At 51.9% G+C, this 285,806-nt stretch overlaps 9 protein-coding genes across 19 annotated transcripts in view; 3 read left to right on the top strand and 6 right to left on the bottom strand.

Annotated features, from left to right (window-relative positions):
* Positions 1 to 1,205: 1,205 nt before the first annotated feature.
* LOC144931749 (uncharacterized) lies at positions 1,206 to 26,569 on the bottom strand. Its single transcript, XM_078855994.1, has 10 exons — positions 26,391 to 26,569; positions 15,555 to 15,605; positions 14,870 to 15,001; positions 10,209 to 10,313; positions 7,955 to 8,203; positions 6,863 to 7,140; positions 5,753 to 5,875; positions 5,485 to 5,574; positions 3,903 to 4,206; positions 1,206 to 3,436 (listed from the first exon to the last, which is right to left on the bottom strand). Exons 1-10 carry the CDS (start codon positions 26,395 to 26,397, stop codon positions 2,739 to 2,741), a joined length of 2,037 nt encoding a protein of 678 aa, XP_078712120.1. The 5' UTR covers positions 26,398 to 26,569; the 3' UTR covers positions 1,206 to 2,738.
* A 2,361-nt stretch (positions 26,570 to 28,930) lies between these two features.
* On the bottom strand, positions 28,931 to 103,421 carry MIB1 (MIB E3 ubiquitin protein ligase 1). 2 transcript variants are annotated; one of them, XM_078855996.1, is made up of 21 exons: positions 102,782 to 103,421; positions 97,822 to 97,993; positions 95,989 to 96,118; positions 94,151 to 94,255; positions 90,223 to 90,289; positions 89,411 to 89,615; positions 87,636 to 87,828; positions 85,953 to 86,097; positions 82,926 to 83,059; positions 76,250 to 76,360; positions 71,437 to 71,634; positions 66,527 to 66,678; positions 44,643 to 44,775; positions 44,070 to 44,156; positions 43,319 to 43,447; positions 39,889 to 40,070; positions 39,109 to 39,304; positions 38,078 to 38,156; positions 37,010 to 37,138; positions 35,991 to 36,094; positions 28,931 to 33,861 (listed from the first exon to the last, which is right to left on the bottom strand). In XM_078855996.1, the coding sequence occupies exons 1-21, from the start codon at positions 103,005 to 103,007 to the stop codon at positions 33,721 to 33,723; spliced, it is 3,018 nt and encodes a 1,005-aa protein (XP_078712122.1). In that variant the 5' UTR covers positions 103,008 to 103,421; the 3' UTR covers positions 28,931 to 33,720. The 2 variants fall into 2 exon arrangements, with proteins under 2 accessions (XP_078712122.1, XP_078712121.1); XM_078855995.1 differs by having other exon boundaries at positions 94,151 to 94,273.
* A 1,041-nt stretch (positions 103,422 to 104,462) lies between these two features.
* Positions 104,463 to 113,886, bottom strand: TYMS (thymidylate synthetase). The gene is made up of 7 exons (XM_078855159.1): positions 113,183 to 113,886; positions 110,687 to 110,760; positions 109,588 to 109,762; positions 109,390 to 109,491; positions 108,899 to 109,074; positions 107,759 to 107,830; positions 104,463 to 106,230 (listed from the first exon to the last, which is right to left on the bottom strand). The coding sequence occupies exons 1-7, from the start codon at positions 113,589 to 113,591 to the stop codon at positions 106,093 to 106,095; spliced, it is 1,146 nt and encodes a 381-aa protein (XP_078711285.1). The 5' UTR covers positions 113,592 to 113,886; the 3' UTR covers positions 104,463 to 106,092.
* Positions 113,887 to 115,032: 1,146 nt separating this feature from the next.
* On the bottom strand, positions 115,033 to 133,008 carry LOC144931751 (uncharacterized). Of its 2 annotated transcripts, XM_078855999.1 has the most exons (5): positions 132,825 to 133,008; positions 132,207 to 132,355; positions 123,752 to 123,993; positions 122,318 to 122,474; positions 115,033 to 121,709 (listed from the first exon to the last, which is right to left on the bottom strand). In XM_078855999.1, the coding sequence occupies exons 2-5, from the start codon at positions 132,211 to 132,213 to the stop codon at positions 121,525 to 121,527; spliced, it is 591 nt and encodes a 196-aa protein (XP_078712125.1). In that variant the 5' UTR covers positions 132,214 to 132,355; positions 132,825 to 133,008; the 3' UTR covers positions 115,033 to 121,524. The 2 variants fall into 2 exon arrangements, with proteins under 2 accessions (XP_078712125.1, XP_078712124.1); XM_078855998.1 differs by lacking the exon at positions 132,825 to 133,008 and having other exon boundaries at positions 132,207 to 132,400.
* A 28,980-nt stretch (positions 133,009 to 161,988) lies between these two features.
* FAM83H (family with sequence similarity 83 member H) lies at positions 161,989 to 180,413 on the bottom strand. The gene is made up of 6 exons (XM_078856000.1): positions 180,354 to 180,413; positions 172,510 to 172,727; positions 170,994 to 171,266; positions 168,226 to 168,393; positions 167,560 to 167,684; positions 161,989 to 167,129 (listed from the first exon to the last, which is right to left on the bottom strand). Exons 2-6 carry the CDS (start codon positions 172,687 to 172,689, stop codon positions 164,420 to 164,422), a joined length of 3,456 nt encoding a protein of 1,151 aa, XP_078712126.1. The 5' UTR covers positions 172,690 to 172,727; positions 180,354 to 180,413; the 3' UTR covers positions 161,989 to 164,419.
* Positions 180,414 to 184,756: 4,343 nt separating this feature from the next.
* Positions 184,757 to 206,126, bottom strand: LOC144931753 (uncharacterized). Its single transcript, XM_078856001.1, has 17 exons — positions 205,849 to 206,126; positions 205,411 to 205,563; positions 204,038 to 204,136; positions 202,279 to 202,455; positions 200,172 to 200,246; positions 199,487 to 199,558; positions 198,676 to 198,795; positions 197,322 to 197,372; positions 195,964 to 196,083; positions 195,051 to 195,101; positions 193,810 to 193,863; positions 192,184 to 192,327; positions 190,851 to 190,934; positions 189,945 to 190,020; positions 189,652 to 189,704; positions 188,188 to 188,244; positions 184,757 to 187,959 (listed from the first exon to the last, which is right to left on the bottom strand). The coding sequence occupies exons 2-17, from the start codon at positions 205,516 to 205,518 to the stop codon at positions 187,912 to 187,914; spliced, it is 1,389 nt and encodes a 462-aa protein (XP_078712127.1). The 5' UTR covers positions 205,519 to 205,563; positions 205,849 to 206,126; the 3' UTR covers positions 184,757 to 187,911.
* Positions 206,127 to 210,918: 4,792 nt separating this feature from the next.
* Positions 210,919 to 222,116, top strand: ATP6V1C1 (ATPase H+ transporting V1 subunit C1). Of its 6 annotated transcripts, none has more exons than XM_078856007.1 (13): positions 210,919 to 211,092; positions 212,728 to 212,864; positions 212,986 to 213,053; positions 213,869 to 213,954; positions 215,091 to 215,185; positions 215,856 to 215,947; positions 216,078 to 216,176; positions 216,925 to 216,993; positions 217,597 to 217,689; positions 218,280 to 218,373; positions 219,021 to 219,118; positions 219,700 to 219,826; positions 220,359 to 222,116. In XM_078856007.1, the coding sequence occupies exons 2-13, from the start codon at positions 212,733 to 212,735 to the stop codon at positions 220,452 to 220,454; spliced, it is 1,149 nt and encodes a 382-aa protein (XP_078712133.1). In that variant the 5' UTR covers positions 210,919 to 211,092; positions 212,728 to 212,732; the 3' UTR covers positions 220,455 to 222,116. The 6 variants fall into 6 exon arrangements, with proteins under 6 accessions (XP_078712133.1, XP_078712134.1, XP_078712135.1 ...); XM_078856008.1 differs by having other exon boundaries at positions 210,919 to 211,083; XM_078856009.1 differs by having other exon boundaries at positions 210,919 to 211,072.
* Positions 222,117 to 223,884: 1,768 nt separating this feature from the next.
* LOC144931754 (nuclear receptor-binding protein-like) lies at positions 223,885 to 240,376 on the top strand. Its single transcript, XM_078856002.1, has 17 exons — positions 223,885 to 224,063; positions 224,928 to 225,050; positions 226,509 to 226,610; positions 226,977 to 227,066; positions 228,148 to 228,188; positions 228,846 to 228,940; positions 230,225 to 230,308; positions 230,545 to 230,603; positions 231,403 to 231,501; positions 232,789 to 232,921; positions 233,850 to 233,952; positions 234,756 to 234,806; positions 235,709 to 235,838; positions 236,490 to 236,543; positions 237,255 to 237,318; positions 237,849 to 237,904; positions 238,479 to 240,376. Exons 1-17 carry the CDS (start codon positions 223,944 to 223,946, stop codon positions 238,578 to 238,580), a joined length of 1,506 nt encoding a protein of 501 aa, XP_078712128.1. The 5' UTR covers positions 223,885 to 223,943; the 3' UTR covers positions 238,581 to 240,376.
* Positions 240,377 to 248,333: 7,957 nt separating this feature from the next.
* The window catches only part of LOC144931756 (kinesin-like protein KIF13A), a 42,477-nt gene continuing 5,004 nt past the window's right edge, over positions 248,334 to 285,806 (top strand). For 3 of the 4 annotated variants that reach the window (XM_078856010.1, XM_078856013.1, XM_078856011.1), the window contains exons 1-32: positions 248,334 to 248,882; positions 249,598 to 249,703; positions 253,579 to 253,591; positions 254,380 to 254,440; positions 256,526 to 256,618; positions 257,711 to 257,891; positions 258,701 to 258,788; positions 262,666 to 262,800; positions 264,094 to 264,206; positions 265,308 to 265,419; positions 266,356 to 266,568; positions 268,041 to 268,151; positions 268,868 to 269,002; positions 269,586 to 269,716; positions 270,210 to 270,296; positions 270,900 to 271,087; positions 271,894 to 272,125; positions 272,508 to 272,670; positions 272,936 to 273,076; positions 274,507 to 274,656; positions 275,131 to 275,289; positions 275,986 to 276,171; positions 276,811 to 276,968; positions 277,500 to 277,632; positions 278,227 to 278,373; positions 279,115 to 279,153; positions 279,827 to 279,926; positions 280,638 to 280,764; positions 281,734 to 281,789; positions 282,908 to 283,032; positions 284,660 to 284,836; positions 285,430 to 285,522. In XM_078856010.1, coding sequence (XP_078712136.1) covers positions 248,828 to 248,882; positions 249,598 to 249,703; positions 253,579 to 253,591; positions 254,380 to 254,440; positions 256,526 to 256,618; positions 257,711 to 257,891; positions 258,701 to 258,788; positions 262,666 to 262,800; positions 264,094 to 264,206; positions 265,308 to 265,419; positions 266,356 to 266,568; positions 268,041 to 268,151; positions 268,868 to 269,002; positions 269,586 to 269,716; positions 270,210 to 270,296; positions 270,900 to 271,087; positions 271,894 to 272,125; positions 272,508 to 272,670; positions 272,936 to 273,076; positions 274,507 to 274,656; positions 275,131 to 275,289; positions 275,986 to 276,171; positions 276,811 to 276,968; positions 277,500 to 277,632; positions 278,227 to 278,373; positions 279,115 to 279,153; positions 279,827 to 279,926; positions 280,638 to 280,764; positions 281,734 to 281,789; positions 282,908 to 283,032; positions 284,660 to 284,836; positions 285,430 to 285,522 — 4,008 coding nt within the window. In that variant the 5' untranslated portion in view covers positions 248,334 to 248,827. The remainder of the gene's footprint in view (positions 248,883 to 249,597; positions 249,704 to 253,578; positions 253,592 to 254,379; positions 254,441 to 256,525; positions 256,619 to 257,710; positions 257,892 to 258,700; positions 258,789 to 262,665; positions 262,801 to 264,093; positions 264,207 to 265,307; positions 265,420 to 266,355; positions 266,569 to 268,040; positions 268,152 to 268,867; positions 269,003 to 269,585; positions 269,717 to 270,209; positions 270,297 to 270,899; positions 271,088 to 271,893; positions 272,126 to 272,507; positions 272,671 to 272,935; positions 273,077 to 274,506; positions 274,657 to 275,130; positions 275,290 to 275,985; positions 276,172 to 276,810; positions 276,969 to 277,499; positions 277,633 to 278,226; positions 278,374 to 279,114; positions 279,154 to 279,826; positions 279,927 to 280,637; positions 280,765 to 281,733; positions 281,790 to 282,907; positions 283,033 to 284,659; positions 284,837 to 285,429; positions 285,523 to 285,806) is intronic. The other variant, XM_078856012.1, reaches the window with a different exon arrangement.

Here is a 285,806-nt window from a genome sequence, read left to right on the forward strand (position 1 = left end):
GTGGAGCATCGTGGGTGGAGCATCGTGGGTGGAGCATCGTGGGTGGAGCATCGTGGGTGGAGCATCTTTGGGTTGAACATCGTGGGTGGAGCATCGTGGGTTGAGCATCGTGGGTGGAGCATCGTGGGTTGAGCATCGTGGGTGGAGCATCGTGGGTGGAGCATCGTGGGTGGAGCATCGTGGGTGGAGCATCGTGGGTTTAGATCGGCACCAGACGCGATGCGTGGGAGGCCAACGGGGAAACAAAACAAAGTAAACGGCCGCGATTCACGGAAAGAGGGAAAAAACCCCCAGGTCCCGTGAGAACCACCCCGTGCCAACAACAATAATATCTGCATCGTGAACGTCCTCTTTCTACAAGGGATGGCAAAAAAAAAAACTTGTAAAAAATACAAAGCACAGAACCCTCTTTTCAACATCGAAGCAGTTGGCAAGAGCGTTCTGGGAAAGATCCCAGGCGTGAACGACCCCAAACGCTACGGCTGTAGCGAATGCCCCCCCCCACCCCCGGGCGAACCGACCGACCGTCTAACATTCGGGACCGTGGTTCGACACAGGGATCGACTCGATGTGCCTCGTGGCACGTCGGCCCAATGTTCGCTCCGGCCACTACAGAAACTCTCCGGCCCACAGCACTTGTCGGCTTTCGTCTTCATTAGTGCAACGCCGACCTTACTCGCATTTCAAGAAAACACCTCGGCAAACTACAGCTGTCATCGGCGTCAATGCACGGCCATACGGCTTTTACGGCCACGCTAAAAACCTTGCACTGGCTCCCCATCGACTCAAGGAGAGAGCCCAGGAACGCTACACTGTGCCACCAAACCCTCTCTGGTTCTCTCCAAGTCTCGCCACGGACCTCTCCAACCTTGTCACTCAACTGACCACAGCAAAGCACCGCGTCCTACAGAGCGGATCTAAGGATCTGCTCATCGTGCCCAGAAAACTGGCTTAGCAGCGTTTCACCGTAGCTGCACCGACAGCAATCTTGAACTCTGACCCACTGCACACACACACACACGCAGCAGCAGCAGCAGCATCATCCAATCGTCCACCTTCAAGCAGCAGCTCAAGGCCTTCGCCTGCCAAGGCCCTGGCCTGCCCAGGCCCTCGCCTGTTCATCCTGGCGTACGAGAGAATTTTGAGCTCTAGTTCCGCGCCATTCCAATTCTCGATCGAACACTGCCTCCGATGCGCGAAGTATGTGTGCATTATAAATTGTGTTTTTATTATTATTATTATATACATGTACATCTTGATCCTAGGAACTGATATGAGCCGTAATAATTATCGAAGCGCACACCGATTTCCCGAGCGGGGAGCAATTGAGAGGGGCGGCAGCTGCCAAAGTGACCGCAAATAAAGTGCACGCGAACCGCACTCTGAAGGATAACATCTCATAAATATACACACACGTATATCATTTTTATGTATATAACTTATATAATTTGTTTTGCAATACGTAAATAACTAAGCTATTGAGAAACGTGTGTACATAGGGTAAAAAAATATCTGCACGGTCGCACGAATAATCATTCATTGTCTTATTCTAAGCCCGGCCTGTGTCAGGAACGGGTGTGCGCCACAGAATTCGTCCCCAAAAGATAAACAAAAATCTAAATGGCTCGACACGTCAGGAACAAATTGACCAATCGGCATGCGTGCTACCCTCCTCTCGGGAAGGTTTCCTCCGATTGCCAATGTCGGTGACCCACCAACTATAAACCTTACCACTTTCACACGCAGGAGGCTTTCGCGAACATTATCATCCACAATGCAGGTTAGATCGCGTAAATATATAAACGCGTCGTACTCAGATTGTAAATGTTGTGGCTTGGCTCTCCAACACAGCGGTGTGCTGTACTAGTACACTACACTATACACTACACTGTACACTACACTATACACTACACTACTATACACTACTACACTATACACTACACTATACACTACACTATACACTACACACTACACTACACTATACACTACACAACTATACACTACACTATACACTACGCTATACACTACTATACACTAAACTATACACTAGTGCTGTACTAGTAACGAATTGGTAATTGGCTGTGTAGGGTGGTGGCGGGTTTAACGACACATTTATATATTTGCGCGTTCTAACCCAAAAAACCTCGATTATAAACCTCATCACATTTGCCAATCGGCCGTGTTGAAAGTAAGTCGTTACACGCTGCAAATTCCCGACGGTTGGCAACACATCGCATGTCACATAGGACCTCGCGCGAATGCATGTGAGCATCCCGCGCGAAGCGTAACAGTGGCGACCACAGGTGGTGCCATCCAGCCGTCGGTCATCCCGGGATGTTGACCCACAACGCTTGGGTCTCTCTCCGTGACCTCCTGTCCCAGGGAGCTTTCGACACGTCGCGCGACTTTCTCGAACCGCACTCAGCCTGGCACAAGCGCCACGGTGGCAAAACACGTCACTTCGTAGCGAACGGCTTGCGCGCACGCACACACACGCACACGGGAGCTCTCCAGCTCACGTTGGGTACACACGCGTGCGGCATGCGCATTCACGCGCACAGCAACGTCTCCGTTCTAATGCAAATCGGCACTCCCTACGTCACACGGCGGACGTATTTACCGATCATCGGGCGAATGCGCCGTTCGAACGGAGAAAACCGCCAAATGCGGCGACGCGGACCGTGGGTGGTGGCGGTGGCAGCTCGCGAGGGTCCGCCGTGCCGACGCGCTGCACGCCGCTAGGGCGTGTCGCCGACCATCGAGGCCTCCTCCGGCGGGGTCGCGAGCGGTTCCGGCGGGGTCGCGAGCGGTTCCGGCGTCGGAGCAGACGCCTCCTCGCCGCCAGACGGGCTCTGATCGTAGGCCCGTGCCACCGTCGCCGTCGTTGCCGGCAAATCGGGGCCAACCGTCCCTGGCAGAGAGTCGGTGCCATCCCACACGTCCTCGGCGGTTTCCGACGCGTCTTCAAATTCCGGCTCGGAGGGCCCCGGGTCGCCGGGCGGGCCGGGCCAGCCCGGCGCACCGAGAGGGCCGGCTATGCCGGGAGGGCCCACGTCGCCCTTCTGGCCGAGCCTTCCCATCTCTCCCGCGGGGCCCGGCGGCCCGACAAAGCCCGGGGGACCCTCGGGGCCGTGAATGCCGGCCGGGCCGGGTGGGCCCGGATCGCCAAAGAGACCCTCCTCTCCCTTGAGCCCCTTGGGTCCGTCAGGCCCCACGAAGCCGACAATTCCCGGGTCCCCCTTCTCGCCCCTTTTGCCGGGGGTTCCTCTCGGGCCTGTCAGGCCCTGCACCCCCTCGTGGCCAGGCAATCCCGAGACGCCTCTCTGCCCAGGGCGTCCTGCGGCGCCCAGGTCTCCGACGTCGCCCTTCTGGCCCTGGTGGCCTAATGCCCCCGAGGGGCCCGTGTCCCCAACCTCGCCATGGGGCCCTGGCAAGCCTTGGTGGAGAGAGAGAGAGGAGAAATGCACGCCCACAATTACAGTCGTATCCACGTTATGTCTACGTGCAGACGGTGTGTGCGGACAGATGTGTGCGAGACTGATCTGGTACTATTGTTATCATCTAATATTATCATCTAACGAGTCTAATGTACAGCAGATATTGAATGAAAAAACTTTGACTTACACGTCGAAAGACAAAACGTGGGAAAGGCGGCATTTTTTTTTCTTGTTCTAGAATTTAAGATCGATGGATCGACCTATGTATGGAGAGCTTCTTTCACACCGTACGTAGGCAACTGTGAGGGGGAAGGTCAAGGAGCTAAACACAAAACTCACTTCTCAAGAAGTGAGTTTGTCAATCGAGATGATGCAAAAGTGCACAGCTCCGGTGGATTCCTAATACCGGCAGGAAGAGCGTTCCAGACGGCCGCAGAAGCGCATCCGAAAGCGCCGACCTCTGACCTTGCACGGTGACTGTGATGCCGTGCGCGATGACCTCCTTGTCCTGGTCCAGCAGCCTCAGCTCACTCATCGCCGCCGACAAATTGGACGCCTCCATGTGCAGCCGGTCGGACAGCAGGATCTGGCGCGCCCGCATCACCCGCAGGTTGAAGCCCACCAGGGTGGCGGAGTGGGAGATGCGCGCCATGTCGGCCCACGTGACGCCCGACGGTTCGGAAGCGCCGCTCACCACCTCGCTCAGGTACAGCGCCAGGCTGGCGAGGTGCTGCTCCGTGCCGTTCATGCTGATGCGCACGTTCTGCACCTGGCGTGCGCGTGCGCGCGTTTGGAGGGGGTGACGCGAGCGCATTCGGGAGGGAAAGAGAGAGAGACGGGGGGCGGTAGCGTCACCTCCGCGCGTTGCCTTTGAATAACATTCGCCCGTGCACGGTCAGTTCCGCGGTAATGGAATCGCGGACGAGGGCAAGGAGCCTGACAATTACAGCTGAGCATTAATTGGGTTTATCATGTGTATGTTTGTATATGTGTCCTTTCTCTGCACCTCCGATTAGCAAGGTTGGCTACGTACGGTGCGAAAGAAGTTCAACGTACATACGTACATGTACGACACGCATTTCACTCGCGCGATCCGATTTACGGGATCGAGTGGAGTTGCCCGCTGGGTGCAAACCGAATCCAATTTTACTGCGAAGTTCACGCAGCTCCTCTATTCCCTTCATGCAGCGAGCGTGCGATTGCCAAGCAGCACGGCACCAACCTCCAGACGGACAGTACAAGTAAGAGAGACAATACGAGCGAGACAAAGGAACGTAGAAGGAAAATAATAAAATAATAAAAATAAAACATTATAAAATACAATTCTCACGACGTTTCGGCCACAACGCAAGCAGCCGTCCTCAGGTGAAGAACAGGTCTGTCGGAAAGACAGCATCTGAATGAGCATTACCAAGCTTGGCAGCGTATATTTAAGCTAGGTTAAAGGGGGAAGGGCGCCTTGACAAAGGAATTTGCATATTCAATTCCAAATTCCAAATATCAAATTTGTCAAGGCGCCCTTCCCCCTTTAACCTATCTTAAATATACGCTGCCAAGCTTGGTGGTGCTCATTCAGACGCTGTCTTTCCGACAGACCTGTTCTTTACCTGAGGACGGCTGCTTGCGTTGTGGCCGAAACGTCGTTAGAATTGTATTTTATTATGTTTATTTTTATTATTTTATTATCTCCCTTCTACGTGACTTTACCGAAAGAACCAAGAAGATGAATCCCTGCAGTCACGAAAGCTTTAAATCGAAAGAGACAAAGGAAATTACACGATTTATTTTTTGACAGAATCGCGAGCCCAAATCTGAGCGATTCACCACGTCGTCGGCGGTGGGGCGGGTGGACCGATGAGACTGGGGATCGGCAACCGAAATAACAAGTAGATACATTTTTTTTCGAATTCGGTAAAAAAAATATTTGAATAACACCACCGTGCAGTTCCTTAACGATCCACCGCATGCAGATCCGGAGCCGCAGGTTGCCGACCCCCCAGGCGAGAGGCTTTGCCACGGCCCCAGCTAGGTGGTTGACCTCACTCACCTCCAAGTCCTGAATCTCCAGGCGCGAGTGGACGCTCTCCGTCTTCACTTCCATCTGCTTCTCCACGTAGCGTAGCTGCTCTGCCAAGTCCTGCGCACACGAGGAATGTAATCCGTGACCATTCCTTTAGGGCACCCCCTCCGACCGCACGCACGATCCCACCAAAGTCACCGATCGCACCGCACCGCGGACCCGCAAATCGTCGATCCATTGCAAGTATGGCGAGCGTGCCGATCGACTCCCCTGGCACGTAGGTCACGAGCCTCACCTGCAGCGCATCGTCCTGCGCGCTCACGGCCGCCGACAAGTTGACCGCGCGCTCCGTCAGCTCCAGCATCTCGGCCGCGGCCGCTTGGAGCTCGGCGATGTGCTCCCTGGCGCTCGCCGACGCCTGCAGCGCCACCGGCCGCGTTTCACCACCGCGGGGAAACGCGTTCGTGAATTGGCACAACGTACGTTCAGACGACGTCCGTTCACACGACGTTCAACTCAAACAACGTTCACCTCGCACACACGACGTCCATTCGCAACGTACATTTTTATCGAATTCGACATAAATGTCTCTTCTTGTTATTTTGGTTGCAGACCCCTGAGATGGGCCCCTAGGCAAAGGACCGTAATGGCCACCCCGGCCAAACCCGACCTTCTACGTAGTCCGGCGCCTGCCGAGTGAACATCGAACGTTCGGCCACCACCGGCATGGCCTTTGTGTTTAATTGATTGTCCTTCCCCCGCACCTCTGATAAGCACGGTTGGTTACATTAAGGTGCGAAAGAAGATCAACATGGCGTACAGACAGACATACGTTCAGTCGAGGGCCCGGACCGTATTGCTCTTCGGCCAGCGTTAATTTTGCGTCTTTTTTTTGGTTTGCTAGTGGAGGAAGGATCTTGAATCGTGAAGATGAACACGACTCTCTGCCAGAGACCTCGGCGTGAGCGGCTACGACGAGGTGGAAGAAACTATTCTGAATGAAGATGATAATAATATTAATAAAATAAAAACATGAAATTTGCAAAGCTTCACCGGGCAGCAATTCGCTCGCTCTCGTAGAGAGAGAGGGAGAGGGGACGACTCACAGTCGCCAAGAGGAACCACAGACGAGCGGGTGCCAAATTCCCCCACAAAGCTCTGTGGTCCTCTATGTATAAAGTTGTTATCGGACGATCCATGAGAGAAAAAAAAGTACGCAGACTGCGTTAATTTAGCAACGTTACGGGAGACGGCGGTGTACTGAGGAAGACCGGACATGACAATTGGCAACATTCACATTTACTGAGTTCACCGAAAGGCTGATGTGACAATATTGTGGGGGGCGAAGTGGGGGGGGGGAGGTGTAAATCGCCCGCTCCTTCACGCGCTCGCTCGCTCTCACGACCTGCGCGGCGGCTCGGCCCAGCTGGTCGATCCCCTCGCGCAGCAGCCGCTCCTCCTCCTCCCCGCCGAAGCGCTCCGCGTGCTGCAGCGTCGCGTCCAGCGCCAGGCCCAGCGTCGTGGCCCGGTGCTCGCCGCGCTGCAGCGTCTCGGCCAGGAAGGCGCGCGGGCCGGCCAGCCACAGCGCCAGCCGCGCCTCCAGGGCGCGCGCTCCACGCGCCTCCTCGTCCACCGCCGGCTCGAGCTCCTCCCGCACGGCGCTGCGCAGCGACACCTCCACCCCTCACGGCCCACGGGGCAGACACAGGAAGGGGGGAGCGAGGCGCGTCGCGACAAGGTCCGTGGCCGTCTTGGAAACCGCCGCTCCGGGGGTCAAAGGGTCACAACGATGTCACCGCGCCCGCCGACTCGAGAGAGCCGATCCCCCTACTGGGTTCAAGCTCCGGCTGCTGCTCTTGCCATCCTAGATTCTAAGCCAGATCCAGCAGAACGCGAGCGATCGTGGTGGAACTAAACTTTCAACTATTTAATTTTTACCAGATAAGAAGGCCCCACCGAGCTGCTATATCGCTCTTTTTCAGAAGCGACCTGGCCACAAATGATAGGTCAAGGAAGTGGCTTATCGTGTGGAAATATATAGCAGGCAGCGCGTGTTTATTCTAGATGTGGAGCAACATATGTATGTATGTTGTACTTCTTTCGCACCGTGCGTAGACAACAACAACAACAACAACAAAAATCCACGCGTCCACTGGGAGAACACGCAAACTCCAAATGTTGCAGCAGGCGTCAGGGTCGGGATCTAACCGACGACTTCCTACACACCAGGCAAAGTAGTTAACATCTCGCCATCTCACCACCACGCTCGCACACACTCGCTCACCACACGGTCCTCTCTCAGACGTTTCGAAATGGGGAGGGAAAATCTGGAGGACCCGGAGAAAAATCCACACGAACGCAGGGAGAGAGAGAGACACCACCAACTCCAAATATACAGGAGGCGTCAGGGGGTCGGGAACTAACCCACGGCCTCCTGCGTACCAGGCGAAGCAATCAACATCTCTCTGCAAGCGGACACCGCGCGGCGCAATCGTACTTTGCGCGAGCGTGGGGTCGGTCCGCGAGGCGTTGACGGCGGCGCGGAGCGCGGCGGCGTGCAGCACCCGCACCGAGGCGCTGGCGTCGTCCACCGAGGAGGCGAGCGCGGTGCTCAGCTTCACCAGACGGTCCAAGCTGTCGTGCTGCTCGGCGCGCTCCCTCGCCGCCAGCTTGTAGCGGCGCAGGTGGCGCGTCACGACGCCCAGCTGGGCACGCACGTCCGAGATCTCTGCCCCCGTGTCCCAGCCTGGGGGTGAACGCGGGCCAGGGGGGGTGGGGGGGGGACACGACGTCGCGTGAGAAATTAATCGCATCGCGCTCACGAATATGAATTGTGATAATGAAAATTTCGATTTAAAGCTTTCGTGACTGCAGGGATTCGTCTTCATGGTTCTTTTGGTAAAGTCACGTAGAAGGGAAATAATAAAATAATAATAATAAAAACATACCAAAATACAATTCTCACGACGTTTCGGCCACAACGCAAGCAGCCATCCTCAGGTGAAGAACAGCTGTCTTTCCGACACACCTGTTCTTCACCTGAGGAAGGCTGCTTGCGTTGTGGCCGAAACGTCGTGAGAATTATTTTATTATGTTTACATTTTATTATTTTATTATTTCCCTTCTATATGATAATTTAATAGATGTTATATTTTTACTCGGGGTAGCAACACTGAGTAACGATATAGACCCTTCCCTTGTTGTCGCCTGATTGACTCGGTTCTTCTTTTGATGTCTTTGTGCTTTTTGTTTTGGTGCTGGGCAGTCGTAGGGTTTTCATATGCTCGGTGTGTGTATGCGTGTGTGTTGGCCGTCTTTCCCGCCGTACGTAGCCAACCGCTTAAATGGGATTTTGCTCCTAATGTATCATTACTGCGCGGCGTTGTGGGATGCTGTTGGCCTGAATGACGCTGCTATATAAAATGAAAGTATTATTATGATTATTCCAGAGGGTCCTGCTACATTGGGACGTTTGTGCCATCGCCAATCGCACCGCGGGCTTTTAGCTCTAGGAAGAAACCGGAGAACGGGGGGGGGGGGGGTGAGATCGCACCGCCCGGCTGCGTCCGTGGTCCCTCGGCGATTGCGAGAGAAGCAATTTGCGTGAACGACGGTGACGCTGCTCCACATTCTTAACATCGTGAACACATATTGCACTCGCGTTGTCTCGAGGTGTTAATCCGGCAGCACGCTGTCGAAGAAAATAACCGTCTATCGTGTCAATGCGAATGTTACCGAGCGTTCTTTGGATTTTAACGCACCCTGGCAGGGGTGCACGAGTTTGACAAACCCTCGGTGTGACCCCCACCAAAACCTCGCCTCCCAACGCGCTGGTGGAGCCACGGGACCTGGCGTCGTGGCTATGGCATTCGGTCTTCACCAATGGCATCGGCGAGCGGCTAAACCAACGGCGAGCGGCTACTTAAGCAGGGAGTATTGCCGCATCCATGCGTGGTTCCCAGAAGCAGACTTTGCAGGAGCGAACATTGGCGACTGCGCCGCATTGACGAGTCCTAATAATGTCTGTCTGTTGTCTGTGCAATGCTGATGCTGCTGCCGCTGTCAGCCGGGTCACATCTCACTCAAAATGCACTTCGATGGTGACCTCTAACAAGAGGGCCACAATGCATTTCGATTTAAAGCTTTCGTGACTGCAGGGATTCGTCTTCTTGGTTCTTTCGGTCAAGTCACGTCGAAGGGAAATAATAAAATAATAAAAATAAAACATAATAAAATACAATTCTCAGTGAGAATAAAAATGAAACATAATAAAATACGATTCTCAGTGAGAATTGTATTTTATTATGTTTTATTTGCATTATTTTATTATTTCCCTTCTAAGTGACTTTACCGAAAGAACCAAGAAGACGCAATGCATTTCTTCGGGAACTGCCGACGGTTTGCTCCATCCGCGCACGTTGCGCGCTGTTCAGAACGTGCGCTCACACACCGTCGGGAACGTCGCTCTGCGCTAGCGCGTCTGAAAGCGACGCACGGGGGAGTTGGGGGGGGGTGCGAGCGATCATCAGGGGCAGCTCTCGGCGCTTTGGCACGCAAATCTGGCTGTGACGGTCCCACCTGATGACGGAGACTTGTGTTGCCTCCGAAACGTCGTGATTTTTATTTCTTATTTTTATTTATTTTAATTTCATTTTTTTACCCACGTGACTTTACCGAAAGAACTAAGAGTATGAATCCTTGCAGTCACGAAAGCCTCAAATCTAGAACGCCACGAGGGGACAGCTCTGCACCTGCTCCAAGTTGACCGAGGCTCAGCTCCACTCCCTCCAGCCGCCCCCTCGACTCGTCCCGCGCCGCCTGCAAGACGGTGGCGGCGCCGTCAGCCCTGCGCAGCACTGCAACCCGCGCGCAAAGACAAAAGTTCCCCATGTAGCCTTCCGCAGGCTGTTGGGGCAAGTGCTGCTTGCGAGTCGAAGCACTGTGTTGCGTGGCATGGTGATGCCTGGCCACATATAGCAGTGGTACATCTATATATATAAAAGGGAAATGTGTGATTATGTGTGTCTGTTCGAAATGTTTAGCATACTTCCCGACATGCAACAAACTTTAAATTTGGCATGTGGGTAGGTTCCAGACTGTACACAATGCAAAAAGTATAAAAATAGACTTTTGTATTTTTGGGGGGGGGGGGGGGCGCAATAATGGATATATTTTGCACGGCAAGTGAGCGGTGACGTCACATCTGTGATGTCACCCGCATGCGGCAGCGTCACGCAGTGTGCCTTCTGACGTCACGCCCCCCCCCCCCCCATCCTCCGCATAGACCGTGTATTAATCCAAGGCAAGAATCCTGTAGTAAAGCTAGTCTATATATTTATGTTTTTATACATTCTCTGTGTAGCTGAGGACGTCGACAAGAGCAGTCACCACACGGGAGGTCAATTACTGCAACAACACAGGCCTTTGCGACATATCGCTCATTGCTGATATGATAAAGTGGCTTTTTTACTACTTTTTGCAGCAACAACAACAACGCTTATATATTCTTGGTTCTTTCGGTAAAGTCACGTAGAAGGGAAATAATAAAATAATAAAACAATAAAAATATAAAACAATATTTTATTATTTCCCTTCTACGTGACTTTACCGAAAGAACCAATAATATGAATCCCTGCAGTCACGAAAGCTTTAAATCAAAACAACAAAACCATCAACCAATAAGGACTACGATACAGGCAAAATGTTCCGTACGGTTTTTTTCAATTCTCTTTGCCTGACGAGGAACGAAACGCTTTGTTTTTTTTAAAACACCGCAAAGTCAAACGAACTGAAACCAAACGGGCGCATTCCATGTACGTGGTGGATGCGCCTTCATTATCCCGGGTGCGTCAAACCGTTGGACTCGTTCCACCAATCAAAGCCACGTGTATCCGTAAGGGGCCTGTCCATAAATGACGTCACGCGATTTTCGACGATTTTTGACCGCCCCCCCCCCCTCGTCACACGGCGTCACAAAAAGTCAAACCCCCCCTCAAATATGACGTCACGAAGCTCTGCCCCCCCCCCAACCAAAAAATAAAACATGCTTCAAATCACTTTAAACTATTGTCATTGTAGTGCGTATTTAATGTGGCGCTGCACTCTGATGTTGTAGGAGAAAACATTTATTTAAAAGTCTATTTAATTAAGTAGAACGTGTTGTCTATATTTATTTAAAGTTGCGCATTTTGATATGACGTCACATTTCTCAACCCCCCCCCCCTCGTCACACATCGTCACAAATGTCTGACCCCCCCCCCAGGTGCGTGACGTCATTTATGGACGGCCCCTAACCGTGGATAATTTACCTTTAACATTAACGGGCCAAAGCAAACTTTAATAATAATAATAGTAGTTTTAATTACCCTTTTATCTGGCACAAAAAAAACTGACACCTTTTTACGGGTGTCAGTTTTGTGCCAGATAAAAGGGTAAAAACCCCATTATTATATTTTGCTACTGGCAAAGGAGGTCTCAATGATGCAAAGCAAACTTCTTTGGGGGATGGAGGGAGGGAAATGCCCGCAGCCAGACTAAGACGCCTTTACGACACGCAGAGGGGTTCAGTGTTATTGCCCGAAGCTCGCAGCTTGAAGGCATCCTTCGAATCTCGGCGTTCGCAAAGTTAAACCAAAGCACGGAGCTTACTTCCGTTCAATGGGTGACCCGCCGGGCCTCTTCCAGAGCCCCCCCCCCCGCCCAAGCTGTGGAATTCACTTCCATTGAATATTCGATCTGCTGAGTTCCTCGGTTTATTGAAATCCCACCTTAAGACATTTTTTTTTACTAAAAGGCCGTTTCTCCTGATTCATTTGGTTCTGTGCTTTGGGAGTGTGTGGGGGAGGGGGGGTATTTGTACCCGTGGTTAAATCGTGAGCGTGCGTGCTTATGTTAGGTTTTATAATTGTTATTTATTTGCTCGCTTTTAGCTCTGTGCAGCGTCGTGTGACCTCTGGTTGAAACGCGCTAAGTGTAATTTATTATTATTAAAGTATTAAATGATTACTTGCATCTCTGACTTCTTCCTTGAGCCTCTCTGCTGCCACACCTTTTGCTCCGTCCTTTTCGAGTCGCACGTGTTTTCGTCGCGTACGGATGACCTGTGCCTGTACCGAACCGTTTTTTCCGATGCCGCTTGCCGTCACACATTCTACTTGCGCTGCTCTTTCGATCACAACCATCAAATAGCTCGTTGGTTAATTGTGCAATAATCCTCTTAAGGACGCCCGCACTAGGGAACTCCACTCACCTATCACCCCCCGGGATGCCGCAGAACAGGGGTCCCCAGCCCCCGGGCCACGGACCGCTACCGGTCCGTGGCCTGTTAGGAACCGGGCCGCACAGCAACAGCAGCAGGAGGTGAGAGCGGTGAGTCCGCGCGTGGAACCCGCCCCCATTGTTTTATGATTGACCACTTCCATCCGCGCCTCCATCCCGCACTGCGCACTGGTCACAGTCACAGTAAACCCACAAGCTCTAACCCCTAGTAGCCAAAATGAGTCAAAAAACAAACGTCGCTGGAGAGCTTCTTTGAAAAGAGGGAAAGACCCAATGATGACCCCCCCCTCCCCCCGGTCCGTGAAAAAATTGTCTTCCACGAAACGGGTCCCTGGTGCCAAACAGGTTGTGGACCGCTGCCCTAGAATGGTTCCCAACAGTAGAAACACACGCCCTGTTATTAGTATTGACGTGAACACCGCTGCAGCCTCGGGCGGCGCTCTCTCTGGCTCCGTATCCACGAACTGGGTGGAGGTGCCGACGCGTCGAGAGATGGACCTCTGCGCCTGTGTGAGAATCGGCGATGAGAGATTCTCTTGCCAAATTGAAAACAGATGTCTAACCGACTTTTTTAAAACTCTCTTACATATTCGTATCTGTGGAGGGGAGGGCGGGGTTGTTAAGAGAGAGGAGCGCTGTAAATGAGACGTGTGTGCAACAGCAGAAGAGGTTATCAGAGATGAAAGTAAATAAACCCCAGGACATAAACCCCCAGGGGAGTGGGGGGGGGGCTACCCCCACCGGTACAGCGGGCCGCTCTGTTATGATTACAGCTATCAGAGGAGATGGTTCAGGACGCATCCCTGATCCCCTCCCTATCGCTAACCGCATCTCTGGAAGACTCAACCGCTCCAAAATAATTGACTGTCCCCTGAACCGATTATCAGGTCCGAGCTAAGCGCATATTCATTCCGTCTCAGTCCTCGCCACTCAATTCACCTCCACTCACTGCATTTTTGTTGTTCTATATATCTATATAAACCTCGCGTAATGCTTCCTAGCCGCTTATGATTAAAATGATTAAAATCTTAACGTAAACACCGTTAAAATATTAACGCAAACCACGTACACACACACGCACGAGCGCGAGCGGTGGTGCAGTGGTTAGCACGCTGCGCTATGAACCTGGCGACCCGGGTTCGATTCCCGCTTAAGGCCAACACCGGTGACGATTACCTGAACCGGTCCTGGGCCTGCCCTAGATCGGCTCAGCCTCAAATAAGTACCTGGTGTGGTGTGTAGTAGACGTAGCCACTAGGAAGACAAAGGCGGCCGCGCGTGGTGCTGGCCACCCACCCCCTCGTTTGCCGTGCCGGCCTTTAAAGGTGCTCGCTAACAGCACTTGCCCCTACATTCTGTTAAGGCTATACGGGGGATCTTTGTCTTTGTGCGCAACGTACGGCCATTTGTCGATGCATTGCTGGGAGACGGCCCCCTACCCACGGCGTGCGGCGGGATCATGGGATGGGGGCGCTTATTTGACCGCACTTCACCACGCTGGCGAGGTGCGGGGTTGTTTGGTGAACGCGCGGGAGCCGCAGACGTGGAAGCGCAAAAACGCGCAAGTTCAACGGTGAATGTAAAACACACCCACGTGCTCCCCACGCAGATTATTAAACAAACACAAAAATATTTAATTTCTCTGTCAGCCTCAGCCTATGGAGGGGGTATCTGCGCCAAAGTTTTACGGCTACATTCCACCAAGTTTGGCTAAAGGCTCCCAGTGGCTCGGAGTTGCTCTCGACGCACGGCACTCCGAGACCCCCCACGCCCCCCACTCGACAGAGAGAGAGAGAGAGATGAATCCTCGGCCTTTTCCATCGGTGTTGTCTCTTCCATCGTTACAGAATATCGGTCGCGAGTGATACCAGAACTGGCCCTGGGTCACTCCCCCTCCCCAGCACCCCCCACCCACCACCCCAGCAAACATGGAACATTGAGCCAACTTGGCCCAACGGTTCCAAACACGTGGCAAAGTTTGCCCAACGTTGCGCGTTCACTGTCCGCCCCCGACGAGATCGACGGCGAGCGAGGTGACGGCACCGCGAGAGCGCGAGGCGTCGTCGGCGGCGACGTGGGACGGCCTTCATGCACAGCAGCAGATGGTGGAGCGTGGCATCGGCGCCGCCCGTACCGATACAGGCGAGGGCGGCGACGGCCACCGCCAGGGCAGCGGCCACCGGGTAGAGGGCGGAGATGGAGGCTCGCAGCAGCTTCTGGGATCGGCAGCCAGGGCAGCCCGAGGCTCGCGTCTCTGCAGCAGCATCTGAGAGAGGAGCGTGTGGTGAGCGAGTGTGAGCGGGAGAGTGTGGTGAGCGAGTGTGAGCGTGTGGTGAGCGAGTGTGAGCGGGAGAGTGTGGTGAGAGAGCGTGAGTGAGTGAATGGTTGCGAATTGGCGAGGTAGTTAACATCTCAGCACTGTGGCGAAATGTGAAGCCCCTTGCCTGGTGTGCAGGAGGTCGTGGGTCCAATCCCGACCCTGACACCTGCTGCTGTATATTTGGAGTTTGCAAGTTCCGTCTCCCCGTTGTCGTGTGGATTTTTCTCCGGGTCTTCCGGTTTTTCCCTCCAACTTCGTTGAGCTATCATTTGTGGCCAGGTCGCTTCTAAAAAAAGAGCTATATAGCTCAGTGGGCCTTACCTGGTAAAGTAAAATTAGTTGTAATAGTTTTTATAAGCGGGGCCCCCTGCCCAATTACCCCCCTACTTCCTCCCCCCCCCCCCCCCATCTTCGTGGTGCCCCGTGCAGTCGCACCGCCTGCACACTCGATGGCTATGCCGCCGATTCAGTATAAACGCTCTGCGGGAAGTCCACTCACCCAGGTGTTTCCAGGGATAGGTTTGCATCTCTTCCCCTTCGCCCACGTCATCTGCAAGCGCACACACGCGCGCGGGGGAGAAAAAATCCCATTAGAGAGCGCCCATACCCCATCGGCGTGGCGATTCAAATTCAAGACTCGGCTCATTTTCCTCTCTCGTCCATCTCTCTCACGCCCGGGTTTTTACGCTCCATCAACACAAACGTAACATGAGCACATCGCTTGCATACAGTTTGCGTGAATTAAAAATAATTGGTCCATCGCGCGCGCGCCATTCAATGCGCGTGTGCTTCGTCAACTTGAACGCATCCGACATGCCATTGTGCAGGGCCTCGTCAGTGAACCGCTCACGCCGCTCACGGACCACAATGCACGGTGACCTCTCGGCTTCCGAGGTCATCTATTTTTGCCCCTCCACCCAACAACGCTGCGGTCAAACTCAAAGAGGCCTTCGTCATATTCTTGGGTTTTATCGGTAAGGTCACGTAGGTAAAAATTTTTTTAATTAAAATTCATAAAAGTAAAATAAAAATTAAATAAAAATCACGACGTTTCGGAGGCAACACAAGCCTCCGTCTTCAGGTGGAACCGTCACAGCACGCTCGTTGTATCAACACTCCTACAACATCAGAGTGCAGCGCCATATTAAATACGCACTACAATGACGATAATTTAAAGCGATTTGAAGCATGTTTTATTTCCATAATGGAAATATGGTTTTGGGGGGGGGGGGGCAGAGCTTTGTGACGTCATATTTGAGGGGGGGTCTGACTCTTTGTGACGCCGTGTGACGAGGGGGGGGTCAAAAATCTCCAAAATCGCGTGACGTCATTTATGGACGGCCCCTTTACGTTAAGCTCGCGACGGGAGAATGGACGTCAATCGGTGAAATCCGCGGATCGGTGGCAAACCAACGCTCTCGAAATCTGTGTCAAGCACTCGCTCGAATGGTGAACGTTGACCCTGCTAAGGCACGGCAAGACGGCCAGACAGCTTGAGGTGGTGGGAGAGCCATGGTGTACCCGACAGTGGCTCACGATGGCAACTACAAACACCGCTGAGATGCGATTAATCCACCCTTCACTTGAACGCGTGAGCCGCTTTGTTTATTATGCTTGTTGAGTTTTGGAGCCAGGCTCTGCCAGGATTGGGCGAGGACCACACCACCACCCCTCCTCCACCCGAGCTACAACAACGACAACAATAAAACAAACAAACATACAATTAAAGACAATTTATTTAATGAACTTTTTTTTTACCTTAAAATCTTATCAACGATTAGCGTACCGTCTGGGACCCATATCCCGTGTGGAGTTTTAAATATGCTCCGTAATAAACGTGTATGTACCCTACATAAGTGTTTTGTTGGAGGGGGGAATGGTGGCACAGTGGTTAGCGCACTTCTGCTATGAACTTGGCAACTTGAATTCAGAATTCCCGACTGTGGGGCGACATCAGTGGCGAGTGCGATCTGATCTCCCCCAACCGATGGCAGACCCCCGTCACCTTCACCAACCCGCATTGACCAGCGTGGTGAAGTATGGCACAATCAAATCTCCCTCCCTCCCAAGCCCCCCACGATCAACACAGCGTGGGGTGGCCCTCACCCACCCGCGGCTGTGAATTACAGCTAAGTATACCACCCGGATAAGCTCCCCCCCCTCTCTCCTCCCCCTTAACTTGTATTTAACAAACTTGCATCTTGGAATCCCTGCCTCACTTGATACAGCAAATCTGGCTGTGACGGTCCCACCTGATGACGGAGACTTGTGTTGCCTCCGAAACGTCGTGATTTTTTATTATTTTATTTTTATTAATTTTAATTTCATTTTTTTACCTACATGGTGACTCTTCCGAAAAAACTAAGAGTATACCACCCGGAGTTGAGGACACGTGCGATAACGACAACGTGGGGTCCATGACGCTGGCGCAAAACGATTGGACGGCCCGACACAACGCGAAGAGTGATATTGTCTCCGTGATGTGTATTTTTTTGTTTAATTCGTATGAACGGAGCGAGGAGTAGAATTATGCTTGGGGTGGGGGGTGGGGCGGAGAGGGACGCGAGATTGACGGTGCCGATAAAAGTTGCGAGCGGCGTGAGTGAAGACCCCGCAGCACAGAGCGAGCGGCAGGCGTCTGGGAAGAAAGTCGCCACGCCGTGACTTCAACAACGCTGGGAAGCAGGGGGGGTGGAGGCTGTCCCCAGCCACACGCCTCTCTATTCATCTCTGTTCATGGACAATGTCGCGCTGTTTATTTCGTGGGGTGAAAACATCTCACGTGCATTCCCCCCCACCCCCCGTTCAAAAACAACAATGATGACGCTATTGAAATGCTGACGCAGCAGCAGCAGCTCTGCTTTTGCAAGGCGCACAGATGGAGGGGGGGTGGGTGGCGGGCAGGAGGGGGTAGGCCTTGGCAGGCCGTCACCGTGTCCCCACGTGCACCTCGTCTGCTCCCGTCGATAAAACAGCAGCCGGGCAGGGGACGCGGCCGCCCGCCTTGCTGGACGTGCGGAGGGCGCGTGGCGAGCCAAGCGCCCAGCCGGTAGGAGAGTCCACTTCATAGCCTTGAGTGACTCCTTGCACAGATTCCTCGCGGAACGTCGAACGCTAATCCTGACCTATGGTCGGCAATTGTGACGTTGACGTGTGTGGCCACGTGGAACTTCCTGCACGTCGTGCGGAGCCAACCGTGCGAATTGGAGCGGAACCACTTCTGGCGTGAAAACCTCTTTGTTATTCTTTGGCTGTTCCTGTAGTTTGATTGGACTTTACCAATACTGGGTTGCTATCCATTGTTACGAGCTTTTGTCATAGTTTGTCTGCATTCTGTCTCTATTGCGAGTGTAGTTGTCAGTATTATGACTATTGTTACGAGCTTTTACAGTATTTCCGATTGGATTGTATCTAGACTTGTGCGTAGTTACTTACGGCGCGCTTGGAGATATTTCAATGCGGGAGGCGCTTTGTAAAATTATCATTAACATATTATGAACAATAATAACATTACACACACGCACTTCCCACGCAATCCGCCTCTTCTCTCGGGCCATTACACAAACCCCACGCGCCAGCCGTCACAGCCGATTCCCGTTTCTATTTTTCGCGACGGCGAATCGTTCCTTTGACGGAGGGCACGTGTGCACGCACGCGCGCGCATCGGTGCGCGGAGCGTGAACCACGGAACGCATTCCACCTCCTCCACCTCCTCGTCGTCGTCGTCGGGACGGACCGGCTGTGCGTAGCTAAGAGACACCACGGAGTGCCGTCCCATCGACTGGGAATTTTTAATCCACCGTTGCCAGCAAGGGGCCCCTAGGCAGGGGGAACCAACCCGTGAAGTTCTCCTCCCACCCACCTCATTCCCATACCTCCCCACGGCCACATCTCCTCCTCCTACCTCCTCCTCCTCCTCCCACAGATCGGCAGGAACTCAAACGAGTCCCCAGTGCTGCGAGGTTTATGGACAAAGAATGAGGTCACTTGGATGTGCCCGAGCTCCGCTGGGCTGGCCAACACAAGCAGCACACTGGGCGATCGGAGCAGGGTTGTTAAGCAAGCGCCGATCTGTCGACAATCTAAAGTTACCGATTCGAATCATTGATCCCGGTTAAATTTACGTAACAAACTAGGACCAATGTTTAATCGAGAGGGCCCTTGCCTATAAACATCTAGCACTTCACCTGCAGAATTAGTTCAAGCAAGTCTGACCCAGACGATGAGACAATGGATGACAACAACCGGTCCAGAGTTTGAAACGTTGAACCCAAATCTGCTGAAATGAGTGCTCCCAGATGGTCGTGTGGCTGATGGGATTTGTAAAAAAACGTTTATTTTGTTATTTATATTCTCCACATACGCATTGAACATCATCGATTCTCACAGCACAACCAGCTGAAAGTATAGTGAGCGAAGGAATTCATTATATTTTACTAATGACTGCATCGTTACATGGCCAGTATCCATGAACCACATGCAATAGACGCGAATCAGAAATCATCGATTCTTGAAATGCACGCGTAACGAGCTTATTAATCTATGACTCAATGAATGATAATGTTCCCGACCTATTATTCCTTTTTTGCACGACTCTCACGATCAAACCATCCCAGCTGCACCCAAAGCTAAGTAAGCAAAGGTGGCCCCTGGATTGCACGCGACTCCTTGGGGACCAGACGGATACATACTCTTAGGTTTTTTCGGTAAAGTCCCGTAGGTAAGAAATAAAATTAAAATTAATAAAAGTAAAATAAAAAAAATAAAAACACGACTTGATACAGCAATCGTGCTGTGACGGTTCCACCTGAAGACGGAAGCTTGTGTTGGCCTCCGAAACATCGTGATTTTGTATTTTTTTTATTTCACTTTTATTAATTTTAATTTTATTTTTTACCTACGTGACTTTACCGAAGAAACCTAAGAGTATGAATCCTTGCAGTCACGAAAGCTTCAAATCTAGAACCAGAGGGATAGCGCCGAGGCTTCCACTGCGCGGTGGCCAAGAAGATGCTCACACAGCGAGTGGAATGTTTCAATCTGTGCGGAACTTGGAACATTGTTCCCGGCTCGCGCGCGTGACTCTCCCCAGCTACTCCGGTTTCCTCCCACGTAAAGCCAGACGCTCATTAATGGAATTGGCCAAATACCTCAATGTAGCAGGACCTCCCCTCGAAAGCAAACGAGTCTTGAGACTCAAATGTAAGGCTTCCTTCGGTAAACAGCGGGCATTCGTATCGCTACAGGGTTCTTTCCGTCCTCCCCATCCAACTCTCGCGCTGTGCACATGGTTCTTGTCACTGTCTCCGTGGCGCCAAGAAAAATGCATTCCTCATTCCAGGATGTGCACGTGCGTTCGCAGAAGCAAGGCTCTCAGGGACCGGGGCGAGAAGTCCGCGTGCACGGGGTGGCACCACCTCCAGCGCGGGCCGAGCGCTCCAGGGCCGGCTACTTCAGCCGTGGCGTGTTTGTTTGTGGCCGCCGATGGAGAAATCATCTCTCTCTGGCCACACACGACGGCTGCTGCTGCTGCTGCTGCTCCCGGTCAGTTGTGGGATCTAAGGAGTTTCGATTTAAAGCTTTCGTGACTGCAGGGATTCATCTTCTTGGTTCTTTCAGTAAAGTAACGTAGAATGGAAATAATAAAATAATAAAAATACAACATAATGAAATAAAATTACTTTATTATTATTTATTCTTTCCATTCTACGTGACTTTACCGAAAGAACCAAGAAGATCTAAGGAGCTGGTGGGGGGGGGGGGGTGATGACCCCCTCCTCCTCTGCCCACCTCCCCCACACCCCACCTTGGGAGGCTTCGATATCCGCCTCTGGGTGCCACGGGGAGGCCCCACAATCCCCACGGCGCAGCTGCCCGTGAAGGGGTCGCCGAGTGTAAAACGCTCGTGCTCAGCAGGGCCCTGCCACCACGACGTTGTTAGGCCAATTCCTCTCTTAAGAACGAGGAAACTCTCCGTATCCGGAGAAAACGGATGGGTCCGTGAGCCCACTTGGCAGTGCTGCCTACCTCGTGGCCTGGGGTTAATTTACCCACTTTTAGCACTGCCATCTTCCCGGCCAAACTGGGACCAATCCCCCACAGGGTTTTGGGAGTTTTAACAAAATCTCAGTGATCCGGAAACTCCCGCCCGCCGCCCTTGCCTTAAAATTTAAAGAGGAAAAAAAAGAATGCACACCACATGGCATGTCCAGCCAGCACCCCCCCACCCCCCACTGAGCCGTTGCCCAGGGGTCACGCTGTCAACAAGGCAGCGCTCCATTCCTCCAGCTCTCCATTTCTGTCGCTCTGCTTGAGCGGTGCAGATTTCAAAACAAAACTCTGTAAACTATTTTTTTTTATTTTGCCCGGTAAGAAGGCCCTCTGAGCTATACAGCTCTTGTTCAGAAGCGACGCGGTTATCACAAATGATAACTCAACGAATTGGCTTTACTCATTACGTCGAAATTTACAACATCCAAATATTCTAGATTTGAAGTTTTCGTGAGTGGAGGGATCCATACTCTTTGGTATCGAAAGAACCAAGGAGTAAGTAAGTATCCAAATACTCTAAACGCGTGATGTTGAGTCTAAACGTGGAGGGGAAAACCCCGAGGACCCGGAGAAAAATCCTGGCGACCGCGAGAAGAGAGACACGCAGACTCCAAATACACAGACGTCAGTTGTCGGCATTGAACCCACCACCTCTCCTGCATACCAGGCGAGGGAGTTAACATCTCCTAGCCACCGCGGCTCCCCAGCTTCTCCCGGTGCCACGAACCTAAACGCGTTTGCGCCACCCGGTCCCGCGGAGGAAGAGAGGGGGCGGGTGGGAGAGGACTCATTTGGAGGGTGCTGGGAGCGTCCGAGCGATGTGCGTCGCCACGTGCCGACGTTTGAGAATGTGCCCAGTGCCCGACTCACTCCGGCCACGTGACGCCGCACGAGGTTGTGTTTACAATGACGCCCGCGCGCTGATGCACAGCGACCGCTTCTCCGAACGCGCTCTCTGCATTTGCAGCGCTTCCTTGCGCCAATCATTGTCGTGATCGTCATCGGCCATGATCTACCCGAGCCGTCGTCATCTCGAACAGTTCTGCGAATGCAGCGGTGCGTCAAGAACCCCGCAGCATGAGCCGATGTCATCGCTCCATCTCCATTCATTAGAAGTAGTATTTTGCTTAACCATGTGAGACCTCAAGAGACCAGGATGAACCTCATTTGCAAGAGTGACCTGTGGGGGTGCAATGACTTTGCTGCCAGTAGGGAGGGAGGCGATGCTTGAACCTGGGTGTTTGCAGGCGTCCCCGATTGAGTCGCTTGCGGTTGAAGTTTTTCATTTGACGAAAATGGAACCCTGGTCATCAATTCGAGCTTGCTACAATTTTGCTGTCGTGCAAAAAAAAAATGTAGGTTTGTAACAAAAAAAATGTGCGGAAATAATGTTGCCAAGTGTTTATCAGTTACATTTGTGATATTGAAACAGCTGCTTGTCCTAATTACACAAACAGGATACCGCGTTGTATAATAAATAGTGTGCTGATGTTAGGGGTCCGCATTCACTCACAAAGTCAGAGTTTTTAATTCCTCTCGTAATGTGTAAACATAATTTGCTTTGTGTAAACTTACACTGTCAATGTATGTAGGAGTGTGCATTATCGGTTGTGGAGCGGTTAGCGCTACGCTGCGCTATGAACCCGGCGACCCAAATTCGATTCCCGCTCACGGCCAACACCGGTGACGAATATCCGAACTGGTCTCGGGCCTCCCCTGGGTCGACTCAGCCTTAAATGAATACCCTGGTGCGGTGTGTAAACATCTGCGCTGGGGGAGACAAAGGTGGCCAGGCGTGGCCATGCCGGCCTCAATAGGTGCTCGCTAACAGCACATGCCCCAACAGCCTGTTAAAGGCTTTATGGGGGGATATTTTTGGTTATTGTTCATCAACATTGCACGCGCAGTGCACACGCACGCATATGTACGATTCGCACACAGATAGCATACGTTATGCGTACACGTGCCATCGCATAACACAATTTAAACGCTTGAATATACACATAACGGTCGATATGCAATAGCGTGTGCGGACGAACGATATGGCCAGCGGGCAGCAGAAGGGTCGTGCATTCTTGAATCCATCCGAGCTGTCCTCGACTGTTCATCCCCTCTGCGCTCTCCCGCTTCCTCCCACACTCAAGGCCGAACGAACCACCCATTCACTGGGATGTGGCCAAACAATTCCAATGTTGCAGGACCCTCCTGCTCACAGAGCATTGAGACTCGGGGAGGCTTTTTATCCTGGATAAATACACAGCCAGCAATCCCCGACCACTGTGTCCTAAATGCACTGCTGAGTCAAACTAATTTCTTTAGAACTGTTTTGTGTGTGTTAAAGTTTGTTGTCCTTCCCCCGCACCTCCGATTAGCTCGGCTCGCTACGTACGGCGCGAAAGAAGTTCAACGTACAGACAACATACATGACAGTAATAGTATTACAGTGACTATGAGCAGACCATCCAGGATGCGCCTCATCTCATCAGATCTCGCAAGCTAAGCAGGGAAAAGAGCCTGGGTGGGTGGCCGCCTTGTGCAAAAGGCATTTTGGGTAGCAGAGGACGGTGCAACAAAAACATTGTTGTACAGTACTGCATTCACCCCCACACCACCACCACACTGACCATCTAAACGTGGTGAAGTATATGGTCAACTAAAATATCCCTCGATGGCTCGCTGGGTGCGGGGGAGGCCCTCATCCAGCAGTGGATTGGACTGACAAAACACGGGCCTTTGCGCGTACACGATGGGCCTAAATAAACACGATTGGCTACGTACGGTGCGAAAGAAGTTCAACGTACATACGTACATACAAACATGCACGTGGACACACACACACACAACGTGCAAGCGCTGACATCATCGCCAAGCATTCTACGCGATGCGCGTAACGCGCACGTGTGTTCCACATGTGTTCACCACAAAAGACAAAGATCCCTTGTATAGCCTTAACAGACTCTAGGGGCAAGTGCTGTTAGCGAGCACCTATGAAAGCCGGAACGGTACACGAGGGGGGTGGGTGACCGGCACCACGCCCGACCGCCTTTGTCTCCCCAGTGGCGAAGTTTACACACCGCACCAGATACGAATTTGAGGCTGAGTCGACCTAGGGGAGGCCCAGGACTTGTTCAGATAATCGTCACCGGTGTTGGCCGTGAGCGCGTTAACCGCTACACCACCGCTCCCCACAGTGTGTGTGTGTGGTGGACACCACGAAATCCTCTCTCCATGTCTCTCCCATGAAGCCCTATCTCTCTCTCGTCGTGGCTTTGCGCACCACGACTCGCCCACATTGGGGACAGCTGCGAAAATGAGCGGCTCCGTAGCTCGTCGGATTCCTCCGGCAGACGAAGCAAAGATTCCGATGGTGAAAAAATCCCTCCTGAGCCTATCGCGAACATCATACGCGCGAGCTTAAAGCTTTCACGCGTAAGCTTTCACGACCAAATATTACGATCCCATCATTCGTTTATTCTGGGGAAGATCATGGAGTCTATAATATCTTCTTTAAAAAAAAAACTATAAACCGTTCACCACCCGACACAGCCAAACAAAACAAGTTGGGTCTGTCGTACAAACTTGTCAAACTTTATCATGGCACATTTTTTTTTGCCTGTATCAAAGTGTTAAAAAAATAAGACAAAGTCTGCATTGGTCACACGTAATCGATCCATATAAAATTATCAGAGCATGTGTGTTTGCGTGTTCACCACAGGTACTGTGTGTGGTTAATGCAGAACTTTATTCCTTGCAAAATAAATTATTTGCTGTTTGAACGTCTAAACATCTCACCCGTTTCATTGCCAGAAAGGGTAAAACACTGCTCTTATTTGTCCACTCTTTCTCAAAATTCGCTTTGAAATGTCGACGTTCGTCCTCCGGATTTGCTTCAACCCCCCAAATCGACCGGAGTGTGTGCCCACACGTGGCGACTTGCTTTGATCGGCTCTGTCGGCTGGTGAACGCTTTCTAGTGCAACAAAACGAACACATTCTGTTTACCGGAACGATCTAACCCCAAAATAACTAAAGCATGAATCACACGACACGTGAAACGGGGTAACTTGTTTTTTGTTCAATTGTGTGATCTGTTGTTGTTTCTTACGAGTGACTTGAATCATGCAAGAACAACGTTGTGCCTATGAGTGCCAACGATTACCCAACAAGACAAAGATCCCCCGTGTAGCCTTAGCGGACTTTTGGGGGCAAGTGCTGTTCGCGAGTGCAGTAGCCTATGGAAGGCCGGCACGACACGCGGCATTGGGGTGAGGTGGCCAGCACCCCGGCCCGGCCGCCTTTGTCTCCCCAAAGTGGCGAAGCTTTACACACCGCGCCAGGTACTCATTTGAGGCTGAGTCGACCTAGGGGAGGGGTGGGGGTAGCCTTCAGCCGAGTGCTGTTGACCAGGGGGTGGTGGGGCGGCTACACACGTGCACACGTACAGAGCCTGTTGAGTAGTAAAGGCTTTTAATAAAGTGCATTGCTACACTTTCATACAAGCTGACGTCGAGTTTGTGTGTTGTTGTTGTGTTATTGTTGTGTGTGTTGTTGTGTGTATTGTGTGTGTTGTTGTTGTGTGTTGTTGTGTGTGTTGTGCGTGATCCATGAGCGGTGTTAAAATCAGCTTTTCTTGCATTACCGGTAACTGGTTTGGAGAACAAGGGGGGGGGAACCGGTTATCGGTTTGCCGCACGTACAGATTGTCCGAGCAATACAACACAACATGTATGTTGTGCACACGTGTGCGTGTTGTGTACACGTGTGCAGTGACCTGCGCGCGTGTGTGTGCATGTGTACGTAGTCGCGTTCATGCACACGTTCCTGTGAGTTTGTGCGCGTGAAACTCGGACCATGTGCATATTGCACCCTACGTGTGTGTGCACACACACACACCACTGTGTCTGTGTGTGCACCCACACCCACACACACCACTGTGTGTGTGTGTGTGCAAGACCTGCATACATACGGCTCGCGTGTGTGATCGTGGGGAGCGGTGGCGCAGTGGTTAGCGCTGACCACTGCGCCACTGAACCCAGCGGACGCCGTTCGAATCCCGGTCACGGGCAGCGTTCGGTGGCGAACGTGCGTGGCGTTCGTCCACACACCACCCCGTCTACAAGGTGCAGCTCGCTAACAGCACTTTTCACCAACAGGTCGTGAAGACCAACACCCCCGAGTGATCTCTGTCTATACGCGGTGTGGAAGCGCGCGTGTGTGTGCGTGCGTAAAGGGTGGCGATGTGAAAACTCGCGTAGACGTGCTGATTGCCCCGAGTCGTACTTCACCTTGCATGGCTGTGCTTGCCCTCGGCGACTCAGAGCTCGCCCTGCGATCCAGACAGCATCCCAAGCCGAACGCAAACCACGACCACCAGCACCACCACCACCAGCACCCCCTAAGCACCCCACGCCGGCCGAAGCAAATCGGCAGAGTGTCTCCACCTTCTTTCCTTTCTCTCCGTAACAACTCCCCCCACCCACCCACCACCCTCTCGTTAATTATTTATTTAGCCCCCCCCCACCCCACTACTCACCCACCCACCCACTCACTTCCCCGGGTGTTTGTTGGGAGCCCCCCGGGGCCGTCGAGACACGCGGTGGGGTCCGGGCCCGCTGCTCGAGGTCGCCCTCTGGTGGCAAGTCCCCACGCGTTGCCACCTCGCCCCGCCACCCTCCCACGTGCCATCCCAACCAGTGACAGCGAACATCAGAATCACGTTTATTTATTAACCGTATTTATTTGAAATGTGATAGCACATCCACTCAGGGGGGGGGGGGGGTATTAAAATATTGTACACCGACATAAAATGCAAAGACAATAAAAATACATTCCTGCGGAGGGAGCTGGTAGGAACGTTGGGTTGCTCGGGCAATGGCCAGGGTCAACGGCGGCGTGGTGTATTCCGCAAATATGCCCGACTGTGAGGGCGGGCACAAGCCGGCGTGAGTAGGTTAAACATTGAGTTTTATAAGGGCACCACTGGGTGACCAGCCCCTCCCCACCCATCCCCTCCCCACCCTCCCTACCCAGCCTCTCTCCACCCAGAGAGAGGGGAGGGTGGGGAGGGGCTGGGTGGGGAGGGTGGGAGGGGTGGGGCTGGGTGGGGAGGGGCTGGTCACCCCGTGGTGCCCTTATAAAACTCAACGTTTAACCTACTCACGCCGGCTTGTGCCCGCCCTTACAGTCGGGCATATTTGCGGAATACACCACGCCGCCGTTGACCCTGGCCATTGACGGAGCAACCCAACGTTCCTACCAGCTCCCTCCGCAGGAATGTGTTGAATCCGGCACCGCTTACGACCTGACGCCACGTGGAAAAAAAGAAACGATGTGCGGAGTTGGGCGACGTCTCATGTTAGACGCGAGAGAGTTGGTTAATGTGGTTGTTGTGATTTTTTTTTAGGTGTTATACTTAAAGTGTATTTCGCAAAAGTTGGTGGCTCTTCGTTTGCTATCGTGCTGCGCTAAGGAGTGGCTGTGCGCTCAAGAGCTCGGCTGGGCTGGACTGCTTTAAGAGGGGTTGAAAAGAGGCCCTCTCGGACCTCGACAGGACCCACGGTGGGTTTGCAGGTGGTGAGGGTGACCAGGGCAGGCAAACGGGGAAGAGAAACCACACCGAGCCCCAGGGGCATCCGGGGCAATCGGAACAGCACCGCGGAGTCTGCGTATTTGGCATGGCTTTCGTGTCAACACGTTTCGTTTTCGCTCGTAAGTTGGCACATTGACATCTCTGCAATGTTCCTCTCACTGCTGCCACTTGCCAGCGGTCTTGGTCTGTGGTCGACCTCGTAAAACAGCTGGGAAGCTCACTCGGCCTCACCAGCTCATTGTGTTTGGCCGATTTGTTTGCACTTTCTCTACTTTTCACGACCATCGTGTTCTGTGTATATTGATTGTAACGTTCTTACCTGCCCCTACTGGACATCTGTGAAGAGGCGCTTTCTAGCTCATCGGATTCCTCCAGGATAAATAATCATATTCTGAAAAGTCGGAGTCTTGAGACTTCCCGACATTTGAATTTTGACGATGAGAAGACTTAATTCGCTCTTTATTCACCCCCTCCCTCCAGATCACCGATTTGGCCACACCAAGTCGTCCGGCTCGCTATTCGCATGGCCCATAGGATGAGACCGGGACGAACCCGCAAGAATCCACCCCCCCCCCACCCCCACATTGGTACCGTCCGTGGCACCACCTCGCCGTGGAAGTTTAGGGCCGGCCCGGGCCTTGATCACCACACCCAGGTCACGTGTGATTGCTTGTTGTGGACGTCACCACAATAAACCGCTGGTCATGTGTATTAGTGGCTGTTCGTGACATTGATGATGATGATGATGTTGACGGTATTGGAATAGTTTTGAGAGGGGACTAATTCTTACTGCAGGAAAACTTGAACAACAATCATGTTATAGGCAATGACAACGCCACAATACACTCTTCGGTTCTTAAGGAAGAATCGAGAATATTGTGAATAAACAGGCAGCAGTGCATTACATTAATTCCACTCTTTACAACCATTACAGTTCATTGTGTCTGTTGGTTAGAGTTCACGTTAAAAGCTTGCCAGTTAGTATTTAATGTTGACAAATAAATAACGTGTGGGTGTAGCTAATCCGTGGAACTAAATGTAACTGTGGAACAAACAAGTAGCACCAGACTTTGCATTCACACTGAAATTCATGGTCCTACGATGTACATAGGCTCATGGCAATTTAACTTTACTTTTAAAGCACTTTTGAACGCCAACACACGGGGAGATGAAGGTGACGACACAGGTGCAGTGAACATTCCTCTTCATCCCAAGCGAAGACACGGGGGCGGCATCTCAATGATAACGTATTTTATTACATTATAGAGAATACGTGATCCGTTAGGGGTTCGCACAAGCATTGAAGACGCGACCGAGTCTGAACATAATCAAACGTCTCGCATCATCACACCGGTTCCTAAAAGCCATCCGATAACGTACGCCTAGGACGTTTACTCAAGAATGGGTTCACACTGGATCTTTGACAAACGTTAAATGAACTTCACGTTGCCTTCATGCGAAACTTGTTCGCTCAGTAACAGTGGCACGTACATGCTATGGTCACATGGTATGCCACGTGGTTTGTACAATTTGCTTCAAAAACCCTTGGCTTCACCCTCCGATTACCCCGATCCCGATTAGCCACTGGTTGGTTCACTTAACGTTCCAAACTTCACCCAAGTGAATAAGAGCGGTACGCAACTTATCAGTGGCCCATAATTGCCCATTACATTAAGTTACTTGCGTTTAGTGATCAAGTGCGGACCCACCCTAAGGCTACAGCGCTCACCCTGCATTGCCACGAGCCCCTGGTGGCAGCAGTTGTACTCTGTTGTTGTTGGGGTAGCAATGCTCCTCCAACTCTTTTGCTCGTCTTGAGTTTCAGCAGAAGGGTAGGCTATGATGTCCATCCCATTATATAAATGAAAGCCGTACTGACACTGGATTCAAGAGGCCGATATGGACTAAGCTGCAAACTACAACGCTCCATAGATTGTGGCGTCGTGTATAAAGCTGTGAATATATGAGTCCGGGCTGCGGGTGTTCATAGTCTCAAAACAATTGTACTCATCCATTCAAACACCCAATAGCAGTGTAAAGGGGCTAGGACAATGTTTCCAGAGTTTTAAGCTCTCGCGACCCACCACTTTGCGTGTAAAGCCAATGCTGTTCAAATACAAATTGGGTACATTTCACGCTGCACGTGACTGATGGTTGATAAACACGTCTCACGGGAAATTGACAGCAACGATTCCAATCAAAATAGAGACGTACACACAATCTCTCAATATATACCAAAGTATAATCATTTGTGTTAGGATTTGCGTGCGCGTGTATGCCTGCGTCCCACCACGATACAGAGCACGCGACAGCACATGGAACGCACTAGAAAGAGAACTTTCATGGGGTGGTCACATGGACTGGAGCTTTGGAAATACTGGGCTCGGGCAAGGAGCCAACCCACCCCACCTTAGCAGTCAGTTGAATCTGGCCACCGGGCAACCAAGCATTTGCCGCATTCGGTTGATCCAGTATTTTGGCCATCACATCCTTAGCGCAACGTAAATACTTCAATAGCTAGCAATGAAGTTGAGATTTAGGATGCACCAAGTATGTGGCCAGTCTAACTGCAGCACCAGCTGATCAGACAGATGCCCGGTAGCCCAGTTTGTGTTTTTGAAGCGGAATCTTTGTGATGGGCACTTACTCCGCGCACGATGCAAAAGGCCTCACACGAACAGACCTTAGGGGAACCGTTTTCACATTTCATCATCATTAGCATCATCAGCATGGTTACAAATGCATTACAGCAGTCGAAACAACCTTTACACAATCAATAACTGAACTGTTTAAATGTAACACAGGTCTTAAGGGGGAGAGATAACACTTAAATTAACGCGTCACACAAGCTTAACTACGCGAATGCACGAACGCTTTAAACATAACGTTTAGCTATACAACGTGCTACATGAGGCTTAAAAAATAAATGGTGTGCATGTCTCTGTGCACACAACGTCGGAGAGTTTTCTTACGGGGCGCGTTGCATCACTGTTCACGTGGTTTTTTTTTTGCCCTCTTGCCCTTTGACCTCCCGTCCCAATCTGTCTTCATCAGGCAACAACCCTCTCGTAGCAAAGATGGGCTCGGTTGATGGTAACCAGAAACTGTATGAAAGTAAAATCTGTGACAGTTCGAAGTTATCCGAAGATGAACCGAGAAGATGCGTAAGGTATCGCCGCGTGACCGAGTAATAACGCACGCTGGCAAAATATCTTGCCAGGAGAGAGATCTTTCGAGGCAAGCAATGAAGCTCCCGCACGAAAGAGTAGATTGGTATTCGATAATGCCGCTACAAGCAGCCGTCTGTTGCGAATATGGAGTACGTGCAGATGAACCCCATTTGCGATCGCTTGATTTTGGGAATAAACGTTCAAGGGCAAGACATTTTGTAGCAAACGGAAACTGTTGGTATGTTTAGAACTGATGTTTCAAATGAACAGTTTGCAAATGTTGGACAATGTTGAACAAGAAGCATGATTGTTAAAGAGTATAGTAACAAGTCGTGCAGCAGCAATGAAAACGCAAGTCCGCAGTTGTTCTCAGCAGATATCGTGGGAAGAGATAGACTTGGTCCGGTGGGGTTATCTGGAAAGCAGTGGCTTGGTGACCATGACGGTGGATGCGAAAGGGGACGGGGCTTCGAAGAAATGGAGCTTCAACTCGAACGTCCCCAAAGCCTATTGCCGGGGTGCAGTTTGAAAATGCCAACAAGCTTCAAGAACCCGTCTTTGTCCTGATAAGCGTGTTTTTGGCTCTTGAGCAAACGTGTGAAATTGTGGGAAGCCACAAAATGAGTCGCACCAAAGAGCAACGTGGGCGCGGAGGGATGAAAAGTGAAGGTCCTTCTGGGTGTTGCAAAACGGGGGATGGTAGAAGATGCACTGTGCTGTGAGATGCGGCAATGGTATGGCGTCTTTAGCCGTGCACCATCACGAGTTGGTCAAATGCATAGGTACAAAACCAGGCAGTGGCTTTTAGCCAGAAGGTCGCCGCTCAGTATGTATGCACGTGGATTAACTTGCTGGTTCTATTGTTAAAATACATGTTTACTTTCTCAAGCCCGTTGATCCGAGTTGGAATATTTATTTCCACGCGGAACAAACACGGCCATCAAAGTCTGCAGTAACTTCAGCGCCGGCAAGGACTTTGGTGGACCAACACTGTCATCGAGACGCACAGAGAAGACACTCACCCAGGACAGAGCCCAACGTGCCACATTTCACCAACGTGTTCATCCACCGGCGGCTCCCATCGTTTTGCCGCAAGCGGAGTTTGCATCACGCTACAAGTTCTGCTACTGACAGTTGCGAAGGTATCTGCTGGCCAGATATCGGAACGAGGCTGCGATGTATAAGCAGCAAGTTTCCTGTTGTCTCCGTTACCTAACGGGCATCTTTACTGCTCTTGCGTCCAACCCAGGCAGCAGCTTTCACTTGAGCTCCCCAAACAACTTTACAAGAATCCGCACCACCTACTCAGAACATTGCGAAAGGCGACAATGCACAACGTTTATTGTGGCTCCAGTAAATTACAGGGCAACTCCTATCATTCAAGCCCAAGGTATGAAATAAGAAATGTAGGAATCCCGTTTGGGTTACATGGGTTGTGTTGTTGCCTTGGTGGGGTCTGGGACAATTTTTTGTTGTTGTTGTTTTGCTGCCTTGCCCAAGCTTGCATTTAGTGTTGACAAATAAGGCAATTTGTACTTACATACTTTATTTATAGCAACTGGCTTACCTTTACTCTATCTTGTTTGTGTTGTGTGTTGGTGTCACTTGTTGACCTGCCTCGACTGGACAACTACGAAAAAGAGCTTCATAGCTTTTCGAATTCATCCAGTCGAGATAGGGCTTCTGATTCTGGTCGTGAACCCAACGCGAATATGACTTGAAACAGAAGCACATACAGACTCCTGTTACGGAGAGATTTATTTGTGCGGTGATCAGTGCTTGGGACGAGGCTCTCAGGTTTGTGACACACAAACTCCGCTTCACCCGGAAACACCATCTACTCCGTTCCGCCCCCCACCCCGCCATTTCTATTGCATCTGACATCCTCACCTACTCTGGACTTTGCGGGACCCTCAGAAGTGGACACCGTGCCTGTACGCCACCCAACGCTAACATTGCCCCGCTTGCTGGACCAAGAACACCCGTTGAGAACACTCTTGTCACAATCTGGGCCGAGAATAAAGTCCTGACGATAAAAAAAGCACGCCCACGATAGGTCACGAATGGCAAATAGCCAATCTGCACGAAGCGCTGCTACAGTGACCACTAGCCGAGCCATAACACCGACACTGTCAAGCACCGACTGCGACGCAAACGCCAACACGGGGGACGCTTCATTGAACGAATGTCATCCGACTGCATCGTAGATGTGCCTGGTGCTTTGCCTAGCTTGATTGCAGGCGGGGGGGGGGGTAATGCGGCACTTGGTGTACATTTGTAACACGTGATCCCAGCAGGGCTGAATACCATGGGATTGACGCCCCCCCCCATCGCCACTCCCACAGCCTCGATGGGGACGCAGCAGAGCAAAACGGCTGCCTACGCGGCTCGCTACACGCCTCGCTACGCGGCTTGCTACGCGCCTGTGTGCCAACGAGCGGGCGGGAGACACCAGCCACCCCCTACTGGGAATTTGCACGACGCTCTATTCTCTCTTCGGGAGGAATCAACGAGGTCCTCGTTTGACGTGAACCGCCGCCCTAGGCAGCGAGTGAGCGCGTAAGGCACAGCTCACGCGTGGCATCGCCGCACGGCTGGCACCACCGCCCAAGCACAGAGCGCCCACTCGGGCCTGTCCGGCCTGTCCGGCCATAAGGTCAGCAATCGCGCACGTGCTTCTGAAGGAGGGGGTGGTGGGCGCAGGGTGGGGGGGGGGGATTTTTCAAAGAGCAAAGTGTTGCGTGCGCTTGGTGTAGACGTACGGGTTTGTATCGACAGACGGGCTAGCGAGCAAACGGGCGGGCGAGCGTACGTACGGACGAGCGGGCAAGCGTACGGGCGAGCGGGCGAGCGTCCTCAGTAGAGCAGCACCCGGCGCTCGATGCTCTTGCGGCAGATGGGACACTCGCTCATGCGGTCCCCACAGAGCTGGCACGTGCCGTGCCCGCACAGGAAGATCATGTTCTTCAGGCGGTCCAGGCACACGGGACACATGGTCTGCGTGTCCGAGGGCGGGTGGGGATGGAACGGAGGGTGGGGGGGGTAGATTGCAAAGAGGAAAAGGGAAGAACACAACGCATTTTGATTGCTGCATATAGTGTATGTATGCCCGCACGCACGTACAGCCCTTTTGTCAAACTACAATTGAACGAGGGCCTACCCAAAACTCTGAGTTATTTGACCGTTCGCCATCACGTTGGTCAGTTCCCATTGGTGAAAGCGGAGAGCATAGACGTTGGAGCAAAGTACAATACAACACTGGAGTTTTACACACTGCCCTCTGCTGCCCGCAACGTAGTCCCACGACCATCTATGACAACCTGGTGGTCACCCATCCAAGAACTAACCAGGCTCAACCCAGCTTAGGCACTGTGTGTGTATAAAACATCAAAATACAAACATGCATCCAGATGATGTACAGTGTAGGCTTTGTAACTTTTAAATTATGATGCAAACCAAAAAAGATAAGCAGCCCTAATATTGTGGATTTGTACTGAATCTGTGCTTAGCGCCATCCAATATGAGTTTGAAGGTCCGTAAAAAAAAAGTTCAAGTGAAGCTAACGGTCATTAGCGTTAATTTATAGTGACATCACTGCATCGACAACACAACAAACACAAGCGAGTGAGAGTTCAGTGCTGTCAATAGTGCCATGATGATGCATACCCTTCAGTGCGCCGTAATGATGCGCATCACACTTCACTGTCGGACCCAGCGGCGTCAAGTTGCGTTGCCATTAGGGGCTTCCTCTGTTGAACGTGGGCCAAACTGATGAACGAGCCGCTCAAATCTTCGAGAAGCAAAGCGGAGCTAACGCGACTGTCAACATCCAACGCAGATCTGCCCTGACGGCCACCCTTCCTCTTTCGTACTGGTAATTAAAACATTTTCGAAGACGAACGCCTTTTGGAAAGCTGCTACATGAATCCACGCGAACGCGTGACTTCCCAACTTTTCACGTTAACAGCAGCTCAATACTCATGTTAGACAGAACGGAGCGTAGCCTGCTTATGCGAGTACGTACGTATGCATCTCCAAGATAAAATACTACATCTCTCTCTACCAGGTGAATCTACAGTGACGGTTTCTGATATGGATGTAATTCATGGCCGGGAGGCTAAAGTACAGGCCTGGTAGAGAAAGTTTGGGCTTTGCGGCGGCGAGTGCACAAAAGCAATGAGAGCGACCCCCCGCCATCACGCACAGACTGATGTGCGTGATGGAAGATGTGAGCTGGAATGGTGGGTGTGAGAGGGTGAGTGAGGAGAGCTGACACATTAGAGAGGAGCATGAAGTGTGCAAATGTAACAGAGACAGATTGTACAATAACCTTGGCTATGGAGATCACAAAAAAAAGAAGACTTGACAAAACCGAGCCGAAAGTAATTCAAGTCGATGACAAAAAAAAAATCGATAACCTGAATGCGCACATCTTCACTTCAACACTAATCTTATCGGGGGGAGGTCGCAGTGACAGTGGTTAGCGCACTGCGCTCCACCCAGAAACCCGGGTTCGATTCCCACCCACGGCGAACATCAGTGGTGACAAAGTCTGAGATTGTTCACAGTCACATGACACTGTTTCTCTACTCTGCCCAGTGTAGCCAATATGTGCGCACCAACATGTGCGTGTGCACAAGGCACTTGCTTCTTTGGGGACCTCCAGTTGTTAGCCTCCCTCTCTTTGTCTCTCTCCGTGTGTGTGTCACTGTGTGTGTGTCTCTGTGTGTGTGTCTCTGTGTGTGTGTCTCTCTGTGTGTGTGTCTCTGTGTATGTGTCTCTGTGTGTGTGTCTCTGTGTGTGTGTCTCTGTGTGTGTGTCTCTGTGTGTGTCTCTCTCTCACTGCGTCCATCTGTCCAACTGTATTCCTATATACATCTTTATATATATATTCTTCCGTCTTGTTTTTTCTTCTCTGCATGTCTCTGTCCACGTCTCTCGCCGTCTCTTTTTCTCTTTCATCCTCGTCTCTCTTCAGATCTCTGTGGCCACTCTTCCAATCCGCACAGTCGCTTTGTGTTGAGATTACAGTGTTTGCCGCAGCCGTAACAGACTGGCGTGTGCTCAGCACGGGTGCAGGACCGGTGCAGGATTGGTGCAGGAGGGGTGCAGGTAAGTCCACGTACCTGCTCCTTGATGTCCTGCAGCTGCTGCTGCAGCTTGTGGATGTCGGCGTTCATGTTCGTGTTGTCCTTGTCCTTCTGCAGCGGCTGCATGTTTCCCATGCCACCTGCGTTGCCGCACACACGCGAGTACAACGGCACGATTACCCACAAAGCAAAGCCATTACCAAGCTCTTTTGTTTTACAGCGGTTCCCTCAAATGCAGCGTGCCGATGGTTTCCGCCTGGGCGCCAATGAAGGCACCAAAAAAGCTGCCCCAGTAAAGTTGGTTCTTGCTTTTTCCCCGTTCTGAGAATTAACAATTTCAGTTTAATAGAGAGGTGTTCTCCTATGGATGAAGGAACTTCAGAGGGGTCATTCTTTGAGTGCTTCTTTTTGGGCCATTCTCTGCCACAAGGTGGCACTGTTGCCCTCTTTGTTTCAGGATGCAACCCCTTTGGTATCCCATGTCCTGTCTATCCCCACTGGAATCTCAAAGAATGAGTTCAATTCATTCTTTAAATGTATGTGCCCGAGTGGGTTGCGTACATGTGTGTGTGTGCGGGTGCTCGTACCTATATGTGTGTGTACATGAAGCATGTGTGCGTACGTGAGTGGAGCAGTGGTTCTTGCATTGCGCTCTGAAAACTTTGTCTGGGTTCCATTCTCAGTCACAGTGGCCAGTGATATCTGAACTAGTTCAGGGTCTCCCCGCGGTGGACTCAAGTCTCAAACGAGCGCCTTCTGCGGTGCGTAAACATCAGCGCAGGCCAGACGAAGAGGGCAGCCAGGCACGTTATTGGCCGCACCGCAGTACAAACAGGCAACGCTGGGCAAACATTGGCACGTGGTTGGACCAACGTTGGCTCAACGTTCCAAGAACGTTTACCGTGGCCCCCCACCCCGCCTTGCGCGCCGTGCTGGCCTCAACAGGTGCCCTCGAACGACACTCGTGCCAACCAGTCAACAGAGGCGTACGCGGGCGGGGGAATCTGGGCGAGCGCGTGCGTGTGTGCCCGGGTGAGGTGGCGGGAGGGTTTTACTGTAGGGGTCGTCCTCATCCTCTTCCTCCTCCTCGTCGCTCGCCTTGCTGCCGCAGCACACGCTGAACGGCACGCGGACGTCCACCGTGGAGCGGCATTGCACGCACTTCTTCATGAGGCTTGCGCAGTCTGCGCGCGGCACGGACGCGGCAGGGCACAGGCGGCGGGTGTCCGGGGTTAGGGTGCGAGTCGGCGTGTGGGTTACAGAGAACGTCAGAGTGAGAAGGCGTGGGTTCCGCAATGTCAGAATCTTTGTTGAGGCAGGAGGAATCCGATGAACTACAAAGCTCTTTATCACAGACGCCCAGTATTGGCGGGGTGTGGGTAAAGGTGTGGGGTCACTGAAAATATCAGCAATACGGTGTGAGTCCAGGTGTGGGTTAACGTGTGGGTGAGGGCATGGTGTGGGTCGTAGAGAAAGGCAGGGAGATGGTGTGGGTTTCACGCGAGTCAAGAGGGTGGTTAAGGTGCAGGTCACGATACGGATCGGGAAGAAAGGGAGTAGGTTTGGATCAGGGATAGGGTGTGGGTGAAAATGTGGTTCTAAACGTGGGTCAGCGGAGAGTGAATGCGGTTTACAATACAAAACAAATGAATTTGGAATAGTGGAGGGGATATCACGGTCCAAACACTGCCTCTCAAAGGTATCCCAGCCTGCGTGGTCACACTGAGTTTGGAAAACCAGGGAAAACCTTTTAAGGCTACACACACATAGTGTTATTGACAAACACTCGGAGTTTATTAAATCGGACGATTCATCGTTGTATCGCCGGATCGTGGCCACCCTACTCAGGCCTCCTTGATCCAAGTCAATAGAGTGCGAACCGCTGATTATGCACGCAGGCAAAGATGACCCACACAATCTCGTCGGCTCTTGGGGGTAACTTTACGTTGTGCTAGGGAGCAACTATCGAAAGTGCAGCGGGCACACGAGCGGGCGGTGCGGCCGGATCCACGTCGCGACCATCGTGAGCAACCGGCGTTACCCCCCGCCCCCCCCCACTCCGCTCGGCGGCGAGCGCTGGCCGCTGGCTGCGTTCACGGGAGCGGCCGAGAGGAGATACTCACTGTCGCAGGCGCACATGTGACCGCACGGCTGGAAGAGAACGGCGGCCCGCTTGTCCGAGCACACGACGCACTCCTCGATCTAAACGCACGCACGCGCACGGACGGGATGATTCTATTATAAGCCACGATCGTGAATCAAATTGCTACGGATGCAGGATCCGAAGCCTCGCGAGGCACTGCCCTCTATTGGGTGCGACGCGGCGTTTTATGCGGCAGGCGGCGAAACAACCCACACATTTGTTGTTTCCACTGGAGATCAAAATCCCTAGGTGTACCGTACATCACCATCGTCAATACCATACACATCCCTGGCACCTCGTGGTGAAAACATGAGGCCTCACTCGGCTCTGTCCAACACAAGTGCCGTGGCTGACAGACAAACATTTTCCACATGGATCTTCGTATTGTCATTCGGATGGTATCGGGTGACTCTTGCAGAATGAGACTCATCCTGGTCTCTTGTGTGTTCTCACCTGGCTAAGCGAAACGACACTGAAACTTGACTTGTGAATTTTGCAACTTGAACGCAATGAACAAAACTGAACCAATGACGGAACTGAAAATAAGAAAGCAATCGTGGCACACTGGAGAGGGCACCACAGGGATGCCTCGACTCCGTCTCATCCTATAATCACAAATTAATTAAGCCGTTCATGAATTAATTAGAAAACTAAACTATGCACGAATGTACTAATTCATGAATTGCTTAATTAACTGATTAACATGCGATGGAGGATAAGACTGAGTCGAGAAATTAATGTGGTTCCCTCTGTTTTGGGCCACGGTGTTTTCTTTTCAGCCAAGTCATTGGGACCTCCCCCCCCTCACCGCCTGCTGGTGCCGTGTCAAGTTTCAAGGTGTTTTTTTGTTGAACCAAGCAAAGAGAGAACTCCTTGAACAGACTCGGGGACAAATCTAATTTTGCACGAGTGACCTGGGTGACCGATCCTCTGGTGGTGGCGGTGCACTGCTCCCTTGGACCGGACCGACCCACCGACCCGCCGACCCGCCGACCCACCGACCCACCCCACCTTGGTGCGCGACTGCACGGGCTCCTTGCACACGAGGCACTTCTTGACGCGCGGCGAGCAGAGCGAGCACGTGGCGATGTGGCCGCACGGCCCGAAGAGTGTGTCGCGCTTGAGGTCGGAGCACACCATGCACTCCTCGTGCGACTCCCCGCCGCTCTCCCCCCCGCCCGAGGGGCTGCGGCACGACGCCTGCGGGCTGCGCCGGCGGAGTTGTCGGTTACGAGTCACAGCGACGACGCGATAAATGTACAGAAAAGGTAAAAGGCGCAGGCCCTGAAATCGCTTGCTCGCGCCCGCCGGTTCAGCGGAAGGGCCTTCCGCTAGAGGTGGCTCTCAAGAGCACCGATGCAGGAATTTTGCATTATCTTACACGCCGGCTGGACGTTTTGGAGGAGGTGGGGGAGTACCCAAGCTTTTCTCCAACACACGTGAGACCTGCCGATGGATTGACTCGCTGTCCACCAAGCAGTCCGTTTAAAAGCAGGGGAGGAATTTAAGACACAAGCCCCCCCCCCCCATTTGTTTCAACTGCCGCGCCGGAAGATCGAATCCAGTGCAATAATCATCACAGCACGGCAACATGCCGATACAAACACAGCAGCATGTCGTATATCCAACCGTCACGTATCCGCCCCAGCCCAACTAATCGCGCCAGCCCAGTGGAGTATGAGTTTCAACCACAGAAGTTTACACATCTGATCTTATCACACGATATGACCGTGACTCAAACCTGCCCTGTAGTCGCGAGCCGTGGGTAACGTGGACCGGCCAACTGCTCACCTGTTCTTCTCACGGTGACACTTGGACAGCGCCTTGCAGAGGTTGGGGTCGGGGCAAAGGTCGAGGGGCGACTGCCCCTTCTTGTTTCGCAGGGACAGGTCAGCGCCGTTTGCGGACAGGAAGCAAGCGATGGAGGCAGAGTTCTTCTTCTCCGCACCCTGGTTCCCGAGTCCCATCAGCAGCTGTAGCGGTGGGGGGGTGGGACACACACGTGGCGGGGGACTTACAGCGCGTCCTCAACATAGGTAAGGGGCGCAGCCCTGCAATTGCTTGCTCATGCCACCGCTTTCGGATGGGCCTCCACTAGATTAGCGTGGTTGGCTACGTACGGCGCGAAAGAAGTTCAACATACATCCAATGGTGGATATAAATATATAAAGGGCTCAATTTAAAGGCATAAATTACTTTATTTATAAATGTAATTGGTGCGGGGGAAGGACGACAAACTAAACACAAAAAGCAGCTCTAAAGAAATTAGCTTGTCAATCTAGGATGAAGGCCTTCCCGCAGCATGCCAGCGATTGGGGGTTTGCGCGACACTGCAGGTTGGTGAAAACGAGGCCAGGACTCGCTCAGTGATCATTCTCCACTGACGATCGCCACGGTCGGGACTGGATCTCATGCCACGGGGGTTCACAGCGCAGTGCGCGACCTCGCTGCGCCGCCACCACCACGACACTCCACAAGAAAAAGTTTATAAAAAAAAAACAGAAGCCTGGCAGCAGACTGTAAAGCAGGCTTGAACAAAGGACGGTACGCTATGCACGGCTTTGTTCCTGCCAATCGTGCCTCAAATGGATACCCAAGAAAACCCATTACGTAACTACTCAGCAGCTTCCTCACGCGAAACCCACACTCTCCTGGCAACGTCGCGGTCCATTTCGATCAACGCGCCGTGCCGTTTGCTCCGTGCGAGCTCGGCCACGGTCCGTAGAGGGCAGCATCGTGACGCCACAGAGACAAACATGCGGAGGTGTCACCGGAGCTTGTGGTGTGAACTCTATTTTGCTTACCAGGACTCTACAGGAAATCGTTAATTTAGGGCACCCCGCAGATGGCAAAGCCTTGGATATAAAATAAACTAATTCGGCGACATGTAGAGAGGCCAGGGGGAGAGGGCAGCAGCTGTCGTGGACCCGCAGGAATCTTGTCTTGAAGACTCCACGCAAAGGGTCAAGTTCATATTTTGCACGGGAGCGCCGTGTTTGGCCACATCGCATCACGCAAGCGCCCAAAGATCGATTCCGCGCTGGAAGCTGCAGTGGCCACTAGAAATCTGCGGATTTGCTGCAATTCCTAGACCCAAGGGCCACTCCTTTTTTGTGGGAGACATATTTTAATACAAATCGAAATATTTGCCAAAATAAATATGACAGCTTGCATCCCTTCTATGAAATCAACAGTAGTTGATGACACTGGACCACCCACCATAGCAATGTGGAAATTCAATCACTGGCCCAAGGCTGGCAGAGGAGATACAGTTGTGCAGTGAGACACTGCTTAGCGAGTAGAAAACAACAGCCATGATTGCAAGGCAGGCACTCTGCAGATATGTGCTGCCAGCAACTAGAAAATGCACAGGAGGATAGGTGGGGGGAAGGGAGGCGACGGAGGGGAGGGAGGGAGGGAGGGAGGGAGGGAGGGGAAAAGGGGAGGGAGGGAGCCGCGGACGGGGAGGGGACGGGGAGAGGGTGCAGGGTCAGGGGCCAAAAGCACGTTCGGCTTCATCGATCGCCCACCGGACGTAAACTGGATGTGACAAGCGGGGGAAGTCACCCGCCAAGCCGACACCACCGCGACGGACCCCCTCGACCTCCAGTCGCCACCGCGCACGGCTGAGCCCATAAACGGTTCCGGGAGCACGGTGCCAGACCGTGTCACGGCACGTGAGTCACCGATACCGCGCCGCGTGCATGCCGAGTGACCGCCGCACGCGCAGGCGATGGTTCTCGTCCTTGAACGGATTCAGCGCAGCTCGCTCGCTCTCTCGCTCCTCATCCCTCCCGGCGAAGCCTCACACTTGTTGCCTGATACTCGCGTTAACTCCCTGGGTGGTTTTTAACTCTCCATCGGATTTTTGTCGCCGCGCGTAAGGGAGGTGTTTGTGTGTGCACGTTGGCGCAGCGGGAGCTGTCAACAGTGCGCGACAACTCTGTCAGTACAGCTTTACCCGTTGCCTCCACCCCTCTCTCTCCCTCCCTCCCTCCCCCCCTCGCTCGCTCACGTTAAACCCGAGGTGTACACGGCAGGTGCCGCCACGATCTGTTCTCCGTGCCCGCGATGAAACACGAGCCTTCGAGATTAAGCTACATGCAGCTTCAAGCAACACCTCACCACCACACGGTCATGTAGCATTACTATTGTTATTTATTAACTAAATCTAACTTCGTCAGAAACTACTGCTGCTTAAAACGTTCAATATTTTTTTTTGGGGGGGGGTGGGGGTGCCGCATAAGATTATGCGACAGATGCTTCTTCAATTGTAATCTTGCTGGTGAGAGCGAGGCCTTTGGAAGAGGGAAACAACTGTGAGAAATGCACGCATGAACGTTTCTGGCAGTACACGTTCACTCGTCGTGGTGGCGGGGTGGGGCCGGCGGTGGGGGGGGGGGAATCTAAAACCTGGTGAAATGTAAAAAGAATAAGAATTTTGAGTGCCTATGCACTCCCAGAGAGCACTCTCACTGCCAGCGTGAAGGTTAACGAGTCACACATCTGCGGGGAAGGGAATCCTCAGGATGGCACAGATGAGAGGCGAGTGAATAATAGTTCCAACTGTGAGCAAAGCCGCTGAGCGGACGAAAAGCAACACATGCCGACACACACACATGCTCACGCGCTCACACGCTCACACGCTCACACTCACACGCTCACACTCACACGCTCACACGCTCACACGCACACACGCGCTCACACGCACACACTCACACGCTCACGCACACACGCACACACGCTCACGCACACACGCTCACACGCTCACGCGCGCACGACAGATTAAGGCCGAGTCGTAATGACCAAGGCACTGCCAGCGATTGTGGCGCAGCAACATACACGAGAATTGCTTAAAGGAACTGCAAGGACTGACGATGATGACAATTGGCGTGAAAGAGGTAAATAGGCAGCGTCAGCGACGTTAACAGTGGCGTAAGCTACGTGCAAATAAAAAATGAGCGGAGTCCGTGAGATCATAATAATAATGTGGGGGCAGACTGGGATATCTGGATAACACTGTCGTGTGGAAGTAGCTGACACTCAAACCCTCCGCACAGATGCATTTAAGAAGCCACAAATGTCACTCGCCCTCTTCTGGTCACCTCGCACCTCAGGTCCGGACGAGATTCAAATTGAGAAAAGCGGGGAATAAAACGGTGCTGGAGCAGTGTGGCGACATCGTCGTCGGCAGCAGTGATGACGGCGGGGTGACACTGACCTTGCCCACTTCTTGCATGTCCTGCAGCTGACGCAGCTGCGACAGGGTGTGGTGGCGCAGGGCCTCGTGCAGCGGTGTGTCCCCATCCTTGTCCTGCGCATTCAGCTTGGCCCCAGCACGCACCAGCAGCTGAGCAAAGACACAGATGCCGCGCGTAGCTTTCAACACACCGTTCGGGTTGGGCGAGTGTCGTTTGCGAGCGCCTATTAAGGCTCACACGAGGAGGGTGGGTGGCCAACACAACGCCCGGCCGCATTTGTCTCCCTCGTGGTGCTGTTTAAACAACACACCAGGTTCTCTTTTATGGGCGAGTTAACCGAAGCGAGGCACAGGACCAGTTCAAGTATTTGCTACTGTTATGGATCGTTATCGGGGAATCGAACTCTGGTCACCGGGTTCATACGTAGTGCACTACACCGCCGCTCCCCACTACCACAGCTGAACACACGCACACACACACAAACGCATGTGATCACATGGAAAAACTAGGAACACATGCACACACGTGCACAAATAAACAAGAATTCACACGAGAACACCGAGCAACTGACGACACGCGGACTCCTGTTCCAGCGGCGTAATGGCCCGATTCTGAAGTGGGGGTCCCCTGACCAACAGAATTTCCCCGCTCCCCGTAGCCCAGCAACTAGCAGAGCTGGTGACACCTCAGTCACCGCACAATCGCCGTGGTGATGCCACCGTCACTTGGTGGCCGACGGCGGTCGTTCGTCGTCGTTGTTTTTCGACTCACCCGCACCACCTGCGTGTGCTCTCGCTCCACCGCCAGGTGCAGCGCCGTCTGCTGGTTCTGGTTCTGGATGTCCAGGTTGGCGCTGCCCTGAAAGCACAACAGCACTCGGCGTCAAGCGCAAAAAACAACGGGGTCGCGTGCTGCGTGGCGCAATCCTGCAGAGGTTAAGCGCGCGGCGGTCAGCTGGGCTCAGCCGGCCAGAGAGACGACCCGTCATCAAGTAAAATCTGGTTTATGCGGCAACCTCCCCGCTCCATCTCCGTGCGGCCCATCCTTTCGGGGTGGGGGGTCCATGTATTGAACACATCTCGGTCATTGCTATCACTGCAATAGCCCCCTCTGCATCAACAGAAGTGAATAGGCGCGCTGAAATTTTAAACGCGGAGTCTCTACCAGGTAAAAACTATCACCCTCTAGCATCCGATTAGTGCGGCTAAGACGAGTATCGTTTGGCAGCTGTTTCCGAAGCGCTAGGTCACGTGTAGCTGCGGGTCATATTCGGTGAAGTCGGGGGAGGGGAGGTGGGGGAGGTGGAAGGTGGGGTGTGTGGGGGGGGGGGCGGCCCTCTCTCACCTGGTGGATGAGCAGCTCGGCCACCTCCACGTGGTTGTTGAGCGAGGCGAGGTGCAGCGCCGTGTAGCCGTCGTCCTTCTTCTCGTCCACGATCCACGGACGCGGCAGCTTCGAGAGCAGCACCCGCACCGCGCTGCGTGGACACACACGCATACACGCACGCACACACACACGTTACTTCTATTACATTGTCGGGGTTGTTTTTTTACCCTTCTATCTGGCAACAAAACTGACACCTTTTTTACAAGGAGTCATGTTTGCATAGACCACAATACCTGCAGTCATAATGCAAACAAAAAACATAACTCTGATAATGTATGCACTGTCCTTGAAGTTGATTGGTCCACACCCGAGACAGCTTTCCTTAGAGCCTAGTCTCACATGGGTTGGACCAGATGACGCCAAAAGGCGCACAACTAAAAGACAATGCACCATCAGAGTATGAGAGCTCGGGGTAAGCATTTACATCTGGTCCAACCCATGTGAGACTAGGCTCTAAGGTAAGCTGTCTCGGGTGTGGACCAATAAACTTCAAGGACAGTGCATACATTATCAGAGTTATGTTTCTTGTTTGCATTATGACTGCAGGTATTGTGGTGTATGCAAACATGACTCCTTCTAAAAAAGGTGTCAGTTTTGTTGCCAGATAGAATGGTAAAAAAACAATAATCATTGCTGGGGTTGTTTGGCCCCATGTCGTCACGCCGGCCAGTGCAGGTCGGTGGAGAAGGGGGAAGGCACACAGGATGGACTCCGTTCCACTGCTTGTTCATTCTAGCATTTACAACAGTGAAACGTGACGTGTTTTAAAATAGTAAAATGGATAGGTGTGCACACGAATTTCTGGCGGGACGTGTCCACACACCTCGTCATTGGTTTAAAAAATATATATAAAGTTTGAGAAAAATGTATCGCGGCGTCATTTTTCACGGGAAAGACTCGCTGTTTTGGCAGACCAGATCAAGGTAATTTATAGCCCTTTGCGCATCGCAATGGGCTACCCCCACCCAGCTTTCAGTGCACGGCGGCATTTGCGATGCGACAATAAAGCAGCGATGGGGAGCGACGCCGTCGGCAGAAGCGGCGGCTCCGCGTTTCTCACCGACGGCAGCTTGCCCCTCCATCCTGATGGATGCGTTTCCGGCGTCACTCTCAACGCGTCGCAGACGACACGGATCCCCTCCAACCCTGGGGGAGGACTCCACTCTTCACTCATTCATCCATGTGCCACCGTATTCAGAAAGGGGTAAGGGGGCCCATGGAGGCTAGCCATCCCCTAGCTTTCACATCCTAACTGCCCCACCGAGACCAACTGTCCCTCCTTTATTTATAAGCGGGCGAGAGTCCACTAAGACCGTTTCTGTTTTTTTTTCCTTACTTCGCTGAGACAAGCTATCATTACGGGGTCCCCCCCCCCCAAAGATAAAAAAAAAACTGCGCTCCAAGATGTTCCGGGTGTAATGTATACGCAAGCATTACTGCAATTCGTATTCGCCGTTTCTAAACATGCAAGGGCCCATCGAAACGCACATAACGAGAGAGACCAGGGGAGAAAAAATAAAACTTTTGCATTACACACAAGAGCATAAAAGGTCAATGACAACCGCGTACAAACCTCCAACAGTATGAGAGCATTAAGCATCTGTAACAATCGAATTTGGCAGAGCGAGCACCAGCACCGGGCTACGAAACGGACAACATGGATTCGAGTCCCGTCCCTTGACTGAAATCAGTGACGAGCAATACATGAACCGGTCATGGTTACTGTCCCCGGGCTATACCAATCCAAACCGACCAGGGTGGTGAAGTATGGTCACACGACCCCCCACCTACCCGTGACCAACGCGGTACAAGGAGGCCTTCACCAACATTGGCGAGATCATAACAGGATGATAATATCGATGACGACAATTAACAAAACATTGAAGATGCGCATTAGAACGGATCTTACGCAAGCGAACCGCTTTGTTTCCACTTTCCAATGAGTCAGAAGACACCCCACCCCATCGTCCCCCAGCGAAACAGCCGAGCGGGCACTGCTGAGCCCTCGTTCGGAAGATGTCAATTCTGGCAAAATTCGAGGGCAGAGGCGACGGAACAGGAAAAATCCCGCAAAGAAAAGTAAAACGGCGTGCTCCCTCGTGCCCGGCGCGGCAGCACAGCGAGCCACGACCTGTAATTCGATCCCTGGTTTATTGGATTACGCTGCTGCTGCTGCTGCTGCTGCCGGAATGGAGGAGCGGTGTCGAGCCGCGTCCGGTGGAAAGGGGGGTGGGGGGGGAGATGAAGGGGAGCATGGTTATTTTATAATCATTACCGTCAGCAGCATCGCCATCAACAGCAGCAACGGCAGCATCACCAGCTTCATCAGCAGCAGCATCACCACCAGCATCATTATCATCACCACCAGCAGCAGCAGCAGCATCATCAGCACCAGCAGGATCAGCATCAGCAGTTGCTACCCTCTATACACTGACATGAGCGGGTAAGTGCAATTTTCAGTGTCGTTGAGCTCAAATCTCAGGGTCTAGTGATTCCGCGCGTAATAATGCCTTGGTTTATATTGAAACTGATTCTTATGCTCATGGCAAATCCATCGAATTGCCCTTCTGATTATGGTTCGTGTAAATGATGTGCAAATTAAATGCTAATGTTACATGTATGCTAATGCGGGTGACAAAACTTCACGAAAGAGAAACAGAAAATAATAAACAATACAAATCATTGATTCCACTCGAGGCATGGAGCCACATTCAGCGTATTAAAGTATTAAATAATATAACGTAACAAAAACCGACAGCCCTTTGTCAACCCATTGCTGGATGAAGCCCTTCACAGGCCGTGTCCGTCACAGGATGCTGCTGAAGATTGGCGACGGGTACAGTCACATTCGCAAATGTGATTTGCGAATTTGATCCCTGCCGCCCGTGTACCGATAGTTCTATTTTAATTGTATTGAGGGACTGTGTGTTGTTGTTGTCTTGGCCTGGTCTGGACTCTTTTTGTTGCCGTTTTACTGCGTTCCCCTTGCTTGCATTTTGGTGTTGAAAAATCGGCAGGAATTTATGTAAACTTGTTTTTTCGTGACTCGCTTAACTCTCCATTTCGCACTCCTATCGTTTCTTTTGTACCGCTTGTTGTTGTAACTTGCTGACCCGCCCCTACTGGACATCTGTGACAAAGAGCTTCATAGCTCATCGGATTCCTCCAGTCTAAATAAAGATTCTGATAGTTATTGTGTATATACTATATATATATACAGGTAGTCCCCGAGTTACGATGGTCTAACTTACGATATTTCGATCTTACGATGGCGATAGCGATTCGACAAAGTTGCCATCAACAACCTAACATCGTTCAAGTATGCAGACGATGGACAGAATCTTGGCGAGTACAGTACAATATGATACGTTACGATACGTTCAATGTGTGTATGATACGTAGCTTTAGCGATTTCATTTTAAGGTTACCACGATAAATTGCTCTGTTTTGCTAAATTATCACCATTCTTTAAGACTCCTGGGTAGGCTAGGCCATCTTCGACTTACGACATTTTCGACTTACGATGGGGTCGTCGTAACGCATCTCCATCGTAAGTAGAGGACTACCTGTACTACATTTCTCCATGTTGATCAGTGCGAACTGCTCAAGGGTGGAGCACAGGACCGGTTCAAACATCTCTTGCCACTGATGCTAGCCATCTGGATTCAGAGCGCAGTTCGCCAACCACGCATGCCACCACCCCACCCCACTTACATCATTTTTTTTTTAAACATTGATGACTAACTCCACCCGCTATTCGGTGGCACTGTATAGCAAGCATAAGAATTTATATTGATCAATGATGATCGATTTATCGTTACACCTCGGTTACACCCGTACCAACGGCCCTCAGTGCGTGCAGCTCAGCTCACTGCGTGTCACCTCTGCTTGCTTTCCAATTGCGCAGGGGGCGACTACCGGCACGTGGCCAAAATATCGCGGTGGCAGCGGCGATGGTGGGCGGCGGTGCCGGCGGCAGTGATGGTAATGGTAGTGGCTGGCGGCGGTGGTGGCTGTGGCGGTTATAATAGGGATGGTGGCGGCGGTTACAGTGATGGTGGTGACGGCGTTGGTGGTGGTAGTAGCAGTGGTGGCGGCGGTGGCAGTGACGATGGTGGTGGTGGCGGTGGCCTTGGTGTTGTTGGTGGTTGTAACTCGGGGGTGGCGTGCATGTTTTTTACGATGGCATTACTTTTGGAGCGCACGGTTACATATTCACGGCACATTTCAGAAAGATGACATGCCACGGTAAACAACAAATGTTCGGGCGGATGACTTAGTTGCAGACGCAGGGCCATTTCGGGTCACCACAGTCATTACCTTTGCAGTTAATACAAATGCAATCTGCCTGGGTCCCCTCAATATATCTGTATCACCCTTCAGTTAATGTCAAGAGAAAATTCCGCACAGGACAAGAAACCTTTGCTGCATTTAATGCTGCAATGGCTTTGTTTGTTTTGAGGCCAAACACAAAGGCTTCCCAGAAGAGATGTCTATCACAAGAAGTCATTTTTGTGGATTGATTCATTTTTAAATTACTTATTAAATTAATGCACAATGCAGCAGCGTTTTTTTTACAAACACCAAAGCCCGACAGAAGGTTTAGCAGTGGGGTGGGCCAGAGGTATGGGCACTGCTCCGTTAACCTGGCGACCGGAGTTTGATTTTCCATCGCGGCTAACATCAGCGGCGAGCAATAATGAGATCTTTAACCAACTAGCAATGGCCATCATGGTGACGTATGGTCACGAAACCCGCCATGACTGGACACGGTGTCTGGAGGCCCAACTCCAGCAGTGGACTGATAGCAGCTAAATCTGTGCAGGATTAACGGCTTCATTATATTAGAAATTAGTTATAATATTTAAAGGGAATTGGACTGATCAGCATATACGACAGAACTTGAGCAATGAAGTTGGGTAATGCTCCTACAACTTACGCAGTTCTATGCTACTTAGTGGTGCAACTCGAGCGAAACAATACACCCGTCAATTAGTGTGCGTAGGGAATCGACGTTTTTTTTATTCGTATCTGTTGAATGAAAAGGGCTAGGATGATCCCTGCAGCCACGAGAGGCCGCTACATCCATCACGACAATGCGAAGAGGTTAACAGATTCCCGGATTCAAACCGTGACAACTCACCGAGTCGTCGGGAGAGGGGGCCAAATGGCTACATCCATTCTGCGCACGTGCGTGGACTCCGCGCAATGCGAATGTGGCACGCACGCAATCACAACAAAATAAGAGCCGGTGGAAGAATCTAAACCCCGATGCCCAGAAGCCACATTAACCACCTAGTCCCCTGCCACGTGTTTATCCTTTGTGCATTTCGCCAATCAATAGAGTAATTAATAAACCCGAGGACCTTTGTTTGCATAACCAATTCAATTACCAAATGTCTCACCCACCCTTTGGCTGTAACGACGACACCCAACTGCACCGACGACGATGGTATGGTTATAATCGATGATGCCCCATGCAAGTTTCCCTCGATTCCTGTCAGCGTTAAATTCGTTTTCAGCGACCAAAATTTCACCGCAACCCTAGCGACCCCTCGCCACCGGCCCCAAAGGACGCTGGGAGCGGAGCGTGGGGGGAGCGTCGAGGTGGAGGGGCGGGGGTGGTGCACAGGAGGCGCGAGCGGGAGGAGGGCACGGAGAGCGGGACAATAGTGGAACGGCGGAGGGGGAGAGAGGGGGGCGCTTTCTTTAAAAACTCACGGAAAGCTGCGCGCAACGCTCAATCACTCCCGAGCCAGGCGAACCGATCGATCCGGCGTCGAAACGGAAGAGTCGCGGCAATTAACCTCGTAAGTTTTAAAAGAGACCTGGGGGGGGGGGGGGGGGGAGATGGTGAGGACGGGAAAGATGATGGAGGGATTGCAACGGAAGGCAGGAATCAATCGGGGAAAAAACGGAAGGGAAAAAAAACGCACAAGAGAAACCACCGCCGTCATCGCGGCGGGAGGGGAACTCAACAGCGGCGGCCGCCACGTGACGTTTATGGGCTAGATCTGCAACGGGGGGTGAGTTAGAACGGGGTTAAGCCCAATAAATACGATGGAGGGTCTAATTAATCCCCCATGCTTGAGTGCACAGTGCTTGGGTTTAAAACCTATTTTATTCTTTCTGATAGCTGTAATCTACAGCCCTATTTAATGCAATCACCGTGTAAAAAGAAAAAGTGTTTTATACACACAATTACCGGCAAACAAAAAAGAAAACGTGCGTAAAAGACGAGATCCGCAGGAAAAAGCACCAAAAAAAAAATCCGCGTTTAGAATTGCCGGGCTCCGCGATGGGGTTTACGGGATCTCATTGCAGTCACAAAAGCAGACGCTTAACAAGATAGGCGGCTGAAAGTTGCAAGAAAAAAACCTGCACCGCCGTGAGATAATAAATATACCAACGCGAGCTTTACACAGAATGTGCGAAATTTTATAACCCAGTCGAGTCAAGGTCACCGCACCATCACTCAGTGTAGAGGGTGAAAGATAACAGTCACCGGTTATCGGCCAAAAATCCACCGGCACCCGAGTGGCTCGTGCGTGCGTGCGTGCGAGCGAGCGAGCGAGCGTCAAAAAAATATTTTTAAAAAACCAAAAGAAACAAACAAAATATGGCGCTGGCAGAGACACTGATATCATTCCAATAACCGCGTCCGGGAGCTTATTACACGCACACTTCATGTAAATTTATAACGTAATGTAATTTGCTGCACGGGGGGGTGTTGCTGTGGCGCGGAGACGATCCGTCAACGGGGGAGTTGAACATCCCGGCGGCGGCGGCGCGCGCCCGCCTCTTACTCCGCCGTGCCGCCACACGTCACCGAGAGGCTCGGCAGATGCAGGCCAGAGGGCATTTTAATATTTGCCCGTATCGGCTACGTCCCACCAACAAAAAACGATAAACTACGGCGTTAAAAAAAAAACACTCGCGCGCATACAGAGCGCGTCCGTGCTCACCCCCCTCCCCCCAACAAAGATGTAAACATAAAAAGAAAATTCACCCCCCAAAAGAAATGTCTATATTAAAACGAAACCTTCCACCGCACCCACCCACCACCCAACCCGGCCGCAGCTGGGAGCAGCGTAAAGTGGTCCCTAGGGTGCGCCTCACTTACCCTCATCCCCCCCCGGCCGACACTGCGGGAGACAGACCATAAATCACGGAGTGAGCGAGCGACACATTTTCCTGAAGTTACTGCCACATCATCACGTGCTCGCGGACGCCGGCCGCCCGCCCGCCCGCCGCCGCTGCCACAGCTCTCGCGTCGCCCGTCACATTTCCGCTCATGAATTATGCACGCAGCGGCCGAGTAAGCAAGTGCTTACACCCAAATTTTTTTGTTGTTTTATATATATTAATAATCTGTGCAACGCACGTATATATATACACACACACAGAGGTGCACGCGCGACCACACGTACGTACGCACGTACATAGATATACACGGACACACCGCGCATGGCGCGCTGGCGTATTCTATTATACACAACAAGCACACGTGTGTGCGGTTCTTCCAGGATGGATGGTCTCTCCTAATTACATTTCTGGACATCGCGGCGGCCGGGAGTTGCTTTTCAATTTAGTTACATTGGTCCGTGAAAAGACATATTAAAAAACAAAATGAAAGTGAAAGTCACATGCACAAGCACAGACCAGGGCAGTGAGGCTCAAGAGAAATGCACTTTACCAAAATAACATAATGCTCCCAAAAGTGTACAGCGTCAGTAATTTATTCCTGGGCAAACAATAACTTACTTAAAAACAGATTTATTTGTTTTATATTTAGCTTGTTTTCACTACGACAATGCCACTGAAGGATTACGGTCCTACGCATTCTCCCTCTCTCGTCCTGTAATCCTGCTAATGGGCCAAAGGCTCTCTGAATCTCCCAACGCCTCATCAGGTCCCACGGCTCCGGCTCTTTTTACTGCTGCCCTGGGTGCTGACCCCTCGCTCACGCCCGGTCACCGGAACCCAGCGGAACCATACGGGCATCTAACGAGCGGCGCATCACCGGAGGCTGGGGGCTGGGGAGACGGCTAGGTTAAGCCAAAGCAGCCATCAATCCATCAATCTCTCCCACTCCCCTTTCTCCGATGCATTAACCCTCGAGTGGGCTCAGCAGCCGTGACTGTCGGTCTCTCCCTCTCTCCGCGGCGCAATGCGGATGCCGCCGCGCTGACCACGTCCCCCCGTGGTGTCGCAGCGGCGGCGGCGCCGCCGATCGTGGGGGGCCCCGGGGCGTTACGCTGCCACCCCCCCCCAACCCCCGCCACCCCCCCCCCCCTGCACCTCCGTGGCAGGACAAGGTGGCATCAAGGACCACGTGCGTGCGCGTAAGGGGTCTTGGGGAGGATGAAATAAGCCAGCTCCGATTAAACCGCAGTCCCATTATCATGCTGTTCTACTTTGCGACAATTTTTTTAGCGGGCGAGGTAACGACGGGATGATTCGGAGATCGAAATAGATTGGTACGCAAACGACAGAGGTATCAAATCGCGCGTGCGAGAATCTATTCTGCATATGTCATGCAAATTTAGATGCTAATGTTACACTTGAGTTAACGGCGCGGACGTAAGGAAGTATTCAGGGAGAAACAATACAAACGAGACGGAAGAAACGTGACGAAAAAAATAATAGATTCTGGAACCAAATGGTGACCACAAATCATGGCAAATCATCGACTTAGAGAAATGTGGGGGGCTGGGTGGTCAAATCTTTAGACGACTTTGTTCGAAATTACATTATTTTAAACAGTTGATCACAATTGGACTACTGTATTCAGAGCGAGAACAAACAAAACCCGCGAATAAAATAAGAACCGCTCGCTAAACAAAGCGGCAGGACGGGGTGCCAAACTCAGTGGCTCTCTTTTTATCGACATCTCACTCATCACTCAATTTAACGCCGGCCATAAAACGCCACCTGTGAAAGAGGCAGGCCTGGTTTAATCATGCCGGTCAGGTTGGTGGGACCGTGCGTTTGCGTGCGTCCGCTACTTGTGCGGGGCGAAGTGGGGAGGGGGACGACGGGGGACGGGGGACGGGCGAGGGGAAGAGATGGGGGCGGGCGGGTGGGGGGGGGTTTAGGGTTAAAATGGCCCAGCCCGTTGCCTCTCCGGCAGATTTCATCGTTCAAGGGCAACAGAAGCGGTGGGATTTTACCTGATGGGGATTTACCGGGGAGCAACGGCGCTCGGCCTTCATTTAAACGCCGCCGCCGCCGCCAACTCGTGAGCGGCGCTCCTTGGGGGCTGTGGCAGTGCCGCAATTCAGGTGGGTGCTGCTGCTGCTAACGCCGCGAGATGATACGGTGCACTTGGCAAGTAGGGCAGAGCGTTCCGGTTCTCGGTGTAATGTGCCGCGCGTGTCCGTCTCTGCGTGTGCGCGTTTGTACGTTTCACAATAATGGATTTGTTTAAAAACATTCTTGACAATCCTTGAACCCTCTGCGGCACTGCCGATTTGATATTTTAACACGGAGTACAATTTGGGTGGACGATGGTTCGATCGACGCGACGTCGTGCAGCATTCGTTTGTTTATCGTCGAATGAAAGAAATGTAAAACCCCGCAATTTTATATTTTTTGTTGCACCGCCCCCCCCCCCCTCTTCTCGCTACCGGCCGGCCCCAGAGCGGATCGGTCGCTGATGCGGCACCAGAGAACGACAGAAGCGACAGCCACGGCAACGGTCACGAGCAAGCGAGGAGCGGAGGCGGCGGCCTCCTCGCATCGCGGCGAAACGTAAGGGAGCAAAATTCGGCTGTTTTATGATTGAGCGGCTCCGTGATTGACTGGCTTAGCTTTGCCTAGTTGCTGTCTCAGCACATTAAAGCTGCAAAGCGGCCGCGGTGGTGGCAGTGGCGACGTAAAACGTACTCAGACTCGTAATTAAAACCGATGAACTGTACCGGTAATTTAAATGCACTTTCTGAAATTACACGCTGCAGTATATGCGCACGTTTACAATATCCGCGCTCACGCTCGCACGCGCCAATTTATAAATTTAAAAATAAATGAAACAGAACGGTGGGTTTTTTTTTCTTTTCTGAAGGACGTCCCAACCCAACTAGCCTTCTTAAGGAAAGGAAAAGCATTATTTCTTCTCCACTGCTTCTAATTCCAGCCACAGACAGGGTGGTTAAATGTACATCCAGGCTCTCAAACGGTATCCATATAGATGTTTATACATGGGATGCCTAACCACGTGCATTAATTCACACAAGACTGTCCGAGCATTCGTACATAGGGGTGCCTGAAAAGCCGAGTGACCAGCTCACTTGCCACCCAAGTGCCACATGGCAAGCATTTGGCAGCTCAGAGCTCAACTCCACCCAGAAATGTGCAACGACATTTTTGAAGTGCTTGCCCTGCTGCGAGAATAGTGAAGACACTGCAGCATGACCCTAACGAGCAGGCCGGCCGCTGTGCCACGTGCCCACATTAAAGACGTACGGGGGTGTGCGGCAACTTTCACATTCACCTCCCTTGCTCGCTTTGCCACGGCGAGTCATTCCTGTGCCAAACAAGGGCAGCACTGCTCAAGACTATACCGTTTCAAGTCAATAACTGAGGCACATTTGTATGCAAGCTCACCTATTAATGCCGGCGCGGCGCACGAAGGGGTGGTGAGTGGCCAGCAAAACACTCGGCCGCCTTTATTCCCCCCCCCCCCCCCCCAGTATTGACATTTAACACACCGCACCAGGTGCTCGTTTAAGGTTGAGTTGACCTAGGGGAAGCCGAGGCTTAGTTCAGATAGCACTCTCCCGCTGGACATCAGCTGGGAATCAAACTCAAGTCCCCCGGGTTCGTACCGCAACTCCCCCTATGTCAGGTGCCTTGCGTGGAACTGAACAAGGAGCTCGCCGTTTATCTCCCATGCGCCAAAACCCTTCGGAACACATGGCTCGTCGACCTGGGATCGCGTACGTGTGACCGAGTACGCTTGCACGCACGCACACAGACACGGCCGCTATGCACGTGTGAATCAAGAGTGCCGTGCAAGTTCAGGACAGGTGCACGGAGCCTTCGACATCACCGCCGGAGGAACGGCGGGAGCAGTAATTGCTGCACGACAGCATGCCTTTATTTTTCCAGAGGGATCTCCCCCCCCATTACATCTTCCAAGAAGCGCTCATAATGCATGCGGCGGGGATCGTAATCTCGCAGGTACACGCGCGCATTTAAAACGGAGGACGCGCAGCAGAAAATCACCAACGGACGTGACGGACTCGCTCAATGGCGTTTCTTTCCCAAAAACCGCCCTCCCCCACCACCAACCCCCCTCCCTCCTCCCCCACCACAAACTCCTTCCACTCGTTCACACACACACACACGTGGCTCGACACACCGCGCACCCCTGGCCACGCACGCGAGCTGTCGCACCGATTCGCCGTGTGCAAGGCCGAGGTGGGCAGGTGCCCCGAGGGCATGTTTGCATGGCGCCCGAGGGGAGGCCCCCGGGGAGCGAAGCGGTCGCCCCAGCGGCGGGGCGACTCGCTAACGCAGCTTCCACGCCGTGGCCGCTTTTTAAAGGACGTGTCGCGTAAGAAACAAAAAAACGCAGAGGAGAAGAGCGCTATTGCAAATGTGATTCGTGTGCACGTCGGCAAGGCACCCTTGTGGCTTCAACTGAAGCTCTGTGGTACGTGTGTGCCTGTGTGCGTGTCCATCAATGTGTGTGCGCGTGTCCGTGTGCACGTGTCCGTGTCCGTGTCTTTGTAGAGAGCAGGAGTGTAGCAGTTAGCGCGCTGCAGTACGAACCCGGCGACCCGATTACCACTCATGGCCAACACCGGTGACGATTATCTGAAACGGTTCTGGACTTCCCCTAGGTCGACTCAGCCTCAAATGAGTACCTGGTGCGGTGTGTAAACTTCGCCACTAAGGAGACAAAGGCGGCCGGACGTGGTGCTGGCCACCCACCCCCTCGTGTGCCGTGCCGGCCTTCATAGGTACTCGCTAACAGCACTTGCCCCAACAGGATGTTGTGCCTTTAGGGGGGATCTTTGTCTTTGTATGCCCATGTGTTAATGCTGATGCGAGCCTGTATGGTGTGTATACCAATGAATGTGTGTATGATGCATATGCATATGCCCATGTGCATATGTGGCGTGTGCACATGTTCGTGTTCACGTGTGCCATGTACCCATAAATACATTGATATGGTGTGTGCGCCTGCGTGCACGTGTTAATGTTCACGTGAGCCTGTGTGTGGTAAGTGCACCAAAGAATATATGTGTCACGTGTGTGCCCACGTGTGTGCGCGCACTCGTGTACCACTAGCGCACGCGCATTTTGCAGCCTCGAGGGAAGGAGGGAGGCGGTGGGGGGGGAATGGGGACGCACGGATGGACGGAGGACCGGCGGCGCAAGGTCGCGTGCGTGTGCGCAAACGACGAGGCGCGTCACGAGGGGCGGGTCATCGATTACGCGGACGGAGCGGTGCGACACAGCGAGCGAGCGAGCGATGGCCGGGACGGAGTGAGAATTCTCAAATGCTTCCGCCGCACGCTCGCGGGCACGGCCACCCCGAGGAGCAACCGATGCACCAAACCCGGCCTCTCCTGCGCGCAGAAGGCCCGCGAACCCGAAGGCACGAACGAAGACTGTATAAGGGATTATAATTTTGCCCGCCGAACAGACTGTGCTTTTCCCGAAGTGATTAAGGAGCACCGAATGGGAATGAAAGAAAAGATTCACTTCCTGCCGTCGCCGTCACCACGAAAGGAGAAGGTGGAGCGGCCTGTGACTCAACGTGCAGGTAGGTACGGTTACTCTCTATTCACAAATTTTATTCATGGCATCTGTCCGACTTTGGCTGGGGGCGGGGAGATTTATGAACCGTCGGAATTTAGGAAGTGTCAAAGTTACGGAGAATAAATCCCAGCCAGAGCACGTACTTCTTTATAAAGCCACGTGCGCGAGCTGGGATCGTGGAATGTAAAGAAGTATGGGTTCTGGGTGGGAATCAGCAGCACATTCTCATCTAAAAGATGTTCGGGAGGGAAGACCCGTGGTGCAGACTCTATGTCCACGTACAACTCGTGGCCCACTGCAGGGACGGGGAAGACCGTGGCGACGCTGTCCAATATACGCAGCGACAACTTCCAGTGAATCAGGACAAAATAGCGCGCTCGCCGCTCACCACGGGTAATTGAATTAACTCTTAATCTCTTTCTCGTGACGTTACGGGTGCACACTTTAAATACATTTTCAAAAAAATTCGCGAAGGCACGCACAAATATCACTCCGCGGTTTGAAACATTACGGTCATTCGAAAATTGCGGCACAAAACCGTTTATTGCTTTGGCACATGAGCAAGCGCTGCCGGCTCTCGCTTGGTGGAACGAGAGAGAAAAAAAAACGAAAGGGATTAACAAAGTAGCGTGAGGAAAAGTGCCAGGATCTCCGCCGTCTAATCACGAGAGAGCAGCCCCCAGCCCTCAGGAGCCAATTACGGTAATTGCCGTTCCCGCGCAGCACCGTCTCCCCCTCTGCAGCGCGTTTCGTCACCGCACGCCTCCGGTATAAAACTCGGCGGGCCGCGCTTGCGCGCAGAGTGGCGGCCCCTTTAAACAACGCTGACATACTCTTTACACGTCGAGGAAAAAAACCGGCGCACGCCAACCCCACGATAGAAAACGGTGAGGGCCGCGCGTTCCATGCTTTGCTTTTTTTTTGTCGTTTAGTTAACGCGGCCAAACGCCGTTGCTCAATTTCGCCGCCGAGCCATTTTCCGTGGGCCATTTATCGCCGTCAATTTACAGGCCGGCTCGCGCTTGTTGGAAAACGGCGCGACAGCGTTCGGCGTTCCTCGTTTCGGTGGCGCATTCCGGTAAATCCTGAGGGACGCACAAAAATAAAACGCGTGCCCGTGCATGTGTGTGCCCCCCCGTGAAAGCATTTCGTCATAATTTTGCGCTGCGCTTTGCCGTTCTCCGAAACCGCGCACACGCGGCCACTCAAAAGCCACGTCGCACAATTAATTAAGGCAATTTCCAAAGCGTCTCGCCATAACGGCGATATCTTGTTTATTTAACGGTTTTAATTAACGCGGCACGCACCAGCAAGTCTCTGGCTGAGACTGCGGTTTAGTTCCGATCTCGCCCTCTCGTAGGACAGGGCGGCCGGAACAGATTCCGATGATTCGTCGTCCGAATTAACAACGGTCAATTACGCTGCGTTGGCACTCGGCAAAGAAGACAGAATGCAGCGTTTGAAATCGAGGCGATATATATATATATTTTTATCGGACTCCCGTCCGATACACTTCAAGCAATATAGTACAGCATTGCAACCAAAGTTACCTTCACAAACCCGATTAAGTTACAGTCGCTTGTTATACTTTTATATCACGCGGCTAACATCGGGATGCACGTTATTTGTCAACTGTTAGAAGCGATCGTTGGATAATAAACAAGAATTAAGCTTCATTTTAACGCAGTAAACTTTTGGGCTAAATGTCTCGGGTACAGTGGAGCTCGAGGCGGCTGGCCCTGGAGGCCACCGCCAATCGCCGTGTTGCTGCGACGCCCGTCAAGCACACACAGCCGGGCAACGGGGACCGGGGGAACGTGTCCTCCGCTCGTGCGCCCGGTCGTGGGCTCGCTCGTTCGCTCGCTCTGCCAGGGAGCCAGGCATGGGCACTGGCGGTCGCTCCGTTCCCGCGTCTCGACTCCTGCCGTCTCCTCAAAGCAAGACGGCAGGCGTGCGTGCGACGACGAGTCGATTGAACTACGATAACACCCGATAAGCCACTTTGTTGAGCGATTATTTGTGATAGCCAGGTCGCTTCAGAAAAATAAGCTAATACCTCAGTGGGCTTTAGCTGGTAAGATAAAAAATTGTTTAGTTCTATTTGCATTTTTTAAAGTGATTTGTTATATTTTCCTATACTTTGCACTCCTTTGTATTGTTTGTTGCCGTAACGTCCTGACCAACCCCAACTGGACATCTGTGAAAAAGAGCTCATGGGATTCCGCCATGATAGGTAAATATTCTGATTCTGATCCACTCGCAACAACCCATGCCTCTGGGGCGGAAAGGCCCGTGTCCCTTTCCATTGTCGAGTGGAGGTTGCCACATTATACTCCATCCGTTGGGGATGGGGGAGCACGAGACGATTCGTGCGTGGGAACACGTCTCGAGTGATGCGATAGCGGGGCCGGCTCCTCGAGAGCTCGCAGGAGAGTGTGCGTGTGTGTGAATTGGGACTCCGAGGGTCAACCTCTCACACCTTACACACACCGCAGCATCCACTCCATAGGTCCTTTCACGGTATTGGAAAACCCCGTACGCATATTTAAGGGATTTCCAGCTGGGTTACATATGGATGGACCAGGAGGCCTTATTTTCTAAAGTGCTTTTCTCCCCATGTCCTAAAGTGTGTTAGGAGGAGGAAAACAAATCAACCGTATCCAGGAATTGGAAAAGCTTCCATCAGACTCACTCAGGTGTCCTTGAGGGTTCAGTGACAGGGCCCCGTGATTCATCGGGTGATCGCTCTCGCCGCCGCCGCCGTCAATGCTGCCTCTACAACCAATGTTTTCAAAACACAACAGCTGGTGCTGAGAAAAAAAACCTAAAACGCAAATCCCAAGAAATGCTAGGGTTACGTAACAAGCCGCCCCGCGGGCTCGGTGCGGGACTCGGCACACCTACAGCGGCGTTTTAATTGGCCCGGGAAGGGCGGGCGGAGGGATGGATAGACTGACGGACAAATGGACGCGACAGAAGGACGGCCGGCAGATGTACGGACGGATGGGCCCGGACAGGGGAGCGTCTCCCGCGAGGGGCGGCGGCCGTCTTCATCTAAAGCAGCCGGTGCCGCTGCAGCTGGTAAAACGGAACCAAATCGTTTGCAGATGGGATTTGGTCCCCTTCAACCAGCTGCAGAGGCCACACCCTACACCGTGATCGCAACCGGGCTGGGTATGGTGGGTGGTATCGGCGTCGACAGTAAGAGAAAACCGAACTGTATCGGCGGCGGAGAGAGACCTTGATGACGCGGCCACCTCGCAGCCAGCTACGCGCCACGGCGGAAGGGATCGCCACGGAAATCGTTACGGACGGTCGCGGTGCCGGCGAATATTCAGAGGAGAGGGGCCACATGTACACACGGCGCCCATTTCTCTCCACTGGCGACCCTGAGCCAGTGGCAGCAAGTGCACGTTCCCTTGACGGGCCGTGGCGGCGACGCACGGATGTGATCCATTGCTTTGGAGGCAAGAGTGGGTGGATCGTGAACGCTTATGAAATGGCCAAACTCTGTGGTGGAGTGGCTAAGCGGCGATGGCAGTACAGCAAGTGGGTTGGTGGAATTGTGGATTTGAATGTGGGGATCAGACGCCTGTAAATAAACCGGATTTCTAAGATGTAGCTAGTGGATGGTTTCTCAACCGGTAATCAAAGAGTGCATGAAACAAATTCTACTATTAAAATAGCTTATTACGGCTCTGATAATATTTACGATTTTTTTCTCTACATGTTTGCAGGGCTATATTACACATGTGAAATATGGTGTGGCTAAAGGAGGCCAACACCAAGCCGAGTTCAACGGCAAGGACTTGGAGAGGCCTCCATCCAGCAGTGGCTAGATCATGACCAATGGCGATGGAAGTGATGGAAGTGACTTCGGGAGATTTACGGCGTCGACCTCCGCGGCCATGCCGACACAAGGTGACGCGACGCCGCTCGCAGCAAGAGATACAAATCAACATGTCTCCATTTCATGACGTAACACTAATAGCACAACTGGAATGTGTTTCGGCGAAAAACTAATAATATTAATGTCTTCTTCTTCTTCTGTTCCTTCATCGATTCAGTGCTTTGCCCAAGGGCAGCCCATAGCTCAAGCTCCCTACAATGCCACATACTGGAAGGAACTTTCGGGTGGCTTCCCCTTGCCTCCATCAGCAGATGATACCATCGGCACCCGTTGCAGCGTTGTCACGCACAGGACCGACAAGTCCCTTTGTGCAATTTCTTTAAATACGCCTCCATTTAAAATCAGGTGTGCGCTTCGCGTAACTTGCTTTCTTTTTGACCCACGTTCCGACAGAAGGCACAGTTGGCATGGCTGCTGCTGTGCCCAATGAGGACAACCATGTGCTCCCCTCCCCCCTGATCCGCTTCTTCCCGTGGCCCCGAGCAAGACAGAGAATATTCCAGCGACAGGAGAATCCACGGAGCCGAGTCCCAAAGGACACCTGCGATTTCGAGCGCCAAGCGACGGCATCCAACGTGCCCCCATCATCGTGCCTCTCCTCCAGCGTGGAGCGAGCAAGGCTGTGAAGACGAGGCTCTCTCCCCCCTCTGCCTTACAGCTGCTACCCGCCTCGTTCACGGTGCCGCGACGGCGGCGACAGGAGTTTGACGGAAGTTAAGACGCCAAAAACCGCTAGGTTACACGTGCAAAACAATAATTGGCGACCGACACTTGCATCTAACAAAAGTCCCCCTTTTTTTTTACCGTGCTAGTAGAAAATGAACTAAAAGCAATAATGTAAATTAATACGAGAAATTACAATAAACAGAGCATTCCACAATGGCATTTGTGTCCTCTGAAAGTCGCGGTGTTTTCGGGCGGAACTGACAACGATGCAGGCAACTTAGGGAAGAGCTCGTGGGAAAAACTGTTTGTGACCTTGGCGGACTGACTGGTCCGCCGCCGGTGTCCGCTCCGTGCCTCGCGCACGATGCCCCTGCGCCGTGCGTCCACGCGGTGCGCGTGGCGGCAGCGGCGGCCGACTGCACACGCTGCGCGCTCGTGTTTGCGTGAGATTAACAAACTTGCGTCTCGAAAAAGAAATCTGCTGAATCTCAGCTTGGGACGATCCATCACGCCGGGTCCGCTGATCAATATTCACACAGTGCACAATCCGCAAACGGTAGCGCAAATACAGGAAAGGATCGCGCACACTTTTCTGGGCTCGGGGGTTGGGGGGTGGATAGGATAAAAAAAATAACCAACACAAAACTAACCATGGAAATAATAACCCCCGGCCAGAATTTAGCATTTAACGTACGAACAGAATGCGGGGACCTTGACAATGCATTGAAGGCGATTCCCGCAAGTGTGGTCCACCATGGGAGCTGATTGATTCTAAACCTGGCCTCAGGCTGCCTCTGAAAAGTGATTGCGCACCGCTCAGCCCGGGCTCTGTTATTCAACACACTTTGGATTACCAGACTGCAGCCGCCGCTGCTGCTAAATGGGACGTAATTTCTAAACGACGCACACAGCGGGAGATACGCGTTTGGGGAAAGGAGCGGTGATCGGAAGGACGGCCGTGGGGGGGTGAGTGGGGAGGATGTGGCAGTGGAAACGTGGGGGAACGAAGGGTAGGGGGGGTGTCATTGGAGAAGTCGCTCGCCAAAGATAGGGGAGAAATGGAAGATCTTCAAGCCAAAGGAGGGACGAGTCAGCAGTGCAGAGTCGGCAGACGAGTGGGAGGAAATTCTCGGAATTAGAGATAGCAGAGGTGAAGGAGTGACCTTTCATAGCTTTGTAGGTTGACTGAAGTTTTGCCAAGAGGCCTTGGCTGTTTGAGCGGAGAGTCCGACTCAGGAAGTAGAGTGAGATGGGAAGGAAGAGAGGGAGGAGGCTGGAGCAAGACGGCTCAACATTAAACCTGCCGCAAATAAACTTCAAGCACTGTGCCGCCATTTATATCGCCGACCCAATGTCTTTACTGCGGTGGACTCGCGTAAAAGTGACGGACGACGACCCACCACGGCAATTCAGTGGCGGTGACATCACCGCAGCATTTGTCACGAGCTCGGTTCACTTTGAGACCGTGTGAATAAGTGTAGAAGGCTCCCGGGCAAAGGAGGTCCACGGTTATAGACCCAGGTGTTTGGAATCGACTGAACTGAGATGACTGGCAGATACACCACTTCACACTCCCCGCCACGCTGCAAACTTGCTGCCTCTTAGCCAAGCTCGTTGTTGTGAGCCTCGCTCCACCACCCACACCCAACTCCCCACCATCCACCCCGTGCCAGGACGGCGGGGGGAGTGGCGCGCGGGGTGCGGAGTGGGTGGGGAGGGGGGTAGTGGAACGGACACCGCAGCAGCATAAGCGCTTTTTAACGAGGCTGATTAAAGCGGAGGAACCAAGCTTGGAGACGCCACCACCGCCGCCACCGCGTGCACCGGGCGACCCATAATAAACTATGCAGATCACTCGTTGGTGGCGCGGAGAGCATTGCACGTAATGATAATGAGGCTGCAGACCGGGTACTCCGGCAGCGATTGCAAGTTGCATACTAAGGGTGGCGGCAGCGGCAGCGCAGGCACGGTGATATCGGTAATTCACCCAGCATCTCGTAAAAGAAGGGCGCCTCCCCACTGAGAATTTGAATCGGGGAAAGTCAAAATATTTGCTTTGTTAAGTCGAAAAATTAGAAAGCACTTTTTAACACGTGACGGTTTTTTGAGTGTGTTTTATTTTATTTAAGAGAGAAATGTGCCGGCTTTAATGCATGTGACAGAAGTAGGGCTTCATTTCAGTCAGGTCTGCCCGGTTCAATCTGTCCGCAACCCGGCACACCACATCGAGTATACATCTGGCTATGGATGTGGATATTGGTCATGTGCCGACTCCAGTCGAAAAGCATCCGGGAAATGTTAAGTTACAAATGAAGCTCTGTACGCAATTAAAACGGACGTATGTGTAATGCATGTACTGCACGTACAGAAGCGTGTTCGTGTTTGACGATGTACGAAGAGTAATTGAGAATAAAGTCAAACATATGACAGTGGGGATGGACGAATGGAGTCATTAATCAATTAATACGGCTCTTAATCCTGAGATTCGCACATGAATCACGCGGTTAAGAAGGATTCACACATGTTGAATGTAATGGGCTCACAGCACCAATGCAGCCCACGAGTGGCCGCTACATTCACCATCAAGGTTACAAAGAGAACCGATTCTTGAATTGGATCGTGACCCTGAAAAACGATAATTAATCAAATCGCTGGTGGGGCGGTTGAATCAATACACTTATACGATTGCGTAGCACGAGATAAGAGACGTCATGACGGCTCTTTAGAAAAGTAAATGGGTTTGGGCACCTCGTCGCTCGGAGGAACGATGGCCGGTGGTCGAGACTAACAACAGAGTGGCAGCCAAAGAAGAAGATGCGCCCAAGAGGGCACTGCCGTCAGGCAGTTCACCACGGGGGGTGGAGCGATGGACTTAGCTCACGATGTGCGGGTGTTAGACAAATCATTGAATTGCAAGACCGTGAACAAAGGCGAGAGTTTGAGAGGGCTTTCACCCAGCAGTTCATGTAAAATGGCGAATAATAATAACGATGATGATGACGACGACGACGACTACGTGTTCCATACACATGCACGGTTATTAGTTAGCGACAGACCAAAACGACAGACCAAAAAAAACCACGGGCAAAAGTCGCGGGACCCGCCGAGCAAGGACCACTGCAGTCGGCCGCTTTTGAAGCACTGTCACTTGAGCGGCGCAAGTGCCCCGCGCGCGTGACGATCCAAGAAGCGGCGACGCATTATTGAAACGGCTGCACAGCTTCCAATCGTTTCGCTTTATGGATATGCTCCGTGCTCGTCTCTCTGAGAGAGACGTCCACAGGATGTGCATGCCACACTAAGCAAGGCACACACCCTGGACTTGCCATCTCGCACACACGCCGCGTCTCAACTAATGGTAGCCCTTTCGGGAGAACGATGGAACCGTAACTCACGATAGCGGCAGAATATTTAATTGGTGGAGATTTTTTTTTTATATGCGGCACACTTGAGCAAAACAAATCACTAGAATTCTTGGGAATCAGACCGACTGTCACGTGAAGGTGGAGGAAGGTCTACGGATGTCACACGCGGAGAAGTGAACTTTGCAACGTGAAAAGGGGGAAAATTCCAGTGAGGATCCAAGCGGGCGGCCAATCGTCCTTGCGTCTCACGCGGCGCATAATAAAGAACTAGTGTCTAATAAGCGATTCTACTACAGAGGCACTCTGTCTCCGAGGCGTGTGATATAGTGCCAAAGGGCCGGATGTGGGACCTTGATGCGTATGTATTTTTACGAGCTGTGCTTAGTTCAATAATGCGGAAAGTCAAGCCAAAGTGTGTGTCCCCGCTCGAGCAGGAGACGGTGCAGTGCCCATCGTTGTTGGAAGAAATATCGGCTCGACTGTCATGCGACAAAAATTGCTCTCTCTGTGTGGCAGGGCAAGTGGGCGGGGGGGGGAGTGCTTCCCCCTTAATGCGTGGATCAAAGGTCATTTAAAGGAATTTTCTAATACCAATAATCATTCATTAACTGTCGACTTTATGGCTTGGAGCACGCGGGTAAGGAGAATTTCGTTGGTGGGGGGGAAGTTGGGGGTCGACGAATTTTTATTTACAAATAAACGAACAAACGAGAGAGACTGAAAGCGGCGGGGGTTACCGACGGAGAACAATCAGCAACTCGGTCATGAATCTCAGATGAGCTTCACGATTGTGACAAGGCAGCAGAACACCTAGAGAACCCACGCTGGACTGGAAGGACTGCTTCCTCGTTTACGTGGCTGTGGTCCCTCAGAAGACATTGGGACTCCCGAGGTTACCGACAACTCTTAGAAACACCTGCGACCCGTCAACGATGCTGTGCTTGGTGGCCGGAAAAGCAAAGTGGAAACAAATGATTAAATGTGCAGTGGACACCGACGAGCTATCTGCCCATTGATCGTGAAGAAGAAGACTGGAATAATATTGAGAAAAGACATAAAAAAAAAAAGACCAAAAACAAATCCCAACGGCCCACTTGACGGTGGTAGCGGCGTTCGTGTGTGCAACCGACCTGGGGTTCCCGCGCAGCGAGGCGTGGTGCAGCGCGTTGAAGCCGTTGTTGTTGGTGAGCGACACGTCCGCTCCGGCGTCGATGAGGACGGACAGCATGTCGTCCCGCTTCTTGCTGATGGCGTCGTGCAGCGGAGTGTCGCCCTCAGAGTCCTGCACGGACGGAAGGCGCGAGCTCCCATCAGCACCGCCACCACAACAGACGCAACCACCGCCACCACGATGACTGCAACCACCACGATGGACACCATCAACAGAAACGGCACTACCACGACAACCACAAATGGCACCGCTGCCAACACCACAAAACGGCCTCATTGCCACCACCACGATGACAAAAAGAACACCTCTGCCACCAGCACCACAACCTGAACCACCACAAATGGAACAATTAATTAGCACCACTAATGAGCACCACACCACCATTGCTACCGCTACCACCACCAAGACTATCACAAACGCTGCCAATGCCAACACAGGCATTGTCAACACCACTACTACCACCACCATAATTGCTATTATGGAATGGAATCCACCACCAAAGGCAACACCATTGCTACCATCAGCAACAAGCTCACTATCAAAGCAGTCACAGCAACGTCAACATGGGTACTACTGAAAAGGATGTCACCACAATTATCATCGGCAAGATGGACCCCACAATCACCATACCCCACCACCAATGTAACCAATGCCACCAGATCAGCAGAACAGTCACTACCATGGCCACCACCAACACGATCACCAACATCATCACCATGGCCATGGCAATCGAATCGTCTTTGGAAAATTGATGGTTAGTTCAATGGGCCTTATCAGCTGAAATAAAACCTGAATCCGATCGCTACCACCAACATGCATAACACCACCAAGGCGTATTTATACCACCACGACCGCAAATGCCGTACTGGAGACACATTCACAACCGGATGATATCGGCTGCCCAAGAGGTAAACCTCAAAATATTCCTCGCATGACAGATTGCTGTGGGAAGTGGAATCGTTGTCTGGACAACGGGTGCACCACAAGTCGGAAATACCACGTTACGTGAGCGCGTAATCTTCAAATGTGATGGCACGCGGGTGACTATCACGTGCCGGTGTAAAATCGCCAGGTTACTTCCTCTCCCCGATTCCCCTGCCGTGTCTGCGTTTTGAAAGGGGAGTAGGTAGATTCGTCCGCTTTTGGTTTTACAGGGATTCAATTAGGGTTGCTTTTCTGACACGGGTCAAACAGATCCCCTTTTGTTTTTTAGCGAGGCGCAAGATTGTCGTCGTTAGATAATGACTTCGAAGCTCTGACTCCTGGATAATGTTGTTTGTCTCGATTTTCGGATGTTGGCCGATCCAATAAGACCACGGCGCGCATGTGAAGTGCTTTGGTTGTGTCTCTTTGAGCGCTTCCTGTCGTCCTGTGTGATGTCGTTTTCACCTGTACCATTTCCTCGCTGTGAATGCCAAAATAAACAACTAAAATCTAGATTTTTTTTTAAACCGAATTATGGTCACATCTCGTGCACGTGACGTTAACGTCATCTCAAATTGGCCACTACGGTAAACGGGGAAAATGATACAACTGGAAACAACACGAAGAGAAAAAAAATAAAACGATGCAGCCCATTGCACTTCGTTCACTTGAATGCAGAATTAAACGGGCCCCGAAGCAACAACAGCTGTGCCACAGTGGTTTGCCTGTCGAGCTATGAACCTGATGACCCGGGTTTGACTCCTGGCCGCTGCTAACATCGGTGACAATTGATACGTGAACCGGGCCTCAGTTAACCCCTTTACCAACTGCAGTCACTGCGAGTGCACGCTTAGAGATTAAGGTAATTTTTTCTCCCTTTAATGAAGCGAAAAACGAAAGATCACAAGGCCCACGGCAATATCTACAAGGTAAGAGCTCGTGTTCATCGAATTGCATATTCATTTCATAGTCTAAATTCCTCCAAAGCGATAGTGGCGCATTGCTTGCCTAACCCAGCCTCTGGCAACCGGCACTGCTCAGCACGGTGAAGTATGGTCAAACAACCCCCACGACCGACACACATGGGGAGCAGGGTGGCCGCCCCTTCGCCCAGCAGTGGACTGACATGAGGTTGAAAATAATTATTATTATTATTATTAAAACGCCGATGGTGAAATAAGAGCGGCGATAATCCAACGCGAAGGGAAGGGGGGGGAAAAAATCATAAACAGACAACTAAAAATGATGCCCCGCTCGTGAAAATGATGTCCTAGTTTGTGCTGAAAGGCACTAGCCGCAATCTGCATTCCCCACGGCAGCATATTCGTGCCTTCGGTATTCATCAGATGCAGCGTGAGATGAAGTGCCGTGTCCGTAAACAATATCAGGCCGGGGATATGGATTACTGCTTTTTCATCTGCCGCAAAAACAGATCCCTCTTCCCCCGTCTGATGCCGCCATTCGTCAAAATGAACACATATTGCGAAAGCGTTATATTTAGCATATTGCGTGCGATCCATAATCCTGCTTTAGCAGCAGGGCGGCACGCCAGGCTAGCCCCGTGCAGCGCTCCAGCTGCAAACGAGGGTTGTCGGGGCGATGGGAGCGGGCGAGGGGGGTTCAACCTCGTGGCTGGCGGGAGGGGGGGCGGGCAATGCCACTCAAGCAGCCCTGGAGGGTTTGTGAATGGCCCAAATTCGCAGGCCCCTGGCTCCAATTTGCCCCTGATCAAGGCGCAGTTCAGACCGTTGAGCTCGACGTGAAAAATAAAGCCGGCGTGCTGAGCCGGTCGCTCCAGAAGGCCCCATTCCCTACATCCCCCCCCTCCCCTCGTCCCTGCCCCGTTGGCTGCGTCGAGACAAGACGCGGCACGACATCGCCAGCAGCGGGAGCCGCGGGGGATGACGGCGGCGTTTATTCTCCCGCAGTGAGATTTAGCGGGAAAAAAGTGTTCACGTCAGAGTTTGAGCCAATCCCGCTCCGACGAGCAGCAGTAAGGGCACTTTGTCTCAAGCGCTGGCTCTGAAACAGTGGTGGAATTCCACATTCCCATGGCGAGGATGAAACGTGTCAACTTCCTGCAAAGCGGTCATTGTTTCAGAGTGTAACAATGACGCATCAAATCATGCATTATTGTGGATTATTAAACTCATGTGTAAAATCAGGCCTGTAGGAATCAGATTATTTATTACGATCCCTAGTTGTATGAAATGGGTTTACGTGATCCCTGCAGCTGATTAAGAGGTTGCTACATGAAGCATACCAATTAGAAAACAGTCAATTTCTGAATCGTAGTGCAAGGGCCGTGAATCGTTGCACCTCTGCTATCAATCCCGAACGGGCGGACGGACGACGACGACCCGCGTCGGGCGATGATAATTATCGCAACTGCAGAATTTCCAGCATGCAAGATCTGCTTGCACCAACCGCGACGAAATGGACACCGCGAATCCGTCGTTCTGCGTTGGGGAACGTCAAAGTAAACGCTCCGACCTATCGGGACTTCACGGCCACGACACCAGCCAACGGCTGTTGTTCACGCCACTCACGGCCAATTTAACGGATCGCCCCCCGCGAAACGAACACCGCCACTCTTCTCCCGAGCGCTCTCATGCACCACAAATCACGCAGGACAACCGCATGGGCTCGAGGTGGCTAGCTTCTCACCACAGTGGAAGTGAAAGCGAGCGGCCGTACACTCCATCAGAGCCACCGCCGCCACCGCGACCGGCCATCCCGCAGGAGAGGTCACAGTTTGCTTACGGCCACGCGATTCGGCACGTCAGAAGCTAGGCAGGGTTTTGCTTGGCTCGTGCTTAGAGAGATTTCCTGGGAATGCCAGATGTTGTCAGTGTTGGGCTTCGATTGTTGAGACTCTGCGAGGCTTACCTGGTTAATTAAAGGGCATTGTGAGCATTAGTATTAGAGTTTTTACTGTGGCTGGTGGGACCTGTATAGAAGCATTTATTTATCCAGAGAAAACCTTACTGTGGAATGGATGTTTGGCGATTTCCTCTGTGATGTGGAATTGCAACCAGGTATCCAACGAAAGCGCAAGAATACTAAGAGATAATTACACAAACGTCCGCACAGACAGGTTCACAAACCGCAATCACTGTTACCGCCACCTAGCAGCCCAAACGGTTGGGGAGTTTCACAAATCTGCGAGATCCAGGATCCCTCGCCTCCTAAGCGCTGGATCGCTGGTGAGCGTCGTAGCAAACAAGAAATCTGCCATGTACAAAACAAGCATGGCCACGCTGGGTGATTGGATGAGCGAGTGGGCGAGTGGGCAAGTGAGCAGCAAGTGAGGCAGCAGGAGAACAAGCCCAACGATGAGCAGGAAGACAAATCAGCGAGGAGGCGAATAAACTGGGTGACCGGGTAAAAGAGAAAGCAATGAATGAACCAGTAAGTGGGCAAATAAGGGGGTAAGCGGATGACACAGCACGTAAATAAAGCAGGTAAACAAGCAGAGGATGAACAAACGGGAGATTCGGTGAAGTGGCAGAGAAGTGGGCGAGCGGGCGAACGAGTCGGAGAACAGATAAATTGGCGAGCGGGCAAGTCAGCGGGGATGAGAACCATAAACTATTTTTAACGATAAACTATCTTTAATTTACCATGTAAGGCCCACTGAGCTATATAGCTCTTTTGCAGAAGTGACCTGGCCACAAATCACAGCTCAACGAAGTGGCCATACCACGTGGAAATGTAGAGCATCTGAATACTCTAAACCGCGCGTTTCTAAAAGTGGAGGGTAAAACCCGAGGACCTGGAGAAAAAGCCACGGGAACACGAGGAGAGAGGGAGAGATGCGCAAACTCCAAATGTACAGCAGGCGTCAGGGTCTGGATCGAACCCATGACCTCCTGCACACCAGGCGAGGCAGTCAACATATTCGCCACCGTAAAGAATATGGGGGGGTGAGCAGCGGGGCCTCACCTGCAGGCTGGGGTGGCTGTCGAGGTCGAGCAGTGTCTTCACCACCTGCAGGTGGCCCTTGTTGACGGCGATGTGCAGCGGTGTCTGACGCCGCTTGTTGCGAGCGTTGAGGTCGGCGCCGCCGCGCTGCAGCGCCTCCATGACGGCGCCCTCGTCCCCGAAGGCCGCGTGGTGGACGGCGCGGTCCCCGTCTTTATCCTGCCCGCGCCAGGATAGGGGAGCCGCGGACGAGAGAGGCGCCAATCCGCGGTCAGGTGACGTAAACCGGCGGCGCGCACGTGAAGCGCCGGTGGCGTTAAAAAAAAAAAATAAGAACTCCGCCATCTCAAAGAGGTCTGAAGCCGCCGGCACTGCTAGGAACTTGGGTTCAAGTCCAGGGTTTTATAAGCCCGCGATTAAACAGAGTTCTGAAGTGTGGCGGGTCACCTTGATCGCACGTGAAAAAGCCACCAAATAAAATTTGGTTCAGGACTTAATTTGCAAAAATTTCTGCTGTGAAAATGTAACATGTTGGTTTGAATGTTCACGTGACAAATATTACTAAGCGTGACAAGGAATTCGGGATCTTAAGATGTAGCTCTGTGATATCCACTTCCCATGGGTCATTCTGAAACACGATGACGGGTTTACGCTGCCTGGCGAGTGATCATAATAATAACAACTCCATAAGGTGGACTTGAGTCACTGATGCCATCAACGACATAAGCCGTGATGATCTTTTGACCTTTGGTTGTGAACACGTATGTATGTTGAACTTTTTTTCACCATACGTAGCCAACCGTGCTTTTTCGGAGGTTTTCCGCCATAACGCAAAGCTGGGTGTCAAAATAGCCGGCATAACTTTTTAATCTCTCGTGGTTGATTTTGTTGGTTCTTCCTGCTCTCCGTGCGCCATGCTTTATTTTTTTTATTGTAATAATAATTATCATGTTAGCATTCTCACCCAAAAACGAAATCGATCTGGGGGCACTTGAATTGCTAAGCCGCGTGTGCCAAGTCGTGTGGCAATTCAATGACATAGAAAGTTTCCTCAGATGGACTTATTGATGGGACAGACGGACGGACGCACGCACACGACGATTCCCAGGCACGGCAATAAGTAGCCGCCTTAAAAAAAAAACTCGCCCCGGCGCGGTCATTCACAGAATCCCAACGACTGTGAACGAGGAGGAGGTTGGATTTCATTTTTAACGGCCGCCAACGTTAATTAAATACGGCCCACAGGCAAGCAAGCGCGCGCTCACGCACGTGCGGCGGTGGGGCCGGCTCCGAGTCGTACATCACGGTGCGCCCCATGAGAAATCAGCTTCCCCCCGAAATGCGGAACCTTCATTGTTCGTTAGCCAAACTCCGCTCCCGTCCGTGCGGGTAATCCCATCACTCACGTTAATCAGGGCGCCGGGGCGGGCGGCCGGATCGGGCGGCCGGGCCTTCCCCGTAATTCCCGGCATAATTTGCTGACGTTGAGAGGCCGCGTGCCTTAATACGGCTGTAATAGCAGATCATTAGCATAATGGCCACAGCGGTGTCACGGGGAGCCGTCCTCCCCGAGCCGCGTCGCACAGCGGGGTTAGCGGGCGACCGGCGTCCCGGGCTTCTGACGCCTTCGCAAGGGCAAATTTAGCGCCTCGTCCCCCTCTCTCCTTCTTCTTCTTCTCCATCAGCGATTTTCTCCCGTGAAGGAGATGGGGGCGGGGAACGGTGGCAGGGGAGGGGAGGGGAGACACGGTGCTCCGACAGCGCCATTCAGAATTTAACGCGCTCCGAGGCGGGCGATGGCTCCCTCGCGCTTAATAATGACGAAAACACACATCAGGGTAATGTAGAGTCCAGCTGCCTAGAGTCATTATTATGAGAACTTGTGGTGTAATGCTAACATCGAACCGACAGCGCTTTAATAGAGTTCCATATGAATGATACGCGCTGTTATCAAGTCAGCAGACGGCAGTGTCTGTCGTGTGCTCGTGAACCACGGAGATCTGCAAAAACGAACCACGCTGCTACATTACACAAAATCCCAATTACAACCCTTTAATGACTTTAATTACACAGACTACTAAGCTGCTAAGTGGGAGCTGTGGTGCAGTGGTTGGCGTACGGCGCTCGGAAGCCCGTGACGCGAGTTGATCCCCGACCACAGCTAACTTTAGTGTTGGATAACATCTCAACCGGTCCACTTTGTCAACCCGTGCTGACCCGCGTGGTGAAGTATGGTCAAAACAACCCCCATGGCGGACACGACAAAGGTAGACCTTCATCGGGCAGTGGATTGACAAACGTTGTTATTCTAAAAAAAAGAACATTACTTAAATATTACACGCATGAGGCACAATGCAACACATTGACATCATCGTGTAGGTGACAGGAGAAATTGTAACGAAACGTCAACTCGCAAATGTTCTACGTCGAGCTCATCAGACACAATGTTAGATACACGAGGAGCGTGTATTTTCACAAGCACTGAGGAAGATCCTTCCAGGGCTCTGGTTCGAAATTCTGTCTGACTATTTCCTGTCATTCAATCATTGCATCTGTCTTTCTATCAACCTGTCTACCTCTCTTTCAGTCTGTTTGTCTGTCTTTCCAGTCTGTGCATCAGTCAACCGGCCAAACTGTCAGCCTGACTGTTTGCCTGTTTGTCTGTCAGACTTTTCCATCCATCCGTCTCTAATGCTCCGCTCGTGCGTGTGTTTTATCATTACTCCCTGTCCAGCGATGACCGCCTCTGGCCTCAGATGCTCTCCGGGAGCCTGGAGAACCCCACCGCCAACGTGGCATCAGCTGTCACCCAACGACATTAAGCAAGAGACGGAGCAGGCGTGAGCAAAATCAAACTAAAAAATATTTTATGAAAAAAAAGGAATCTAAACTGCACGAGCATTCCACTCACGGCCGTGCGATGTCCACGGGGAAGGCGTTTAACGGCCCATGGCACTTCACGTAAGAATCGCTGGCGTGTAGGCGAAATCATTTGACACCGCTCCTTAGCGGCGCGCGGCGTTCACACAGCCCCACAGCGACGGCGGTGAGGGCCTGTGGTGAGGGCCGGCGGTGAAAACCGGCGGGGCCGGGCACCATCGTAAGCAAGCGGGTTTCAGCGGCTGAAGGTTCCCGCTACCTTCAACTCATTTCAGGCTCCTCCTCGGTGCGACCTCGGCAAATGAATGACGGCCGCCGAGCTAATCGGAGGCGACGGGAAGTGCGATTAATTCGCGCTGGCTAATCGTGTGTGTATAAGTGCGTGGACACCAGGCAGCTGCAATGCAGCCGCATGCTCGGGATTTGGCGAGCGCTTTTGTTGGACGGATGCGTGCGCAGCCGACCGAACGGCGATTGCAGAGGGAACGAAGCGAGGAGTGGAGCGGGCGACCAAGGACTAAGTGCAGAACGTGCGGCCCGCTGGGTAAGCGGCGATCAGTCGACCAGGCGATTTCGATGACTTGTCAAGAATTCGCGGTCAAATATATCATTTAACATCTCATTGTGAATCATCTGGTTTGTTTGTAAGGTTTTGGGTTTTCGGTCTGTTTTGTTTGTACGTTTTTTCCTCGCTCAGTTACCCTACATGTACTCTTTGTGTATAAAGGTGCAGCTCAGCAATCGCTTGCTCACGTCACTCCTGGCTCCCCTCCAGAGGGTATTTTGGTCTACTTTTCCACGCTAGCCAATCGTTATCAAAATAAGGTAAGATTACCCATACTTTACCCCACTAAACACGACCTGCTGTTCAACTAACTGTCATGTACCCATTTATACTGCTCACCATTACACCAAAATAGCGTCCGTTGCGCGCTTATATTTTGGAATAAATCGTAAATAATAAGATTCTCACGCTCGCGATGCCACGTGTGAATAATATCAAGATAATTCTGTTTACCGAGGTGAGAAGTCAAGGAACGACGAATGTCTCATTGCCAAGAAAATGACCCGGGTCACCAACACGGCAAAATAAATTAGGTTACTAAGAAACATCAATGAAGCAAACGGGAAAACGGGGCAATGCGGAACCGAGTTTTGATCCAGGAATTGACGCAATGTCGCAGGGCCAGTGGCTTTCCCATCAGGGCATCAGATCTGCCGGAAAAAAATAATTGCCGCAAGACCGCGTAGAGCCCCAAAGGCAGCGGTGCTGCATGCCTGCCCCGTGTCCTTTCATATTGTTCCGTCCGTGCATTTCCTCGCAAACAGGGCTCCCTTGCAATAGAGATATTGCAGCAATATCAATGGGACTCTCACGCAGCCTCCGATAAACGGACTGATTAATGAACACAAAATCGGAGAGGGGGGGGGGGGAGGAGGAATCCGGGGACGGTATATTGCTTCGCTCGACGGGATTATCGCTCGCCCCAGCCGCCGGCGCGAGTCTCGGTCGGCGATGGAGGGGACCGCGATTTGATGTCAGTGTCCGTTACACGCAGCTCCGTGGGGGCGTCGTGGTGGGCGTGTTACGGTATCCCACCCACCCCCCCGTAACGATTCGATTCATTGCCAGGATTTAGAGTCGAAGTTGAGATTCGATTCGGATAACCGATTACACTTGGCATGTCGTTTGGGGAGTTTTGTCTTCCCGGTAGCCTACGAGCATCATCAGCATGGCCGGCGATCGAGACTAACGACGGAGTGCCGGCCAACGGAGGGGACGTGCCCCGGGTCTCCTTCTGTCCAACACCGATCTCCTTTAGTTCTCAGCGAGGTGCGGTGAAGCAGGGTCAGGTAAGGTGCGGTGAGGAAGGGTGTGCGGTGCGGTAGGGCGAGGTGAGGCAGGGTGAGGTGCGGTGACGCAGGGGCGGCACGACGTTCCCACGGATCTCACCTCGGCCTCCAGGTCCACCTTGTACTTGAGCAGAGCCTTGATGATGTCCACGTGCCCGTTCTGGCTGGCTGCCTGCAGCGCCGTGTGCCCCGCAAACTGCCCGTTGGCCTGCTGTTAGACGCAAAAGGGGGACACGCAACACGACGACGCGCCGTCGGTCAGAACACAACCCGCGGAGCCCCAAAACCTCCCGCCTGGTCAGTCACCTGAAAAAAGATGGACGATGCATCTATTGATCTTTTTTTTATATATATAAACCCTCCAGGTGAAACGTGCTATAAATAAGTAAAAAAACACGGGTGACTTGGGGGAGGCGGAGGGAAGTAGTAAAAAGAAAAAATGCAAAAAAAAAATTCTGCAAAATCTGCACAAGTTTGAGAGGCTCGCAAGTTACTGTCGCCACTATCAGATGTTTACGGTGGCCAAGAGGCAAATCTGTCGCGTGCCGAGTCGAGCAGTATTTCACGTCCGCGTATGGAATTTTCAGCTCTGACCTCAGCCCCGCTGGAACGCTTTCAAGAGTCTGTCGCCACAGACATATTTTATATTGCGCCGTTTCTAATCGCTTCATCAGGGTGTACGTGTGAACACCCGGAACAAAAATTGCAATTAAATATACTTTGCAAAAAACCCAGGCGGCAGTGATACACGTTCAAAAATATTTGGGAGGAGTGTTTTTTTTGGGGGGGAGGGGGGTGGTTTACAATATCGATAAATGAAGGCTGCTTGGCCCAAAATAATAATTAAAAAAAATTCCCTTTCAGATCACCCCTTTTGTTGGGGGCGGTAACACACGTGCCCTCACCCCTGCCGCTCGGCAGTTTCAGCTGGGAGGCCAAGCTCCATCCCTTCTGGTACGGGGACTCAACGGAGCAGCGCGCAAACTCCCCTTTCTCCTCCGTAGCTTCGCTCCGCTGCGTGCCATACAGCGATTTAGCAACACGGTCCGACCAACCTCGGAACCCCCCCCACCCGTGCCCCAAGCAAGTAACCTTTCCAATGACACGTTACGTACCGGCGGCGCTCATTCATCAAACGAGATCAGCGTATTGGCACCTGCGCTGGCAACATAAGCCTTGCCCCCCCCCCCCACCTCCTGTGATCTGTTTATTTATTTCCTTTAACCCCCACGGAACACTGTGGGGGCCCCTCTGCTCGCGTTGTTTCAACGCAATCGATTGCGGGCACCCGCGCTCACCGCGCGCGCGTTACCCGCTACGGCTGCGGATCCGTCTCCCGCGTCGCTCGCACTCCGAACCCTCTCGACGGATAGCTGGGCCCCCGGAGCTGCGCCGAGTCGGCCGGACTTCTCCCACAACTTGGCATCATGATGGATAAGTCGGGTTTTGTTATAAAAAAAAAAGGTGGCATCTTAATTTTCCCGAGTTACTCAAAGTATCGCCGTCAGTCGGCCCAGGTCACGACCCTGACTGTGAAAATTAAACATTCCCACCGCCTACCGATGAAAAAGTTGACTGACTGACATATTTTCTACTCGGCCTGAATTCTGACGCTGGAAACCTGGCCAGCCCGAGAAGCATCATCGTCCGGGAGGATTCGGGCTCGTGCCCAAATTGGCAGCCGGCTCAAATTGTCTCAACACAAGAAACCCGGGGCGTCGGGGGGGATGAGCGCGTAGTACCACGCACGTCCAGTTTTTCCGCGGTTCGATGAAATGCGGCGTTAGACACGGGGGACGAGCTCGGAGAGCTTGACTCGCAATCGGAGCGGATGCCAGTTGGGTTACAACAATTTCCCCCCCCCCAACCGCTTGTGATTTGACGACTTGTCACGGACCTAGGCACGCGATGTGTGTATGCAAGAGTCGATTCTATTCTTTTGCGCTGCTGTGAAAGCAGCCACCTCAAGTGGCTGGAGGGGGTCAAGGGCACCCGTTAATAAACAACGAATACGAACCGTTCATTCCTATACACGCGAAGCATGTATCGCGAGCTCAAGAACGGATGGTAATCAATCGATGCATCGTTAGAACTACACAACCCGAGTTGCTAGTTAAAATGCTGGGAAGGCGTTGACTCGGCTGAACATCATCATCATCATCCATCAGATAAATCGAGCACCACTTAATTGGAGGTCAACAGTAGGTGTTGGTTCTCTCGCCAGCACCAGCACCTGGCCTTCAACAGAGGGCTGCCCCCACTCTTTCTTGAGCAGACAGGAGCTCCGCTCCGTATGGGACTGCGATTGGTAGGGAAACCTTTTTTCTCACCCAGGGCCAAATATATCCATGTATTTAGGACATCTCGGTCATTGCTATCACTGCAATAGCCCCTCCCTGCGGAGACAGACGTGAATGGGCGCGCTGAAATTTGAAACGCCGAGTGGCTACCAGGTAAAAACTATCCCCTTCCTGCATCCGATTAGCGCGGCTAAGACGCTCGCATTGACGGATGAATATCGTTTGCCGGCTGTTTTCGAAGCACTCGGTCACGTGTAGCTGCGGGTCATATTCAATGAAGTCGGGGGAGGGGACGGGTTGCGGCGGGGTGGGAGCTTTCCCACCCCCTGATAAGTTTAAGTAAAGATGAGAATTTGCGAATTTGCAGACGATCGACCAGTGGGGGGGAGGGGCGGAGGTGCGCTGGGTCAGCATGGAAGAGCGTTTTCTTTTCAGCACGAAGCTGCCGAGGGGCGCGGACGTCAATCTTTGCCCATGGCCCACGAGACGCGGAACACGAGGGGGGGGGGGGGGTAGAGGGGGAAAAATAAAAATGGGAGAAAAAAAAACACAGGCGCAAGGCCACCTTGCAATGACCTAATCTGCCGGCTGTGGCCCGCGAGTTGGGCGTTGAGGATTTGCTGTCCTTATTCATTTAACCGTCAAAACAAATGGCTTTTCTGAAAGGTTTAGGGAAACCTAAAGCTTGTAAAGTTTTTTCACTTTCCTTTTGCTTTCCGTGTGGTTTTTGTGTGCAATATATAAGTGGATATATTCCCTCCTAGTCTCTCGCCGCCCCTCCTCCTCCTCCCCAATTCCTCCGTCCCCGTAGCGCCGTGACAGTGTGTTAAATACAGAGTCCCCCGCGGGCCCCTGGGAAATCATCGGCATGGCCATGAGGACACGCGGCCCCCGTGCGGCGCCGCTGCCACCACCCATCCACCGCCCACCCACCCACCCCCGCCCGCACCACCCCCGTCGCCACGCAGCCCTGCCAGCCAGTGCCCCGCCCCTAACCTCCGCAAGCAAGCGTGAGAGCCAGGCATGCCATCATTCACACCCCCCCACCAACCTCACAAGCGATTCGATTCGTTACCACGATTCAAGGTCGCGATCAGATGCAAGAATCGGTAATTTTTTTGGTGTCGTTTGCCGTCTCGTTTGTAAATTTTGCTTGCTCCATTGTGCAACGTAAACGGATCGTTGGAGAATAATTTCCACAAATTGCGGACAGCAGATTCTTAAATGCATGGACCCATGCGCGCATCACCAACAAATGTACGTACATTGAACTTCTTTCGCACTGTACGTTGCCAACCGTGATAATCGGAGGTGCGGGGAAGGACAACAAACTAAGCAGAAATGGATGAGCGAATGCATAGTTCCATGCCTAATGAGAACCCTTCCACCTTCACAACCCACAGATTCCCCCTGTAGCCTCTTACAGACTCTTGGGCAAGGAGTTGTTAGTAAGCACCTACTAAGGACAGCACGCCCCACGAGGTAGAAAAGTGTATACAGCACCACGTCCAGCCACCTTTGTCTCCACAACGCTGATATTGACACATTCTACCAGCTACTCGTTTAAGGCTGAATTGATCTAGAACAGGTTCGAATATCAGAAAGAACTGATTGTAGCCGTGGCCAGGAATCAATCGCTGGTCGCCGCGTTCTTAGCTGCTCGTTGCAGAGGTTCACGGTTCGAAATCCAACAGACGCACCGAATAATATTGCAAAGTGCAATAACTGTAACAATACACGCTCTGTCTGCTTCACGGTTAACGTTATAGATCCCATTATGTCATTGAAGAGAGTAGGCCGATGTGCCGTGGCGTCAAAGTCCAAATTTGTTAAATTCTAAATTTACACCGCAAATTACTCACTCAAGATTATGCACAACATTCGTCACCCCCAACTGGAAGTATATTGCGCAGGCCACTGTCCACGACCCGACAAGACTGTCACGTTTACAAAGATATTATTTATACGTGTCAATGTATCGATTAAATTCTGACCGATAAGAGTTCCTCCTCACCGGCGTTTTCAGACTTTTCGCGACTGTGTATTTAGCGTCAACATACGATTACGTTTAAGACAAAACTGCAGTTGAGATTCATCAGGAAATTGACGCGGGAATGGAGCGAGGCTGAAAAAATGTTGGCGTAAAACTACCACGTGGCCCGACCCAAAACGCAATACGGATGATCATAATCACGCTTAATTTTTTTGTAGAAGCAGTTTTTGCTGTTGAGTGCAGAAACCCTCAAGGAATCAGAGGGGTCCGTGTGCCCTCTGCTGGATATTTCAGCAACGGTGGCGAATTCGGCCACAGGACTTGCCGGATAAACAAATCAGTGAACCGTGAATAAATCCTCTTCAGTAAATTATATATACGATGAATAAAATAGGAAAAATTTTATCAAACTGTCTCTCCATGGAAAAATGAGCATGGGGGCTCTGAGGTCATGAGGTGCCCCTTTTCATCAATCTGCGCTGACCAGCGTAGTGGTGAAGTACGGTCAAATCGCCCCACACCCACCCCCCCCCCCCCCCAAAGGCTGACACGGCATCAGGAGACCTCCATCCAGCAGTGGATGAACAAACGACTAAAAATAAATTGCACTTTACCGACTCTTGCTATGTGCCCAAGAAGGACCCGATGGCAAAGGGAAAATGTGGAGCTCTAAGCCGCTATCGAAATGAAGTCAACGCTCGGTAATCCGTGGGAGATTACCCAGTTGTGGATTAATCGTGCTTGGAAAAAAATAAAGCAGTTTCAAGTGTGCCGGTTTAGTCATTATCCGCTCCTCACTAGTCAAGGAACTGTAACCGAGTGCTCCAGTGACCACGAACACGTTAGCAAGTAAACCAATAACTTTAAATCACAGTAAAAAATAGACGACGCATTCTACATTCCCACCCTCGTTGTCAAAAGGTGAAATGTGTTTGAAAGCCGGCGCATTGTTCGTATTCCACACGTCGGATTTGCGATCAATTACAATTTCGGCGGGGTGTTTCTAAATGAGGCCAGGTATTGAGCACTTCTCTCAAGCTTTCTCCAAGCCAAGCGACTCTCACCACTCCTCCTTAGCACTCTTTTATCGCTATAACCATGGTGACTGTTCTCGTGAACTTCTCAGCGATTCCTCCTCCCACGTTGAGGACTCGAGTCTATCAGACACTGACCGTTTCGTTTCATCCACCACACTGTTCAGCCACCGCACTGCAGATCGCAACAGCACACTCAGTGACGCACCCACCCATTCACACGCTCACCCCACTAACCCACTCGCCACACTGTAGGTCATCTCACTTCTCATTCTGCTTCTTCCCTAGCGCTGCTTAGCTTTGGAATTCCCTCCCAACGTCTCTTTCCCCCAAGCTCGTATAATAACCTCGCTCAATTCATGAAACGTAGTAACTATTGTTTATTACACATTCAATACTGCTGTTTAGTGCTGCCCGCAAGACATTTTTGGCCTTTTGGGCTGCGCTCAGCCGTATCAAAACAAAAAATCCAGCGGCAGCTGACGGAGAGCGAACGTATTTCTCTCAGAAGAGTCAACACGTCGGTCTCGCCGATCGCTTCGGACAAAGTCGGCACTTCGATATAAATAAGAAAAATTCCTACGGGAGCCGTCGTCACTTCTAAAATGCCAGCAGAGGACAGCCGCTCAGAAAATCGCGCTCTCAGCGCTACGCACGTATCCTCCCGATCAGCGCGATTATCGAACAGCGGCGGGCACGCGCCGCGACAGCGCGTACACGTGCGGTCGCGTCCCTACATGGGTAAGCGCGCGCGCCCCCCCCCTTCATAATGAATGCGAATGCCATTTTACAGCTATTGCACATCCAAGCAAAAATGAGGTGTTTTCCGGGGACGAAGTTAAGGAGACGCAGAGGTGGTGGGGCGGTGGCGGGAAGAAAAATTCAGCAGCTTTGAACATCCTTGCCTTTGCGCTTACCCTCAATGCCCTGTGTGTTAATTATGTGAATACTAAAATATGAACGCAGAAAGCTGACGAGTGCACACCTTGCTCGCTCGACGTGTTTGCGATGGCACATCAAAGGGCGGGCGGCTTGTAAACTGAGCCTTCCCACTGAGCCTCCCGTACTGTGCAACCACGTCAATGCTGTCCGCCTTCACCCATCCCGCACTGACTTACGTGGTGAAGTTTGGTCAAATAACCCACACAACCCACGGAGGCCCTCATCCAGCAGTGGACTGACAAAGGGCTTGCACGTGAACACCACTCATTGCCGTTTACATGTTTGCATTAGGATTCTGACCGCGTATGCTGCTATCCGTCACCTCGTATCACACGTGTCCCATCAAGCCTTCCGAACTCAGGTCACCGCTGGTTTTGAACCATGCGTCGGCAACCTCGCTTACAGGAGCCTACCCTGGGGGAGGGGGGGGGGACGACGACTCCCCTTGCCCACACTGACCCATAGAGAGAGAGAGTGAGAAAGTCCCGCGTGCGATATGCGCCTTACATCAGCGTCGGGTCGAGACAGGATCTCCTCCACCTTGGTCACGTCGCCGTTGGCCGAAGCCTTGACCAGCTCCTCGTTGACGTCTCCAGACACGTGCGTCTCAAACAGCTTCTTGAGCAACTGCGACAGCCGCTCTGCATTGTACGTGTACACACAGACAAAGATCCCCCATGTAGCTTTTAACGAACAGCTGGGGCAAGGGTTGTTGGCGATTCCCAATGAAGGCCAGCACGGCACACGAGGGTGGCAAATACGACGCCCGGCCACGTGACCACCTTTGTCTCCTGAATACTGTTGTTTATATACCACACCAAGTACTCATTTGAGGCTGAGTCGACCTAGGGGAGGCTCAGGACCGATTCAGATAATCGTCACTGGTGTTGGTCGTGAGCGGGAATCGAACTCGGGTCACCGGATTCCTAGTGCAGCATGTGCTAGCCGCGACACCACCGCTCCCCACCCCCCCCCCCACACATGCGTGCACACATACATGCACACGCATGCACACGCACACATGCCGCAAGGGCCTCTTGGCCGGTTGCACACGTCTCACCTTCAAAGAAAAATGTGTCCATGCAAATGGCTTCAACAATCATTCACAACACGTTTAATTATTTAATTACCAATTTACAGCCCCATTCATTAACCGGCTAATTTATGAGCACACTGCGTGTGTAGTAAGCAGTTGTGCAAAATGTATTAAGTGAAAACAAGATCCACTAAAGCCTATTTGCTCGTTGACAAATGACCCCCAGCTCGAAGAAAAATGATACCAAACGTTACAGCGCAACTGCTCGCATCACCATCGCAACACAGGAACTAAATTACCCGTCACCGGGAACACAGGAGGGGCGAGGGAGGTTTTTGTCGGCAACGTCCAAACATTTTTACTAAAAGCAAAAGCACTGCATTAGAGTGCTCACCGGTGCCAGGTGGCCCGTCTAATGGCACGCGTGCCCTTGCGAGTCAAAAATGCACCCCCCCCCCCCCCCCCCCCCGTGTCTGCAAGATGAATTAAACTCCACTTTGATTACCTAGAGGAATCGGCCAGCGTTTTCTGGAGCAACGAACCACGCCTGAGCGGCCCAATTCGATGATTGATGGTCCACCTTTCAATCGTCGTGAAATCCACCGGCCCGGCCACGGCGTTCCTTCTTTGCTAATTAAAAGTGGCGTTTAATTCTCCGTGCCTGCGACGTGTCGGCCAACGCCAGCGATGGGAGCGCGGCGCGCATTGCGTTGCAGCGTTGCAGCGTGCGACACGCGCCGGCCTTTGCGTGGAGGTTAAGCCGGCTGTCGCGTCCGGTGACAACCGTCGACGCGCACAAGGCATATTTCACCGTCCCAAAGTAAACGAAAGGCGCTTGTGGGGCTCCTGTCGCGTGGGTACAACCACGAGCAGCAGACACAACGGCGATTCACCCCCAACCCAGTGAGCGTGAGATGAAGTTCCACAATTCGAGGTTGCCATTCCAGGCATCTAATGCAGCATTGGTTCGTCGATGATAATCCAATCTGTTGCCCTCGATACTTTTATTAGCGGAGTTTCATTTGTCTGTTTTTAAGCGATTCGTTTACCTCTCCTATACTTTGTGTATTGTTTGTTGTAATGTTTTGACCTGCCCCCACCGGACAGGTGTGAAAAATAACTTCACAGCTCATCGGATTCCTCCAGCATAAATACATATTCTGATTCCGATTGATTTACTGAATTGTTTGCGTAAGGACTGATTGTTTTCTGTCCGTTTACGTTGTATGTAATTCATGCATGGGACCCAACGGTGACAGCTCAGCCCTCAGCCACCAGGCAACCTCAGAAGGCCCCTTTAATGGACTGGCTAGCCAGTGTGTTGATTATGTATTATCATGAGACAGAGTGGGTTATTAAAGTGTCCCTGGGAATGTGCCCAAAGAATTAAGTTTTCAATTAGTGCATATTTCATGCTGTGACGACGTGTGACTCGAAAAACACAATCATTGAAAAAAAGCTGAAAGAGCACGCAAAGAAGTGTGAAAAGGCGGGTGGCTGGCATGTGCACCGGGAGAGAGAAAGAGGAACACGTGGATCGGGAAAACGCGCACGAGTTGAGAACACCACGGGGACCATCAAGAAAATGATGGGCAGGAGCCGTCGCCAGAAGGGATGACGGCCGGTGCTCGTGACTAACGTCCAACGTGGAGATGTAACTTCTATTTGCATAAAATCTGCATTTATTGTAAATAATAAATTCTCACAGGGAGTTCACAAGTTTCAGGCCTAAATAATGACAAAAAAACACATTAAAGTGACATTAAAGCCCTTAATTGCGTTTGCCTGAAGCCTGGTTTACTGGAGCAGAGTATGTGGAGGGGTAGAGTGAAATGAGAGAGGGAAGATACTGCGTGGAGTGGAGTACAGTGAGATGAAAGGGGAGAGGTAGGAGAGTGTGTGGAGGGGAGTAGAGTGGGATGAGAGGGGAGAGGTAGGAGAGTGCGTGGAGTGGAGTACAGTGAGATGAAAGGGGAGAGGTAGGAGAGTGTGAGGAGGGGAATAGAGTGGGATGAGAGGGGAGAGGTAGGAGAGCGCATGGAGGGGAGTAGAGCGAGATGAGAGGGGAGAGGTAGGAGAGTGCGTGGAGGGGAGTAGAGTGAGATGAAAGGAGAGAGGTAGGAGAGAGCGTGGAGGGGAGTAGAGTGAGATGAGAGGGGAGAGGATGGAGAGTGCATGGAGGGGAGTAGAGTGAGATGAGAGGGGAGAGATAGGAGAGTGCGTGGAGGGGAGTAGAGTGGGATGAGAGGGGAGAGGTAGGAGAGTGCGTGGAGGGGAGTAGAGTGAGATGAGAGGGGAGAGGCAGGAGAGTGCGTGGAGGGGAGTAGAGTGAGATGAGAGGGGAGAAGTAGTAAAGTGCGTGGAGGGGAGTAGAGTGAGGATCTTGAAGAAGGCGAGTGCAATATGTAAATTAATCCAGGATGGGAATGGGAGCCAGTGTCACTATTGGGGCATTGGGGCGATGTGATCTGATGTAAGTGGTCATGCCGGGCCCGTACCTCCAGATGGGTTGCTGGTGCCAGGCAGCTCGGACGACACTTTGGTGACCGCAGCCGGGTTGTAGGTCCAGGACGTGCCGCAAACCTCCACCTTCAGGTCGTTGTCATGGTAAATCTGCTGCACGCGCCCAACCTTGCCGAGGGTCTACACACAAACAAAACCACAAAGATAAAGATCACCCATGTAGCCGACACACGTTGTTGGGATAAGTGCTGCTAGTGGGCACCTTTGAAGACCGGCACGGCGTGGCCATCACCACGCACGGCCACCTTAAGTCTCCCCAGTGTTGATTTGACACGATGCATTAAGTACTATTTTAAGGCCGAGTCAACCTAGAGGAGGTGCTGCACCGATTCAGATATCACTCACCCACCAATGTTCGTCGAGGCCAGGAATCAAACCATGATCGATAGAGTTCATAGCTCAGAGCATTACCCACTAAACTACCCATCCCGTGCTGGCCTTCAAAGGTGTTCGCTAAGAGCACTTGTCCCAACAGTCTGTTAATGGCTACATGGTGAATCTTTGTCTTGTGTGTGCGCTCGTGCGCGTGTGAGATTGCGTGCAGAAACGCGATCTGTAGAACACTTCGAATTAAGTAATTACATAGCGTCAGCATTACCGCAGGCTCATCTTTACCCGCGGGAAACCGTTCCCCTCTAAACCGCGCCACCCATGGGACCCCGCTCAGCGGAGCAGCTCACGCTGCAGCCGGAGGCGAGCAAGATACCACGGCGACCTCTGCCTACTCGACATGCGGGCTTCCCGCCCGCCCGCTTGCGATGATGGGGAGCGCGAGCAGAATGTCCCTAAACGAACCTCAAAAAAAATTAGCTCGGTGTCAAAAGAGAGACCTTCTGAAGAGGTCAAAAACGTCACCGGACAATATACCGAGTTGCACACACGCGGTAAAGTGAAAAACAGGATCCTGTTCACGATCGAAGGATTTGTCGTGAAATTTGGGCGCGATACAAATTTAATTGTTATAATTATTAGTATTATACATTCCTGGAACAACTCCAAATCCGCATAATATCCTCGTTCCAAGAAAGTCACTAGATTCGTCACTTTGAAAAAACGCTGCCAATAAGGAAACCCAAAAAGTAATTGAGGTCCAGCGACGAAATCGCCGAGTTAGCAACACTGAGCAGCCTCGTCCATCATCTATCCATATACGCTGGGCTCCAAGTATCCGGAAGAGGTGGCAGTACAACAAACGGGTTCGTGAACACGTCTGCGCAGATCTACGAGTGTCATCGCCGCATATGCACTGATTTCTTCCGGGTACTCCCAAGACGACAGAACCGGTTCAGAATCTCGATTGAAAGCTTTCGTGACTGCAGGGATTCATCTTCTTGGTTCTTTCGGTAAAGTCACGTAGAAGGGAAATAATAAAAGAATAAAAAATCACATAACAAAAAAACTAATTTCCTATTTCCCTTCTACGTGACTTTACCGAAAGAACCAAGAAGACGGTTCAGAATCGTGACTGGCCAGCCACGATAGCCACGGCCGGGAATCAAACCGGGGTTTGCGGGCTCATTAGCGCAGTGCGAGGAGAACCCCCCCGCCAACACGACTGCACGTCGGACGCAATGCGAACGAGGCGCCACCGCGTCACCCACACGCCCTCAAACTCCAAACTCCTCCGTCACGGCATCTTCCCTCGCGCGGCCCTTTACCGGCAGCATGGCCTCCGCCCACTCCCCGTGTCCGCGCTGCAGCAGCTTCACGCGCTCCAGGTCCCCGCAGATCTGCACCACGTCGCCAACCGTGAACTGCGAGGCCGAGGAGCCGCCCTCGGCTCCGTGGCTCGCGCCCTCCGGCCCACGCACATAGTTGGCCTTGGTCAGCACCGCTGGATTGAAGGTCCACCTGCACAGGAAGGAAGAAGGGGGGGGGGGGTCACGTGGGGATGATAAGAGAGAGGGGTGGGAGGGGGTTGCACAAGAGAGAAGTTGGTTAAGCGCTGGGAAGATGAGGCCTCAAAACTAACAGTTGTAAGGAATCGTCCCACTCCTGGGAAAGGTAAGTACAGCCCTGCAAAGGCATGCTTTCGCCACTCCTGGCAGAAAAGCCTCTACTAAAGGGAGACTCTATAGAGGGCATTTAGACCAAATGTCTTGGAAGATGTGGGAATGCCCACATTTTACACCGCCACACGCGACCAGCCAATCGACGAACAGTGGTGAACCCATTTCTCCTGCTTGGTGTGATTTAATCAAACGAAGACCTCAATTGACCAAGCGTTTGATTCACTTATCAAGAGTTACGCAGAGCAATCTGTCTTTCTCCGACTGATTGCTGTGAAGTTTGTGTACACAGTGAAGATGAACACAATTTGATAAATGATTTAGCCTATTTCTCATCTACCTCAGAAACACTTGCCTTGACATATTGAGCAATGCAAATTGTTTTTGTAATTTTGATGTAAATGAAGATATCTGTCACTTTCACGTGAATAAACATCAATACCATAATCACGTTTGCGCGACAGGAACACGACGTGCTTACTATGATCCCCCGATATAATATTTTGAGATACCATATGTACGAAATACATTTTAGCAATGTGACAAAATATCGCAATATCAGTTGCCCATCAGTTTGCGATCGTATCTTCCACGAGTATAGCATCGTTGTTGCGTTTCGCTGTACGTCCAATACTCAAAAGAATTACTTAACATTTCTTCAGGTGCAGTACACTCAACATACACATGAGCCTGCCATGAACCTTCTCATCATCATAACTTTGCAATCAACAAAGTTATGATGATGCGCTACAAAAACGATGAGGTTATATGACTATCGCGCAATCAATTACTCCAAGAAAACATTTTTCAAAGCACTATTGCAATGGGCAATAGCTACTTATTTGACAACTTTATACATTGAGCTTTCAGATTTCCAAAAATATTTTGTAAAGAAGTAAAATATGAAAGAAAATAACACGAGCGAGTGACAATTGTGACATGACAAAACTTTGCAAAATGAACTAAATGATTATCGCAGCTCTTGCATGGTACTACATATCATAGTATCGCCACATTGTCCAAACGCGGTGCTTACTAGCCACTGCCAGCAGAGTCCCTGAGGTTACTTTGAGCTGGGCATAGTGGCATTATCTGTGTATCAGCAATTTGGGACCAAGAGCTGGTGGGTTACACACTAATGGGAAACTCCCAAAGTAGCTGGGTTTGCGAAGCAGACGGAACAGAAACTTAAGTCTTTGAATCCGTAGAGTGTCATCCCCTGTTACGCATATCGGGATTTCTTTAGGTTTATTCTCAGATGCAAAACTCTCATCGCAAAAAGGATTTGGCCAAACATCTCCAATGTAGGACCCTTCGTGCAAAGCTAAAGAGATCAGGCAACTGGTATTGCCAAGCTGCTTGATAACTTTCCATGCTATTCAACAAATCGGTGGCCTGGAAGAATCTCTCTGCGCGGCGAGCACCTGTTGCCGCTGGGGTACTGCACGACGATGTCGTGGTCCTCGTCGATGCCGCACACGGTGCCGGTGGTGGAGAGCGTCTCGAACATGCCGTCCGTCCAGCCGCCGTGGCCGTGCTGCAGCGACTGCACAATCTCCAGCTCCAGGTCGATGTTCACCAGGTCGCTGATCTGCAGCCCGCCGGGATTGCGGCTCCCGTTCAGCTCACCTGCGGATCAATGTACAGCCGTCATCGTCGTTGTCGTCTAAATGCAAAGATCAGTTGACAGATGGATTCAATATATTAAGTCAATATGCATACTAAAACTATCTGTGCAGAGCTGAGTGCGATCCTTAAGTAGGCATGGTGGGATTTCTCCAGGTCCTTCGCTTTCTTCGCACATGAAACCAAACACGGATTCATGGAATTGTAGAAATATTCCTATGTAGTAAGACCCTCCTGAAAAAGAGTCTTGAACTCAATGAAGCTTCACTGGGCAATTATTAAGGTCGATATTAATATTATAGCAAGAGGGCCTGAATAGGCCACGTCCATAGAAGGGACTACGGTCAGTGGTCGAGATTAACGACAGCGTGACAGCCGAAGGAGAAAACATGCCCGGCAGGACGTCTGTTAAGGAGCTGGAGCGAAGACACCAGCTCGTGTGCAGGAGCCAGACGGATAGTTTAATCACGTGACCGTGAGGGACGGCAACGGCTTGGGGAGGCCTTCATCCCGTAGTAGAGAAATTGCGATGGAGCACGATTATTTTGGTTAATATTATAAATGCCGGCTCAGGACTGTGGTGTGTGATGGGCCTACCACCGGCACTTACCCAACACTGGGCAGTGATCTCTGTAAAAGGATCCACCCTTTGCGTCTTGGATGCATTTCAAATCCGACTGTAAAACAAACAACAAGCCAGAAAGTGTCACTTTAATCACAAGCAGATTGCACTATGACCACATCACGCATTCTTCATGCGGGCAACGTTATGTGCCGACACAGATATCGCCCATGGACTTGCCAACGACTAAGCTCTCCCCCCTTAATCACCTTAACTCTTCGCCTCTCCATACACTCTCTACTCCAGCGAACTAAGCTTTCTGTCTAAACGTCTCGTCAACCTATGCTTGGTGAGAGATCGCTCATTCTCTTCTGTAGCCCACAGAGTCTGGAACTCCCTTCCCCCAGTCATATATACTGTCGACACACTGCCCCTGTTCAAGTCCAAGAATTCAATGTCTTCCTCTGACGGAATGCCTTTTTTGATTAAATAAACACGCCCACCGTTTCTGTACGGCGCCACGAGACGTTTAGCCACTGCATGCATTCCAATTGCGTTTTTTAAACAGGCGGAAGAAGCTGAAAATAAGGAACAGACGGGAAGTTCGATCGCTTACTGCTGATGGAACTTGGAAGGTCAAAACAGGTCCTGCGTTTGCCTGCATAAACAAATTCCACTGAAATCATCGGTCTAAAAAGTTCAAGGGTTGATGGAAAAATAAATGAGGTTTGATTTTACGTTCGAGAAACGTCCTGTCTGTTTAACGGACTTCCTGCCTGTTCATTATATATTTGATATGGACTTCTTGTCTGTTGGTTACACATTTGCTGCCCATGATCCTTCACTACAGCACACAACGAGTGTTACACCGATTCACAATTGATCGTTGCGTTACTATGCCACGTAACGATCAGGCCAAATTCGTGTCATTAAGACCCGTCTCCATCCAACAGCCAAACAAATGTAATTTTCACGTGTACAAGCGTTTAACGTGATTATTACTCTTTAGGTTCACATGGAAGTTGAAGAACAATTCTCAGACAACCAAATTTCGCTATTGGATACGACGTTTCGTTTCAAACTACGTCAAGTAGGACAATATCCGGGAAGTGAGAAAAAATTCCAGAAGTCAAGATCAGACTTCTTGGATGGATTTAACGTCATAACTTTGGCCACATCATTACGTGACCTTACCCAAAAATCAATGATGAATCATATTGGCTGTGAAAACCTACATGTGGAGTGCGATACTGCATATGGAATGATTCTTTCCGTGACTTCACAGTTCAGGCTTCACATTTGGGTAGCGATTGTGAGAGCCATCTGGGAAAGGGAACAGCAGCGCCCGGCTTTTGTGCTCTTCCTTTGTTTGCCGGATCTCGAAGAGCCCTCCGCCTACCCCCATCCACACCCTCTCCATGGCAAGGACAAAGATTCCCCGTGTAGCCTACACAGTCTGTTGGGGCAAGTGCCGTTAGCGAACACCTATGCGGGCCAAGACGACACACGAGGGGGTGGTTGTGACCAGCAGCATACCCCCGGCCGTCTTTAGTCTCCCCAGTGATGATGTTTTTTTTTACACACCGCACCAGATAATGATTAAAGGCAGATTCAACCTCGGGGAGACCCAAGTCAGGTTCCGATATTCGTCACTGACGTTAGCCACGAGCAGAAATCAGACTAGGTCACAGGGTTCCGTAGCACGGTGAGCGAATCACTGCACCATAGCACCCCTGCACCCCCTCTCCATTCACATGCATGCATGCACAGGCGCGTGAAAATGCACACAGATGCCGGCCAGCAGATGATAAATTACGTCCCTCACCCCAAGCCAGACCAACTGTTCCAAACCTCAGCCTGGCCCTCGGTGCCCTCCCCACTCACGACCGCCCACTTAACAAAAGCCGAGGCGAGGGCTTTTCATCGTCAACGCGAGAGAGGCTTGTCTCATGGGGCCCTGCCATGGCTGCAACCACAATAAAAAAAAACAAGCTGGCAAACCAGTCCATATATGGAGTCTCCATTGTGTAAGGGTATTCCCTAGGCTGTATAGCTTTATAATCCGAAGACTTTAGATGTAAGAATCATCAGCCATGATTTATCCACTGCTGGATGAAGACCACCCCCCCTCCCCCACCAAGCCATCGCTATCTTTCGTGGTCCTGTGAGGAATCCAATCCATGCAGCTCTGGCACCACAAGACAATTCCTTTGCTTCAAATCCGTGGTGGACGTCCTCTCAGGCGCGCGTTCCCAGCCAGCTGCTACTGTGCCATTGTTCTTGTCTAGCGGCTACCATCTCGTCTCCCAAAGGAATACACCAAACACAAAATAAACTTTAACAAAAAATATTTAGTTGCCAATATTCCCAGATGTGAACACTGGTGAGCTGCGCGGTAAGTTTCATGGCAATTGGTTAGGGCCCTTGTAGCTTTCGTGCAAGAGCGTTAAGCGCCCTCGTGCGAACAGATGGACGAACGGACAGACTGATGGACATAATCAATTCGTGGGTAGACAAAAGGTAGCCCGACGGCTCCCTTCAAAAAGTCTCGGGGTTGGACTTCGACTGCAAAGCCGGCGCACAATGAGGCGGCAGGCGGCACGCGAATGCTAGGAGCAGCCCCGTGCCCTGGACCTCCAGCCAAACATCACCGCGTTGGCAAACAAAAGGGGGTAGAGAGAAGCCATGGGCGTCAGACTTACAGTGCGCGCACCCCACGGTGCGAAACCTTGGGGGAGTTCGCAAGAACAACGGAGCAAAGTGAAGCAGACACAGAGAGAGGATTGCAGCTCCTCATTCGGTATTTTCCCCGTTGTTCTGTCCAAGCGGTGGGCTTTGCAAGTTTGCTGCATTTATGTAATAGGCCGCCTCCCTTGAAAGACAGCTGGCCTTTATCTAAACGATTTGTTTTACTACCAGAAAGGAGCCCATTGAAACAAGGTGACGATTTGTCATTGTATATCCACTGCTAGCCGAATGAAGGCCTCGCCACAATGGTCGCCATCCCTCAGTCGTTGATTGACACAACTCATCCCGCTCCGGAGCACAAGCCAATTTCCATCTCTCAGTCTGTGCCACGGTCATCGTACCGGACGGGTTCCCTCCTTCGGCCGTCATTCCATCAGCGGTCTCATCCACCAGATATTAAAAACCTTCTCGTGAGGTGTCCTACCCATGCCCATTTGATTTTCTTAAGAGTCATCAAAGTGATGTCTCCAATGTGCGCTTGTTCTCTGATCAATGTGTTCTTCTTCTTCCCGGCTCTCAATCTAATGCCATGCCTGTGCCTCTCCATGCTTCTTCGTGCACTTCAGAGCTTTTTTTCCATTTTCTTTGTCGTTGCCCGTGTTTTTGATTCATGTGTCAGAGCAGGAAATATAAACCGATTCAAAAACTGTCTCCTTTAGGCATGCTGAAACGTTGCTTTTCATCACCAAATTCAGTTTTCCCGAAACGCCTCCAAACCTGCTCTCTTTTGCTGCTTATTTCATGGCTCTGATCCAGAACCACCTGCAATGATCCGTTGTGTCCCCGTCGACAATAATTTTAGTTGAGCGAACTTACTCGACGCGACTCTTACACAAAACGCAACGGCAGCAACTCGTGGCAGGGCGGCAGCAAAACTTTCCAGGAAAATACCGATTGAATCATTTTATACAGTAACAAAAAATTAATATTAAATCACGGCCAAAACTACTGATGTCGTGACACTTCGCAATCTGCTAGGGGCTCTAGGTCTTCTCCGAGTCGCTGACCTCACCCCGCATACTATACAGGTGTCCCAATCCATCAAAGCCCCCTATTGCTGATTACATCTACAATACGATGCTGCCACGCTCTATTCCGAACTTGTAAGTCACTTACACTTGCCTATCTATCAGTTCCGAGAAACAGCAAGTGAGGGAGCGAATACGTTGGCTCACAATGAAGAGGAAGAAAGCGAGGAGGAGGAGGAAGAGGAGGAGATGCCCCTTACCATGCCCTCGAAGCCCACGCGGTACAGGTTCTTGGCGCCATTGTCCCACAGCACATAGGCGGCACTGCGCGGACTCGCGGCGCTCCAGTCCTGTATCTCCGTCACCTGAGCGGAAGAGGCGAACTTCGTAATATTTAGCCAGAACCTATCTAGCAGTGGAAGGAGGGTTCCCCAATCTGACGCCGTATCTCACAATGACTCTGCAATGTGACAATGTTTGTTGAACTTCTTTCGCACCGTACGTAGCCAACCGCGCTAATCGGAGGTGCGGGGGAAGGACAACAAACTAAAAAAAAGTTATAAAGAAATTAGTTTTCAATCTAATAAATATAACTCATCTACACAAGCCAATTTTGTCACTTTATCTCCACGGTAGATGCCCTCTCTTAGACATCTTCCCTTCTTTGGCTGTCACGCAGTCGTTAAGTGTTAATCACCGGTCATCATTAATTCTTGCGAACATGTCCTATCCACGCCAACTTACATTTTTAACAGGATATACGTCTCTAATGTGGGCATAGTCATTAATCTGTGCTTTGCTCTTTCTGCCTCTCAGCGTAATTCCAAAGCACACACCTCCCCATGCATCTTCAACTTTTGCTCCATTTTCTTTGTCGATGTCCGTGTTTATGATTGTCAAAGACTACTACATACCTCCTAAATGCACACCAACAGCCAACACTACCTCCAACAACAATAATGTTTGTAGAAGACATTTTTTTTTTTTAAAGAGAACCACCTGAAAGTATTTCACAACTTGACACACAACCCGCAATGAATGAAACAAAACAAGACGCGGAATAAAGAAAGGGCCCGACGAGATGGCACATGCCTGTGATGCGGCACTTTGGCGGTAAGGGTTGGAGGATCACACAAATTTGTGAAACTTCCAAACCCACTGGTCAGCAAAGAGCAAGATTGCAGCACAGTAAGCGGCTTCGGGAACCCGTCTGTGTAGATGGGCGAGTGTGAGAGTTTTTTTAAATCCGTTCCTTCTATGTGCAACATAGTCCTTGAGAAGTAATTGTCCATTTTCTTAATGGAAATGACAAACAAACATCCCATTACAGGACCCTCCTGAAAACGTCAAGATAATCAGTTTTGCTTTGCTGGATAAACAAATTTTTAACTATAAACAGATAATGACAAAAAAAGCATTTACAAAGAAACCCCCAACCTGATAAAAAAAAAATATATCGTCTAGGATTTCTATGGAAACAGTGGAGTAAGAAAGCAAAAGTTGCTGCGGATAAGACGGCTGGGCAGGGAACTGAGCAAGAGATTCGTCAAGGCCCGGGTGTGGAGTCTGGTGTGATATCTTGCAGGGATGTTTACGGCGAGAAACAAAAACATAACTCCGGACGTTCTAGAATTCGGTGTGTCTGTGTTCAGTGTCGAATGGATAAAATCAGTTGGACAGACAGAAAGAGCAGCCAGAAAGTGCTGGCTACTCTTTCTAGATAAACCAACTGAAAGCAGGAAACATATCTCTACATCGAGAATATTGTCAAAGGGGAAGGCTTGCTGAAGTAAGCTCTCGAGGGATTTTGGGAAAAGACCAAGAAAGGAAAGATGTACTGCTAATAATTGGAAGAATGGGGGTGGCCAGTGGACAAGGTAAATAGGAAAGCACAATATCGGACATGATGGAGAGAACTTGAACCAAAAACCCATCCTTACAGAACTCAAACAAAGTGTGATTGCGCTGGGAAAGTAAAATGAAAAACATCAGTGTCAAAAAACAACAATTTAACTCCTCAACAGCAATCTGCTTTGGTCACATGCCGAGGTACGCTGGCGCAGTTCCTCTGCTTCGTGGACGGCACCACGGTACACACCTTTCCTCTGCGCCCGTTCCCCCCGTCCTGGTCCTCCCACTGCCAGTCGACCCCACGCACGACGCGCGCACCGGGGAAGATGCCGCGGCTCGTGATCTTCTTGGACTTGCGGCGAGACTCCAGCAGCACCCTGTGGGGCACCGCAGCGCGTCACAACGTTTGGCGTGTCACGACACAACGCGTCACAAACGAGCAGTGCGTCACAACACACAACGTCACAACACGCCACGTCACAACATGGCGCGTCACAACACGCCGCGCCGTGTCACGATGAGCCGTGTTGCACCACAACGGGCCGCAGCACGGAGAGGCACGTCACCGCTTACCCCCATACACCACCCAAGCTCGCATTACACACCACAGGATACTACATCACAACATGTCCCACAGCACACGACATGCCACAACACGCCGCAGTACAACAGACATAAAGCATTTGGGCACCATACACCAAACCTGAGCACACCGCATATCACACCATACCAGAACAAGATAAAGCATTTCCAGAGCATACCACGTCATACATTTTGCCATGTTACACGCACACATAATTGCACACAAAGACACATAACCCTATTTCAGCTTCATTGGCTGCTACAGTCAAAAAGGCTTCTGTTAGCAAGCCCCTATGAAGAGCAACTGTGTGGTGCCTAAGAGGCTCCCAGTATGTCCCCAGGGAGAATATTTACATACCACAACACCAGGTACTCAATTAAGGCTAAGTCAACCTAAGGGAAGCCCAAGACAGGTTATTTGTACAGTCACAACCCTCTAATAAAAAATGTACCTTGTCCACTTGTCAATACACTGCTAAATGCGGGATTTCCCGACACAGCGAGGTTCAAGGGGGCTATATGGCCATACTGCACCACACTAATCAGTGCGTGTTGGTGAAAGCCCTGCAACAGCCTATAGCACCTGCTGTGCATGCCAGTCTTGTTTTTGTACGACTATCATGTTTTTATACTGTTTGGTGTTGTAACGTTATTACCCGCCACGACTGGAAATCTGTGAAAAAGAGCTTTATAGGTCATCGGATTCCTCCAGTATAAATAAATATTATGATTCTGATTTAGTCACCCATCCAAGAGCTCAACCCAGCTTAGATTTCAAGAGCTGACGAGACAGGGAGCGCGCGTTCTAGGTGATTTCCCCATAAGTCCAGTGGTTAATTGCAGCCAGGTATATCCGAGTCCGTGACCCAGAACCTATATCCATCCACGGGACACCACAACCAGCATACCCTCTCGTTATGGCAGTGGTTACCAGTCACATGTCTATTCCAGTCTAGCAGGGACCTGAAACATATTCGGTGAGAAATTTATCCTAGAATAGCATAGGCCTAACAAAATGAAGGCTCCCAAATACCCCTTTTCAATACAGCACATCCGAATCGAGCCAGCACAGGGCAACCAAGGCATGGGTGGATTCCCACTGGCCATTTGCCATGCTTACCAAACCTCACGGACACATTTTACTTCAGCCAAGCAGGGCCAAGGGCAGAGCCAATTACCTGTTTCATGCATCTAATGACAGTCCGTATACTATGAGGGACAAAGTGACACCGCCATCATCTATATGCCACTCGACTCCTTCATTGCGTATGACATCAACGCGGCACGGCTCGGCTTCTGCAGTGGAAAAAAACAACTTGACACATCCCGAGCCGCACCAGGCTCGCTCAGCACGGCTCGGGTAAAGATCACTTGTACAGTGGAGAAGGGGTATTGTTTCCCCCCGTCGCGCCCCTATTCAAAAAGAGCTTCATAACTCATCGGATTCCTCCGTTGTAAATAAATACTTCCGATTCTGATTCTGTGTCTTGAATCAAACCTTTCGCTGCCGGGCGTGGTGATGCGGTAGAAGCGGTGACGCAGGTGGTGTTTGTCCCCGTGGTAGCATGCCGTGCACAGGTCGTAGTTGGTGCACTCGGCACACTTCCAGCGGATGCCGATGATGGGCTGCAGGCGGCAGGTATCACACATGGTGCCATCGTGCTTAATTCCTGTCGGGGAAAATGGGGCGGAGAGGAGAGAGACACGAGAGCCGTCACAGGAGGAAAGCTACCAGAGCTGGCCGTCAGGGCCGGGCATGGTGGTGGTGGTGGCACAGGTGTTTGTATGACCCGTGGTGCTGTGAAGGTGAGGGTTGGTGGATCATAGAAAGATTCGTGAACCTGCCGAACCCGCTGGGGCTGCAATCAATGCGTTCCTCTTCCCGTCTCCGAGTGTCATTTCAAGCATGCAACTCTCCACTCTGCTTTGCACACTTTCAGCCTTAAATTTATTTGTCACTTACCATGTTTCTGATACACATTGAAGCCCATGATATTCACCGCTTAAGATATTTGTTCCGTGACAGGCAAACCCCCTGTCAAAGACCTCATAGCAAATGCTGCAGCAGCAACAATAATTATAATAAAAAGAATGTTCATGTCCTGTGATTTTAAACCACTTCAAAGCATTTCACAGCATGATACAGAACTCGCAATCAGTGAAACTAAACAAGACAGAGTACAACACGAGTCAGGCGAGGTGGTGCATGTCTGTCATCTGTTGCTTTGGAGGCAAGGTACGGTGCGATGGCATTCCCAGCTTCACGGTAAGAATTTGCCAAAACTTAAAAAAATTACCTGCAAATTACTCAATTGGAATCTACACATCAATCATTACCTCTACCGTGAAAGCCTGGCAGGACCCTCCTGAAAAAGAGCCACGAGACTCCAGTGAGGCTTACCTGTGTAAACAAGCCTAAGTAGTAGTCGTAATAATAATAGAAAGAGTTGGTGGATCACGCAGAGATTTGTGAAACTCCAAACACCGCTGGGCTGCGAGGAGGCTAGATGACAGGAGAGTAATTCTAGATTAAGTTTTCGTGACTGCAAGGATCCATACTCTTTTGTTCTTTCGGTAAAGTCATGTAGGTGAAAAAAATAAAATAAAATAAAAGATCAATTTAGTTATTTTTATTCATATTTTTTTTATTTTCACCTACGTGACTTTACCGAAAAAACCAAAGAGAGAGTAGAGTAGTTGGATCCATGAGCCAGTCTGTGTGGATGTTTGAGTGTGGTGGCCTTTCTCTTGGTACTCCACTTTCCTCCCACGAACAAAACACTTTTTATTCATATTTATAAAACACTTCTTACTGGCAGCAGAGGGTAAAAAAACATCCCCATAGCAGGACCCTCCGAAAAAGAGTCTTGAAGCTAATCGCGCCTTTTCTGGATACATTTATTCTACATTAGAAATAGAATTACAACGTAATTAAGTAGTTGAAAACAAGATCACGTCACGATACAAACAACGTCAATAGCAATGATAGTCTGCCAAGTCAGCTGAAGAGCAAGTGGGTTTGCGAACCCAAACAGAGACTTTTGAGTGTTACCCCCTTGCAGGAGGAGTGGGATTTCTCCACTTCTCTGGTCCCCTCCCACATGAAGGCAAACACTCGTTAATGGAATTGGTGAGAATAATGTCCCAATGCCCAGCAGACTATTTTGACTTTTTAAACAACTTTTATTGCCGCCAGCAGCAACAGCACTGGAGGCGATTCTGATATGAAATACACTCACCAGCAAACAGATAACCGCTATAAATCCATGCGCTGTGGCAGAAACCTCCTAAAATAGCGTCTTCTCGAGTCATTTGCGGGTAAACAAATGGCTGCTCGGAAATCGGATGTTACGTGACATCGCCATGTCCAATTCTAGCACCTGCTCGGCTCAAGCCTTCCCACTCGGACAATACCAGATGGGGCCGCGTGGACACCAGATGGGGCCGCGTGGACACCAGATGGGGCCGCGTTGAATCCCTAGCACACCATGAAAAGAGATGCTCTGTAAGAGAGCTTGAATACTTATTTACACTGATAACAAAGTAGAGTAGCCGTGCTAAACGGCTTCAGCTCACAATGTGCAAATGAGATAGAATTAAATAAAATCATAAAACAGCATATGACTGTTGCCATTCTCAACCATTTTGTCAATCCGCTGCTGAGCATGGGGGTTGTTTGGACCATACTTCGCCACGCTGATCAGTGGAAATTCGTTGAAGATGGGGGGGGGGAATGTGGGAGTATGCAAGTACTGTGCAGTACAACAACAGATGTGGCGACACTACCCTCTGTTGCCCACGTTATATCGCCGCAGCGTATAATCAAGCTCTTGTTGCTCACCAATCCTAGCACCATCCAGGCTCAAACCTGGCTTAGTTTCTGATATCTGCATGATATCGGGTTAATTCTGGGCGATATGGTCATACGCTTTTGGGGTTGGTTCCTCCGTGAGCAAATTATTTGTTGACGTCTCCCTATATTTAAACTCATATTTTGAATTGAAATTACTGATGATACCTTAAGCAGTGCCAACGTATCGCAAGAAACACGTGAGGTTTACACCGCTTGCAACACACACTGCAACAAGATACAGAGCGGGGGAAATGGGCCTAATATTAGCCTCATGTGCAGTGGAGAGACAAGCACTTCTTCGCATGTTGTGTACGGGTTTACATTCCAAAATCTTGTTGCATCTCTAAAGTTCACACTGCCTGCTTACGAACACTAGAAACGAAGCATGTTTTTTACAATTGATTCCCAATTATTCCACTGATTTGTAATTATCAGACGTCCCTTACTCGTCCAGGGTCAGTGACTCCATGCGACTTAAAACATATCGACAAATTAAGAAATTAAATCGATTATAAAAAAAAATATTCCTAAACATTAGACACCACTTCAAGACCCAACACTTCCTTCACACGAGTAGAGTCGTCGATCACTTTGGGCAAACATTTACAAATACAGGAAAAAAATTGGTATAATGAATTACTGATGACCAAATTACGCAGCATGTCAGATTGAGGAAGCTAAGCACACCGCTGTGCTGGAATTCAAATTGTAAATGTTGTGGATTTACTCTCCAGCACACCGGTGGGCTGAATTAGTAAACTAATTGTCGCGTTGTTTACGTGACAAACCTTACTGGCTGTGTCGGGTGGTGGAGGGTTACGACACATTCATACTTACGGCGATCCAACCCAAAAACCTGTATTATGAATAATCAAAATGCTTTTCAGGTTGGTATAGACTGTAGCCCATTCCGTGTTTGTACTTTACTTCTATGCCACACATCTCTTCACCAGCGTGTTGGAGGTCAAACAACTCCCACTACCCACACGGAAGGAAAAGGCACTCATCCAGCAGTGGGTTGACAAAGGGCTGGACATGCACATACTGTATAATGTAATTGGCATAAACATTTCAACCTCAACAGCGGCCTCCTGAGGTTGTCTCACGCGAGGAACCGACCACCTTTGAGTGATGTAATCAGAGCAACCACTCATGAAGCGAGTCTGTGTGTGGGTGACCTGCTGAGAATCTCATTCTGGTGGGTCACGGGAAAACGTGGACATTCACAAAGCCCCGTAGAACCGAGGCAAGACTGTGACAACAACAAAAGCAATGCTGATCAATATAAACTGTACACCCACACGGGCAATCTAAAGACTCCTTCAGATAATAAATAAATAAATAAAAGTATTGGCTGGAATGTCACCCAAGGAGTTCATAATTCACCCAAAACCACTCCAAGTGTCACCCAGTCCCGCCAGTGTGCCTGCCCCCTCGGCTCCCAGTCACATTATTTGCCGCCCTGTGTACTTGAGACCCAGCCTCTCACCGAACTCATCATCCGCTCTACCCATCACCCAATGTACACGACGTTACACAGTCCACCTGTAACCCAGCCTCACCAAGCTCGTATTTGCTTCACTCTTCACCAAGTCTGTCTCTTGCTCTACCCATCATCATCACAACGCCTGCCTCTCGGCGAAGACGCCGTCCAGTTAACCCGTCGCACAGACATGCTGCCACAGAGCTCTTGAACCATTCACAAACTCTACCATCACTCGATCTGTCACACAGATAGTCTCGTCGTCGTCAACTAGCCGAGCCTCCAGTGGACCAGTCACCCAATATAATAATACCCCATGCCCCCGCTGTACACGTGGGTGACACAAGTAGCTGCGACTACCAACTCTGACCTATTACCCATTACCCATGTGACTCAAGGCTATTTGTAATCCAGCCGGTCACCCAAATCCTACCAGGATTACCAGTCACCCCATCCTACCGGTCACCCATCCTACCAGTCACCCATCCTACCGGTGACCCATCCTACCGGTCACCCATCCTACCACTCACCCATCCTACCACTCACCCATCCCACCACTCACCCATCCCACCACTCACCCATCCCACCACTCACCCATCCCACCACTCACCCATCCCACCACTCACCCATCCCACCACTCACCCATCCCACCACTCACCCATCCCACCACTCACCCATCCCACCACTCACCCATCCCACCACTCACCCATCCCACCACTCACCCATCCCACCACTCACCCATCCTACCACTCACCCATCCTACCACTCACCCATCCTACCACTCACCCATCCATCCACTCACCCATCCATCCACTCACCCATCCTACCACTCACCCATCCTACCACTCACCCATCCCACCACTCACCCATCCCACCACTCACCCATCCCACCACTCACCCATCCATCCACTCACCCATCCTACCACTCACCCCTCCTACCACTCACCCAACCTACCAGTCACCCCTCATACTAGTCACCCAGGATTACCAGTCACCCGCCATCCACTCTATCCCCCACTCGTTCACCCAGTCACTCAACAACTCTCACCACTTCACACCACCCCCCCTCCACTCGCCTCCTCCTTCCCCCACGGCCCAGGCGGGCGAGTAGCCGAGGCTTACCTGTGGGCGCGCTGTCCAGGATACGGAGGTCGTAGGCGCCCGAGCAGCGGTAGTTGGCGGCGGTGCCATTATCCCACACGACCACCACCTCCTCGGGGCTCTCGAAGCTCCTCACGGTGCCGGCGTGGCCTTCGCCTCCGTCCTGTTTGCCCCACTTCCAGTCGGGCCCGCGGACGATGCGAGCCCCAACACCCTCGGTCACCACGCGGTTGTTGCGGGAAGCCATGCGGGGATTTGCGAGCTACGGCGAGTGGCCGAGCAAGTTCGACTGAAGAGGGGACGTCTCTCTCACTCCCCACCACTCTAGGCCGCAGGCCCGGCGGGAGACACCGACCCGGCTAGCGACCCTACCGAGGAAGGCGCGTCCGAGTCGGTAGGGCTGCGAGTGACGGGGGGGGGGTGGAGGGGATGTCCCGGACTAGCGACCTCTTCTCGACCCCCACGAGGAGCGAAGCAGCAACGAGGCGACGGCTTTACTCGTGGCGCATTGACAGGAGGATCTCGTTGATAATGACGGTGATGACGGCGCTGCTGCTGCTGTTGTTGTTTTAAAAGGGAGGGAGGGGGGAGCCGAGCGAGCTCGGCTGGACCCGCGCCTCCTCACGGCGCCTTTGTTTGACGCGGGGTCACGTGGTCTCCTCACGGCCGCTCGCGCGTCGCGCCTATCCGCGCTGGGAAATGTAAAGGATCCTGACAAATACGGCGCCTATCCGCGTTGGGAAATGTAAACGGCCCTGACAATGCCAACTCTTTGAAATTCAAATGGATTTAAAGCTTCAATTTTTTAATGTGCGAAGCGCCGTTTGAATTAGGAAAAAAATCGGGGCTTTATTATTTGAATTCAGTTACCTGTATTCTGAAATACAGTTCCAATGTATACACTGCGATATTTTTTTAAAACATACTTGTTTCCGTTATATCTTTGAGATTATTCAAAATAAGTGTATTCATCATTGGCCATGGTTTATCCACTACTGGATTAAGCTCCCCCCATCTTTTCCACATCTCTCACAATCTACCACTGACTACAAAGTAAACATGGAACTGTGGGCCAAGGTTGGGACAATGGATCCAACCATGTGCCTACGATGGGCCAAAGTTGAATGTTTATTGGGCACATACCATCATCACATTTTCTAAGACATGAAATACTATTGCAACTGGCTTTTGTGAACTATTAAAATGTTTTTGTGTGGAAACCGAGTCACCCAAGCTCTGCCAAACCAACGCCTCATTAAAACTATATATGTAAATTATCAAAACAATTTAGCAGCAACACTGACATTTCCTAAATTTACTACAAATCACAATGCCGGGTAAGGAGATACTCTCACCAAGCGTGTTCAGTAACAGATTACATTTTTGGAAAATTGGATTCGACAACCAAAATCAACAGTGAACTACCATACAGATTGACGAATTTAACAAGTGGGGCTGAACACAAATGAGCAAAACAACTCACGCTGAGGCCCATTGCCCGCAACGTCATTCTATTATGTATGGTTGCTGAAGCAGTTGAAGGGATACAACTGGAAAACACAAGTCAGTATGTATAGATAGAACATTTATTGAGGGTGCAAAGGATCATAATTATGAAATACAGAGGAATGCCAGAGCAGGATAAGAGTGATTTTTTTTAAATGTAAGTTAGTCAAATTCACCACACCAATGTGCCTGAAGCGAGTTTTCAAAAGAAGTTTAATTCACCTTGAATTTATTTTCCACTTGAAATGTGATAAACAATAACCACTTTAATGTCCATCTAAACTCTGAAATACTGTACAACACACTTCACATGGCTTGAATTTTTATCTGAACATAAGCTACTGTAGGCTTATTTTAAAAAGTAATTATCATCTTAACTACATGTAATTTTACGTTTACTTGCAATATCCACCAAAGCTATGAAATGCAAAAAATGTAATAATCCCTAATGTCCATATGAAATGTGGGTGGAATTCCCATCTGAAATGTATATTAAACTTAATGTTACCCTTTAAATTCACACGTGAAAATCTCCAAATAGCTTTATATACTTTAAGCATACAATTCGCATTCATATCTAAGAAATGTAATTAGAAGCTTCACATGGCTCTCCAATGTATTTTGGGGTTGCCCCGTGTGTTGTCTGGCATGATGTCCTACGTTTCTCTGCACACGCCCGGAGTGTGAGAAATATACATCAGAGGGCTATACATCACAACCGCAAACACCTCCACAGAAACCTAACAAACATCCTTTGTTATTTCCTTATAAAATGGAAAATAAAGACAGCACTCTACATATTCATCGTTCAATTGCAATATGAACTACAAATAAAAGTGATGTTTACACGTTTGTTTTCGTGTGTGAATGACAAAATAAAAAATGCATGCAGCTCACTTGTACTCTAAATATTTCGATTAACTTAAATGTGGCAAAGCATAATCACCGCACCCAACATTAACTATACATCATGTAAGAATGAGAAATAATTAACACTATCCTGGAGAAGTTGACAGGCCAAAACTAATGTTGATCCAAACAGCTCATTGTTCCATATCATCAAACTCGACCGAGGGGAATGCTTAGAAATGTGATTTATGGCATGTAAAAGTGGCAGTGTCAGCTTGTGTTCTCAAACTAATGTTCCGTTGACTCCACGCTACAACAAGAAATATCGTTTGTTTTGTCAGGAGCCTTCTGTAAAGTTTCCACAAAAAAGTGGAGGTAGTTAATATAGCTATCACCTGGATCCCGATTATGGGTATCATGTCCATTTTAACAATTGTTCAAAACAATCTCACAAATATAAACACTTTCCAAGATTGGAATAACAACCTGAGGAGGATAAATATATTATACCACCATCAAGCATGATCAATCTCCTGCTGGACAATGGCTTCCCCAAGTCACAGCCACCTTTCACGATCCTGCGATGCAACATCCAATCCATCCAGCACCTGCACATGAACCAATCTCATCGCTCCATCTCCTTGGTGGATGTACTCTATATATATATAAACATAATTTGCTAAATGATCCCTGAAAACGGTGTCCAGGATACCCATTTTGCAATCGCCTTCACGGTACTTTGACACTGACAAATATGTTGATTTGTATGTTATTCAATGGACGGGGAGGGCAGAACAATCCAAAATGCTTCCCCGCCCCCGCCTTATCATCCAAGGATTGCTAATGTGCAATGGTGCATGGCCATGCAGGATCTGGGCAGAGTGAACTTGAGTATGGTCGAATCACCAAGTGTGAAGCAGAGACCGACGGAATAGGGAGACGACACAAAAAGGGGCGGTCATGGCTAAGCACTCGTTCTAAACGGCCATGTCCATTTTTATGGCTGCGTGAGGGTTGTAGTCTCGCAGCTCAAAGTCGTCGGAACGGAAGTCGTCGATTGACGTCACCGTGCGGCGAATGTGCAGCGTCGGGAATGGGCGCGGCTCCCGTTGCAGCTGCAAAGACAATCGCGAGGCACAATGTGTTATTTTCATTCCTACGGTATTCAATTCAACTATAGCAACATTCTTAACACACAGCCAATTGTCAGGCGACTACTGGATGAGGGCCTGCCCATACGATACATACGGTTGGGATTATTTGACCATACCTCATCACATTGGTCAATGAGGTGAAATTGAAGATTGGGCCATGGTGTATTTATCAACAAAGACTGTCTCCCCAGTGGCAATTTTTTAACACCGCACCAAGTACTCATTTGAGAATGAGTGGATCTAGGGGAGGCCCAAGACCAGTTCAGATTATCGTCACTGGTGTTGGTCATGAGCGGGAACCGAACTCGAGTTGCTGGGTTTGTAGCGCAGCACGCAAACTACTACATGACCGCTCCCCACATTTGTTTTCATCAAAGCACACGCTCCCAGTGAAAATGGGTTTACTGGATACAGCAGTAGCCTGTAAGGTGACTACTTAATGCTTACATTGTTAAAAGTTTATATTACATTAGTAAACTGTTACACAGTGAGACCAACACCAGGTGGAAGTATCTGATGGGTAGGGTGAAAGGTGGCGAGACCCACGTCTGGCTGGAAAGGCACGTTCACCTCACAAGCTGGGGCACACCAGCCTCTCCAATGAAGATTGAAAGCCTTTATGCATTAGCTCTGTCCGTCCATCCATCCGAAACAGAGGGCCACTATAACTTGTGAAGATTATCTAACACGAACAAGCCTGCAGCATCAAGTTGTGTTGCTATTAGGGACTTACCTATTGAACATTGGCCAAATTGATTAAAGGGTGACTCAAAATGGCAAAAAAATACCAGAGCAAAGAGGAATATTTGCTAATTTGCAAATGCATTTTTTTAAATCAGGAAAGTCCCAAATAGCAACGCAACTTTATGCAGTTTAATTCATATTGGATCATCTTAATTCTAGACAGATGGACAGAAGGATGGTCAGAGCTCGTGCATAAACTCTTTCAACCTCAGATGGCAACCAATTAAAAGGTTTAAGTATTGCCAGCACTTATTGAGGGGAGTGTAGAAGAGACGTATACAGCTCAATTTACAATTTGACCCAAGAAACTACTGCATTCCAGACTCCTAATTAAATATGCATATGCAAATTAGCATTTGGAATGTATATATGAGGCAGAGTGGCAAGGGAGTATTGATTTCTATTCATTTGACACTTTTACGGGGTGGGGTCCTGCCAAATGTTCACATGCTGTAACCCATTTCAGTAATTTGCAGATAATTTTTCAGCAATGAGATGTTCGGCCAATAACCAGTTACTTAGTGTCATGGGTTTCTTTTTTAGCTATGGGAGGAAAACGGAGAACCGGGAGGAAAGCTATGCAGAAGAGGGGAACATTCAAACCACACACAGAAAGGCACCCTATCAGGAAACAAACGCAGGCCCTTATTTTTGTGAGGTGTTACCACTGCGCCACCCTGCCGCCCTGCCGCCCAATCGAATGACGTCACGTAGGTGCAGTAGACTCGATCCACAAGCACCTCACCTGTGTTTTCAGCGGCTCTACATGGTTGACGTAGACATGAGCATCTCCAAGGGTGTGGACGAAGTCTCCAGGCTGCAGGCACGTACACAGCATAGCACACACACGTGGTGTGGTCAAGGCAATGCAGCACAGCCAAAACAATCCACTCAAATATCAAGTCAACGCTCAATTATGCGGGATGATTGGGAGAGATAAAAAAACTATACAAATTTTATCTGAAACATGCAAGTCAGGATATGGAATCCGTATTGTTTATCTACATAGAATGGGGGGGGGGGGGGGTAAATACGTAGAATGCATCATTTGAAAAAAGGTTTTCCCCTTTTTTCTGGCAACAAAACAGGTGTTAAGATGTTAAAACAGCAAACTGAAACCTTTTACAAGGAATCATGTCTGCATTAACCACAATACTTGTGGTCAGAATGCCAACAAAAAACGTACTCTGATAATATATTTGTACGCCTTTTGGCCTCCTCTGGTCGAACACCGTTTTGAGACTAGGCTCAAAAGAAAGCTGTCTCTGGTGTGGACCAATCAGTTTCAAAGTCAATGCATATATTATCAGAGTACGTTTTTTGTTTGCATTCTGACCACACGTATTGTGGTTAATGCAGACATGATTCCTTGTAAAAGGTTTCAGTTTGGTGTTATAGCATCTTAACACCTGTTTCGTTGCAATAAAAAAGGGGAAAACCCTTTCTCATATTTTGGTACTGGCAAAGGAAGTCCCATGATGTAAATGCATAATTTATTTTATCGTTTATTAGTCAAAAGTTGACTTGCCGACGTCTTTTGTGGATACCGAGTCACTGACCATCAACAAGTGAGGAGCAGGAAAATTATTTTAACTTTATACCAAATTATATTTCAAAATTCCCATAAGATTCGATGTATTACAGGACAGAAAACAACTTGTAATTACGTCTTTAGCCTGTGCATGTTCTCTCATCCATGTGTTCCTCTTTCTGAATTTCAGTGCAATTCCAGGCATGTGCCTCTCCAAGTTCATTTGCGTATCCTTCCATTTTACTAATTAACGTCCATGTGTCCGATATATATGGCATTGCAGGTAGTACGTATTGATTAGGTTATTGTTTGTTAATGTATTCATGTGATTTTTCCATATAGAGTGAGAATTACCTTGAGACCAGTGATGTGTGCAATCATGTAGGTGAGCAGTGCGTAGCTGGCGATGTTGAAGGGCACCCCAAGTCCCAGGTCAGCCGATCGCTGGTACAGCTGGCATGACAGCTCTCCATCCGCGACGTAGAATTGGCACAGTGCGTGGCATGGAGGCAGCGCCATGAGTGGTACATCTACACGGAAGCAGAAGAAAGCGTTTGCAAGATTCGATTCAACAAAAATAACCTGAACCAACACGTTACAGGTGGCCAGGTCAGGGGTGGGACCAATGAACGATGTGCCGAGATCCTGGGTTTGACTCTAGGTTACAGTTGCCCACGATTAAAATAACACCGGGCGTTCCACTACCCAACCCCGTCTGACCGTACGCTGTATCTTCCCCTGGTTTTTTCTCTTCAATAAAATACTTCTGGTAAAAAAACCACCTGTAACATTAAGAAAAGCTTTAACAAATAATCCCATGAATAGAATGTTTTAAGAAGGTTCACCTTTTGGATTCCAGGCACACATAATGATGCGTCGGTCATCAGGGTTTGTCCGGATAGTGTCGATGATATGCTGAAGCTGGTCCAGGCCTTTGTTCGTGTAGTCTGCAAAAATGATTATTTGCCGAAGGGATTAAAACCGCAGTAGGTCTCAATGCGTGAGCGAGCCGGTTCCTGCATTGCATGTGCTCGCTCACGCACCGGCGTGCATGTCGGTGTAGTCGGCGCCGAAGTGGCGCCACTGGAAGCCGTAGACAGGACCCAGGTCTCCCTCCTCGCGCTCGGGGAAGCCCTGCCGGTCCAGGAAGGCCCGCGAGCCGTTGGCGTCCCAGATCTTGACGCCCTTGGCGGAGAGCTCCTTGGCATTGGTGGACCCCTGGAGGATGTCACCAAGACCGCTAAAATTTCCTGGACCTTCGTTTTCATCCCGCAGTGCTCCCCCGTATGCGAGTGATCACCCCGAGGGAATGCTCAACATAGCTCGGAACGCATATGAATTACAATATGAAATGAAGCATATGTATTTATATGTGCATGTAAATTTTCACTGCCAATGGAGATTAAGTGAAGGTTATTTTGGCAATGTTACAGCCATTGATGGAACACTTCTAAGATTTTGTGTACTTTTTTAAGACCATCCTGCAAAAAATGCTTCGATATTCAGTGAGGCTTTCCTGTAAAAATAAATGTTGTAAATATTGAAAAAGGTCATGTTATAAGAATGATGAACTACTTCTTCTTGGTTCTTTCGGTAAAGTCACGTAGAAGGGACATAATAAAATAATAAAAATAAAACATAATAAAACAACAATTTTTTATTTTATTTTTTTATATTTATTTTATTCTATATTTTATGTTTAATTTATTTTATTTTATTATTTCCCTTCTACGTGACTTTACCGAAAGAACCAAGAAGATGAATCCCTGCAGTCACGAAAGCTTTAAATCGAAAGATGAACAACTTTTTGCGTTTAGTTTGTTGTCCTTCCCCCGCACCTCCGATTAGCACGGTTGGCTACGTACGGTGCGAAAGAAGGTCAACATACATACATACATATGACGAGACTGGATGAAGGCCTAATCAACCCATGTCAGTTATAGCAATCGTTTGATCAAAGTTTCAAACTGGCCAGCACGGATCGGCGATGGAGGGAGCCCAGCACGGATTCAGATACCGGTTCAGATATCACTGGTAAATGACGTTAATACCTCCACTGTTTAATAATTTATATTGTGCCAAATCTGCTCATTAATATGTTGCAAGCACACAACAAACACAACACAATTGTGATGGGCAAACCTTTATAAACCACAGCAGTTCCTCCAGCACCCCCTTCCAGAACACGCGTTTGGTCGTCAACAGCGGAAACTGCCCTGCAGAAAACCACAAATGCATCCACGCACAGGTCAAGCGGACACCACCATGCAGCAACCCGGCCACCTGACAATGAAAGAGAAAAAATGCTCTATCACTCGGAATGTAACAATGCATCGTATAACAGAAAATCTTAAGCTCCAGAATTAACGCTCCAGATAAAGTTTGGGTTTTATGAGTACTTGACCCTCCAATTTTGACAGCGAGTAAAATGTATTTTCAGGTGGTAAAGTGCAACGTTACCTTAAAGTCATGACTAGTTCCCAAAATAATGTACAATCGTGAAGGTTAACTCATGGATTATGCATTAACTACATCCTTACATTTTAACTGCAATGTTACTTTGGTACTATTTTACGAAAAAAATTTTATTCAATAGTAAGAAAATATGAATGCAAGGGAATGTATACAGTACATTCGCATTTCAACACGTACTTCACTTGCAATTGGAAACAGGACATCCATGTTATATATATTTATATATTTTATTTAGGAAATTTGTATGCGACATTTCTCCGTGACTCTGGTCACCCTTGAAAACTATACAGTACTCTCAATTCTCAAAGGGCTGGGATTATGACCTGGCTTAAGTAAGGGCCATGCATCTCCAGAACATAGCAAGGCACCAGTGGGCCTGCACACATTCGGAATTTATATGTTAATGGGAGACCTGACTAAATCTTTGGACAAGGGGTCAGACAAAAAGAGGTGTAGATGGACAGAGATGGCATACGCTGCAGTATTTCATAAAAGTACCTGTATACCAAGCACATTGCTTGATTTGAAACTTTCGTGACTGCAGGAATACTCTTTGGTTACTCTTTGGTTCTTTTGGTAAAGTCACGTAGAAAATCAAATAAAATAATAATAGAATACGACGTTTCGATTGCAACACAAGCAACCATCATCAGGTAAGAATGAATGAGAAAAAACACAGTAAATTAGAAACACAATGCAACACAACAGAGAGCCGGCCAACACAACAGCCAACACTCCACCTGTCAGACCACGCTCCTCCAAAGAATGACAAACAGAAAGACAGCGCCACTGTGTCTAGGCCTTAAATAGAGAGATGTGGGAGGGGTTGGGGCAGAGGACAATGAGAGAGTTGTGTGGAATTCCGGACCATAGTGGCCCGGAGGAGAGACAATGGACTATAAACAAACCAGCACGGTAATATTTATAGCAATAAAATCGGAAGTTTGAGAAAGGAAACTTTACCTTAAGAACCAAAGAGCAATTCCTGCAGTCACGAAAGTCTCGAATCTACTCCTTGGTTCCTCTCTCTGTGTATGTCTCTCTCCGAGCTTGCATTAATACCTGTTGACGGTTGCTTGTGTTGCATTCGAAACGTCGTATTCCATTATTTATTTTATTTCTACGTGACTTTACCGAAAGAACCAAAGAGTAAGCACATTGCTGCCAGTATTATTAGACATGTCAGTCGTCATAATCTGCTGGACACAAGGCAACACAAATACTCTATGTGGCTGCATATACTGCCAATGCAAGAAGTCCTGGTGTTTTCCTTAATGAACACGTCTACCTGTCCATTCATATATATCAATTTGTCGGTATTACCTACCATGTCTTCTTGTCTGTCCACATCTCTGCCCATCTGTGTCTAGGTTCGTCTATCTGTCCATCTATTTGTCGGTGTATTTCTCTGGCAATCAAACTCAAATACATCTGAAGCTGCGACGATGGCAGTGGTGCACAAGCGCTAATAAAAATAACTCAATAACACTGGATTTGAAAGGAAACATAATCGGCGACGTTTCGGGCAATGGTCCTTAATCATAGCACATATCGCCCAGCGAGACAGTGCATCTGCACATCTTGTCCCCTCTTAGATTACTGTATTTAGATTATTTTGCTGCTATACATTTGCCCAAGTTAAGCCACTTTGTGGCTTTTCTGAAATATAAGTTAATACCTTAATGCGCTTTAGCTGATAAGATTTAATTTTCGATTTAAAGCTTTCGTGACTGCAGGGATTCATCTTCTTGGTTCTTTCGGTAAAGTCACGTAGAAGGGAAATAATAAAGTAATACAAATAAAACATAATAACATTTTATTTGTATTATTTTGTTTTATTTGTATTATTTTATTATTTCCCCTCTACGTGATAAAATAATAAAAAATAAACATAACATTTTATTTTAATATTTTTATTATTATTTCCCCTCTACGTGACTTTACCAAAAGAACCAAGAAGATGGTAAGATTTAGTTTTATTTCTATTTTTTCGAGTTGTTTACCTTCCCTATACTCTGCACACCTATCGCGGTTTTTTTTGTGTTCGCTTGTCGATGTGACGTTTTGACCCCGTGCCCCGACCGGACACCTGTTCCAAAGAGCTTCACAGCTCATCGGATTCCTCCCGAGGTATAAATACACAGATTCTGATGCCCTCTGTACCTCGGAGGCTGTAGCGAGCCTGCATCCCGAACATGGACCTGGTCCCAGTTCCCGTCCGGTCTCCCTTGAGGCGGCCCCGCTTAAGCACCTGGCGGACGAGGTCCAGGTACTCGTGTTCATCGTGACCACGCTTCTCCTCATCATCATCCTCCATCTCCACGTCGTCGTTCTGCTTCTGCTGGTGGCCGACCGCCTTCGTCGCGGTCTTTTGCTGCTCCTCGTCCTCTGCTTGGACCTTCTGGGCAACCTTCGGCCTCTTGTCCGCTGTCAACTCTTGCTGGACCTCCTCCATCATCTCCTGCTGCTGCTGCTGCTGCTGATCTCCGTTCTGCTCCACCAGATTCATCGTCTTCTCTGCCACCTTCTCACCACCACCGCCGCCGCCATCCGTCGCCTCCACCACCACCATCGCCGTCCTCTCGCGCTCCGTAAGACTCAACACACACAAAATAAGATTTAACACGTACACACAAACGTGTTGCGTACGTGATGTGTATTACTAACAACGGCGTGGATTAACTTTTACAAAGGTATATATGTATTTTATATTTGACAAAAGTAAATTCGTCCAGAGTTGGACGGAAGGAAAGTTGCGACCCCCAAAAAAAGTTTTCTCGCGATTCCCGCGCAAATTAATGCCGGACGTGACGTCAGTGAGCACGCGTTTCCTCTAACGTGTGTGTGTGTGGGGTAATTGTCACGTTTTTATTTTAAAAGTTATACTTATTGTAACGTTTTTATTTACTTATCTTAGTGTAACGTTTTTATTTTAAAAGTTATACTTATTGTAACGTTTTTATTTACTTAACTTATTGTAACTTTTTATTTTAAAAGTTATACTTATTGTAACTTTTTTATTTTAAAAGTTATACTTATTGTAACTTTTTATTTTAAAAGTTATACTTAACTTATTGTAACGTTGTTATTTTTAAAGTTATTCTTAACTTATTGTAACGCTTTTATTTTAAAAGTTACACTTAACTTGTTGTAACGTTGTTGTTTTAAAATGTATACTTAACTTATTGTAAAGTTTTTATTTTAAAAGTTATACCTAACTTATTTTAACGTTTTTATTTTAAAAGTTATACTTAACTTACTGTAAGGTTTTTTTTTATTTAAGCGTTCTGTTGAATTCCCAAAATAACCCCCGCCTCCACTCTCCCCCTCTCTCTCTCCAAAGGACACACGACCACCAAATGCCTAGTCACAAAGTGGTACTCGTTGTATCGCCCGTCCGAGTGATGATGATGATTGTGTATATCTTTGACTGTGGGGAGCGGTGGCGCAGCGGTTAGCGCTACGAACCCGACGACCCGAGTTCGATTCCCGCTCACGGCCACCAACACCACCAGTGACCATTATCTGAACCGGTCCTGGGCCTCCCCTAGATCGACTCGGCCTCAAATGAGCACCGGATGCGGTGTGTAATCAACATCGCTAGTACTGGGGAGACAAAGGCGGCCGAGCGTGGTGCTGGCCACCCACCCCCTCTGTGTGTGCCACAGAGCCGGTAGCATTCGTATGTGCTGCTAGCTAACGACACTTGCCCCGTCTTTGTTATTTGTATTAAAGTTTACGTAAGCGTGAGTCTCGTAACAAATAATAAATAAAAACGGCGAATTTATAACATTCATGTGATGTTCCTGCACTGGTATACTGTAATTCGATACAATTGTTGCCTCAATAATTGATTTTGTTTTCAATTGTGGTGACTAGCGGCCTCTAGTGGCTGGCGGGGTTACTACGACGCGAAACCGTTAAGGGCACAAAATATTAATTTTAAGAATCTTTTTAATTAATCGATTAAGCGCCGACTACAGCACAGAACATAATCCAGTTATACATCTTAATATCAGCATTGCGTGGTCTAACATCGACATTTATTTTTAATTACCCACCACGATACGTTAATTCAACCATTAACTTGAGATGTTTTGTTGTCCACTGTGCAAATTATATGCGAATTACAGCACGTTCCATCACTCTACAAACGAGTCGGTAAAAACAAGACGTGTAGAAATCACCAATCGTGGAATCCGTTGTTTTATGCATGTTCATCATGCTAGTTACCGCAATGTGTTTTAAACGTTATTTGTCTTACAGTGAAGATTACAGAATGTGCATATATAGACAACCTCGTGACCACACGAGTCGTGCCGTAAATACGGCCCACAACGAATATTAACGCGTCCCTATCCGCAACTAATCGGGTATTGGAGTGGGAATATTTTACACTTGGCGGCACGGTGATAATAACACTGGGTCACACACACAAAAACGTGTTCCTAGGTAGTAAGTGTTATTTCCTAATTGCTTATGCCTCAAAGTACAGAAAACGGCTATTAGTCGCCACAAACTTTGCTTTTGTGACCAGGACAGTGATATTTTGAAATTTACCTATTTTTAATTAGAAAACGTGTGCGTTTGTGTCTTTCGTTCACATAAAGTTCAGGTCACAAAAGCAAAGTTTGTGGGGAATAATAGCCATTTTCTATACTTTGTAGGCATAAGCAATGAGAAAATAACAGTACCCAGGAACAAAAATTGTGTTACATAGTGTAATTAATATACAGGGTGTTTAAAATACATGGACCCAATTTAAAAGCAGTATAGTTCACGATGGCAACATGTGACAATTACACAAAAGTTACAAACGGTTTAATGAGTTATCAAGTTTTACTAACCATTTTATAAATGCGCTATGTGCCCTCCACCTGCTGTACGGACAACATCGAGACGATAGTTGAATTCGTCCCAAACGCCCTTTGACATTGGCGGATAAATGCCAAAACGCCGTTGAAACGCACGCTGCACCGCAATTACGGATTCAGTCTTGCTGAACTGCAGAACGCACAACGCCTTGTGTTGCGGGGTCACCGTCTTGCGAATGACTGAGGCTAGGGGCTGTTTGTGCGCTGGGAAAGGCATCTCGCGGGCATCATTTGAAACTCAATGCCCCGCTCTTTCAAGTGGTAAGAGTTTCATTCATGAGCTGTTCGTGGTTGCAGAGATAAAGCGATTTCAAATCGGGTCCATATTTTTGAAACACCCTCTATAGCGCGTGATTCAGTAAGTCCTCACTTGCAAGGGCCACTTTACATTCTGTCGACACGGACGGTTCCTTTCCAAGTTATTGTTGGATAAATAAAATGTAAGTTCGTAAGTTAGACCGGGTGAGAACTCAAGGAGTCCAGGATGAGTCTCATGTTTGTAAGAGCAGAGAAACCTGGCTAACCAAAATGGCAAAGGGAAAACCACTCTAAAATGTTGTTCCCTTTTGATTTTCGGTGTTGATATCGCCACCTGGCAGGCACACATGGCATTGCAGCGCATCGGATGTTTGCAATTGCAATACAAAAGCCGTTGCACACTAAGTCCCCGGGTTTGCGGAATACCCGACTTACGGAAATTCGACTTTACGGAAACGCTCTCGTTAAAATGTAATTTCACTGTGCGGAAAATGTTGCGTTCGCTACGTAAGCGCAAATAGTGCAGCGCGATGAGGTTGCGGAATAATACCGGCATCACCGAACCCGAGTTTCACAAATGTAAATGTTTGTAGCGTTACATAATTCTTTACCTTTTGTAGCATTACGTAATTGTTTGTTTTCTACGCTTAGAACTATCTTTTTTTTACCATGTTTAAATTGCTAGTTTTCTTCATTTTAGTTTATTTCATGATTTATTTACTGTATTTACATTATTTCACACAATTACACTTCGATTGATTATGGTCCCAGCCAACAGCGATCAGAGAAGTCTAGGCCTAGCATGCACGGTAAACAAACATGCGGAAGGGACTACTTTCTGTTAACAATTAATATTAAAATGTTTCGTGGTATTCATAAGCAATTGGATACGGTATATGTTCCAATAGTTTAATTATGGGTAGTGTTAGGATAGATTTTCGACGAAATTAAAGAATCATAGGAAGTGCAGCGTGTATTCACAGCGATACGATACGGGTAGCGATAGAGAACGGAGAGAACACCAAATAGTAAATCAGGTAGTGGAGGCACAGCTATTCCGGGCTATGGGATTTTATCGTTGATTTTGTGGGAAATTGTTCAGCTTCTGACATACGGAAAATTCGAGTTACGGAGCGTTCTCCGGAACCTAACCCTTCTGTAACCCGGAGACTGCCTGTATATCTAAATCAGCTCAAGCCTCCCCGTAAATCAAGTGACTTTGTGTGTGGCTACCCCCACTCTGAATCCCTCCACTCTGCCTGTCTCGCGTAGACTCGCCACTCCGTGCAGCTCGCTACTAAATTCCCGTTTAAATGGGTCAAGTTCCGTGTCCATTATCTGGCCTTACTATTGAAGCGTTAAGCTTAGCTTTTGAATGAATTTAAAGTTAAATTAGCTATTTTTAATCGTTGTCAATGAAACACTGAAAAAGCATCTATTCACACGACTGTTACGATGGATCACCTGCATACAAGTGTAAAAATTGAGGTTAAAATTTAAGTAAAGCGAATTGACATAAAATTTTAATGTCGACATTTAGTCCATGATACTATGGGCCCACTGCACCTTTAAGATATTTTTCAACTAACCTTTAATTTGCTCAGGTGAGAGGTCATCTCAATGAATAAAATCTGCACATGTTTTACTCATCAGCAACCATCAGGCAAGATAGAACGATTCATCTCATTTCAAAACCACGTTTATTCATGATCAGAGGTCGGTCGATCACATGGCATCAATCGCTGGTGGGCCAATTGCGGCCTGCCGTGAGATCGGAGTGAAATTGGTGTTCCCTGCAAGACCTAGAATCACTGGCTAACCCTCACGACAGCAGCTACCCCATCCACACTGCACGCACGCTGATCTTTGCGCCCCTTCCCTGTACAGAAATAGGCTTTTGTAAAGGCCATGACACGCTCAGGTATTTACTCGGTAGAAATTGTCACCAACGATACATTCCCACCCATGCCGTCTTGGTACGGTATTTGCATAGAGCAGGGTGGGGGATGGTTGCCAAACTTCCTGAACCTACCTATGAGTATGAGCCACAAACCAAAATCTTCATATGGCCGAGGGTGATAAAGTCACGTGGGTTGGTTACGGGGGCCGGTTCGATCACGATGGTTGGCTGCGGAGTTTTGAATTGAGAAATCTGTGGGAGCCCCCCACCCCCCTGGGAGTACTAATGTCTGGCTCCATTGGCAGAGGTGAGTGCAGATCATTCCTGTTTCAAATAAATGTACTGTATGATTAAATGGAAATACAATTGGCTATGTCTCTCTTTGAAGTCAGTGGGAGGCCCACTTTGTTCATGAGCCACGGGTTGTTCACCCCTGGCATAGAGATTTCTGTCTAGCCATTGAAAACATCGTGTGTCTGATGAACAACTATTGGTCTACATACAACCCTGGGTAGTCATGTGACATGTTTCAGTGATCTGAATAGAAGTTGTTATCAGATTTGACCACTAGCGGGCAAGCAGCTATTTTTTCTATTTAACCAGATATAACTCTTTTTCAGAAGCGACCTAGCCACAAATGATAGCTCAACGAAGTGGCTTATTAGGTAGAAATGTATAGCAGCCAAATACTCTTAAACACATATTGATTCTAAATGTGGAAGGAAAAACCAGAGGACCCGGAGAAAAATCCACGCAACCATGGGGAGAACATGCAAACTTGATCGAACCCACGACCTCCAGCATACCAGGCGAGGCAGTTAACATCTCGCCACGGCAGCTGTCATTTCTATCCAGATTTGTCCTGCTAAATGTAACACGGGTCAGATTGCGTGAGTGTGATGCCAATGTGTGTTGTACACCCTCCACACAACAAAGACGAATATATTGTAAGTTGTCATTTAATCAAACTTAGGAATTCGTATTGCATTGGCACACTTGCACATTAACAATCAATCGACTGTGCTTAAATGTAATCGTTACACGTGGATTCATCTTCGACACAGCAGTGTGCCAAAGCAATAAAAATGTGTTCACTTGACAACTTTATTCATGCCACTTTGTTGGGTGGAGGGGGGTGTACGACACACATTGGCATTGTACCGACGCGATCAAACCCACAAATAAATCGGTTACGAATCATGGTGCATCTAAATGTATTTACAGCAACCGCTTCCAACAACGATGCCCTGAACATTTCCCTCGTCTACATAAGTTCCTTTACAAGTTCACGAATACAAAGTTATCCTTAAACATGGACAGCGATACAACGGATCAACAATCATCATTGCAGTGGGTACACGCCGCCTACAAAGTACAAAACGCTGCCAAATAAAATGCATTGCATTGTTTTACTGCAGCCGGCAACGTCGATCACGCTTGTCGATGCCGTACATACACCGCAAGAATGAATGAACCAGACTGAGCATCTATTCACCTACTCTCACTTTTCACTTGTATCAACAACAAAGTCAAGCACCATGGGGGGGGGGGGTTACAAGCCCCCATCTGCTGGTGGAAACAGCCCAACAGCAGCTGCATACAGATATACAGACCTCTTGTCCATCCACCATTGGAAGAAGGCCTTCCCACGCCGTGCGGCACGTAGGCTTTATTTTACGTGATTATAATTCACCAAGCTGGTCCCTGCCAGTTGGTGAAGACGTTGGGACATAGTATTGTACAACAATGGGATTTGTTGCATTTCCCTCCGATAACCCACAGTGTCGTCCCACAAACAGCAGCTGCGCATAGGCAAACTTTGTTCGTTCATTTCAAATTCATACTGACAGCTTTGGATATATGCAAATGATGAGCTGAAAACATTACAGATTCCTGCTGTGCAGTTATCACGTTGGTACTATATTAGTCTACCGGGTGCATTTCAGATTGCACCGCATGTCGTCCAGCATGACGTCCGACGTTTCACTACGTGCTGGAAGCTTCTTCAGAAAATGAAGAAATGGGAAGTGCCGAGGGTACGGGTTAAGACTCTTGAGGAGCTGAATTCAGTTCCTGAAAAAGCTTCCAGCACGTGCAGTGAAACGAAGGACATCGCGTGAAACGACGCATCGCACAGCCTGAAAATACATTGGAGGACCTGCAAGACACGTCCCACACACCACCTTTTACCGCCGCCTCTCCCTTTTTGCATCTCGAGATAAAACGGAAAGAAAAAAAACACGTGAGCATTTACTTTTGCGCGTTAACAAACAAAAGCAGCGGAGCACCACGCCGGCCACCAACGTTTTTGTTCATCTTTCACATTTCGTTCCAATGCATTTTTTGTCCTTGGCTTTCAGCTCGCCATGTCGGACCCTACCTATGTTTGTCATGTGCAGAGCATCGTGGGCGGCTGTGCCTCTAGTCCGCTCGCTCCCTCGTGTCCAGGGTCTATCGGGGTTAACAATTTAGAAAAATATTTCCACGCCCCGCACACCACGTCCATCATACCTCCCCCGTGATGGTTGTGGCTAACGGTCACACGTGACCCACTTCCAACCTCCGATTAGCACGGTTGGCTATGTACAGTGTGAAAGAAGTTCAACATACATACATACTCCTGTCTACCAGTGACCCCAAATATATTCGGTGAGAAATTAAGTCCCCTCTCCCCTCCACTACCCACATCACCCTCGATGCTGTTAGCTGGAAAAGCAAGGCCAAGGCAGGAGCGTAGATAGCGAGTGTGCAGGCAGTGCAGTTGCACCATGGCCCATAGGCCAGACGAGCCCAGGCACTGAACTATGAAGAGGGGGTACATTCCTTGCACGAGGGCCAATCTCAACCACGCTACGAAACTGGGTCCTCCGAGCCCAACATTTAGGCAATTCAATGGTCACCCACCAGCCAGCAAAACTTTTGCCGACAGAGCCACCTATGAATATTCATAATATTGTCTTAACAAAGAAAACCTCACTGCGTTTCAAGACTCCTTGTCCAGGAGGGTTCTGTCATTGGGATGATGCTTGGCCGATTCCACATAAAGGACGGTTTTGCTCCGTGTGGAAAGAAACCCGGGTAACCAGAGAAGGCCTATCATGCACAAAAGGTGATAATGCTCGCTCATAGGTCTGCACAGATGGGTTTATGAACCCACTGCACTTTCCACCTAGCCGGCGAGTGAGAGTTTTGTAAATCTGCATGCAATCCACCAACCCTCGTCTCGAAAACGCAGGCATGAGTCTCGGCAGTTCCGTCCTGCACGTCACACGCCCTTGAGAGCCCAATGGGCCAGTCGCCTTCCCCACAGTGAGTGAGAGGTAGGGGGTGGGGTGGGGTGGGGTGGGATGGGGTGGAGGGTCCCTGTAAGGCAAGTCCCCTTCCCCACAGTGAGTGAGAGGTAGGGGGTGGGGTGGGGTGGAGGGTCCCTGTAAAATGTTTGCCTCCAGAGTCGGGGAGGGAGGGGCGCAGGGTCAGCTGCTGGAGTTCGGAGTGGGGGTCACAGGTTGCGGGAGCGGGCGCCGCAGGGACTGCTGCAGGTAGCGCATGTCATCCTTGAGGCGCAGGCGCAGCACGTGGTGCAGCAGCTGCTGCCGCTGCTCCTCCACGAGGCCTATCCTCTCCAGCTTGCGCTCCGTCAGCTGCAGCAGCACCACACCTGCCCTCGGCACAGACAAAGGGGACCGGCTATGGCTGAGTGGGGGGCACACCTCCGTGGCCGAGAGAGGTCCGTTTGATTGACTCGTGATAATCGCCCGTGTCAGATTCGAGCACCTGCTTGGCTAAAACCTCCTCCCCGCGCTGCTCCGAGCAGGATAGTACCGTGTAGACAAGACAGGCGCTGCGTAGACACCCAATCACGGCAATTTACAATCATGTTCATTAAAAAAAGTTAAAGGTACATCGCGGTAATTAGACTAAAACTCGGGCTTTATTTCAGCCCATTGAGGGAAGCAGATCTGGTACAATGATGACCACAGGCCAAGACTTAATTATTGCCCATGCTACTGTTAGTGGAAGGACCTTCGCAAGAGGGAGTTCTAGAGAACCCCTCCAGAGGCTATTTGCGAACTCATTCACACTGGCCAGACCCCTTGAAAGAAGAGGTGGGAGGACCCGCACTTAATCCTCCCGATCACCAACCAAAGAGCAGCATGGTCAACAAAACTGTTGCGAGCAACGCTGCGGTAAAGTTGCACGATTAAACTTTCAAAGAGCTGAGGGAGGGAGGGAGGGAGAGAGTTTCCTGGGACAGCCGAGACGTACCCGTCACGTCGTGCATCTTGAACCGCTCGGCGTAGATCTTGTGCGTGCGTGGGAACAACTTGGCGAGCCACTGGCACACGTCCTGCACCGACCACTGGGCCACGGACCGCGCCCTCCTGCCCGGTTGAGTCGCCGCACCCTGGGTGGCATTGGACTCCTGTGGGCGCATGGAGAGTGCCGCTGGGTGAGAACACGTTGGGACGAAGGGGGCGTGGGAGACGCGGGATGCCGCCTCCGCCACGAAGACCGGCAGGCCTGTAGGGCTACGTGAGGTCGGCAGGGGTTATGAAGATTGTTACCTCAGCTGGGCGGAACTGGGTTCATGGAACAGATGCGTGTGTGAACTCGTGCTCTTCATCGGTAACCGGTTCAACCGGTAACCGCTTTCTCTTTTGAGAGTCAAGAGACCAGTAATCGATTCCAGCTGCCTTCGATTCTCAGTGAAAACTGCCCCACCGGGAGATGGAATCGAACCGGTGACCTCTAGGGTTGCCACCACTGCGGCAGCTCCCTTCGGTTCTCAGTTGAAAGAGGGGGAACTGTGAGGTTTGTTGCAAGACATTTCTGTTTTGTGCAACAAACAGATAAACATTTTTTCTCTTTAGCTGTAGATTTCACGCAGTTAGCGGTTATATGGCAATGCAATTTTAAGAAACCTCGGGTGAACGCGCTGGCCACAGGACCACCTCGCACTCTTGCCAATCCGGCCGATTTAATTCGGGCTTCCCAATTTTAAATTGGCAAATCCCTCTTAACCACATACCGAGTTTCGAAGCCAATCGCACACCGCTTGGAAATATTGATGAATTTCACTAGTTTTTTTTACGCAGTTTACGCGTTGTTAATCAGCATGCGTTCAAATGCTTTAAAGGGTGGGAGACTGTCGATTAGATTGCTAATGTTGTCAATTTTGCCACCTGCTGGCATTGATCAATCCCTCGGACTACGGCAAGTCAACCGTGGCTCTTAGGCACAATACCATTCCTCGCCGCGATCACACCCCAGCGATTCAATGAATTATAACAATTTGGGTTTACGATTAACTTCTGCAATTCTTTTTTTGTTGGCCGTGTGTGTGTGTGTATGCATGTGTGTATTTATCTCATGGGGAGTGGCAGTGGAGTGGTTAATGCACTGCACTACAAACCCAGCAATTTGAGTTTGATTCCTGCTCACGACCGATAATAGTGGTGAATATTTTAACTGGTCCTGGGCCTCTCCGAGGTTAACTCAGCCTTAAATGAGTACCTGGTGTGGCGTTTAAACATCAGTACGGCGGAGACAAAGCCAGGTGGGCATGGTATTGTCCACCCACCCCCTTGTGTGTAATAGCACTTGCCCCAAAAGTTTGCTAAAGGCTATATGGGGGATCTCTGTCTTTGTAATTTTCTCTCTGCGTCTATGTCCATACATGTATGTACACCCATCGCTCACGTGGCACGCTTGCTCCAGGCTGCTCTGCCCTTCCTTGGCGCCGTGAGGATGAGGAGGAGGAAGAGAGGGCGAGGGCTCCACGCTCCCCGCTCCCTCCTCATCGCCCCCCAGCTCCAGCCGCACGTCGTCAGGGCCCAGGGCTCCCGCCTGCTCGTCCCACCACTTTGCAGCCGCCTCCTCGTCCTCCTCCTCGTCCTGACCAGCAGCCACCAGGGACCCAAACACCGGCTCCAGCTGGACTCCTGCCAGCGGAGGCCCAGCGTGAGATGAAGTTACAACTTCATAATGTGCAAAAAAAACACTCTGTTCCATAGATTCAGAGGCGTGGGAAGCCACAGATGAATCGGCAAGACGGGGATGACCGCTGACGAGCTGTGATTAAGCGGCGCGGAAGGATGTAGCGCCTACAGATGCGAGGTGGGCAAAGCTCGGAGTGATGGCACAAGACGGTGACAAGGGCCACAGGATGGACCGAGTAACTTGGCCATGGGCCTGGCGGTCATGCGGCATAGCAGTCGCGCATTTGCCACTTGTTGCACAAGTCCACGGTTCAAAACCAGCGGCCGCCCTGATTATTACTGCGGGCGTATTTACTGGAGTAGTCCTGCGTGCCGTCCGCTTCGCTCACTGTTGACGCTCAAAAAAATCCCCCTGATGTGGTGGGGCAGTGGGGTGGGGGGGGGGTGCCCCATTTCCCTTCTTTCTCTCCCATTTGCGTGGTTCCCTCGCGCCGGAATGGATGACTCCGTTGTTGTTTTTGTAACACCGGAAACTTTTCGGCGTGGTACGCCGGGCTTGCATTTTGTTGTTAAAAATAATCCCAACCCCCGACGTCGTTCGCAAGAGTAGGCCCATTGTGTGCTGGCGTCAGGTTCCAAACCTTGCCAGATAAAAAAAAAATGTCAACAGCAAATTGCTCAACAATATGGAGTACAGTAAATGGCAATCATCGCCCTCCGCCTGCAAAAACTTGGCAGGACCCTCCTGAAAACAAGTCAAGAGACTCGGCGAGGCTTTCCTGGGTTGGGAAACCATAGTAATAATACGAATAACAGAAAAATCCAGGAAAAAACAGCAAAATCTTCCATAAAAAAACACCGTATATCAACAAAGATGGCCCATTGCCCCAAACATCGCCCTTTAAATACTTGATATCTTTAAAGGTCAGTGTGTCATTGATGAATGTGTCGAGTTTTTTTATGTTGTTTTTTTTTGCAAACATTGGGCGCTTAGGTGATCATTTCAGACGCCCCCCCCCCCTCCACTGCGCGCTCCAAATCTCCAATTTTCAAGCAATTCCCCACTCGTCCACTCGCGGCATCGCCTCGGCTCATTCCCACGCCCATCCGCTTCGCCGCTTCTCCGTGTGCTCGGCGTTCGTCGTCAGATATTTGGTTCGTCAGTCACTTCGTTGTTTCACACAAGACGCGTCGGCATCCCCAATTCAATTCTGCCACCCGTGGACCCCACCACCACGTTTTACTGATGAGTCTTGAGTAATAAATTAAGCAATCAATAACATGGGAATGATACGCTGAATGACCAGGCAATCGGTTACTCATCGTAAGCAGCAGCAGCAGCCATGATCAATCCACTGCTGGATAAAGGCCTCCGCAAGCCGTTGCTATCACTCTGTAATCCCACCAATCACCCGCACACGTGAACCAACCAAGCCGGGCGGTGGCTCTGTTGCACGTGGCTGCCTGTAATCCAACACTGTGGAGACAGCAGCGAGGGGTTGGTGGATGACCCCCCCAATGCTCTGAAACTCCCATCCCGTGGGCGTCGAGGAGCCGCCATCCATCGCCTGACCCGCCGGTCAAAGGCGGTACAGTAATACGTACAAATCGCAATCTGTCTGTCCCATCCGTACGGGGATATAGTGTTGCCCCCTCGCACGAGTGGGTATTCTCCAGGTGCTCGGATTTCCTCCCACATGCATAAAGAAAACGTCTTAATATAAAACGCCAATGTTGCAAGACCCTACCTGGGAAAGTGATGTTATTAGAATTACGTCCAACATAAAAACATTTTTAAAAACGTGAAAACAATCCATTCTCACACGTGGGATTGCGAGCATGAGAATCTTGTGTTGGTTTGGTTGTGTTTTTTCTGAAACGGGCGATGGGGCCGATATCCGCATTGTCGCAAGTGTCAAGAGAAGTTCGCTTTGGCGAGGTTTCTATTCATCCAATTGCCCGGTCACGTCGTCGCCAATGTCAGACAGAGCTGGCTTCTTCCAACTCCCCTCGAGCCAGAGAAGATTGGCTTGAGGCGGTTGAGTGACCCTACGGGTCACCACCACCACCACCTACGACCTTCAGCAACGCGTGTTCAGCGCCGGTCATGCAGCGTTTTTGAGGCGAGCGTTTGTGGATCGCGCAGAAAAGTATGAAAGTTCCCAAGCCACGCTTCAGATGCGAGGTGGATATAAAATGCCGAGTGGGTTTGTGAACCCATCTGTGGAGACCTTTCAGTTATTTTCCCTCGTATACTGCCACGTGAGTTTTCTCCACGTGCAGTGCGCTTTGGTTTCCTCCCACATGCAGAGAAAATTCCATGCAATAATTTATTTACCGAGTTTCATGCCTCGTGTTCAACACCTTAGAATGGCCGATTGATCGCTGAACAAAATACACGGAGTTGTGTGCCGTGCAAAGTGACTCGGTCGTCCCTTGACGAATTACCCTCTCGGTGTCAACGGCGCCTCATCTGGTTTACATTCAGGATCTGCTTGTGTTCTTGTCTTCAGTGCAGGCAGGCAGGCATAGTGTGTCTCACACACAATGGCTGCGCAGCGCCCTTAAGTACTGAACCGGTTAATTATTCTCACCCTCGTGGTGTTTTTTCCTTAGCCGGGTGACGGCGGTGGCTACGCTGCTGCACGTGGCGCGTAGCCCAGCGTTGTGGAGGCAGCAGCGAGGGTTGGTAGATCGCCACGCAGATATGGCTTTCCAGGATAAACCATCATCATCAGCAGGTGTCAACTGCACATTTCGTCATTTGTCGTTACCACTTTCCTCTGTCTTGTGCCAGTACGCTCAAGTAGTGCACACATCTTTTTCTGGCACCAACCTCTTTTCTCGTCAAGCCATTCTCTGCTGGGTCTTCCTACCAGGATAAGTAAGTCATTATCATGAACGATGTTATCTCGTGTAAGTTACGTCAAAGGTTTCGTCGCTGTCAAGGGCTACGCACGCTTAACCCCAACTCTAACCCTCGCCCGGCGGGTGGCTCAAGGAAGCGCCGCGTACAGGTGGCGGTGGCCACACCGCCCACGCACATCCTGTGCGATACTGGGGCACGGACGCCCGGACCCAGACTCTTTGCCGTGAATCATTCACACGGTCCGTGGAGCAGATGTGGCCTCGAGTTAACGGCACGCAGCGGTGCCACAGACCGAGCTGGCTGAAGTTCGCGTTGAGCATAAATGTCAAAAGTCAACGTTGAAACGCAGTAACTTTTTTTTTTTTCAAAAGCTCACCAGATTCCTCAATGACACTTTGGGGAAGCCTCAAAAGGAAAAACATATACATGTTATATGTATGTTTTATATATATAATAATAGAGATGATGTTTTTGCCAATAGCTGTTCGTCACGTTCACGGCCACTGCCAGAAACACGCTATTGACGGATGTGTTGAGTTTCTATTTTAATGGACATCTGTGAAAATGAGCTTCATAGCTCATCGGACTCCTCCAGTTTGAATAAATATTACGATGATTCTGAGTAGCTTGTTGTTATCCGTGCTTGTGCGAACCAATGTCGCCGCAGCGGGCGCCAAGTAATTTAGTTTCAGCGTCTTCAAGACGATTCTGAGCCTGGAGCTGCGGGTTGAAGGGCCGCGTGCAGATGTTCATCCCCAGTTTTGATTCCCTCAAGGCAACGCAGACCGGAGCATTGTCATCGGATAAAATACAACACCTTCCATTCCTCCACGTTGAGTCGAAAAATACTTCAGTCTTCTTGGTTCTTTCGTTAAAGTCACGTCGAAGGGAAATAATAAAATAATAAAAATACAATCAAATTCTCACGACGTTTCGGCCACAACACAAGCAGCCGTCTTCAGGTGAAGAACAGAGCTGTCTGAAAGACAGCGCGCCAATGAACACTGCTAAGCGTGGCAGCGTATTTAAGCTGGGTGGGAGGAGAAGAGCGCCTTGACAAAGGAGTTTACATATCAACAGAATAATTTAGCATTGAATAAGCTGTGTTAATGTGAGAGAATTAGCAGGATGTTAAAGTCAGAAATTAGCATGTAAACTGGGAGATTAGCATGATGCTAATGTGAGGCATTAGCATGGAACTGGTCACGGAAGTGGCTATGTTAAAGTCAGAGTTTACATAAATCGAAAAATGCTTCAGTCTCTCTACGGCACCCTTTTTGCCAGTATCAAGACGATATGGCAATCGGTTTCGAGGGCAATGCACACATTACACTGGTCAACACAAAAAAAAATTCTGGCCTGGACTTTTGCAGCTGTTTTAGACTAATTTCAGGGTGCTGATTCCAAATTTGATCTCAGATCTGCTCTATCACATCTCATTCTATGCTATCGGCATACCCCATTTTCATTGATTTTACCCAAAATTAACCCAACTCGTAGCTTTGGCCACGAGGGGGGGGCGAGGCACCCCCTGCCCCCACGCTCGTTACGCTACTGCCCCCCCCCACCCTTTATCAGCACGGTGAATTACAACGAAACATCCGAGTTGAGATACAATGACCTACAAATAGCAGGCAGGTTATTTTAGTGCGGGGTGCTGGTAAGTCCCTACCGATATCTCTGTGGCACACTGCAGGTTGGTTCAGCATGAGTCTCCACCTCCTCAGCAATTACCAGGTCAATGCATTCTGTAACATTGTTCAACATTGAAGAGAGTCATCCCTTGACCACACCCAGGCACAGATCAGTCTCCCATTGTTTACGTACGAGATGTAAATTCCTCCGTTACAGCCGTGAACATGTGTTGAACTGAAAATGTAAAAGAAACGATGTTAAATAGTGTAGGAGCCAGAGGACATATCTGTCACCCATCCAAAGGTAAAAAGTAAGTGGCTCTGACTCCCAACCACGCAGCTTTACCCTGGCCTGGCAACCACCATGAAGGTCCTTAACGTAATGGTAGTGAGCAGAGGGCCAGGGACACTGAAAACACAAAGAGTAACCCAAAGCCATGGTATCCATAGGCCTTGACCACGTGCATACAGCAGAGATGTTAGTCTGACTGAAATTCCACACAGCTCTGCTATAGTAGACAGACAGAGAACACATTCCTGCGGAGGGAGCTGGTAGGAACGTTGGGTTGCTCGGTCAATGGCCAGGGTCAACGGCGGCGTGGTGTATTCCGCAAATATGGCCGACTGTGAGGGCGGGCACAATCCGGCGTGAGTAGGTTAAACGTTGAGTTTTATAAGGGCACCACGGGGTGACCAGCCCCTCCCCACCCAGCCCCACCCCTCCTACCCCCCACCCAGCCCCACCCTCCCCACCCAGCCCCTCCCCTCCCCACCCTCCCCACCCTCCCCTCTCCACCCAGCCCCACCCCTCCCATTTTTGGATGCACGACGGACGGACACAATAATCCCCTGTGGGCTGGTGGAACCAGGTGGTTCCTACCAGTAATATGGAATCTGTACAGGACTTCCCTGCCCTGATACCACATTGGGGCTCTGTACGCTTCTCAGCAGACTTAGCAGGGCGATGTTGAATAATTATTGCCAGGACCTTTCCCAGCACACAGAGAGATATGTCCTCGGTAGTTGCAGTATTTGGCTGCTATAAATGTCCACGTGATAAGCCACTTCGTTGAGCTATCATTTGTGACCGGGTAGCTTCTGAAAAAGAGCTACATAGCTCAGTGGGCCTTACTTGGTGAAATAAAAAATAGTTTCGTTTTTTAAGTAGTTTAGTTTTTAGATGAGTTGTTGCAGTGGTTCCACTTCTTGAAAAGGGGGATCCCCCCCACCCCACCACGCATTCTACCAATACAGAGTGGGGAACTTCCTCCATGTTTTGACGCCCCACAGACCAAGCAGGGAGGTGAAGCCTACTTTGCCCCGTGATGTTAGGGGCCGTCCATAAATGACGTGACGCGATTTTGGACGATATTTGACCCCCCCCCCCCCCCTTGTCACACGGCGTCAGAAAAAGTCAGACCTCCCCCTCAAATATGACGTCACAAAGCTCTGCCCCCCCCCCCAAAACCATATTTCCATTTTGAAAATAAAACATGCTTCAAATCGCTTTAAACTATTGTCATTGTAGTGCGTATTTAATGTGGCGCTGCACTCTGATGTTGTAGGAGTGTTGTTATAACAATTAATGTTGTTATAACAATTCTATATTTATTTAAAGTTGCGCATTTTGATGTGACGTCACATTTCCCAACCCCCCCCCCCCCTCGTCACACATCGTCACAAATGTCTGACCCCCCCCCCCAGGTGAGTGACGTCATTTATGGATGGCCCCTTATCTGTGTTGGATGGCCCCTTATCTGTGTTGGATGTTTCTACCCTTTTCCAAAAACCTTTAGATGCTCTGCAACGGTGCAAACAAGTTCGGTTCGCCATTTCGTTTCCTTTCACGGTGGCAACTGCTGTGACGCTGCAAGTGGCTTTATTGATGGAAAATCCTCAAGTCCAACTTGTGATCATCACAGGATGCCGAGGCGTTTCCCTTCTCCTCAGAGACCCGCAACAACCACTCAATTCTTGCAGTGCAGGATGGCTCTCTGAACTCACACACACACACGTGTACACACTCACATACAGACACGTACACTAAGGGTTGTATGCACATACCAACCCACGCACTAACACACACACACAAAGACAAAGATCCACCGTATAGCCTTAACAGACTGTTGGGGCAAGTGCTGTTAGTGAGTGCCTATGAAGGACACACAGCCACCATATACACAACTACCATATACACATGTACTCTGTGTGTGAACACACAGACGTGTACACACTCACAAAGACGCAGACTGTTGGGGCAAGTGCTGTTAGCGAGCACCTATGAAGGCCGGCACGGCACACGAGGGGGTGGGTGGCCAGCACCACCGCCGGCCGCCTTTGTCTCCCTCGTGGCGATGTTTACACACTGTACAAGGTACTCATTTGAGGATAAGTCGACCCTTTGGGAGGCACCCCAGGACCGGTTCAGATAATCATCACTGGTGTTCTTGGTGACCGTGCGCCGGAATCAAACTCGCTACCCTACCGCTCCCCACTCTACTGTGTGTGCGCACACACACACACGTGTTCACACTCACCAACACGTAAAGACACTAAGGATGTACGTGCATACCAAATACAAAGATCCCCCTATAGCCTGAGCAGACTGTTGGGGCAAGGTCTGTTAGCGAGTGCCTATGAAGGCCGCCACGGCACACGAGGGGGGTGAGTGGCCAGCACGACCCCCGGCCGCCTTTGTCTCCCGACAAGCGAAAAAAAAACCCGACAAGCACTCACGTACACACACGTACCTTCACACAACCCGGGAGCTTCTGCGCGAAACACACGCCACTGCTGAGCTGCTCCTGTGCCAGGCTAGGTTCCCCGTGCTCCGCCACACTCGACTTGCTCTAAATCTGCTTTCTGGGGCGTGAACGTTCACCGACCACGACTTCCCGCTGTGCGCGAGCATTTCCTCGTGCGCACGTGTGTACCCACTTGCGCGCGTACGTAAGTGGGTGCGCTTTCAGAATCGGTGCTGGGTCGCCCCTATAGGTCGACTCGGCCTTAAATGAGTACCCTCGTGCGGTGCGTAACTGTAAACATCGGCACTGGGGAGACAAATGCGGCCGGGCGTGATGCTGTTTACTTCATTGATTGATTCTTCCGCCCATGTTGTTGACTGCTTCATCCCATGCACACTGTTCAAGCACCACCGCCACCACACTGCAGATCACAACAATACACTCGCTTGCTCACTCACGCATACACACGCACCACACCCACTCATCATCCACCCTTTCATACACTCCCGCACCCATCCATTGTGTCACACACTCGCCCCACTCGTTCACCACTCCTCAGGTCACAACAACACACCTCCGATTCGCACGGTTGGCTAAGTACGGTGCGAAAGAAGTTATACGTACATTTGTTCACTCATCCATTCACACACTCGCCCACTCACTCGCTACCTCGCTTCTCTTTCTGACCCCCCCCCCCCCCAAGCTCTTTAGTGATAACCTCGCTCAATTCAACGAGCGTGATACACTCGTATCTATTACAAAGTTCATAATGCCGCTTGTAACTGACCCCTTCATGATTTGGGCCCTTTAGAACTGGGCTGAGCAACTGTGTAACAAAGATCCTCCACATCGCCTTCACAGATTGTTGGGGCGAGCGCTGTGAGCAAGCAACCTGCGGATGCAGGCACGCCAGGCCTCCCCTTTGCCTCCCCAATTGCAGTGTTGACTCCGCGACTTTGCCCTCCTCACCTTGCATGGCGCTCCCGGCTCCGTACTTCGCTCATCCCCGCGTTACCCGGAGCCCATGGAGGACGAGGAGGAGGTGACGGAGCGAGGAGGGAGCGAGGGAGGGTCTCCTCTTGAAGTTGCCCAGGAGCGCAAGGCAGCAGAGAGTTTGGCTGGAGGGGAGGGAGAGACGGGTCCATGAACAGAACAAACAGCTACTCACAACACCCTCCAATCACTCACGCTAATTCACATACAAAGACAAACATCCCCCGTGTAGCCTTAACATACTTTTGGGGCAAGTGCTCTTAGCCAGCAGGCACCTATCAAGGCCGGCACGGCACACGAGGGGGTGGGTAGCCAGCGCCACGGACGGCCGCCTTTGTCTCCCTAGCGGCGATGGTTACACGCCGCACCAGCTACTGAAATATTTGAGGTTGAGTCGACGTAGGGGAGGGCCATGATCGTCACTGGTTTTCGTGGCCGTGAGCGGGAATCGAACTCGGTTCGCCGGTTCGTATCGCAGCGCGCCAACCGCTACACTACCGCTCCCCACTAGTCAATAACAACAACAACAACAACCGCCATTCGCCACTAAGTGGCGGTGACGTCACCACGACGCTTGTGCCAGGCCAAGTGCACCTTGAGGCCACGTGAAGTGTCGAACGCCCGCTGGCAGGAGGTCACGGGGCAGACCCAGCAGGTGCCACGGGTCGACTGACCGAGATGACCGAGATGACTGGCTGATGCACCACCTGTGCCCCCTATTGTACCAACTTGCTGTGCTTTAGCCACCCGGCGCTCCGCTCGTTGTTGTGAGCGTCGCTCCTCCGCACACGCACTGCAACACACAACGTGGACACTTTTTTGTCAGTCCACTGCTGGATGAGGTCCTCCCCACACCGTGCCGGCCGGGTGGAGGGGGGGGGGTGGCTTGACCATACTTCCCCACGCTGGTCAATACAGCTTTGTGAAGGCGGGTCGGAGCACATTCCAGGAGGTTTGCGGGGCAAAGTTCATCGCAATGGATTATGCTGACAACGCAGCCCCCGAGCAGCCTATAACAACTGTTAGGCATGGTAGTCATCACCAATCCAAGCACTGTTACCCAGGCTTCATACCACCCCTGTTCGGCTGCGGACATAATCCGATCTCGGGCGCTCTTTCCGAATGAATGAATGAATCAGTTACGCGCGTAGCAACAACCATAACAAGACGCGTGTATGAATCACACGCCTTTTCAACACACACACAGCAAGGGGTCGTATCCTCCAAGTCACGGCTCGGCAATATGGAAATTATCCTGAGCCATGGCTGGGACCATGGCTCGCTCAGAGCCGACTCGAGTTAAGCCTGGCTCATAGCCGATTCGAGTTAAGCCTGGCTCAGAGGTGGCTTACTTGAGCCATAGCCGAGCATGGCTATAAGATTATGGGCCTGAGACCCACACACAAATATGACACAGTAAACGCACGCAACACAACAAAACGCTCATACAGTGAAGAACACATGGGAAATGCACCATAACACACGGAGAGACTAACGCACGGAGCAGGCGAGAACATAAACACACAGGGAGCGCGCTCTGAAGCAGACTTAACAACACACAGTGACATCGTGAATGCGTCACAAAAAGCAGACACAATAAACACAAACTCACACGGTACACAGTAACACACACACACGGTACACAGTAACACACACACACACGCTCAACACGTACACACGGAACACACGCAGGTCACTGAATACACCAAACCTGTCAACCAGCTTATCAGTGCCCTACCTTGTTACAGACCAACTCAGACCTTATTGGTCACCCCGTGACCCTTAGAAATCTCCACGTTCATCCTACAAAGTCCCATCACGAGGGAGAAACACAAACAAATTGAAAAACTTTTTTTTGCCCGTATTGAAACGGCTGTAACGCCGTATGGACCTGAAATCTCAATTTCCCGGTACAATAATACGGGGTAAACCGTATGGGTTGACTGCTATGATGCACACATACAAATGGCAATACACACCATGACACCGGGACACATTACAACACACCAAAGCACACATTAATGAGTCATTACACACACACACACTAAAATACACTGCAACAGACTCACTTGTAACACGAAAACGAACACACAATCACTGCAACACACACCAAAGCACCGTCACTGAAACACACTATCAACAACAGCAGCCACGGCGCCCGTGCCAGACTAGGTGCACATCGAGGCTATCATGTGACGTGTCGAAGGTTCTCTGACGGCTCACGGGACTGACTCGGCTAACACACACCCACACACTAACACACATTGTAACAACACTTTAACAAGACCACTATAAACACTAAACACACACTATAACACAAAGATCCCCCGTGTAGCTTGCGCAGACTGTTGGGGCACGTGCTGTTAGCGAGCACCACCTATAAAGGCCGGCACAGCGCATGAGGGCGTGAGTGGCCGGCACCACGCCCGGCCGCCTTTGTCTTCCCAAAGTGGCGATGTTTACTACACACCGCACCAGGTACTCATTTGAGGCTGAGTCGACCTAGGAGAGGCTCAGGACCGGTTCAGATAATCGTCACTAACCACGACCCTGCCGCTAACACGCACACAAAGACACAAAGATCCAACGTAATAACCCCAACAAACGGTTTGGGGCAAGTGCTGTTGGCGAGAAACCTTCTGTACCACACACGGCTCACTAGAACAACACACTCACTTCACTGGCACCTAAAACCATAACAAGTCACCCGGCACCCCCAACACCCCCTCGGCTCCACGCCAGAGTCTCTTGTCTCGAGGCGCGACGCGTCAACGTGATGTGACACGCGCGCGCGCGTGTGTGTGTGTGTCCACACGGTCAACACCAAGTGGCGATCATTTGAACCGGTCCTGGGCCTCCCCTAGGTCGACTCAGCCTCAAATGTGTAGTAAACATCGTCACTAGAGAGACAAAGGCGGCCGGGCGTGGTGCTGGCTACCGAACCCCCTCGTGTGCCGTGCCGGCCTTCATAGGTGCTGCCCGCTCACAGCACTTGCCCCAACAGTCTGTCGAGGCTATTGGTGTGGGATCTTTGTCTGTGTGTGTGTACATGAGAAGCGTGCACCATCACACGGTGTGACGCGGCCCTCTCGATCCCTACATTTGCTTCACCGCATCACCGTGGTCAATCCACTGCTGGATGAATGCTGCTTCCGCCCCCGAGCCGTCCGTCACCATCTCTCACGGTCCACTGGGACGAGAAGGATCCGTCAGGCCGCTGGCACGCGAGCCTGTGTGCCATCCCTTGGCTCACATTGCCTCATTTCGTCTTCACCAATCGACCCATTTATTCACTTATTCATGTATTCACTTCTCCATTTATTCACTTGTTCATTTATTAACTTCTTATTAATTAATTTCTTCATTTATTAACTTCTTATTCATTGACTTCTTCTCCATGTATTCACTTCTTATTAATTCATTTCTTCATTTATTCACTTCTTATTCGTTCATTTTTTATTTATTCACTTCTCCATTTATTCACTTCTCTGTGTATTCACTTCTTACTCATTCACTTTTCATTTATTCACTTCGTTTATTCACTTCTTATGTATTAACTTCTTCATTTATTAACTTCTCATTTGTGTCCTGGCTGCCGCCAACCGTTAAGCTGATGTTGTTTTGTACCTTTTGTCTCCTCTAGCCCGCCGTGTTTTAACTCTTTCCACATTCAGCAGGACAGCGGCAGCAATAACCATCTGAAACAAAACCGAAACCCGCCATTCGCTGCCCCGACCACGCACCTCCACCGAGTGTCACATTCGCCGTGGCTATTATCCACCGATAAACCCACAGAATTGGTACGCGGTCGTTGGTAACACCGCGCGCGCGTGTGTGTGGCCTTAAAATAATAATATATACTGTGATAGTGCGACGTTTCGAGCAATGGACCTTCATAGCACACAAAACAAGAGAGACGAGAGTGGGTGATGATACGAGCAACTTGATTACACTGTTGGAGTCCCGATGAGAATAACATTTTTAAATAAAAAATACCTCCCGATGCTCAGTTTTTTTTGTTAACTCGAATATGAGCAGGTAACCGAATAGCAGCATCTCTCGACTAGCAAGCCCTTCAGTAAACAAAACGAGTGACTGGGTAAGCTCCACTGACAAGAGCACAGTCAGCGTACCCTGAGCGCAACGCCGCCGTCACCCGTGAGAGATTTATGATGGGGTTTAGGGTGATGGGGAGGTGATATAAGATGGACAAGGCAGCTTCTGTCTTACCTGATCAGCTCAGCCGAAGCCTCATTAGCCACTGAGTCGTCGCTTTGAATGGAGTCTGGGTCGCTGATTCTGCGCAGGAAGCCCGCGAGATGTATCCGAACATTTGACCAATTCCACTAAATCGGTATTAAAACATCGACAAACATCTAATAAAATCAACGCGCCCTCATCCAGCAATGAAAGGTTGTTACTTGTGTGTATGTGTGTGTGTGCAGTACTCGCCCGTGTACGCTACCGTGTGCCCGTGTACTGGAACTACTTTCCACGAACGCGCCCACAGACCTCACCTGGCGCAAGCTTCTTCCGGCACACCTGTGAGTGAAGAGGCGCGCATGGTCGCGCCCTCCCCGCTGCTCGCCATGTCAAGCGGGCCCGGGTTTGCTGAGCATCGATAGCAGCCGTGCGAAAGAGGAAGATTGGTATGACGCAATGAGACGAGGTGTTGTTAACCTTTGTGGCAACAAAACAGGTGTTAAAGGTGTCATACCTGTTAACACCTTATCAGTGTCCTATACCTTATTGTAGGCCAGCTCAGACATTGTTGGTTAATCCGTGACCCTTATAAATCTTAACGTGCATCCTACAAAAGTCCCATCACAAGGGAGAAACACAGACACATAGAGAATCACCACTACTACACTCACCACCAGTACACTCACCACCAGTACACTCACCACCAGTACACTCACTACTACACTCACCACTAGTACACCCATCAATACACTCACCACCAGTACACTCACCACCAGTACACTCACCACTAGTACACTCACTACTACACTCACCACTAGTACACCCATCAATACACTCACCACCAGTACACTCACTACTACACTCACCACTAGTACACCCATCAATACACTCACCACCAGTACACTCACCACCAGTACACTCACCACCAGTACACTCACTACTACACTCACCACTAGTACACCCATCAATACACTCACCACCAGTACACTCACTACTACACTCACCACTAGTACACCCATCAATACACTCACCACCAGTACACTCACCACCAGTACACTCACCACCAGTACACTCACTACTACACTCACCACTAGTACACCCATCAATACACTCACCACCAGTACACTCACTACTACACTCACCACTAGTACACCCATCAATACACTCACCACCAGTACACTCACCACCAGTACACTCACCACTAGTACACTCACTACTACACTCACTACTAGTACACCCATCAATACACTCACCACCAGTACACTCACCACCAGTACACTCACCACCAGTACACTCACTACTACACTCACCACTAGTACACCCATCAATACACTCACCACCAGTACACTCACCACCAGTACACTCACTACTACACTCACCACTAGTACACCCATCAATACACTCACCACCAGTACACTCACCACCAGTACACTCACCACTACTACACTCACCACTACATTCACCACCACGACACTCACCACCACTACACTCACCACTAGTACACTCACCACTACATTCACCACTAACATACCTATCAACCCCTTATCAGTGCCTTCCCTTAGGGGCCGTCCATAAATGACGTCACGCGATTTTGGACGATTTTTGACACCCCCATCGTCACACGGCGTCACAAAAAGTCAGACCCCCACTCAAATATGACGTCACAAGGCCGCCCCCCCCCCCAAAAAAAAAAATAAAACATGCTTCAAATCGATTTAAAATATTGTCATTGTAGTGCGTATTTAATGTGGCGCTGCACTCTGATGTTGTAGGAAAAACATTTATTAAAAAGTCTATTTAATTAAGTAGAACGTGTTGTCTATATTTATTTAAAGTTGCGCATTTTGATGACATTTCTCAAACCCCCCCCCCCTCGTCACACATCGTCACAAATGTCTGACCCCCCCCCCCCCCCCATGTGCGTGACGTCATTTATGTACGGCCCTTTATTACAGACCGATTCAGACTTTATTGGTTACCCCGGGACCCTTGTAAATCTCAACGTTCATCCTCCAAAAGTCACCATCCCAAGGGAGAAACACAAACAGCAGCATTGACTCAAGCGAGACGGACTCTGCTGCAATTTAGTGGCCTAAAATACAATGTTTCGATCCGGATGATCGCTGCAAAGTATGATCTGTGTTTTGATTTAGTGCGCTGATCTTAAAGGTGCATTGAAACATGTTGACACTCCGACTGATGCTCCTACTGCTGTTGTGGAGTGACTCATGCAGCCAGCTATGGCTGCAGAGTTTGGTAGTACATGTTGTTCACGTCGTTTATTGTGAAAATTCGGTCACAGTTCCTATGACCACTGTTTCATTGCTTTTATGGCTTTATTTTGGTGATTTTCGAAAAGTTTTTTGGTTTGGCCATGTTTGTTTGTTGTAGTACAAAGTTAGACTGATGGCCTTAATCTAAGTTGTCTTGTGGTTGTTGATTTTTTGTTTGCACATAGTCACTATAATATGTTTTTTGTTCATGTTTTTGTTTTTTGTATGTTGCGGTTGCACCCGATTCAAGAGCCGAATGGCTCACAGGGATATACCTAATAAATGAACTTGAACTTGATAAAGACATTGAATGTGGAAACCAGTCCCGAGTGGTTGATTGTCTCCAATCAATGCTGAGTGAATGATGCACTCACAGAAGGCCGTGTGGATGATGGGACGTGTACGACACGCATGTACACATGTTTACGTGGACAGACAGATTTGCGAAGGGGAAGATGTTTATTTATTTATTTTTAAATTTAGGCGATTGGGGCGGACACCCCGCGTCCCTCACATGTGCACTTCAATACCTGAGGGTGTTTTGACTTCAAGTTGACACCAAAAAAGAATCAAAATGACGAGTCTATACCCAAGCCAAACCATGAACTTCGCTAACAAAAATAAAGCAAAAAAAATTACCCAAAACACACGTATCAAAAATGCCGACTGCATTAATATTACTCCCGATACGGGGGCGGGGGGGTTCCCCTGCCAATTATATTGCTGTCCATGTTTGATACGAGCACGTGTGTACTGCACAAGGCGTGTGAGTCACGGGGCCCCTGGCAATGACAGAAACAACACAGACAGCTTGTGAAATCACAACGAAGCAGCGGTCAGGGTGACGAATGTCCAGGCACTCGCTAATTCACTTCATTCACTCGCTAATTCACTTCAGTAACTCGCTGCACCTGGCGTCAGTCGCCTCTGTATCACTCTTCTGTCGCCACCGCCGTGGTTACTGCACCCCAGAACTTTTGCTCATTGATCCCACCACTCTGTGTTCAAACACCACACTGCAGGTCACAACAACACACTCACCCAATCACCCTGTCTCTCAACCACTCATCGCGCACGGTGACGAGCGAGCGCTTCAAAAGGTGAACACGAGGGTGCCGTCCACGCTGGTACAGAGGGCTTTTCCGGCTCCCCAGCGTTCGAAGAAGACGTGCACATCACCGACATGTGTGTGGTATGCGTGCTAAAGCCGGAGCCGCGCCTTAAGCAGGCCCATGAACACTGGAAGCACCACAGAGCAGCCGTCAGTGTCACCTTGCAGCATCTTTTTAAATCCTTTATATTAAGTTCACTTGCTTGCTTGCGCGCTTACGACCGTGCAAATCTTTCGGTCGTTTTTTAACCCACTTCCCGTGATCCAATCGAGCTGACATTTTGCACACAGACTCGTTGTGCATGACAATTTATTTTCGTGAATTTTTTTTTCAAAAATGTTACACTTTTTAGGTAAATGTTTTTATATTTAATTACCAATTGCTTAATGGTGGCAGGCAATCATCTGACCCATAGTTGGCAGCCATCTCAAGCCAGAGGACGAGAGGACTCTAGCCGCCCGTTTCAAAGACCAATGTGGGCTGGGTTGTGGCCCATTGAACACGCATATAAAGGATTTATAGTGAAAAACTTTGTTTTTACGGGTTCATTTTTTCCTCGTTCTGTACACTGCCAACTTCGCCTGAGCGCAGGCGAAGTTGGCGAGGTCATGGCACTTGTTAGCCTGGTAAGGCACCACCCCATATACGAAACTGCTGTTGTAGAAGGGCACCCCCAGTTTCCTGAAGATGTGGAGAGAGAGAGACGGTGGGAGAGATCATGTCAAGTGCCATCATCCGAGTGACGCCCCCAACGAACCACAGGGGCCACGAGATAGACGGATAAGTTGACGAACGCGTGCGGTGAGATTGCGAGCAAGTCTCGCATTGTTACCATTCCGATCGTGGCACCCATCCAGGAATGCTTGCGTAGACTCGTCACAGCCACGTGTACGTGCAATATATATACACACAAATACAAAGATCCCCCGTATAGCCTTAACAGACTGTTGGGGCAAGTGCTGTAAACGAGCACCTATGAAGGCCGGCACGGTACACGAGGGGGTGGGTGGCCAGCGCCACGCCCGACCGCCTTTGTATCTCTTGTGGCGATGTTTACACATCACACCAAGTATTCATTTGAGGCTGAGTCAACCTAGGGGAGGCCCAGTACCGGTTCAGATAATCGTCACTGGTGTTGACCGTGAGCGAGAATCACTTGCGCGTTCATGTGGGGAAAAAAATCGATATTCTTTGGGTCTTTCGGTAAAGCCACGTAAATAGAAAAATAATACAATTATCACGACGTTTCGATCGCAACACAAGCAATCTTTACACTGACATCTGCTGAAAGCTTTAAGTCAAAACAATTCGAGTCAAAAATAATTCACGCTCAAATAAGCCCATGTCAGGTTTTAAGCCGACACAGCCGGGTGTGGAAAACTCCACATTCCTATGACAGGGTCGAGTATGTCGATAGAGGAAACCCACTATGTCGATCTCCCTTACAAAGTTACAATCGTTCGATCGACCTACGGAGGGTTCATTGGTCTGAGTGGCGAGATGTTAACTCCCTCGCCTGGTGTATGCAGGAGGACGTGAGTTCGATCTCAACCCTGACGCCTGCTGCTCTATATTTGGAGTCTGCGTGTCTCTCTCCCCGTAGTTGCCTGCATTTCTCTCCGTGTCCTCCGGTTTCTTCATTCCACATTTACAGTTCTAGATTTGAAGCTTTCGTGACTGCAAAGATTCATACTCTTAGGTTTTTTCGGTAAAGTCACGTAGGTCAAAAAAATAATAATAATAATAATAATAAAACAAAATAATAATAAATGAAAATAAATCATTTAAATCACGACGTTTCGGAAGCAACACAAGCCACCGTCATCAGGTGTGACTGCCCCAGTAAACTTACTGTAGCGTGTGAAGAAAGCTATTCAAGACACGTGTTTTCTTATATAGGGTGCTGGGCAGGGAGGAGCCAATGAGTCTGGGGGGGGGGAGATAACCACATTTAGAGTATTTGGCTGATATAAATGTCCACACGACGGCAAGCCACTTCGTTGAGCTTTCATTTGTAACAGCCAGATCGCTTCTGAAACATACCTGTACAGCTCAGTGGGCCTTACGTGGTAAAATATATTTTTTTAAAAAGTCAACCAGTTTTTGTTCGCTTGTGACCTTCCAGTTGCTAGCGGCTCGCTGCACGCCGAAGGAAAAGTGTTAAGTCAACGATTTGGTCACCCGCGAATGCTTCGCTGAGTGTCGAGGCATTTTTTTTTCTTCTTCCACGAGTGCTTTGCGTTGTTGAGATGCTCGCACTGATAGACCAGAGCGCACGGTCACCTGCCGACTCAACACATTCAGGCGGTGACTTAAACCCCACGCCGACTTCCAATAATGATAACTCCGCTTTAGAAAAAGTTTGACTAAAGCGGTTGTTGGTTTGAATTGGCATATACATACACTGTATGTAATGTATGTGTATATATTTGGTGACCCAAAAGACAGGGCACATAGGGTTATTTCATTATTATTTTTAAGACAACCGGTTAAATGGCAAACCGGTAAACGTTCTCAGAATCAGTTACCGATTTTGCAAAGCCAAGAACCGATAATCGCTTCCAGTGGAACTTTAGTCGGAACAGGTGGCTTATACCCACACTTTACTCCCCACCACCCTCCAGCCTAAAATAAAGATTCTGCTTCTCATACCGCGGTGGGGGACTTCATAAACTTGATCAATTATTTAAACTTCCGCGCCGGGAGATGGAATCGAACCGGTGAGCCTCTGGGTTGCAGGCCCAGTGTGGCGGTTATCCTTTACACCACCACCACCACTGCGACAACTCCATTTGATTCTCAGTTGAAAATGATCAACCATAATAAATGTGTATTGCCTCTCGGCATTTCTGTCCGTGCGGCGAACCGCCTCTTACCCCCCCCCGCCCCATGCAGTCACGATGATGTCAAAACTACGAATGTAACCACTCTAAACACAATGCACAGCTTCTAGACCTCGACAAAGGTGAGAACACATGATGACAGCGAGACACATTCATTTGGCCCTGCTGCTGCTGCTACTGCATTGGCAATGGTGCATAAGCACAGACGACGCAACTCGACACATTTGCCGACAGTATGGGGCCGCCCATAAATGACGTCACGCACCTAGGGAGGGGGGATCAGACATTTGTGACGATGTGTGACGAGGGCGGGGGGTTGAGAAATGTAAAGTCACATCAAAAATGGGAAACTTTAAATAAATATCGAATTGTTATAACAACACTAATGGGGTGACCAGCCCCTCCCCACCCAGCCCCACCCCTCCCACCCCCCACCCAGCCCCACCCTCCCCACCCAGCCCCTCCCCACCCTCCCCTCCCCACCCAGCCCCACCCTCCCCACCCAGCCCCTCTCTACCCAGCCCCACCCCTCCCATTTTTGGATGCACGACGGACGGACACAATAATCCCCTGTGGACTAGTGTAACCAGGAGGTTCCTACCAGTAGAAAGATTCTGATTCTGACACCGCTGGGTGTAGACACCAAACGTGACCGCCAGGGCGCACTGTTGAGCCATCTCATGCTACCCGTGCCAGCTCATGCTACCCGTGCCAGCTCATGCAACCCGTGCCAGCTCATGCTACCCGTGCCAGCTCATGCTATCCGTGCCAGCGCATGTAACCCGTGCCAGCTCATGCTACCCGTGCCAGCTCTTGCTACCCGAGCCAGCTCATGCTACCCGTGCCAGCTCATGCTACCCGAGCCAGCTCATGCTACCCGTGCCAGCTCATGCTACCCGAGCCAGCTCATGCTACCCGAGCCAGCTCATGCTACCCGTGCCAGCTCATGCTACCCGAGCCAGCTCAGGCTACCCCAGCCAGCTCATGCTACCCGTGCCAGCTCAGGCTACCCGTGCCAGCTCATTCTACCCGTGCCAGCTCATGCTACCCGTGCCAGCTCAGGCTACCCGAGCCAGCTCATGCTACCCGTGCCAGCTCATGCTACCCGAGCCAGGCTACCCGTGCCAGCTCATGCTACCCGTGCCAGCTCATGCTACCCGTGCCAGTTCATGCTACCCCAGCCAGCTCATGCTACCCGTGCCAGCTCAGGCTACCCGAGCCAGCTCATGCTACCCGTGCCAGCTCATGCTACCCGAGCCAGGCTACCCGTGCCAGCTCATGCTACCCGTGCCAGCTCATGCTACCCGTGCCAGTTCATGCTACCCCAGCCAGCTCATGCTACCCGAGCCAGCTCAGGCGACCTGCTGACGTGATCGCACAATGCTGGGTGGGGGCTAGGCCCAGAGGTTGGCAGCTAAAATAACAAGAAGAGACGTTTTTTGTTCGAATTCAGTATTTTCAAAAATAACACTCAATATTTCGAGAGCCGCAATGCATTGTGGTGAAAACGAGACAGCGGGTCCTTAACAATAAATGTCACGTAGCAGTCCTTATAGAGCCGCATGCAGCTGGTACATGTTACGTTTTGTTAGAAACACGTAGTCTGTGCCCTCGGTTGCCTCGGTGAAACATGCGCTCAGTTTTGCCCAATCCTGGCAAGATGGCTCATTAAACTTAAAAAAAAACTTATCACGGTTGGCTACGCACGGTGTGAAAGAAGTTCAACATACTTACAAACTAACTGTGCATTGAATTCTCCAAGTTGCATCCAATTGTTGAAATTTCTCGTGGAACTTGTTGTTCTGTCTTTCCCAGCTCCTTGTGGTACCACCTCACGTTCCCAGCGAAAGCAACTTTTATATTTAGTATCTTGTTGAATAATTTTTTTCAAATAAATCTAACCCTACCTTGTCTCTAATTATTCTTATTAATGTTCTTGTTGCGTACCCTGTTGGTATCCGTAACACGTTTGTTACTCATCTTGTCTGTCCGTGAAATGTTTTACATCCTTATTTTAAAAAAGACCACCACACATACATGTAATAGCAGAATAAGTATATAAATTGCTACGTTATGTTGTTTTGTTATTTATTACGCATAACTGTTGGACTCTTATAATTTCAGTGTTTTGGTCTTGGAGCATTTTTTTGTAATTCACCAAATTTCGAACAATATTCGTGATTCTATTTTATTTGCAATCATCAACGATTTCAAAGATTAGACTTAAAAAAAAGATGCTTGAGTGAGAACATGGATCATGAACATGTACCATGTGGAAGCAATAATGCGCTGTCGGTAATTGACTCTAACCAAGGCAGAGTGATAAACTCTGTGCATTTATATATTCCATTATGAACGTCACGTTCACAACTGTGCATACAAATCGTAACCCCAGCACCGTTTACTGCGTCAATTAGAACCCTCTGCGAGACAATATTTAACACGTTTAACGCAACACTGCCTTTTCTGTTCTCTCGCCGTCGATTAGCCCTCCCCGTGTGTTTATCTCTTTAAAATGTAAACCCTGGACATTTTACATTCTTTAATGTTACAAATTGAAAGGTGGGGAGGTGGCAGTGGTATCGGAAGAGACCCACAGAGAACCAGATACTCGTATCGAACCATAGAGACCCACAGAAACACAGAGAGACCCATACTTATATGTATGTACGTTGAACTTCTTTCGCACCGTACGTAGACAGCTGTACTCATCTGGAGGTGCGGGGGGGGGACAACAAACTAACACACAAAAAGTAGTTTAAAAAAAATTAGTTTTCAATCAATCTCCATTGGCTTCCTAATATCGAATGCGGTTTGAATTCACTCGTCGGCGGCTATGCGGTCGGACGTGGGGCAATACTGTGTGCCAAGGCCGTAATTATAATATATATTGGGGGGGGGGACACATCCCCCCCCGCCCCCCAATATTCAAATATGCTCAAAATGTCCCCCCCCATATATTGCTATTTAAAAAAATTTCTATGCTATGTAAATATAAAGAACAGTTTGCTAAACATTGGCCACAATATCTGGACTTGTCTTCTTATACATCAATGCATAGATTTCTTTTTATATGATTGTGGTCATGGTTGTACTTTATTAATCCCTAATCTCTGCCATTACATACAATGAAGCAAGAAATGGTAAAAAAAAAAGTAAAAACAGAGCAATGTAATACAATACACTATTAGACATTATTGTAAAAAAAATCATGCCGTGTGTTAGTGAATTTTTTTTATTTTAGGCAGGAAATGAGTTTTCAAATTTATATATTTTTCTGGGTTGGGACCCCCAGACACCCTGGAAGATTTGGTCCCCCCCAATAATGTTGACTCCATGGCTCCGGCCTTGCTGTGTGCGCTACTCGGCAGGCAGTTTCGCTTTGTGCGCTCTAATTTTGGCAAGCATCTACTACGACCGAGCAGAGCGAAGTGAACCCGTGTAAGTTGTTGGTTGTAATAACTCTCTTGTTGTTTTGCACTTTGTGTTGTGGTGTCATTTCTTAATTCGTTCATTAATGTGTTGATTCTGCTTGGTAGTCGTAGGGCTTTCATTTTCTCGGTGTGTGTGTTGGGCTTCTTTCGCGCAGTATGTAACCAACCGCGTATATGGGATTCGGTCCTTACGTAGAATTCATGTACAGCGTTGTGGGATGCTGTTGGCATGAACGACGCTGTATAAAATGAAACTCTCATTAAGTTTAGTCGCGACCGCGCTATGCGACAAAAAAAATAACGTCACATACCCGACGAAGATAAGACGGAGTATTTTATTATTTAGGAATAATTTCACGACCACACCCACGGCACTACAGGGTTTGCACGGACAATAATTACGACGCATAAACCGTGACTGTCATTTGCCTAAAGCGTCGACAGACGTGGTCTTGGGTCTCTTCTCTGAGTGCGGAGAGCGTCTTTTCAGCTTCACGCTGCTCCTGTAAAGCAAAACAAAGATCGGCACAAGCAAAACAACTCAACGCGTTCATCTCAATCTAGCCTCAATCCCCTCAATCTACTCTCATCTCAGCTCAGCCGAGCAACCCGTTGACCCGATCATTCCGTGCGTTCACTTTATACCGTACCGTCCACCTCTTACGCAACCCCCTTCTATCAGCCTCATCCACTCTCGCGCTCCACTCATTCCTCCTTCAACCCCCTGCCACCATCGCCTCCTTCCTCTGCTACACACATCTCATTCCTTTTCCCAAACCCGATTACCAACGGCCGAACTTCACCCACCCCATCATTCTCTTATTTATCCATTTTGTATCCCTGTCGGCAAGCATTGCCAGACGCCTTGGCGAAAGGCGATTTTTATAAATCAAAACATAGACTCGAATATAATCGATAACACCACCGTGTGTGTGCATGTGGCCTGAAAATTTTAATTGTAACAGGCGACGTTTAGGGCGATGAACCTTCTTCACAGCACATAGCAGAGAGGCAGCGTGGTAAGAGTGAAGATGGGCCCTCTGGCTATGATTAGGAAGTCACTGGAGCGGTGCACTTTTAAATCTAGATTGAAAACTCTCCTCTTTAGAACTGCTTTTAGGGTTTAGTTTGGTGTCCTGCCCCCCCCCCCCCACACAACTGCGATTAGCACGGTTGGCTGCGTACGGCGCGAAAGAAGTTCAACACGCGTACATACATCCTGCACCTCTTTAAGGCCACAGCCTTTATTGAGATGCTCGCAGCAAGGCACAGAGAAGGGGCAAATTGCGACTGACACATCAGGGGCTGGGGATATCGTGGAGCGACGGGGTTTGTTCTTTGGCAGCTGGCGTCCGTAAACTCGGGGGTGGGCTACGGACCTTAAACCCGAACGAGAACACACGTTGCCCCTGTGGCGAGCACTGAGGGTCTCCGACCACTCCAGAGGGAGGGGGGGGGGCTGGCTGTTGTACTGTACATAGAAACAGAACGAGGTCCCACGGCTGAGCAACTGCGCTTTCTCTCAATCACTCGCGATCACGGCGCGCTCAGCTGCGTTGAAGAAGCAGCGATCCGGGGCGAAATTAACGACCGCTTAAAACGGAAACAATTCGGGGACTTAATGGGCAGGTGGTGGCTGGCGAGGTGGTGGTGGTGGGGGGGAGTTAAGGATGGGGGATCCACCATGGTAACAAAGTGGAGGTGGGTGGCGCACCGCGAGGCAAACACGCGGGCCCCTTGGCCACAGGGCGCGACATTGGCCCGCTCGTCAACGGCCAGGGTCGGAGAGGGCCCGGGTCGGCCTGGATGGCCTGGGTCGGCCATCCCCGACCTCTATCTTCGTTGTTCGGCTACTCCTCCTCTTCATCCTCCTGCTGCCACCACTTACAACAACGACGACGACGACAAAACCCCTCTAGACGATGTTCTATTTCACCCGGTTGAGAAGGCCCACTGAGCTGTCTAAGTCGCTCTTTCTCAGAAGCGACCTGGTCATCACAAATGATAGCTCCACGACGAAGTGACTCACCATCATCATCGCGTGGGAATTCATTGCAGCCAAATACTCTTTGAAGGCGTGATGTTGATTCTCAATGTGGAGGGGGAAAAACGGTGGAGCCGAAGGAAAATCCACGCTAACATGGGGAGAGAGAGAGAGACTCCGCAAACTCCAAATATACAGCAGCAGCAGGCGTCAGGTTCCGGGATCGAGCCCACGACCTCCTGTATACCAGGCGAGGTAGTTAACATCTCCTAGCTACTGTGATGATGATGAGAGAGAGACACTACAAACTCCAAATATACAGCAGCAGCAGGCGTCAGGTTCTGGGATCGAACCCACGACCTCCTGTATACCAGGCGAGGTAGTTAACATCTCCTAGCCACCACTTCCCCCTAATGCAACAGCAACAGCGGCGGCCGCTCTGTGGGACGCAACGTGCGCGCTGGTCAGGGACCACGTGTGGTGATGCGCTCACGGGTTCTATGCGCGCACCACTTGTGTGTCGTGGTACGCGGTTGTGCTCAGACGACAATCTTGGCGTGGCCTTCTGGAGCAGGTCTCTCGATAGAGCCACGAAACAACGTTAACCCTGCAAGACGATGAGATAATTCTTTACTTTATATTCAGGAGTCGTAGGACTCTTTTTGACGAAGGGGTCCTACCGCCACCGCCGCTGCTGCTCCACTGAGTTATTTACCTGTAAGATGTCTGCAGCGACGAGTCGCGTTTATTCATCACGTGGGGAGGATAAAACCGGAGCACCCTGGAGAAACCCCACACCTTGAGCGAGGGGGCAACGCTCTATCCCCTCCAGATGGGGATGAGTCCCCTGGCTGTGCCGCACCTCCTCGACGCCCCCCCCCCCCACTCACGGGAAGGGAGTTTCGCAGACATCTGTACCATGATCCACCAACCCTCGCTGCTGCTGCTGCTGCTTGCTGCTGCTGCTTGCTGCTGCTGCTTGCTGCTTGCTGCTTGCTGCTGCTTGCTGCTGCTTGCTGCTGCTTGCTGCTGCTGCTTGCTGCTGCTTACTGCTGCTGCTTACTGCTGCTGCTTGCTGCTGCTGCTTGCTGCTGCTGCTTGTTGCTTGCTGCTGCTGCTTGCTGCTGCTGCTTGCTACTTGCTGCTGCTTGCTGCTGCTGCTTGTTGCTTGCTGTTGCTGCCTGCTGCTGCTGCTTGCTGCTGCTTTCTGCTGCTGCTTGCTACTTGCTGCTGCTTGCTGCTGCTGCTTGCTGCTGCTTGCTGCTGCTGCTGCCTCCGCAGGGCTGGACCTCAGGCGAGTCAGTCGAGGTGTGCCGTGCGTAGCCACCACGAGGCTGCAGGGCCGCATCATTGACAACTCTTTTCTTTTTTTATTGAAAACTAATTTCTTTTGAACCGCATTTTTGCGTTTCGTTTGTTGTCCTTCTCCCCGCACCCCCGACGAGCACAGTTGGCGACGTACGGTGCGAAAGAGGTTCAACGTACAACCGTCATCTTTGCAAAAAAAAGTTGTGCGTACCTACGTACCTTGAACTCCTTTCGGCGCTAATTAGTCGGAGGTGCGACCGGGGGCGAGGGGGGGGCAAAGTTTCTCGTTGACCCGCGACGCGTTCTGCAAGGGGCATGGCACCGCGCTCCGACTTGAAGTGGTGATGGACTTGGGGGGGGGGGGCGAGGGGGTGATGCGAGCGCTTACCGCCACCTGAGCAGCAGGAGGCAGGCGACCGCCGAGCCCAGCAGAAGCCCCCCAGAGTAGGCCAGCGCCCACAGCAGGGGCCCTGCAGGGTGCAAGGGGTGGCACGTGCGCGGCTCTTTCACATTGGGCCACGTCACCCAGGGGCATTGCGACCGCCCCACACCCCCCCCCCCCCCCCCGCAGGAATTGTAGAAATGCAAACGTGGTGAAAGCGCCGACGAGGCGAGCAGCAACTCACCCAGACTGGACGATGCTGTAATCAGCTTGTCCAGGGAGCCTGCCGAGACCGCGTTCCCCACCGGTTCCAGGCCGTCGAGGCGAAACTTGTCACAAGCAACTGCGGAGGCCAACGCGAACGCGCAATTAGCCCACTGCTGCAAGATTCACACGAGCGGGGAGGGTCGGCCGCTGGTTCTTCAACCCCCTCCCCCCCACTCGTTCACAGTGGCAAAGCAACAACATTGCCCTGTCGCATTTGGCCCACGTGCACCCACATGGAATATTGCGCCAGTCCCTCCCCCGTGCTTTTTCGAACGCACGAGCAGCCCAGCGTAAAACTCCCAAGGCACCATTCACTCGACCCTGAGGCTCAGCTGAGCGCAACCAGAGACAACGCCGATGTTCCTAGCGGACGCTGCATCGTCCCATCCCGCCGAAGAACCTCCCGGTGTCAATCAACGTGTCTGTGCTGCACCGCATCAGAACATCGCACGGCTTATGCGGCTACCTCCTTCTCATACTACACCGATGTAGGAGGTGCGACTGCCGCTCACCAATCGCAGATCACGGACCACATCACCACTCCCATCATTGATCGATGGGTCTCTGCGCGAGTCTGTTGGGGCTCTGTGTGATTCTGTGAACCTCCACGCGAGTCTAGACCTCGAACCGTGGACCTCGTAGCAACGTTATCGCTCTCATCGATCGCTCGCCGCCAGTGTTTCAGATTTGAGGCCACTCCTGAAGCTGCCCGCTCGCTCACTCGACAGCCTCGCCATGTGCATATCCACATTGCTGATCAACTTCTTTCAATGTGTCCACGTAGGTTGAACTTCTTTCACGACCGTACATAGCCAACTGTGCGAATCGGAAGTGCGGGGGAAGGATAACAAACTAGCACTCAACAAGCAGTTTTTAAGAAATTAGTTTCCAATCTCGACTTAAAGGTGCACAGCTTAAGTGGCTTTGTAATATCGGAAGAAAGCAACACAGAAGAATAAGACCTGGGCCTAGGTATGTCGGTGCTATTTTTTTTTTTATCAGACATGGGGTGGAAATGATTTTTGCCTCCAGATATTTTCTGCCAACTCAACACCCGACCTGGAGACGGCCCAAAATCGCGGTGGGAGTGAGGGGGGAGCGGAGCGGAGCGCAGCGCCCCCCAAGCCCAGGCGCAGAGAAACACAACACGCGCGGCGGGCCTTGCCGAGGTGCGACGCGTTGTGCAGCGCGTTGTAGAAGAGCAGGCAGGCCTCCCGGTCGCCGGCCGCCCCCCCTCCGCACGCGCAGGCCCTCTGCAGCACGGTGCCACGCGTGGCCACGTACGCCCGCCGGCACGCCTCGTCACGCGTGCAGTAGGGGCTCGCGCCAGCGCACTTGCCCACGTAGTTCACGTAGCGCTGGCTGCAAGAGACACACACGCGCACGCGTGCGCCCCGGCGTTATATATCACAGCTTGTCGCGGTGGCGAGATGTTGACTGCCTCGCCTGGTATGCAGGAGGTCGTGGGTTCCATCCTGACCGTGACGCCTGCTGCTGTATATTTGGAGTTTGCGGTGTCTCTCTCTCTCTCTCCCCGCAGTCGCGTGGATTTTTATCCTGGTCCTCCGGTTTTCCCCTCCACATTTAGAATCAACATCACGCGTTTAGAGTATTTGGCTGATATACATTTACACACGATAAGCCACTTCATTGAGCTATCAGTTGAAGCCAGGTCGCTTCTGAAAAAGAGCTATATAGCTCAGTGGCCCTTACCTGGTAAAATAAAATAAAACTGTTTAATAGTTGAGTTTATTAGTCGGCCTCTGAACGCATCTGCGGCACTAAAGCTCTGCTGTTGTTGCCTGCAGAACGTGTTTGATTCTGTGCTTCGATTACCTTAAATCAACAGCGAAGTTCAACGTCTACAGGACTCCTCCTTCTTCTAGACCCCCCCCCACCTCTGTTGGCTCTGCGCCTTTCCTTTTTAGACTCCGCCCCTTCCTCCTCAGGCCACGCCTCTTTACGTTTAGACTCCGCCCCTTCTTCCTCAGGCCACGCCTCTTTACGCTTAGACCTCGCCCCTACCCCCATCCCCGGACACAGGACGGTGATTTTGTGGGTAGTGGTGGTGGTTGTAAAAGATGGAGAGTCGGAGTGTGAGTGTGCAGCAGTGAGTAGTGGTGTAGCAGGACATACACATGCATTTTCAACTTCTTTCTCACCATACGTAGCCAACCGTGCTAATCGGAGGTGCGACCTCTTGCCGTCGCAAGAGGTCGCACGTTTCGCGTGACGGTCCTTCGCGCGACGAATGAGGGCGGCTGAGCGGCACGTAGCGCCCTATTGTCGTTGCACGATGATCAAGACTAAGACTTGATCTGCGCGAGCGGCCTTAACGCCACGAGGAATTGTTGCACGTCGACTTTCATTTCGTGCAATGGTTTTTCCATGTGTCACGTGACGTCGGTGTTTGTGAACCCGGGTCATTACGGTCTCTTGAGTTCCCATCCGGTTAAACAAAATAAACGCTATATTTAGCTCGTCCAAAAGCTCGCTCACTCATCATCTCACTCAATCATTTACCCACCACTCGCCCACCTTCTCACCCACCGTCTCACTCACCCACTCATTCACCCACTCGCTCATTAACTTTCTCAAATCAGCTTCGTCTGCCTGGAGGAGCTGTAGCCAGTGGGAAAGGACACGGGGTCAATTTCAAATGTGACTATCCTGGTCCCGTGAGTAACCCGCACCTACGATTAGCACGGTCGGCTACGTACGGTGCAAAAGAAGCTCAACATACACACATATACAAAATAAACTCTCAACTACCACGGTGACCTCCCACCACGGTGACCTACCTGCACAGAGGGTCGGCCTGGCAAGCGGCCAGCACGTCCAGGCAGCCCGGCGGGGTGGCGGGCAGCCCGGGCGACGCTGAGCTGCAGGCTTGCTGGTGGAAAGCGGCACGCACGTCCCGGCACTCGGCATCCTCCCCCTCGTCCTCCTCCTCCTCCTCCGTAGCCGCGGCGGCGGCGGAAGATGAAGAGGATGAAGAGGAGGAGGAGGCGGCGCAGGTGCACAGCAGCAGTCGCTCGGCGACGCGGTACGGCATGTCGCGGTAGAAGTCCCGCGTGGCGGCCAGGCAGCGCTCGGGCTCGCAGGGGGCGGCGCAGGAGCGCGCCAACGCCACCACGCGCCGGTTGCAGGGCGCGTCCCCCAGGCAGAGCGGCACCGTCTGGGAGCACGAGGCCGACAGGCCGCGCTCTGCGGGAGGCAGCGCAGGAGTCAACCCGTGGGTGTGAAGGCCGAAACAGGAAGAGGATTTCTCCGCAACTCGCCTGATGATGCTGATGCTGGTTGTTGTTGTTGTTGTGATTACCGGCGAAACGCCACGAAACTCGAATTGTAGGTTGAGTCGTGGGTTTACTCTCTGACACACCGGTGTGCTGAACGAATAATTAATTTGCACGTTTTGTTTACGTGACAAACCTTATTAATCGGGTGGTGGTGGGTTTAATGACACTTACGGGATGTTGAACTTCTTTTAATATTAAAATACGATGGTACCTCGTGATGAGAACGACTTGCGGAAGTTGTATCAAGTTCGGATCATTGGGGTTTATTAGTAATAAATCTGCATTTTGCGACCCCCACTGCCACGGTGTAGCATATTATTACGTACCAGGGAGAGATGTTCACGACGATATATCAGGGTGTTCGCCATCGTGATGGCAATTTGAAAACACATCGCCACTTAAGTGTACATTTGCATTTGTTACAGGTGTCCCGGTCGAAAGCAAAATCCCAAAAACTTCACACGCACCTGTGCGTGAATACGTTCACTGCGTGTATGCACGTTGAACTTCTTTCGCACCGTACGTAGCCAACCGTGCTCAACGGAGGTGCGGGATAACCTACGATTAGTGCGCTGTAACGCAAGTTTTCCCCCAGGCCTCAGATCAGAAGTGGGGGGGGGGGGCTTTTGGAAAGGAGCGAGGGCTAGGGTGGAGGGCAATCTGAGAGCACCTCGTCCGTCATATCGCTCCGGGCCTCCGAAAACATTTCGGTGACCCTTAAGCACGAGAGGAATGCATTTGCCAAACTAAAATTAAGCTTTTGGCATTCGCCTCGCTGATTCCCCTTTGTGCTTTCGTTCGGTGAAAGTTGTTCTCGAGGTATCGCCGTCCATCACTGGAAGAGCGCGCTGCGAGCTCGGGCGGTGTGCGGCAAGCGCGAGCCGCTGGTACTGACGGAGCTGGTAGAGGCGGCTCGACTTCCAGGCCGCGCCGCTCGAGGCGTCCGCAGCGGAGGCCTTCCCCACCGCGTCTGTGAGCACAGCAGCAGCAACAGCGCGCGGAGCACGCAACGCAACCGTCAGACGTGGCCGCAACTATAAACTAAACTACTAAGCTGAACTGTGTATATATATTTTTATTGAACCAGGTAATGCACACTGAGCTATATGGCTATTCTACAGAAGCAGCCGGGCCACAAATGATAGCTCAACGACGCGGCTTATCGTGTGGAAATGTACAGCAGCCAAATTATTCTAAACGTATGATTCGAAATGTGGAGGGAAAAAACGGATAAAAAAATCTCCCCCCGCGATCACGGGGAGAGAGAAATGCAAACTTCAAATATACAGCAGGCGTCAGGGTCGGGATCAAACCAATGACCTCCTGCATACCAGGTGAGGTAGTTAAAGCCTCCCCCCTCTCCCCCCCCCCACCCGCCACTGGTGTATGATGAGAAATGGCCGGTGAAGTTGGCCCAGTGGCCGCGCGTTTGCCGCTCGTCGCGTCTGGAAACTAGCGGGCCGCCCTGGTTAATGCTGCGGTGCTGTGAAAACACTCCGCTCCTCCATACTACGCTACGTCTGCTTCACGAGCAAGTGGACGTTGCGCAGCCCGTGACGTAATTCGCACGAGTGGCCCATTTAAATCTGACGCCAACCAAATTCCAAAGGGTGGCGACACAACCCCTGCCCCATGGCCGGGTCCAATCCCCGTGCATCCCGAACCCGCCCTGAATCAGCTGCAGATCCAAGGCCGGGGTGAGGAGTGGGTGGTGGGGGGGGGCACGAGACCCTGAAAATTGGTGTTTTAATTGATATTTAACATAATAGAGGGGTTTTTTGGGGGGGTTAGATCGCGTAAATATATAGATGTGTCGTTAAACCCACCACCACCCGACACAGCCAACTAGTAAGGGTTGTCACGTAAACAGAACATGCCAATTCGTCACTAGTACAGCACTAGTGTAGTGTATAGTAGTGTATAGTAGTGTATAGTGTAGTGTATAGTGTAGTGTATAGTGTAGTGTATAGTGTAGTGTACTAGTACAGCACGCCAGTGTGTTGGAGAGCCAAGCCACGACATTTACAATCTGAGTACAATGTTTCGCCAGTAATTACAACTAGCCTCATCAGGCGACAACCAGATTTGTGTGTGTCGGGTGGTGGCGGGTTTAACGACACATTTATACATTTACGCGATCTCACCCAAAAAACCTGTAATACGGATGATATTGGTCGCGAACGCCAACTACGCGTTCAACTGATATAATGTCGGGAACCGCTCCTCCCAAATAGTTAAGTCCCAAGATCCCACCGCCCCTGCCCTGAATCTCGCACCTTTGGCTTTGCCGAGAGGCACGGCGGCGAGAGCGGACGCCACCTCGGCTGCACCACCACCACCACCACCGCCACCGCCGCCGCCGCCGCCGCCGGGCGCCGGGTGGAGGCAGGAGGCGTTGCGTGCCGCCTCCCACGCCCGCCGGCACCGCTCGTCCCTCCGTGCCGCCGCGGCCTCCTGGCACCGCAGGCACGGCCGCTCGGCGCGGGAGCCGCAGGCGCGCGTCACCTTCGCCAGCTCCGCGCGGCAGGAGGGGCCCTCGTCCCGGCAGCGCCACCGGGGTGGCGCGCAGCGGCGAGGGGGGGCGCCCGGGTCCCCGCCCGGCCCTGGACGCAGGTGAAACCACAGGGAGGGGTCTTCAACCCGAGGCTCGCACCCTGCCTCGAGCAAACTTGCAAACGCGATTCCGGCGACGCCCGCTGGCTCTCGGGGCCCAAAGCGTACCGGTGTGTCCGGACCCGCACGCCTCCGTGAAGAGGCCCCGGAGCCTGAGACACGCGCGGGGGTCCCCGTGCCGGTCTCCGTCCCCCTCCTCCCCTCCGCCGCAGGAGCAGGAGGCCAGGCGGGGCCAGCGCAGCTGAGCGAAGGCGCGAGTGGCGCGGCAGTCGTGGGGTTCCCGGCAGCGGCGGGCCGACGCGACCGGGTCGGCGGCGGGGTCGCGGTCGCTCGCTACGGGCGGAGGTCACAGTGGAAGGGGTGGGGGAGGTATTGCGGAATGTGCACCGTTATATCATGGAACATGCACCTTTATAACGTGGAACGCGCACGTGGGATTTGAGGCCATAGCTTCAACCGAAAAAGGGTTCAAACTTAATTTGGAGCTTTCGTGACTGCAGGAATTATTCTTTGGTTCTTTCGGTAAAGTCACGTATCAAGATAAAAGGGTTATCGACTCAGCGGTGGTATTTATCGAGTTATGGGACACGTCCCATAATAATAGCTGCACAACCTCATGCTGAATCGTCGATCATATTCAATCATCCTTCGGACACAGTTATATATTTACGCGATATAACCCAAAAAAACTCTATTATGGATATTGGTCGCGAAAGCCTACGTGTTAAATGGTACCCTATGTTTCTATAATGCTATTAATTATCATTTATAAATATCCCCCCTATAGCCTAAACAGACTGTTGGGGCAAGTGCTGTTAGCGAGCAGCACCTATGAAGGCCGGCCACGGCACACAGCCTCCACCACCCACCCACCCCTCTGACCCACCACTTACCTGTGGGGTCACAGTTGTACTCCAGCATGGCGATCACGCTACCACAGCTGGGGTCGGAGTCGCACTCGAGTCGCTGGGAGAGGCAGTCCGAGCTGCCGGATAAAGTCTCTCCTGTCAGAGCAGCGAGACGTCACGCGGTGACTCCGACGGCCAGTTACAATCGGCCAATCACGGCTGCTGACGAGCCAGTGAACGGTGAAACCCGCCCAGAACACTCTCGCTTCGTATGGTGATCTTCTTTCGCACCATACGTAGCCAGCCGTGCTTTATCGGAGGTGCGGGGGAAGGACAGCAAACTAACATTGTGACATTTCAGTTTTGCGATCACAGTTAACCCAGGACAAGTGGGAGAGTGAGTGTCGGGGAGTGGTGGGGCAGCGGTTAGCGAGCCGCGGACCCGGCGGCCCGAGTTCAAATCCCGCTCGTGCCGAGCACACGTGACGATTATAATTGAGGTCCCGTACCACCTCACCTCCCTATGTCGACTCAGCCTCAAATGAGTAGTGCCTGGTGCAGTAGTGTAAACATCGGCACTGGGGAGACAAAGGCGGTCGGGCGTGGTGGTGGCCACCCACTCCATCGTGTACCTCTGATTAGCGCGGTTGGCTATGTACCGTGCGAAAGAAGTTCAATTTACACATGTACCGTGCCGGCCTTCATAGGTGCTCGATAACAGCACTTGTCCTAAAAGTATATTAAAGGCTATCCGGGGGGGTCTTTGTAGTTGGAGTTTAAATCAGTAGGCAGGGGTGAGTCCATGGCAGATCTAGATGATGGAGGAGAGTGAGATCTTGAACACGATGTGGAGCCAGTGGTACAGCAGTGTGCAAGCATCCCGGGCCACGTGGTCTCGACGAGCGGTGCAGGTGAAGAGGAGTGTGGTGTTGGCTACGTACGGGGCAAAAGAAGTTCAACGTACACATGCACATAAGCACGCATGCGTCGCCAGTGCTGGCAGAGTTTTAGGAGGAGGTGCACGTCTCATTTAATTGGGTTTTATACAACCACGACCTCGTTGCAGTTCACGAATGAATCGATTACGATTTAAAAAAAAATACTTTTGAGAAAATATCCAGTTACGCTATGGGAACTTTCTCGCCAGTATCAAAATACAACGACAGATTTTACCCTTTCTGCCAATAAAACAGTTGTGTTAAGATGTTAAAACACCAAACAGAAACCTTTTTCGAGGAACCCTGTCTGCATCAACCACGCACGGGACTTGCGGTCGCGTGTTCACCACAAGTTCAGTGCGTGGTTCACATGCAGGCAGGGTCCCTCGAAACATTATTCTGTTTGGTATTTTAACATCTTAACACAAACGGTCTTATTGCCAGAAAGGGCAACACCTATTCTTATATTTAGTGGCACGTACCCAAATTACAATCACAGCTGCGATGAACCCTGGTTCAACACACACACACATACGAAGACGCCACAGCGAGTCGAGGCACCGCGCACGTGGCATTTGACGCCATAGCCTCGGTCGAAAGAGGCTTATCTGTTCAGCGGTCCCATTTACCGATAACGAGAAGAGCCATTTTTATTTGAATTCGGTAAACAAACAAACAACAAAAACTCAACATTTCAAGAACCGCGGTAAGTGTGAAGACGAGACGGGTGTTGCGGCCTCTGCAAGCAGCCCTCGAAGATCCGCGCTGTAGCTCCAGGAGCTGCAGGTTGCCGACCACCTCGGCACACCACACGCGCCACCGTTGGCCACATACTCTTGGGTTTTATCGGTAAAGTCACGTCGGTAAAAATAAATAATAAATAATAAAATAATAGAAATAATCATAGAAATAAAAGAAAAAAAATCACGACGTTTCGGGCGCAACACAAGCGTCCGTCACCAGGTGGGACAACCACAGCAAGACACAATTGCTCAAGTGGGCAAAAGAGCTGCTGTAACAAGGGGCTATAGAGGTCAGCAGATGTGAGTGTGAAAGCGATGGGTATGACCTTGTCATCGCGGCATCTCTTGAGGAAGGCCAGCGTCTCGAGAAGCTGTGACTTCTTGTCTCGTTGTCTGTTAAAAATTCTAACAGATAGGTGGAATTCCTCCCCGTAGAGGGTGTTAATTCTAGATTTGAAGCTTTCGTAACTGCAAGGTTTCATACTCTTAGGTTGTTTCGGTAAAGTCGATAACAAGGTAGTACCCACCTCTATAGGCCCTTGTTACAGCAGCTCTTTTGCCCACTTCAGCATTTGTGTCTTGCTGTGGTTGTCCCACCTGATGACGGACGCTTGTGTTGCGCCAGAAACGTCGTGATTTTTTTTCTTTTATTTCTATTAGTTTATTATTTATTTTAAATATTTATTTTTCCCTGCGTTGCCCACGTTTACTGCGGGCGACCGGCTGATACCTCTCTGCGCGCTGATCGGCTTGGGTGGCTGTGGCGGCGGTGTTGGTGCTGGTGGGGGGGTTCTGCTCACCAACGAGCAGGGCAGCGAACAGGAGCGCCAGGCGACCCGGTAGCGCCAGGGCAGCCGGCAGGGCCAGGGCAGCCGGGAGGGCCAGGGCAGCCGGCAGGGCCAGGGCAGCCGGGAGGGCCAGGGCAGCCGGGAGGGCCAGGGCAGCCGGCAGGACCAGGGCAGCCGGGAGGGCCAGGGCAGCCGGGAGGGACATTATCCTCTGTGGGTGGCGCCGCACGGGGCCCGTTGCGCGCGCGGCTCCCCAGGGGGTCGCGGTTTTATCCCCGCCCGGCGCGGAAGCCTCTCCCGGCTCCCGTTTTTGCGCACCGCCTTATCGCGGTGGTGGTGGTGGCGGAGAGGCGGTGGTGGTGGTGGTGGCGGTGGAGGTAGAGGTGGTGGTGGAGGTGGTGGTGGAGAGGCGGGGGCGACACGACTCGAGCGAGGCTCATTAATTGCCGCGCGGCAGAGCGATCTTCCCCGCACGGCAAACACACAGAGTCAACATCTGGGCCGAGTCGCTGGGGGGGGAACAAGGGAGGGTTGGCGGGGGTGGTGTCTTTATTTTCGTTCTTTGCGAGACTCCTGGCCCCCGCTGTTAGCGAGAGCTCAATTCGAGCCGACAGACTCTTAGTGCCGTGGCTGGCACGGGGTCCTGCTCCAATTCATTAAATGCCCCCCCCCCCCATCTCAGTACCTCCACCGTACAATCTCCCCCCCCCCCCCTTCCCCATGACTTCCCTTCGTAGCCTGGAAAACTTCGTGCCTCCCTCCAGCCCCCGGACCCTCCGTGCCTCCCTCCAGCCCCCGGACCCTCCGTGCAGTTGCACCGCCTGCACACTCGACAGCAATGGAGTCACCCGCGCGCGCTGCGCCGTCTTGTCCACCTCGATCGCTCCGAGCGCAATCGGCAGGTCCAGGAAGGGGGGCGAGGGGGGGGGGGTCAACTCGGCCCTTCACCCCCTCCGAGGGGATTGATAAATAAGTACCACTCTACATCATTAGGCCTCCTTCGCCAGTACCAAAATATCATAATGCATGCACTTCTTTCGCACCGTACGTAACCAACCGTGCTAATCGGAGGAAAGGTCAATATACTAAAATGTCCATAGGTCAAATCGTGATATTTAATCCTCAGTCCCCTCTCCTGCACCACCGTCCCGACTTTTCCCACCACTTCGTTATTTGTCTCGCGTGCACCAGCCTCTCGAACAATCTGAACGAACCGATCTAGCTATGTGCTTTATATTCGACGATAACCGACGCTCATGATGCCGTTTGAATTCGTTGTCGTTGTGTTTGTGTACCTTTGCAGAGGCCTTTGATTGTCAAGGATCCTTGTTACACGGTAGCATTGCCGCGATGTGTCGTTTTTAATTGAAACAAAATCAATCCAAACTTCGGTGTTGAGACGGACACGGGTGACTTTGGGGCCGAAGTTGGCTTTCACGCAGAGCAGCTGAGAAACAGCACCCTTGATCCTTCGAATACACGGCGCGTGGCCGAGAGGATGCCTCGGAATGTCACGGCTAAACTGAGGGTAATGAGGTTGAAAGTTCTGACACTGAACGCGGTGGGGCCAAGTGTCGCAGACGCAATCGTGATGTGGAGATGGCGACGGGTGGGACGCGCGAGGGCTGCTGGGTCGAGGCAGGCGACAGAGACGGGCCTTGGCAACCAGGGGGCAGGTCCAAAAGTTTGGACTGGAAAAGCAAAAAAAAGGAAGCAGTGGCAGCAAGGTGTGGTGGACATCACCAGCAATGGCCGAGACGACTTCTCGACCTTAGCCTGCGACGTTTTACGTGACAAAGCAAGGGGAAAAGCCAGAGGCGTAGCGAGGATATGTTGCGCCCGGGGACGAACTATAAAATTGGCGCCCCCCCCCGTTTAATCACATTTTCCTATTACATCGAATAAGGAATAACAATTTTAATTTTAATGAAACATTGTATTTAAAGAAGCAAATGTATACAAATTATATTACATGGCTCACTCAGTCACTGTCGTAGACTGGTTGACATAGTCTACAAAAAATACATTTTTCTTGATTTCACTGTCGCAAACTGGTCAATCATGTAATCAAAATCAGTTTTTTCCAATGTTTCTCTTTCAACGCTAAGAAGAGCAAGATCGCTGAGACGATCTTGTCCCATTGAAGGTTTAGGTTGAGATGTAGATTTGTGCAGTAGTTTCAGGCTGCCGCGCCCGCCGCAATAAGTTATAATGTAACGTTGTAAGCCTCATTTTGGCGCCCCTTTACCTTGGCGCCCGGGGACATATGTACCCCCCTGCCCCCCCCCTAGCTACGCCTCTGGGAAAAGCCCTTGGCAGCGGCGGCGGCGGTACTTTATGCGACCGGACAGATTCTGCATTGGGGGAAGTGCAGAGTGAATTCACACACACGACGTGGAACGCTGCTGGGGCCAACGCTGACCCGAGTGCTCCAACGCCAACGCTGGGTCAACGTCGCAAGCTTTGCCGCGAGCGCCACACGGAGCGCATCCCCCATTATGTGCGCGCAAAACAGCACTTGTGGTCATTCAACACAAAACGCAGTGTTTATTGCCACGACGACACAAAGGCAAACTCGGCGGCGAACAGTCTCGTAGCGTTGGTAGGCACGGCCAATTGGCAGCGACGAACGGAATGGGCCACCTCCATCCAATCCACCCCCCCCCCCCCCCCAACTTCAGTAGCCTGGCACCTGGGCTCCTTCGACCCACGTGGGCCCCCCCTGTGCACTTGACAAACTAAACTCTTTTTTTTTACTTTACCAGCTAAGGCTCAGCGCTTTGGTAGCTATTTTTCAGAAGCGATCTGGCCACTAAATGACAGGTCAACTAAAGTGGCTTATCTCGTGCAAATTTGCAGCAGCCAAATAATCAACACGTGATGTTGATTCTAAATGTGGAGGGAAAAACCCGGAGGACCCGGTGAAAAAGCCACACGACCACAAGGGAGCACATGCCAACTCGAAATCAACAGCAGGCGTCAGGGTCGTGATCGAACCCACGACCTCCTGTAGACCAGGCGAGGCAGTTAACATCTTGCCACCGAGGCGCCCCACTCGATAGCTACGCCGCTGGCTGCCCGTGACCACGAGGAATTGAGGTTCCACTTGTTGACAAGAGGCACAATGGCAATGCCACACAGGCTCTTAACAATGGGTTATATAAAACGCTAATATATACACACAACACAATATAGAAAAAACCCAACCTCTAAACTAGAATTACAAGATCCGTGTGCACATGCGCACACACACACAGCCCAGTCACCACTAACTCCGGGCCCTGCTGCCACGTCACGCACGCAAGGCCTACAGTGCACGTACCTGTACCGAGGTCACCGTCGCAAAAAAACTCATCCTTGCCCCTCGATGAATCCTCACCTGGTTAAAAACTCGAAACTTATGCTTAGGCAGTGGCAGCGGCAGCAGCAGCCCCGTGGCACATGGAGATGTTTTAAGTTTTTTTAATATATATCTTTTTTTACCATGGAAGGCCAACTGAGCTATGTAGCTCTTTTTCAATGTACTGCAGCCAAATACTCTAAAGCAGTGGTTCTTAACCTGGGGTGCGAGATGCCCTTTGAGAAGCAAAGGGGTGCAAGGCTGCAGTCAAGGTGAAGAACCACTGCTCTGCAAGCGCGTTCATGCATGTGGAGAAAACAAACGGAGGACCCGGAGAAAAATCCACGCAACCACGGGGAGAAACATCAAAATATACAGGCGTCAGGTTTGGGATCGAACCCACGCACTCCTCAATACCAGGCGAGGTAGTTAACATCTCGCCACCGTGGCGCCCTATGGCTCATTTGGACATGTAATATTTTCATGAGTATTACGTGAATTCAGCCAGGAATGCTTCAATGATTCCCAAGACTCTTTCAGGAGAGTCCTGCCAGGTTTTTTCGCAGGAGGCGGCAACGTTGCTGCTGCATGTAATCCCCACCGAGTAACCCGCGGGTAACTTTTCTGCACTGCGACGTGTTTTAGCCAATACCGGTTACATTGTATGTTTTTGGATAGAAAGTGGAGAACCGAGAGGGAATCCGTGCAGAACAAGAGGTGAACCACAAACTCCACGCTGAAAGTTTCCCCCCCGGAGTGGAGACTCGAACTCAGGCACATCTTGCTGCGAGGCTCAGGTGTTACCAACTGCACCACCCTTAAATTTCGATTTAAAGCTTTCGTGACTGCAGGGATTCATCTTCTTGGTTCTTTCGGTAATAATAAATTAATAAAAATAAAACATAATAAAATACAATTCTCACGACGTTTCGGCCACAACGCAAGCAGCCGTCCTCAGGTGAAGAACAGGTCTGTCGGAAAGACAACGCTGTCTTTCGTCGTGAGAATTATTTTATTGTTTTATTTTTATTATTTTATTATTTCCCTTTTACGTGACTTTACCGAAAGAACCAAGAAGATGCACCACCCTTCTGCCCATGGTTTTCACGGACTTCTCAGTATGATAAAATCCCAAGTGCAAGCTCAATATACACACACACACATAGAATAAACAATACTTGTGAGTATACATGTAACCCCAACACACGGATATGTATATTTTGTACTGTACAACAGCACCGAAATGTTTTTATTTATTATTATTATTATTACTCGAGTAACCCATCTATCGGCTTTAAATCTGGGAAGGAACACACTTCTCTGGGAGGCTTAACCGGGATACATGGTGGTGAGCCCTGCCCACTTCTACAAAGCCACAACCCACAACTCCGCTAGCTCTGGCCACGGCGATTGGCCCCACCGACTTCCTTCGCAACCCCCACCCACGATTCAGGCGACCCCCACCCACGATTCAGGTGGCCCCCGCTCACGACCAGGACTGCCCCCCGGCCAAACTGCGACCCTTGCTCGCTGTACGTGGGAGGCGTTCGACTCCTTGGCGGCGCAGTCAGCGGCTGCGCTTTTGGGCGCAATAAAAATCGCCACGTGGCGAAGCCATCGTACGAGCTGTGCTTCATCGCCACCTGCCGTTTGTCAAGCGCCTCTCTCTCTCTCTTGCGACGAAGCCCCTTACCGCCCCCCCCCCCCATTCTTCTTCATGTCGGCTCATGCCGACGTAGAGCGACAACTATAATTTCACAACTGTAGTTTCAAGCAACGACGACAACTCTGTATGGCAAGGCCGGGGAGGGTTATTAATTTTTTCCTTTAAATGTAACCTTGATTTTCTGCAAGAGGCTGTTGCTCAAGGGCTGCTCCATCGCCCGGTTCCTATCGGGCACGTATCGCGACTGATCGGGGACATGGACGGGGGAGACGACGGGGGAGACGCCCTTTGGCTTGGCCTCCGTTCCTTCCGTCTTGTAGAACACCTCGAAGCGGCTGTAGGCACGATTCTCTTTGCGCTTGCTCTCCAGGTTCCGGATGAGCTCGTCCGACCTGTCCTCGTCGGCCGCGGGAGCGGTGGTCGTGGGCGAGGCCTGGCTCGGAGCGGCTTCCTTCGGGCTGGCAACGCTCGATCCTCCGCCACCCGCGGCATCCCGCGGTAACCTCGCCGAATCGTCCCCCCGCGCGGCCTTGTGATTGTCGTCCTTGTACTTGTGGCTGCTCAGCGAGATTTGCTCCAACATGACCTTGGTGTCGTCTTTCAGATTGCTGCCGTACAGGACGGGTGTGGAGGTGCTGCTGCTGCGCCAGGCCGGGGAAGGGCTCAGCTCCGACGTGCCGATCGTTGCCGGCGCTCGGGAGACGCCGGACGCCGCATCCTGCGCCGGAGGCACCTTTGCCGAGGTGGGGCTGGCAGCGGGCGGAGCGCTCGGCCCGCACGGCTCTCGAGGGGAAGCTCTCTCCACGGTCGCGTTTACAGGAGACGCCTTCTCGGGGGAATTCTCCTTCTTGTTGTTGGCTTTGTCGAGAAGCTCTTGGAGCCGTGACGCTCTCTCCGCGGACGCTCGGCTCGCCCCGTCGCTCGCCGGGTCCGGCTTCACGTCTTGCGCAGCGCTGTCCGTCGCCCTCCTCGTCACCTGGGCCCCCGTGTCGGCCGACGACGACTTTGACCGAGCCGGAATCGTTTCATTACGTTGCTGCATCTGGGTTAACTTCGTCTGTTCGCTTCCCGGAGAAGGGTTCATCTTGGAAACGGCGCTTCCCGCGGGTGCCGCGCGACCCTCGGCCAAGGGCTGCGGCTTCGGAAAGAGCTCCTTGATGTGCGAGTCCGGCCTGCCGACGGGGCCCACCTTGTCCGAGGCCGCCCGGACCTCCTCCTCCGCGGTGGCGGTCGCCGCCTTGCGGTTCGTGAGGCTGCTGAACAGGAACCTCGACCTCACGAACGGCTCCCTGGGCGCGTACTTCGATTGGAGGTCCGAAGCGGGCAGAGCGACCGCCGTCTGCTCGTCCTTCTCCTTCAACTCGGCCGCGTTGGAAGAACCGCCAGCCGGCGCCTCGGCCGCCACCTCGTCGGCTCGCCGCGGGCCTGCGGGAGGCTTGTCGTCTGCCGCCGCCGCCCCGCCGGAATTGCCCGGGCCCCGCTTCGAGATTTGCTCCGACGCTCCCGCGTCCTGCCGAGCGGAGTTGAAGATGAGCGACGAGCGCAACCTGGAGTTCCTCTGCAACATGGGACTGATCTTGGAGCGCAGCGATTCGTGCCTCGTCAGGCCGTCCGCAAAGCCGGCGACCACCGCGTCCGCGGCCGGCGACCCGCGGCCCTCCCCGCTCCGCGCCTCGCCCTCCCCGACCCGCGCCTCGCCGTCGAGCCTGGGGTCGTCCTCCGCCCTGCCCGCCTCGGCCTCCGCGGGATTCTCGCAGGAGCTCAGGAACGAATTGATCCGCCAACGTCGGAGGCCCTGCTTGGCGGACTTCTCGGCGCCGCCCGCGTCGCCCTCCCTCGCCCTGCTCGTCGCGCCCGCCTTCGCGAACGACCCCTCCTCCTGGAAGCTTTGGGTTTGCGTCGGCGACGTCTGGCAGGCGAACGTCTGCTGCGTGCCGCTGCGGCCGCCGTCCGCCTTGCCCGGCTGTCCCTGCCACGCCTCCCGCCGCGAGTTCATGAGGTGCTGCGCCGGGAACTCGCTCTTCTTTCGCTGATTGTATGGCGCCAGCTGCTGCTGCTGGGAAATGTCGCGCGCCTCCTCCTCCGCCGCCGCCGTTATCCGCTTCGCGTTCCCGATAGAGTCTGGGAACGCAGCCCCGTCATCCCCGAACACGTCGTCCCCTCGCCCCTCGCCGAAGCGGTCTCCGTAGGCCCCGGGGCCGCCCTGGAGACGGCGGAACTCCTGCCCGGGAAGGACGCCGCCGATGTTCCTCGGACGCGGCTCCAGGGCGCCGCGGCCCGAGGCGAACGAGTACGGGTCCTGAATCCGCTGCAGGAACGAGTGCGACTCCGTGGCCTCGCCCGCGTAGCTGTACCGCTTCCACACCTCCTTCTCGCCCGCGAACACCTGGGCGTTGGTGACGAACCGCTGCGACACGTTGGCCACGCCCCGGTACTCCTTCTCGCTCAGCACCTCCTGCTTCGCCGTGAACGTGTAGCGATCCTCCCGCCGGAGATGCTGGGCCTCCATCCTGGCGTACGTGTTGTCGATCGGGCGTCGCATTAAGTCGTGGTGGGTGAAGTTCAGCGTCTGCTGGTCCAGGGCGCGCCGGGACGACGTGGACGACACCCACGAGTCGACGGACGAGTCGTGCTTTTCGATTTGCAGCGCGAGGCCCGGGTGGGGCGCCCCGCGGAGCCCCTGGAGGCCCCTGGTCGGAGGGGGCACCTGGCCGGGGATGGCGAGCGCGGAGGAGTCGCCGTAGGGGCAGGACGACTGCGCGTACAGAACGCGGAACTCCTCGTCGAACGTCTCGACCATTTCGCCGGTGAACTCGTGCACGAGGCTGCGGTGGATCTTCTCGTGCGACCACGTCAGGCTGCACGCCCGCACCACAGCGGACACGGGACATGCACACAGCGCACTTTAGTTTAACGTTCAGCCTTTCTTACATCGTCATTTCCCCCCAAATGTTATTCCGACTGTGCATCAAGGGTCATGTCGCGAAAGCGTTTGTGATGTAAGCAAAAATAAATATCGCCAAGAGTCACGTCACAAGATAAAGCATTTTTGCGCTGTGCCTTGGGTACCTAGAAAAAAGGTGTTTCACATACCGTTTGATATGATTCATATTAGCAATATTCATAAATATAGGATTCGTAACAATATTGATATTATTTATATTATTGCTACGAATTTGAGCAAAAAAAATATACAATAAAGCAGCGTTACGGCGCTCCCTGTGGGAGTGCGATGGTAGCGTCTGCGGCGGTGCCACGGACGTCGCCCGCAACCGCTCGTCGCGTCACCTGTAGGAACCGCACAGGGCCGTGATGCAGTCGAAGAGCATGAACTTCTCGAACACCTGGCCGTGAAACTTGGCACCAGACTTGCAGAAGTAGAGCGATCCCGGCAGGGTCCGCACTCGTACGTTCTGAGCGACGACACGCAGCAGCGCACACCCCCCGTCAACATCGTCAAGAGGGGAGCCGCGGTGGCTAGGAGATGTTAACTCTCGCAGAATGGGGGGGGGGGGAAGGGGGGCGATGATGCCACCGCCGTGCGCAATCCCAAATCGAGCAACTTGGCACGTTGGGCATTTTAAAGCGTGGGGATATTGTGGGCCCAGTACCCATTTCCCCGCGTGGCTTCTTTCTTGTGTTTGTTTGTTTGGCTGTGGAAGGAAACGAGCGGCAGCCGTCCCTGCACAGCACAAGGCGGATCAACATCACGTGGCCCGCAAACGGGCATTCGTCTGCGAGAAGGACGGTGAGGGTTTAGTTTTATTTTAATGTCATTGCTGCAAATTTATTTGTCTTTCCTGCACTCATCGGATTCCAGTTTTAATAAATATTCTGATTCTGGAGTGGTGGGGGGAGGCGGGTGAGGAGGAGGTGGGAGGGAGGGGAGGGGAAGGGGGAGGGCGACGACGTTTGGGGGAAACGCGGCCGCTGGCGGCGCCCGGCCGTGGTCACCTCGAGCTCGCCGGCGCGCAGGCCGTGGTGGAGGCACATGTCGTGGAAGAGGGGGAAGTTGAGGCGGTCGTGCAGCACGTAGACCGGCACCCGGCGCACGTTGGCCGCCTCCAGCAGCTCCTGGAAGATGTCCACGTCCGTGAAGACGTCCATCACCACGGCGACCACCTGCAGCCGGTGCGGTGGGGTGGGGGGGTGAGGGTGGGGGTGTGGGGTGGGGGGGTGAGGGGTGGGGGTGTGGGGGTGGGGGTGTGGGGGGTGGGGGTGTGGGAGGGGTGGGGGGGTGAGGGTGTGGGTGGGTGAGGGGGTGGGGGTGTTGGGGTGGGGGTGTGGGGGGGGAGGGGCGCGAGTGAAATTCGTCAATAATCCGTAACGTAAATAGAGTTGAGGAGTAAGTGCACTCATTACGAATTGGTTTATATACCAGCACACCCTCGTTCATGAATCGATGACAATTAAATAATTATTTTTTAGAAAACATTCAGTTTCATTCACCCACCCGACACGGCCAATTAGCGAGGTTTGTCACGTAAACAAAACGTGTCAATTAGACTTCGGCACACCCGTGTGTGTTGAAGTAAACCCACGACATTTAGAACTTGAGTACGGTGACGTTTCGCTGGTGATTACATCAACCAGCTTCATCAGGCGATTTTACAGAATTGTAAAGGAAATTCGTCAACGTACTGTTACAAGTCAGCGATGTACGTAGCATGAACTTCTTTCGCACCGTACGTAGCCAACCGTGTAAATCGAAGGCACGGGAATGATGATGACCACGATTGGACGAACATCATCTGCCGCGACTACGACGCCGACCGGCTTTATTTTTATAGTTTATTTTTATTGTTAATTTTTATTGTTTATTGTTTTTTTTATCTGCGCGCGTTTCCCACCGTCACGTGGACGAGAAACGGGGGGTCACTGAAGAAGACGACGGAGCAAAGGTCGAGAGACGCATGCTTACGAGCACGCCCAGAGAGAGAAGGGGGAACACGCACGGATTACGGAGAGCGTACATCCAGGTTCAGGGACGTAAAAGTTTGGACTGTTAATAAAAGTGGACACACCGCTCGAAGGGACGATGGGTCGGCGGCAGCCTCTGGGTGAGAACAACGACGGGATGCATCTTCTTGGTTTTTTCGGTAAAGTCACGTAGAAGGGAAATAATAAAATTAAAATCAAACATATTAAAATAAATTCTCACGGAGTTTCGGCCACAACGCAAGCAGCCGTCCTCAGGTGAAGACCAGGGCTACCAAGGTTGTGGCCGAAACGTCGTGAGAATTGTATTTTATTATGTCTGATTTTTATCATTTTATTATTTCCCTTCTACGTGACTTTACCGAAAGAACCAAGAAGATGAATCCCTGCAGTCACGAAAGCTTGAAATCGAAACGATGGGATGGCCACTCGTAGGAGGCAGAGCGCCAGAGCGAGCACGCCCACCGCGGGAGATGGAGCGACAAGATCGGCTCCAGCGGCGGATTGCACCGAGGCTCACGATGACGATGGTGACGGATGCAACCCCGCAGCCACGCCCGCGTCTCCGCTCAACAGACGAGTGGCGCCGTGATCATGGTGCACTCTTGAAACTGCGGTCGTGTTTATCACTCCACGCCTCGCTATTGTTCATTATTCCAATCGTGGGTGCCGACTGCAGCAGCCCACGCGAGACCTCGGACGCACGGAACTGAAACTCCACCCAGCTCCACGCCGAACGGACATGAACGACCAAGGTGCGGCACGTCCAAAAGTCACGCGCCGGGCGATCTCGCACACTCGTGCGGAGGAATGCGCGAAGGTCAATGCACTGCACGACACGTAGCTCTCATTTACGAGCGGCCAATATTACGATTCACGATTTCTATTTTTCGTTTGTTGGGTTTAGGCGACGTAACGATCTGGCGAAAATGTGCGCGGGCAAGACCCTCCACCGCCCGACTTGTATATGCCGCGTCGGGTGGCGGAGGGAATTAACGGCACACATTTATTTTTGGCCAGATCATTACATGGTGGCCTTGTAAACACTGCACACGCATCACTACAAGAGAGGGGAAGTTACGGCGCAAGACTCTGTTTAGTAAGGCCCTGCAGTGGGGAGGGGGGGGGAGGAAAAGTGGGGGGGAAGTGGGGGGCGGGGGGGCTGTCGAATGGGAAGAATGCCCTGCCAAAAAAAGTGCCAGATGTTTAAAGACCGACGAACCCTCTTTATGTTGATTAACTGACTCAATTGTTTGGACCCCTTTGAAATTGTCGGCAACTCCCTACCCGGGCCCCCACCCTCTATCTACATCCTGCCCTCCCAAAGGCGAAAACCCCCCTACAGGTCGCGGTGAGTGTGGCTCGTTAGGGGGGGTGGGGGTCACATATCCACCCTGACCAAATAACCGCCCCACACCGGGTGCGCGTTATTATTTGCGCCCGGTGCAACCGCGTCGTTGTTTTACCGCGTCGTTGTTTTACCGCGCGAGTGTCGACCCACCGGCCACGTGCCGCCCGCTTCACGGCCGCCCTTCCAGAAATCCCGTGACGTCATTGGCAAGGGGAGGGCGCGAGCGGGTGGTGACGTCACGGCCCACATTTTTAAGATTACTCGGAAACTGGAAAGCCAAGAGCAACGTCGCCCCCCTGCCGCTCGTGCTGCACTGGGACAGCCGTCACGGGGGGGGGTCCCTAAGGCTAGAAAACTACACGACTCATTTGTCACGTTATGGCTACAGCATGAATGTAGTGACGTCGCTGGTGGTCGCGTGGCGTCATCATACCTTAGAGGCCCCTCTGATGTGCCTGCGTATGACCTCCTTGATGGTCGGCACCCCGTTCCCCAGCGGCGGGTGGAAGTGCAGCGTGACGTTCGTCTGTCCGAGGAAGCGTCCGGGAGCCGGCCAGCCCAGCTCGAGGTCCGGTGCCGATGTGTCTGAGTACACGGGCCAGTACGTGCCCGACGACGAGCTCCCAAAGTCCTGGCCCACCTCGTCGCCATCGTCTCCACGGGTCGTGACAGCGGGCGACTGGAACGTGCTCTCAATGTGATCCACCTGCAGGGCGAGCGGCGGTAAATCGGAATTTTGCGTTACGTTTTATTGAGCCTGGTCAGCATCCAAAATCTGAGAGGACCATCGTCCGAGAATCTCCCCCCCAATCAACATCATCACAATTATCGGCCATGTTCCATAAACGGTTGGATCAACGCCTCCCCCACATCGTCTCCATCCCTCGTGGCTTTTGCGATGCCACCATCCATCCCGCTCTTGCAGATTAAGGGCTGATCCCAACCCTTAATCTCCGTGGCGGTCGTCCCTCCTGGGCGTGGTTCCCTCTTTTTGGCTACCGTTCCATCGAGCGGTTAGAGACGATAATCCCCGACGAGGATTGTGGGTCCCACCCAAGTCCTTTCACTTACCGTCCCCTGTTCACGGCCACTATGACGTCTCTAACTTTGCACGCTCTCTAATCCGTGCATTCCTCCACTCCGGCTGCAGTGCAATTCCCAGGACTCGCATCGCTCTACGTTTGTCCGTGAACTTTCACCCCCCCCCACCCTCTTCATTTCCTTTGCTGGTGTCCACGTTTCAAGCCGCGTCTTAGCAGGGCGATACACTCCCGATTGACCGCGGCGGACCACTCCAGGCGCAATGTTGTTGCTTTTCATTTTGAAATTAAACTGTCAAAAGCTCCCCCCCCCCCCTGCCCCCCCCCGGCTGTTCTCACTTTGCCTCTTAGTCACCATCACCATCATCATCACTGTTATTATGACCGCGATCGGCTCTCAGCCACTTTCCGGGATAGACGCATTCTCTGCGGTGTTTTTCGGTTGTGGCCCCGATGCCGACTCAAATGTAAATTTAACTCGCAGGATTTCGCGGTTAATATGATGATTTATTGATATTTTTGGTCAGATAACTTCAACTAAACGATTACTAAACTATTTATGTTTTTTTTTACCAGGGCTGGGTACGGGTAGGCCGTGAGTCACTGGTGAGTAACCCTTTGTCACTCATTTCCCAACGTCTTGTCTCATCTCACAATTCAAGTTCCTAGAATCAACCCACCCGCGCCTGCAACATGGCTTCATCCCAGAGGTCGCAATCGGGTACCCGTACCCTACCCGATACCCGGCCGGGTACGGGTATCGGGTAGGGTACGGGTACCCGTTTGCGACCCTGTTGCGGCCGGGTACGGGTAAGGAATCAAAACCCGTTTGCGACCTCTGCGGCACCCCAACTGACTCGACCCGACCCTTCGCAAACACCGATGTCCATCCGGGAGCTCTCGACGCACCTCCTGCTCGGACAGGAAGGGCACGGTGCCTTCGCGCTGCAGGAAGTCGCGGAAGGCGTCGCGTCCCCGCTCCACCAGCACGTCGATGGCCAGGCGGTACGACTCCTTGTAGTGCGGCGGCAGGCGGTCGCGGTCCCTTCGATCGTCGAACACCGACGACTGCTGAGACGGTCGTGCCATGGCACCCCCCCCCCCCAACACCGTCAAGCGTGGCGCTGCTGTGGGTGACACGTGCGGACATCCGACGAGACGGGGTGGAAGTCACATTAGTTGTAATTATAACAAACACATTTTTATTTTACCAGGTAAGGCCATCTTCTAGGTTCTTTCGGTAAAGTCACGTAGAAGGGAAATAATAAAATAATAAAAATAAAACATAATAAAGACCAATTTAGCTGCTACATTTCTTTTTCAAAAGCGACTGGGCTATCACAAACGATAGCTCAACGTTATCAACGTGAAAATTGATAGCAGCAAAAGACTCTGAACGCGTGATGTTGATTCTGAATGGGGAGGGGAAAACCGGAGGCCCCGGGGAAAGATACACGCAACCACAGGGAGAGAGACACACCCAAACTCCAAATACACAGCAGACGTCAGGGTCGGGATCGAACACACGACCTCCCGTATACCGGGCGAGGTGGTTAACATCTTGCCATCGTGGCGCCCCAATGACAACACTCTGTCCCCGTACAGATGGAAACAGATGGAGATTAGTCCACTGCCTTGTACTGCCTTGTCCTGGCGAGCCAGGGTACGGCACCTCCTGGACGCACACGGGAAGGGGAGTTTTCACGACCTTTGTGTGATACACCAACCCCGCTCCTGCACAAATGATGCATTTCGGGCTGTCTGCATTGCCACCAACTCCCCACAAAGTTCAAGGATGCAGGAAGCCAAGGGGATCCATGTGGAGTAGCTAAGGGGGTCAATATGGAGTAGCCAAGGAGACCTGTGCTCCCTGGTGATGGTAACTCAGATTAAACTGCACATTAATAACTCAGATTGAACTGCACATTAATAACTCAGATTGAACTGCACATTAATAACCGTTGTAATGTTATTGCAGTGTAAGCAATAAAATCTGTAACATTGAGTAAAACGGTTGTGAAGTGTTCGCCAATGTCTTGGTCATTAATTCCGTGTAAAAGAGATGGGAATTCCACGATTATTACGCTATGTAACACGATTTTTGTTCCTGGGTAGTAAGTGTTATTTTCCAATTGCTTATGCCTCAAAAGTACAGAAAATGGCTATTATTCCCCACAAACTTTGCTTTTGTGACCAGGACAGTGATATTTTGAAATGTACCTATTTTCAATGATAAAACGTGTGCATTTGTGTCTTTCGTTCACATAAAGTCCTGGTTACAAAAGCAACGTTTGTGGGGAACAATAGCGAATTTCTGTACTTTTGAGGCATAAGCAATTGGAAAATAACACTTACTACCCAGGAACAAAATAAAATGTTTTTGTTACACAGTGTTATTTGTTCAGCATTATATTGCAGTACAGTAGAGGCTGCTCTAGGGACAGGGGGAGCGGGCAGAGAGGTTGACAGGGTCGGTAGGGGGGGAAGGCGACCAATGCGAGGGTGGGAGACGACGACAACAACCACCACCACCAACAACCAACAACCACCAACCACCACCAACAACCACCACCACCAGCACCACCACCAACAACAACCACCACCACCAGCACAACCACCACCACCAACCACCAACCACCAGCACCAACCACCACCACCAACCACCAACCACCAGCACCAACCACCAGCACCAGCACCACCACCACCAGCACCAGCACCACCACCAGCACCACCAGCACCACCAGCAACCACCACCACCAACCAACCAACTACCACCACCAGCAACCACCACCACCAGCAACCACCACCAGCACCACAAGCACCAACAACCACCACCACCACCACCAACCACCAGCAACCACCACCACCAGCACCACTAGCAACCACCACCACCAGCAACCACCACCAGCAACCACCACCACCAACTACCACTACCAACCACCAACCACCACCACCAGCACCACCAAACACCAGCAGCAACCACCACCACCAACTACCACTACCAACCACCAACCACCAACCACCACCACCACCAAACACCAGCAGCAACCACCACCACAAGCACCAGCAGCAACCATCATCACCAACCACCGCCACCACCAGCAACCACCAGCACCACCACCACCAACCACCACCACCCACCACCACCACCAGCACGGCCGCCAGAGCGGGTTCTTATCGTCTCTGTGACTGACAAAGGGACCCCCCCCCGCCCCTACTCGAGGTGATGGGTGGGGTTCGATTTAGCGTGGCAACGCCAGTGTTCCAACCCCGTGACGAGCTAACAGCAGGGGCCTGCGACGCGTCAACCCACCCCTAGCAGCACTGACCAGAGTGGTGAAGTATGGCCCCCCTGCCCCGCCCCTCCTCCTCCCCCCGCCCCCACCCCATGACGTAAAAGTCTTGAGGATGCCTTCATCTTCTTGGTTCTTTCGGTAAAGTCACGTAGAAGGGAAGTAATAAAATAATAAAAATAAAACATAATAAAATAATTCCCACGACGTTTCGGCCACAACGCAAGCAGCCGTCCTCAGGTGAAGGCCAGGTCTGTCTATTTTATTACTTCCCTTCTACGTGACTTTACCGAAAGAACCAAGAAGATGAATCCCTGCAGTCACGAAAGCTTTCAATCGAGATGCCTTCATGATGCAGCGGGCTAACAAGACGGCCCTTTGTCGATGCACACTCGGGTTGTTAAAACCGGCTCACGGTGTTTTTGTTGTTGCTGTGTCATCGCTTGTGACCGCATTGCAACAATAAAAACCGGTAAATGAGCAGTTACCGGGTTTTGAGCACGCAGATTAAAATAAAAAAAAACACACGCAAAGATCACATTCCTAGCGTTTTTAACTGCAGCGGCGTAAAGGTTAGCCAGCGCACACGCTGGACTCGTCATCCAGAGTGGGGTGGCCGCAGGTTCGACTCCGTCTCCTGGCTTGGCAGCTGAATCAAAGGAGGAGCGTCGTTTGTTAAATCCCCCACCACCACCACCACCGCCGTGTCTCTGTTCACTACCTCGCCTGGTCTACAGGAGGTCGTGGGTTCGATCCCGACCCTGACGACTGCTGCACATTTGGAGTTTGCGGTGTCTCTCTCTCTCGTTCTCCTTGTGGTTGCGTGGATTTGTCTCAGGTTTCCTCCCGTATTTGTCCCCTCCACGTGTAGAATCAACATCACACGCTCAGATCATTTGGCTGCGAGACATTTCCACACGATGAGCCACTTCGTTGAGCTGCCATTTGTGGCATGGTGTGAAAAAAGAGCCTCTACATAGCTCAGTGGAGCCTTACTTGGGTCAAATAAAAACGGGGTTCAGAATCAGAAGGTTTATTTACCCCTGGAGGAATCCGATTATCCGTAAAGGGGCCGTCCATAAATGACGTCACGCGATTTCGGACGATTTTTGACCCCCCTCCCCCCCATCGTCACACGGCGTCACAAAAAGTCAGACCCCCCATCAAATATGACGTCACAAAGCTCTGCCCCCCCCCCCCCCCCTAAAAAAAATTATGCTTCAAATCGCTTTAAACTATTGTCATTGTAGTGCGTATTTAATGTGCCGCCGCACTCTGAGAAAACATTTATTAAAAAGTCTATTTAAATTTTGATTTAAAGCTTTCGTGACTGCAGGGATTCATATTCTTGGTTCTTTCGGTAAAGTCACGTAGAAGGGAAATAATATAAATATAAAACAATAAAAAAAGTCTATTTAACTAAGTAGAACGTGTTGTCTATATTCATTTAAAGTTGCGCATTTTGATAGGACTTCACATTTCTCACCCCCTCCCCCCCTTGTCACACATCGTCACAAATGTCTGAAACCCCCCCCTATGTGCGTGACGTCATTTATGGACGGCCCCAAAGCTCTTTCTTACAGACGTCCAGCACGGGGCGTGCGAGAACTCCCCACCTCCATCCAACAACATCAACAACATCAACAACATCAACAACATCAACAACATCAACAACATCAACAACATCAACAACATCAACAACATCAACAACATCAACAACATCAACAACATCAACAAATGAACACTGCAGACAATTACCTCTTGGCTACCCGGCAGTGGACCATTAAAAAGCAGTTATCGGTTTGTGTCGTTCACCAACCCCTCGCCCACACACACACAGACAGTGGAGGAGGTGGTGGAGGGAGGGGGGGGCGACTGACGCTATCGCTATGACAGGCTGATGGTGTTCAAAGGTCCCCCAGATTGTTGCAGAGTAAAAACACTGCTCCCTCTCTCTCTCGTTCTCACGCCCAAGGCGGGAATGTCTCACGACCCCTGGGCTCATCACACTCACGGGGGGGGGGGGGTCGATAAAGCGACGGAAACAACCGCATGAATGTCCTGCCAAAATTAAAATCAGAACGCACGCAGGGAACATTGTGAGAGCTGTCTGTGTGTGTGTGCGGCTGGGGTGAATGTGCCCCCAGGGAGTCTAGAAGTAAGTTAGCAACACCTGCCAGGACTTGCGAAGAATTCACCTAAGGTGTAGTAGCAGCAGCAGCATTGGTGTGGTTCCTGGGGTATTTATTGGCAGAAGCGCTATTTAACAAACAAAAAAACTGTTGAAGGTCCAGCAGCCCTGCAAATTGCCTGCTTTGGCCTCTCACTGTCAGCGAACTCTATACGGGAGGGTTTTATTGGTCTACTCCTACTGGGCATCTGTGGACAAAGAGCTTTACAGCTCATAGGATTCCTCCAGTATCAATCAATTTCGTGATTGCGATTCTTCGACACGCCGAGCAATGTTGGAAGATGCCAATTTAATTCTAGATTTGAAGCTTTCGTGACTGCAAGGATTCAGAAAAAAAACTAAGAGTATGCCAATTTAACACAAAAAATCAAAGGAGTACAATCGGGACGCTTTGTTGATTGAATGCATTCTCATCATGTCCCGTGTTTGTAGAACAAGTGCAGTCTCCACCTCTCAATATCCATCCACTCCCTCTCCCCTGGCCCTCTCTCTCTCTCTACTCATGTGCTGTGAAGGTTGGGGGAGAATTTGGCCGAAACGTCGCCGATTATACTTCCTCTTTAAAGGGCCACACATAGTAGAAGTAGTCGTTGTCGTTGTAGTAATCGGTGTGCGATGTTACCCACACCATAGGAGGGCCGTCAGTTATCTGCAAACCAGGGCACAGACCCTGTAGGCAATCGTCTGCTTCTGTTGCCAAGTTGACAGTGGTGCATGAGCGAAATTATTAACCCCCCAAAAAACCACCACCAGCCTGTAAGCCACGCAGACGACGTTTCGGGAAAGGACCCTTTCTTCGTGGCACACAGATGTTGCACAGCACCCGTGCTGGTTACATTGGCAAGCATACCGCGCCATGGAGACAAGAGTGGCGAGTGCTGAGAGCGAGACGACATCAATAGTCCAGTGCAGCAATCGCGAACAAGAAGGGGACGCGTGTAGGTTGTGAAGACACATCCATAAGGGTTGGTTTGCGTTGGATCGCGTAAATATAAATGTGTCGTTAAACCCGCCACCACCCGACACAGACAACGAGTGAGGGTTGTCACGTGAATAAAAACGTGCCGATTCGTGACTAGTACAGCACACACAGGGTGTGTGTTGGAGAGTAAACCCACTACAACATTTACAATTAGTGTAGTGTATAGTGTAGTGTAGTGTGTAGTGTATAGTATAGTGTAATGTGTAGTGTATAGTGTAGTGTGTAATGTAGTGTATAGTGTAGTGGAGTGCATAGTGTAGTGTATAGTTGAGTGTATACTGTAGTGTATAGTGTGTATAGTGTAGCGTGTAGTGTAATGTGTAGTGTAGTGTATAATGTAGTGTAGTGTATAATGTAGTGAAGTGTATAGTGTAGTGTATAGTGTAGTGTAATGTGTAGTGTATAGTGTAGTGTATAGTGTAGTGTACAGTGTAGTGTCTAGTGTAGTGTCTAGTGTAGTGTCTAGTGTAGTGTCTAGTGTAGTGTATAGTGTAGTGTATAGTGTAGTGTACAGTGTAGTGTATAGTGTATGTGTACTGGTACAGCACACACAGGGTGGGTTGGAGAGTAAACCCACTACAACATTTACAATTCCAGTACGACGTTTCGCTGTACTCCACTTGGTTTACCGACATCATCCACACACATCTCCATCATCATCAACATCTACACATCATCATCTACACATCATCATCTACATCGACACATCATCATCTACATCATCAACATCTACACATCTTCATCATCATCCACATCATCAACATCTACACATCATCATCATCCACATCGTCCACATCTACACATCATCATCGACATCATCAACATCTACACATCTTCATCATCATCCACATCTACATCATCAACATCTACACATCATCATCATCCACATCGACATCATCAACATCTACACATCATCATCCACATCGACATCATCAACATCTACACATCTACACATCATCATCATCCACATCGACATCATCAACATCTACACATCATCATCATCCACATCGACATCATCAACATCTACACATCATCATCATCCACATCGACATCATCAACATCTACACATCTACACATCATCATCATCCACATCGACATCATCAACATCTACACATCATCATCATCCACATCGACATCATCAACATCTACACATCTACACATCATCATCATCCACATCGACATCATCAACATCTACACATCATCATCCACATCGACATCATCAACATCTACACATCATCGACATCATCAACATCTACACCGCGAGTGGTCGAGACGAAGGACTGACTAAGCAGCGGCGGAGATGGAACGCGATCCGAGGCAGCGAGCGATAGTAACGACCCCTAACACACACAGCACTCGCGTGTGTGTGCTGTGTGTGTGTTCTGTGTGTGTGTGCTGTGCTGTGTGTGTGCTGTGTGTGTGTGTGCTGTGTGTGTGTGCTGTGTGTGTGTGCTGTGTGTGTGTGGTGCTCTGTGTGTGTGTGCTGTGTGTGTGCTGTGTGTGTGTGCTGTGTGTGTGTACTGTGTGTGTGTGCTGTGTGTGTGTGTGCTGTGTGTGTGCGCTGTGTGCTGTGTGTGTGCGCTGTGTGCTGTGTGTGTGCGCTGTGTGCGTGTACTGTGTGTGCGTGCGTGTGCTGTGTGTGTGCTGTGTGCGTGTGCTGTGTGTGTGCTGTGTGTGTGTACTGTGTGTGTGTGTGCTGTGTGTGTGCTGTGTGTGCGTGTGCTGTGTGCGTGTGCTGTGTGTGTGCTGTGTGTGTGTGCTGTGTGCGTGTGCTGTGTGTGTGCTGTGTGTGTGTTTGGCGAGAGAGATGGAAGACGGCTCGGCAGAGAGAGAGAGGCCTTCATCCAGCAGTGGATTGACCATGGCTGATGATGAAGCGGAGTGGTGGTTGGAGGTGGAGGGTTGGGATCCACTCAATAGTCGCGAGTTTTTGGTAAATCCAGGTGGTGGTGGAGGGGTACGGGGGGGGCACGGGGGGGGGGCACGGGGGGGGGGGCACGGAGGGGGGGCACAGGGGGGGGGCACGGGGGGGGGGGTGCTGAATGAGAGGAAGAGGAGCAGATACGAGGGGGGGCGCGTGGAGGGAGGCGAGAGCCACACCTGAGACTCCCGGCACCTGGGCCATGTTCGCCCCCTCGCTCCGGGAGAGAGGGGAGAAGCGAGTTGGTGGGGGGGGGTCCATGTGTTGCTTAGAGGTGGTGGGGGTACCCTTGTTGTTGAAGAGGGGGGGGAGCGTATCGCAGGTAGTGGGGGGCACCCGTGCACGAGGGAGGTGTGGGTCGCTCACCTGTCCGCCCGTGAGCTCTGCGCTGCTGGCGATAAGATGGCAGCCCCCTGTGCGTCTCCCCTCCACGACTCCCGACTCCCCTCCCACTCCCCCCCTCCCCCTCTCTCTACCTCCTCCCCCTCTCTCCCCCCCCTCTACCTCCCCCCCTCCCCCTCTATCTCTCTCTCTCTCCCCCTCTACCTCCTCCTCCTATACCTCCCCCCACTCTCTCCCTCCCACTCTATCTCTCACTACCTCCCCCCTCCCCCTCTATCTCCCGCATCCCCCCACCTCTCCCTCCTCTCCCTCCCCCCCTCCCACTCTACCCCCCCCACTCTCCCCCTCCCACTCTACCCCCCCCCTCTCGCTCTCTGTGCGGACTCCTCCCTCGCATTCCCCACATCCGACAACAAACATCCACATACCGTACCAGCCCGTGACTCAAACTGGCCCACTGTAGAGACACACCGGCTTGCAGACACACACAGACTGTAGAGACACACCGGCTTGCAGACACACACAGACTGCAGAGACACACAGCTTGCAGACACACACAGACTGTAGAGACACACAGCTTGCAGACCAGAGGTGTGGACTCGAGTCATGTGACTTGGACTCGAGTCAGACTCGAGTCATGAATTTGATGACTTGCGACTCGACTTGGACTTGCATAACAATGACTTTGTCCCACCTCTGTTGCAGACACACACAGACTGTAGAGACACACCGGCTTGCAGACACACACAGCCTGCAGAGACACACAGCTTGCAGACACACACAGACTGTAGAGACACACCGGCTTGCAGACACACACAGACTGCAGAGACACACAGCTTGCAGACACACACAGACTGCAGAGACACACAGCTTGCAGACACACACAGACTGTAGAGACACACCGGCTTGCAGACACACACAGACTGCAGAGACACACAGCTTGCAGACACACACAGACTGCAGAGACACACAGCTTGCAGACACACACAGCTTGCAGACACACACAGCTTGCAGACACACACAGCTTGCAGACACACACAGACTGTAGACACACACAGACTGCAGAGACACACGGCTTGCAGACACACACAGACTGTAGAGACACACAGCTTGCAGACACACACAGACTGCAGAGACACACGGCTTGCAGACACACACAGACTGTAGAGACACACAGCTTGCAGACACACACAGCCTGTAGAGACACACAGCTTGCAGACACACACAGACTGCAGAGACACAGCTTGCAGACACACACAGACTGCAGAGACACACAGCTTGCAGACACACACAGACTGCAGAGACACACAGCTTGCAGACACACACAGACTGTAGAGACACACAGCTTGCAGACACACACAGACTGTAGAGACACACAGCTTGCAGACACACACAGACTGCAGAGACACACAGCTTGCAGACACACACAGACTGCAGAGACACACCGGCTTGCAGACACACACAGCCTGTAGAGACACACAGCTTGCAGACACACACAGACTGCAGAGACACACAGCTTGCAGACACACACAGACTGCAGAGACACACAGCATATAGAGATACACCGGCTTACAGACACACAGACATTAGAGATACACCGGCTTGGTTGAGATATTCCGGTCTGCACAGTTAAACGGACCTGTAGCAACACTCACCTGGGGTGGAAACTCAAGACGCACTTGACCAACGCCGCTTCAACACCACGTCAACCACCTGCCCACCACCATTCATTCACCTGTGAACCAGCCCACACTTGCTTGGCCTCTGATATCCTGCTTGCGACACACACACACAGAGAGAGAGACTGAGTAGACTTTACAAACCGTGACACGTCTGGCTCACAAAATCCCTTTGCTGCGGTTACTAAGCCAGCCTGCTAACACTTATGACAGCGTCGGCGACTTGTGTGTGCGTGTGTCATCGTATTCTACAGATTAAACGTTGTAAACACGCGCCGGAATGTAAGACGCACCTCAAATACAAAGGTCCCCCCTATAGCCTCGACAGACTGTTGGGGCAAGTTGCTGTTCAGCGCCTATGAAGGCCGGCACGGCACACGAGGGGGTGGGTTGGCCAGCACCACGCCCGGCCGCCTTTGTCTCCCTCGTGGCGATGTTTACACAACGCGCCAAGTACTCGTTTGAGGCTGAGTCGACCTAGGGGAGGCCCGAAACTGGAGTCGCCGGGTTCGTAGCGCAGCGCGTTCCACTACCGCTCCCCGAGAGACGCACCCAGCCCACACACACACACACCGTGCGTCTTATAATCAGGTACATACCAACAACCCTGTGACATGCCTGGTCTGCTGCAACCTAAACCAGGTGTGGGGGGGGTGCTATAAATCCCCCGGGCCCTATTTACCCCTCACTGGGGCATCTTCACCCAGCCGCGCTAATTGGGTTACTAGCGAGGCAGTGTTTTGTACAGTACATGGAGGTGTGTGTTTAAAAAATAAACAAACTTTTTTTGTTGTTTTACCAGGTAAGTCACACTGAGCTATAGAGCTTTTTTTTTATTTCCAGAAGCGACCTGGCCACAAATGATAAACCCAACGTAGTGACCTATCGCGTGGACATTTATATCACGCCAAATAATCAAACGGCATGTTTTCTTAAATGTGGAGGACCCGAACAACAATCCACACGGGCCACGTGTTAACGTTTGGAACCAACCAAATAGTGGGTGCCACCCTGTCCTGTTTGGTTTATTTTTCATCAGGATTATCCGCTTGTTAAGGTGGCAACAGTCCATGGAAATCCGCACGTTTTGCCTGATAAAATGAAATATCCCGGCTTTGTTGTCAGCAGCGTAATAATTCCAATACAGACCGTCCTCACGACAACGCATTGATGTGTATTCATCCCCGCTGATATATTTTGAGGTCTTCATCATCCCATGACGTGCCCCCCGGGGTTTTTATTTTACCTCGGAGGTGGCAACCGTTCCCACCAAGAGAGATTTGAAAGTCCCATTCAAGTCGGCAAAGGGGCACCGCTGCTGCGTTGGCGGTGGTGTACAATACACATGAACGAGAAAACTCACCCTGTTACACACCGGCTAAAAAAAGTCCCAGAGATATCACTGCTCAATCTGAGCTATGCCCTGATAATTGCATTGTCTCTGTTCTACTGTTCGCCTTTTGGCGTTCTCTGCTCTGACACTGGTGAGACAAGGCGATAAGGAAGGCTGTCTCTGGCGTAGGCCAATCAGTTTCAAAGACATTGCATGTATTATCATCGTATGTTGGCATGTTTTTCCACATGTATAGATATGGTCAATGCGCATTTGATGCCTTGCAATAGGTATCCATTTGGTGTTTAACACTTTTTTATTGCTATAAAGAATAAAACCTATTCTTATTGTTCAAAATAAAACTGACGTTTGTCAATAACACAGTGGGCCTCAAAAGGACAAAGATATCAGCGTCGACGTAAAGCAGTGACAATCTCGCCCTCGCTGGATGGCGTCCCGTCCCCTCAATCAATGCCAGAAATTCCACATTCCACTCCTGTACAGTGCTAATCTAACGTGCCGATCTGTCCTTGCCAAACATATCAATGTGTGCATAACATAAAAAACAGACAATTCACTCCCTATGCTTCTCGACATAAAAAATATGTGGATTTATGTTTGTTTGTTGACACATCTCATCGGCCACATGGCCTCTACCACCGTCTGAAAAATAAGTTAATACCTCAGTGGGCATTGCCCGGTAGGATGGGGGTGGTTACGTTTTTCTTTATCTGTGTTTGGGTGACTTGTTTACCTTTCTTGCACTTTGCACTACTATCGTGAATTTGTGTTATGTTATTGGAACGTTCTTACCCGCCCCTACTTGACATCTGTTTAAAAATAACTTCATAGCTCATCAGCTTCCTCCAGTATAAATATTCAGATGCTGCCTTCCATTTAGCCGGTCGAATTGTCAACTGCCCCTATACGGCCCAGACCACCCCTCCGTGTGACTGCTGCGTAAATTGTTCAGCGCTTTGTGAATTTTTTTTTCTGATAGGTGGTTCATAAAACGAGTCTATTCCTGTGTGTGTACACCTCTGTATCTAAATACAGCTCAAGCGTCTGTTTTCACAGGGGGCGGTTCGGTTGAGGGGAGCAATTCGGAGCAGGCGTGGCCACACATAAGTCACCGCCCCCTCTGAAAACAGACGCCGTTCCCCCGTGCAGCCCCTTCCCCCGTCTCCTCGTGTCTCCTGACTCTTTGCTCCCCGTTTCTCCATTCCTTTTGCATCCTCTTCCCCTTATTTCCCATTCTTTGTCTTACCTTTGTCATTTATTTTGTCCACGCATGCCGGCAACCTTGACTCCTACGCCCCTCCCCGTGGTGGTGTGTAAAGAGCTGCTACTGCTACCCACGAATCTAAATTACCCAACAGAAGAAGCAGCTCACGTTTCAATCAACATTTTATTTAACGATACACACTGCAAAGTATTACAAATAAACATTCCGCTTCTATACACAAATTCAAAAGGCCGACCTGTTATACGTTTCCCAGTGACACCCGGTGTTGTCACGCCATGCAGGACTCCTATAACAACAACAACAAAAATGCCACGAAATAGTGTCACGTGTGCACTGCGAGTCCAAATTACTCAAATGAGATTACACACAAGCAGCAATAATCGCCCGCTGCTGGCAGACTGATGCCCCCTTGCAGGCCTCGTGCTGCACAGCAAGACCTGCCACTTCCACACGTGCGAGATGAGATGCGACGAGAGTTGCTCATCGCGCGCTGAGATGCCACGGCGCAAAGTAGCGCGGCTACTCTGGCGAAAGCGTTGCGCCCTTGATTCCATCGTCGACCCAACGACGGGGCGATCGTCCGGGGCGATCGTCGCGCTTTAGCCGCACCGTCACGACGTGGACGTGCAGTGGACATTCGCGTCCACGCTTGCACTCAACTCGGCTGCTTTTTGCGCTCTGTGCAGACTTCGCGGCTGATCAGTGGCATAACTATCGAGTATAACAATTGGATATGATGATAATAATATTTTTTTTACTGAGTGTACGGGCGTTGCAACTGCATCTGACCTCACATGGGCTTGGCGGGCCCAGGCGCCAAGGCTGTGAATCAGAGAGGGATTTGTACAGGGGGGGACCCCACTTACATTCCTTGCACCAGGGTCCATGCCGATCGTGCTGCAGCACTCAAGCCTCAACCTCGGAGCATCGCCGACCCTACTGCTACTTGTCACGAAAGCTTCAAATCTAGAACTACTGCTACTATGTTTGTTTTACCATTTAAAGCCCACTGAGATATTAGCTATTTAATCAGAGTTGACCTGGTAACACACGATAGCTCATCGAAGTGTCTTATCGTCATCGTCGTCATCGCACGTGGTAATTTATAGTAGCAGCCAAATAATATAAATACATGTTTCTTCATGTGGATGGGGAAAACCAGAGGACTCGGAGAAAAAAAAATCCACTCGCTGAAATAGAACACACAAACTCCAATATACAGAGGTGGGACAAAGTCATTGTTATGCAAGTCCAAGTCGAGTCGCAAGTCATCAAATTCATGACTCGAGTCTGACTCGAGTCCAAGTCACATGACTCGAGTCCACATCTCATAGGTGGGACAAAGTCATTGTTATGCAAGTCCAAGTCGAGTCGCAAGTCATCAAATTCATGACTCGAGTCTGACTCGAGTCCAAGTCACATGACTCGAGTCCACACCTCTGCCAATATACAACAGGCATCTTCAGGGTTGGGATCCAAAACAAGACCTCCTGCATACCATGCGAGGGAGATAGCCTCTCGTCATCTCAGCGAGATGTTATCTCGTTACGGCTCGCATTCTTGGGTCCTTGGAGAATATTTTTTAGAGAATTTGGGGAGTGCTTTTCATACCATAACATCAACCGCAACTCCTAGGCCGTGTTGTCTTCTCATGGTGTAAAAAAAAACTCAATAGAGAGCCTCTATCATTGTAATAATGCCATTTATTTATCCAAGAATGCCTCGCTGTGTTTGAAGAATCCTTTTCAGAAGGGCAGCTGCATTTAGATGTTTTGCCACTTAAACCATAAAACAATTTTTGTTACTGGTAAACCAGGGCTCACATGGGGCCTGTGTCCCGGCTGTTTGATACCCTGACTCCACAGTCATTCATGGCACACCGTGTATGTGCGTAGCGTACTGTATACCGCGCAGCCGATACTATCTCCGCAGACGCGGGGCAAGAAATGCAGTCGTAGGTACTACTGTCCCCAACTCTCACCTCATCCAAAAACCCTAACCCAAAACCCTAGCTCCTAAACACTTAACCATCACCATAAGCCCGACCGCCTAAGCCTAACCCATAACTTTAAACTCTAAGCTCTAACTGTATACCCCGCCTCTAACCAGCCTTGGTTAACAATACATCCGCAGTAATAACCAGGGCGGCTGGGGGGTTCTAACCTCAGCAGCAAACGCGCTACCGCTCAGCCGTGTCACCGCCCCACTGAACTCCACCGAGAGGATCTGGCCTTGACGGCGGCCTTTACCTGAAGACCTCCCGGCCGCGGCCTCGGCTTGGCCTGCGGCCTTGACCTCGGCCTTTGCCTAGGCCTCATGGGTCTGGGCCTTGAACCCAAGGCAGTTTATCATCACAAAACCGTGACCCCTAACCCTACGCCACAACACGAACACTAAAGCGAGCAGTCTCCATTAATAGTTCATCAACTGAAACTCAAAGGGCTGTGAATGGTTCAAAATGCGAGTCTACGATCGGTTAAATATCTGAGACCTGTCCCCCCTGAAAGATGATTTCTAATATTTCATACTTCAGCAGAGGGCCTCTGGTCTCGATCACGGAGCGAGTATTTCACACGTAAGCCTCATCCGGTCTTTGTAAGTGGAAGCTTACACATTTAACTTTTTCCAAAATTGGCAGTCGATGACCCACTCGACCGTCATAATGAAGTGATGCCACCACCGCGTAATGCTCACGGCATTCGCAGGGGGAAGAAGATCTGGGTGGCAGTTGTGCAAGCAAGCCGTGCACACTGAAGAGTGGACACTGCCGTGTCCTCGAAACACCGGGATAATTCAGTGGTGGGGTACCCCGGTTTTGCCCGTTAAGTCCATCCACAGCGCGTAATGTATATTTTGATTGCTTTATGTAAGATAAAAATAATAAAATAAATATAAATGGTAAAAAAAAAAACCCGTGCACTCGCAAACCAATTCTGAAACGCGCAATCCAATGGCACGGTACCCCGTAAACACGGAACGTCGGGCCAACGTCAACCAACGTTGGCCCGACGTTGCACGTCGATGGGCAGTTCCTGTAGATGACTAAATTGGGACTGCCTGGAGCAGCGCGGAGACGCAGCTGACGCCAAATCACCGCTCGTCGATCGCCGATCTTCCCCGAGTTCCATGTTCCGCTGCATTTTTCCCATTCATTCGTCGGAGCGGTCGCGGTTTCCCCGCCCGCGCCGTCTCGACGACGCGGCCGCCGTGCACCGCCGTCTGCAGCTACGCGAGACGCACGCAGCGCTCCCGGCGCTCCCAGCGCTCCCAGCGCTTCCAGCGCTCCCAGCGCTCCCAGCGCTCCCAGCGCTCGCTTCTCTCTTCTCACACGAAGCTCACCGCGCTCGAGGGCCTCTCATCGTGGTCACCCTCCTGCAAGCAACAACCACCACCCCCAGTGAGCCGCCAGCACATCCACGTGTGCGCTGCAGACAAGGCAGGTGTGCTGCAGGCAGGTGTGGTGCAGGCAGGTGTGCTGCAGGCAGGTGTGCTGCAGGCAGGTGCACTGCAAGCAGGTGTGCTGCAGGCAGGTATGGTGCAGGCAGGTGTGGTTCAGCCAGGTATGGTGCAGGCAGGTATGGTGCAGGCAGGCCTGTGCACCTGGGAATGTCGGGATGGGATGGCTGCGAACTCGCGGTAGAGTGGCTTCCTGTCGGCCTGCGGCGGAACGAGCTTTGTGTTAGCAGCAACAGCAGCAAACAACGCAGGCAGCAGCAGCAGACGCAGTAGCAGCAGACAAATCCTTTGACGCCGCCACAAATCTCGCCGACGCTCGCTACCTTCCGCCGGACCCCGCGGATGCTGCGCGTTGGACACGCAACCTCCAAGATCCCTCCTAACGGCGTTCCACCCGTCCATCCACTCCGACGCCGGTCTCGGCAACCCGCTGTCTGGCCATACTGTTGGAGAACAATTGGCCGACCTCCCTTCTCTCTCCCTCCCCTCTCTCTCAAGCTCTGCCACGGTTCACTCGCCAACCCCTACCGAACCTGCTTAGCGAGCGCCCCACCATCAATGGCAATCGCACCACTCCGTAATATCTTTGGAAGGAAGCAAAAGCAACAACAAAAAAACGTTGACGCTTCGAAGGTCTGTATGCGGCAGAGCAGTGCTTCGTAACTGGTGTGCCGTTTGTACGCGGGTTGAACTTCATTCGCGCCGTACGTAGCACCACCGTGCTAATTGGAGGTGCCGAGGTACACACATGTGAGTCGAGGTATTTTTGGAACGATGGAAAACGAAAGAAGCTCACTGTTCGCAAGCTAGGACAGAGGAACTCTCCGCCGTGCCGTTCAAAAGCCAATCCAGCACCCCCCCCCCTCTCGCTTCCCCCTCTCCATCGGCCGCAGACAGCCGTCAGCCCCCACCTCCGGCCCTCTCAACTTCCACCCGCGCTCGCAGTGGAATGAGGAATTCTGACAAGCGCTCCGGTCGACGGTTTGACCATCGGCAGCTTGCCAGGTGCTTGCAGTAGGAGGCGATGCTGCTGTGTAAATTGAGTAATATTTAGCGTAATTTTACAGCATTGGGATGCTCAACCAATATGAGTTACATTCAAGTTCAAGTTGATTTATTAGGTATAGCCCTGTGAGCCATTCGGCTCTTGAATCGGGTGCAACCGCAACAAAAAAAAAACATGAACAAAAAACATCTTAAAGTGAATATGTGACTAAGTGCAAACAGAAAATCCAAGAAAAGACAGCAAAATATTGCAGAAAAAGCACCGCACACCAACGCTGTGTGCAAAAATTGTATTGGTGGAACCCAGAGGAAACCCACGCAGAACATACAAACTTCACACACTCACACCCACTCACGCACTCACACTCGCTCACCCACGCACTCAAACACACTCACACACTCTGCAGAACAGGGGGAGAAGATACAAACTCCAAAGAGAAAGGCCCGCGAGTCAGGAATCGAAGCCAGGAACTTCTTGCTTCAAGGCACAAGCGTTGCCCGCTTTAATCGGTCGGGTTGGCAAGTTTGCCACGGGAGTTTTACCCCAAGAATCCGTGGATGGTGTGGAATGTTGTTGTGGGGGCACTGTGCGACGACACTCACGGATATTCTTGGAAAGGGAGGAAAAGGCTTCTCGAGGTCGCTTTGATTTCCAGCTGCCAGTCAAACACGAAAAGAAAGAAAGAGAAACAGAGAGAGGCGTCCGGGCACCGTTCAAATGAGAGTTCTCTCCTATATCCCGCACCACGGCGCGCACAAACTTTCTGTGTAGAGCGCTCGGTAAATGCGGAACGTTGGGCCGTCATTAGCCCAACGGATCCAACCACATGGTGAACATTGCATGCTTGCACTGCCCTGCTGCAGTGCATGTACCGGCTGCTCTGTAGTGAACATACCGGCTCCTTGCACGTGGCTGTAGTGGTGCCTCGGGACGGTGTTCCAAGACGGTGTGGCCGCCCAGCCTCCCTGCGTCTGCACCGAACGCACACGGACGCACACGCACGCGCACGTGCACACACGCACGTGCACAAACGCACGCACGTGCACACACGCACGTGCACACACGCACGCACGTGCACACACGCACGTGCACACACGCACGCACGTGCACACACGCACGTGCACACACGCACGTGCACACACGCACGCACGTGCACACACGCACGCACGCAGAGACAGACACAGCAGCTCGGACATCCACTCCGTGCCGATGGCTCAGGGATAGCTCCGCCGCGTAGCGCGTTCACGCGGAGATCGTGCAGCGATTCACCCACCGTTCCCCCAGTGAGTCGATACAATGTCACCGACTGATTCAGGAATAGATTGTTTAATATTGTAGGACGCCACTATATTCACCATAAGAACAGTGCCGTCAGCTGTCAGAGTGTGTGTAGCGGGTAATACGATGATCGAGTAGCCGTAGTACCGCCTAATCGTGGCAACCCTGGAGCCATACGCTGGCTCACACGCGGTACGGCAAAACGCGACTAATATCGTGTCCTTTCTGTACGGCATCGAGCGTTGCCTCCTCGCACGCGCGGGTTTCCTCTGGGTGCTTCGCTTTCCTTCCCACGTGTATCAAACGCTCATTAATCGGCACGATGACACCTTAATAGAGGACCGCAGAGCTTGGGCAATTGTTGGCGCCGGCTCGTGCTCTGGCTGCCGCTGCCTTCCCACCTGTCCGTGTCCAGGCACGCTGACCCATCCTCTCTCTCTTTCTCTCTCTCATCGAGAGCGAGCAATTGGCGTGCGGCGTCGCGTCACAAGTTGAAATGAATCATCGTTGCTGCGTGGCTCACGCGGCGGGACGAGACGCGCGGCAGGGTCGAGGGCAGCTCCTCGTTCTCGTGGATCGTCGTCATGGAGACGCCCGCCGCCATCACCTGGGCGAGAGAGGGACAGGGGATTGGTGATGGTGTCGCCTCCGCCCCCCCCTCCACCCTCCTGTAGTCGATTGATAAAGGGCTGCACAGCTGAAATCGGTTTGGATCGTGGGTTTGTGTGCTGCGCACCGTGTGTGTGCGTGTGTGACACCTGCAGGGTCTGCCCCGTGACCTCTTCCCAGCCGGCGTTCGACACTTCACGTGGCCTCAACGTGCACATAGCCTGGCACAAGCGCCGTGGTGACGTCACAGCTACTTAGTGGCGAGTGGCGGTTGTTGTTGTGTGTGCATGTGTGTGTGCTCCGCGTGTGTGGGGGGAGCGGTGGCGTAGCGGTTAGCAGGGTCCGCTACGAACCCGACGACCCGAGTTAGATTACGGCTCACGGCCAAAACTGGTGACGATGATCGAACCGGTCCTGGGCCTGCCCTAGGTCGACTCAGCCTCAGTTGAGAACCTGGCGCGATGTGTAAAAACCTCGCCGCTGGGGAGACAAACATGGTCGGGGGTGGTGCTGACGACCCACCCCCTCGTGTGGCATTCCAGTCTTCATAGGTGCTCGCTAACAGCGCTTGCCCAAACAGTCTGCTAAGGCTGCGTGTGGATTAGGGATGAACGATTGATCGATTTCAAATCGAAATCGCAATTTGAAACAATGCGATTAGCAAATCGCAAAGGCTGCGATTTTTTGCGATTTGGAAAGTCCTTTTACTTTCTTATTGGAATTGTTTTATTTTGTATTATTACAACTTTATTTATTTAACTTAATTGTTCTACGTTTGATTGTTCCATTTCAATTAAAACATTTAAATAAATACATGTTGGAAGCAATTAATATATTTTAAGTTCTCATCCTTTGCATTATACTCTTTATAGAGCCGTTCATATATTGATGGTATCGTTTGGTAATGCTCCATCACATGTTTTATATCTATTACACAGTGAATATTCAATTGAAGCTTGACTTAAAATGTAATCACAAATCAAATCGCAATATCTGTCAGAAAAATCGCAATTAGATATTTTCCAAAAATCGTTCAGCCCTAGTGTAGATGCGTGCGTGCATGTGTGCATGTGCGCATGTGTGTGCGGGCGTGCGTATGTGTGTACGTGCGTGTGTGTGTGCGTGCGTTCGTGTGTGTGTGCGCATGTGCGTGCGTGTGTGTGTGCGTGCATGTGTGCATGTGCGCATGTGTGTGCGTGTGTGCATGTGTGCGTGCGTGTGTGCGTGCGTGTGTGTGCAACACTCACCTTGGCGCTGTGCGTGGCGGCCGGAAGGTCCGAGGGTGATTGGTGAGGAGGGCGGTGAGCCCGGGGCTGCGAGGGGGGGCCCGCTGCCCCTCCCCCCTCCTTCTTCTCTCGTGCCAGGGACACGATCCGGCCTGGTTTCGTTATCTGGACCGCAGATACGACCCAAGTGAACAAAGCAAACTTGAGAAAGAATCGCCAACGGTGTAACCCCTGTGGCACCGTGTCGACAGGACGCAAGCCCAGTTGGTTACTAAACTAAACTTTATATTTTTTTCTTTTAGGGGCCGTCCATAAATGACGTCACGCGATTTTGGACGAGTTTTGCCCCTCGTCACACGGCGTCACAAAAAGTCAGCCCCCCCCCCTCAAATATGACGTCACAAAGCTCTGCCCCCCCCCCACCCCCCCCAGGCATGGCCCACTGAGCTATGTAGCTCTATTTCAGATGCGAGCTGGTCACAAATAATAGCTCAATAAAGTGGCTTATCGTGTAGACATTTCGAGCAGCCACAGAAGCCAAATAGTCGAAACGCGTTGTTGCTTCTCCACGTGGAGGGAAAACCCGGAGAACCCATGGGAATATCCACGCCACCACGGAGAAAGAGACACACAAACTCAAGATATACACGAATTATGGTCAGGATTGAACCCACGACCTCCTGTATACCAGGCGAGGGAGTTAACATCTCACCAACGTGGTTAAGGTCGCTCATTCTCCTCTATTGGCCCCAGAGTCTGAAACTCCCATCCCTCAGCCATCTGTGCTATCAACTCCCTGCTCCTGTTAAAATCCAGCCTCAAGATCTTCCTTATTTCTTATTATTTCTTATTTCTCTGCCTATTGATTGACTACCTCGCTATCGTGAAACAACTAAACGCATTCACCAATGTCACTGTGGCCTCAGAAGAAAACAAAACATAACGAGCGACATTTCGTGCAATGGCCTCTCTTCATCGTCTCTATGTGAGCGTTGGTGGATCGCACAAATGCCGTGAAACTCCCTCCCCCCGTGGGCGTCGGGGAGTTGCCATACCCTGCCTTGCTAGGACAGGGCGGTACAGCAAATGTGGATTTTCACCTGCTCCATCTCTATGGGATAGAGCGTTTCCCCCTCTCACGTGTGCGTTTTCACCGGGCGCTCCGGTTTCCTGCCGCATGTCGACACTCGCTTTAGCGCGCGCTTTCAGATGCGCATCTGCGGCCGTCTGGAACGCTCTTCCTTCTGATATTAGGAAGCACTTTAAAATCTATGTTGAAAACTCATTTCTTTACAACCGCTATTTATGTTTAGTTTGTTGTCCTTCCACCGCACATCTGATTAGCGCAGTTGGCTAAGTACGGCGCGAAAGAAGTTCAACGTACATACAACTGACTAACAACACCTTTACGTATAAAGGACAGCAGAGCTTTGGCAATCGTCGGTAACGCCGGCTGAGTGCCTAGCTGCTGCCTTCCCACATCTCTGCGGTTCCTCGCGCCTCCAAATCCGTCTCTCCCTCCCTCTTCGAGAGCGAACGAACGGCGCGCGGCGGCAGCGCAGGCGGCGGCGACGCAGTGTCACGACATGATTGTTCAGTGTTCATCCTCAACGGGTTTGTGGCAACGGCGGCGGCGGCGGTGCTTACAGGCTCCGTGTGCTGCTGCTCCCAGATTGACGGGCGGGTGTAGACGATGGTTGCCTGGAATCGCGAGAGGCAGGGTTAGCGCGGCGACGTCGCTCTCCCCACAACGCGAGCGGAGAAACGTCCGCGTCGCCCCGCCCTCAGCGAGTGCGCGGTCCACGTCGATTTTGTGGAGCCCGGTGAGAACTCAGGGGGCCGGGACGAGAGTCTCATTTGCAAGAGTGACCGATGAGACGGTCGTTTTTATAATTTTTTATCGATACATTGCTGCATGTGGGCCTCCCAAAGGCATTGCTGGTCACGGGGTTAGTTGACCATACTTCACCACGCCGGTCAGCGTGGTTTGGTGAGCGTGGTGAGCGTAGACATGGGGTCATAGAAGGTAGAGTACAACAATGGATTGTACTGCACTGCTCTCTGCTACCCAATTCCTACGGCAACCTTTTTGACCACGGTTGCCACCTATCCAAGACCTCGCCAGGCTCATTGCAGGTGATTTGGTCGATGGTGTAGTAGTAGTATTATCATTATGATTCTATGATTTTCTTATGCACGACGGCAGCAATGTGGTTCAGGAGCTCGATGCCAATGTCGAGGCTGCCGACGACGACGAGAGGTCTTCAGCAGAGAGAGAGACAGAGAGAGAGTCTTGTGTAATTTTGCTGTTCCTCCTCCTCCATTGACGGAGCGCAGACTTAGAGCGGTTTCCTCTACGGTTCCATCATTTGGGTGTGCATGGCCACAATCGCACGACTGTCGCTCGTCATTAATTTTCCATTCATTTCCGTTGACAGTGTGTTCTCCTATAACACGTGCTTTTTCATAGCGTGAATTGAATATAACGCTATTAATGTATTAGGGAACGCATTTTATAACGCGGATGCGAATTGGATATAACGCGATCGAGTGAATGGAACTACATCGCGTGAGCAGGAATAAGCGGTCGTACGGCTGCATCGGCGTAGCGTCGCACAAGGTGGGATGCTGCTGGATGCTTCGAGATGCTACCCAATCGCCTCAATCTTTGTTCAGCCTGTGTACGCATCTCACGCGTTATCGCGGACTGTGCTTTACCCTCTATTATACATGATTTATTATCACGCGGTGTTCTGCAGGAACGCAACTACCGCATTATCGGAGAACAGACGAAATGTATTTATTGTTAAAGGTAGCGAGCCGAGCCAGCGTGACCGACGTTGGAGGTGCAAGGGTACGTGACCGGAGCGGAGCGGCGTGGTGCTTACGAGCGACTTCTCCTGGTCCCAGCTTGGCGAGCGATTGAAGCTGATGGTTGCCTGCATTGCGACAGACAAGTCGGTAACACGGTGACGTCTGCCTGCCTTTCATAACTCACAGAAACCACCTTCTGTCGCCCGACTGTAGCCGGTACGGAAACCAAGCGCACAAGTTACATTTGCCAGCCCGTCCGTGAGATCATCGCGAGTGTGCACGCAGTGCAACTGCAAAGAAGGGGGAATGTGTATGTGTGTTGAACTTCTTTCGCACCGTACGTAGCCAACCTTGCTAATCGGAGGTGCAGGGAAAGGACAACAAACTCAATGTATTTCGTAGTTCTAAAGAAATGCGCTTTCAATGTAAATTTAAAAGTGCGTAGCTCCAGCGGCTTCCTAATATCGGAAGGAAGAGCATTCCAGACGGCCGTAGAAGTGCATCTGAAAGCGTGTGATGCGGTGACCGTCTTTGTTCGATGGTTAGCCAAGCCGCTGCGAGGATGACCGGAGTTTGCGTGATGGTTTATTTTCCTTGACGAGATCAGAAATGCATTGTGGTTTATTTTTGCAAGCACTTTAGTGTGTGGAATGAAGTATACAGGGAACCCCATGCACTTTCTCATACCAGGGCCCGCGCCAACCACGCTACACCGCATATACAAACGGGTAAAAAAACGTCGATTTCACATTAATCCACGCGTCATTCCAAAACCCGCTTCCCACAAGCAATCGCAAAGCGAGCGGTTGGAGGTAAAACAGGCGATACCGGTGATGGAGACAGTGTCGTTGCTATGGGCGGCCACAGGTGGTTGTGGCCCCGATTTAAATGTTCACAGCTGTGCCAAGAGACGAGACCTGGGCCCTAATGGAAGCCAGCGGTTCGGGCTACGGCAAGGCCCCTCGGGGACGACGCATGGCCACCTACGTATTTGGTCTCCCTGCCGCCGCTCCACGCTTGAGGCGAGACGCTCTGCGCTCGTCTCTGGGCTGCACTCCGACTCGGGCAGCCCTCGGACGGGCCGGGCCACGCATCCCACGACGAAGCCTGGACGGGAAACGAGGAAGCCCACGGGGCCGTTCATGAGGCCTGTCACACGACACGGCACCGTCACCCCCCCCCCCCCCCCCCCCCCCGTGTTGCCTCTGCACAGTCCGCAGTCCTCACAGAACTGTGATCGACGCGGTATTCAGGTCTAACGCTGGTAGTGCGATAACTATATTCTTAGGTTTTTATCGGTAAAGTCACGTAGGTAAAAAATAAAAATTAATAAAAGTAAAATAAAAATAAAATAAAAATCACGACTTTTGGAGGCAACACAAGCGTCCGTCTACAGGTGGAACCGTCACAGCACGACTGCTGCATCAAGTAGCTTGTGTTGCCTCCGAAAAGTCGTGATTTTTATTTTATTTTTATTTTACTTTTATTAATTAAAACTTTTTTACCTACGTGACTTTACCGATAAAAACCTAAGAATATGAATCCTTGCAGTCACGAAAGCTTCAAATCTAGTGCGATAACTGTTCTGGAGTCTTCACAAGCACGCCTGGTGCCACTACAGTGCAATCTCATCTCCCATTTACGACCCTGAGTAAGCGGTGGAAATGTCACATTCCTATGACGGGGGAAGAGTCTTTCCATAGGACAACTACTCTCGACTTATTCCCCACAAATGGGTACTCATTTTATTGACCCCGGAGGGATTGTGGGCCGAGTCAACCCCCACAACCAAGGCCAGAACTCGCAACCTTCCGATTGCCGGCCGCTTGCTCTACAGGCGAGTCACCCGGCCGGTGGATGTGCATTGGCATAACCCAGCACACGCCTGGTGATGGCAGGAAGCATGGTGAGCATTGGAGGGACAAGGGTTCAGGATTTTTAGATTATTTAGCTGCTACAAATGTCCAAATGATAGGCCACTTTGTTGAGGTATCATCTGTGGCCAGGTCACTTCTGAAAAATAAGTTAATACCTCAGGAGGCTTCACCTGGTAGGATGGGGATGGTTAAGTTTCATTTTGTACGTTTTGGGTGATTTGTTTACCTTTCTTGTATTTTTCACTGCTATCGTGTTGTTGTTGTGTTTGTTGTTGTTGTGTTTGTTGTTGTGTTTGTTGTTGTTGCACTGTTTGTTGTTGTTGTACTGTTTGTTGTTCTAACGTTCTTACCCAACCCTACTGGACATCTGTGAAAAAACAGCTTTAAATATTCTCATCGGATTCCTCCAGAAGTAAATACACATTCTGATTCTGGTTTGTGGCAGGAGCAGAGTGGCATTGTCCTTACGGGGTTCTTGTCTTGGTCCCAGCTTGGCGGCCGAGAAAAGCTGATGGTCGCCTGGATCGTGACGGACAGGTCAGCACACATCAACGTCTGCCTTGCACAACTCACAGAGAAGACCTTCATCACCCAACCCAGCATCAGCCCGCGCGTAGCTGAGCGCAAGTTACATTTGCCAGCCGGTCTGTGAGATTAGCTCGTGCCGGCGGCGTAGCTTTCGGGCGTAATAATAATAATAGTTCAATTTGTAACGCGCGCAAATTTGCGGACGTAACGGCCGCAACTCAGAGGCGCGGAGCCAAGCTCAGAGTCGCTCGAAAGCGTGATTGTAGAGGTGAGTTTTTAAGTGTCTCTTGAAGGAGGCCATTGAGGTGATGCTGCGAATGTGCAGAGGGATATCGTTCCAGACTGTTGGGGCTGCCACCGAGAAGCGGCGCATAGACACGTGACCATCCTGGATCTTGGTATCAAGAGGAGGTCGTGAGTCGCGCTGCGCAGGCATCTGCCGTGTGCTGAGCTGCAAGTTGTCAATAATGAAGACAGGTACGGCGTACGATGCGGTGCGCCTGCACCGGGGTCCACTCGGCACAGAGTACAGGCATCGTGCTACAAAGAGGAGGGGAAGGTTATTGAGAGGGGAGCCCCCTTTCATTCCTAGCATCAGGACCCATGCTAACCAAGCTAAGTCGCTGGCTCACACAGAGCCACGCAAGTGACCAGCTCAGCCCAAATGGAAGCCAGGGTTTGGCAGCTACGGCGTGGCGCCTTAGGGTGAAACGAGGGTTACCGTGATGTAATTTTTCATGATGCGGTGCATTAAGAAGTTTCATGATGTTAGGTTTAGAGCGATATCAATTTCCCATCTCCCTTGCGTGCAAAAGATGAGTTCCCCGTAACTTGCACGGTGTGTCTTGTGTTCTGCCGTAAGTCCGGTACGAACAAAGATCACTTAAACGTTAATCAACAGCATTTCCATCAACTTAAGCCTGCCACAATTCGTCTCATCGTTGGACGTTTCCAATAAATCATGCTTATAACGAAACATGGACAACCGACGCATTTCCACGTTTCAAGCACATCTCCAGCACCGGGTATCGCCATTTTGCGGTAACCAATGGCGACATTATCCACGCGTCATTCCAAAACACGCTTCCCACAAGCAATCGCAAAGCGAGCGGTTGGAGGTAAAACAGGCGATACCGGTGATGGAGTCAGTGTCGTTGCTATGGGCGGCCACAGGTGGTTGTGGCCCCAATTTAAATGTTCACAGCTGTGGCAAGAGACGAGACCTGGGCCCTAATGGAAGCCAGCGGTTCGGGGCTACGGCAGGGCCCCTCGGGGACGACGCGTGGCCACCTACGTATTTGGTCTCCCTGCCGCCGCTCCACGCTTGAGGCGAGACGCTCTGCGCTCGTCTCTGGGCTGCACTCCGACTCGGGCAGCCCTCGGACGGGCCGGGCCACGCGTCCCACGACGAAGCCTGGACGGGAAACGAGGAAGCCCACGGGGCCGTCTACGAGGCCGTCACACGACACGGCACCGCCACCCCCCCTCCCCCCCCCACCGTGTTGCCTCTGCACAGTCCGCAGTCCTCACAGGACTGATCGACGCGGTATTCAGGTCTAACGCTGGCAGTGCAGTAACTGTTCTGGATTCTTCACAAGCACGCCTGGTGTGCAAGCGTGCACTCAATCAGGGTAAGGCGCCCTTGCATTGACAGAATAGACTGAGCATTTTTGTGCTTTTAGCGATTTGCACGGTTGGGCTACATACAGTGCGAAAGAAGTTCAACGTACATGCATACGTACATTTTCCCCTCGAGTATCCAATTACTGCTCAGGTAATCACCGAAGGCATACTCGTCTCCCGTTTGCTGCCCTGATACATTTGTTGGAAATTCCACATTCCTAGGGTGGGGTTGAGTCCATCCATGAGCCACAGCGGAGGAATGATGGGCTGCATCAACACCCAACCAGGATTTCTTTAATTGCAACCTTTCCGATTGTGAGCCGCTCGCCCTACCGCTCAGCCACCTGGCCGGATAAGACCACCTGGGCCTGTCCCATGACCTCCTTCCAGCGAGTCCGTGACCCTTCACGTGGCCTCAAAGTGCACCTAGCCTGGCACAAGCGCTGTGGTGACGTCACCGCCACTGCCGTTGCTGTAGTCACCTGGTCACTGGCTTCACACGCTACGTCTGGCAGGCTGTTCCAGTCTCGCATAGACGCTCCTCGCTCGACCACCTGGACCCGCACCCCGTGGGACAGACAGCGAGAGAGAGAGAGAGATGCTGACACACAATGCACTCACCACAGCACCGGATGATTGCTAAACACGTCGCAGGTGGTGCAGTAAGCAACAGGTGAATTTAAAGTCGAGAGTTTTGTGTGTGTGGTGTGTGCGCAAGTGTTTCCGGTCCTGGGCTTCCCCTAGGTCGACTCAGCCTCAAATGAGTACCTGATGCGGTGTTTAAACGTCGCAAATAGGGGGACAAAGGCAGCCGAGAATGGTGCTGGCCACCCACCCCCTCGTGCGTCGTGCCGGCCTTCATAGGTGCTCACTAACAGCACTTGCCCCAACAGTCTGTTAAAGGCTATATGGGAGATCTTTGTCTTTGATGTTGCGATTGCTGCTGTTGATGATGATGTTTCTGCTATGACTGCTACTGCTGTTGATGATGATGTTTCTGCTATGACTGCTGTTGCTGCTGCTGTTGATGATGATGTTGCTATGAGTGCTGTTGCTGCTGCTGCTGTTGATGATGATGATGTTGCTATGACTGCTGCTGTTGCTGCTGTTGATGATGTTGATGCTGCTGTTGATGATGATGATGTTGATGATGAGTGTGGTTGGTGCCTTCTGGTCGAGCAGCAGGGAGTTCACAGGGATGGCGGCAAATCTTCTATACGATGGCTTGTCGATTGCGGGGTGCTGCAACAAGACAACGATTAACAACATCAACATCATCATCATCATCACTTCCAGGTTAAAAGTCGGGCGGCATTCCCCGGCACACACGGGTTGGCTACGTACGGCGCGAAAGAAGTTCAACGCACGCACAACACGCGTAAGAAAACGAGATGACCGGTTCTGAAATTGCCGCGTGAATTGTTGCCCAGTGGTAGCTGTTAAGGCCGCGGTGCCTTTGCGCAAGTGTGTTGAGGTTTGTTGTCCTCGTTTGTGCACCACTGCCAGAGCAGCAGCATCATCAAATAAAGGCGATCATCGATTATCCCGGCGTGAAATAATCCGCGCCGCTTCCAACTAGATTAAGTCCAGTGTACTCAATCTAGTAAGGAAGGCCTACTTGTTAAACTGATCAGGAGGCCCTCACTGTGTGTGCAGGGGGCTAGTCATTGAGTGGGTGTGGCTATGTGAAAGTGGGTGGGGCTGATGGACGGCAGGGTTTCCAGCTCAATGTGCAGCATATGGCCGGTTGAGCCGCCCAGAGATTCGGCGACCTGAATACTCCGCGTGTTTACAGCACAGCACGCGGGGCAGCTGCCGTGCATGCCCTTGCTTGGATCACGCGACAGCTGCCTGCCCTGGTTGCTTGCGTGTATGTTTGGAGGCGCAAGCCACGCCACAGAATGTTAACTGCACAAATGTAAAACCGCTTCAAATGATTTTTGTTAGTCCCGTGAATGAACTACACATTGAAAGCAATGGCATTTCTGGGACGCTCGCCCACTTCTCCATAGGCACACCCACTCAATATTTAGTCTACCAGACGGTCACCACATCGCGCGCTTTCACATGTTCTTCTGTGGCCGTCTGGAATGCTCTGCCTTCCGATATGAGGAAGCCACTGGAGCTTTGCACTTTAAATCTAGATTGAAATTTTTTTTTTAGAACTGCTTTTTGTGCTTAGTTCGTAGTCCTTCCCAACACCTTTGATTAGCACGGTTGACTACGTACGGTGTGAAAGAATTTCAACGTACATACAGTAACTAGCCCCACACACACACACACAGTGAGTAGCCTCCCACACGCCTTCTGATGCAGACCGCACCCACTTGCTCAGGTACCCCCGCCTACTACTCAGGTAGCCCCGCCCACTACCCAGGTAGCTACCGCCCACTATTCAGGTAAACCTTCCCACTATTCATGTAACCCCGCCCACTATTCAGGCAACCCCTCCCACTATTCATGTAACCCCGCCCACTATTCATGTAACCCCGCCCACTGTTCATGTAACCCCGCCCACTATTCAGGTAACCCCGCCCACTGTTCGTGATGCCCCGCCCACTACTCTATAGCCTCCGCCCACTATTCGGGTAGCCCCACCCACTACTCAGGTAGCCTTACCCTTTGCCCGTATCACATGAGTCAAGCGCGCGGCCAGCACATTTTGAACAAGGACACAATCCAAATCCGGGACGCTTGCTCGCTGTAGTTTATGGCGGGCACGTGGGCAGAGGGACGCGCCGCCGCTGGCAGCTTGCCTTGCTTAAATCACGCGACAGTCGACTGCCCCGGTACGCCTGCATGCGCGTGCACGCAGACTCATCATATGCTGCGTCCCCCATACTATTAACCCGTCGGTGGTCAGTGGCGAAAGCCCCTTGCAAATTCACGAGCGCGACGCACGCCGGGTGTCGCGTAGAGGTGGAAAACCCGGGGCTTGAATTCTCACCGAATATTTTCCAGGTCGGCCGGGGCGGTGATCAATGGCCACACCCACAGATTGTACACTTGATGTGGTCCGCTGCCTTTTGAAATAATTTGCTCAAGATCCAGCTGAAATCATGCCGTGGATGCAGCTGTCAAAGTGTGCGGGTGGTGCAACTGCACGTGGACCTGACGGACCAGCGGGGCACAGGGGCTGGGCTATGAAGACGAAGTGGAAATTTTACAGGAGGCCCCATTTCATTCCTTTCACCAGAGGCCATGCCAACCACGCTATGCGCGACCATTGCACTGCGTGTAGCCACTGCTGCGCTGGGTGTGGAGACCGACGCACCTCTGGATCCACATCGTCCTCTCCGCGGTGACGGAGCGGCGAGTGAACCTCAGAGCTCTCCGCGGCTGCCCCCGGACCCCCCGCCGTCCCCCTGTGCCCCCAGTCTCTCTCGTCCGTGGTCTCGGCGGAGGGCTCCCCCGTGCTGCTGAGTGCAGCCTGGCGGGCCCTGCTGTCGGACTTCACTCACAAAGGACACAGCGCTGCGGTTATCTGCAGCGTCAAGTCAACGCGCTCGCACGGCACTCAAGCGAGCAGCACGATCGTTCACGAGCAGCCCGGTGCTTGGCTTTGTTTTCTGTGTGTACACATTTTTGGCAAAATAGGTGGCAAGTTTACAGCATTGGAACCTTCTTTGCCAGTAGCAAATTATGGCCAGTAGCAAATTATGATCATTGGTTTTTTACCCTTTTATCTGGCAAAAAAAAAAAAGGCGTTAGTTTTGTTGCCAGATAAAAGGGTAAAAAAACTATTATCAGGTGGCAAGTTGTTTGTTGTTTTTTTGTCCAATGGGAAGGTCTCACTTTCCAACATACGGTCGTTGGCTGTTTTGGCACCCACCAGCAAATTACCCAACTGGGATTACATACAGCAACGTTCGCCTCCCCCCTACTACAAAAAAATACTTGGCAAGGATAGTCCTTAAAAAACAACGTCATGGGACGAAGTGAGACATTCCTGGGTAAAACAACACGTAACACAGTGATCATACTTCTTAGGTACCTGCACCATTATTTCGCCTGGTCCAGTAAGCTTGTCTTTTTTCATGATAATAAAAATAAATCACAATTCATGACGCGCATTATACATGTGTCGGAAATCGGAGGCAATGTTCGATCGAGAACTTAGAGGCGTGAGGCCAGAGCCCAAAGTCTCTCGAATAACAGTCTGAACAGGTGAGGGCCTGAACAGGTGAGGGCCTCAACGCGTGAGGGCCTGGACAGGTAAGTGCCGTAATAGGTGAGAGCCTGGACAGCTGGGAGCCTGAACAGGCGAGGGTGAGAGCCTTGAGCGTGCTGCTTCAAGGTGGATGATGGTGTTTGGATGCTGCTGCTGCTGCTGCGTGTGCAGTGGGAGAGAGCTCTAGATTGTTGCTGGTGCAGCTGCGGGGATTATGAAATAATCGTATTGTGAAGGGCAGCGTTTAGCTATTCATCTTTCATTCTTGACATCTGAAACTTCTCTTCCTGTGCTATGAGAAGTATTTGCAATAAGGAATTACATTGAAAAATTCCAGCACTATTTATTACGATTCTGTCTCGACCATGTTTTGTGGATATTTTTTCCCCCCATAAGGGCCACCGTTTGTGAATCATCAACTTCACCTTTGCTGCTTTCATGATCCCAGTCCTCCCACTTCTCGCTATGACATCTGCACTACCGTGAGGGGAAATATACACAACCATACTTCACCACGCTGGTCATTGAGAGTTTCCCATTACCCGGCTACCTGCTCCATAGTTTCAAGATAATTTGTGAACTAGTTACCCATTACCTTGGTTCAGTTACCCGATGATTTATATGTTGTCTGACTGCCTGTTTACCAATCACATAGTTATCCGTTCCCTGGTTGCTAGTTTATTATTGCCCGTTTGCCGATCACCTGGTTGTCCGATCCACTAATTGCTAGTTTATCCGATACCCGATTGCCTGGTCCTCTGGTTTACCAGCATCACGATTATTACTTGGCACCCAGTTCGTTGCCTCTTTCCCAATCCGCTCGGTTGGGCGATGTTCGTGTCTGGCCGGTTTGCCACATCACCTGCTCGCCTGGGGCCCAGCCGTCCGAGTGAGGATGGTAGTCCTCCTCCCCACGCTCCTGGATGGAGCCGATGACCGGCGCAGTTCTGGCCGACCTCACCTGTGGACACAACAACGCGGCCCCCACCTCGTCAACATCATCCTGCGATGGGGCGGGGGGGGCGCTGTGGTGGCAAGATGTTAACCACCTCGCCCGATGTACAGGAGGTCGTGGGTTCGATCCAGAGCCTGACGCCTGCTGCTCTATATTTGGAGTTTGCTTGTCTCTTTCTCATCATCATCACGGTGGCTAGGAGATGTTAACTACCTCGCCCGGTATACAGGAGGTCGTGGGTTCGATCCAGACCCTGACGCCTGCTGCTGTATATTGGGAGATTGCTTGTCTCTCTCTCATCATCATCACGGTGGCTAGGAGATGTTGACTACCTCGCCCAGTATATAGGTCGTGGGTTGGATCCAGACCCTGACGCCTGCTGCTGTATATTTGGAGTTTGCGTGTCTCTCTCCCCGTGGTTGCATGGATTTTTCTCCGGGACCTCCGGGTTTTCCCTCCACATTTAGAATCAATAACACGCGTTTAGAGTATTTTATTGCTTTACATTTCCACACGATAAGCCACTTCGTTGAGTCATTTGTGGCCAGGTTGTTTCTGAAACAGAGCTACATAGCTCAGTGGGCCTTCCCCTGTAAAATTACAAATTTTAATTTTTAAATAGTTTAGATAAGCACATCGTCTGGTCTGCGACGTACCATCTTATCACGATTATCGTGGCTTATTATGAAAATATTTAATCGCCTATCAAAACATGTTTATGAAATTATAAACACATAATATGTTCTCAATAAATACCCATTTATCTATTGCATTAATGCTTCGTGGAATGTGTTTGAAAGATCATTGATAGCACGGCATTAATTATTACAAAACCATTGTAGTAAGTGTTGCTTTAAATGAGGTACTGTCGTTGATATGCGCGTTATAATTATTTTGTTTTTTTTTACCTTTTAAGGCCACAGTGTTATTATCGACGAATGTGTCACGTTTATTTTCGTTAACGCTGCTTGTGCACCGCTGCCAACGCAGCAGCATCACCATATTACACGCCCGTTACGAGCGTCAGAGATTGTAAAGTTCCAATGATGAGTGAACTGCAGCTGACGAACGTTTTAAGTACATCCCCATTCGTCCGCGATGTACAAAAAAAGCGTCAAAAAAAATTCGATAGAAATACGAACAGAAACAATGTTATCGCGAACCGATATCGCGATAATCGTCACATCGTGCTCATGAATTGCTATCGTTTCATATCGTGAACATTTTATATCGCACGTCGCGGGTGGGAGGATCGGCGGGTGGTGGCGTGGGGCTCTCACCGTAAAGCGCGCCTGCCGGCTCCCGGGCATTGCCCGAGGGGTCGATCCCACCTCGCCATCAGCGCCTCGGGGGTCTCGTGAGACCCCCTCCGTGGCTGCCCCCTCCATGGTTGCTGCCCCCCCCCCGCCCGCCTACGCCACACCGGTCTTGTCCTGGGGAGAGGGGGGGGCGAATTCCAACAACACACCGAGAAGAGCCACTCGCGCGCAATTTCTGTGAAGCGATTAGCGGATTAAGCCAGCGGTTAGCGGCACACTGCGCCCTGCGAACCCAGCCACCTGAACCGGACCCCACCCCCCTCCCTCCACTCCCAATCCACTCCTCCTGTCACGAACCCGCATTTACCAGCATGGTGAAGTATGGGGGGCGAGACCTTCATCCAGCAGTGGATCGATAAAGGTTGTGATACACAGGCAAGCGTGAAACACGGAGCAAACCTGAGACGATGGCGACGACTGTGTTCCCGAAATGTCTCGTCCCCTCTCCGTCTCTCACGCCACTAGCCCGGGCATGGCAGGGACGCCGTAGCAGCTGTAGCACCACCAGCAGCAGCAGCACATCACGACTCCACAACCATCGCCACCATCATCATCACCACCGTCGTCACCAACATCACCTCGCGTGTCTCTTCAAAATCTCCCACGGCTCCACAATGGCACGGGCGGTGACGGCGGTGGCCGCGCGTGGAACTTTCGCCGTGGGATGGACACGCCTGGTCGTGGTGGGGGGGGGGCCCTGGGGTGGTGGGTGGGGGGGCCGTGGGGTGGTGGGGGGGGGGGCCCTTTGGCCGCTTTGGCCGCTCTGGCCCCTGCCGCCGCGGTGCGCGGTGGGGGAGGTGGAGAGACGGTCCGGTGGCGGGGTGCGTCCGCTCGCTTGCCCGTGGGCCCACATTCCCGGCTATCTATAGCAGCTATAAATACGAGCTGCGGGAGAGGGGAGGAGGAGGAGAGCCTCGCACGCCCTCCTCCTCCAGCACCGCGTGCCACTGGCATCTCTCAACTGGCAGCCCGCGCCAAGTTCCACGCGGTGCCTCTCCGTCTCTCCCCGCCTCCAGATTCGCCGCCGCGTTTGCCCCCCTCTTCCCCACCACCACCACCATCTCCGTTAGACTCGACGAGACCCTTGGGAGCGAACGGCTTCCCCGTGATCGGACCGAGTCTGGCCAGGAAAAGGTGGAAACGGGAGGCATCTGAGGTCCGGTCTCAGCCCCGATGTTGTTGGCGAGGTTGAGCCAGCGGCGCCAGATTTTTTTTTATGTTTTGGCGTCCTCTAGTCTAGTGGACGAGTGGCGTCTCGGAAAGCATCCGCCGGAGGTTTTAAAAATAAAAAAATAAACCGAAGGGAGGGAACAAAAAAAAATCCACGCGCATACGCACTTGGGTTGTAATCTTTTACGTGCCATAGCAAGGAGGTGTGTACATCGCGTCCCGCCTGCGCCGAGAAGCTGAGACCAGGCGGCTCTCTGGGAGGGGTGCTCCGCAGGGGAGGGCGCCGGTAACGCTTTCGTCCATGTGGCCGGTAGTCTGTAGGCGAAGTGCCTCGTAGCCAAACAACGTGCTACTCACGTTTCGCTCGCACTGGGTCATCTTTAAGAGAGTTGTTGCGCATTCCGCTCCGCTTCTCGGTACTGGCAGGTGGGAAAAGGGCAAATGCATTACCGCTTTCAAACCGAATTGGAAGGGAAAAAAGCGTGACAAAATGCAGTGCTGAAAAAACAAAACCAACTGTTGACATCGTCGACGCGTGTGGCTGAGGTTTAATAGCAACGGAGCAAGGCTGCCGACGGAACTCTCGACTCTCGAGGTCATGTCAGAAAGAGCACGTGGCAGCTTGGCATGGGGCGGTGGGTTGGAGATTTGGGGGGCATCCGTCACGTGTTTCAAGCAGCATCTCATCACGCCGTCGTCTCACAGCCCTTCGTGAACAGGTGATTAGTGGTCGCACTTAAGCGCTTTATTTTTGACCCAGGTCGAGGCTAACGACGCCAAGTGGAAGCCAATGGGAAGGGGGGAACGCGTCCGAGAAGGGCCTTTTCACTGCGCACGTGAAGCGACGGGAATCGACTCCTGTGCAGGTTGCTGCTGGCTGGGTGGATTGGGGTATCGCAAAATCCCGTGAGATGTGCAGATGTTTTTTGGGGGGAGGACCTTGATCCAGCAGTGGATTGTTCTTGGCTGATGGTGATGGTGGTGGCATCTGGTAAAAAACCTTTTGAAGCATTACAGTGCAGTACTGCTGACTCACGTAAGGTGGAATATTGGTGGCAAATTGCAATAAAAACACAGAGAGACTGTAGTAACTGCCTGTGCCAAAATCACACGGAATGCTCCCAATCTCAGAAGCTACGCAGGCTTTGAGTCTGCATAGTATCTGAATGAGAAACCATCTTACACGCCAGATGGCTGTAGACGATGAATGGACTGTGTGCTAAGTGGTGCTCAGCAGTGGTCAGTGCAGCAACACTCCACTGTTGTATTTTTCGATTTAAAGCTTTCGTGACTGCAGGGATTCATCTTCTTGGTTCTTTCGGTAAAGTACTACTTGACGGACCTGTTCTCCACCTGAGGACGGCTGCTTGCGTTGTGGCTGAAACGTCGTGAGAATTATTTTATTATGTTTTATTTTATTCTTAGGTTTTTTCGGTAAAGTCACGTAGGTAAAACATCAAAATTAATGAAAATAATTTTGATGTTTTACCTACGTGACTTTACCGAAAAAACCTAAGAATATGATTCCTTGCAGTCACGAAAGCTTCAAATCTAGAATTATGTTTTATTTTTATTATTTTATTACTTCCCTTCTACGTGACTTTACCGAAAGAACCAAGAAGATGAATCCACTGTTGTACCAATGCTCCCCGGTCTTCATCAACCTATACACTGACCGTATTTACTGATGCTGCTGCTGCGTTGGCAGTAGCGCATAGACACAATTTACAAAACTACAACCAGAACATTCGTCAAAATCAACCACTGTGTGTGGCCTTAAAATATACAAATATATCATAGGCGACGTTTCAGGCAATGGCCCTGCTTCATAGCACGTTCACTGACCAGCGTGGTGAACTATGGTTAAATTACCCTGACGATCCGTATGGTGTGGCAGAGGTCCTCATCCAGCAGTGGACTAACAAGAGTAGTGCTGGTTAGATATGGCCAAGGAATCTTACCCATGTGCTTGTGCTCACAGTGCAATGTGTTAACCACTGCGCCGCTGCTCGCGACCCATAATCGCAACTGCAATACTATATCTGTCGTCAGACGCCAGCTTCCAAATCGTTAATTATATTTGTGATCGCTAATGTTGCACTGCGAAAGGTTTAATATCAGCCGGATCAGTCCTGGTCTGCCTCTGAAAATAGATTAAAACCCGGCACAACATATCCAGTGTAAATTAACTTATTATTTGGCATTTATTTGTGTTTGTGCAATGTTTTCGATTATGTCTCACGTGACGCTGTTGTTTTTGTACAGATTTGTGTTTGCTTAAGCGGCTATACTTATTTTTCGTATTTCCTACGTCAGTTTCGGTGACGCGTGTAACTCACTCTTCCAAACGAGACTCATCCTGTGGTCCACTTGAGGTCTCAGCCGGTTAAACAAAAGTAACTTGGAACTTTACATCAACTGTGTGCAAGGTCGTGTTGGCTACTCCCGTCTGTACCTGGTACCAGTGACGTGCGGTGAGGTCAATGGCTGGGGAGGCACTAGCTAGTGTCAGAGTCAGATTCATACACTGAGGGGAGGCGCGTGGCCTCACGGAGGGGGGCGTGTCCTCAATGAGGGGGGCGTGTTAGACACGTCCCCCTAAGTGAGGCAGATGTGATAGCTGCCTCCCCTGGTGCTTTTTCATTGCAGTTTCATGACGAAACCAGCGAGCCTATATATCTTTATACACATACGTGAAATAAGTTACCTGGAGTATGGAAGGCGAGGACATGAAATGAAGGGATCTACAAACATTACATTGGTGACAGACTGAGATAGTAACAGGCACGCGCTTATTGCCCGCGCTCCATAAAGTTACTGAGGGGTTGCGCAATCAGAGGGGAGGCTGAGCTCGCCGCTGCCTCACCTCTCGTCTCTTCCTGTATTTGCAGCGGAGCTCCGCAAATTTGGCGATTTGACTATAACAATGATTGGAATCGTACAGAAAGGACATTTATAACACAGATCAGTAGAAAAATCTTAATATTTATTTGATTTGATTATTATTTTGGTTTACTTTTCGTAACAGCTATTTTCATTGGGGCATGACAGATGAGGCTCTGCCTCCCCTGCCTCCCCTGACCTCACGTCCCTTGCCTGGTCCGCACGTGTCCCGTTACAGACGAAGCCCCGCACGGGCGGAATATGCTTCAGAGGTGATGAATCAAGCACATGAAGGAGTCTAATTCAGTCGGAATGCCGAGGATTCGCGCGTGGGAGGGAGCAGGGCTTATGTTGAAGAATGTCGTGAACCCTGGGCGTGTGGAGGAGGCGAGTATTCGTGAAGTTATTCGCGAACTGTGAGCCGAGTGGCTCCCTCTAGTGGCCACAACACGGACTGAGCTTTTAGCGCTGTGGGCGAAGACAAGTCACGAAACCAATGCGCAGACAATGATACCCACCATACCTGTTCCTGCACGTAACACAAACAATAATTAGCAGCCCATCCGCCACGCGGCCTCCTGGGAGCACACAATTACAGCAGCATTGGTTCAAAACAAGGAACCTCTCGACTGGTTTCGAAACGCGATGTCTGATCGGCAGTCAGGATGCATGCACTTGAACCAATTCTGAACTGCAAGATATTTATAGGCAAGAACCGGTTTACATTCAATGTCTCATCAGCAGTGTTAGACTTGCCTGAGCCAATGCTGAACTGCCAGATGTTATGGGCAAGGACCGGTTTCGATATTCAGTGTTTCATCAGCAGTGTGAGGTTTCTTTGAGCCAATGCTGAACTGCCAGATGTTATGGGCAAGGACCGGTTTCGATATTCAGTGTTTCATCAGCAGTGTGAGGTTTCTTTGAGCCAATGCTGAACTGCCAGATGTTATGGGCAAGGACCGGTTTCGATATTCAGTGTTTCATCAGCAGTGCCAGGCTTCCTTGAGCCAATGCTGAACTGCCAGATGTTATGGACAAGGACCGGTTTCGATATTCAATGTCTCATCAGCAGTATCATGCTGTTTTTTTCATGTTTTTTTGTTTGTTGCGGTTGCACCCGATTCAAGAGCCGAATGGCTCACAGGGCTATACCTAATAAATGAAACTTGAAAACTTAAGCCGCCAATGCTGGACTGCCAGATTGTGTACAGGGTGGTCCAGATGTCTTGTGATCCCCATTTAATTCATGGGGGGGAGGGGGGCGGGGCGGGGTCGCGAGACATCCGGACCACCCCACCGCTGTCCACGAGAGCGCGCGGCAGTGCAGCTGAAAACGCAACGCCGCTGGACGCGATGACGATCCATTGTGCGTGATGACGTCACCCCGTCGTGACGCAGCCACGTACGCGGGTGAGGAGGTTACGTGGTGGCGGTGGTGACGCAATCACGCAGAGGCCCTGGCAGTCACGAGACGTCGTCAACACAAGAGGCCCCCCCACAGCCAGAGCCGGGCTCCTGTTAGCGCCCCCCCCCACCTCACCGCCAGGTGAGGGCCACTGGTGAGGGTGAGGTGAGGGTGAGGTTAGTGAGGTGAGGGGATGGTGTGAGAGCGAGACGGGTCGGGTGGAGGGGCGTGAGGGAGATGATAAATGAGGTGAGGTGAGAGGGGTGGGTGAGGTTGGTGGAGGTGGTGAGGGAGATGAGAGGAGGGTGAGGGAGATGATAGGTGAGGTGAGAGGGGTGGGGGAGGTGGTGAGGGAGACGAAGGGAGGGTGAGAGAGGGTTGGTGAGGTGAGTCAGGTGTGCAGAAGGCAGGTGAGGAGGGTGGAGGTGAGGGGAAGCGAAGGCGAGAGGGGGGTGAGGAGGTGAGGTTGAGCGAGGTGAGGGAGAGCGGTAACGGTGATGGGTGCAGGTGAGGGAGACGTGAAGGTGAGGGGTGTGAGAGGTGAGGGTGTTGGTGAAGAAGGCGATGGTGGTGAGGCTCAAGGAAGCTGAGGGAACTAAAGGTGAGAGTGACGACTGAGAGGGAGGTTTGGAATGAGGGTGAGTGAGGTGAGGGTAGCCAGGGGTGAGGGCGGAGGAGGTGAGGGTGTGAGTGGTGAGGGTACAAGAGAGATGAGTAGGAAGGTGAGGGGAAAATGCAGGTGAGGGAGATGGAGGGGAGGAATATGGTGGTGAGGGAGATGATGGTGAGGAATGTGTGAGGGTGAGGAAATTGACGGGACTTTCAGGTGAGGGAATGGTCGTGAGCCGAGTTGGAACGGTTGCAGGCCGCAGCGTCGGTGTTGCCTGTATCCTCTGCCCGTCTCGGTCGCCCCCACCCGGCAGCAGCAGCAGCAGCGACAGCTCTCCGCGCTCTGTGAAAGTCGCTGTCGCGGAGAGAGACTCAAACGAGCGTGAGAGCTGCGGTGAGGGTCTCTCTGAGAGCCCAGCCTCTGTGACAAATGAGAGATTCGGTACCCTGAGAGCAGCGATAAGGGAGGCTCTCACGAGTGCTGGGAGAGAGAGTATCTGAGAGAGTTGGGTGACAGTCTGAGTGCTGGGAGAGGAATTCTCTTGAGATCTGGGTGACCGTCTGAGAGCTGGGAGTCTCTTGAGATCTGGGTGACAGTCTTGAGTGCTGGGAGAGAGATTATCTTGAGATCTGGGTGACTATAGAGTCTTGATTGCTGGGAGAGGAAGTCTCTAAGATCTGGGTGACAGTCTGAGTGCTGAGAGTCTCTTGAGAGCTGGGTGACAGTCTGAGAGCTGGGAGAAGAAGTCTCTGAGATCTGGGTGACAGTCTTGATTGCTGGGAGAGGGAGTCTCTTGAGATATCTGGGTGACAGTCTGAGTGCGAGAAAAGAGATGCACTCAACGTGATGGGAGAGACAGTCTCCATAGGAGAGTCTCAGGGAGGCCTTGTGTGAGTCGTACTGTATTTGTGTTACTTTCGCAATCGATTACTGACCAATACAAAAATACAAAAAGGGTTTAAGAGATTATATATCATCTCTGTTCTGACATGTGCCACTGGACGGGTGGTGATGGGCAGGACTTGGTGACGTCAATGCACGCTGGGTAGTGGCCTGTAGGGGGTTTCCCACCTTCAGAAGACAGCAGAATGTGTGAGGCGGCCCGTAATTTTCAAAGGAACCACTCACACGTTTCTCAATATAGTCCACTTAATCGACTAATGACCTGATGCTCCCCCACCCCCCCCCCCCCACTGCGTGTCTCTCGCAGGCAGAATGTCGGAGTTCTGGCTGATTTCGGCCCCGGGCGACAAGACGTGCCAGCAGACATGGGAGAAGCTGAATGCCGAGACCACACGCAACAACAGCCTCTCGGCCAACTTTAAGTTCCAGATCCCAGACCTCAAGGTGGGTGGTGTCCACCGGGGTAGCGGTGACAGCTGCGGTGGGCCAGTTGTGAATGGTGTGGTCGGTGCACAAAGGTGGTGTTGGTGAATCGGTGACCGGTAGTGCGTGCATTGTGATGCAGGTGGGCACCCTGGACGTTCTGGTGGGCCTCTCCGATGAACTCGCCAAGCTGGACACCTTTGTGGAAACGTGAGTTTGTCGGTGAACAAGCAAAGACAAAGGTCCCCCTCCCCCATAAAGCGTTTGACAGACTTTTGGGGCAAGTGCAGCTCGCCGGAACAGTGCACGAACGAGGTAGTTCAGCCTGGTAGTCAACCACCTTTATCTCCCTCTTTCTGAGGTACTCCGTTAATCCTCAGTCGACCTAGTGATGTTAGCCATGGCCGCCAATCATATTGCTGTGTGCTAATCACTATACCACCGCTCCACCTGTCCATAGGGGACAGGCGCCCGCCCATGCATACACACACTCTCCACTCATCACTCATTACATAATACAGTGACATCCAGTGCCTGTGCTGTGCTGTGCGAACATTCACATTAGTCCCCTCAGCACCAACCGCCACCTCCCACCAATGTATTGCACGTAATAATCTCGATAATAAATGCCCTTTACCCAGAAAAGCATCAATAAGTCGCTACTATATACTTTTTCAAAATACAGTACGCATACATTGTGATGTTTGGCTAATTCCATTAATGAGTGTTTGACTTCACGTGAGAGGATACCAGAGTGCCTAGAGAAAACCCATGCATCAGAAATGATGACACGCTAAGTTCCTACACAGATGGATTCATGAATCCATTCACTGTACTTGCATATGCTTTTCACTTTGCAACCCAAGCCTACAACACCTGCTATTTCCAGGCAGTCTCAAATTTAATTACTAATCAGGCCATCTCTCCTTCTGAGATTGACGTGATTGAGCCCTTTCAAGGCATATGCAGCCCAAGGTTGATAGTCTGACAGGGATGGTGTTGTGTGTGTGTGTGGCCCTGTGCAGCGTGGTGAAGAAGGTTGCTCAGTACATGGCCGAGGTGCTGGAAGACTCCCGTGACAAAGTGCAAGAAAACCTCCTCGCCAACGGAGGTGAGGATTGGAAGTTTACTGGCGGATAGCGCCTGAGCACAGCTGCTGTTGAGATAACAGCAACAGTGTGGGATAGGGGTTAGGGGATAGATGTGGGCTAGGGGTTAAGAATCGGCATCAGCCATGATCAATCCACTCAATAGCAGAGCCAGGATTTTCAGGTAGGGGGGGCAACCCCTCCAGCAATGAAAAATGATAGTTGTTAGTAAGTAAGGACTTGTCCCTTGCTTTTTATTTGACGCGTGTACAGCGATGGCGCAGCCATCGATCGAGGGTCGAATTCGAACCGTGTGTGATCGACATCGTGCTCGCTGAAGATGTTTGCCTTCAGGGAAGTTGTGTACTGTATACGCAACTGCGCACAATTCTGTGAGTCACTTATAACTGCTTTGCCGTTACTTATTGCCAATTATGGACTCAGACTATTGTCCTGTCATCTCATAGAGTCCCTGGAACGTAATAATATGCTACACAGTGGCAGTGGGGGTTGCAAAATGCCGATTTATTACTAGTAAACCCCAATGATCCGATCAAAATTAGGGATTTCGATCGGATCATTGGGGGGGCACGTGCCACCCCCCCCCCCCCCACTGGCTCCGCCAGTGAATCCACTGCTGTATAAAACCTTCCCCAAGCCGTCCCCACCTCTTACTGTCCTGCAACGTAACGATCCACGTAAAATTAGCACACGAGTTGATGTCATTGGTCATTGCTCCACTCCACTGTTGACGTCTTCTTGTGTGCACTTGTGGCGCTACTCCGTCGTTATTGTCGACGATCGGCCGTCATCCCTTCTGGCGATGTGTCCCAGCCCACTTTTATAAACGGTCAAGATTATATCTTCAACCTGCATGTGTTCTTTTTCGTGATTAGTAATATGTCTTACTGGTTTGAAGGCGAGGGTATATAGATGGATCAGAAACTCCTGCGTGGCGGTGAAACGATTGGGTACCGTCGAGAGCTATCGTCTGAGCTGAGCACTGTGCCTCCGAGTCGCGCTTAAAAAAATTCTTCTGTTCGAAAAATTGTGCGTGTTATAAATAGTCTGTTATCATTATTTAAGAGGTGCATTATCTACTGAACTTCACTCGGTGCCCGCTTCACATGTGTGTGTGAAATGCGTGATTCCCCCACAGTTGACCTCTTTACCTACGTGACACGCTTCCAGTGGGACATGGCCAAGTACCCCATCAAGCAATCTCTCAAGAACATATCCGACATAATAGCCAAGGTAACGCAGTGCCTGCATAATGCCTCGCTGCTGCAGAAATATTTCACAAGAAATCGGCATCGCGCATATGCATGAGGAAAGCAGGCACGGGGATTGCATTTGTGCGTTTCACGTTGTTAGTTAATAATGTTACGGAGCTTGTGTGTGTTAAATGTGCGGCCCCGCTAAAGTGTATTTGAGTTGTATTATGCTCTCATTCAGGAAAAGGTTTTTTAATACCTCCGCTCAAAGCAGTGTACTCCAAAAGCCCAGCTGCATTGCTGATACACTGTTTTTATTCTACATCACCATGTACATTTTCTGTAGCCTGAATAACAGGGCATTTGATAACTATATACACACGGGGCTTAATTTTTCATCACATATGTTCAGGCTCACTGGTAAACTGCAGTAGGCCTAGAGAGGTACGGTGGGAAGCGTAGCGTAGCGAACTATATGTATGGTGTATGTATGTTGAACTTCTTTTGCACCATACCATAAGTAGCCAGCTGTGCTAATTGGATGTGGTGTGTTGGGTGTTGATATGTTTTATAGGTTGCCAAACCCAGACAGGCCCAGCTGGAAAATTAAGCACTGTATGTACGCCACAAGTGTGTGTGATTTGTTGTGCGCTATGCTTTGTGGTGCTACGCGCGCCCATGTGCGTGTTTGCGTTGCGTGCGTCTCTCAGGGCGTCTCTCAGATTGACAATGACCTCAAGTCTCGCGCGTCCGTGTACAACAACCTCAAGGGCAGCCTGCAGAGTCTTGAGAGGAAGAACACGTGAGGCCCCACACACCGTGTCGCCTCCTCGCCGCTCCCCGTCTCCATCTGTTCCCGTGATTCTCGTGGGAAGCGGGTGGTCGTGTGTTTTCAGCCTCGCTCTCTGTGTGTTTTTGTCTTCTGGGTGCAGTGGCAGCCTGATGACGCGTAGCCTGGCTGACATCGTCCGTAAGGAGGACTTTGTCCTGGACTCGGAGTACCTCGTCACCCTGCTCGTCATCGTGCCCAAGTGCGTCACGGCACCGTACATGAACAAAATATATTTCGTTGTGGGCTTGCAACAAGGCCAATGTTTACGAGGTCTTCTGTAGGGCAAGGCTTTCTCTTAAAGGCGGAGTTGGGCCTCTGTGCACCTTTATCTGCCGAGTATAATGAGTCTTTTTCAAGCGGACATGCATTGCCGGATGCTTCTTTGCACACCTTTCAGCTGTGCTTGGAGTTACATTGAAAGGACAGAAAGAGGAACACATTCATCAGAAAACATCAGTTAGAGACGTCTATATAACTGGTAATAAACGTACGCAGGCTTGGATAGGACACGTTGCTAGAAGGGACGGTGGCTGCTGGTCGAGGCTAACGACGGGAGTGGCAGCCGAGAGAGGAAACGTGCCCAAAGGGGACATCCACCGCGAAGATAACGAGCGAAGACACCGGCGCATGTGCAGCTGTTTGGTGGATGAGTACATCGCAGGGCTGTGAGAGATGGCGACGGCTCGGGCGGCCTTTATCCAGCAGTTATTTGATCATGGCTCATGATGATGAAAAGAATCAACAGTCTATATGAGCGGACAACCTATTTTCCATCTCGTCATTGTGTCCGTTTGCCAGGGTTGAGCCTCCATAATAGAGGATTTTTTGGGGGGTATTCTTTTTTGGTTGAGCCTATTAATGATCTCAAATCACTTCATACATTTGTGCCCTTTAACATCGGACCTCCTTTGCTAAAGTCTATTTTATTCCGAACCCTTTACCCGCAGGGCGGCGTACACCGAGTGGAACAAAGTGTACGAGACGCTGACGGACATGGTCGTGCCACGCTCCACCAAGTGAGTCTCCCTTCGTCGTTGCAGCGGTGCGCTCACCTCCGAGGTCAGCTAAATAAGTTCGAAAAGACGTTTGGGGTGGCGACATGGCCTGGCGGCAGCGTGTTTTGCTGCTTATTGCGTAGGTTGACGTTCGAGCCGAGTGGCCGCTCTGGTTCATACTCAGTGGTGTATTCACCATAGATACGCACCGTTTGCTTCACAGTGAACATGACAGTTCCTGTGAATTTGGTGAAAAACGAGTAGGCCTTGTGTGCCAGAGTTTTGGTCCAAATTTTACAAAATGACGAAATTACTTGCTTGGGAAAAATACCCACTAGTAGACTAATGCACATTTACAGGCCAGTGCTGCATACAGCTTGTGCCGCATAGGGACAGCTGCCACTGTGGGTGCCCTTGTCTCTACAATAGCAGGGCCCTGAAGTGGTTTAAATGAAAGGTGGTCTAAGTTGCAGAAGCATTTAGGCACGAATCTTCGTCCTTTAGAGCACAATGTGCATTCCCAAGTTTGCTTTTAATGAAGATCCTCCCGTGAGTGTAGTGGGCTGCTGGCTGATGAGAGTAGTGAGTGTAATGTGAGTACCGTGTGTTGCTACTGCTGCCTAGGTTGATCGTGGAAGACCAGGAGGGTGGTATGTTCACGGTTACCCTATTCCAGAAAGCTGTCGATGACTTCAAGCACAAGGCGCGTGAAAGCAAGTGAGAACATTGTGGATTTTTTTGCCTCTTTAAACAAAATTTCTAAAGTCTTTGAACTACGGTTGAAAGCGTTAAAAGAATAGCCCTGTCCGTCAGTCTGTCCTTCTGCACTATCTGTAATATGGGTTCATGGTAAACTATCGTAAGGAGGATGCAGTATAAATGAAAGTCGTGTACATAGCTTTGTTGCTGTTGGGGAATTACCCGATTAAAAAACTGACCGAATTGATGAAAAGGCTGGCCAAAATAACAATACCATGGATAAGCCTTTTCAGCCAAGGTCATTACGCCATACACCATGTGATGTCATTTCATTTGTTTGGCTCACAAGGTAACGTTATCGCTGATTAACATTTCCAAGGACAGTTACATCCTGGAGAGTGTTACCGGATTGAAACATTTGCACATTTCTTTTTATTCTTAACACTTTTCTTAAGTCAGTCTTGTGTCATGAGACTACCCGTAGTTCTGATGGGAGTAATATTAATGTTGGGTCTTGCATATGTCGGTACGTGTCGCGGTTTTTTGAGACTCTTTTGACGCCCGCCCCGTCTTTCCCTGTCGGCTCGCGCTGGGACACGGGGACCCAGGTTCACCGTGCGGGAGTTCCAGTACAACGAGGTGGAGCTGGCAGCTGACAAGGAGGAGATCACGCGCCTCGCCTCCGACAAGAAAAAGCAGTTTGTATGCTCGAGTGCACCCACAGATAATAAAACACAAACATCCTTCCCCTGTAGCCTTAACAGACTGTTGGGGCAAGTACTATTAGTGAGCATCTATGTCGGCTGGAGAAGTGCATAACGGGAAGTTGGTGTGGCCAACAACACATCTGGTAGGTTTAGTCTCCCCAGTGCAGATGTGTACACACTACACCAGCTACTCATTGAAGGTTGAGTCGACCTAGAGGAGGCCTACCATCAGTACCAGTTTGGAGGTGTGCCACTTGTGCTGGCCGTGGCTGGGAAGCAAACTTGGCTCGCTGGGTTTATAGCACAGTGCACTAACTACGATACCACCAACCGTGATAATCGCACCTACAATTAGCGAAAGGAGTTGTACATATGTACATACAATCGCAAAGATCCCCCATATAGCCTTTAACAGACTGTTGAGGCAAGTGCTGTTAACGAGCACCTTTTTAAAGCAGACATGGCGCACAAAGGGTTTGGTGGCACAATACCAGACCACTCCTATGCATGACAGCCCCACACTCCCTTCCCACACCCATTAAATAAAAAAACGATGGGAGTCGTTCACGTAATTAATTCAGTTATTGTTGAATGGGTGTGTTCACGCATGTGCGTTCACGCGTGTGTTCACGTGCAATGCAGGGTCCCTTGGTGAGGTGGCTCAAGGTGAACTTCTCGGAGGCGTTCATCGCGTGGACGCACGTGAAGGCGCTGCGGGTGTTCGTGGAGTCTGTGCTCCGGTACGCCCCCGCCCCTCCCCCCGGCGGCCCACCCCCCATCTCCTAGCCAATGCACTCGGCCTGATGCGCATCGCGTTACGCGCACACACGAGCCATCGCAGCAGCGGCTGCAGTCCCTGCCGAGTCATTGACCGTGTCGCAGTTTGGCGACAGATTAATCCGATGGAACATGGATGGCTTCTGGAGCACAAGTTGTTGTTGGTCGGTGCCGTGATGCACCATGCAGGATCTGCGGTGAGCGATCCAATGATGATGTTTCTGGCAGATGAAAAATCATGCAATGTTATTAATACGCGATTTTGTGCAGTAGTTCAACGTAACATTGCAGTGAAAACATAAGGATGTAGTCGATGTAAACCATGCAAAAAATGCACATCACTTCTGGGTAATGATTCATATTACCTCCTAAAATTAATATTTTACTTGTCAAAATCATTGGTTAAATTACTAGAAAAATCCTAACCCTTATTTGGAGCACAGGTTCAAGCAGGACGTACTTGTTACTGTATGCGACTTAGCCAGCGGTCAATATGTAAAGCATTGTCATCGGGTGCCCATGGATGCCTTGTTGCCGTGTGCAGGTATGGACTCCCAGTGAACTTCCAGGCCATGCTGCTGCATCCCAACAAGAAGATGGTTCGCAAGCTGCGGGAAGTGCTCAACGGACTTTACAAGCACCTCGACAGCAGCGCCGCCGCCATCATCGATGTAACCACGGGGTCACATCAGGGCTGGGGGGAACCCTTTCCTTACCGAGGGCAGAATAGGACTTTCGAATACTTTTGATGGACAAAGACAAAGATGCCCCCCCCCCCCCCCCCCGTAGCCTTAACAGACTGTTGGGGCAAGTGCTATTAGTGAGCACCTATGAAGGCTGGCATGGCACACGATGGGGTGATGTGGCTAGCTCCACGCCCAGCCACCTTTGTCTCCCTAGTGGCGATGTTGACACACCGCACCAGGTACCTATTTGAGGTTGAAACGCCCTAGGAGAGGCCCAGCACCAGTTTGGATAATCGTCACTGCTGTTTGGTGGCCGTGAGCGGGAATCTTATTGGGGTCGCCGGGTTCGTAGCGCAGCGCGAAACATTCTTATGTTTAACCCTCCACCACCTAACAAAATGGTCTTGTTTGCAAACGCAGTATTGACCGTAGTCTGACCAGTAAAGCTCCTCACCGGTGACTTGAAAATTGTTCACGACTGAATTGAATGCCCTCAACCCTATTGTTCACTCCACAGGCGAGTATGGACATCCCTGGGCTGAACCTGAGTCAACAGGAGTACTACCCATACGTGTACTACAAGCTGGACCTCAACCTGCTCGACTACAAGTGAATCCCTCCATCTCCTCCCTCGTCACTGCAGTGAGCCCCGCCCTGCGTCTCAAGCCTCTTCCCCCTCCCACTCCTCCACCAGAGGTTGCAAACGGGTTTTGATTCCTTACCTGTACCCGGCCGCACCAGTGTCGCAAACGGCTACCCGTACCCAGCCGCACCAGGGTCGCAAACGGCTACCCGTACCCGGCCGGGTACGGGTAGCCGGGTATCGGGTACGGGTATCGGGTACCCGTTTGCGACCTCTGTCCTCCCTCCCCCGTGGCTCCTGCAGCCACACGTGTATTGCTGAGACTGCTCCTCACTGCGCATTCCCTCCCTATAGGAGCAGAGACGTCCCCCCCCTCCATCCATGTCCATTTCAGGCGGATTCAGAAAGCATGTCGCCATCGCTTAACAGTAGGGTTGCCGTGATGTGTCACTACGGTGTTCCGTAAGACGCTACAAGGTCCGTAATAATTGTATAGTCTGCTTTGCATATTGTCGTAATATCGTGGCTATTGCTGATTCTTCATAGTTTAATTTTGTACAAATTTATTTATTAAGTAATTGACGTGATTATTCAAGTTCAAAACGAATAGCTGTTGTCCGTTAAATTGGTGCTTTGCAAAGTTTTTTTCTCCGAGTAAATTGACGGCCAGGCAATTACATGACGCATTGTTACTAATCACTTAATTATTGTGTGACTGACAGCATGTGCGTTTTCAGCATTACGGATTGTAAAGTTGCAATGATTATATGACTGACTTCGGGTAGGCTTACAGTTGAGCAAACTGCAGTTGACAAACTTTTACGTAATCTCTTCTTTGTACTGCCAAGTACAGCAAAGCACGACAACAGTACAATTGCATTGCGGACATACAATTACAAAGTTTCGGGAATACTGACATTACGATAATCGTCATATCATGAACCGTAATGTCAAAAATCCTTGTTGTGAAAAATATCGCGGCAAACCCTACCAAGCAGCATGCCTCCTTTAGAACACTCCTACTCCTGCCCCCATCCCCGAATCAGCAGCACAACCCCTGTACCCAAAGCCCAACATTCCGTCACAGTGGGCTCACTGTCTGTAATGATTAACACTGTATTGCTGTGCTGCTGCTGCTGTAGGTGTGTTGTAATAAATTGGCTTAGTTATTGTCTCGTGCGTTCCATGTCAGGGTCGTGTTCGTGACTAGTGTTGATGTTTGATATCGGAGAATTCATCTGTGCGTTTTTTTCCCCCCCTACAGCTCATTTCCCCGCCCTACCCTACCGATGACGTAAGCGGCAGGCTGCAAATTTGACCCACGTACCAAGTTTGAAAACAAACATTAGGTATATATATAAATGGAATATTTAAAAGAAATGGTATATCTTGAAAATCTGTGTGCAGTAAAAGTATTTTTTTTTTAAATGGGCAGCCTATCGCTTAAATCGGTAGCGTTAGAAAAGTTTGTCCGGGTTGGTTTCTTCATCAGCGGTGCTGTTGGGAAATGCGATAATCTCACTTTTCATGTCCCAATGATTGCATTTCAATAAGTGACTCTGCGAATTTAAGTGACTCCCAAGTGTCTTGTGCCGGGATTATTTCACAAGAATTTATGTGGAAACAATTGTGTAATTTTAACCTTGAATGAAACGATTGTATTGTGGTCAAAATAAATAATAAACAAATAAACGCGACTGCTCATGTTATTTCAACAGCGTCCGCACGTCAACTTAAGCGTTTTTCAGGCAACTCGGCGGAACAGTGTGAGCTCCAACCGTAATTCAGTGAATATAGCTGCGCTGAAGAAGGGCCATCACCTGAAACGTCAAGCCGATTTACTTGTGTAGTGACTGAGTAGGAAGCACTCTGTTTGTTAACGGCCTTAACAGTTCACACTTGGTAACTACGTGTCCCAGTCAGGACAGCTGGTAGACTGCCTGACTGGCGACGCCGAGACGGTGAAGATGGAGACGACAGTGAAGACTCGAGCAGCAGCACGACGGGATCCCACTCCACACGACAGCCCCGAGCTCCCCTCCCGGGGCCCCTCTATTACCGTCAGCGTGGTCTGGCTCCACCCCGGCCACGCCCCCCTTCTGGAATCTACTAGCGGATTCTCGATGTGCCCCTTCCGTAACCTTTCCACTACATCCCTCTCTGGTCTATCACATGACCTGCTGTCAGTCGGGGCTGCTGTAGCTGCAGATGCCCATCCCTGCCAGCAGCCAGCGCTATGCTGCTATGTGACCGATTCTATGTCACTACACTTGTAAGGATCAGCGTTAGGCAAACTGGCAAGATTTTATCCTGCTCCACTGCCATCGCAGTCACTCGTGTTATTCGATTCTGCACTTAAATCATGTTCATATAACTGTGATTTGATGAAATCATCTCCTTGAGAGTAGACACCACCAATGCATTTACAAATTTGACACCACGCTTGTTATATAGAAAATTATACATCCGCTTTCGTAACTGAAAAAAAAACATTGAAGGGTTGGTTCAGTTTCAAAGTGGTACTACTATTATCTATAGTTGTCCAATGTGGTTTCGGGTTGTACCCACCTGTCGTTCCTGAAAAAAAAAGTTTCATTTCTGAGAAAAAAATGAGCAGCACGTTGAGCGAAACGTCTGAGCATCGCGCCGAACTTGACTCGGTACAACATGAAAAAACATCGGAGAGATATCCAGCATGTTCGCAAAAACCTATGCTAATCACATGACGTCATGAAACATGATAATAATACTGCACGTTCCATTTTCGTCCTGCATAAATGCATCATATCTTCGCGTCCGTGCATTACGTAAGATTAGTTTTTTTTAAAGCACGATTCTCTGTGGCTGCCGCGGTACGTCACAACGCGCGAATGACGTCAACGCACTGCTGTCACGCCCTGCGTCGTGACGTCACCGCGTCGCTGCGCGGTGACGTCGTAGCATTGTGCGCCTGACGTCGCCACACCGCCCTACGCGATGACGTCCGCATCCGTGCCCCTCGACGTAGGAATCCGACCTGCGCACAGACGTCATCGCCTCGTCGCAACGCCCTGCGTCGTGACGTCACACCCTCTGCGCGGTGACGTCGTCGCGTTGTGCGCCTGACGTCACCGCGTTCTGCGTAACGACCTGCGTGACGATGTCATCGCGTCGCCGCACCGCCCTACGCGATGACGTCCACATCCGTGCCCCTCGACGTAGGAATCCGCCCTGCGCGCCAACGTCATCGCGTCGCCGCAACGCCCCTGCGCAGTGACGTCACGCCGTTGCGTGGACGGCGTCCAATACTCCGGACTGCGCGCCGACGTCATCGCGTCGCCGCACCCGCCCTACGCGATGACGTCCCCACCCCGAGCGCCTTGACGTGCGGCAGATCGCCCGTGCGCGCTGACGTCACGTCGGCACCCGCCCGTGCGCGCTGACGTCACATCGGCACGCGCCCGTACGCGCTGACGTCACGCCGGCACCAGCCCGCCCCCACGACGCACGGGCGGTCGGTCCAGGCGCAGGAAGGCGACGATGTCGGCGGACACGGAGAAGCAGGAGAAGGCGGCGGAGGAGGAGGACGAGGAGAGCGAGGACGACAGCGAGATCCTCGAGGAGAGCCCGTGCGGCCGTTGGCAGAAGCGGCGCGAGGAGGTGGGCGGTTTGGGGTGGGCTCGGGACCCGGGACAGGCGGGGGGGGGGGCTCTAGAGACGGAGGTCGCTTGATCAGTGACGCCGCTCGCCGCTGTCTCTCACCCCCCCCACTCACCTCACTCACTCATCTCACTCACCTCTCTCACTCACCTCTCTTATTCACCTCACTCACCTCCCTCACTCACCTCACTCACCTCCCTCACTCACCTCACTCACCTCCCTCACTCACCTCCCTCACTCACCTCACCCCCCAACACTCACCTCCCTCACTCACCTCTCTCACTCACCTCCCTCACTCACCTCCCTCACTCACCTCACCCCCCAACACTCACCTCCCTCACTCACCTCTCTCACTCACCTCCCTCACTCACCTCCCTCACTCACCTCACTCCCCAACACTCACCTCCCTCACTCACCTCTCTCACTCACCTCCCTCACTCACCTCCCTCACTCACCTCACTCACTCACTCACCTCACTCACCTCTCTCACCTCCCTCCCTCACCCCTCCCTCCCTCACCTCTCTCACCTCTCTCACTCACCTCACTCACCTCCCTCCCTCACCTCACTCACTCACCTCCCTTCCTCACTCACTTCTCTCCCTCACACTCACCTCTCTCACTCACCTCTCTCACTCACCTCTCTCACTCACCTCTCACTCACCTCCCTCACTCACCTCACTCACCTCACTCACCTCTCTCACTCACCTCACTCACCTTCCTCCCTTACCACTCTCACTCACCTCTCTTACTCACCTCTCTCACTCACCTCTCTCACTCACCTCTCTCACTCACCTCTCTCACTCACTTCCCTCACTCACTCTCTCACCTCTCTCACTCACCTCTCTCACTGACCTCCCTCACCAGGTGAGCCAGCGCAATGTGCCCGGTATCGACAGCGCCTACCTGGGCATGGACACGGAGGAGGGAGTTGAAGTCGTCTGGAACGAGGTGCAGTTCTCCGAGAGACGCAACTACAAGGCGCAGGAGGTGAGTGAGGGGGTGGTGAGGGGGGTGGTGGGGGTCTGGTGAGGGGGTGGTGAGGGGGGTCGTGAGGGGGGTGATCACTCACCCAGCAGACCCAGGGCACTGGAACCTCACTCACCCACACACGCCCACTCACCCAGACACAAGTCACTCACCCAGTCACAAGTCACCCACCCAGTCACAACTCACTCTTCCAGTCACAAGCCACTCACTCACTCAAACATACGCTTAAGTAATTCACTCACTTAGACACAGCCCACAGGGCAGACATGCAGATCTCCATTCCCTACTGCGGCGGGATTCTTCGGGAGTTTAAATCTCCACTCTTGCCACTCTTTTTCTGTCGCGGCCCTGGATAAGAATCGTGGCTGTCAGCCGGACTCAAATAGTCAGCGTTTATCTGTCGGCCTGGGCTGGCGACCCGGATTATATTTATTTCACCCGGCACACCACATCCAGTACATTTCGCGCTCAGGCTGTGGGGCTCATAGGCAGCACGTGCCTTCTACTTCAGTTTAACAGCTGGAATATTTTGCTGTTTTTTTCCTGGATTTTCTGTTTGCACATAGTCACATAGTCACTTTTAGATGTTTTCTTGTGCATGTTTTTGTCTTTTGTTTGTTGCGGTTGCACCCGATTCAAGAGCCGAATGGCTCACAGGGCTATACCAAATAACTGAAACTGATATGAAATGAAAGAAAACTGAAACCAACGACCTGAAACAAATAAATCGGTGAGAGAGTAAGCCTTGACCGTTAGCGTCGCCCACGCTGTCGGTCCCTGCTACCCCTGCCTGCCCTCTGGCAGCTGATTCCTGTGGCAAAGCTGTGAAGCCACGAGCCCTGGTTGGAAGGGCCGTCCATAGGTGGGGGTGGGTGCAGAGCCCGGGGCTCTGCACCCACCCCCACCGTGCCTTCAAACTAAACCGGGAGAATTCCATCTGATTTCCGTGACGTCGAAACGCGGGGGCCCCCCCAAAGTGCGGGGCCCGGGGCGTTCGCCCCCGATTCGCTGTACCCTAGGGACGGCTCTGCTGGAGGGTGTGGACGAAGTCCACGAACACGGACGTGATGCGAGTCTGAGTTGAGTTTGCACAGCAATGGCAAAGAAGCCCCACGTAGCTTTGACAGACTGTTGGGGGGCAAGAGGTTGTTAGTGAATAGCACTTATGAAGGCCGGCATGGCACACGAGGAGGTGGGTGACCAGCACCACGCCCCAAGCCCGCCTTTGTCTCCTCTAGCTGATGTTTACACACCTCACCGGACGCTCATTTACGGCTGAGTCGACCTGGGGAAGGAGGCCAGGGACCTGTTAAGATGTTCGTCATCGATATTGGTTGCGAGCAAGCACTCGGGTCGCTGGGTTCGTAGCTCAATGCGCTAACCATGAAAGTACTGATTACCCCTCCGACCCAAAGACACACAAACACACCCCTAACCCTTACTCCATCTCCTCCACAGGAGAAGATCAAGACGGTGTTTAATAACCTCATCCATCTGGAGCACGCCAACATCGTCAAGTTCCACAACTACTGGGCAGACATCAGGGAGAGCAAAGCACGGGTGCGTATAGCCCATGACACGGCACCGTTGTGAGCAAGTGTTGTGGACAGACCCGGGATCAACTGTACAGCGGAAGCTGGATTTTAAGCAGCCCTCACATGAGCACAGTTCTAATGCAAACAACACGTCTTCATTCTGACTTCCTGGATCACTTCGTGAAGATGGAAGTCGCTCGACTTACGGGAGGCTCGAGCCGATTTAGCCGCGTGGATGATTGAGAGTGTTTATGGACGACACATTTCCACGTGTAATTGGCCCCAGGTCCGGTGGTTGTCGACGCTTGGCAGGATGCACGGCACACGGAGGTGAGCGGTCACGAGGCTCCTCGCAGCACACTCCCTGACGTGACGGTGTTCTCCCTGACAGGTGATCTTCATCACTGAGTACATGTCCTCGGGCAGCCTCAAGCAGTTCCTCAAGAAAACCAAGAAGAACCACAAGACCATGAACGAGAAGGTGGGCTGTGTGTGTGTGTGAGAGAGAGGTTTGTGTGTGTGTGTGTGAGAGAGGTGTGTGAGGGGTGTGTGTGAGAGAGGGGTGTGTGAGAGAGGGGTGTGTGTGTGAGAGAGGGGTGTGTGTGTGAGAGAGGGGTGTGTGTGTGAGAGAGGGGTGTATGTGTGAGACAGGGGTGTGTGTGAGAGGTGTGTGAGGTGTGTGAGAGGTGTGTGTGTGAGAGGTGTGTGTGTGAGAGGTGTGTGTGTGAGAGAGGGGTGTGTGAGAGGGGTGTGTGTGTGAGAGGTGTGTGTGTGAGAGGGGTGTGTGTGTGTGTGTGAGAGGTGTGTGTGTGAGAGGGGTGTGAGAGGGTGTGTGTGTGTGTGTGTGTGAGAGGGGTGGCTGTTGTGAGGTTAGTAGTGTGTGGGAAGCAGGTGGTGAGAGAAGTGAGCAGTGCGGGGTGAGCGTTGTGCAGTTGCGTGAACGATGTCTGGGGTGAGTACTGTGTGTGTGTGTTATAAGTGAGCAGTGTGAGAGATACGCAGTGTGAAAAGTGTGTGAGATAAATGGTGAAGGGTGGGTAGCATCTTTCAGAGGTGAGTGGAGTGTGTAGTGGTGATCGGCATTTGGGAGTGAAGTGTGTGCTGTTTTTTAGAAGTGCATACAGTTGGAGAAGTAAGCGGTATATATTTGTGTGTGTGAGATGGGTGGTTTTATCTGAACCGGTCCTGGGCCTCGCTTAAGTCGACTCAGCCTTAAATTAGGACCTGATGCGGTGTCTAAATATCGCCACACAGGAGATAAAGGCGGCCGGGCGTGGTCCTAGCCAGACCTCCCCCTTGTGCGCCGTGCCGGCCTTCGAAGGTGCTCGCAAACAGCACTTGCCCGAACAATCTGTTAAAGGCGACACGGGGGGTGTTTGTCTTTCGTTTATGTGAGAGTTGAACGCTGTCAGACGCAAGCGGAGTGGGAGAGCACGGCGAGTGCTTTTGCAGCGAGGCTGCCGGGCTGTGTCGCTCTAACCGGGCCACTTGCTTGCGTGCCCTTGCCCCCTTTGTGTGCACGCCACCTCCCCCACCTCCCTCCCCCCCCCGTGTGTGTTCAGGCCTGGAAGCGCTGGTGCACGCAGATCCTCTCCGCTCTCGGGTAGCGACACGTTTACAAATTTTTGCCGCTTTCATTCACGTTTACCACCAAATGTTTCACTTGCGCTCCTAAACCCGCCACAGAGTGGTGGTCGAGAGTGGCCCAGAGGTCAAAAGTGTTCAGGCGACGCTGCCGAGGTCACGGGTTGTTTTAATTCGAGCAACTGCCCACGATTAAACCGGGTACTCGAGTCTCATGAGTTGCTGGGCTCAGCGCTGTCACCAATGACGGCAGAGAACAAAAAACGATCACGTTAAATCAGGTTCAACACTTTGGCCAAATTCCAGTTTCGAGAATAGAAAAAAATATATAAATTTAATTGTTTGCAACAAACTACTCTCGGTTACCCGGCGGTTGGGAATGTGCAGCCCCCTACTGTATGGCGTAGAGCTCACTTGAAGGGATATCGGAGGTAACTCTGTGATAGCCACTTCCATGGGCCATTCTCTAAGACGAAGGATCTTGTGGGCTCTTGAGAAATCCCAAGTGATTCTGCTTCCGATGACGTGGACACCCGATAGCATGCGCAATCGGCAAGAAACCGCGCGGAAAGGACGAATCAAGAATTAAGGACAAAAAAAAAATGTATTTGCTCCAGAGGTTCATTTAAGCTTAGGTGTCCGAGTGGTGTATGACTGTACGCACTGGCCCATCCAGGTACTTGCACTCGTTTGTGCCGCCCATCATCCACGCGAACCTCACGTGCGAAACCATCTTCATGCAGCACAACGGGCTGATCAAGATTGGCTCCGGTGAGGCGGGCTGGAGTGGTGGTGGTGGTGGTGTGTGTGGGTGGGTGGCTGCTCTCTCTCTCGAAGTGATTCCTGTTCCGTGTGTTTATGATCCGAGCCTCGTCTGAGAATGCTACCAAATGAAGAGAAGACGGAAGCCGAACTGGCAATTAGAAACACACTTTGGTATTTGGTTGTGTCAGCAAAAAATTGGCTACGAGATGCATGGTTCTTTGAAAGTACCACGACTGTAAGAATCGACTTTTAACTTCACAACCACATATTGTTCCTTTCCGCAGCTCCGATTAGCACGGTTGGCTACGTATGGTGCGAAAGAAGTTTTATATACATACAGTATGGCACCCGAATGTTGGTGTAACTATAAAGTCACTCCCCCATACGTGTCAATACATCACAGCAGCGATGTCACTAGAGTGTTTTAACAGAGTGTCTGACCCTGATTTGTAAATCTCTTTCCATTAATTGAGTTCAAATCCTCGGTGTGGAGCTACAGGGTCGGAGCTGTTTTTTTATATTGGTTTATACGTTTACGAGTGAAAGCCTGCAAGAAAATCACCCGGATTAGGCCTGAACTCGTTCAACATTTTACATGCCGAACAGGTTTGAGCCTGGATAGTTTCGATAGGCCACTACTGTGAATGAAACGCGTCATGAGCAACTGCAAGGCTGTGAGCTACGTGGTGCTCAGTAGAAACTGTTAAACTCTAGTTTTGTGTATCTACTGTATTCACCAGGTGAAGCTTGCCGAGCTATTTGCACTTTTTCAGAGACGACCTGGTCACACACGATAGCTCATTGAAGTGGCTTATATCATCACCTGTGAGAATTTATAGAAGCCAAATAATCTAAACGCATGTTTCTAAACGTGGCGGCAAAACCGGAGGACCCGTATAAATGCTTTGTGACCACAGGGAGATCATCCGAACTCCAAATATACACGTGTCAGGATCGAACCTACAGCTTTCTGCATACCAGGTGTGGGAGATAACATCCCGCCACCAGAAGAGGGTAGTGCACAAAATCCATTGTTGTGCTGTACTCGTACGCTCCCACGTGTGGGCTCGCCGCCTTCACCGACCCACATGGTTTTTGGAGAGGCTCTCACCCAGTAGTGGCGTGACGAAGCGGCAGCGTATATATGTTGAATTTCTTTCGCGCCAAACATAGCCATCCGTGCTAATCGGAGGTGCTTGTGTGTGCACGTGGAGGACACGCAAGCGTGGAGTGCGGCGGTTAGGCTTGGACGTCTCAACGCGGGCGCTGTGCGGTTTTTGTGCCCCGCAGTCGCCCCCGGCGCCATAAACGACCACGTGAAGACATTCCGCGCCGAGCAGAAGGATCTGCACTTCCTGGCGCCAGAGTACGCAGGTATCTACTCGCTGCTGACCTCAACACTTCAGACCCTTAGCTCCGCACCTCCCCAGGCCCCCCCCCCCCCCATGTGCATTCCTTCAGTGCCCCGCATCCACTCATCGCCCTGTGCACCCTCGCTATCCACTGGACATCTGTGAAAAGCTTTGTAGTTCATCGGATTCCTCGAGTATCAATAAATATTCTGATATCTCACTTCTCGCTGTTGCCTGCCATTGTTGTTGTTGTTGCAGACCTGGCCGGCATGACTATAGCAGTGGATATCTACTCGTTTGGCATGTGCGCTTTGGAGGTGAGTTCTACTCGCTTCAGACAATGACAAACGCAAGATCCCCCCCCCCCCCCTTGTAGCCTTTAACAGACTGATAGCGCAAGTGCTGTTAGCAAGCACCTATGAAGGCCAGCAACGGCACACGAGGGGTTTGGTCGCTAACACCATTGCCGGCCGCCTTTGTCTCCCCAGTGGTGATGTTTACACACCCGCACCAGGTATTCATATTTAAGGCTGAGTCGACCTAGGCGAGGCCCGGGGTCGGTTCAATATTCGCCACTGTCTTTGGTCGTGAGAGGGAATTGAACGCGGGCCGCTGGGTTTTTAGAGCAACTACTCCACTTCTGCTCACACACACACACACATGTAATGGACCTGTGCGTGTACGCTCATATTTTACAGCATTTCCTCAATCCCGGGATAATTCTATTTTTGAGTTTCTTATTAACGTGTCTTTTATCACAGCACAGAATATTATGTTTTGTTTAAAAATACCTTCAAAAAGTAAAAATGTTCAGCTTGGTCACGAGATATGGTGGGAGCAGTACTGTACCGATGACTGGTTACTGTACAGTGCGGGCCTCAACTGGGGCAGCACTTGCATGTGACTTTTCAGCGCAGCGTGAATACGCAGCTAACGATAGTGCGACATTGCTTTGCACACGGTTGAATAAAAATAAATATATATATGTTTCAAGGGCTCTTCCCACGTCATTTCCACGACACCCCGTGAGTTTGATAGAACTGTGTGCGCGTGTCTGTGTGTGCGCGCGTTTCCCTCCGCGTGCGTGCGTCTAACGCGTGCGTGCGTGCACTCCAGATGGCCGTGCTGGAGATCCAGCCCAACGGTGATTCCACGGTGGTCTCGCAGGAGGCCGTGCAGGCCGCCATCGGCTCCCTGGAGGACCCCCTGCAGAGGGTACCATCGCGCACCTCGCTCACGGCCACGCTCGCCAGCCGTGCGTGGCCGCCACAAGGATAGGGCAGTGCGAGAGGGCCCGTTGCCCTTCAGTCTGACAGACCTGCGGGGAGGGTTGGAAGCACAGAGCGTTTATCTCTCCACCAAAACTCAATGGGGGGTGGCAAATAGCGTTGGCGGACAGGGGCGGAGGAGCCGTTTGACTTCGTTTGAGCATTAACAGGTTCAAGAAAATAACGCGTGCACGTGGTGGGATTATATAACGCTTCCCAACACGCGTCCATCCTTTTGTAATATTTAATTGGCAGTCCGAAAGCCAACGGGCGGCTCTCGGTGCAAAATGAGTTTGCATGTTTTCAAATATTGCCTTTTAGCTCTGGTTTGTGTCTTCAGGGTTTGGGCCAACCTTCCCTTTGATTAACAACGAAAAAAACTCAACACGTTTATGGATAATGCAGTGGCCGTAAAAGAAAACAATAAATAGGTGAAGTTTTGGGCAATGTTTCTTCTGCATAGCACATTAATTATCAGTTTGGCCGTTTTTTTTAATACGTTAATGAATCCTAAATAGCAACACACCCGTTAATTATGTATATGTACATTATTTTTTAATCAGCTTAAACAAAAGCTCATTGTAAATTGACCCCGGTAATCAAACCCCATGTTCTTCATGCGGAGCCGTCTGGTTCCCTACCCCCTCGGCTACAGCATCTCCCTGCAGAAGATGTTTTTACTTTTTTCCCTCAAACTCCCAACATCGAAAAATGTGCAGTGTCACCTCGCACCTGACCCCTCCCCTGCCCCCCGCCCCCCACCTCCCTGCCATGAGTGACTGATTCCCCACACTAAACCAGTGTAAAACATTTGCACTACCCATAACTCCCAATCTCTCGTCCTCGACCATCGCCAGAGATTCATTTCAGCCAGGTCCCGCTTGATCGGCGGCCTAGAACAGATTCCCGCACCCAGGTGATGAGCGTGCGTACACGTTTGGGTGCGTCTGTGGGGAACGGTGGCGCAGCGGTGAGCGCGCTGCGCTACGAACCCGGTAACCCGCGTTCAATTCCAGCTCACGGCCAACACCGGTGACGAATATCTGAACCGGTCTTGGGCCGCCCCGAGATCGACTCAGTCTCAAATGAGTACCTGCTGCGGTGTGTAAACATCACCACTCGGGCCGGTCTGCGTGGGTGCTACTCGCTTACAGCACTCTCCCCAAAATCCCGTTAAGGCTATAGGGGCGATCTTTATCTTTGTGTGGGCGATTGCCCTCTGCGCGTTGGCCAGGAGTTCATCCAGCGGTGCCTGTGCCCGGAGGCGGCGGGGCGGCCCACGGCGCGGGAGCTGCTCTTCCACCCGGCGCTCTTCGAGGTGCCGTCCCTCAAGCTGCTCGCCGCGCACCGCTTCCTGGGACACGCGCGTAAGCACCCGCATGTGTGTGTGTGTGTGCTGTGTGTGTGTGTTGGTCGTGTGTGTGCTGTGCGTGTGTGTGCTGTGGTGTCCACGGGGAACAGTAGCGCAACGGATAGCGCACTGCGCTACCAACCTGGCCACCCGAGTTCCGTTCCTGCTCGTGACCACTGACTGTGTGTGCGGCCTTACAAGGAAGAGTATGTAATCGGCGACGATTCAAGCAGTAGCCCTCCTTCGTAGCACACACCTCGAGAGGTGAGAGAGACGGAGTGAATGATAAGAGTTGAATGCTGCACTGGACACCATGGGGCCTGAGGAGAATAGTATCTTTTTAATGTTTTTTGATAACCATTTTTTAATTGCGATTTGAATCGTTGCCTAATAGTAGCTACTGAGTAACAGACAAGCCGTTCAACCCACTAGCTATCATTACTCAAAAGCTAAATTTACTGCTATTACTCAATACTCAATAGCTACTATTGTTATTGAAAATGTATATCGTTTCGTGAAACACGATGTCATGGCAACCATAGTTAATAAATAATAACGATTTGTTTTAAATCGAGCCGCCTTCCTTCACGCCGGGCTGTCTCCGAGCACTTTGCACGCAACAAACGACCTGCGTCACATCTCGTACTGCTTTGAAAGGGGCACCGCCTGTTGCAGCTGTCCCTGTGCGGCACAAGGTCACGTGGCACGTAGCCTGCAAGCGGGCATGAGTCTGCCAGGCAGTAATAACCAGGACAGCCTGTCAGATTTGAACCGTGAAAGTCTGCGGACAAGTGGCCAACGAGGGACCGCTGGGCGGCATCAGCGCCCCAATTGTCGCGACAGTCATCCCTTCCGTGAACGTTGCTTTCTTTTCGTGTCACAATTTTGAAAAAAGTTATCTGGCGGCGACCGTCATTGCAGGAGAAAGTTGTGTTTGCGTGCAGACACCCTGGCGGAGAACGCGGTGGAGGAGATGACCAAGAGGATTGATGTCAACGGAGTCATCGCCGAGATCTCCCACCTGGGGAGGGAGGGCGTGCAGTGGAGGTACCCGTGCCACGCAGCACGAGCACTCGGCGCAGGCTGCGCACAGCCGTACACGGCAAACTCGGTCGGACGCACACGACAAGCGAATTGCAGCTCGACGTGGATTGATGTAGCCGCGTCTGAATGCGACTGCAGTTCAGCACGCCGTACGGACAAGGTGGGCACGTTTATTTCGTGGAGCGGGAGAGAGGCAGTCTAAATCATAGGTAGAAGAAACAAAAGGAAGGTCTTGGAGTCTGGACTGGGGGGGGGGGAGTCGTAGACAGCACGGGTGGCTGGGGGAAGGAAGTTCCAGATTCTGGGGACAGCAGAAGAGAATAAACGACTTACAACTGAGCGAAGGTTCACTGGAAACATTGACGGAAAACTTTAGTTGCCGGAGTGGAGAGCGCATGGAGGGCAGTGGAGTGAGTTGAGAGGTAGGAGAGAGTGTGGAGGGAGGGGAGTAGAGTGAGTTGAGAGGTAGGAGAGAGTGTGGAGGGAGTGGAGTGGAGTAAGATGAGAGGTGTGAGGTAGGCAAAGTGCCTGGTGGGGAATAGTGAGGTGAGAGGTAGAAGAGTGGGTGGAGAGGAGTAGATTGAGATTGGAGGGTGGCCAATAAAAACAAAAAATCAGCAAATAACGGCAGAGGTGGCTGAGAATTTGAAGAGCACTGCATGTAAACTATTTTTGCTTCCCCAAGAAGGTGTGCGCTCTCCGTGTGTGTGTGTGGTGCCTGCGTGTGGTTTTATCAGGCCTAAAGAGAAGGCTCGCGATGTGTGATCAAGCGGAACCTCTTTCACTTCCTTCGTTTTCCTTCCCAGGTTTTCTCAGCTTTCGTCCCTGGAACTCGACAAGTTTCTCGAAGACGTCAAGTACGTGTCTCGCCGATTCGTGTGTAGACGCGAGCGTTTGGAGTGCGTGTATCCTGTACAGTCAACTCGTGATTACATGGGGCAATGAGGCGAAGGGATGGCCTGAATAAAATTACAAAATGCCAAAATCTATCCTCTACTAAGTGAATATATTCCAGATGTAATACAATAATAACTACACTTGCAATATAGATCAAATGAAGAACTACGTTAGAAGCCAATTATAAAATTACAGTGTTGGTACAATGGGATCGAACTGCAGGAAAAGACATGAATAAAAATAGCTTTTTAAAATTGTATTTAAAAGCGCTGACAGAGTCACAATTCCTGACGTGGGGGGAGATATCGTTCCATGGCGTTCCAGTCCGCTGCCAAAACTAATTGGTGGGAATAGCAAGACAATGCTGGCATTTTCTGCATCTGCAGCACCCACGAGCACATTTAATCGCACCAATTATATATCTGGTGCTGCTGGTTTGGCAGTGGTGCACAAGCACAATTAACATAGAACTCAACACATTCGTTAATAACAACACTGTAGCCTTTTATGGGAAAAATATGTAATGGGCAACGTTTCGAAAAATGGTTCTTCATCGCACACGTTTACACCGTGTGCGTAGCGAGCGGTGGTGTAGCGGTTAGCGTGCCGCACTACGAACCCGGCGACCCGAGTTCGATTCCCACTCACGGCCAACACCACTGACAATTATCTGAAACCATCCTGGGCCTCCCCTAGGTTGACTCGGCCTCAAATGAGTACCTAGTGCGATGTGTAAACATCGCCACTGGGAGAGACAAAGGCGGCCGGACGTAGTGTTGGCCATAGGTGCTTGCTAACAGCACTTGCCCCAACGGTCTATTAAGGCTATACGGGGGATCTTTGTCTTTGTGCGCGCGAGCAGGAATGGGATCTACCCGCTGACAGCGTTCGGGCTGCCGCAGCCGCACCACTCGGCCCGCGCCCAGTCGCCCGCAGCCCCCGAGTCCGAGCGCAGCCCCACGCCCGAGCCCATAGAGCAGGAGACACGCAGGGTAGGGGCCTGCACCATACAACACACAACACACGCTCAACACACACACTCACAATTAACACACAACACACTCAACACACACTCACAATTAACACAGAACACACACACACTCACAATTACAACACAACACACTCAACACACAACACATACTCAACATGTAACACACACACACACGTAACACACACATGTAACACACACACACGTAACACACACACAACACACACACAATCAACACACATGCTCATCACGCACTCAACACACACACACACACGTAACATACACACATAACACACACACTCAACACACACATTCAACAAACTCGCTAAACACACACACACGTAACGCACACACAACACACACTCAACACACATACGTAACACACACACGTAACACACACACACACTACACACTCAACACACACAACACAACACATACACAAAACCCACACACAACACACACTCAATACACACTCAACACACACGGCCTGCAGCAGCAGCATTCTGAGGGCAGTGGCGTAGCTATCGAGTGTGCAGGCCATTCAACTGCACCGGTGGCCAAGGCAGGGGATCTGGCATCCGGGGTCCTTGGCCTGGCCGCAGCAGGGCCTGCGTGTGGTCGCTGCACGCGAGCTGATGATCTGTCACTTCTGCAGGTGGTCCACGTGCAGTGCAACGTGGAGGTGTGCGAGGACGGGAGTCGACGACATGTGAGTGCGCGGGGTCCAATCCCCCCCAAATCACGACGATAAATGGCCCGAGCTTGAAAGCTAAGCAGTATTTTCTTGAACCTGGCTAACCACTTGTTAGGGGAGACTGCATGAGAATAGCAGGTGTTGTAGGTTAGCACACTGTGCTATAAACCCAGCCCACCTGTGTTGGATTACCGGCCACGGCTACCACCAGGGGTGAGTCGTATCTCAACCAGTCCTGAGTACCCCCCCCCCCCACACATCTGCCCCCCACCCCCCCTTTACCAACCTGTACTTACCAGCGTGGCGAAGTATGGCCAAACGAACCCTTAATCTTCGACACTGCATGCCTTCAATTCTGCGATTGATTTGCAAAGAACCGTTGAATTGTTAATGTTGCACATCCACCCGGCAGACTGTGCCAGTGTGCTGGCTAACACTGCCAGCTTTGTCTATCCCCCCCTGAAAGGGCAGTGGTAATAATGATGATGTTTGCCTACAGTGTGCGTCTTGAAGGTCGTTCACCCGCGCGGGCCAGGTGTGATAAATAATGGGGGAGGATCATGCCTCGTGCCGTGTGGGGCAGCGCGTTACCCGTGCCCGCCTCGTAGTCCGCCAACCACAGTGACGATGGCAGCAGTGGTGGTGCCGAGCCGGTGACCAGGGCGCTGCGGACGCGCGGAAATCGGTTCGTTACCTAAAAGTGCTCGTCCTGCCCTCCCCCCACAGCTCTTGCTCTTCCTGAAGCTGGATGACAAGCTCAACCGGCAGCTCAGCTGTGAGATCCAGCCAGGTGCGTGCGTATGTGCTTGTGCCGTGCTTGCGCCGTGCACGTGTGTGTGTGCGTGCACGTGTATGTGTGCGTAAACGGGCAGGCAGATGCTCTTTCACAACTTAAGTTGCAAAGTAACTACTGCTGCTGCAGCTTCCGTAACACTGTCGCACTGTATGTGTGCTCGCGCTCGTGTGTTTGCGCATGTGTGTGTGTCGTAGTGGTTAATGTGTGTGTGGTTTAGTGGTTAGCATGTGTGTGTGTGTGGAGAGTGATGGTGGTGTGGTTGGCACGCTGCACTTTGGACCCGACCACAGCTAACATGAGTGACATCTGAACCAGCCCTGGGCATCCTCTCAGTCAAATTTAGCATCAAATGATTACCTGGTGCGGTGTGTAAATATCAGCACTGGGGAGACATAGGGGGACAGTCATGGTGTTGACCACACCTCCCTCTCGTGCACCGTGCCGGCCTTCATTGATTCTCGCTACAGCAAATGCTCCAACAATGTGTGAAAGGCTACATGTTGGATCTTTGTGTGTGCTCACAGGAGACAGCTCACAAATGCTGGTGGCTGAACTGGTGCAGTTTGGCCTCATCAGTGAGGTGAGCTGGTGCTTGAGTGAGTTTTGAGTCTGTCTTTGTTATGGGGAGCAGTCGTGCAGCGGTTAACGCACGCCGCTACGAATCCGGCGACCCAAGTTCGATAATGGCCAACACCAGTGCCAATTATCTGAATCGGTACTGTGCCTCCCCTAGGTCGTCTCAGCCTCAAATGAGTACCGGGTGAGGTATATTAACTTCGCAACCAGGGGGACAAAGGCGGCCGGGAGTGGTGCTGGCCAACCACGCCCTCGTGTGTCCTGCCGGCCTTCATAGGCGCTCGCTAACAGCACTTGCCCAAAGTCTGTTAAAGGCTACACGGGGGATCTTTGTAATTGTTTGCTAACGTTAGTTGACACCGAGGGAACCCTTGCAAACGAAACCTTCCATCTCGAAGGATTATCCAGGTAGAACACTGCAATCAATAGCACAAGTAAATGAACGCTGCAGTCCGTTGTGTTATATAAATGTTGTTTAAAGGCTACGCGACGGTTGGGGGGGGGGGTGGTGGTCTTTGTCTTCGTGTGCCACGGCTCTCTGTACCGAGTCGTCTGCCCGACCACCACTGTCATTGCAGAGCGACTGCGGTATGATGGTCGGGCACGTTGACGACGCGCTCGGGACCCACCCTCCGTGCGGCCTGCTCAACGGCTGTGCCCACTCGCTGGCGTCCTCGTAGCCACCGCTGCCGCCGAGCCGCTAAGATCACCACCGCCGCAGGCGCAGCACCGGCGTGCGGCGACGAAGAGAGCCCCTCGGCCGCTCGCCATCTACCGCTCGCCAACACCACTCGCCACCCTCGCCCTCTCTGGCCCCCGACCCCACCAGCGCCTTCGTATTATGCACCTTGTCTAGCAGAACCCATTGAGAGCAGCTGTCATTCATGAAGGAGGTGGCCAGAGTGTATATCCCAGACTCTGTCGTTAACCCTGGAATCCTAAACCCGCTCTACCGCACGTCCCCCCCCCCCACCCACACTGCTGGTCACAGAGCAATGTCGAGGCTGCCCGTGACCAAGCAAGAGAAGGGGGGTGGGGTTCAGTTCTGCCGCGGTGGTAGCCGGTCCGATTGCCTGCCAGCAGGCACCACCCATTATTTATGTGGCTCGTGTACGCGCCGTGCTTGTCCGTCAAGAGCACGCGGCTGTGGCCCTCCCGACTGTGGGGGGGGAACGGGAGTTTGGGAGGCGCCCCGTGGCCCGGGCACATCGCACGCGCTCGGGGCCACCGGCGCCGGCCCTCCCTGTCCTGATTCAGGACGACACTTTGTTGCGTTGCTTCGGAGGAGAGCGAGAGAGAGAGAGACGCGCCAACGCGTTGCGTTTGCGGAACCTCGATGGCGGTTTTGTTGAGGTTCCCACCTCATTCCCGTGCCCCCTGGGGTCGATGGTTTCCGGTTGTTTTGATTCAGATCCACCCGGTTTTTAGATTCATGACGTTGCGTGCGCAGGGTGGTCGATGGATGTGTAAGTAAAACGAAAAAAGGTCAAGTTGCAGCCCTGCAATTACTTTGCTCGTGCCTGTGCTGGCGGAAAGGCCTCCGCTAAAGAGAGCTCCAAACACGTAGGTACTTTATTGATCGAATTATTAACGATTATTATGCTCATGCGACGTGCGTCGAAGAGTGTATGCGAGAATCATTCATCGTATAAAAATGATATGCAATTGTTTCCTTTAGGCCAATGAAGGAATAATTCTGACCAAACACATCGTATCATATGAGACAGTATGAACCGGACGAAACTCATTCTGGGTTTGAATCGTGGTTCAATCGGGATAGATTGTAGAATGCCGAGTGAAGCTGGCGCTGTAGTGCAAAATACTGCTGCTCAGAAAGATAGTCCATAACCCAACCCCGAACCCCAACCACATACGTAACCACAACCATTCCAACCTCATCGACTTCCACAAGCGTATTACTCACCAAACCCCCTATCCCTCGCGCCGAACCATTCACGAAATCCCAACACACTCCCCTATCTCTTAACCCCAACCGTAGCCTCAACGCTATCACTAACCACAACCCCTATCCCATAACCCTAACTCTCTGTAACCCTATGCCTATTCCCAACCCTAACCCCAAACCCTTAACCCTTCTATTCCAAACCCCCCAAGTCTATCCTATCCCCCATTTCTAATGCCTAACCCCAACACCTTAACTTCCCTGTCTCAAACTCTAAAATGCCCTTGAACCAAAACCCGTTCCTAACCTGAACTCTTAACTCTAACCCTGACCCTTCACCCCAAGCCTATCCTATTTCCCCGTTCTCCTAACCCCCTGATCCTAAAACCTGACCCCCTCTTCCTAACCTCAACCCTGTCCTGATCCCCAGAAGGCCAGCTCTTCCTGCCGCCCTTCTTCTCATCCGTGCGCGATTTGCTTTCATCAACCTCGCCCGTTCCTACGCCCCCCACCCCCCACACACACCCCCACCCGCCCCACCCACCCAGTAACCCCCCACCCGCCCCACCCACGCCACCCACCCAGTAACCCACCCGCCCAGTAACCCCCCCCGCCCCACCCACCCCCCCACTCAGTAACCCCACCCACCCCACCCAGTAACCCCCACCCACCCGGTAACCCCCCCGCCCCACCCACCCCACCCTATTCAGTAAGCCACCGCACCCACTAACCGTCCCCCGCCCCACCCACCCACTAACCGTCCCCCGCCCCACCCACTAACCCCCCCACCCCACCCACCCAGTAACCCCCACCCCACCCATTAACCCCGCCCCACCCACCCAGTAACCCCCGCCCCACCCAGTAACCCCCCCCGCCCCACCCAGTAATCCCCCCGCCCCACCCACCCAATAGGTTTTTTTTGGGTTAGATCCCGTAAATGTTCATGTTAACCCACCACCCGACACGGCCAATTGGCAAGGTTTGTCACGTAAACAGAAGGTGCCAATTAGTTACTACTTGAGCACACCGCTTGTGTGTTGGGGAGTAAATTGCAAACGTGTGTTTACTCTCCAACACACGAGCGGTGTGGTGAAGCAGTAACCAATTGGCACCTTCTGTTTACATGATCAAACCTTACTCATTGGTCCGTGTCGGGTGGTGGTGGTTGTGGGTTCACGAGACATTTATATTTACGCGATCTCACCCAAGCAAAACGTTTTCATGGTTAATATTGGCCGCGACCGCCTACTACGCGTGTGTGTGTCTGTGTGTGTCGCTACAGCCCCCCCCCCCACCGTGACGGGAGTGGGGGGCAGCTTCCCTCTCCTGCCCCCACCCCCCACGGGTTTGCAGTGTTACTGTCCGCGCCGCGGGAACGAGGAATTGTCCTTACATCGCGCTTTTAAATAAATAAATAAACAGTCGCCACGATGTTGGCCGTGCCTCGCGGCGACCGCGACTGATTTGTTTCTCCCGGCGGTGGCGGCGGTGTCGCCAAACTCGGCGAATTCAACAAAACTAAACACAAAAAGCAGTGCTAGGGATATGAGTTTCGAATCTAGATTTAAAAAATGTGTACAATGCCAAAATTAAATACCAATTCTCTCCCCATGCGCTATTTCCTATTCCACAATTAACAAAGAACAATCTCAATACTGCAACTCTCAGTCTTGGCACCAATGCCGGATTAAGCTAGTGCGGGGCCTGTAGCATTTGTAGTTATAAAGGGGCCCTACATTTGAAACAAAACAAATATTAAAGCACTAATTGTCAACTTGCATAGTAAAGTAATTGTATTTTTTAATTTGCTATACAGCCAGATAATACGACAAATCGCTCACCTTAAACACCCAGTCGTTCATAAAAGTTGAAGGCGGTACAGTACTATAGTAATAGAGCAGTGCAGAATCATCGAACCGGAATTGATCGCTTGAAAGCATTTAGCGCGGGGCCCTTGAAAGTGCGGGGCCCGTAGCATATGTAGTAGCTACTTTTGCTACTAGGATAATCCGACACTGTTTTCCTATAATCACATTTTCAACTCTGCAAACCACCGCCTTTGAACAAAAAAAACCCTAAAACGTTGTGATGTCTCTCATTCTCAACCTTCTGTACCTTCGTATCATCCCACGTTGCCAACGGACACATCTACAAGATAAAGCTGCCCGTCCAAAGTCTGTTGGCAACACTCCCGAGTGAAACGACCCTCGGATTGCCACCCTAATGGCCCCATCATTATTGATTCCGATTACCGCTGTCCAACGAAGGATTAAAGCGTTGTTAATGATGCATTAGCTCTTGCCCCTCTGTCCGCCCATCTGTCTGTAGTTTGTGGGTGGTGGTGGGGTCGCTTTAACCTAAATACTCATGTATTCAGGTTAAATTAAATTGTATTACTTTAGAGTTGTGTTGCTGTAATGGGTTTGCACCCTAGAGACAAACGGGCAGATCTATTAATGGATGGGCCCAAGTTCAGCGCTGCATTTCTCATAAAAACCAGCGCATGATAACAACAACACAAAGTCTTCGTGGCCACGATGTCACACATCGCGTGCTGCGAGTCTGACAACCTCGTTACACGTGACCTCATCTCGTGGTGCCGTCTTAACATCGGCTTGGAACGCCGTCGTCATTCATCATCGGCCACGGTAACTCCGCCGCTGGATGAAGGTCTTCCCCGAGCTACTGGCGTCTCTTCTCACGCTCCTGCGATGCAGGGAACCCCATTGAAAGGCACCTGCACGTGTGATATCATCTCCTTGCTGGTCATTCTGTCGGATGAGATCCCCTCCCTGGGCATCACTATTATTGACCACCTTTACACGGTGTTCTACCCTAGCTCACTATTCCTAAATAGCTACAATCTAAAACTATTAACTATACTATTTATATTTTACCAGGTAAGGCCCACTGAGCGTCATAGCCCCTTTTTTCAGAAGCGACCTGGCCACAAATGACAGCTCAACGAAGTGGCTTATCATCATCACGTGGACATTTATAGCAGCGGTCAAATACTCTGAACGCGTGATGTTGATTCTAAACGTGGAGGGGAAAACCCCGAGGTCCCGGAGAAAAATCCACGCGACCAAGGGGAGAGAGAGACACCGCAAACTCCAAATATACCGGCGTCAGGGTCGTGATCTAACCTACGACCTCCTGCGCATCGGGCGAGGGCGTCAACATCTCGTCACCACGGCACCCTTTTGCTTAGCGAGCACATGTTCTCTAAATAAATGATGACCGTACCACCAACTTATTTTGGAACGATCAATAGAAGCCATGCATATGCATGACTACGTGTGCCAACAAGGACACGCAATTGATTTTAATAATGTTGAGGTTTTGTGCAAAGCTGGTTACTGCTGGCCAAGATTAATTAGATAATCTATTGACATTGAGAGAAATAGCAAATAATTCGAGCCGGTTTGATAGCCACAGGCTTCGTGTGTTGCTTGGAAGCGTATTATCAAGTAAAGGTACAAAGTTTAATTGCATTCTTATACAGGTCGACGGTGATTAACTGTGAGCAGCCAATGACAGCTTTAGCAATTTTTGGACACAAACGGCAAGATGTGCATACACAATGTACACGCATAATCGACATTCGTAAGGTACATACATAATGCACAAATTAACACGTCGGCTTTCGCGACCAATATCATCTATAATCACCCATAATCAACATACGGTTGTGTATTTACGCGATCTAACCCAAAAAACCTCTTATGGATAATGTACATATGTATGTTGATTAACTGTGAATAACCCAACCAATCACAGAGATCCATTGTAATGTATATTCATACATTAAGACCCCCCCCCGCTCCACAAGTGATGACATCACATTTACCCCGTCCAGGGGGAGGGTCCCTCCACGACTCTCTGGCTGTCGCCTGATGCTGCTGCTGCTGGTTGTGGTTGTTGTTGTCACGGTACACGAATTGTAAATGTTGTAGTGGGTTTATCCTCCGACACAGCGGTGTGCTGAAGTAGTAACTAATTGGCCACGCTTTGTTTACGTAATAAACCCTTACTAATTGGCTGTGTCGGGTGGTGGCGGGTTAAACGACACATATTTACGCGATCTCACCCAAAAACACTCTGTTATGGATGGACGCCTTGTGTAACCCCCAGCTTCACACTCACACACACAATCCATTCAACCCACTCGGGCATTAACAGAGCAACGCACTGCGCCACAAAATCACAACTCACTCACGGCGTTCCGTACTCAAATGGCGCAGTCACAGCTTCTTGCAAACACACACACTCCTTGTACACGACTTCCACTCTCAACACCGTGGGGTGTTCTCGGTTGAAACCCACCAATGTGGAACATGCACGCGGGGGAAATGGAACGAACAGAATTGAAACTGGAGGCTGTCTATGTGCCAGAGGGTGCGGCTATGGGTCGCGTTCATGTTATGGGATTAATGTTACTGGTGACTGAGATAGGGTTAGTGTCATGAGATGGCTGGTACGAGTGACTGGGTCAGGGTTAGTACCATTAGATGGCTGGTAGCCGTGCCTGGGTCAGGGTTAGTACCATTGAGAAGGGGAGTACTAGCGACTGTAGGAATCAATGAGTGAAGTTGGCTGTAACAATAACCATGGTAAGCAGCGATAGAGGATTGGTAATGAAGCCATGCGTGGTGCTGACAACCCTTACTTGACCAACCTTTAACTCAAATAGAACCAATGGAGTACAATTATATCAAATCTATTCTTTGAATATGAATTCCTGCAGTCACGAAAGCTTTAAGTCAAGATTGATCAAATCTCCGCAATTCCCAGCCAATGGCCCAGTGCTGAGCTTGCTGTGCGTGCCCCATTGGGGTATCTCGAGAGGTCCTGCCATAGCACGATCACCATCTACCCCACCGGGTTGCAGGGAGGATCTCAAAAAACACAGCAGTGCTGTCAAAAACGTTGCGGGGATGTCTGGTAGTCAAATGTGAACACGGCGTGGTGTGTACACGTGTGAGTAGTGTTGTGTGTACACGTGTGAGTGTTGTGGTGTGTACACGTGTGAGTGTTGTGTGTACACGTGTGAGTGTTGTGGTGTGTACACGTGTGAGTGTTGTGGTGTGTACACGTGTGAGTGTTGTGATGTGTACACGTGTGAGTGTTGTGGTGTGTACACGTGTGAGTGTTGTGGTGTGTACACGTGTGGGTGCTGTGTGTACACGTGTGAGTGCTGTGGTGTGTACACGTGTGAGTGTTGTGGTGTGTACACGTGTGAGTGTTGTGGTGTGTACACGTGTGAGTGTTGTGGTGTGTACACGTGTGAGCGGTGCGGTGTTTACACGTGTGAGTGTTGTTGTGTGTACACGTGTGAGTGTTGTGGTGTGTACACGTGTGAGTGTTGTGGTGTGTACACGGTTGAGTGTTGCGGTGTGTACACGTGTGAGTGTTGTGGTGTGTACACGTGTGAGCGGTGCGGTGTGTACTCGTGTGAGTTACACGCTGTGGCCAGCAGAGGGCAACAGCAACCTGCGTAGCGGCTGAAAAGATTTGGCTTTTCTTTCACCGCTCTGAACAAGGGCGATTGCCAGAAACGTCAGCCTTACCGTACGTAAATGTTGCAGTGTAGCGCTGATGATCACCGCGGCTGGGGGGTGATGTTGTCTTGAGCCATCACTGCCAACGTCCGTGTCGAGTCCGCGAAAGCCCCCGTGTCTGCACGAAATCCACAGCGCTTTCTTTCAGCCCCTTGGAATTCAAACTTTAGCATCTGCGACGAGCCCACCACGTCCAGTGCGAAGACTGCTGCGATGTCACCTCCTGGTTCAACCAGCGGCATCCGAGGGAAATATATTGAGTGAGAAATCACGCCCTGCCCGACAGCGCGCACGTGAACCGCAGCAGCACATTTTCATTCCTGCTGCACTTGCAACCCCCGCAGCACACATCAGGAAACTCAACCACCCCATGTTTTACTCGTACCCCAATCGCTCCCCAATATTTCGATTACAATCTGAACTTTCCCCCCCCCACCTACCCCCCCAGTCCTTGCTTATAGCGTCTGGCAATTGACCAGAATCGAGATTCAAGGAAGCCTGGCTGCTGTGAGGCACTGAATATCGAAACCCGTCATTGTCTAACGTCGCCTAATGTGTACTCCAGTGGACATATAAACAGTAAAAGACTCCCGACAATGTTTTCAAATTTTTAATCCAAATTGGTCAAAAACGATTGAATACAATTGTACAATATACTGTTCCACACTTGGGACAATCGGTAGCGTTTTCTTGGTTCTTTCGGTAAAGTCACGTAGAAGGGACATAATGAAATTAAACATAATAAAATACAATTGTATTTTATTATGTTTAATTTTTATTATTAGGGAAATAATAAAAGAAAACATACTAAAATCCAAATGTATTTTATTATGTTTTATTTTTATTATTTTATTATTTCCCTTCTACGTGACTTTACCGAAAGAACCAAGAAGATGAATCCCTGCAGTCACGAAAGCTTTAAATCGAAATTTAATCGGTAGCGTGTCTACTTTCACTGACACTCACTATACTATTATTATACAACTTTTTGGAGAACTCCCCCCACCCACCCGCTCTCTATTCTTCTCCAGACTTTAACTGCCTCTTTAACTGCCCTTCAACCCCCTTTATCTGTCCTTCAAACTGCCGTAAATGCCCTTAACTGCCCCTAACACGACGAGAGCATCGTGGTGTCTGCCCGCACATCGCGCTCACCACGCCACACACACACACGGGTCCACTCAGGGGCGCTGTTGGTGCTCAAATCCAGCACCACGAGCCCCGCAGAGTCTCATCCCCCTGCGGTTCGTTCCCCGTCGTGGTGCCACATCCTTGAACCACGGAGCGCCTCGGTCCCCCTGGTACACGAGGCAGTGTTTCACCACTCCTGCTCATAGCATCGGTCAGTTCACCAGCATCGGGATTCCAGCAAGCCTGGCCCTGCTGATGAAACACAGACAGTCGAAACTTGTCCACATGTTTCTTTTTTGGTCTTCTTTTACTTGTGTTGAACCATAAAGCCGCTGAATATTGCACACTCCCAGAAGGCCGTGGTGGCTGATGGGATGCGTGAAGAAAGAATATTATTTTATTTCCTTCACATGTGCGAAGGGACATATATGGGAAGGAGTAGGAGGAGATATTGCCTGGGGTCTGCTGACACTGGCCTCGCCAAACGCTATAAGCAGGCGACTCCACCCTCACCACGCCAGGGCATTGAAACCGCGGGCAAAAATCATCCTCGAGTCACAGAATCTTCAAGGGGGGTGGTGGAGGGGGGCGGGGGCACTGGGAGCGTCCCGGCGCAAACCGGGACGCGTGTTAGCCTCACCCAAACCACGTGTATACGTGTACACACGTATACGGCCCGTCATTTGTCACTCAACATTGGCGGGGGGGGGGGGTGACGAGGGTGGTGGTGGTGGGGGGCTTCCCCCCCTCGTCACCCACCCCCCACCACCACGCCACATCCATCCCACGGCTATGTAGGTCGTGGCGGGGTCTGTGTGTGTGTGGGTGACGAGGGTGGCAGAGTGTGTGTCTGTGTGTGTGTCTGTGTGTGTCTGTGTGTGTGTCTGTGTGTCTGTGTGTGTGTCTGTGTGTCTGTGTGTGTCTGTGTGTGTCTGTGTGTGTGTCTGTGTGTGTCTGCGTGTCTGTGTGTCTGTGTGTGTCTGTGTGTCTGTGTGTGTGTCTGTGTGTCTGTGTGTGTGTCTGTGTGTGTCTGTGTGCCTGTGTGTGTCTGTGTGTCTGTGTGTGTGTCTGTGTGTGTGTCTGTGTGTGTGTCTGTGTGTGTGTGTGTCTGTGTGTGTGTGGGTTGATGGAGGCGTGGACTGCTGCCGCGGGACCACAGTCGACGTGGAGGCGCAGTCGAGGTGCTGTGTGCAGTCACTGTCACTGCCCCGCCACTCCCCGCTGTATTGACGCTCTCCCCGAGTTCTCTCCTAACTTTAGTGGGAGGTGGGGGTCTCTCTCATTCCCCGAGTTCTCTACCTTATTTTTTACGATCAGTGGAAACAAGAAGATGCTCGGTGTAGTCGACACTTTGCTTCGTTCATTATTTCGTAATTTTTTTTATAATAACTTTGCTCACTCTCTCGCTCACTCTCTCTCTCTCTCACTCTCCCCACACTCCGCCTTCTCTCTCTCGCGCTCCCCACTCACGCTGCTTCTCCCCCCATCCCACACCACCCCACACACCACCCCACACACGCCCTACACTCTCCAGCTATCGCTCCCTTCTCTAAACTCTCTTGCCACTCCCTCTGCCGACACACACACACGTCACGTCTAAATTAACTTGCTCTATTCTCTCTCTCTCTCTCCACTTTAACTCTCTCTAAAACTTTCCCCCGCACTCTCTAAAGTTTACGGTCTAGAGTCTAAACTCTTCCCTAACTCTCTCCCCCCTATCGCTGTGTAAACTCTCTCCCTTCGCTCTCTCCACCCCCCCGGAGCTAAAAATCCCCCTCACCCCGCCCCTCACCCCAGCCCCGCCCCTCACCCCCACTCCCCCCAGCCCCGCCCCTCACCCCCCTCACCCCGCCCCTCCCCGGTGCCAGGCCCGGCCGCGGCTCCGTGCGGCCCGGGGCTTCACTCATCCTGCTCCTCCTACACCCCAACATCCACATCATCATCATCGTCGTCGTCGTCATCATCATCATCATCCCTCCATCCTCCATCCTCATCTTCCGCTGCTCTTCATCATCTTCGTCATCATCATCATCCCACTCGCTCCATCTCCTCCTCGTCGCTCGCCCCGGGCCATGGCGCTACGCGGCCTCCGCTCCGTGCCGGCGGCTCCGGCCGGGAGAGGAGCGGAGTGAGAGGGCGTCTCTCCCGGGGGGCTGCCTCCTGCCCCCCCCCCCCGCTTCTAGGACTCTCTCCTCCGACTCCCAGGGACCCCCCCCCCCAGCTGCAATCACCTCCCCTCGTCTCTCCCGGGGGGTGTACCCCCTTTCATACCCCTGGTCTCTACCCCCCTCGCCCCGGGGTCTTCCCCGCCGCGCCTCTGGGGCCGTGGAAGATGCCGGACGCCAAGGTGACGGTGGCCGTCAGAGTGCGGCCCATGAGCAAGAGAGGTCAGTGCCCCCCCCCCTCTCCTCCTCCTCACACCCCTCTTAGGGGGGCTCTCTCTCGGCTATCCCCTCTCTCTTCCCCAACGCTTCCATAACTTTCTCCCCCTCGTGCCTCGCTCCATCCCCTGTGGCCGTCTCACGCCGCTCCCTCCTCCTGCATCTCTCGCCCGACTCCTCTACATCTCCCCCCTCCTCCTGCATCTCTCCCAATCTCTCCCCTCACTCCCCCGTCTCTCTCTCTCCACGTCCCACCACCCCCTTGTCTCACTCCCATGTCTCTCGTCCCACCCCCGTGCCCACCACTCCCCGGCGGGCTCTCTGTTCTCCATCACTGGCGCTCCCCGCCTCTGCACCGCCACTGCCCCGTAGCGCACCGCCACTGCCCCGTAGCGCCCCGCGTCTCTCTCCTCTCTCAATGCCCGGCTCCGTTTCTCACTCCGGGGCCTGCCCACGGATCTCCTCCCCCGTCTCACTCCATGGCTGTCTCTCCTGTTTCACTCCATGTCCCACTGCCCCCCCGTCTCACTGCCCCCCCCCCCTGTTTTACTGCCCCCCCATCTCACTGCCCCCCCCCCTCACTGCCCCCCCCGTCCCACTGCCCCCCCCGTCTCACTGCCACCCCCCTCACTGCCCCCCCCCTCACTGCCCCCCCTCACTGCCCCCCCCCTCACTGCCCCCCCCCCCGTCTCACTGCCCCCCCCCCGCGTCTCCCCGGCAGAGCGGGACCTCAACACCCGCTGCGTGGTGGACATGGATGACAACCAGACCGTGCTCTACCCTCCCGACAGCGGCGGCAGCGGTGGCGGCGTCAAGGCGGACGGGAGGTGAGAGACTCCGTGGGGGAACGTGGGATGGGGTGATCACCCTGAGATGAGCGACGAGTCTGGGAAGAGATGAGTGGAGCGTGATGGATCCGTGAGAGGCATGAGTGTACGCGTGTACTGTATAGCCCATGCGGCAAGACGAGATTGAGATGCAAGTCGTTACTGTGTAAGATGCAGTCAGATTCTCTTTGGCCTGTCACTGTCCTCCCAGTTCGCCATGTTCAACTTGAGCATATCTCATTAAGCAGTGGCTAGAGCATTGTTCATGTTTGGGGAGACCTCTGGGAATATTCAGTATTCTCCGCATAACCGAGACCCGTAGGCTCACACAGGGACTTCATAGTCTCACGCAAGAGACCCAGAGACTCGCTTACATATTTCCAGCACGGAAAGAGCAGCCAATCCCGCATGTTCTGGCGGAGGATACGTCCCACAGTGGGACAGAGTCGGCCTCTCCCTTGCGCCGACAGGAGCGTTGGCTATTGGCACAGCGAAAGTGGAGCGCATCGCACCTGAACCTGTTAATCTGGCTCCGTGAGAGCCCAAAACGGCGGGGAGCCCCACGCGTCTGGACGAGTGACGATGCGACACTTGCTGACGGTGGCAGTCTCTCTCTCTCACTCGCTCGCTCGCTCCCCCGGAGACGAATAAAGAGCGATCCAAGCGGCGCGAGATGAGCGAGCGGTGCTCGTCGGGTGATCGAAGAGTGGTAGCTGTGACGAAAGTCACGATCGGTACGTTTGCCGAATAAAAGAAAACAAACCGTGGAAGGGACACGACCTGAAGGCACCACGATGTGCGGGCGCCTAAGGGCGGTTGTTGTTGTTGTTGAAGGCGGATGGGGCCCAAACTGATGACATAAAGAGCAGAAGGAGAGCCTTGAGACAGTCGAACAAGACGAGAAGGAGCAGAGCGATGCATCTCTAAAAGGACCTCCATCGGTGCACACCGCACACTTGGAATTACACCGAGAGACCGAAAAAGCAACGTGGTGCATGGGAGAAGCAAACGCAAATCCGAGACGTCGCATTGACAAGAGCGGTGCAATGAGCTTGGGAAGAACACAACACTGGACCGGATGATGGGCGATGGATGAGGCTGATGACGGAATGGCAGGATGACTATCGCGGAGATTGAGCGATCAGATCGGTGTGTGCGTGTGTGCAAGAGTGAGTTGGGTGGTTGGTCGCAGCGGTGGATCGTGAGGGATTGCTACGGCTTGTGGAGCCCTTCATCCAGCAGCGGAGAGACAAACACGGCTGACGAGGATTAACGGCGACCAGTTGAGTGGTAGAGCGATGAAACGGAGAGATGTACATGAAGAGTGATGGCTGACAGGTGAATGCAGAACCGTGGCCGTGCCGTGAGTAAAAGGGCATTGGTTTGAACGTGACGGATGACCGAAAGGAGGATGACTCCACTGCAGGTGAGCGAAGAGATTTGTCTGAGATGAAGAGAGTAGAACGAAACACGCACGCACACAATTGTAACTGGTGTTGGCCAAAACATGCCAATGCTGAAAAGTTACGCTTGCAGATTTCTCAACCGATTTAGGCACGTGGCAACAACATCGGCAACCTTCTGAGAAAAACTTTGCCAGGAATGGCCCTCCTGAAAGAGAGTCTTGAGATTTCGGCGAGGTTTTCCTGGGTAAAGGAACATTAGTAATAAGCAAGAGTAAAGTGCGAGTGAGGACAGAGGATCAGAACCAGCATATTACTTTTATACTGGAGGAATCCGATGAGCTCTTCTCCACACATGTCCAGTAGTTTCACAGATTTCCAGTGGATTGTTGTTGTGGTTGGGTTCTGCTGCCCCCCCCCACGCGCTCCATTTACTCTCCCTATTCCTGTTTGGGACGTGGCCGCACTGGTAACAAACCACTTTCTACGTGCAAGCTGTTTTTTATTCAATCGAGTCACTTGCCTGCGCTTTGCGCCCCTTAACCGGGCGTGTCCTTTTTTTTACTAGATCACTAATCAACGGTCGGTCGCTGTAACTCGCACCGCGAGGAGGTGGTGACATTCGAGGGGGCGCGGTGGGGGGGGATTTCCTTAAAAAAAAAACCCAACTCTGCTGCTGGTTGAGTCGGTGACCGTACCGTGGCAGCAGGGTGCGAGGTTAGTGGCAGCTGGCACGGTGCTCATCGCTCGGGGCACATTGGGTACTTAGTGGCGGAGCTGTCATGTGCGGGTCACGTCATTGCTTTGGCCACCTACGGCGTGGTGCTGCAGCCCTCCCCTCGGCTGTGCCCGCTCTCATCCGTCGCCCAACTCGAGCTGGACTCGGAGCCACGCGAAGAATTAGTCTGAAAAAGTTTCGCTTTTTTTTTGTCTACGCGAAACCCGTTGACGTCAGCGTATCGGTTACGCGACAGCTTCCCCGTGCCACGTTCACCCTGGGCTTAGTTTTTTTCGAAGCCGGGTCTTTCTGGGTCGGCGACTCGGAAAAATATTCCCGCCGCCCTGGCACACCACATCCGGGAATACGCGCTCCGCAAAAGGCTGTGGCTACGGTGCGGCACGCGCCACCCGGCAGCCTTCGCGAGCGGGGCGACGTCCGGAAAATATCCAGCGAGCAGCGAAGCCGGCGGCACGAGCGCGGTGTATAACGCGGGGCACAATTACTGTGCGTGCGTGACGTTTTTAAAAATAGAATATGATCTACGTGCTGGTTTAAAAATCAGGTAATTCGAGCAGAGCTCGTGGCCAGCATGGAGCTCTCAGGTGTATGTAATAATGTTCTCTCTCGTCTGCCCCGGGGGTGAATTCGTAATGAACTCGAAGCCGGAATGTGCCCCATCTCGTCAGATCTCTTCGAAGCTAAGCGGCAATGAGTCTGGACGACGGCTTGAATGGGTGACCACCACTCACGCCGGGGTTGTCACGGGCGGCTGCGGTGGGGCGGCTGTTGCTACCAGGTGGTCAGCAGAGGGCAGTGTGGTGGACATGCATTGGCACACTGTGCTTCTACCGATCGGGAGTCTGGTCCCTAGACTTCGCCGACCCGCAACTGACCGGCTCGGAGAAGTGTGGTCAAATAACACCCACAAACCCCGGCACCGGGTTGGGGAGGCCCTCATTCGGCAGTGACTTGACAAAGAAGAAGCTGCGCACACGTACAGTCGGGAGCAGGCGGCCTCTGCCATGTGATGTGATGACAACACTGCACCCTGTGCTTAGCCACTGTGGGCGGGAGGGAAGAAGGTGGGGGGGCTGGGTGCCCTCTGCCCGCACTGTGGGGGGAGCTGCTGGAGCCATGGTTCGGTGGTCGCGCCCGAGTGGTGCCGTCAGCCCCGGTTTAGCAGTCCCATGCTGGGCTATCGCCGCTGACCACAGACAACGGAGACGCAGATGTGGCGGCGTGCGCGATGAGGAAGCGCGCCAGTGTGCGCGGCTCGTGTGCAGTGGCGTAAAACAAAATCCGTTGGCACTTAGTGGCATATTTGTTGGGGAAATCCCTGTAGCTCATGTCCCACAAACAAGATTTACAATTACGTCGCTCCCATGCTCTGTGTCTTGTGTCCCTCTGGCCCCATGCCCCATGTCCCTGTGTCCCCATGTCCCTGTGCGCCCCCTCTATCTATGTTCCTGTGCCCCGTGTCCCTGTTTCCCATCTGTTCCTGTGTCGCTCTTTCTCTGTGGCCCCATGTTCCTCGGGCGGTGTGTCATTGTCCCTCTGTTCCTGTCCATGCCCCATGTCCCTGTGCCCCCTCTGTCCCCCGTTGCCCCGTATCTCTGGAGCTGTCAACGTGTGCCTTCCGATGTGCCGCTTATTTTGTACAGATTTTCTTAAAGCTATTGCTTTTATTTAATGTCATCTGTTTTATCTATTTTTCTCTCCCACCCCTCTCCCGTTGCATTCTGTAAAATTAGAAAACAACCTAAGGTAAGCCGACACTTGTTATTACCCACGTGCAAGAAATCATTGATTTCGTATCACTGTATCACCTCCTTATCGCAGTTTCACCTCCGCTATCCAATGTCTCCTACCAAGACTATTTAAGACTCTGTAAACCTGTTTTCCTAAAAAAATCCAGTTGATGAAACGCCGACATGCTTCCTTGCTTCTACGGCGACAGCAGTTTAAAAAAAAGTAATATTTAAAAATACTTTTTTCAAAACACGCTTTAATGAAATGTACCGTACTCGTAATGGCAGAACTCCATGACTCCAGGAAGTGGCCGCAAAGCTTGCCATAACGTAAGGGGCCGTGGTGATTTACAGCCAACGTGAGTTTACCGTGGACAATTAGACCCAAGGCGAAACATAACATGTAAAAAAGATGGTTAAAATATATATTTTTTTTTTTTAATGATAGAATATAGTATTGTCATCAGTATGACATAAGTATACCAAGTTTGCAGTCGATACCACATTGGGAAGTGGGTTAAAATTGAGGATACGACGACAACAACAACATACAGAGTGAGTTAAATAAAAGCGTGTAATAACAATAACAAGCTGTTCTTGTCTAAACTTCAACGAAGTGCCAATTTGATGCATTCACTCGGGCACGAACGTACACTTGGACTGCCGCGCTTGAGTTTTAAGTGGAGGGCCGAGCTTGTAACGAGCTTGTGGCGAGAGTGAACGGAGGGCGTTGACGCCGCGCGCGTGCGTCTGCGTGCGTCTGCGTGCGTCTGCGTGCGTTTGTGCCGTCGTGTGCGCGTGCAGGTGTTTGCGTTTGACCACTGCTTCTGGTCCATGGATGAGCGCAACAAAGGCAAATACGCAGGTGGGAGCCTCGGGTGACCAGGCCCCCCCCCCACCACCCCGGGGGTCACGACGGGCATCCTCCACTCACTGCGCTAGCACTTACGTGATTCGATTACGTTTTTTTTTATCTTGTACAATAAATTGTTTGCTTACACGTTACGTTAGCATTTCGCACGCATACGATTTGCGTAATGCGCACGTAATTCTCGCACGCACGATACGCCGCTCGGTGCCGGTGGCGAAAAAAGAATAGATTTTTGGATGAATGACTCGATCCATCGTTACGCTTGCCCAGTGCCTAGGGACCGGCACTGTAGTGTAACCAGAGCTTAACTTCGACCACATCCATTCGGGGTCAGCGACCTGGAAAAAAAAATGCGCGTGCCCGGCACACCGCATCCATCGTAGCACTCGCTAGGGCTGCGGCTACTAGTCCGCATACCACCTGCTCCAGTCTCCCGGCGACTTGGAAAGTATTCGACGTTCTGTATTGAAGAGGAATGTTAGCCGTGCGCAGCAGGAGGCTGCCCTCCTCGCGGTGTTCCATCCTGGGAAGGGGTGGTGGTGGGGGGTCAGCGAGAGGAGCGGACTCCTCGGTTCGTTGTGCCGCACAAGTGGGGCGCAGGTGTCGGGAGAGAGGTTACACCAATTCCCAGTGAGCCCTCGGTGCCTGTGTGAGATTTATTGGGCCCTGGGGTCGGAGCCCTTTATGTTGTTTTAGATGCGGTCGCAGCAGTTGACATCCCCCACTGTGAAAAACTGACCCCGTCCGTAATCGGAATACAATATATTATTTAGAGCCCTGGGTACAAATACTATTACAGCAATATGACTCCCCCGTCCCTCTCCCTCCCACTTGCACCCCCCCCCCCCACCCCCGTCTCCGCCAGTTGAATACAATATAGGGTTCGGGTGTCTGCCCAAGGTTTCTTACAACCTTGTTCACGTTGGCTTTTGGCTGTATTAAGGTACCAGACTAAATAGGCCATCTCCCTGCAGCACAATTACAGCTATGACTGGCCCCAACTCGCTGGGGGGAGAGTGAAGGGGGTTAAACTATCACACAGTGGGGGGGGGGGGGGGGGTTAAAGTGATATTTAGTATACAGATCCCGGAGTCCAAACTCAACGGGGGTCAAGACTACCATCCCAGCGTTGTCTGTTTACATTGGAAGTTTGACGAGCTGACTCGGATGCCTCGAGCCTTTGGGGCTCATTGGAAGAAAAAAACAATAATGATAACAAACACACAACATGTCATGCGTTGTCTGATCGAAAACTCGGGGAGCGCAGAGCGAGAGCTCAACGCTCGCACGCCGGCCGAGAGGGTTTGTGTTGTGAGGTTTGCAGACCGTGGCCTCGCATGCCGGGCGGAGGCAGTAGTGCAGCCTCTGTTCGTCAAACGTCAACCGCGTGTGTCTGTGTGTGTGTGCGTGTGTGGGGAGCGGTAGTGCGGCAGTCGGCACGCTGCGCTATTAGCCCGGCGACCAGAGTTCGATTCCCGCTCACGGCCAACATTGGTCACGAATATCTAAACCGGTCCTGGGCCTCCCCAGGGTCGACTCAACCTCAAATGCGTACCTGGGGTGGTGTGTAAACATCGCCACTAGAGAGACAAAGTTGGCCGGGCGTGGTGCTGGTCATCCACTCCCTCGTGTGCCGTACCGGCCTTCATCGGTGCTCGCGTAAGGCAGCTGTGCGCTAGAGTTCCTTTGACCAAATTGCTCGGAATGCCCTTGGTCTCGTCAGGTCTCGGAAGCTAAGCTGTACGTGAGCTTGGATAGACTTGGGTGGGTGACCTCCGTGCACCGGCAGGTTGACATAGAGCGTGCAGGGCTTTGTTGCAGGCAGCAGGGGCCAGGTACAGCAACATCCATTGCTGCACCGTGCTTCTTCGATCCTTCGCCTGTGCTCCCCGCCTTCACAAACGCGCACAGCCCAGCGTGATGGAGTTGGGTCAATTAATCGCCACGCCCTCATCCAGCATTAGATGGACAATAATCGGGGCTGTGCGTGTGAATTCCGTGCTGCATTGGAGTGGGCAGCTGGTGGAAGTGGTGGTTGTTGATTTGGTTGTGCTCCGTGTGGTGTGAATCCGGCATCAGGACAAGAGGTCGTGTTCCACGCTCTGGGCGATGGGATCCTTGACAACGCCTTCCAGGGATACAACGCGTGCATATTCGCCTATGGGCAAACTGGTAAAGCGCACCTTGCGCGTGGAACACCACACACTTTGTGCCGAATGTCGCGCACATTGCGCCTTAACGCCTTGCACTGTGCCGAAAACCACATGCCTTGTGCCCAACGCCACACGCGCCTTGTATCTCAAAGCTTGCACCACACATCACAACAACAGCAACAGCCATAAGTCATTCGCTACAGCGCTTGTGCCAGGCTAGGTGCTCATGGAGGACAAGTGGCATGTCGACGGCTCGCCGCCGACAGGTCACGGCGCCGAGCCCGGTGTCATCGGTTAGCTGAGAGAGATGACTGGCAGATGGCACCACGTGTGTTCCCCACTATGGCGTCGCAACATCACTCGCCTTGCATCGCGCACTTAGAACGTCACACCTCGCACCTGTCATCGCACCCCACACACCACTCCTGACACTTGACACCACACACCTTGCTCGCTTACTTGCGCACTACCCGTCTGAGCTACGCCAGTCCTAACAACAGGAACCATTTCAATTTGTAAGGCGTCTTCAATACAATCGCATCTCAGTACGCAATGGCAAACGTAAACAAAAACTGCACTCAAGTAGATGGGGAGGAGGGTTAGGGGTGAGGGTGGTCAGGGCAGGGAGTTTGCGGTGTCTCTCTCCCCGTGGTCACGTGGATCGTTCTCCAGGTCCTCCGGTTTTTCCCTGCACATTTAGAATCGTGCATTTTGAGTATTCGGCTGCTAGACATTCCACGTGATAAGCCACTTCGTTGAGCTGTCATTTGTGGCCAGAGCTGTATAGCTCAGTGGGCCTTAGTAGTAGGGAGACACACGGGTGAGATAACATTGACTCTGCGGCACAGCCTGGGACAGAGCAACGGGGCCCGGCACCACCACCACCACCAGCAAGCACAACAACGAGCTGCAGGAACAAGCCTGGGCAGCACCGGCAAATCCCAGGGGGCGTTCACAGTTGGGGTGGGGGGCCCACGGCCCATTCACCAACGACTCGCAGGGCACGACAGCGCCGGGGTCGCTGTGGTCACTCAAGGCCGGCGATCCCGGGGAGGCTCCGGAGGCGGCTTTGGAGTGTCGGCGTTGATGGCTGCGTTGTGCTCGCGCCCAGGCTCGGGGAAGTCCTACTCCATGATGGGGTCGGCCGAGCAGCCGGGGCTGACGCCGCGGCTGTGCGGGGCGCTGTTCGAGCGCGTGTCCCGGCTGTCGCGCGACGACCACTCCTTCAAGGTGGAGGTGTCCTACATGGAGATCTACAACGAGAAGGTCCGCGACCTGCTCGACCCCAAGGGGTAAGGCCCCCCTCTCTCTTTAACTCCTGTAGATTCTACCCACCGCGCCGTCCGTCCCAGGGAGGGTTTTGCCCGCCAAGTGTCTGCTCTTGGTGCAGCCAGATAGGTCGAAGGTCAGAGCGCTGAGCCGGTACCCGCTGAGATCCTGGGTTCAAAACAAAGGTTTATCAGCCCTCTGTTATTAAACTGAGTTCTCAAGTCCAGCGAGTTCATGGTCTCAGCTCGGTCACCCATGACCTGCATGGAGACCCATAGATTCGCATAGAGACCAACAGAATCGCATCGACCAAGCTGTGATTAAACCGGGTTCTTGAGTGCAGTGAGTCCATGGACTCGGCACAAAATAGCAATCGCATTACATTTAATTCTGCGCGTAATTTCTCTCAATTCCAGCTCTGAGAATAAAAAAAGCGATTTTTATTGTCATGCGACGAACATTACCGTCTGCAACAGGGCGGGTAGGAAACTGCTGCCCCGTACTGTGTGGACCAGACGGCATTTCACTTGCAGGGATCTCAGCGGTAGCTCCGTGGTGTCCGTGTCCGCGGGCCTTTTCTGTGGCACGAAGGGTCGTGCCGCTCCGTGAGAGTTCCGGATGGATTCTTCGCGTCACGACCGCGACGGACGATCGCGCAAGTCGGGATACAATTGGTGGAAAAGTTGCGGCGAAATTTGTTTTATTTCAAATCGTCTTCGTCTGAAAGTCAACTGGGTTTGCCGCCATGAGGATAAATCGTCACGGCCGGAGATGAACGCCTCTGATGCCGCTCACACGCGCGTGTCTACTGCTTCTTGTGGCAAACCTGCAGCGGCCGCCAGTCCCTGAAGGTGCGCGAGCACAAGCTGCTGGGCCCCTACGTGGACGGCCTGTCGCAGCTCGCCGTGCGCACCTTCCAGGTGAGCTCCTTCAGCTGCACCGCCGCCCTGAGCCCCGTGCAGCCCGACCCACAAGGTGGCTCCTCCAGCAGCTTAACCCGATCCTGTTCTACGTACGTGTACATCATCAGTTTTCTCTTCCGACTCCGTTCCAGTGACGTTACACGTCCTCCAGCAGCTTAACCCGATCCTGTTCTACGTACGTGTACATCATCAGTTTTCTCTTCCGACTCCGTTCCAGTGACGTTACACGTCCTCCAGCAGCTTAACCCGATCCTGTTCTACGTACGTGTACATCATCAGTTTTCTCTTCCGACTCCGTTCCAGTGACGTTACACGTCAATAACTTTTATCAGTACCGAGGCTCCCACAAGGCCGTGCGGGAGGGCGCGTGGCACAGTTTGGCGTCGGCTATCGTAGAGTGCGGTCGTGCCGCTACGGTTCTCTGCGGTGAGTACGGCGTCTTTAAAACCAACGGCGCTATGCCTGCTTAAATAGAATTAGCGCTCGGAACGGGACAGGGTTAACAGCTTAGTCCACAACCCTGGCATTTCAAAGCCCGTCTCTGCCTGTCCGGGGCTTCCACTGACCCCAACCACTAACTGGTTGCCCTCCCCCTAACGCTCACTGCAAACCCGGCACCAATCCTTATCCAGCGTTGGAGCCCAGCGCTAATGGGATGAGAGTTGGGGGGGCCTTGGTGCTGTGCCCCCCCCGCATCCCACTGGCATCATTATTCACCCTTCACCCCTCCCCCCAACCTTCACCTCCCCATCCGAGCTGGGTGGGGCTCACGCTATTAGGGGTAAATTGGTGTCACTTTTAATGTCAGCGGTGACGGCTCGCGGTGTGAACTTTGCCAGGAGTGTGTGGTTAGCTAAGTGATGCGGGCGTCGCTCGCTCTGTGGCTGCCACGGGCACCGGCATGGTGGGCAGAGTGGCTGTTGTGTGACGGAGCTCTCTGGAGTGGAGCTGTGAGTTGGGTGGAGCTGAGTGGAGAGTGGAGCTCACTGGAGTGAGTGGAGCTGTGTAGAGGGTGGAGTTGTATGTAGAGTGGAGCTGTGAGTTGGGTGGAGCTGAGTGGAGAGTGGAGCTCACTGGAGTGAGTGGAGCTGTGTAGAGGGTGGAGTTGTATGTGGAGTGGAGCTGTGAGTAGGGTGGAGCTGTGTGCAGCTGAGTCGAGTGGAGCTGGGTGGAGCGGTTGTAGTGAACTTTCCTGCTTCCTGCCTGGAACTACGTCTCACAGAAGCTGACCCCCCACAGAGCTGCGACTGCCAAATGGACACAGAGGCTCTTCACCCCACAGATATCACTCACTCTGCCCAGATATCAAACATTCACAGCCACGCACCGCCATTCATCGTCAGAGTTCTCATCGCTACAGGCATTCACATTCCCCGATATCACCCACACGCATCCAAATATCACAGGCACACTCACCTCTAGCTAGATATTCAAGGTAAAGATCCCCCCTATCGCCTTAACAGACTGTCGGGACGATCGCTGTTAGCGAGCAGCACCTATGAAGGCCAGCACGGCACACGAGGGTGTGTCTGGCCAGCACCACGCCCAGTTGCCTTTGTCTCCCTCGTGGGGAAGTTTACCCACCACACCAGGTACTCATTTTGAGGCTGAGTCGACCTAGGGGAGGCCCAGGACCAGTTCATATAATCGTCACCGGTGTTGGGAATCGAACTCGGGGTCGCCGGGTTTGTAGCGCAGTGCGCTAACCGCTGCACCACCGCTCCTCATCAGACACAGTCATGATATGACATAACGTTACCACTCCCTGTCTCAGTTGACGTACAGTGCTGGGTTAGTCGGTGTGTTACACGGGGGCCGTGGAAACACGGCCTGTGTTTTTGTCAGAGCCGCTCTCACCCCATGGAAAGTTGGCAGTCGGTGCGAGTACATGTGAGCGTTCTGGGGGGGGGTGGGGGGGGGTCTGTGAGAGAGAGCGTGTGAGTGTCAGTGTGCTCGCTGCCGCGTTAGGTCACGGTGGAATGTGTTCGCGCTGCAGCGCCGGCATTCCTGGAATGGGGTGGCCACTCCCACAAGCCACCGGGCGATGCGCATGCCGCTCGCTTGCATGCAACCTGCCAAACTCCGCCACGCGTCGCTTTGTCTCCGCCGTGACGTCGGCCGTTGGGCACGACCTCTACGTGCGCGCGCCGTCGGGGGCGATCCCGGCCGGTGGCGTCCGTGTGCCCCCACGTGCCATCGTTCATGGCCACACCCACGTGACTGGGATATGAGATTATTACTGAAGTGATCGTTGATTACTCTGCTGCCGGTTATTATCGGTTCCATCGCTCGACCGAACGTGAAGATAATTGGTGGTGGGGGGGGGGCAGTGGGGTGGGGTGGGGGAAAACGGTCTCAGCTGTGTTCCTACCCGTGTGCCGCTGGACGGGAGGTGATGAGCATGGCTTGGTGACGTCGTGGGCATCGTCAGCCGCGTCACGCTGGGCCTGGCCTCTTGTTGAGGGGTTTCCTGTTGTCGGAAGCCAGAAAGTGGGGGGCGGCTGCTTTGTGATCCACTACAAACATAGTTCATTACAATTTTGTAGCCACTTCATTGACTTGACTCATCGTCGCAGCTGTACAAAACTTGCTAAAAATTTCACCCGGGGCACCTTGGATCTCAGAAGCTAAGCAGGCGGGAGCCTGGCTAGCGCTTGGAATGGGTTACCAGCAGAGAGCTTGCCAGTGGTATACAGGGGTGGAGGGGAGGGGGAGAGTGGTGCGGGGGATGGTGGTGGGCCGGGTGTATAAGGTTGCCACCAGGAGGTGGCAGTGCTCAGCCGCCCCCCCCGTCCCACCCCCACGTATGCCTGGGTTTTCTCCGGGTGCTCTCCCGTTTACTGCCACGCGAATTGGCGCAAAGATCCCAATGCAGCGGGGGCACTCCGTGACAACGCTAAAACGTCTCGAGGCTCGGTGAAGCTTTCCCTGGGTAAACAGTCGGGCATAATTAGCGTCACTGCACGTGGGCACCTAGCAGCAGTGAGTCTGAAATGAGCAGAATTGTTTGTCGTGGGGTGTATTTGTGCTGGGTGATTGTGAGCCTGTTTGTGCGAAGGCCTTGACTTTTTCGCTGCTGCACCGCTCCTGTAAAGAGGTTGAACGCACAACGGGGCGTTTGCCGTCGAACGACGCTGGCCGCAGTCAGACAGGGGGCGACTGCCCGTGGTGTGGAGGGCGACTGCCCGTGGTGTGGACTTTGTAGCGCGAGGCTTGCCGGGAGCGCCGACCGTCATGCTGCCTCCTTGGGGAAATCGTAGGCAGAAGGGCAGGAAGAAGACGACAAAGATGGCTGTGGTGGTGAAATGTCGTAGTGTGGTGGTGTGTGTGCGCGCAATAGTGGTTTGGTGGTGTGGTGCGGTATTGTGGCAGTGTGGTGTGGTGCTGTGTGACGGTGTGTTGTAGTGTGCTGATGGTGTGGAGCAGTGGTTCGGTGGTGCAGTGTGCGTAGCGGTGGTGTGGTGATGTATGATGGTGTCGTGGTGGTGCGTAGCAATGTGTCAGTGCGTGTCGTGGTGGTATGCTGTGTGTCGTAGTGAGATGGTGGTGTGTGTGGTAGTCTCGTAGTGTGGTGGTGTGTGTAGTGTTGGTGGTGGGCAGCGGTGGTGTAGCGGTTAGCCGCCGGTGACCAGAGTTCGATTCCCGCTCACGGCCAACACGATTATCAGAACCTTTCCTTCGCCTCCCCTTGGTTGACTCACCCTCAAATGAGAACCTGGTGCGCTGTGTAAACATTAGCACTGAGGGAGACAAAGGTGTCCGGGCGTGGTGCTGGCCACCCACCCCCTCGCGTGCAGCGCCGGCCTTCACTAAGGCTATAAGGGGGGATCTTCGTCTTTGGCGGTTGTGAGCCGTGCATCGTCTCTGTCACCAGGACATCGACTCGCTGATGTCGGAGGGGAACAAGTCGAGGACGGTGGCGGCGACGAACATGAACGAGGAGAGCAGCCGCTCGCACGCCGTGTTCACCATCACGCTCACCCAGACGCTCACCGACCTCGCCTCGGGGGTGAGCACGCACGCACTGGCTCGCACTGGCACGCACGCACTTACCGGCTCGCACGCGCACACACATACCTTGCTTAATTCACGACACGTGTTAAGACTCTTATCTCTTTCAACTTTGATAATAGTGCTGTTTGGTACTGCCCACATGCCCGTCCGGCGCCTTTGGGCTTGTGCTCGGCAAATTTGTGAAAAAATAAACAAACGCTCTGCCATGCACAAACAGGCGGGCAAAGACGCACATGCCCTGGCATGCACGCACATGCACGCACGCGCGCACAGGCACGCACGCATGCCGTCGATTTGCTCACACTTGCATTGGCATGTTGCACATAGGCACACGCGCAGTGGCACACACTCTCAGGCATGCACGCACAGGCACATGTGCACTGACACATACCCACCGGCACATGTGCACTAGCACATACCCACTGGCGCACGCGGACACACTGGCACACGAACACAAGACCACGAATGCACTGGCGTTCATGCACCAACACGTGTACACAAACTACACGAAGACAAAAGACAAAGACCACCCGCATAGCCTTAACAAACTGTTGGGGCAAGCGCTGTTAGGGAGCACCTATGAAGGCCGGCACGGCGCACGAGGGGGTGGGTGGCAAAAACCACGCCCAGCCGCCTTTGTCTCCCCGGTGCCAATGTTTACACATGCCACAAGGTACTCATTTAAGCCCAAGTTGACTTAGGAGAGGCCCAAATATTCACCACTGCACACACACACACAGGCGCACGCGTGCACTGGCAAGCACACACAATACCTCGTTATTTCCATGGAAAGCCAACTTATCCCAATTATAGCTCTTGATCATTTGTGTTTTGCTTTGTGTTTGTTATTGTGTAGAGGTGTTACATTTCTGCATTACATTTCACACACAGCATTCGTTACATTTCACACACAAACATTTCACACACACACAGCCTGCTGTAGTTTTACGCCGTTGTTGTGTACTCCCAATTGAGTAATTTGCAGGTAACGGTTCACAATGGCCTGCTCCTTTCAAATGACATCACGGGATCTTTAGCATCCACCGCAAAGCAGACAGCGCTGAATATTTTACACTAAAATAACAGTGGCGGTATTAACCAGGGCGGCCTGTTGGGATTCCAACCGCGAGCTTTCCTGACGGGCGGCGCGCGCGCTACCGCTGGCCCGCGTCCCCGGCCCCACCTGCGGCAGCAGACCTTTGACAGTCACGCGTGTGCGCGTACGTGTGTGCGCGTACGTGTGTTTCCTCCCCCCTCCCTCGCACCCCCACCGCCCTGACCCCCTAAGACGTCGGGTGAGAAGGTGAGCCGGCTGAGCCTGGTGGACTTGGCCGGGAGCGAGCGAGCCTCCAAGACGGGGGCGGCCGGAGACCGTCTCAAAGAGGGCAGCAACATCAACAAGTGCGGGCAACGGACGCCGTCACCTATGCACACGCACAGAGACAAATATCCCCCCCCCCTTCCCCGTATAGCATGAATGGACTGTTCGGGCAAATTTAACACGAAGGCTTTCACGACCAATACTATTCACAAAGTTGTAACTAATTGGGCTGAAGTAGTAACTAATTGGCGCGTTGTTTACTTGACGAACCTTACTGGCTGTGTCGGGTGGTGGAGGGTTACGGCGCATTTATACTTACGCGATCCAACCCACAAACCGTTATGATGTTGTGACTACCCACGAAGGCTGGCACGGCACAAACAGGGGGGTGGGTGGCCAGCACCACGAGTGGCATAGTTTGCGCATCGCGTGAGGAACTCATTTGAAGCTGAGTCGACCTAGGAAAGTCCCAGGAACCTGAACCAGGACCGGTTCAGATAATCTTCACTCGTGTTGGTGGTGACAGTGAGCGGGAAGCGGACTCGGGTTGCCGGGTTCGTCGCACAGTTCGCTAATCGTTGCACCACCGCTCCCCACAACATGTGCACATGCAACACAATAACCCGGGACCACTGAGGAAAAATAATAAAACCAAGATAATGATTCGAACAACCCGTGAGTAAATAATGGTCTTTATTTTAGTATAATTATCTTCAGTCCTTTGTCAATCCGCGAATGGATGAAGGCCGTGTTATTCATGGAGCTTGTTTTACCACACTTCACCACGCTGGTAAGTGTGAATTCCTCAAGGGGGTTGGCAAAGATCATTCGTCACTGACATTAGCCTGGGCTTCGAATCCAACTCAGGTCGCCGGGTTCACAGCACGATGCCCGAACCACTCTTCCACTGTTCCCCTATTATTTACAACACGTACAATAAAAACCATATATCGTAATATTTCATGTATATCAAACGGGTTATTATCTTCTATTCCACAATGAACCATTACATTTTAACTCCACAGCTTCCATAGTCCCCAACACTGACAATTCCGGCTCATCACAGCTCCGCACGGCCCCCCAAACCAAAACCCGACCCGCATGTCACGCGAGGCTCCGACTGGGCCCTGGGCCGGGCCTGCGGCTCACGCCGGCGCGTCTTCACGTCTTGCCGCCTCCAGGTCCTTGTCCACGCTGGGCCTGGTCATCTCAGCCCTGGCCGATCAGGCAGCCGGGAAGAACAAGAACAAGTTCGTGCCGTACCGCGATTCGGCGCTGACCTGGCTGCTCAAGGTGCGTGGGCGTGAGTGAGGGGCGTGAATCGGTCGAGGGAGATCTCTCCGATGTCGGCCCGGCCTTCAGTGGGTTTGATCCCGACCCTGACGCCTGCTGTGTATTTGGATTTTGCGTGTCTCTCTCTCTCGCTCCCCGTGGTTGCGTGGATTTTTCTCCGGGGCCTCCGGTTTTTCCCTCCACATTTTTAGAATGAACGTGCTTTTAGAGTGTTTGGCTGCTATACATTTCTACTTGATAAGCCACTTGGTTCTGAAAAAAAAGTGGGATGAAATGTCTGTGTATCAAATGTCGCAACGCTTCGGATGCGATTTTGGACTGAGCCCAAATTGACCAAAACATGTTTTCTACCATTTTCTTTATTTATTTAAATGGAATTGACAGCTGATTAAAAATGAAAGGAAATTAATTGGTTGCCAGAATTCTCATTTTTGTAAATTGTTATTATTTTAAATAGCCAATTTAGTAGGGGAGAGCGGAGTTAGTTGTAGCATTTGCGTAAAAACACGTGTCTTATATATGGTGAGACATTGTCATTTTATTTTACGTTTTAGACCCATTGTAATTTACTTAATTCAGACTAGAACGTAATTTCTGGTCTTTTGCATACAGTAAGCTTTCGTAATGTTGAAGTCGAGCAAATAAATGGAAGTAGCATTAGCCTCTGTGTTTATGCAAATTAAATATCAGATTTACAGGGGAGAACGTGCGAACGTCAAGGATGATGGTTGAGATTTATAAGGGCTTGAGGTGACCAATAGGGTCTGAATTGGTCTGACAGGTTTGTGTGTGGTCGCGTTTTTGGAGTGCGTTGTGCGGTCGCGGTTAGGGGTGTACGCGGTGCGGTTGCATTGCGGTTGCGTTGAGGTTGCGTTGAGGTTGCGCGCCGCGTGGTTGCGCTCGATCTGTGTGCATCGCGCCTCCCTCGCTCGCCAGGACAACCTGGGCGGGAACAGCCGCACGGCAATGGTGGCCACGGTGAGCCCCGCCGCGGACAACTACGAGGAAACGCTGTCGACGCTGCGCTACGCCGACCGCGCCAAGCGCATCGTCAACCACGCCGTCGTCAACGAGGACCCCAACGCACGCATCATCCGCGAGCTGCGCGACGAGGTGGACAAGCTGAGGAGCCAGCTCAACCAGGCCGAGGTGACTCGGGGGAGTGGGGTGCGGGCGGGAGTGGGGGGGGGTGGTAATCTCTATTTGTAAATTAAGGCCCTGACAAGTCCAAAGACCTGACAGGCCTAATAACGTCAAGCGGCTTAAAACAGCAAGTGGCCAGGGCAGACGGATCTGGAAGCTTGCTTAAGGGAGGTGGGCGGTCCTGAAACTTAAAGCTTATTTAAACAGGGCCCTACATTAAAAAAAAACATAACATTCATAGTTTTTTTCCTCTGGTAAATGATTTTTAATAACGTAGTTTCTTACTTTCATGGAAAAATTCTGAAAACAATATCGATCGGCAAAAATATCGATAACATAAAACAGTTTCGGGATCTCAAGGAGTGGGGTGGGCATCGCCCACATTGCCCTCCCCCCCCCCCCTTTGGATCCGCTACTGGCGGCCAGCAACAAACAGCACAATGGATGGTATAACAAATGCATGTTTAAATAAGACCGCCGTTCTGTCTTAGTACAAATCAAATATTTTTTAGTTATCGGCCTATTCATTTTACACACCGGTATTATCGGCCGATGACTAAAACACTTTATATTTGTGTGGTCACGTGTGCGCCACGTGCGTCTGTGGTGTGTGTGCGCGTGCGTACGCGCCGTGTGCACACCACATGGTGTGCTGCGTGTCCCGCGCCGTGCCAGCTGGCGTGTGCAGAGCAGCACAGGAGTGCCAGCCTGCGCCATGCCATATGCAAGTACGCCCTACGTAGGCTACGTAGGCTCTTCATGCTGCCGTACCCGTAGGCGTGGGGCCAATGCTTTCTTCCATAAGGGCCGAATTATCATTTGAGCAGCGGCAGCAGCCGCAGTTTATCCACTGCCGAATGAAGGATTTTCCACACAGTCATCCGTCGCAGTAACTGCGTTGCCACCAGTTCATATTAAACACAAGACAAAGATCACCCGTAGGCCTTGTACAGATTGTTGGGGGCAAGCACGCACACGCACGCACACCGGTACACCACCCACACACATAGATACGGCACATCAAACAACGACACACAATGACACAACAAAGACAAAGATCCCTTAACAGACTTGTGGACGAGTGCCGTAAGCGAGCACCTGTGAAGGCCAACACGGCACACGAGGGTGTGGGTGGTCAACCACGCGCCTGCCTGCCACCACTGCCTCCCCAGTCCTGATGTTTACACACTGCACCAGGTACTTGTTGAGGGCTGAGTCGACCTAAGGGTGGCCCAGTACCGGTTCAGATATTCACGACTGTCATTGCTCGTGAGCGGGAATCAAATTGGGGTCGACGGGTTCGTAGAGCAGCGCGCTGACCAACTGTTATTACACATTTAAAACAAACGCTGTATTTAGCACATTCACACACAGTCACTCAAGATGTGTCACGTGTGTCCCCCTGACCCACAATCCCCTCTCACCGCCACCGCCGTGGCCGCTTTGCGCAATCCCCTGGCTGTGGCGTCGGGGTCCAGTCTCTGATGGCCCCCGAGCTGCAGGAGCGGCTGCAGCAGAGCGAGAAGCTGATCCAGGAGATGACGCTCACCTGGGAGCAGAAACTCCGCAAGACCGAGGAGATCGCGCAGGTGAGGTTCTCCCGCCACCCCCCCCCCCCCTCACTCGCTGCTCCCCCACGTCCGCACGTCACTTGCTCCCTTATACACTTTTAAATCGAGATTGAAAACTAACTTCTTTAGAACTGCTTTTTGTGTTTAGTTTGTTGTCCTTCCCTTGTACCTCCAATTAGCACGGTTGGCTACGTACGGTGCGAAAGAAGTTCAACGTAGGCATTCATACTCCCACCACTCCCCCTCGCTCACATCCATCCCACCCGTCTAACCCTCCCTCACCCCCTCGCTCCCTTCAGGATCAGAATCTTTATTTGGACTGGAGTAATCCGATGAGCTAGGAAGCTCTTTGCCGCACATGTCCAGTAGGGACGGGGCATCAAGTTCCTCGCTCCCTCGCTCCCTCATCCCCTATCTAACCCTCCATCTCTCCCTCCTTCCCACGATTCTTTCTTTCCTTGTCTCGCCCTCTCCTTCCCTCCTCCCTAACGTAACTCCCTCGGTGACAGCGGCACCCTGCACGCTATGCGGACGTGCTGTAAATTATCTTCATGTACAGTTTCTGGGTTTATTCTTGGAAATGTCACAGGGTTGCTGTCCAGAACATTACGTTCATTAATTCTCATCGGTCATTAGCTACGCACGGCGCGCACGAACGGGAGCGATCGTGCTCAGGCCAGTGAGTGATTCCGTCCCGTTTTGCCGCATGGCCCCGGCGGAATGGGGGGCGGCAGGAGAGGCAGAAGCAGCTGGAGAGCATGGGCATCTCGCTGGAGTCGTCCGGCATCAAGGTGGGCGAGGACAAGAGCTTCCTCGTGAACCTCAACGCCGACCCGGCCCTGAACGAGCTGCTCGTCTACTACCTGAAGGTCAGCGCCCCCCCCACCACCCCCCACTACCACCCCCCCTACCCCCCCTACCACCCCTCCTACCACCCCCCTTACCCCCCCTACTACCCCCCCTACCACCCCTACCCCCACCACCTCTTTACCCCTCCCCACCTCTTGCCACATGAAGCACACAGCCCGGCCATGAGATGGGTGGTGTGCGATTATGTGACGAATGACAAATGAGTGGTAAGCGAGCGGCGAGTGACGTGCGGTGAGTTACGAGGGGTGAGCGATGTCCGTGCTGGAGGAGTGGTGAGGGTTGAGCAGTGGGTTACGAGGGGTGAGCGGTAGGAGTGATGAGGGTTGAGCAGTGGGTTACGAGGGGTGAGCGGTGGCCGTGCTGTAGGAGTGATGAGGGGTGAGCAGTGGGTTACGAGGGGTGAGCAGTGGCCGTGCTGTAGGAGTGATGAGGGGTGAGCAGTGGGTTACGAGGGGTGAGCAGTGGGTTACAAGGGGTGAGCGGTGTCCGTGCTGGAGGAGTGATGAGGGTTGAGCAGCGGGTTGTTATGAGTGGCGAGCGGTGAGGGCCGGGGTGACGCGACGAGCGACGCGTCTGCCGTAGGAGCGCACGGCCGTCGGAGCCGCCGACTCGCAGGACGTGCAGCTGTGCGGCATCGGCATCCTGCCCGAGCACTGCACCATCACCATGGCGCCCGACGGCGACATCACCCTCCAGCCGTTCCAGGGGGCACGGTAACTCACGGCATGCCACCTCTCCTCGCGCCGCCCCTCGCGAGCCGCATCGCACTACCTTCCTGCGTCACGCGGTCGGCCCTGCCCCCTGCAATGACGCCGCCTCGCAGTGACCCCCATCGACGCTGGGCTGACCTCTGTGCCCCCTGTACTCGTGTGCGTGCACGAGAGAGTGCACACGTGTTTGTGCGCCCTGCAACTGCGCTCGGAGAGATGGAGGAGTGGTGGCGAACCGGTTTGGCGCGCTGCGCTACGAAACGAAAAACTTTACTTCGGTTCCTTGTGACGATCAACGTCGGTGCCGAAAAATTTGATCCGGTACTGGGCCTTGGCTCGGTGCACGAACTTCGGCACCGCCGGGCATGGTGCTGGCCACACTGGCCCCTCGTGCAGTGTGCCAACCTCAAAAGACGCTCACTATCCGCCCTTGCCCCCAACGGTTCACTGAAGGCTACATGGTGATCTTTGTCTTTTGTGTGCGTGGGCCATGCAGCACGTGCGTGAACGGGGCGGTTGTGACGAGCGCGACGCCGCTGTGGCACGGAGACCGCATCCTGTGGGGGAACAACCACTTCTTCAGGTGACACGGCCGCACGCGCACAGGCGTCGCACACGCACCCTCACGCTCTCGCCTGGCGACACGGCAAGCGCAGTGGGGGGGGGGGGGGAGCGCACATCGAGACGGAGCACGGCACCCCAACACAGCCCAGGCGCCTCCTGGCCCCAAGCCTCCAAGCGAGCGACCTTCCTCTCGTGGCCTGGCGATCCGCTGTGGACGGAGGCGGTGGGGGACGGGGGAGGGGATTGTGGAAAGTTGAAGGAATCTCGCAATGCTGACCAGTACACCACGGCAGCATCCCAGATGGCATTTAATTATTATTTGTAGTTAAAATGTGCAGTTTCAAAACATACTCTTTAGTTCTTTCGGTAAATTCACGTAGGTATAAAATAAAAATAAATAAGTAAATTTTCAATTTTTATAAATCAAATCACGACGTTTCGGAAGCACCACAAGCCTCCATCATCAGGTGGGACAGCAAGAAATAATTTTCTGTAATAAAATCAATCGTTTCGGGCCACCCGACCTCGCGGGGGCGGGGGGTGACTTGCGCGGCAGTACCGTGTGCCCCCCCCCCACACCCACCACCACCACCACCCTCACCCACCGCACGTGTCGGCGCAGAATAAACCTTCCCGGGCACAAGCGGCGGACGCGCGCGCGGGACGGCGGGGGGGCGGACGCGCCGGAGGCGTCCGACTGGGAGAGCGGCAGCGTGGGCGGCTCCCCGGGCAGCGAGGTCTCCTCCGAGTACGACTGCAGCTTCGAGTTCGCGCGAACCGAGGTCATGATGAAGGCGCTCGGCAACGACGGTGCGTGCGTCGGTGTGCGTGAGTCGGTGTGCGTGCGTCGGTGTGCGTGAGTCGGTGTGCGTGCGTCGGTGTGCGTGAGTCGGTGTGCGTGAGTCGGTGTGCGTGAGTCGGTGTGCGTGAGTCGGTGTGCGTGAGTCGGTGTGCGTGCGTCGGTGTGCGTGAGTCGGTGTGCGTGAGTCGGTGTGCGTGCGTCGGTGTGCGTGCGTCGGTGTGCGTGCGTCGGTGTGCGTGCGTCGGTGTGCGTGCGTCGGTGTGCGTGAGTCGGTGTGCGTGAGTCGGTGTGCGTGAGTCGGTGTGCGTGAGTCGGTGTGCGTGCGTCGGTGTGCGTGCGTCGGTGTGCGTGAGTCGGTGTGCGTGAGTCGGTGTGCGTGCGTCGGTGTGCGTGCGTCGGTGTGCGTGCGTCGGTGTGCGTGCGTCGGTGTGCGTGAGTCGGTGTGCGTGAGTCGGTGTGCGTGCGCTGCTCGCTCGCCACCTGGCGGCCGGCCAGTTGACGCGTCGGTGTGTTTTTCTTTCCCCGTGGCCGACGTCACTATTTTGTTTGTGTGTTTTTTAGGTCGACTAATGACGTGGCCAATTTTGGTTGTCGTGTAACCCTCCGCCACCCAGCACGGCCACGTTGTATCCGAGCGGTTTGACGACGCGCCGATTATAATTATGTTATTGTTTCGGCGAGCAGAGCCAGCCTCCTGGATCATTCATAACACGTTGAGATCACTCCCTGCTTTGTAAATCAGGGACAGTTAAGTCGCATGAGTCCATTGACGCACGATACATTGTAATCGAGCGCTCCATGTCGTGATCGCCAGACCCCGTCGCCAGCCTGCTGGGCTCGCTGGAGCGCCAGCACGAGCAGGAGAAGCGCTCGGCCCTGCAGCGCCAGCGCGAGCTCTACGAGCGCCAGCTCGACTCGCTGCGCCAGCAGCTGCCCCCCGAGTCGCTGTCTCCGTCGCGAGCCCCCGCCAGTGGCGCCCGCGCCACGCTGCTGTCTCCCCCGACCCCTGGGACCTCCAACCGGCTCCGACAGTGGGCGGAGGAGAGGTAGGGGGCTCGGCGCCAGCGGTGCGGACGCCGCGCTGTCTGCTGCTCGCGTCGCCGTGCTGACCCCGTGCCGGTGGCGTGCGTGTGCCGAGCCGCGTGGTTATGTATGGACGTTGAACTTCTTTCGCGCACTACGTAGCCGACCGCGATAAAACAGTGTGTGTACGGGTGATGGAGTGATTGTGAGTCTGTGTAGTTCAGTGCACTTATATATGTGTGTGAACTCAGCCTTAAATGAGTACCTGGTGCATGGTGTAGGGACAAAGACGGCTGGACGTGGTGTACCATATGCCGGCCTTCATCGGTGCTCGCTAACATCACTCGCCCTCTGGGTCTGTTTAGGCTCTTGGCGGGGGATCTTTATTTGTGTTTGTGTGCGCAGGGACCAGGTGTTCAGGCTCAGCCTGGCAAGGCTACGTGAGCAGGTGGTGCGCACCGACGCCCTGGTGCGCGAGGCGAACTTCCTCGCCGGCGAGATGGGGAGGAACACCGAGTACCAGGTCACGCTGCAGATCCCAGCGCACAATCTCAGCGCCAACCGCAAGGTACCAACGCTCGCGGCGCTCGACACACCGCACCCTTGGCGAGATGCATGTTGTATGAGTGTGTGTGTGTGCGCGTGCATGAGCACTGTGAATCCGTGTGAGCGTGTGTGTGCGTGTCGGGCGTGTGGTGCTGGCCACCCAGCCCCTCGCGTGCTGTGCCAGCCTTCGTTTAACAGCACTTGCCCCAACAGTCCGTTAAGGCTACACGGGTGGACCTTTGTCTTTGTCTCTGCGCGTGCTCGTACGCCGTGTGCGCGCGCCACAGAGGGGGGGCATGGTGAGCGAGGCGGCCGTGCAGGTGAGGAGGGAGGGGAGGGGCACGCAGGTGTGGGGCGTGGAGAAGCTGGAGAACAAGCTGGTGGACATGCGGGAGCTGTACCAGGCGTGGCGTGAGCAGCATCCCGCCGTGAGTCCCCGCGCCCTTCCCTGCTCGCCGCATTACCGGTCGTTATCGGCGTGAAACTAACGCTGAACTATTTTTTTATTATTTTACCAGGTAAGGCCCACTGAGCTGCATAGGTCTTTTTTTTTCCACATGCGACCTGGCCACAAGCGATAGCTTCAACGAGGTGGCTTGCCATGTGGACATTAATAGCAGCCAAATTGATAGCAGCCGAATAAACGCGTGTTGGTATTTTAAAATGTGGAGGGGAAAACCGGAGGACCCGGAGATAAATCCACGCAACCACGGTGAGAGAGACCGCAAAACTCCAAATATACAGGCATCGGAGTCGGGATCAAACCCACGATCTCCTGTATACTAGGCGAGGTAGTTAACATATCACCACCGCGCGGACACTGACGATCGGTTTGTTGAGAGGCGGCGACGTGGCCCAGCGGTGTTGGCTTTTACTGCTTTATTGCAGAGGGTTCGCGGTTTGGAATCCGGCCGGCCGCCCTGGTTAATACCGTGCTGAGGATTAACTGTAAAGTACTACCACGCGCCCGTCGCTTCGCTCGTGGGTGGACGTAAACATTTTTTTTGCCAAATATGAATGAATTCACCTAAAATCGATCAACATGGACCCCCTCACCTCCTCCACTGCAGACTCTGTCTGTGGAACACAATGGGTTTCTTCGTGATGATTTTCTGTCCTTTTTTTATTTCGCTTATTTGTCCTTTTTTTATTATTCATTTATTTTTACTGCGACATGTTGCGTATGTCTGAGAAGCAGCGGTGTTTTTGTTGCTGTTGATGAAACCCGATTTAAGAGCTTCTTGACTCTAAATCAACTACTACCACCCTTGCGTTATACGAACTGCACAGATAGCAACCTTTTATTTACTTATTATTAATTATTTGTACAAATGATTCCACCATCGGTTACAGTTTGACCACGTGTCTCGCTGGCTGCTGCTGTTGTCGCCGTGGCACTGATCCTGTACAACTCTTGCCGTGGTGAGTGTGTGTTGCAAGCGCCACCCCTAGGTCAGCCCTGTGTGTGTGTGTGTTGGTCACACTGCCCCGCTCTGTGTCACCCTTGCCCCAGTCCTGCTGTGCTGTGCGTCTCATCGTGTGTGTTTGCGTGGGGAGCAGTGTTGCAGTGGTTAGCGCACCGCACTGCGAACCCGGCAACCTGGGTTTGATCTCCGCTTACGACCGATAACTGAATATCGGAACCGGCCCTGGGGCCTCACCTAGGTCGACTCGGCCTCAAATGAGTACCTGGTGCGGTGTGTAAACATCACCACTAAGGAGACAAAGGCGGCGGGGGCGTGGTGCTGGCCACCTTGTGTGCTGTACCAGCCTTCGTAGGTGCTCGCGAACAGCGCTTGCCCCTTCCAGGCTATTAAGGCTACACGGGGGATCTTTGTCTTTGGTGTACCGTGTGCAGGAGGCAGCCGGCTGGGGCCGTCAAGCCGACCCGTTCTTCGAGGCCCAGGAGAACCAGAAGCTGATCGGCGTGGCCAACGTGTTCCTGGAGTGCCTGTACCACGACGTGACGCTGCAGTACGCGGCGCCCATCATCAGCCAGCAGGGCGAGGTGAGCGTGCGCCGCCTCGTCTCCTGTGCACACGTGGAGAGCGGCAGGGCAAGTGGCTCGCTCACTGCGCTGCGAAACCGGCGGCGGCCCGCATTCGATTCCCACTCACGACCAACGTCCGTGATGTCTGAACCGGTCCTGGGCCTTTCCTCGGGCGACTCGGCCTTCAACGCACACCTCGTGCGGAGTGTAAACATCGGCACTGCGGAGATAAAGGCGGCCGGGGGGGCGGTGTGGACCCACAGACCCCCACGTGCGCCTTGCCGGCCTTCGTAGGTGCTCGCTAACAGCACTTGACCCCACCACAGTCCTTTAAAGGCCACACACTGGATCGTTGTCTTTGTGTGTGACTGTGTGACTGTGTGTGACTGTGTGTGTGTGTGTGACTGTGTGTGTGTGTGCGTGCGTGTGTGTGTGACTGTGTGTGTGTGCGCGTGCGTGTGTGTGTGCGCGTGTGTGTGTGTGCGCGTACAGGTGGCTGGGCGCCTGCACGTGGAGCTGGAGCGCGTGGGGGGGGCCGTGCCCGACCGGTTTGGGGGCGGCGAGGAGGGGGGCTCGGAGAACTCGAGCGAGAGCGGAGTGTGCGACGAGTGCGAGGGGGACGGGAGCCCCCCACGCCGCCTCATCTGCAGGGTGAGCGGCCCCCCCCATCCCCCATCCCCCATCCCATCCCACATTTCGGCACTCCCATGAGCAATGGGATCGTAATGTTATTTATGTAATAGAATCAGGAATCAGAATATTTATTTATCCTGGAGGAATCCAATGAACTATAAAGCTTTTTTTCACAGATGTCCAGTCACGCTGTGTGTGTGTAATGCTGTTTGTAACATCTTGTAAACCTTGCAGATATGTGTGACATCGTTGTGTGTGTTTGTATGTTTATATTTACTTGTGTATGCGTCACGCGACTGTGTGTGTGTGTGTGACGTGACTGTGTGTCTGGCATGGCGTGTGCGTGACGTGGCCCTCTGTGCAATGTGTCTGACACGGCTTTGTGACGTGGCACCTGGGTCTATTCCATGACCATTGACACGTCACGTCGCCTCAAAGTGTTGCAGACTAAGTGGCCTGGCTTGTGCCAGGTTGTCTAGCGGTTGTTATTGTTGAGTACCTGGTGCGGTGTGTACGTATCGCCACAAAGGAGAGACAAAGGCGACCCGGCGTGGTGTTGGCCACCCACCCCCTCGTGTGCCATGTCAGCCTTCATGTTTGCTTCTCGCTAACAGCACTTGCCCCAACAGTGTGTTAAGGCTATACGGGGGATCTTTGTTTGTACTTAACAAGATTGTGCGCTTCCGTCACACGGCTCTTGCGTGTGACCATCAGGTGAAGATCCGCGAGGCTACGGGGCTGCCCCCGGCTCTCACCAACTTCGTCTTCTGCCAGTACTGGCTCTGGGACCACCCCGAGGCCACGGTGGTGCCGCCCGCGCTGGGCCCCGACTCGCGCTCCCCCTCCACCCCCACAGCCCCCTCGGCCCCCTCCTGTTCCGTCAAGTTCGGCCACTGCAAGGTGAGCGATGCGGGGCGGTCACACGGAAGAGCAGGGCCAGGCATCCGGAGCGGAGCTCTGTAATTGTTTAAGTAATCGATCACTCTGCCAATTATGGGGTTCAATCACTCGGCGGAGCAGATAACACCAACAAGGTTTCAACACATGTGCCGCTGGACAGGAGGTGATGGGCGGGACTTGCTGACCTCAGCGGTATCGCCGGGCGTGGCTTTTTGGAAGGTGGTTTTCCTGCCTTCGGGAGTGGCCACTATTTTTATAGTGACCCTGAGGAGTCAACCACTGTGTGTGTGTGTGTCTTGTTTCTGGGGCGGGGTTGGGGAGCGGTGGTGCAGTGGTTAGCACACCACACTACGAACGTGTGGCGACTTTTGTTCAGTTGCTGCTCGCAGCCAACATCGGTGACGAATATCTGAACCGGTCCTGGGCTTGCGGTAGGTCAACTCAACCCTTAAATTAGTAATTGGTGCAGTGTGTAAAAACATCAGCACTGGAGAGACAAAGGTGGGTGGGCGGGCGTGGTGCTGGCCGCCCTTCCAAACGTTTGCTGTGCCGGCCGTCATAGGTGCTCGCTAACAGCACTCTCCCCAACAGTCTGTTAATGGCTACACAAGGGGGATTTTTTGTCGTCGGTGTTGTCAGGAGTTTGTGGTGAATGTGACGGAGGACTTCCTGGAGTTCATGATGGACGGGGCCCTGTCCGTGGAGGTGTGGGGTCACATGCACGGGGGTGCGGCCGGCTCGCGACCGCCCTGGGAGTTCACCACGCTGCAGGCCAAGACGCGCTCACTGCGTGACCGGTACGCACACAACGATGAAGATCCCAGCAGACCGTTGGGGCGAGGTGCTTTTAGCGAGCAGCTATGAAGGCCGGCAACGGCGCGCTAGGAGTTGGGTGGCCAGCATCACGGCCGGCCGTCTTTGGCTCCCCGGTGGCGATGTTTACACACAGCGCCAGTTGACCTCTGAGAGGCTCCAAGCCTGGTTCAGAAATTCGTCGCCAAGTTTGGCCATGAGCGGTAATCGAACTTGGGTCGGTCAGTTCTCAGCAGAGTGTGCTAACCACGACACTACCATTCCCCACTTACGGAGACGCACGCACGCACACACGCACGCTTATGTTTAGAAACATCTTTGTTTCACGTTTGAAATGTGACCGCAACTCCAAAACCTGTACAGAGCACGTTTAATTAATGGAGAAGCAGTTTGTCACTGGCGGAGGGGCCAAAAGGGAAGCGCTCAAGCATGGACCTGGATGGTTGCGGGCAATGAGGGCAGCAGAGCGGAACGAGCGACCTGCCGCTGAGCGAAGGTTTGTTTTCATTTTGCAGGTGGGGGGAGGTGACGCGCAAGCTGGAGCTGTGGGTTGAGATTCAGGAGCTGAACGAGGAGGGGGAGTACTCGCCCGTGGAGGTGACGCAGGCCCGCGACGTGCACACGGGAGGCGTGTACCAGCTGAGACAGGTGCGCGCGGACTGCACGCCCCAACCTCGCACGCACGCGCAGACGCCTCTCCACACGCACATTGCGTCCGGTCCTCGCTCTCCTCCAGCACCGACCAGACCCCGAGCGACGAGAGCAGAAGCCGGCGTACAGCCCGAACGCACGGCCACCGCGCGCCCAAGCAGCTTCTGTTTGGCTGCTTAGAGGGGTCTAAACGGGCATGGCACAGGCTGGAGAAGAGATGGGCTGATGTGGTACGGAAGGACGCGGAGCTGATTGGACTTGCCGATGGCTTGTACCTGCGGCGTTGAGATCCGCCCCTAACGAGGAGGCTCGTGAAGGATCTTCCTGGGCAGTTGGAGCCACGCTCGCAACAACGAGCAGAGCGCCGTTGTGGATAAAACGCAGCAAGTTGGCACGGTAGGGAGCACAGCTGCTGCATCTGCCAGTCATGTCAGTCAGTCGACCAATAACACCGGGGTCTGTCCCTTGACCTCCTGCCAACGACGCGTAGCTTGACACCTCCGCCGTTTCGACTGTCGCGATTGGCCGGCGCTACCGCCGACGGACGCCACCGTTGCCGACGCCGCGCGTTGTCTGCGTGCGCGCGTGCAGGGCCAATCGCGCCGCGTGCAGGTGAGCGTGCGGGGGGTGCAGCAGTCGGGGACCCTGCCCATCGTCCCCGAGGAGGTGCTCTCCATCGCCGTTGGCGGCATCACCGCCCGTTGCAGTCGCCTCCAGCGACCCCTCGACTCGTACCAGGCGAGTGGCGCCCGCCACCGGCAGGGTGCCGAGGCTCCACCCAGCTGATGCGGGGGTGGAGGGGGCGGACAGACATAATAAACCTCATGGTGGGACTCCGGGGTCCCTTAAGCCCCCGGCTCTCACGTAAATTGCGTTGCGACGTCATTTTATGCCTGTTGAAGGCGAACAATACGGCAATCTATTCCTCTCGACGAGCTTTACACGATGCGTTAATCAAAGTTTAAAAGTTTAGTTTCTTGTGCGCATTCGTCCTCGCTGCGCTTGGACGACACAGCAACAGAATGATCCGCGCCAGGCGGGTCGCGGCGTTTATGTGCGCGGTGGGACGGAGTCGCCAGAAATTAATTACGATTTTGACTTCCGTTTATTCGGCACCCCGAGGTCCCGCCATATGGTTCATATACGAAAGCGTGCACACATGCACACTCGTGCATTTAACAAACATACGTGCACACGGGCACACACAACACAGGCGCGTGAACTTGTACACACACAAGCACAAAGACAAAGATCCCACCGTATAGCCTTAGCAGACTGTTGGGCAAGTGCTGTTAGCGAGCACCCAAATGCACACACGCATGCACAGACGTGGGTCAAATTTGCACGCTCGCGCACACCTGCACACACCTGAACACACCTGCACACCTGCACACACCATCGCGCTCATGGCATCGCAGCTCCCCTAATGCAGTTGTTCTCTTTTTGTGTCGTCGTAACTCGCGTGCTGTCCCCTGCCAGAGTGAGGAGGGAGATCCCAAGGAGTTGGATAGTTACCAGGTATCGCGTCGGTCGTCGCCCCCCACCCCTGCACCCCCGCATGGTGTCCCCGGTGCTCGTGAGCACGCAGAGCCGCGGAGACCCCGAATGAAGTCGAGCCGCTGGCACCGCACGCGCCCACTAACAGCGCTCGCTCACACCCACCTTGCACGAGCATGTGCGTGCCCGTGCGTCCCCGTGCGTGCCCGCCTGCCCCGCGCGAGCTTGCGCTACCACGCGCTACCACGCGCGGCCGTGGCCTAACAAGCGCCCTGCTCGCCGCGCGCCATCGTGAGTCGTGCCCTCGCTCGCCCCGATTGTTGCTTCGCAGACCCGATTGAAATTAAAGCGCACGCCGGTGGATTTTTTTTTTTATTAACAGGCAACCACTCACTCGGATCCTTCCGCGCGCACAGCAGAGCGAATGTTTAACGTGCCTGCTGACCCTCTCACCCCGTACCCCCCCACTCCCCGGCCCCCTCTCCCCACCACCCTCCCCGCCGTGCGGCATGATGCCGCTGCTCCTGCCTGACCCGTCCGTGTCTGTGCCCCGTGCGCGCCACCCGGATCCGTCACGATTCTAGGACCGGGCGCGCCGCCGCCGCCGCCGTATGTGTCGCTGCGGCGAGTCGCTTGTCCCGTCGGCGTCACGTTACTCCCCCTCCCACCCCCCACCCCTCACCCCACCCTCCAGGAGGAGGATCTCAGCTACCTGAGAGAGCGCTGGACCGAGGCCCTCATGAAGCGCAAAGAGTACATGGGCGCGCAGATGCGGCGCGTCATCAACAAGCCAGGTGGGTGTGCGCGAGCAGAGCGGAGTGGTTGGGAGGATGGGCGGGACTCGCCGAGATCAATCTGGCCTAATATAAGTACCTGGTGCGGTGTGTAAGCATTAGCACTGGGGGAGACAAAGGTGGCCGGGCGTGTTCCTGGCCACACCCACCTCCCTGTGCTCCATACTGGCCTTCATAAGATAGAATTTAAATTATGATTGGGACTCTTTTTTAGGGTGGTCCTGCTTTGGGTTTTATTTTTATTTTATGTTTCCAGCCAAATTGAGTTCGTTTTAATTGATTTAATTTGTTACACGGATGATCCCGTTCAGCCAGTTTTCCCAGCTGTCTATTTGTGGTGCCGTGAGCAAAGCAGCAACAAAAAGACAATTTGTTTACACATGCAGTGGGAGGAATCCCGAGCACCCGGAGAAAACCCCCACCTCGCGAAAGGTGGCAACACTCCATCCCCGTACGGATGAAAACAGATGGCGATTAGTCAGCTTGCTAGACCGCCTTCTCCTGGCGACTCAGGTTATGGCTCCTCCTCGACCCCCGCGGGGAGTTCCACAGCCACGTGTACCGTGATCCACCAACCATCGCTGCTGCTGCTGCCTCCACAGCGTAGCCACCACCGCCACCGTCCGACGTGTAGGTGCTTGTGAACGGCACTCGATACGACGGTGGGTCTTTGTCTTAACCCCTTGCCGCGGGGGTGCTTGCGGGCGGCAGACAAATGCGCCGGCGACGAGGAGCGGGAGGTGCGGCTCGTCGACCAGTGGGTGAGCCTCACCGAGGAGCGCAACGCGGTGCTCGTGCCGTGTCCGGGCAGCGGCATCCCAGGGGCGCCCGCTGACTGGTAACGACGACCCCCCCTCCCCCCCTCTTTCCCCTTTTCCTTCACTTCCCATAAAAATGCCTTGCTCCCGATCGTTATCCCTACGCCGGTCGGGCAGTGATCCCACCTCTGTCCCCTTCTCCTGCCTCGTGAGCACCACGGAATATCCGTGACCCCCTCTTATCGCTCGCGCTCTGTGCCGCACTCTTGTTAAAAAACACAAAAGCAACGGCAGTGTCGGTGCGCGCATGTGTGTGTGTGTGTGCGCGTATGTGTGTGTGCGCGCGTATGTGTGTGTGCGCGCGTATGTGTGCGTCTGCGCGTGTGTACATGTGCGCGCACGCCTCTGTATGGAGAGCGGTGGTGCGGTGGTTAACGCTCCGCGCTTCGAACCTGGCGACCCGAATTTGATTCCCGGCCAACACGAGTGGCGAATATCTGAATCGGTCCTGGACCTCACCTAGGTCGACTCGGCCTTGAATTGGTACCTGGTGTGGTGTGTAAACATCAGCACCGGGGAGGCAACGGTGGCCGGGCGTCGTCCTGGCTACACCACCGCCTCGTGAGCCGTGCCGGCCGGCACAGGTTGCCCCAAAAGTCTATTCAAGGCTATACGGGGGATCTTTGTTGTGTACATGTGTGCATGTGCGTTGACACACAGACTCAGACATGCACTCGCGTATGCTCTCACCTGTGCGCGCCTGTGCGAATTGTCGGCGTGTACATGCACGCAGTAGCATGGTGGTTCACGCACTGCACTGCGAGCCACAGCTAATGGGATGCGGGTGACATCGTAACCCGTCATGGGCCTTCGCTAGCTTGACACGGCCTTCAATGGTGCAGGGTAAAAACGCCTGGCTGTGGCTCCGACCACACCGCCTCCTGGTGTGTCACGCCAGCCTGAAAGGGGGCTCGCTAGAATAGCGCATGCCCTCAGTGGTCTTTAAGAAGGGCTACGTGGGGGATCTTTGTCTTCTTGTGTTTGTGCAGGACCCCCCCGCCCGGTATGGAGAAACACATCCCAGTTCTCTTCCTCGATCTCAACGGTGAGCGGCGACCCTCTGTGTGGGGGGGGGGGGGTGTTGTGGGGAGGGGGGAGGGGGTACGAGGGGGGTGTGCTGGGGCTCTCCACTTCCCTCCAGTGTTACTGCCTTGCCCGCAGCTTGGCTGTGTGCGTGCACCTGCTTGTGCGTGTTAACTACCTCGCCTGGTATACAGGAGGTCGTGGATTCGATCCCGACCCTGACGCCTGCTGTATATTTGGAGTTTGTGGTGTCTCTCTCCCCGTGGTCACGTGGACTTTTCTCCGGGTCCTCCGGGTTTTCCCTCCACATTTAGACTCGACATCACGCGTTTAGAGTATTTGGCTACTATAAATGTCCACATGATGAGCCACTTGGTTAAGCTATCATTTGTGGCCAGGTCGCTTCTGAAAAAGATCTATACAGCTCAGTGGGCCTTACCTGGTAAAATAAAAAATAGTTTAGTAGTAGTTTTTAAATAGTGTGTGGGGAACAGTGGTTAGCGCGCTGCGCTACGAACTCCGGGGATCCGAGTTCGATTCCCGCTCACAACTATCACTAGGGGCGATTATCTGAACCGGTGCTGGGCCTCTCCAAGGTCGTCTCGGCCTCAAATGAGTACCTGGTGCGGAGTGTAAATATCGCCACTGGGGAGATGAAGGCGGCCGGACGTGGTGCTGGCCACCCACTCCCTCGTGTGTCATGCTGGCCTTCATAGATGCTCGCTAACAGCACTTGCCCCAACAGTCTGTTAAGGCTATACGGGGGATCTTTGTCTTGTCAAAAATGCGAACGTTCTGAGACATGTGCCGTGTGTGTGCCTGTGTGGTGGGTGTGTGTGTGTGTGCCTGTGTGGTGGGTGTCTGTGTGTGCCTGTGTGGTGGGTGTGTGTGTGTGTGTGCCTGTGTGGTGGGTGTCTGTGTGTGTGCCTGTGTGGTGGGTGTGTGTGTGCGTGCCTGTGTGGTGGGTGTCTGTGTGTGTGCCTGTGTGGTGGGTGTGTGTGTGTGTGCCTGTGTGGTGGGTGTGTGTGCGCATGTCTTTGCCTGTTTCCGCTCGCGTGTGTGTAAGGACTTCGTGTGTGTGTGTGTCAATGTGTATGCTCCGATACGCGTGCTGTGCTTGCGTGCGTGTGTACGGTGTAGCGGAGGACCTGAGCTCGCAGGAGCTGTTGACCGGGCGCTATGCGGCCGGGACCAACTCCATTCTGCCCAAAGAGCTCGGCAGCCCCTTCTACTGCCTGCCCATCGTGCGGCACTCGGACAGCCAGGTGAGCTGCTCGTACACGGTGACACGGTGACACACACGGGAACACGGGTACACACTGGTGTACAGGTACACACGGATACACACTGGTGTACAGGTACACACGGGAACACGGGTACACACCGGTGTACAGGTACACACGGATACACACGGATACACACTGGTGTACAGGTACACACGGATACACACGGATACACACTGGTGTACAGGTACACACGGGAACACGGGTACACACTGGTGTACAGGTACACACGGATACACACGGATACACATTGGCGTACTGGTACACACGGATACACACGGATACACACTGGTGTACAGGTACACACGGATACACACGAATACACATTGGCGTACAGGTACACACGGATACACACGGATACACACTGGTGTACAGGTACACACGGATACACACGGATACACACTGGTGTACAGGTACACACGGATACACACGAATACACATTGGCGTACAGGTACACACGGATACACACGGGTACACACTGGTGTACAGGTACACACGGATACACACGGATACACACTGGTGTACAGGTACACACGGATACACACGGGTACACACTGGTGTACAGGTACACACGGATACACACGGATACACACTGGTGTACAGGTACACACGGATACACACGGATACACATTGGTGTACAGGTACACACGGATACACACGAATACACACTGGTGTACAGGTACACACGGATACACACGGGTACACACTGGTGTACAGGTACACACGGATACACACGAATACACATTGGCGTACTGGTACACACGGATACACACGGGTACACACTGGTGTACAGGTACACACGGATACACACGAATACACATTGGCGTACAGGTACACATGAGTACATACTGACACACGGAACACACTGGCAGATTGGGCAACTACTGTTAGCAAGCACCTAATGAAGACCGGCACGGTACACGAGGGGGTGGGTCACCAGCACCACGCCTGACCGCCTTTGTTTCCCGAGTGGCGATGTTTATACGTCGCACCAGGTACTCATTTGAGGCTGAGTCGACCCTTGGGGAGCTTCAGAACCGGTTGAGATGATCATCACTGGTATTGGTGGCCGTGAGCGGGATTCGATCTTGGCTCAACGGGTTTGTGGTGCAGCACGCTAACCGCTGCCTATGTATGTATGTACGTTGAACGTCTTTCGCACCGCATGTAGCCAACCGTGCTAGTCGAAAGGTTCGGGGGACGGACAGCAAACTAAAATGCCACAAGGGCACACACACACAGACGCCCCTACGCATAAACCGACACGCGCACAAAGATAAAGACAAAGATCCCCCGTATAGCCTTAACAGACTGTAGGGGCAAGTGCTGTTAGCGAGCACCTATGAAGGCCGGAACGGTACACGAGGGGGTGGGTGGCCAGCACCACGCCCGACCGCCTTTGTCTCCCCAGTGGCGATGTTTACACACTGCACCGGGTACGCATTTGAGGCTGAGTCGACCTAGGGGAGGCCCAGGACCAGTTCAGATAATCGTCACCGGTGTTGGCCGTGAGCGGGAATCGAACCCGGGTCGCCAGGTTCATCGCGCAGCGCGCTAGCCGCTACACTACCGCACCTGTCCCCACGCTCCACCGTGCCGGCTGCCCCAGGTGTGCGCCGTGGCCTCGTGGGACTCGTCGCTGCACGACTCGCCGCACCTCAACAAGATCACCGCGGCAACGGAGCGCATCTACCTCATCGCCAAGGCGACCGTGCAACTGAGCCACCCCGCCGCCATGGAGATGGTGCTGCGCAAGCGCGTGTGCGTGTGCGTCTACAACAAGCAGGCGAGTGCGTGCGCGTCGAGCGTGCGTGCGTGCGTGCGTGCGTCTGTGTGCTTCTACAACAGTGGTGGCTGTGCTGGACGTGGTCTGTGATCCAGCACTGTGGGAGGCAGCAGCGAGGGTTGGTGGATCACCGCGCAGATGTTGTGGAACTCCCTTCCCGTGGGCGTCGAGGAGTTGCCAGGAGAAGGCAGTACAGCAAGTGGACTCATCGCTGTATATTTCCATCCCTATGGGGATAGAGTGTTGTCCCCTTGCACCCCTGGGTTTGCTCTGCATGCTCTCATTAATTGGCTGAAAACATCCTTAAATTAACAACCCAGTGCAGGACCCTGCTGAAAAAGAGTAAATCAATCAACCCATGGCACCTGGGTCTGTCCCGTGACTTCCTGCCAGCGAGCCTTCGACACTTCACGTGGCCTCAGTGCACCTAGCCTGGCACAAGCACTGTAGTGGCAAATGGTGGCTGTTGTGATTAACTGTATTTGTGCATCTATAGACAGTGTGTGTGTGTGCGTATAGATTGCGTGTGCGTTTTACAAACAGCGCATGGGTGGAGATGCTGATGTTGCTTTGCGCTGCGCTTGATTCATCAGAGTTTCACGCAGAGCCTCAAGCGGAGGATGTCGTCACGGATTAGCCAGCGCAGCACAGGGGTTACTTACGAGATCGTGTCCAACATTCCCACGGTAGTTCCCGCGCTCCACACACCGCACCGCCACATACCGCACAAGTGTTCACCCCCTACCTGTCAACCCCTTCTCAGTGCCCTACCTTATTACAGACCAATTCAGACCTTCTTGGTCACCCCCTGCCCCTTATAAATCTCAACGTTCATCCTACAAAGTCCCATCACAAGGGAGAAACACAACTAGAGAAAAAAAATGTTGTCCGTATTTAAACGGCTGTGTCGCCGTATGGACCTGCAAACTCAATTTCCCCGTGCAAGAATTACGGGTAAACCGTGTGGGTT

This window comes from Lampetra fluviatilis, chromosome 4, assembly GCF_964198595.1.
Source record: "Lampetra fluviatilis chromosome 4, kcLamFluv1.1, whole genome shotgun sequence".
Classification (NCBI taxonomy): domain Eukaryota; kingdom Metazoa; phylum Chordata; class Hyperoartia; order Petromyzontiformes; family Petromyzontidae; genus Lampetra; species Lampetra fluviatilis.

Bases quoted from the DNA above. Each gene is read 5' to 3' on its own strand.
- LOC144931751 (XM_078855999.1), bottom strand. The intron at 122,475-123,751 runs GTGAGCGATGGG...ATGCGCCCACAG, and splicing joins GCCTGGAGCAAGCGTGCCAC to GAGTCCAATGCCACCCAGGG. The intron at 121,710-122,317 runs GTACGTCTCGGC...TGCCGAGGGCAG, and splicing joins CAAGATGCACGACGTGACGG to GTGTGGTGCTGCTGCAGCTG.
- LOC144931754 (XM_078856002.1), top strand. From the start codon at position 223,944: ATGTCGGCGGACACGGAGAAGCAGGAGAAGGCGGCGGAGGAGGAGGAC. The intron at 226,611-226,976 runs GTGCGTATAGCC...TCTCCCTGACAG, and splicing joins TCAGGGAGAGCAAAGCACGG to GTGATCTTCATCACTGAGTA. The intron at 230,604-231,402 runs GTGAGTTCTACT...CGTGCACTCCAG, and splicing joins TTGGCATGTGCGCTTTGGAG to ATGGCCGTGCTGGAGATCCA.
- FAM83H (XM_078856000.1), bottom strand. From the start codon at position 172,689: ATGGCACGACCGTCTCAGCAGTCGTCGGTGTTCGACGATCGAAGGGAC. The intron at 171,267-172,509 runs GTGCGTCGAGAG...CTCGCCCTGCAG, and splicing joins CCTTCCTGTCCGAGCAGGAG to GTGGATCACATTGAGAGCAC. The intron at 167,130-167,559 runs GTGACGCGACGA...GCGGGCGTGCAG, and splicing joins GCCCTGTGCGGTTCCTACAG to CCTGACGTGGTCGCACGAGA.
- MIB1 (XM_078855995.1), bottom strand. From the start codon at position 103,007: ATGGCTTCCCGCAACAACCGCGTGGTGACCGAGGGTGTTGGGGCTCGC. The intron at 97,994-102,781 runs GTAAGCCTCGGC...TTTCCCCGACAG, and splicing joins CCTGGACAGCGCGCCCACAG to GAATTAAGCACGATGGCACC. The intron at 40,071-43,318 runs GTCAGTGTCACC...CCACCGCTACAG, and splicing joins ACATGCAAGAAGTGGGCAAG to CTGCTGATGGGACTCGGGAA.
- ATP6V1C1 (XM_078856003.1), top strand. From the start codon at position 211,472: ATGGTGGTGAGGCTCAAGGAAGCTGAGGGAACTAAAG. The intron at 212,865-212,985 runs GTGGGTGGTGTC...ATTGTGATGCAG, and splicing joins TCCAGATCCCAGACCTCAAG to GTGGGCACCCTGGACGTTCT. The intron at 216,994-217,596 runs GTGAGTCTCCCT...ACTGCTGCCTAG, and splicing joins GTCGTGCCACGCTCCACCAA to GTTGATCGTGGAAGACCAGG.
- TYMS (XM_078855159.1), bottom strand. From the start codon at position 113,591: ATGGTGGTGGTGGAGGCGACGGATGGCGGCGGCGGTGGTGGTGAGAAG. The intron at 110,761-113,182 runs GTACAGAGGGCA...GGTTTTCTGCAG, and splicing joins GGCTCGCTACAGCCTCCGAG to GGCAGTTTCCGCTGTTGACG. The intron at 109,492-109,587 runs GTGCGTGAGCGA...TCATTTTTGCAG, and splicing joins CTACACCGACATGCACGCCG to ACTACACGAACAAAGGCCTG.
- LOC144931753 (XM_078856001.1), bottom strand. From the start codon at position 205,518: ATGGAGGGGGCAGCCACGGAGGGGGTCTCACGAGACCCCCGAGGCGCT. The intron at 200,247-202,278 runs GTGCGTCGGTCT...GTCTTGTTGCAG, and splicing joins AGGACGATGTGGATCCAGAG to CACCCCGCAATCGACAAGCC. The intron at 195,102-195,963 runs GTAGGTGGCCAT...GTCGCAATGCAG, and splicing joins GCGGCAGGGAGACCAAATAC to GCAACCATCAGCTTCAATCG.
- LOC144931749 (XM_078855994.1), bottom strand. The intron at 8,204-10,208 runs GTGCAGAGCTGT...GTTCACCCCCAG, and splicing joins CCTCGGTCAACTTGGAGCAG to GCTGGGACACGGGGGCAGAG. The intron at 7,141-7,954 runs GTACGATTGCGC...GTGGGCCGTGAG, and splicing joins CGACCCCACGCTCGCGCAAA to GGGTGGAGGTGTCGCTGCGC.